Source organism: Geotrypetes seraphini, chromosome 7, assembly GCF_902459505.1.
Source record: "Geotrypetes seraphini chromosome 7, aGeoSer1.1, whole genome shotgun sequence".
In the NCBI taxonomy this organism is placed as follows: domain Eukaryota; kingdom Metazoa; phylum Chordata; class Amphibia; order Gymnophiona; family Dermophiidae; genus Geotrypetes; species Geotrypetes seraphini.
The window spans coordinates 142,539,065-142,768,576 of record NC_047090.1 but is presented as its reverse complement, the minus strand read 5'-3'; the positions used below and the strand labels follow the sequence as shown (position 1 = coordinate 142,768,576).

The window sequence follows — 229,512 nt, the reverse complement described above, 5'->3', positions numbered from 1 at the left end:
GCCCCTACAGATGAGAACATAACATAAGAATAGCCTAACTGGGTCAGACCAATGGTCCATCATGCCCAGTAGCCCATTCTCATGGTAGCCAATCCAGGTCACTAGTACCTTGTCAAAACCCAAAGAGTAGCAACATTCCATGCTACCGATCCAGGGCAAGCAGACACTTCCCCCATGTCTTAATAACAGACTATGGACTTTTCCTCCAGGAATTTGTCCAAATCTTTCTTAAAACTAGCTAAGCTATCTGCTTTTACCATAACTTCTGGCCACTTCATTTTTAAGCTTAGATCTTTCCTTCCAAACAGAGACCTTGCTAGATGTCAAATACAGCACAAGGGAACTTCACACGGACTTAGCTGTGCAGGAAATGTGAATCTCCTCATACACCCACCTATAGTGCAAAAATGTGCAAAGGTCTGTTTTTTTCTTTCGATCACTACATAGCCTAATGCCACACAAGCAGCACTGTTACAAAAGGTCAATGCTAAGGTTAACAAAGTTTCCTTCCTTGGACCACAAGGAGATACTGACAAACCACTGGAAGAGATCCCAAAACAACTACCTAGGCACAATACCCAAAGACCCACTCAGTGTGTGAACCAGTTGAGTGGAGTGGACTAACTGGGGAGAGGAAATGGGCCCGGAGTTTGTTCAGGAGAATTTCCCAGACCACCTCTTCCTCTCAAAACATTGACACACTGCCACCACCACCACCACTAGGAACACCTCACCGGGTAGGCCAGCAATGCTTATAAACTTTATAAAACACATTATTATATTTTTTTATAAAGTACATATTTTAAACTGAACTCTCTGACATCCTCAGCCTTTCCATTCACAAAAATAGAAGGAAGAAAAGTTCCCATTTCCTGTTGTCTCATGTCCCCGGCCTATACAATATTTTTCTTCTGCAGACCCTTCAAAAGTCTGACCAAATCCTCGTTTCACTTGCATTATAAAGTACTGAGGATGCCATCTCTCCCCAATCCCAGGTCCTAAAGTCTGAGACAGTAGCACAAACTGCCCGATTCAGGAAGAAAAATTTCGATTCAGCCTATTTAATTGGTTTTTGGATTCGATTTTCCTGCCCAGTTGGGTGATTTTTTTCAAAAATCCTGGTGAGTTTTAAAGCTTTTTCACCCCCTTTGGCTTCTCCTAACCACACTGGCGCTGTGGTGTAAATAAAATAAAGAAACAAAAGGACTTTTCCTCTCTCTGTTAAATCCTAGCTCACGTTTGCGGTCTAACACCAGCTCTGGCAGAATACACATTTCAAATCTGACATATTGTAAGCACAAAACAGAAAATAAAATTAATTTTTCTACCTTTTGTTGTCTGGTTATTTTTCAAATCTTGTTGGTCCCAGGCTCTGGTTGTCTTCTGATAACTTGCTTGCCAGGGTCTCCTTCTTTCTTCATGCTAACCATCCATCTGCCATCTCTGTCCTCCCTTTCCATTTCCCTTCCCTCCCCAGGAAGTCTGGTTTCTTTCCTTTTTTTCATCTCCCTCCACAGATCCACCTTTTCTTAACTACCCTTTCATCCGGCATCTCTCCCTCCTTCCCCACCACCCCAGGGCCCACCATCTCTCCCTTTCTTTTCCCAATTACTCTCCTATCCAGTATCTCTATCCCTCCTCCACACCATCCCTTGTGTCCAATTTCTTTCCCTTTCTGTTCTTCCCTTCCTAAATCCCATGGTCCATCATCTCTTTCCATCTCCTCTATTTTCAGACCCATTATTTCTTCCCCCCCAAAGTCTGGCATATGCACGTCTCTTTGAACACCCCCTTCCCTCCGTGTACTTCTACACCAGGGTCCCCCCAAAAGGCCTGTCCCTCCCTTAAAGGTCTGCATCTCACCCCTGAAGGCCTGTCCCCCCCTTGAAGGCCTGCACCCCCCGAAGGCCTGCACCCCCTTGAAGGCTTGCACCCCCCCGAAGACCTGCACCCCCTTGAAGGCCTGTCCTCCCCCCCTTGTAGGCCTGTCCCCCCTCCTTAAAGGCCTGCCTGCCTGTCCCCCCCCGAAAGCCTGTCTCCCCCCATGAAGGCTTGTCCCCCCCCTTTAAGGCCTGCATCTCCCCCTGAAGGCCTGCCTGCCTGCCCGCCCCACCCCGAAGGACCGCTCGCCCTCCCCCCCCACCCCGACGTTCGGTTCTTCCCCTCTGGCCTCCCCACACCATTTAGAGTAGCGACGCAGCCTGCAGCAAGATCGCGATGTCAGCGATCTTGTGCTGCTTGTGCTGTCCTCCACCACGACCCGCCCCCCTCCTCTGACGTCAGTGGAGGGGGCGGGACCACGGCGTAGGAAACAGCACGAAGCAGCGCAAGATCGCTGACATCGCCATCTTGCTGCAGGCTGCATCGCTACTCTAAATGGTGCGGGGAGGCCAGAGGGGGGAGAACCGGACGTCGGGGTGGGGGGGGGAGGGAGCACCCCCTCAGGGCTTTCACCCGGGGCGGACCGTCCCCCCGCCTCCCCCTTAGTACGCCACTGTATATCTGTATAATAGAATATTTTTCTATACTTTAGTACCAAGCATATGTTTGATGTATCTTTCTACTATGCTTTACATTTCTGTAATATTAAGCCTATTTCTAAAACAATATAAGTTATGCAATTACTCTTGGCTGTCATTGTCATTAATTTCACTTCCTGCTGAACCTCCTCTGGCAGATTGTAGGGACACAACCATACATATGTTGCCTGACAATGCAAGCTAAGCAATATAGGCACTCTGTTTATAGAATTGCATGCATGTAACTTCCAATTATTGGTGCCAATCACATGCATCAGTGCTACTATTCTATAATTTAGGCACCAGCTTATCAAATTACCCTTCACACCTTCCATCCAGATTGAAAAAAAATATGAGTGATATCTTCATATGGTACAAAGAATAGCTCTGGGTGGTATCCCTGAATCAGCAGGGAACAAAAGGATAGCCATGCTGAATTTTGATCGTAAACTATTATTTGAGTTTGATTTAAGTACTTCTCTGTTATGGACAATTTTTTGGGCATAGTTTGTATTGACTTTTGGACATTTCTGCCCATGAAGAGGAGTTAGAAGTCTTTTTTTTCATAATTTTCAACAAAATGTGAGTGACCTACATCTCCCTTGGACTCCTCCTCCTTATTATTTCTATAGCACTGAAAGGCTTATGCAACGCTGTACATTTTAACATACAAAAGACAGTCCCTGCTCAGAAGAGCTTACAATCTAATTTAGACAGGATATTTCAGGGTTCGGGAGATTATGGTAGAGGAAATGATACAGTGGGTACAGGTATCTGATATCATCCTCAGTGAACCGACAGTCGGTTGGATCGGATCACTGAGGATGAAGATATAGACGCTTTTCCTCTTTCCCAGAGTGAAGCCTTAGTCAAGAACAATGTAATTCTGTGTGAAATAGATCAGGGAATAAGTGCTGCTGTGGATGTGCTGAGAATAGAGTCGGTTCAGAGATTGGCCACTAGGATGGTCTCAGGACTCAAGGATCTCCCATATGAAGAACGTCTAGGTAGATTGCAGTTATACTCTCTTGAGGAACGCAGAGAGAGGGGAGATATGATAGAGACGTTCAAATATGTTACTGGCCGTATGGAGATGGAAGAAGACATCTTTTTCCTTACAGGACCTATGGCGACAAGAGGGCATCCGCTAAAAATCAGGGGTGGGAGATTTCATGGGGACATTAGGAAGTATTTCCTTACCAAAAGGGTGGTTGATCATTGGAATAATCTTCCACTTCAGGTAGTAGAGGCCAGCAACGTGCTTGATTTTAAGAATAAATGGTATAAACATGTGGGTTCACTTTGAGGAAGTTCTTAGGGGGGTGGGTTATTTGAGTGGGCAGACTTGTTGGGCCGTCGGCCCTATTCTGCTGTCATACTCTATGTTTCTATGACCATGGCGAGGACCCATCTGTTCACAGGCTGTTCAGGTCTGCTGCCCTGACAGACCTTATTGAATCTCTGAAGGAGCTCAAAATTGATCCTCCTCAGCCTACTACACAATGTTCTCTTCTTAGTGGGATCCACTCTCAGCCTACTGCCTTTCCGTGGCATCCAGATATGAAAGCTTTGATTTCTGAGCACTGGGAGAACCCTGAGGGCTCCCTTAAGGTGGCAAAAGCATGTCCAAGTTATATCCTATGGACCAGGAGTTCCAATAGATGTTTGCTATGGCTAAAGTGAACTCCTTGGTGGCCTAGCTGACGAAGCACACATCCCTGCCCAGTGAGGGAGGCATGGTGCTCAGGGATCAACAAGATTGCAGGCTGGACATGTTGCTCAAACGGCAGTTTGGGCTTTGACTCTGGCAGTTAAGGCTGTTGTGGCAGCCTCCTTTGAGCATATGTAACATCTTTCTTCTTGCATTCTGTAATTCGCTGATTGTCCAGCCTTCTTTCTATGTGAACCGCCTAGAAGTCACTTTGACTATGGCGGTATAGAAAAATAAAGTTATTATTATTATTATTATAAGTTATGTGATGGAGGAGCAACTTCAGAGCCACCACCCCAGATGTTGCTGGTGGGAATGGACTATATGGCTGATACTCTGTATGACCTGCTTTGGGTAGTAAGCAAGGTCTCTGTTTATTCTGTGTTTGTCCGCCGGATTTTGTGGATCAGACATTGGGATGGGGACTCCACGTCCAGTGCCACTCTCAGCAGGCTTCCTTTTAGGGGCAATATGCTATTTGGCCACGGATTGGAGGGGCTAGTGTATAGGATCACTGTCTGAAATCTCTTCCGGACAGCAGGCCTAGGGCTGCGAAAGGGCAAGCCTTTGGGTCCTTTCAAGGCTTATGTCGTTTGCACCTGTTCTCTGGATCCTCATCCCAGAGTCCCTTTCAGAGCCCATAGCAGAGGTTCACCAGGAATAGAAAGCCCAATGATTCTAGGCTTCGAGCCCCTCCGTGCAAGATCAGAGGCAAGTTGCAGGACTTCCTGGAGGCTTGGAAAGCTATTACGCCCAACCAATGGGTGCTAGAGGTTATCAGGAACAGCTACTAGTTGGAGTTCACCCGTCCTCTTTCTGCCTGGTTTGTGGACTTGCCAGTGGGCTGACTGGAAAGGGACGCCCATGTCCAGGTGACCCTAAACAGATTGCTCGATATTCAGGCAACTGAACGGGTGGCAGACACAGACTCGGGTTACAGCAGATACTCCATATACTTTATCATGCCCAAGAAAGGCTCTGAAGATTGGAGGCCAATCCTGGACCTCAAGTACCATCAACGTGGCTCTCAAAGTGCCTTGTTTTCAGATGAACATAAGAACTGCCATCTCCGAATCAGACCTTTGGTCCCTCAAGTCCAGCGACCTGCACACACGGAGGCCCAGCCAGGTGTACATCTGGTGTAATTTTAGTCACCCATATCCCCCTATGCCTCTCATAAGAAGATGTGCATCTAGTTTGCTTTTAAATCCAAGAACGGTGGATTCCACAATAACCTCCTCTGGGAGAGCTTTCCATGTGTCCACCACTCGATGCATGAAGCAGAACTTCCTGATATTTGTCCTGGACTTGTCCCCCCTTAGCTTCAGTCCATGTCCTCATGTCCTTTCAGTATTTTGAAAGTCTCGATCATATCCCCTCGCAGTCTCCTTTTCTCAAGGGAGAACAATCCCAGTCTCTTAAGTCGTTCCTCGTATTCCAAGTTCTCCATACTTTTTATTAGCTTCGTTGCTCGTCTTTGCACCCTCTCCAGCAGTTTTATATCCTTCTTTAGGTTGGGAGACCAATGTTGGACACAGTATTCCAAGTGTGGTCTGACCATTGCCCTATAAAGCGGCATTATAACTTTCTCCGATCTACTCGTGATTCCTTTCTTTATCATGCCTAACATTCTATTTGCTTTCTTTGACGCTGCCGCGCATTGTGCTGACGGTTTCAGGGTCCTATCTATCAGTACACCCAGGTCCTTTTCTTGTTCGCTCTTACCCAGAGTTGCACCTGACATTCTATACTCGTGTTCCTTGTTCTTTCTGCCTAAATGCATTACTTTGCACTTTTCCACATTAAGCTTCATCTGCCATTTCTCCGCCCATTTCTCTAACTGACACAAGTCACTCTGGAGTTCCTCGCTATCCTTTTCAGCAAAGGCAAAAGTGCACTGATCCTGCAACTAGATCTCAGCAGTGCATTCGACCTAGTAGACCACAAAATCATGCTACTGTGCCTTGATGCAATGGGAATCTTGGAAAAGGTAAAGAAATAGTTCCAAGAATTCCTACAAACAGATCCTACCGAGTAACCAGCAATGGAAATTATTCCAACCCATGGAAAAACCCGTCGGGGGTCCCCCAAGGATCCCCACTATCACCTACATTGTTCAACATCTACATCGCATCCTTAGGTCACCTACTACAAAAATTAAACTTAAAGTACTATATATATGCAGACAATATATCCATCCTAATCCCCTTAAATGACATCACAAATGAAATTATAGATAATCTCTCACACACAATGATAGAAATTGAAAAATGGACCACCAACTTCAAACTGAAACTAAACACAGAGAAAACAAGTCTTTTTGGCAAGCCCCAATGACAAAATAATGAGAACATTGTTAAAAATAAACGACCACGAATATCCAATATCCAAAACCATAAAAATACTGGGTATCACACTAGATACACACCTAACCATGGCTGACCACACAAACTTACTGGTGAAGAAATGCTTTTACACGGCGTGGAAGCTAAGGACTATCAAAAAATACTTTGACACAACATCCTTTAGGTTACTGGTGCAGTCGCTGATCCTATCTATCCTGGACTACTGCAACATTGTCTACCTGGGTATCCCACAAAAAAACAGTAAAAAAATTGAGATTAGTACAGAACACTGCAGTTCGCTTAATCTTCGGACTGAGAAAAAAAGACCACATTAGCCCCTAATACAAAAAATTACACTGGCTACCAATGGAAGCGTGAATACTGTTCAAATTTGCTTGTATCTGTTTCAAACAAGTCTGGGGGTCTAACACCTTCCTACCTGCAAACACACTTCATTCTACACAACCCCACACGTACAACCAGAAACAAAAACATCTTTGCTTATCCAAAGATCACAGGCTGCAAATACAAATCCTTCCTAGACAGAACCTTCATGTTCCAAGCAAACAGACAGCAATCCTGGCTGGGAAGCTGCATAAATGAAGCCAAACAGCACTACAACGCATTCCGAAAATCAATTAAAACCACTCTATTCGACAAATTTATTGCCTAAACAGAGGACTTTCTCTCACTATGTTATTTCCCCGCTGCAATCCCTGATGAAATCTCTCAGGTAACTCCAACCTCTCATATATTCCTTCCCCATGTAACTCTAATTTCTTATATAACATTTTCTCTTCATGCATTCTGTAATTCGCTGATTGTCCAGCCTTCTTTCAATGGGTTCATAGACAACGGCGCGAAAGACAAAAGCGCGCGCCAACAATTGAGCGCAGTGCGGAGGAGTACGCCGCACAAAATTACAGTTTTTAGGGGCTCCGACGGGGGGTTTTGTTGGGGAACCCCCCCAGTTTACTTAATAGACATCGCGCCGGCGTTATGGGAGGTTTGGGGGGTTGTAACCCTCCACATTTTACTGTAAACTGAACTTTTTCCCTAAAAACAGGGAAAAAGTTAAGTTTTCAGTAAAATGTGGGGGGTTACAACCCCCCACACCTCCCACAACGCCCCCACAACGCGGCGCGATGTCTATTAAGTAAAGTGGGGTTCCCCCCCCCGCCCCCCCCGTCGGAGCCCTAAAAACAGTAATTTAGAGCGGCACGCGCCTCCGCGCTGCGCTCAATTGTCTGGGCGCGCCTTTCTCACGGCGCTCTTTTGACCTGACACCCTTTCAATGTGAACCGCCTAGAAGTCGTTTGATTATGATAGTATAGAAAAATAAAATTATTATTATTCTGCGATCTGATTGCCCGGCATAGCTCTGTGTCATCTGCAAACTTGATGGTCTCACTGGATGGAGACGCTTCAGTCAGTCATTGCCTCAGTACAGCAAGGGAAGTTCCTGGAAGCTGTGGACCTGATGGAGGTGTATTTGCATATCCCCATCTTTGTGGATCATAGGCGCTTCCTTCATTTTCACTTCCTGGAACAGCAATTTCAGTTCACGGCTCTGCCCTTCAGTCTTGCCACAGCCCCGTGGACCTTCACCAAGGTGATGGTAGTGGTAGTGGCCCACCTTGGACAACTGTCTCATCAGATCCTCCTCGGAGGAAGCGGAGAGAGCAGCCAAGGCCATCATGGCGACCCTTCAGAGTCTGGGCTGGATTGTCAACTTGAAAAAGAGCCAGTTACAGCCAGTTCAGACACTGGAGTCTGATTCGACATGGAGAAAGGCTGAGTGCTTCTTCTACAGGCACGCAATCCAAATTTTGGTTCTTCTGATATAACAGAGTCTGTCAGCATGGGTCTATCTTCAAATTCTGGTTTCGATGGCTGCTGCAATAGAAGTGGTGCCTTGGACAAGAGTGCATATGCGTCCCCTGCAACGCTATTCTGTCTTGCTGGACGTTATGGGCTAGCCGTTTTTAAAATGATTAAGGGCCATAAAGATACCCAAACTGATCAGATGACCACTGGAGGGATAAAAGATGGTCCACATACTCCCCCAGTGGTCACTGACCCTCTCCCACCCTCCTAAAATCTGCATGAAACATTACATATCTGTCTCTAAGACAACTGCAAATACTATGGCCAGTCTTAGTAGAGCTGCAAGCAGGTCTCTGGAGTAGCCTGGTAGGCATTGCAGTGGACTGCAAAGAAGGGGACTCAGGTCCACATGCTACCCTAACTAGTACATTTTTGGTGGAAAGTTTGAGCCCACTAAAACTCACTATATTGCCATATAGGTGACATCTACAGGCATAAGGGCTATTAGGGTAGTAGACAGGTGGGTACAATAGGTTTTGGGGAGGTTTGGAAGGCTCACCATATAATGTATGGGGGGGTGGCGGTTTATGGTGAGATGTGTACCTGGTACCCTTAATGTGAAGTTCACAGCAGTGCCTCCTAGGGTGTCCCACTGCTCTGCTGGCATGTCTGTGTGGCCAGTCCATTAAAAATGCTGACCCCTTCTACATGCAAATGGCTTGTTTTGACATGTTTAATTTGGACATCTTTTTTGATAAAGGCAAAAAAATAGACATCTAGCTCATTAAAAAAAAAAAAGTTAGTTGCTTTGCAGGTTCGACAATGACCATTTCCTCTGCCCAATATTTGGACATCTTGAAGGAAATGTCCAAAATTGAACTTAGAAGACCTATTGAAAATGGCCCTCCATATGTTTGATTGGAATATTGCAACATTACAAAGATTATTTTTGTATTATACGCTATGATAATTTGCAAAATTCATCTTTCCTAGGACCAGGTTCCCCATGTCTGTTTCCAAAGATTGCATGGAAGGAAGTTAAATTGCAGAATCCAGCTATCAGAAACAGGATCCAGGATGTAACTAGGCAGTTGCCTTAGGCAGAACCTGCTAGTGGATTTTTGAAGCCCCCTCCCAAATTTCTGCCCTTGGCTTGATAAACACCTGCCCTGATGATACCTTGCATGAGATACTAGGCTCTGGATCATTTTTCTCTCAAGAGCTGACTGCTTGCCAAAATCCAGTCGATGTAAAAACACTAAGTCAAAATAATGGTTTTTGACTTTATTTAATGCAACCAGAAAATGTTGCATCTCAGCTGCAAGGAAGCCCAAATATATAGCAGCAAAGGGATTAGGTTGTCACACTGAAGGAAAGAAAACAAATCAGGTTCTACACGTGCAAGCTATGTTGTGTATTTCTGTCCACGGTGCATTATTTCTCAATTTTGCCACTGTATCTTGTGCCTCTTGTGGTATATTATGGAAGGATTCAATAAAGCATTGTTTTAAACAAGAAAAAAAAAAAAAATCTTAACAAGCCACACGGCGGCAGCTGCCCTTCTCAGACAAGGAGCAGCAGGCAGAGGGAGTGCAGGTACATTAGAAGATCTTGCGTTGCCCAATAGGGAGGCTGCTGGGGTCCTTAATGAATAAGCAATTAAGTGAAGATCAATAGCAATCTGATGCTGTTGAGGATGGTGAAAAATTAGGATTGTGAAACAGTAATGGCAAGCTACCGGTATTCACGGTCAGATGTCTGGTAAGCCTTTATCATACTATCGCCTGTATATGTAATACTGAGTGCCTTTTGTGTGTGTTCCTTGCTAATTAGGTAGCTGTAGCTTTAGCTGTGTGGGGGTTGATGAGAAAAGATGATTTGTCCATTTCACTGTGCCTTTGTGACTGAGCAAGTCCTGGGCTGGTTATAAGATTGTTTGGGCTTGAACAGGAAGAAAACCCAAATCGCTAGAACGTTTTGAGAGTGTTCATTTGGACTCTGCTGTATGAAATGCTCCTACCAGGGTAGCTAGACAATAAGAAAGCAGGCCTCCTGGAAAAAAAAAAAAAAAAAAAAAAAAAAAAATAAATATATATATATATGCCTGAGTTTGATGTTAAAGACTGTGTGGAAATTACCTCGCCTCATCTAATGCATCATAAGCTGTATTGGTACGGTTTTATAGAAAAATAAAAGCTAACCAACCAAAGTAAAATCAGAAAAAAAATCTAAGATGACACCATTTGATTGGACTAACTTCATGCATTTTTGACTAGCTTTTAGGAGGTGAAATCTCCTTCCTCAGACCAAGATAGAACCAGCAAAAAAGAGGATCCTTGCCTATATAAGTGCTTTATAAAAGTATTCTAATGATAATATTGTAAGTCTAGTAACAAATATAGCCTCATATTCTTTTTTTGTTGTTTTATTTTTATACTTTTGAGTGGACTAATATGGCAACCGTACTATTTTATTGACATTTATATATGCACTGTCATCCTTATCATTAATAAACACTTTTAAAATATAAGCCAGTTTTAAATATTACTAAAATATTGCCCTACACTTTAACACCCAACCACTGTCATAATCTATAATAATAATGAAACCGAAATAGAATTAGGCAGGATATTGGTTTCCTACTTCAAGGAATGGTGCTGTTTGTGGCTTTTATTAGAGATAATGATCAAGGTTGTCTATATGGATTTACTTGACAGATTCAAGTGGCACCTTACAGATGGACCACAGTTACTTAAAGATTTTATTTGGATTTAGTCTTTGCTTTTCATTGGTAGATCAAGGCAAGTGATTATAATCTAATTTGTATCTGAGGCAGTGAAGGGTGAGGTGACTTGCCCAAAATTACAAGGAGCATCAGTGGATCTGAATCCTGACTTTTATATGTTTTCTTAGGCTTCCCAGGCTGGTGCGATTGTTTGTAGTTGTCTGAGCGGCAAGACTTGGACAACTGCAGAAAACTGACTTCCATAGTTCTCAGCTACTCAGTTAGGATTAATAAACCAAAATCTCAAACTTTACTGGCAAGCGGGAAAAAAGATTTAGTGGAATCGCATAAAATTGGGACTGGAGTTTCCAAGTTGAAGTTAAGGGGTTTTTTTTAGCAGCCACAGGATCTTTCTGCTTGTCTGGAAATATAGTTGATTAAAATAAAACAAAAAAAATCCCTTAATTATATACAATTTTTTAAAATTATCTTAAGGGGGAGGGAGTACAGAGGAAAATGGGGGGTGGGGTTTCTGTGAATATATTAAGTGAAATGGTGTGGTGGCTTATTAGTCCACTTTCTAAGGTAGTATAAAGAAATAAAACAAAACAAAGGAAATAAGGTGATACCTTTTTTATTGGACTAACTCAATAAAAAATGTATCGCCTTTATTTCTTTTTCTTTTGTTATATTAGAAAGTGAGTTGAGACTGTGGAGAAGAAACCAGATTAGCTGTCACTTCAACAATTAATTAGTAGAATTAAGGGCCCTTTTATGAAATAGCGGTAAAAAGTGACCTTAGTTTGCCCTTTTATGAGTCATTTACACACATAAGGCCATTTTTACCGCTGGGGTAAAATGGCTGATTTTTCTATTTTCTGTAATAATGGCCATGCATTCAGGGCCCTATTTACAAAACCGTGGTAGCAAGTCCTGGCAACATGGCTCATAGGAATTGAATAGGCTACGTCACATTTGCCATACAAGAATTGCCACTGTGGTTTTATAAAAGGGGTCCTAATCTTCCCATTAGCACATGAGTCCCTACTACTACCTATTCTGTAGGTGGTAGGAACTCATATGCTAAACCTGCGCTAATTGGTTAGCACCTGCAATGCATAGAATATGCCCACGCTCTGCCCCTAGACCTGCCCTCAGTGCTAAAAAATTTTATATTTTAGCACATGGATAACGCATTTACATCTAAAAATTGCTACAGGATGCCTTTTTTTTCTTTTTTTACTGTGGTAAGTATGTGCTAGTGCTTACTGCAGCTTAGTAAAAGGACTCAACTTGGTATTTAGGGAAGGATGGGGATATTTTTCAAATTTTTGACACAATAACACTGTTTTAAATGTTTACATGAAAAGTTGTTGGTATGAAAGAGAGATTGTAATGTTATTGTGGTTAAAAAAAAAATAATATTTGCAAAAGATCTTAAAGAATGGTGTGACTTTTTGGAACCTATGACTTGAACATGGTAGGTTTACCATATAGCTCCAGAAAAAGGAGGTCGGATTAAAACATCCGGGTTTTACTTCCATTGAAAACAATGGAAGTAAGGAGGACAGACTGAGCCATTTGGGCTTCACTTCCAGCAATGGAAATAAAACCCAGATGTCTCAAGCCGTTCTCCTTTTTCTGGAGCCAAATGGTAACCCTAAACGTGGGAACATAGATATGTTTAGCTGACACTCCCAAGTTTCAGAGGTTCCTCAAAAACTTTAGATCTATCTCACCAGGTATATTTTAAATATTCTTTATTAGCTTCTGCCAGGTATTTTGGAGGGAATTCAATAAACAGCACTGAAATTTAGGCACTGAAAAATTCCGTTCAAAGCACTGTTCTATAAAGGGCACACACCGTATATAGAATAGCGTTTAGTGTGTATTCAGCATCAAACCTTTGGGCGCCAGACTTAACACCTGCTGAAACCTGGTATAAATGCCGGAGCCCAAATTAGGCAGTATTCTGTAATTCTGCACCAACTTTTTGGAATGCCCCTGACACGCCCATGGCCACACCCCCTTTTCGGATACACACCATGGGAGTTAGGCATCGTGCCTTATAGAAAAACATGTATCCAGATAGGCATGCACATTTTAATGAATGCCATGAGGCATTAATAATTGGTTGTTTTCACCAAACTATTGATGGGTCACACTGTGAGCTTCACAGCTCATTATCAAAGTTATTTGACTGTACATCTTGGAACTGCACCCCAAGCTGGATTCACAACTTTATTTTTATTTTATTATTTATATACCACTTATATCCTAAGTGGTTTACATTCAGGTACTTTATCATATTTCCCTATCTGTCCTGGTGGGCTCAAACTCTATCTAGTATACCTGGGGCAATGGGGGGATTAAGTGACTTGCCCAGGGTCACAAGGAGCAGCGAAGGATTTGAACCCACAGCCTCAGGGTGCTGAGGCTGTAGCTCTAACACCTGCCCCACACACAGAATCCCGAGGTTTGTGACTTACATTTAGTCATTTATGATGGCATTAACAACTGAATATGTTTAGTAGCTGTTGTTTTGGTACATGGCATATGATAAAGAGGACTTTACCAGACTAGTATACCCCAAAATTTGTGACACAGGTAATGGGACCTTTCTGTGGTTGCAATCAAAGCAGTTTACATATTATATTTAGGTACTTGTTTTATACCTGGGGCAATGGAGGGTTAAGCGACTTGCCCAGAGTCACAAGGTCCTGCAGTGGGGATTAAGCTCAATTCTGCAGGTTCTTAGGCCACTGCATCAACCACTAGGGCACTAGGCTATTCCTCTGCTCCAGCAACTTAGGGGTAACTTTAACTAAAGAGTGTTAAGCCCTAATACGTGTTTAACATGTGAAAAACAGGCTACTACACAACATATTAAGGTGTTTTGTGGTATTTTGCCTGTTTGCTAAGCATGCATGGGTGGAGAATAGGCATGGAAGCATTAACCAGCTAGTGCATTAGCACCCACTAACTGGCTAAGGCTGAGTTAACACAGGAGCATCTGCTATATTTTCAAAGTCCCATGCGCTAATAGAAAAACGAGATGGGATAAATAAAATTAAAAAGCCCTAAATACTGCCCTAAATATTGAATCTTGGCATAACACAGATTCTAATACCCTTTAGTAAAAGGGCCCCTAAGACACTTATGAACTGAGTGATTTTCAGGTAAAATATACTTCAAATAGTATGACAAAAAAAAGAAGGCCTTATTATTATTATTATTTTTACTATTATTTTAATAGACATTTAATTCTGCAGAATTGTGTCTCATCAATGATAAAAGATCATTACAAATCAGGTTTTAATATGACACAGCAGCCTTCTTTGAAATCACTGGCACACTCCTCGGGTTTTCTCCTGTGCTGTGCCTATGGAAAATCTCTTAAATTCATAAGAACATAAGAAGTTGCCACCACTGGGTCAGACCAGAGGTCCATCATGCCCAGCGGTCCGCTCCTGCGGTGGCCTATCAGGTCTGTGACCTGTGAAGTGGTTCCTGACCATTTCTGTAACCTACCTCTACATCTATCTGTAACCCTCAATCCCCTCATCCTTTAGAAACCTATCTAAACTTTCCTTGAAACCCTGTAGTGTGCTCTGGCCTATCACAACCTCCGGAAGCGCGTTCCATGTGTCCATCACCCTCTGGGTAAAAAAGAACTTCCTCACATTTGTTCTAAACCCTGTCCCCTCTCAATTTCTCCGAGTGACCCCTTCTACTTGTGGTTCCCCACAGTCTGAAGAATCTGTCCCTGTCCACCTTCTCTATGCCCCTCAGGATTTTGAAGGTTTCTATCATGTCTCCTCTAAGTCTCCGCTTTTCCAGGGAGAACAGCCCCAGCATTTTCAACCTGTCAGCGTATGAAAAGTTTTCCATACCATTTACCAGTTTAGTTGCTCTCCTCTGGACCCCCTCAAGTACTGCCATGTCCTTCTTGAGATATGGCGACCAGTACTGGACACAGTACTCCAGATGTGGGCGCACCATTGTAAGATATAGCGGCATGATGATTTCCTTCGTCCTAGTCATGATACCCTTTTTAATGATACCCAACATTCTGTTCGCTTTCTTTGAGGCTGTTGCACATTGTGCTGATGCTTTCAATGTTGTGTCCACCATCACCTCCAGGACTCTTTTAAGGTTGCTCACCCCTAGCAGTGATCCTCCCAATTTGTAGCTGAACATCGGGTTCTTTTTCCCTACATGCATGACCTTGCATTTCTCTATGTTAAAACTCATCTGCCACTTTTTTGCCCACTCTTCCAGTCTCGTTAGGCCTCTTTGCAGGTCTTCGCAGTCTTCCATGTTTCTAACCCTGCTGCAGAGTTTGGTGTCATCAGCAAATTTAATAACCTCACATTTCGTTCCCGTCTCCAGGTCATTGATAAATATATTGAACAGGAGCGGTCCCAGCACCGACCCCTGTGGAACTCCGCTCGTGACCCATTGCCAGTCTGAGTAATGGCCCTTTACTCCAACCCTCTGTTTCCTGCCTGCCAGCCAGTGTTTGATCCATCGGTGGACATCCCCCTGCACCCCGTGGCTCCACAGCTTCCTAAGCAGTCTTTCTTGAGGTACCTTGTCGAAGGCCTTTTGGAAGTCAAGGTAAATGATGTCTATGGAGTCCCCTTTATCCACCTGGCTGTTTATTCCCTCAAAGAAATACAGTAAGTTTATGAGACATGACCTTCCCTTGCAGAAGCCGTGCTGGTTCGCCTTCAGATGTCCATTGTTTTCTATGTGTTCGTAGACTGTGTCCTTGACCAGTGCTTCCATCATCTTTCCCGGAACCGAGGTCAAGCTCACCGGCCTGTAGTTTCCCAGGTCACCCCTTGATCCCTTCTTAAAGATGGGCGTGACATTGGCTATTTTCCTGTCCTCTGGGATCTCCCCAGTTTTCAAAGATAGGTTACAAATTTGGCGTAGTGTTTCCGCTATTTCGTTTCTCAGTTCCTTTAATACCCTTGGGTGGATGCCGTCCGGACCTGGTGATTTGTCGCTCTTCAGTCTGTCTATCTGTCTGAGAACATCCTCTTTGCTTACTTCTAGTTGAACCAGCTTTTCATCATGGTCTCCGTTTATGTTCTCCTCGGGTTCTGGGATATTGGATGTGTCCTCTCTCGTGAAGACTGATGAGAAGAACTTGTTTAACCTGTCAGCTATCTCTTTTTCCTCCTTAACCACTCCCTTCCTGTCTCCATTGTCCAAAGGTCCCACTTCCTCCCTGGCTGGTTGTTTCCCCTTCACATACCTGAAGAATGGTTTGAACTTTTTTGCTTCCCCCGCCAGTCTCTCCTCATATTCTCTTTTTGCTTTCCTAACACTCGGTGACAGTCCTTTTGGTGCCTTTTGTGCTCCTTCTGGTTGTCCTTAGTTTGGTCCTTTTTTTCATTTTCTAAATGATGTTTTCTTGTCACTTATCGCCTTTCTCACTGCATTTGTTATCCATGCCGGGTTTTTGGTTCGATTTATTTTTTTTTTGCACCCTTTCCTAAACCTGGGGACATACAGGTTTTGTGCTTCATGCACCGTGCCCTTGAATAGGGCCCAGGCTTCCTCTACGGTCTCCATCTTCCCTGAGCTGTTGCTGAGTTTCTTTCCTACCATTTTCCTCATGGCCTCGTAATTTCCTTTTTTAAAATTGAGTGCTATTGTTGTAGTTCTTTTCACTTTTGATGTTCCCATTTCTAGCTTGCACTGGATCATGTTGTGATCGCTGTTTCCTAGTGGCTCTAGTACTACCACCTCCTTTGCGGGTCCCCCTAGCCCGTTGAGGATTAGGTCAAGGGTGGCATTTCCTCTTGTTGGTTCCGTGACCAGCTGCTCCATGAAACAGTCCCTCACTGCCTCCAGGAACTTTGTTTCTCTCGTGCAATTTGAGTGTCCAATGCTCCAGTCTATCCCAGGGTAGTTGAAATCCCCCATCACCACCATGTCTCTCCTTTCAGACCCGGCTTTCTCCCCTCTGCCTCTGTTTTAGATGTATCTGCAGGGTGGCCGGGGCTACTGGCTCCTTCTCAAGGCTCCTTCGCAAAGGCGCTCTCGCTAAGGCGAGCGCCCACCACGCGGCTTCTCCTGCTATCCTGCTCAGATCAACTCTGCTCTGTTGGCCCCTCCCCTTTTTAAGGCGGAGCTTTGGTGGCGGATGTCGGCGGGGTGGAGCTAAATCTCACCGATTCCCCTCTTGGTCTCCTGCCTCTGCTTCTCTCTCCTGCTGTTTTATCTGCTTTTTCCCCTTTGGCTTCTCTCTCCCTCTGCCTCTCTATGTAGCTGCTTTTCTCCTGCTCTCTCCTGCTCAGATCATAGAAGGTCAATGATGGTCAGAAGGTCAATGATGAATGACAAATTAAGGATGTATATAGATATTATAGGGCAGTAGTATTCACTTCCAATCCTTGAAGGCCACAAACTGTTTGGGTTCCAGAATAGCTAGGGTTACCAGGAAGTTACATCAAGGGAGGATTTGGGGGCCAGCTTGAGCAATTGTAAGGGTGGAATTTCTGCTCACTGCCAGTGAAGAAAAGAAGATTAAGAAGTACTGGGAGGGAGGAGTACATTTAAAAGATTCCCCATCATCAGGGGTGGGGGAGGGAGGGAGATGCCAGCGCCCCTGCCAAGATGGCTCTTTGCACCCCCATCCCATATCACTGGTTCTTCGTTGGGCTATCTGTGCACACCAAGTGCCTAATTCTGGCAATGGTGTTCCAATTGTAGGTGGTGGTAGGCGTCCTACCGCCATCTAACGGACCAATTGGGACGCAGGTTAAAAAAAAAGTAGGTGTCTGACTCGCACCTATGGAGGCATCTAGGCACATCTATGGATGCCTAAGGCTGGCATAGGCATGGCTTATGCCAGAAGTGGCCTTAGGCATCTGTAGGTGTGCTTAGGTGCTTCTATAGGGATGAGGCAGATGTCTTAAATATAGGCCTGTAAAAATAGTCGTGATTCTGGACACGATGCCTACTGGTAATTGACAGGCGGTAGGTGCCCATTTTGAAGATGTTACTGCGGCAGGCGCCGTTTCCAGAATAAGGCCCTAAGTGCATGGTATTTTTTTTTTCTTAGTTTTGGGGAGGGGTTTGTTAGGGACAGAGAATGAATGCATATGCACTAATTGGCTAGTATGCTGTCATTACCACTGCGCAAACTAGTTAGTATGTCCATAACATGGGAGCCCTTAGCGCCTCCTAAATAGGAGGCAGTAAGGGGATAATTCTATAAATGGAGCCTAAATAAAAGGCACCAGCCACGTGTCAATCATGCTTGGGCGTCGTTTACAGAATCGCAGCTAGTGGCGCCTATGTAAAAACATAGGCGCCTGAAATGTGGGTGAGGGTGTTAAAGGCCTACATTTCAGAAGCCTACGTTTTTGGAGAATCGCACTTAGCGTCACCTAACTCAGGCTTCGCCCATAGAAATGCCCACTTAGGTGTTAGGCACCATTAAGAACATTGCGATAATCACCTGTTGCCCAGTTAAAAAAAAAAAAATTTTACCAATTATTGAGGATGTTAAGGGTATTTGGCCAATTAAGTTAGGTGCATAAGAAGTGCCTAACTTTAGGTGACCTATATAGAATCAGCCCTTAAGTGCTCCTGCAATACATTTTTAATTTTATTTTTACGATTTTGAAATTTTTACAAGAACAACTCTTGTTATAGAAATACTGAAAACAAATATTATAAGGAAAAATTGTCACATGAAAAAGAAATTACATCTTCCTTAGACCACAACAAATGAGCAAAGGAGGGGATTCCAGGAAAATATCAAGGAGATTATCAATTCAAAATATAATTAATCAGAAAGGCTTAACAGGATATCCCGCTTTCTTATGATATCTGTTCTGTGACAATAAACACTTCAAGTTACCAGTCTCTTCATATCTACAAATGTTTTGAGCTGTTCTGGGGTAAAGAAAACATATTTTACAGCTAAGTATTTTACCAAACACAAGGATAGGATAATAAGAACGAACCTCCCAAAGAAATTACATCTGATTTCAGTGCAAGAAATAATTTCCTAAGGTCTTGAATTTGTTTAGTCACATCTGGAAATATCCAATTTTTTTTCCCATAATACAGCTTTTGAGAATTACGAAAAAACAGCCTAAAAATATTGTTAACATCCTGTTCGAATATAAAGGGCACCAATAAGGTTGCTCTTCCAGAATTTTCTGTAATAGTTGATTCCAATATATCCGTGATGTTTAATGGTGATTGATTTAAATTCATTTGCAAGGTCTCTGGGGCGGCTCCCGTTTCTTTTTTCATCGTAAATAGTAGATACGATTCATAGGAGGTATATTTTTAGAAGAAAAGCCCAAAATGCCAATCAAGTATTTCCTAAGCAACTCAATAGGGGCTGGACTCAGAGACTTAGGAAAACTTAATAGTCTCAAATTCAGTCTACGATTATAATTTTCGAGTTGTTCAATCTTATGATTTAAGAATTACTTTTTCTTTTACAATTTCAGTTGTTAATTCTTGTAATTTTTCAGCTTTATCTGTAACATACTTCATCTGTATAAAAAATTCATCCCTAGTCCCATTTAATTTCTTCCCCAGAGCAGTAACAGTACTTACTAATGTAGAAACTTCGTTTGAAGATCTGGAAACTGAAGCATTCAAAGTCTGGAAAGCTTCCTTAATGCTCTCCAGTGTTATCGCCTTTGGTGTTCCAAGTTGGGTAGTAGTTTCTCCAACTACTCCCAGCTGTCTCTGATCCTTCTCACTTCTCGCGGCTACTGCCCCTTGGATTGGGGTTTCCCCAGCTGAGAATCCCTCACTGTGTTCGCCCATCAGAGCCACGATGGGCGTAGGGCAAGGCGGATGCATAGAACCCGGAGGGGATAGGGAGATGTTAAAACCCAAGTCTAGGTCCTCGGCGTCTCCTCCCACTAAGGGCACTGCAGACTGGCCTCCGATCGCTTGCGGGGTTGAAGTGAAACCAAAATCCACCTTGGAACGCCGAGAAGGTAAGGGGGTACTGGTTGCCAAGGGCTCAGGCCGAACACTTCCCTTTCTCTTAGAATGTGGCATTTTAGGTAAGGAAACAAAAAAATGCTCAGAGTCCAAGTCAGGAGCGCTTCACTACACTGCCGCCATCTTGGACCGCCCCTCCCCTGCTCGATACCACAATACATTTTTTAAATGGTCATGTGCCAATGCAACATTGGCACATGGCCAAAATTAAAACAGTGTATGGCATAGTGGTTAGAGCTACAGCCTTAGCACCTTGAGGTTGTGGGTTCAAATCCCATGCTGCTCCTCATGACTCTGGGCATGCCACTTAATCCTCCACTGCCCCAGGTACATTAGATAGATTGTGAGCTCACCGGGACAGATAGGGAAAATGCTTGAAGTACCTTTATGTAAACCACTTTGACTGTGGTTGTATAACTACAAAAAAGCGGTGTACAGGTCCCAATCCCCTTTCCCTTTCTGATAGCTGTGCTAGAAATGGGTTTAATATGCAGGAAAGGCATGTGTAAGGACATGCTAAGTTCATTTACCAGTACAGTTTATTAAAAGGGCCCCATAGGAGTGTACAGGGATGGTGTATTGCAGTGGTTCCCGAACCTGTCCTGGGGGACCCCCAGCCAGTCAGGTTTTCAATATATCCCTAATGAATATGCATGAGAGAGATTTGCATATAATGGAAGTGACTGGTATGCAAATCTCTCTCATGCATATTCATTAGGGATATCCTGAAAACCTGACCGGCTGGGGGTCCCCCAGGACAGGTTTGGGAACCACTGGTGTATTGTATAGGTTTGCTTGTCAAGAAAGAGATGCCAGTAGGACTCCTATAGTTCTCCTTAAAAGCTATGTGCAATTAAACTCTAGAATTCATTGCCAGAGAATGTGGTGAAAACAGTTAGCTTAGCAGTGTTTAAAAAAGTTTTGGATAATTTCCTAAAACAGAAGTCCATATGACATTATTAAGATGGTTTGGAGAAATCCACTTCTTATTTCTAGGATAAGCAGCATAAAATCTGTTTTATTCTTTGGAATCTTGCCAGGTACTTGTGACCTGGGTTGGCAACTGTTGGAAACAGGAAACTGGACTTGATGGACCTTCAGTCTGTCCCAGTATGGCAACTCTTATGTTCTTAGGTTTCCTTTAAAGCAAAGGGATTGCAAAGTAAATATCACTGGAGACCGAAAGCAAATAACTGATTTAAAGAACTTAATGCTGTATCTTGGATACTTGGGTATTGAAATTGGAAGCATTTTTTCAGGTGCTGCTGCAATTTCCACAATTTTTTTTAGCCTACATTTCTGTTATTTGACTGTGTTACACCAAAGCTCTAGGAGTAGGGTTACCATATGGCTTCAGAAAAAGGAGGATGGATTGAGACATCCGGGTTTTACTTCCATTGCCTCTATCCATCTTCCTTACTTCCATTGCTTTCAAAGGGAAGTAAAACCCAGATATCTCAATCTGTCCTCATGTCAACATGGCTGTGCTTTCTTGTAAATTGAAATCCTATAGGCTAGATCAGGAGTAGGGAACTCCGGTCCTTGAGAGGCGTATTCCAGTCAGGTTTTCAGGATTTCCCCAATGAATATGCATGAGATCTATTTGCATGCACTGCTTTCAATGCATATTCATTGGGGAAATCCTGAAAACCTGACTGGAATACGGCTCTCGAGGACAGGAGATCCCTACCCCTGGGCTAGATCTTGATCATATAGCTTCAGAGGTAGTCTGGCCTAAGGTTTTCAGCATAATATGGAGGAGTCCTCTAATGGTTAGAAAGTAGGCTAAGACCCAGGGGACCTGGTGAAAATCCTATTGCTACTCTTTGTGATTGTGGGCAAGTCACTAAACCCTCCTTTGCCCCAGGTACAAGCCTAGGGACCCTTTTTCTAAGCTGTGCTAGTAAATGGTCTTAGTTAGAGTTACCAGATTTTACGTATGTAAAATCCTGACCCATAGACCTGTCCCCAGGCCCGCCCAGATCCACCTATCCCCACCCCGTTATGCCTATCCATGCCCCAGTCTTACCACTAGCCCCGCCTCCCGCAGCTTTCTCGTCGCAGTCGGGAGGGCATCCATGCATGATCTGCTTTTCAAAACCCGAACAAAGTGGCAGGTTTTGAAAAGCCATCTAGACCAGTGATTCCCAACCCTGTCCTGGAGGACCACCAGGCCAATCGGGTTTTCAGGAAAGCCCTAATGAATATGCATTGAGCAGATTTGCATGCTTGTCACTTCCATTATATGCAAAACTCTCTCATACATATTCATTAGGGCTAGCCTGAAAACCCGATTGACCTGGTGGTCCTCCAGGACAGGGTTGGGAACCACTGGTCTAGATGCTCAGACTTGTCCGGGTAAATCTGGACTTCTGGTAACCCTAGTCTTGGTGCATCCTAATGCGGGCCTTTCTAGGTGCTAAGCCTATTTCTAGTGCACCTGTAAATTCATCCTTTTTCAATTTTATCTTCTTCTGGCCAAGTGCTAATGATAGCATTAGTGTGGAAGGGTGAATGGGTTGGAGGGAGGGGGGAAGGAGTGGGTGGGAGAGGGTGGGTGATAATGGGGGATTAGGTTTATAATTTAAATGTTTGGAGCAATGATAATAATTTTATGAATATTTAAATATGTGAAATTATTTGTAAGGAATATCTTTCTATATTACCGTATATGATTGTATTTCCTTTTTGTTCCTTCAATAAAATGTTTGAACATAAAAATTCTTAACTGCCAAATAAGAATTCTTAAAAAAAAAAATAAAAAAAAGTTGGATAAATGTTTTTTGAGTGACATCTTCTCCACTGATTTATGTTTTTGGTTTTCACTGAAAAAAATTACCATGAGAGCACTTGCAACATCCTATTTGGGAAGCACTAAGGGCCTGATTCTATAAACAGTGTCTAAGGCGCAGTTGTCAATCAACTGCTAGTGCCGTTTTATAGAATCATGCCTAGCGGTGCTTAAGCATTTTTAGGTGCCAGTAGGCATAAAGACCCAGATTCTCTAAACAGCGCTGGTTTTTTTTAAGCGCCGGTAGACACCCAAACTCTGTGAAAAATGCTGTTTGAATGACATTTTAAACTGATTTTCAAGACACTTACTAGCACCTAAAAATCGGTGCCAGAATCATACTTCTGTAGGCACTTTAATAATAATAACAGTTTATATACCGCAGGACCGTGAAGTTCTATGCAGTTTACAATGATTAGAAATGTTACAGGTTGAGTGAATAAGCAAAGTTACAGATTGAATGAATAAACAAAGTACAGATTTAGCGACAGGTGGTTCTTGCGCTCGGTTGTTAAGGACTAAGATTGACTAGGTTGGTTTCCTAAGTATTTCAGGAATAGATGTGTTTTTCAGGCGTTTCCTGAATTCTCCATAGGTAGTAGGTACAAGCAATTGTTCAAGGTCTTTACCCCATAATGCTGCTTGATGTGTGAGAAGATGTTGATGATGACTTTAAAATTTACAACTTTTAACCAGTGGAGAAATGAAGTTCAGGTGTGAGCTTCGTTTGTGTCTGTTGGTTGAGAAAGAGAAAAGGTCTGTTATGTATTTAGGGGCTAAGCCATAGAGTACCTTGAAGCAAAAACAACCAAACTTGAATTTCACACGTGCCTCCATCGGTAGCCAGTGTAAAAATCGATAGGAAGGTGTCACATGATCAATCTTCTTCAGTCCACAAAGTAGTCTAACCGCTGTATTTTGAACTAGTTGCAATCGCCGCATGTACTTCTGGGGAAGTGCCAAGTAGGCGATGTTACAATAACCGAGTTGACTCAGAATAAGGGATTGTACTAGAATTCGAAATGATGAGGCATCGAAGTAAGCTCTGATGGACCGAAGTTTCCAGAGGGTGTGAAAGATTTTTCTGATCAAGGAGTCTTTCATGGTCAGGTTTTGGTCCAGTGTTACACCCAATATCTTCATAGTGGGTTGAATTGGATAACTAAGGTTGTTGATGCACATTGGTGCTTTAGTGTCGAGTGGGTATGACGCTGCTATGAAAAATTTTGTTTTCTCTGAGTTTAGTTTTAGTCTGAATTCGGTCATCCATTGCTCCATCCGATTTAAAACTTCTGTTGCTTTGGGGGTGACTTCTGAGACAGTGTCTAAAGCCACTGTAGGTATGGGTAACACCAGAAATGGCATTAGGCACAATTTATGTCCAAGGTTGGCACCAGAAATGTAGTCCTGGAAAACCCTGGCCTACATTTCTGGCGCCTACCTATGCCAGGGGTGCGATTCTCAACTGGTGCTGTTGCATGATTGACATGTGATCGGTGGCCTCTTTTAAGGTGACCACCGACCGACCAACCAAAATCCCGGTCAAAATCCTTAGCCCAGTGTTTTCTTGGTCTAAATGATTATACCTAAAGTAGGCGCCTACCAGCACCTCTCAATCCATGCCCAAATCTGCCCCGAATCTGTCAAGTTTCTCTGTGTTGGATACCTTTAGGCACAGGCCCTGCTACAGGGTAGCAAGTGCCACCTCCCCAAAATGGCTTGCCACTCCAGCTTAAAACACTGGATCAAGTCCCAGATTAAGCCAACCCCTGCCCAAGCTTATCTGCTCCAGCCCTCTTTATTCTCCCAAGACCCAATTTCCCACTGGCTTTGCAGAAGTTCCTTCTTAGCTGCGTGCAGTGCACAGCTCCAGCAGCACAAATCTAACCCTAGCAGAAGGCACCAGAGAGTGAGTCTGTCTGGCTTGCTTCCCTGCAGCAGCTCTGGTGCTGCAAACAGGTTGGAAATTCCTGTACTTCACTTCCCGTAAGGTGATCTCTTGAGGAGTTTTCAACCTGTCTGGGCAGAAGCTAGAAAAGCTGCAGTGACAGCAGAGTAGTTTTACTAGACAGTTCAAGTTTACTCAACTAAGGAACAATCCAAAGCAATAGAAGTGGAGAGAGCAGGAAGGCATAGGTAGTGGTGAAGGTGATAGACTGAGGACGGGATGCTCCATAATGAAACTGTGATGGAGGAATGGAATGAGATACAAGAGAGAGGATGCTGGTGGAGAGAATAACTAGAGATTTAAAAGAAGGACTGAGTCATGATTGATAGAATAGAAAAGGAGAGGAGGAAAGCAAGGAAGGGAAGTATGGCAGAAAATAAATAAGGGACAGAGAAATGGGATTTATATATGAGGGGTGTTCAATAATTTATCTACCTGAGTATGAATGAAAGTAGCAAGCGTGTTGAAACAAGTCTGTACATGTTGTGACATGTCTCAAGGCTACTTATGCACAGTTGCGGCTCAGTGCAAGTCTAACGTTCCAAGAGACAGGATGTCAGGAGAGTCCTCGTGCAAATCAAGTAAGAAACTGCTCGATTTGGAGCACTATTCAATGATAAAATTTCTTGCAAAAGAAGGGAAAAAGCCATCATCCTACAAAGTAAAAATTTGGAGCAAGCAGTTTAAGTGGGGTACAGAGTCCATTGAAGATGACCCGCACACTGGACAGCCTGTGGAAGCGACTTCCACAGAAATGTGCAAGAAAGTTGAGGATACTCTTATGCACCACTCTTAGCTATTACTGTCATTCATTTTACTTCCTGCTGTCTCTTTGAGGGTTGAGTCCAGGACCTCTCAGACACCAACCAAAAGACTAGCCAAAAACACACTTTTAAACACAAAAGATTACATTGGGGGCCTATTGACCTCAACATCTAATGCCACCACCTTGAAACAGTAACTCAGTTTCAATTTACTACTACTACTATTTATTATTTCTATAGCGCTACCAGATGTACACAGCACTGTACATTAAGCATTCCAGAGACAATCTTTAAAATAACTTATATTCTAATTATGACAGACACACAGGAAAAAAAGGGCGAATCTATACATGCTGTTCAGATAGGGTCTTACAGGGGAATGATGAGGCGGATAGGGTAGGAGGCTATAGAGGGAATGACAAACTGATTTACAAATTGGTTGGATTAGAACTTACAGTAAATGCAGCTTCAAAAAAATTGAGCTTTCAGCCTGGATTTGTATACTGTCAAAGATGTAGTCCGACGTACTGAGTCTGGCAGGTTGTTCCAGGCATATGGCGCAGCAAGGCAGAAGGGACGGAGTCGGTAGTTGGCAATGGAGGAGAAGGGTACTGACAAGAGAGACTTACTCAATGATCGGATTTCTTGAGGTTGAGTATAAGGAGAAATAAGAGAGGAGAGATACTGAGGAGCTGCAGAGTGAAAACACTTGTAGGTCAAGAAGAGGAGTTTGAATTGTATGCAGAAATGGACAGGTAGCCAGTGAAATGACTTGAGGAGAAATGTGAGCATGACAACACTGACAGAATATGAGGCATGAAGCAGAATTCTGAGCAGATTGAAGAGGAGAGAAATGGCTTAGCGGAAGATCTGTGAGAAGCAAGCTACAGTAGTCCAGGCAAGAGTAGGGTTTCTAAACTTCCGGATTTACCTGGGCATATCCTCTTTTTAGAGGACATGTCTGGGCATCTGGGTGGCTTTTCAAATCCCGGCACTTTGTCCATGTTTGGAAAAGCTTCCACCTCGGGACCGTGTCGGGAGGACATCTGTACATGCGCGGATGCTACGTGGTGACATCACGTGCAAGCGCGGATGTGTGTGTCATGAGCGAGTTGCATCTGTGCAGTCTTGAGGCCGAGAACAGGTTGAGGGGGGTGGGGCTGGGGCGGAATGGGTCAGGGCTGGGTGGAACTGGGTGGGCCTGGGGACAGGTATATGGATCCGGATTTTATGGGAGTAAAATCTGGTAACCCTAGGCAAGAGGTGACGAGCCCATGGATGAGAGTTTTGACAGTGTGCTCAGAAAGTAAAGGCTAAATTTTAGTGACATTGTAGAGAAAGAAGCAACAGGTTTTGGAGGTCTGTTGGATAATTGAAGAGAAGGAAAGGGATGAGGTGAAGATGAATCACAGTTACTGGATGCTAGGGTCCACCTTGGGGATTAGCGCCCAAGAAAAGGATCTGGGTATCATCGTAGACAATACGATGAAACCTTCTGCCCAAAGTGTGGCGGTGGCCAATAAGCAAACAGGATGCTAGGAATTTATTAAAAAAGGGAAGGTTAATAAGACTAAGAATGTTATAATGCCCCTGTAACGCTCCATGGGATGATCTCACCTGGAGTATTGTGTTCAATTCTGGTCTCCTTATCTCAAGAAAGATATAGTGGCGCTAGAAAAGGTTCAAAGAAGAGCGACCAAGATGGTAAAGGGGATGGACCTCCTCTTGTATGAGGAAAGACTAAAACGGTTAGGGCTCTTCAACTTGGAAAAGAGACGGCTGAGGGGAGATATGATTGAAGTCTACAAAATCCTGAGTGGAGTAGAGTAGGTACGAGTGGATCGATTTTTCACTCTGTCAAAAATTACAAAGACTAGGGGACACTCAATGAAGTTACAGGGAAATACTTTTAAACCCAATAGGAGGAAATTTTTTTCCCCTCAGAGAATAGTTAAGCTCTTAAACGCGTTGCCAGAGGATGTGGTAAGAGCGGATAGTGTAGCTGGTTTTAAGAAAGGTTTGGACAAGTTCTGGAGGAAAAGTTCATAGTCTGTTATTGAGAAAGATATGGGGGAAGCCATTGCTTGCCCTGGATCGGTAGCATGGAATATTGCTACTCCTTGGGTTTTGGCTAGGTACTAGTGACCTGGATTGGCCACCGTGAGAACGGGCTACTGGACTTGATGGACCATTGGTCTGACCTAGTAAGGCTACTCTTATGTTCTTATGGTCCCGAGTTTGCAAGCTGATGAGACAGATAGGATGAGAGTGTTATCTACTGAAATAGAAAATGAAAGAAGGGGAGAGGCAGGTTTAGGAGAAAAGATAAGGAGTTTAGTCTTGGCTATGCTTAATTTTAGATAGCTGTGAGACATCCAGGTAGCAATATGAGACAGACAGGCTGAGACTCGGGTCTGAATTCCTGTAGCATGCTAGCCGGCTCTGTTTACCCCACCCCCCTCCAATTTTCATGCATTCTCAGTGGCTGCATTGCACCATGAATGCTACTGCAAATGAGAGGTGATCCTCTTGTGCAGTACTGCAGTGTCATTCTGTGCCAGTCAGTGGGGATTCTCGAGAGCAGTGCAGTGTGTCTCTTCCACTAAAGGTTGACTGTCGCCATGACAACTCTCACACACACATTGAGTTTAGGCTTAAGCCCAAATCTCTCAAACTGTAATATGAGTGCATTATGGTTAGGGCTTCTGTTTTTAAGCTTTTACCTGCTATAACAAAAATATTCAGTTTACACCTATTTTAGGCCCCCTTTTATCAAGCTGCATTAGGGGTTTTTTTTTAATCGCCGGCTGCTGTGGTGAAAGCTCCAACGCTCATAGGAATTCTTTGAGTATTGGAGCTTTTACCGCAGTGGCTGGCAATTAAAAAAAAACAAACCCTAATGCAACTTGATAAAAGGGGGTCTTAATTTGTTTGCACCGGGGTCTTTTAAAGACCAGAAAAACTCCATGTCCCCTGGTATTCTTTCATCCCTCCCCTGGCTTCTCTTGTATCCTCTACACAGTTTTTGTGTTTTTGCTGTGCTGATATTTGATTCACCGATGAAAACAAAAAAACTGTGGATACAGATGTTCTGGAGATAATTTATTAAACACTGACATATAAAAATGCATTTTTTTGCTACTCCAGCTTGTCTGCAGTGTTCTTTGCTCACATGTTTAAAGACAATAGACTGTTTTCAGTCCAATTCTTTATATGTGAGGTTGCAAACCATTGGACCCCTGAGGAAGGCGTGTTTGCCGAAACACGGACAGTGTAGGGTCCGGTTGGATTTTTATCACAGTATTTTTTATCATTGTACTTTTTTAAATTGAATTTTCATGGTTTTATATGTCAGTGTGTAATAAATTATCTCCAGAACATCTGTATCCACAGTTTTTGTTTTTGTTTTCATCGGTGGATTGTTTTCACGGTGGATCATTGGGTCTCCCCATTTTTCTTTGTTGTGCTGATATTTGATTCTACAGGCATTGATATATAGAATTGATAGTGTGAAAACACAAGTAAATGCTGATTTTTTTTTTTTTTTTGTACCCCTAATTAGCTGGAAAATTATATATAAAATTTATAAACACCTAAGAATAAAACCACTAATTATAGTGCATCGCTGGTGACCAGTGATAAAGACACTGAATCATAAGCCAAGGACTGGCCTCAACAACGAAACGAAGACACACAACAAAAAGCCGTGAGGACAAGATGCCAAAAGTTCAGCCAAGGATGTGTAGTTCAAAAAGTCACTTTATTGCTGAATATGTTTCAATAACCCAAAGACTCGACACTGGCAGTGTTTCGGCATATGTGCTCTTCAGTTTTTCTGTAGACACCAGTTCTTGCTCTACTTTCACCAATACTTTTCAACGCTTCGACTCCAGTGTGAGTACTCACGGTGCCTGCATACAAGACAGGCTCTTGAAAAAGGCACGTATACCAAAATACTGCCAGTGTCGGGTCTTTGGGTTATTGAGACATATTCATCAATAAAATGACTTCTTGAACTATACACCCTTGGCTGAACTTTTTGACATCTTGTCCTCGTGACTTCTTGTTGTGGGACCAGTGATAAACCCCGTGATAATGAATTAATTAATAAAACAAATGCTATTAGACTTTCAGGAGGTAGATGGATTTATTACATAAGAATAGCCTTACTGGGTCAGACCAATGGTCCATCTAGCCCAGTAGCTCATCCTCATGGTGGCCAATCCAGGTCACCAGCACCTGGCAAAAACCCAAAGAGTAGCAACACCCCATGCTACCGATCCAAGGCAAGCAGCGGCTTCCCCCATGTCTTTCTCAATAACAGACTCTGGACTTTTTCTCCAGGAAATTATCCAAAGATGAAAACGTTATAATGCCTTTGTATCGCTCCATGGTGCAGCCACACCTCAAATACTGTGTGCAATTCTGATCACTGTATCTAAAATAAGATATAATAGAATTAGAAAAGGTGCAGAGAGAAGGGCAACAAAATGATGGGATGGAACAACTTCCCTATGAGGAAAGACTAAAGTGGTTGGGAAGAGAAGCGAAGGTTCAGGGAAGATATGATAGCGGTCAATAAAATACTGAGTGGAGTGTAATGGGTAGATATCAATCGCTTGTTTACTCGTTCTAAAAATACTAGGACTAGGGGGCATACAATGAGCTACTAAATAATAAATTCAAAACAAACCAGAGAAAATGTTTCTTCACTCAACATGTAATTAAGCTCTGGAATTTGTTGCCAGAGATTGTGGTAAAAGCAGTTAGCTTAGCAGAGTTTGAAAAAAGGGTTGAATACTTTCATAAAAGAAAAGTTCATAAGCCATTATTGAGATGGACTTAGGGAAATCTACTGCTTTTTTCTGGGATAAGCAGCATACAATTGGTTTTACTCTTGTGACCTGGGTTGACCACTGTTGAAAACTGGACACTGGGCTCGATGGACCTTCAGTGTGTCCCAGTAGGGCAACTTTTTATGTTCTTATGGTTCCGAAGGTCACCCTTTTTTTACTTCTCCTGCCCTCATAATTGACTTTGAATGTCGGGTGGAATATTTCTCATTTGAAAATTAGCAACAAGATACAAATGTACAAAAATAGCCATGTCACATTTTGCCCGGCCAGCTTATTGAAAACTGCCTGTTTTCTTTAACAGATTCTTTGCATGGAAGTTCCATTTTTATCTATTGGCCTTTGGTTTTATTGCTACGGTGGCAACACAATTTCTCTGTGATGCCATAGACAATGTAGAATCTCTTTGTTGCTGTGAGTTGTACGTAAGCAATCGTGCCAAAAGAATCATGCATTCTTTTGGTTGGTTTTTTTTCTGCATTTGCTGTGTACCTGCTGTGCATTGTACAGTACATTCCAGACATTTTGCTAAATGTAATGTAATGTAATGTAATTTATTTCTTATATACCGCTACATCCGTTAGGTTCTAAGCGGTTTGAAGAAAATATACATTAAGATTATAAATGAGAAGTAAGAAGGTACTTAAAAAATTCCCTTACTGTCCCGAATGTGTTAGGCTATTAATGTGCGGTGTAGTGCACATTAACAGTTAATGCAGGGATGTGTAAACCACTTTTATAGAAAAAGGCCATTAGCCTGCAGCAAGTTGTGGGTAAATGGCACTTTTTGTTAGGGGTGTTACTGGGTGGAGCATGGAGAGCACCCAGCATTTAATGCGCTATGCCTACTGCACGCTAACTCCCAGATTCTATATCCTGTAACCAAATCTGTGCACATTGCTGATTTGCATTCGCAGTGCCAATTTGCAAGCAACTTAGTTAAACTAATCAGCACCAATAATTGCCAAGTAGCAAGCATCTGGCACTAATTACAATTTATGGTGCATGTTCTATAAAGTGGTGTGCATAAATTCTGCTGCATGGATCTCAAAAGGGGGTGTGGCCAGGGGAAGGGCAATGGCGGGTTGTGGATGTTCCTAAAAGATAGGCGCGCTGTGTTAGAATATGCCCGATATGCACATAATTTTGGTGTGGACATTTATTGGCATAAATGGTCGCACCTAAAATTTTAGTCATGCTGTTGGGTGCTTTGCATATTCTGTAATCTGCGCCTAACTTTGGAGGCAGTTTATAGAATAGTACTAAGCGCAGATTTTTTTTTTTTTTTCTGATATAATATAATAAAACGCTAAGCGCGCATGCGCACTCTAGCACCGTGTTGCCTGATCTGTAGTTCCGTGGTCGGCAGAGTGCGCATGCGCGCATACAAGGATCCCTCACTCCGTCTAACATAGTGGTCTCGGCAAACTGGCTGGCAGTGCTGGACTCCCTGCTCTCCACCTCTCAAGCTGCGGTGTCGGCTCCTCTCACGAGCCTGCACCAGTGTCGGAGAAGGTTTCCGATGCTGGCGGGGATCGTGAGAGGAGCCGCCGCCGGCACTTTTAAACTTGAAAAAAAAACCTTCAGCCGCAGCAGGCCAGCCCGCGGGAAGGGAAGGGGGGGCCGAAAAAGAACACGATTCCAGCTACTGGAACACAGGCTACACTGCGGGAAGGGAAGGGGGAGGGGCCGAACGGAGCAGGCCAGATTATTAAGAGAAGGGAGGGGCCAAACGGAGCAGGACAGCTCGCGGTAAGAGAAGGGAATGGGTGTGGGGGAAAGTGCTGCTACTGCTTCACAGGGACCTGGAGGGGAAGGGAAATACCGCTGCTGCTTCTGCAAAGGAAAGTGGGGGGGAGAGAAGGGAATGGGGGGGGGAATGCTGCACTACTTCACAGGGACCTGGAGGGGAAGGGAAATACCGCTGTTGCTTCTGCAAAGGAAAGTGGGGGGGGGAAGGGAAATGCTGTTGCTGCTGCACAAGGAAATGGGGTGAACATGCTGCACAGGGAAAAGGAGGGAAATAATGACAGACAGACAGCGGGAGGGAGGGAGGGAGACAGAAAGAAAGGAAGAAAGACACAGGAGCAGGGAGAGGGACAGAAAGACAGACAGAGAATGGTGACCAGGGAGAGAGAGACACACAGCGGGAGGGAGGGAGACAGAAAGACAGACAGACACATATATTCTAGCACCCGTTAATATAATGGGCTTAATGACTAGTTTATTTATAAAAAAAACTTATATTCTGCTTATACCTAAGTGGATTACAAAACCCCCCAAACATAATCATAAGATAAAACCACCAAAAAAGTATAAAACAAAACAATATACATATAATATTTCCATTAATCACTTCATTCCTTCAGGCACTGCTTTTAACCATTTAAAAAGCTTCTATAAAAAGAGAACTTTCAGAGTTTAAAAAAATTATTAAAAACATATTACAATGCTCCCCCGCAAATTTGTGGTCCCAGTCATTCGCTGTATTTTCCGACCGTGAATGACCGGGCAGCTGGAGAGGGCTGCCGGAGCGCCGGCAAGTGAAGGAAATCACTTGCGGTATGCTCCGACTGCCTCTTTCTGTACTAAAGTCGGGCCTCACCAATCAGGAGCTGCGTGTCAAAGCAGCTCTTGATTGGTGAGGCCCAGCTTTAGTAAAGGGAGAAGCGGTTGGAGCATACCGTGAGTGATTTCCTTCACTTGCCGGTGCTCCGGCTGCCCTCTCCTGTCTCCCCTGCTAAAAACCATAGTCGTGGTTTGTCAACATTCACGGGGGTACCAGCATACTTCACATGCTGTAACTCATCAACAGATAAATGCTTTGTGTTCTCTGATCTTAAGGATCGACAGGGCTGATGTAATGTCACAGCATGTGAAAGATACCACAGTATCCCTTGGTGAACTGCTTGAAAAATCAATACCAACACCTTAGCCAATACAATTTTTGTAGGAAAGGTGTCACATGTTCAAATTTACTGCTACCAAAGATTAAACGCACTGCAGCATTCTGAATCACTTGCAAATATCTACATTTGGATGATGACATACCCAAATTCAGTGCATTGCAATAATCTAGCCTTTGCAATACAACACTCTGAACTACAAGATGAAAATCATATGGGGACAGCATTGGTTTTAATCAACTCAAAAGCAGCATCTGAAAGAAAACAGATTTAATGACGGATAAAACCTGATCCTTAATGGGTAAAAGAGAATCTATCCAAATGCCTAAAACTTTAATTTTCTTTCGCACTGTAAGCGCCAGGTGACATATATAAAATTTTGAGCTCATTTTCAAAAAAGGTAGACGACCAAAAGACAGCATAAACCAGCACTTGGATGTCTTACTAGTCAAAACGTCGGAAATGGGCATTCTCAAAACAGACTTTCTAGATGTCTTTCTGGTCGTTTTGTCTCCAGAGTGTCCAAATCTTAAGGGAGTATGTTAGAGGTGTGTTTTGGGCAGGCTCATAGGCATTGACCCCTTTGGCCTCCCCCGTTCCATGGCCTCCCCAAAAATTGATAGATGTACTAAGGGCCAAAACGTCGACAGGTCATTAAAAGAAAAAAGATAGACGTCTTGCTCTTTTGAAATGGACATTTTTTCTACTGGATTTCTGGTCATCTTTCCCAAAACGTCCAACCTTACACTTAGACATCCTATCGAAAATGCCCCTCCATGGTTCTAAACGGGAGTGCAAAATACCTATTTAGTAACAAGCCACTGGTCCCATATGTCACTGGCAACTTTTAACGCATGGCTAGAATGTAAAAATGCTGGGAATGCCCCTTCATGATTCTATGTTAGTTTTGGGTTTGCTGCGAATTTAAAAACTGGGTTACAGTGCATGAAGCCCAAAACATACTTTATTAAAAGGGCTCTTATGCTACCTCCTGAAAGAAAATTGTGCAAACTTAAAATATTTGAAATTATTTATTATTAGAAAGTTGATAATATAGAGAAAAGCAAACCATGTGAGGCTGAGTGTCTTGGGTAATGGTGAGCAAGTCATCCCATCTGTTTGTACCTTTGCTTATGATAGAATATTTTACAGCTCTTAAAATAAGTAACACCTATATATATATTTTTTTCCTCCCAGGATGTAATAATTTGCAGAAGTCAACACAGGCATCTCCTGACATGAAGAGATCAATGGGATTTCACATTTGCATGTTCATCCTTAGCATCTTGCTCTCCTTACCGGGCTTGAAATGTGCCACTCTACAGAAAATGGATAAAAGGGAGGCAGTGCAAATCATGGAACATTCACCACTGAAAAGGGAAACTGAAGAGCGGAGGAAGGGAAATGCAAGCAACTTGGAAACCAGAGCAGGCTCTTCTGCGCAAACTGTTTGGCCTGCCACCTCTGAAGATCTTCATGGAGCATCAACAACCCCCTCAGAGACATCATTAACCAACACACTTGCTACAAAGAATGAAACAAAACACCACGGCCTACTGCCTAATGAAGATGTAATCCCCACAGTGTGGATGATTGCTGCAGACGCAGAAAATTCAAGCATCCAAAGACAACATAAAAAATCCATTGAAAAGGAAATGCTAACCGCAGCTGTAACCACAGCATCGTCACACCCTGACCTAGAGGTAGAGGTGTTTAGTGGTACTTCTAGTAGGACAGCAGTAGGAACTTCCAAAGAGGAAGAGCCCGGTTTTACCAGGACTTCGCATAATCAGTTTTTTACAGTAGATGACAAAGAAGACAGGAAAGAAGGCGGCATTAATTCCAAATATCCATTTACATCTCAGATTAACACTGAAGAAATGTTGACCACTAATCCAAGGACTAGATTCTTTAAGAAATTCTATGGCCACTCTACGATATCTTTGCTTCATGTTGACCAGAAAAGTACTACTGACAATGGTGGCCTGATATCGAGCGTGGTGAGTCTGGAAGAGCTCTCAACTGCAAGTGTCAAACAGCTACGTACTAAAGCCTACCTCAGCCAGAACACAGACATGAGTGATGCGACCAGAGACAAGATTACAGCTTCAAATGTTTCAGATGACACCGTATTGAATGAAGAATGGGATGACACAAAAGTAGCTTCAGATCAAATAAAACATATAGAACGTGGAAACACAACTCAGATCTACCACATGGCTTCTGTGTCTCCTGAAGTGTGGAATGACGACCAGGCTAGTAGAACAGTGGTGCCCTTGATAAGTCCTACAGATGCATCCACAATGAAAACAGATCTTACCAACATTGGTACAGCAGAGAGTTTGTTGATCAACATGCAAGAAGGGGAACTGCAAACAGCATTCACTGGACAAGGTATAGGAGATACTACGGCTGTCCAGGGAGAAACTAGTGTGCCCCAAAACACTCTTCTAGTACAGCACGAAGAAAGGATTTCTATGATCTTGCCAGTCACTGTTGCGCCTATCACAGATGCAAAGGTAGAAACACATGCTCCAACAAGAACTATGTTCAAAGGTAAAAATCCTGTTTATTTCTTGATGCTAATAGTGAGAAAATATATTGCCTTTTAATGGACATACCACTGTTTAATTCAGGGGGGCAGATATTCAGCTGGCAGCGGTGAATGTTTTTATAACTTCAACATGATTATTCCTGGATATTCAGTGTCTGAACAATGAAAAATTGGCTAACACACCAGTGTCTGGTCATGTCCAGGCACCATTATTGAATATCTAGATTTATGCAGCTGGCTCACTCTTATAATATAATTTGCTCACATCACACCATTGCTAAAGTCTACCCATTGGTTACCAATATACCACAGACTGACCTATAAGATTTTACTACTTACACTTAAAACACATCTCTCTACCCCTTATCTTGACCAACTTCTGATCCCTTACATTCCATCACATACATTTCACTCACTACAACAAAACCTACTAGTTATCCCTTCTCATCGTCAAATCACATACGACACTTTCTCAGTCACTGCTCCCACTTTCTGGAATGCTCTCCTCTCATATCTTAGGCACAAAACCTCACTTGATAGGTTCAAGTCACAACTTAAGACTTTTTTATTTCAAGATGCATTCAATTGATTCGCCCTTTCTCACTTCTACTTATACAGCCTTCTCCACATCTGTGGGCCAGCTTGCATGACTGCACAGTCTACCTTTCTACTTTTTTGCTTCCACCCTTCCTCCCATCCTATCAAAAATTGTAGTTCCATTGCTCTCTTTTTTTTTCTTTCTCTACCCATCTCTATTTCTATCTCCTTCCGCTGTCAACTTCTATACTCCATATTTTTATATTGTAAACTGCATGGTTGCCTTTGTGTAATGCAATATAACAGGGCTGCCCAAGTCCGGTCCTCGAGATCTACTGGCAGGCCAGGTTTTCAGGATATGCATGAGAGAGATTTGCCTGCACTGCCTTCTTGGTATGCAAATCTCTCTCATGCATTTTCATTGTGGATATCCTGAAAACCTGGCCTACCAGTAGATCTCGAGAACTGGACTTGGGCAGCCCTGCAGTATAGTAAGACTTAATAAAACTCAAAAATTTGGAAAATCTATGAGGTTAAGTGTAATATTCAGCACTTTGAGTCCCTTTTACAAAGTCCAAGGTACTGATTCTCCTGCAACAAATGCTCTGAAGCCCATAGGAACAAAATGGTCTATGGAGCATTTGCCACAGGAGAATTGCTACCACATCTTTGTAAAAGGGGCCCTTAACTGCCTAAGTGACAGCACATAAAGATAGGACTGAGTTTTATGAGACCTGAGTTGGATACTTAGCTGGTTAAGTGCTGACTATTGGTACTTTACCACAGAAGTGCTGATTTTACCTCTGGACCACCCACAAAATAGCTGGCTCTCAGTTTACCGATCTGCGGTGATATTCAGTGGCACTAACTGGTTAAGCACCACTGAATATCAGTGGATAGCCCGAGCAAGCCACTCAAGAGCCATTTTCAACTGGTTCAATTGCTTTGACTATCAATCCCTAGACTTAATTCATGCTGTAGCATGGAGATTGGTGGTTTTGACTTCAACCCAAATCAGAAATAAAGAGGTTTAATTTTCCAGATAGCAACTTAGTCCCCATCCTTCTGGGTATCTGTTACAAACTGAAAGCTGAGCATATATTATTGTACTTACTGACTGTACCGAGTCCTCCTGCTTTTAGCAAGCCAGGCCAGACCCCCTCCTGGTTTCTGCCACTATAGCCTTCCTTCGTCTCCTTCAGATTCCTCCACCATCTTCTCCTCAACAGTGGCTTGGATTTCTGTTGATTCTGGTCAGTGGCATAGTAAGGGGGGGCAGAGTGCCCTGGGCACTGTCATCACAGGCCCCCCCCCCCCCCACATACTTCTTTAAATGTTTGCCAGTGTGAGCAGCATCTTCCACTTGCTGCTGGCGCCTCGGCTCCTTTCTGCCATCATTTCTTGGTCATGGGCCCAGGACGTGACGTTAGGCCGGTGTGAGCAGCAAACATTTCAAGAGGTTCATGGAGCATTGGGGAGGGGGGTGCTCGGAAGTGGTGAGGAAGATTGGGGGGCACATGGCGTGACGATGCTGGGCGCCATTGATCTGGGCGCCATCCTCCCTCGCTACGCCACTGATTCTGGTTGCCCTTCTGTCTGTGGAAACTAAGAAACTGACTGGTTTGGTGCCATTATTGGCTCCTCAGGCTGCTACAGCTGGAAGGAACTCTTGCAGGGCGATTGCAGCATCCAGAAACCGCATTCGGAGCATTTTAATTTTGCCAGTGACTAGTCAGAAGAAAGAATACAAATTCAGAGAAAGCTCCAAAGATCAGGATAACCCTGAGTTGGGAGGGTTAGCAACAGCTAAATCCATCATTTGGTGTCAGGAATGTGCACAGGTAAAAAAACACTTTTCAGGTTTTTTTTTTTTCAGAATTTTGGAAAGTTTTCCTTATTTGGGGACATTTTAGATTCGTTTCATGCATTATTTTTTTTTTCTAGTATTCTCAACATGTTACAAGAACATTTAGGAAAACTTAAAAAACAATTACATGAAAGTAAATTCAATTACAACTCAAGGGTCACCTGTGGAGTCTGATCTCTAAGAAAGTCCTCAGAATTCAGTCTCTGTAGTACTTGAAGATTGGAAGGTGGCCAGTGTTGCACCAATTTTTAAAAAGGGTTCCAGGGGAGGTTCAGGAAATTACAGACCGGTAAGCCTGACCTTGGTGCCGGGCAAAATAGTGGAAACAATTATAAAAAAATAAAATTGTGGAACATGTAGACAAACATGATTTAATGAGACAGAGTTAGCCTGGGTTCAGCCGAGGGAGGTCATAGAAAGATGACGGCAGAAAAGGGCTATAGCCCACCAAGTCTGCCCACTCTTCTGACCCACCCCATCAAGTCTGAGTGCCTTACTAGACCTCTGTAGGGATCCCACGTAGATGTCCCATTTATTCTTAAAGTCAAGCACACTGGTGGCCTTGGCCACCTGCTCCGGAAGCTTGTTCCAGTGACCCACCACTCTTTCCGTGAAGAAATACTTCCTGGTGTCACCCTTAAATTTCCCTCCTCTGAGTTTGAGCGGATGCCCTCTTGTGGCCGAGGTGTGAATAAACATGCGGATAAAGGCGAGCCGGTTGATGTAGTGTATCTAGATTTCCAGAAGGCTTTTGACAAAGTTCCTCATGAGAGTCATGGGATATGAGGCAATGTTCAATTGTGGATTAAGAACTGGTTATTGGACAGAAAACAGAGGGTAGGGTTGAATGGCCATTTTTCTCAGTGGATGAAGGTAAATAGTGGTGTGCCGCAGGGATCTGTGCTGGGATCGGTGCTATTTAACTTATTTATAAATGATCTAGAAACTGGAACTACGAACGAGGTGATTCAATTTGCAGATGGCACTAAACTGTTCAAAGTTGTTAAAGTGCATGCTGACTGTGAAAAATTGCAGGAAGAGCTTAGCTATTCCAAACAGATCTTTCTGGTGTTTTCTCATCTCCTCTACCAGCATTTAAACCTCATCAGAAGTAACGTTTGCCTTGCAGGTCAATTACTGGTGCTTTGGAACCATTAAAAAGGTCCCTTTGTCACAACTAGCACAGATAGTATGATGACAAGTACACATTTAAATATGCATTACAAGGACATCAAGGTAGAAGGCTGAAAATATGGATAGTCAAGACATCGATGTTACTGAAATTGCTGGCAGCTGTCAACATTTAAGGCTCTAAAATACAGGCGTCAAACACAAGGCCCACGGGGCGAATCCGGCCCGCCTGGTTGTTTACTGTGGTCTGCGGTGCGATGTGGCGTTTTCATTGCCGCACCTAGGTGTTTTATCTTCTGGCCGGCTCCCTCCTCATTTCGGCAGTGTGCTCAAAGCCGTGGGCGGCAGCTCTTCGCGTGTCCCAAGCCTCATCCGGAAGCATTCCCTCTGACTTTGCAATGTCGGAGAGAAGGCTTCCGGTTCAGGCGCAGGACGCACTTAGGAGCCGCCGCCCGCGGTTTTGAGCACACTGAGGAAATGAGGAGGAGGGAGCCGGCCAGAAGATATACTGCTTGAAAGCTACAGAAGTACTTTCTAGCACACGACAACAATCTGTCAAAGCCTGAATGGGAACGAGAGCTTCTGGCTGGCCTGATCACCTTTGGACATACTCTCAGAACTTATTTCATCTCCCAAGGCTGCATTGACACAGAAGACATAAGAGCACAGGTACCTGGGGAAGACCCTCATTCCTCTAATGAAGCCCCTCTCCGCTTCCCCTTTCCCCCAGGTTTGAACACTTGGAACATCAATGGCTACTAGGATTTCGTTGCTCATAGCCTAATCCTGATCAAAGAGCTGAGAAAGCATGTGTGTAGTCGTGATAGAAGACAGATTCTAATGAAATACAGAAAAGATTATGGCAAGCCTGCGCCTGTGTTGTTTAATTTTGTGGTTAACCATTTTGTGTTGTTAATAAGATTATATTGTATATGTATATATGAAAAATGAATGGAAAAAATGGTGCTACAATTAGCACTATTATGGGGGCATGGTCTGGCCCACGACTTAGCCTGTGTTTTAGATTTCGGCCCCTTAATGTGATTGAGTTTGACACCCCTGCTCTAAAACATCTATGCCTGCTATTTTACAACTGGCTGCTAATCATCTTGATGTCGTGTATGTGTTTGTTGTAAAATTGCCAGTAATTTTAGATGTTTAGAGCATTGCCAATTTGTTCTCAGCCAATCGGTGATGGCTTCCAAATAGGCAGCCCAAGAAAGCACTCTTCCCCCATGTTGTGATCCTTCCTCAAATGTGCATGCTTGCAGTCCACTCGGGCAAACAAACCCTTTAACCCACATCCACTTTCCCTCTGGCCAGGTGTGCACATTGCAAGTCCACAAAGACTACCCTTAGGATTAGGCACAGCCATCATGCGGCATTTCTCAGAACCTGATTGGTCATGGCAATGGCCTAATGCAGCTCCATCTTCCTGTTCTAGAACGTCTATCCAGGACATTAGCTGTGAGCGTGATCAAAACATGGAAACCCAGTAAGTAGCATTTTTATTTCCTTTTAAGAAGTAAATAACACTTTAAATGGTGATAATGGAATGCAGAATTTTGATTCAGCATTGCTTGAAAGAGAGGTAATGAATGTGTAGCTAATGCATTGTTCACGACATTTTATATGATTATATCAAGAATGTGGTTATATGTTAAATTATTTTCTTCCTTGTAGTTTTTTTCAGACAGAGGTGACGGCGACGCTAACACCTTTTATATTGGTGTGGAACATCAGCAGAAGCTTCTATCCTTTTGACTACAGAGAGGATTACCTGCCTCCTTGGGTGCGGGTAATTTTCTTGCATCCTTTTCTTCTGACCGCTTGCAAGGGTAAATATGTGTGTGTAGCTCCTCTTTTGAGTGTAGTTTATAATACAGGTCAGGAGCTCACTTAATATCTGTTCCAGGTCTCATTAATTACACACCAAGCTTGGCCTGGATTCTCTGACAGGGGAAGGGATTCAGGATCTTAGGTTAATAGTACTAACTCGAGAAGGCACCGCAGACAAGATATTTGGTTTCCAAAATAAAAGTAGTTACTGAAAAGTAGTTCTTCAAATCAAACAGTGCATATGGTTACAGACAGACACCCCATTTATTTATTCAATTTTCTATATCGTTCTCCCAGGTGAGCTTAGAACGGTTTAAATTAATTTTTCAGGTACTCAAGCATTTTTCCCTCTCTGTCCTGGCAGGCTCACAATCTATCTAATGTACCTGGGGCAATGGGGGGGATTAAGTGACTTGCCCAGGGTCACAAGGAGCAGCATGGGTTTGAACCCACAACCTTAGGGTGCTGAGGCTGTAGCTTTTAACCACTGCGCCACACTGATCTGTTATTTTACACACTTCTAGGATACTTTTCTTCTCTTTCTTTGGGTTGTGGGTTTCCTCATGACTTTACTTCAAACTCCCAAGGACACTTTTGGTAACTGATGCTTCTACTGCTTCAGTCTCTCCTTTGCACTTCTTTACTAACATCTGCCTTAAGGCTCCTATGGACTCCAAGGTTAAGCACAAGTTCAGTAGCTCTCTACTTGTCTCCTTTCTATCCCTAGGCTTTTGGATCACTCAGCAGCCGCAACTCCACTGGACACTAAAAAGCTCCAGCCGGGAACTTTTCTGCAAAACACTAAAGAAAAGAGGCAGGTTTCCTTCCTTTCCAGCTCCAGCGATATTAAAGACCAAGAAAAGAGCTTCTTCATTCTTGCTTCCTTCTGGGCTTAGTGGACGAAAGACTAACCTTCTCCTTCCCAGTCCAGAACTTGTCTCTGGGAGAAGGAGACCAGCCTTTTCCTCTTCTGTAAACCAATTACTCACACTGACTGGATTCTGGGTTGTACCACTGTGGTTACTTTTAGAGGGGATACCATAATATAATGGTCCAGGGCTACACTACACTCGCCATTGTTTTTATGCTGGGAACAAAACTACATACATGCACAACAATTAAGTTATAAATGAACGGAATACTATGATCAGTTTATGGCAAATGCTATTATTCTCATTTATGTATTATCTTTTTGGGTAACGCGTCAAAACTGCGGAGGGCAACGGCGCACCAACATTTGAGCACAGGACATGTATGCTGCCGCTGCTTTCAGGCCTTCCCTTTTGTGCTCTAAGGGTGTGTGTGAGGGGGGGGGGCTCCCTTCCACTACACTTAGAAGCCCTCCCCACTACACTTAGAAGTCCTCGCACTGAAAATGCCCGAAGAGCAAAAACGGGAAGGAGAACGGGCGTTTTCAGTGTCAAATTCCCCCCCCCCAATGGGAGCATGAGGAGTTCTAAGTGTGGTCGTGGGGTTCCCCCTCACACACCCTGTCCCCCTCACAGCATTAAACAGAAACCCTGGCATGCAAATGTCCTGTGCTCAAATGTTGGTGTGGGATTGTCGGCGCACTGTTGTCTTCTGCGCTTTTGACACCCTACCATCCTTTTGTATTTGCTTTTAGTTTTTTATAGTCATATTTCATGTCTTAATTTTCTTGTAGCTGTTTTTTGGGACCCTAAATGCTAAGAAGCTCGTTTATATATGTGGACTTCTTAGTGTTTAGTACACACTAAGCTTCAGTAAAAATGCCCCTTTGTGACTTACTATTTTATAGGGAGTGCATTTACCTATGGTTTGTTCGAAATTACAGTACAGTATTAATGGTTGTTATTTTGCTAAGTTTTTAAGTTCTCATGATCTAATCTAATCTAATCCTTAGGTTTGTATACCGCATCATCTCCACGTTCGTAGAGCTCGACGCGGTTTACAGTAGGAGAAATAGGAAGGAACTACAACAGAGGGTTAGAGGTAGAAGTGTGAAGAAAATTTAGAGGCTTTGGGATGCCAAGATAAAAGAGTTTCCTTGATTCCTAAGTTGGAGGGAGACTTACATTTTTTGAGAAAAGCCAGGTTTTCAGATGTTTGTGGAAAACTTGGAGAGAGCTCAAATTCCGAAGAGGGGGGGTAAGGTTGTTCCAGAGCTCAGTGATTTTGAAGTGGAGGGAGGTCCCTAACTTTCCTGTGTGGGAAATGCCTTTTAGCGAGGGGAAGGATAGTTTTAATTTGTGGGAGGATCTGGTGGTATTAGGGTTTGAGGAATTCCAAGAAAGAGGGATAAAGGGAAGGAGGATACCATATAGGATTTTGAAAGTTAAACAGGCGCATTTATAGTAGACCCTGGCGATTATCGGAAGCCAGTGGAGCTTGGCCAGGAGCGGGGAGACATGGTCGAATTTACTTTTAGCGAAGATGAGCTTGGCCGCGGCATTCTGAATCCGTTGGAGTCTGTGGAGGTTTTTCTTAGTTAGGCTTAAGTAGATAGAGTTGCAATAGTCCAATCTGGAGAGGATGATGGATTGGACAAGGAGGGTAAAATGTTTTTGATGGAAGCAGGATCTAACTTTCCTCAGCATGTGGAATTGGAGGTGGTCGTTGTTCCAATTCTTTCACATGCCACTCTGCTAGAGGACTTGATGTTGTATATCTAATGTCATTGCAATCTGGAGGTTCATGAAGGTTTATTTTCTGTAGTAACTAATTTCTATGTCCTTTTCTCAACCACAAAAGGCTATCCTCCTGCTCCAGGGCAAATATGCAGGAGAATTGTAGTAGTCCCTCACACAATTGGGAACCAGTTGGGCAAATAATATGCTGGTTTTCATTCTTGCGTCGCATATCTTAGGTTGGAGTTCTGGAAAGTCTGTGACAATGTATGTGTAAATGAATCCATGAGTGTTAGTCTTAATATATAGTGTGTTCCTGAAGCTTGGTGAGGAAACTAGGTTGAATATAAAATAGTTACTGATCTTATGTATGCTATAGCACTAGAGAATTGTGTTGTATAGAACTAAAAGGGTGTAGCCTGGATGTTCCAACAAAAAATAATTTTTGAAAAGTCTTAACGTACCCATCACAGGCTAACACAAATGTTTCTGTCCTAAATTACATATATTTCTTTGGAACTTTTATATATGTAACTTTTTTCTAAACAACCAATTTAAATAAAGGACAGGCGTATTATAACCGTAGGTGATTAAAATCTGGAGTCAGGATGTGGACCTGAAATAATATAGAAATTATAGTAGGTCCTATGATCTGATTACCCTTGGTTATGATACGCCTGTACTTTATTTAAATTCGTTATTTAGAAAAGTGACATATATAAAAATTCCAAAGAAATATATGTAATTTAGGATAGAAACATTTGAGTTAGCCTGTGATAGATACGTTAAGACTTTTTAAAAAATTATTTTTGTTAGAACAGGCTACAGCCTTTTAGTTCTATACAATATTTTTGTCTGGGTAGAATGGCTATACATTGAAGCAGCCCTTTTTCTTTCTTTATATCATAATGCTAGAGAATGACACGGGGACAAATTTTTCCCCGTTCTCGCAGAAACTCATTTTCCCGTCCCGGTGAATTCTTTTCTTGTCCCAGCCCCATTCTTGCAAGCTCTGTCCTCATCTGCACAAGCCTCAAACACTTTAAAATCATAAGTGTTCGAGGCTTGTGCGGTTAAGGCAGAGCTTATAGGAATGGGGAAAAGACAGGGACAGCAACAAAACTCACGGGGACGGGATGGGGAAATTGAGCTCCTGTGGGGATGGGGACAAATTTGTCCCCGTGTCATTCTCTATATAGCACTACCTATAGTGATGAGTGTGATATAATCTGAGAGTCTGTTGCAGCACTGTTATAATGCATCACAGTGCTGTAAATTGATAGTGGATTTTGTGTAAAACAATTGTCTTGATTTATCAATACTGTGATACCTCAGAATCCGAACTTAACCCATTCCAGAACCCTGTTCGAATTCCAAAACGTTCGAGTTCCAAGACAGTTTTTCCCATTGAAAATAATAGAAACTGGATTAATCCGCTCCTTGGTCCTCTTGCTCTTATTTTCCACTGGACACATGGCTAATATAGATGGCCTGAGGGCTGTGCAGGAACAATGTGCTGTGGCATAGAGAGCAAGATTGGGCCCCCCCCCATGGCATAGAGAGCAAGATCGGGCATCCCAACCGGCATAGACAGCAGGATTGGGCCCCCCTGGCATAGGCAGCAAGATTGGGCCCCCCCATGGCATAGGCAGCAAGATTGGGCCCCCCCATGGCATAGGCAGCAAGATTGGGCCCCCCCATGGCATAGGCAGCAAGATTGGGCCCCCCTGGCATAGGCAGCAAGATTGGGCCCCCCCCATGGCATAGGCAGCAAGATTGGGCCCCCCCCCATGGCATAGGCAGCAAGATTGGGCCCCCCCATGGCATAGGCAGCAAGATTGGGCCCCCCCATGGCATAGGCAGCAAGATTGGGCCCCCCTGGCATAGGCAGCAAGATTGGGCCCCCCCCATGGCATAGGCAGCAAGATTGGGCCCCCCCATGGCATAGGCAGCAAGATTGGGCCCCCCTGGCATAGGCAGCAAGATTGGGCCCCCCCCATGGCATAGGCAGCAAGATTGGGCCCCCCCATGGCATAGGCAGCAAGATTGGGCCCCCCCATGGCATAGGCAGCAAGATTGGGCCCCCCTGGCATAGGCAGCAAGATTGGGCCCCCCCCATGGCATAGGCAGCAAGATTGGGCCCCCCCCATGGCATAGGCAGCAAGATTGGGCCCCCCCCATGGCATAGGCAGCAAGATTGGGCCCCCCCATGGCATAGGCAGCAAGATTGGGCCCCCCTGGCATAGGCAGCAAGATTGGGCCCCCCCCATGGCATAGGCAGCAAGATTGGGCCCCCCTGGCATAGGCAGCAAGATTGGGCCCCCCCATGGCATAGGCAGAAAGATTGGGCCCCCCCATGGCATAGGCAGCAAGATTGGGCCCCCCTGGCATAGGCAGCAAGATTGGGCCCCCCCCCATGGCATAGGCAGCAAGATTGGGCCCCCCTGGCATAGGCAGCAAGATTGGGCCCCCCCCATGGCATAGGCAGCAAGATTGGGCCCCCCTGGCATAGGCAGCAAGATTGGGCCCCCCCCATGGCATAGGCAGCAAGATTGGGCCCCCCTGGCATAGGCAGCAAGATTGGGCCCCCCCCATGGCATAGGCAGCAAGATTGGGCCCCCCCCATGGCATAGGCAGCAAGATTGGGCCCCCCTGGCATAGGCAGCAAGATCGGGCCCCCCCCATTGCATAGGCAGCAAGATTGGGCCTCCCTGGCATAGGCAGCAAGATCGGGCCCCCCCATGGCATAGGCAGCAAGATCGGGCCCCCCCATGGCATAGGCAGCAAGATCGGGCCCCCGCCGGCATAGGCAGCAAGATCGGCAACTGCAAGCAGTGCTCAGCCCAAAGCTTCTCTCTGACGTGAGTCGCCCAGGCGGAAACAGGAAGCTGTGTCAGATGGGAAGTTTTGGGCTGAGCAGCGCTTGCAGTTCCCGTACGTTTGGATTCCGGGGCAAAATTTAATTTAAAAAAAAAAAAAAAAATAGTTCAGATTCCAAGTTGTTCGAGTTCCGGGTGCGTTTGGATTCCGAGGTACCGCTGTAGTAGTATAAATTTGCATGCATATAGAAAGTGTATGGTTCATGAGAAAGAGAGGGAGTAAAGATATGAATGATACTTTACTGAATGTAATAATACATCTCACTAAAAAAAAAAAGCCTGATGTGTAACAAACAAAAATAGTATATTAAAAATGAAGACCCTCTTTTACTAAGCTATGGTAGAGTGTGGCACAGTGATTAGAGCTACTGCCTCAGCATCCTGAGTTTGTGGGTTCAAATCCCATGCTGCTCCCTGTGACCCTGAGCAAGTCACTTAATCCTCCACTGCCCCAGGTGCTTTAGATAGACTGTGAGCCCACCGGGACAGATGGGAAAAATGCTTGAAGTACCTGTATGTAAACCACTTTGAATGTGTTTGTAAAACTACAAAAAGGTGGTATACCTACAAGTCCCAATCCCTTTCCCCCCCACAGCCCAGGGGGCTAAATGTTCTGATGCTGCTCTGACGCTCATAGGAATTTTATGAGCATCGGATCGGAGCAGTGTCAGAGCATTTTGCACTCCAGGCTGCGGTATAAACCTCTACCGAGGCTTAGTAAAAGGGGAGGAGGGATAAATTCCACTCCATATATATTAAAATACCCATTCTATGACACCTCTCAAACATACATTTCATAAACTACAACAATTCTCTAATTTTTAAGCACCAAGGCAATGTGAAAAAACATGCTTTTAGCCTTTTTTAAAAAGTAAGATAGCCACTTTCAAATCGCAGATCTAGTGGCAAGGAGTTCCATAATATGGGACCCATTACTGTAAAGGCCCGTAAGGCAGTAGACAACAATTACATGTTACCAGGGACTAAGAACAGAGATTGCTGTGATAAATGTAGCTATCTAGGAGTTCATACATCAACAGTAGTATCTGAAGATATAACAGATCATCCAAAAATAATGATCTTAAATCGGACTCAGCACTTCTGACAAAGGAATTCTGACATAGGATCAGTGGACATCTGGTTCACTAAAAGATGAACACAAACTCAAAAAAAAGCATATTATATACAGTAGTAGATGTAGCAGAGAAACCCCATTCACACTATCTCATCAAAAATAAATCAAACAAGACAGAAACTGATAATGTATACAAAAAATGGAAAAAACAGACCTCATACACGACCGGCCGGGACTATACAGTACCCTAGGCTATCCATATCATCACTGTTCTGAAAAAATACTCCATACATTTATATCATCAATTTTTCATTTTTCATTTCATTCATTCATATTTCATACCATCTTCATTTTTCAAAGTTCATTTTCTGTTCTCATAATTATGTGCAGAGGAACGAGTGCTTAAATCTGCCAAAATATAACAGCAATGGCTACAGCCTGGAGTAAAAAGTGATTTTCAGTTCATATGAGAAGGTCTAATTAAATGTGATTTTATCTTCAAATTGCATCTCTCCTTTTTCGCCTTATCCCAGGCTACATCAGGGGAAATTTACTTCTTATTGCCACATCTAAATATCCAAACACGTTCGTGTAGTAAACCAACTTGGCTGACACACCTCAAAATGGCCGCAGTTATCGGGTGACATACCCAGTTAACTTTTAGCTGCTAACCAGGAATATTAAATGGAGATAGCCAGTTATTTCACACTGACTATTTGGATTTAACCAGTTAAGCACTATTTAACTGGTCAGTGCCATCTGTGGTCAGTTAAATAGCTGTGAATCGGCTGGAATGTCTCCTCCAGAGTGCTTACTCTTACTCGACCTCGGCTCCCCCTCCTGCAGTCCAGTACCTGCTTCCATTCCCTTCACCTACCCGAGGTCTGATGTATTCCTCTTTTCATCCTGCCTCCCAGTGCTGCAGTTTTCAAGCAGCATTTTAGATCAAGTCAGCTGTGTTGCTTGCTGGCCCCGGAAGTCTTCCCTCTGCACAACTTCCTGTTCCCACCTAGGTGGGATCATGCAGAGGGAAAGTTTTCAGGATCAGCAGGCAACGCAGCTGACATTTTGATCTACGATGCTGCTAGTAAACCAGCACTGGGAGACAGGAGGAGAAGAGGAAAAGATCAGACTGTGGCTGGGTGAAGAGAAGGGAAGGGAATATGATACTAGACTGCGGGAGATGGGATGTTGGCATGGAGCAGAACAGAGATACCAAACCTGACTGGGGTGGAGGTGGTGTTGAGCTGAGATTGAGGGGATCTGGGCCCCTGTGGCTCCCCTGTAACTACACCCTTGCTGGATAGCATGCTCAGATAGCTCCAGGGAACCCTCATAGAACAAATGGATGAAAACTGATCCCATCTAATTCTTGGCCAGTAGGGGCTGCCACAGTAGCAGCAGCCATATTCATTCCTAAGGGCCTCAGCGCATCAGTTGAGGCCTGTTCTGGATGAACAGAGGAATTCAGACCTGGACATCCTGTTCAGTGCAACAACTTGAGCCAAAAGGCTGGTCCACTTTTCAATTTAACAGTTTGTTTCTGGTGTTGCATGATAGAGCCTATGTAAAGGTTTGCTACGGAGAGCTTTCCTCATTCTGCAAACATAAAATAAGTTAAACAATGCCAAAATTACTCCCATAAGAAGTGACTGGAGCCATGAAGTTGCAAATGTGCATTGGTCCAGTCTTATTCCATCCTCAAGTGAAGTATATCTCTTTATGTCGAGAAGGATAAAATGCATCATTTGAGCAGGAAAAATAACTCACATACTGTCTTAAATGTAACTCATCCTGAGCATGGATTTGGAAAAAAGGCAAGTAATAAGAAAAAAGATAGGGATATGGACCATCAACACTGCTGGACGTAAGTTCAGTTTTCCATGTTCACTTCCTGCCAGCGTCTGTAGAGGCCCAAATTAAGTTTTTTTTTCTAGGAGAAAGAGGAGTATAGGGAAGGTAGTCATCCCTGAGATATGGGGGTTCTCAGAACTTATGTTACTGACTTGTCCAACCCATTCAGCTCCCAGTGGATGGTAGATATATACTCAATTTTATTAAGCCATAGTGCTATAGGAGGAACCACAGAGCCAGCTCAAAAAATTAACATTTTTATGCCTAGAACCATACATTTTCAATAAGGCTTCTTTTGTTTTTATTAAAAATAAAACCCCAGGTCTCTGAGAGAATTGCGTGAGTGATTTGGAAGAGCTATGCAACTTTGAGCTTGAGATCAAGAATCAGGTCTAATTGAGACATGTATCTCATCAGCATGAGGTTCTTTGTTTCAGTGCTCTTGATGCAACAGGCTACTTTTTACCAGACTACTAAAAATGGTGCTGTTAGCAAATGGTTGAGCTACTATTCTGTTTTAATGTCAAATTATATTCACAACCTTTACTTAAGATTAGTAGTATTTTCAATAAGTTTTACTCCTTATAGAAAATAAATACTTGGGTCTTATTGAAAAGCATCTTTATTTTTCTCTCCTTCTGTGTCTCTGGAACAATCTGTTATGGAATGAGGCCCTTGATGTGTCAAACATGGCTGCCAGTCTGTCCCTCCTACTCCCATCTGTTATCTGCTCTGGTGGTGTATCTGATGAGAATAGAGCTTCAAGCTCAAGGTGCTTCTGTTCTGCCAAAATATAACCAATGGAAGAAGAGCAAAGGCCTAGGTTAGGTTTTATTTCAGCATGTGCCACAATTTGTGGGAAAAATCTAAACTTATTGCTTGGATCTGTTATTGATTATCTATTATATTTTGTATGTGAAACAAGGTAAGTCCTTCATATCCATTGGTGATCTTAGTTTTTCTGAATTTCCTAAAAATAAATCTTTCTACTGTTCATTAAGACACTTATAGTCAATAGTACAATAGGTACATGTTTAAAGATTTGTTGCATTGCTCAGCCATCTGGATGTACTGCATGAATGTACCATGTTTATCTTTCAGATCTCTGAGCTTCTAATTTACCAAGTAAAGTGTTTTTTGTTTTTTTTAATGCCTCTTGCCATTCTTTTTACCATGAATCAGGAACTACCAGATAGGTGCCTGTGCCATGTCTCAAAATTAAACAGAAAATTTGTTGTAGTTGCAGGTGTTAGTGAAGTCACAGCAGAAGCAAGTCAAGAAACCACTTCCGTCATTACATCAATACATCTCACGCACGGAATGGCAGAAGTGTCAGGCCTGATGGTCCCCCAAGGAAAGCCCACATCTGAAATGCAGACCATTTCTAGCATTAGCCAGCTGTGGAAGAAACCAGCGTCTGTCGCAGCTGTTGTCTCTCACACCGCCAGTCCTTCATCCTTTGCGCAAACTGCAGAAGGTATTGTAGGAGGTTTCATGAGTCCAGAACTTTCAACATTTTATGCTAAAGAATTTTAACATGATAAAAATATGTGTTTATAGAGGTTGAAATGGAGGAACCATATGAAAATAATATCTGAAAAAGAATAATTGGAGGACGAACAAAAATATAGGAGTCCAATATGCAAATGGAAATCTCATAGAAACATGATGGCAGATAAAGGCCAAGTGGCCCATCCAGTCTGCCCATCTGCAGCATCCACTATCTCCTCCTCTCCCTAAGAGATCCCACATGCCTGTCCCATGCTTTCTTGAATTCAGACACAGTCTTTGTCTCTACCATCTCTACTGGGAGACTATTCCACGCATCTACCGCCCTTTCTGTGTAAAAGTATTTCCTTAGATTATTCCTGAGCCTATCACCTCTTAACTTCTTTCCATGCCCTCTCATTCTGGAACTTCCTTTCAAAGAAAGAGATTTGCATTGTGTACATTTATGCCACAAAGGTATTTAAACATCTCTATCATATCTCCCCTCCCCATCTTTCCTCCAGAGTATACATATTGAGATCTTTAAGTCTGTCACTACAGTAGCAAACAGATGAAAACAGAGGACAAAGACAAAACAACTCCACTAATCAATGCAGAAAGCTTATTTTACTGTATGTGAAGAGAGGAAAGGGATTTTGGAAGCCTGTGCAATACTCAGTAGGAAACCAATGTATGAGACTTTGTGGTTTAGAGCTTATGAGTTAATATAAGTTATAAGTTTGTGTTATATTGCACAGTTGTGTCAATTATTGAGGTGTTATTACAGCATGAAAATAAGTGATATTATTTAAATGCGAGAGGTTTTTTGAGGATCAGTGATCAAAATCTGTAACCATTAAGTCTCGTACATTGGTTTCCTACTGAGTATTGAGCAGGTTTCTGAGATCCTTTTCCACTCTTCAAATATATGCAGCATGCTGCATTGAATAATGGTATCTTTAAGTCTGTCTCCATATGCCTTATGACAAAAACCACTGACCTTTTTAGTAGCCTTCCTCTGGAATGACTCCATTCTGTTTATATATTTTAGAAGGTGCGGTATCCAGAATTGTACACAATATTCTAAATGAAGTCTCACCACAGTCTCACACAAGAGCATCAATACCGCCTTTTTCTTTCTAGCTTTTGCCATTGCCTTTTCAACCTGTTTGGCCACCTTAAACTCATCATATACTATCACACCCAAGGCTTGCTCTCCTTTCATGCACAAACATTCTTCACCCCCTAAACTCTTCTGTTCCCTTGGAATTTTGAAGTCCAAATACATGACCTTGCATTTCTTAGCATTAAATCTTATCTGCCAAATTTCAGACCATTTATCAAGCTTCACCAGTTCCTTCCTCATATTATTCACACCATCAAGGGTATCTATTCTATTGAGGATTTTGGTATCATCCGCAAAGAGGCAAATCTTACTTGACAGTTCTACAGCAATATCGTTTACAAAAATGTTACAAAGAATAGGCCCAAGAACTGACCCTTGAGGCACACCACTGGTAACAACCTTTCTTCAGAGTGATCTCTATTGACCACTACCCTCCGTCACTATCCACTCAACCAATGTGTGACCCAGTCCGCAGTGGCATACCTAGCATATGTGACACCTGGGGCCCATCATTTTTTGACACCCCCCATCTGTATGAAAACATGATTTTTAGTAACAATCCACACGTCGCACATGAGTACCTAGGAAAAGGCAGCATCTTACATACTGCAATGAGCAGTACAACATCAATACACCCATTGTAAAACTAAACAAGCCAGACTAGTACAGATCAATCCTGCATTCAATCCTAACAAAAAAAACATGTCTTTCGAACACACAAAAAACCTTCGCCTAGTATGGAATATGTCATCACAAACTAACCCCTCCCTCTTTTACAAAACTGTAGTGTCCATAGTGCCCCCAGTGCCTCCGTCCCGTGTCCATAGTGCCCTCAGTGCCTCCATCCCGTGTCCATAGTGCCCCCAGTGCCTCCGTCCTGTGCCCCCAGTGCCTCCGTCCTGTGTCCTTAGTGCCCCCAGTGCCTCCTTATGTCCCCCACAGCCTTCCAGATTTTGTCCACCCCCAAAGCCAGCCTGCCTGCCTACCTATCTCCCTCCCTCCCTCCCTGCTACGCTAAAGCCAGCCAGCTTGCCTGCCTACATCCTTCCCTCCCTGCCGTGGAAAAAAAAAGCCTCTCTCCTTCCTTTCCCCCGGTCCGCGCCACTGCAGTCTTACCTCCCCGCTGCTGCTGCTAATCGCCGAAAGGAAGTCTTCTTTCTGACGTCAATTCTGACGTCAGAGAGGATGTTCCAGGCCAGCCAGGCAGTGATTGGCTGGCCCAGAATGTCCTCTCTGACGTCAGAATTGATGTAGGAAAGAAGACTTCTTGTCGGCGATTAGCAGCAGCAGCGGGGAGGTAAGACTGCAGTGGTATGGACCGGGGGAAAGGAAGGAGGTGCAGGTCCAGTTGCACAGTAGGGCAGGAGGACCCAGACCTGGCCGGCCGTGCACCCCCCCAAAGCGTGCACCCGGGTGGACCGCCCCCCTGCTTGGTACGCCACTGCCAGTCCGTCAATTTGGGGCCCATACTGAGGGCACTCAGTTTATTTAATATATGCCTATGTGGAAAAGTGTCAAAGGCTTTGTTAAAATCTAAATACACCACATCTAGTGCTCTCCCTCTTTCCAATCCTCTGGTCACCCAGTCAAAGAAATTGATCAGATTTGTCTGACAAGACCTGCCTCTAGTGAATGCATGTTGCCTCAGGTTGTGTAATTCACTGGACTCCAGAAACATCCTATTCTCTGTTTTAAAATCATTTCCATTAATTTGCTCATCACAGAAGTCAGACTTATGGGCCAGCGGTGTAGCGAGGATAGGAGGCACCTGGGGTGGTGGCACCCCTCTGTACCCTCCACCACACTCGCGCCCTCCCTTCCCCTGCACCTCTTTAAATCTTCACCATTATGATCAGCTTCTCCGGCCTGCTGTTCGCAACGGTGTTGGCGTTCCCTCCGACGCCGCTTCCTGGCCCCACGACCAGGAATGTGATTTCAGAGGGGAGCCAGGCTGGTGAAGTTGCTCGAGCTGGTGAAGATTTAAAGGGGATTGGGGAGGGAGGGAGGTTGTGAGCGTGGCATGGGGGGACAGAAAGCTGCCAGCGCCCCCGCCAAGATGGCACTCAGGGCGGTCTCCCCCCCGCCCCCCTTACTACGCCACTGTTTAGGGGCTTGCAGTTCCCTACTTCTTCCTTACTTCCACTTTTGTGGAGAGGGACCGCATCCACCCTTCTTCAATCCTCTGGTACTACTCTAGAGAGGCATTGAAAAGGTCAGTTAGTGGAGCCGCTAGAACTTTCCTAAATTCCTTCAGTACCCTAAGTTGTATACCATCTTGCCCCATTAATTTGTCCACCTTTTGTTTATCCAGATAACTATGCCTGCTGTCCAGCTATTTCCTTTTGCCATGGTTTCTAGGGATGTTATCCCTAGATGGTTATCCAGATGGTACATGGGTAGAGCTGCCAGTTGTCCTTGACTGTTAGTTAACCCTTGAAGTGCTTGCAACTTGTTCTGCCTTTTTGCTTAACACTTGCTGATTCGTTGACAATATTTACTTATACACAAGTCGAAGTATAGACTAGACCTTATGACTCTTGAGGCAGGCGTTTAGTGCTTTAACCCATGTGTATTGCAATTTTTTTTCTGTATTTAATTGAATCAAGCAGTCTGTTCTTGTATTTTATTGGTTTTAGAAAAATCTTTTTATCATGATTGTTTTTTGGTTTGTTAATAAATACTACTCTATGTATGTTTATTCACCTCTGTAGTTTGTTGGCGTTCAACTGGTCCTCCCCTACTGCTTTCCTTGACACTTGTAATCTAATCTAATTCTTTGCTTTATATACCGGGTCATTCCCATAAAGGACTCGAACCGGTTAACAAAACTTAGGATAAAATTCATTAATGGAACAGTAATAAAATTAAAAAGAAAAAGGGTATACATTCTTAGGGGCTTGTCTCTTTTTCTGCATCGTCTCTCTTAGAGATGCCATGTCTGTGCCTTGAAACCTAGTTTGTGGTGTTTCACAGAGCTTTGTTAGCATTAAAGAAGGTGACCCTCATCAGCAGAATTAATTCTGAATCAAAGAGGTCATGCAGTTTCTGAATCGCTAAAGAACAATGGCATCTAGGTCATGCTGATAATATTCAGATCATTTACATAAGGTTAACTTCATTGAGGAAGGACATGACACCGTATGCAAAGTAACATAGTAAATGATGGCAGATAAAGACATAAACAGTCCATCCAGTCTGCTCAGTAGTTATTATCATTAAAAATACATGATTAAATTAACTTGTCTCAAGCAATTGGAGGAGTAGTCTAGTAGTTAGTGTGAACCAGGAAAGCCAGGGTTGAAATCCCAGTGCTACTCCTTGTGACTGTGGGCAAGTCTCTTACCCCTGAATTCGGTACACCGACAAATCCACGGAGGACAATTCTGCTTTGACAAATGCGCCCCGACAATTGTGCGCACAGACAAGTGTGTGCAGGACAATTGCGGCCTGTGAAGGATATCTGGAAGGCCCTGATTTGCTGAGACTCCTCAAGTCCCTCCTAAGGGACAGGGCCTGAGGAGTCTCAGCAAATCAGGGCCTTCCAAATATCCACTAAAAGGGGTTCTCATAATCATGCTGTAAACCTAACCCTAGCACCAGATAGGAAGTTTATCATTTGAGTCCCCCTCGCCTCCCCCTCAAAAAAGGCAAAAAAGTATCCAGTCAGGGTGAACCTCCCCGAGCGCATTTGTCGTGTGCGCAAATCTCATGGTGCAATTGTCGTCACGCATTTGATGGGTCACCCTGAATTCTATATATGGTGCTCAAAATTATGCATGCAAATTTGAACACACGTCTAGTTTGCGCATTCAATTTGAGTAATAAGCCAATTAGCACCAATAACTAGATGCTATCAATTATTGGTGTTGATTGGCAACAATTTGAATTTAGCCTCTCATCTTGCTAAGTGCTATGCTTTAAAGATGAGCGTGGCCATGTGATGGACATGGGAGGGTCAAGGGCGTTCACTAAAGATGCATGCAGTATTTTTGAATTTGAGCGATCCGTGCCTAATTTCTGCATGAGGATTTACACCTGGTTTCAGTTGGCATAAACCCTTGCACCAAAAACTGGGTGCGGATCCTGTGTCTATGTGCTATTCTATAAAAAAAAAACACCCCATTCGGAGCACTATCTATAGCAGAGGTGTCAAATGTCGGTCCTCGAGGGCTGCAATCCAGTCGAGTTTTCAGGATTTCTCCAATGAATATGCATGAGATTTATTTGCATGCACTGCTTTCATTGTATGCTAATAGATCTCATGCATATTCATTGGGGAAATCCTGAAAACCCGACTGGATTTCGGCCCTCAAGGACCGACATTTGACACCCCTGATCTATAGAATGTTGCTCGGCATGTATTTTGTTTTTTCAGCATCCAAATATGAGCACCATTTACTGAATCTAGACCTTAACTCATTCTGTCAGGTGCAAAATTAGGGGTAAGTATTCAGTTGCAGACATTCAGTGCTGGGCCTAACCTGACTACAGACACTGAATATGGGGCTATTGGAAGTTATCTGGGTGTGGATGATATTCCAAGCCAATGCTATAGAAATAATTAATAGTAGTAGTAGTAGTAGTAGTACCCAGAAAAGTAAGTAACTAGGGAAGCATTTTGCCCCCCTTTTATCAAGGTGCATTCAGGCTGCTGCGGTAAATGCTCTAGTATTCATAGAATTCCTATGAGGGTCGGAGCGGCTGGTGATACAAAACCCTAACATGGTTTGATAAAAGGGGACCTTTATGAGGTCCTATTTGCCTTGGATATTTCTGAGTCTACTCCTGACTCTGGCCTGGGGGACCTAGCATGAACCAAAAAGACTGCGCAACAGTCAGATCTCATATTTGGTGGCATTCTCTGGTTAAATTTTTTTTTTTTTTTTTAAGATCATAATTATATTCCCTTTTTTAATGTACATCGCCTAGAAACTATGATAGGTGATCAATAGGCAAAAATTTTAATAAACTTGAAACTTAAGGGCTACCAAATATTATTGGGCTGGGCAGACCAATTTAACTGGTCAGGGACCTCTCCTGTTTTGTTATGTTGAATCAATTTTTATTATCAAATAACAGAGAACACACCAACAAGCAAGAACCACAGTAACAAAGGAGAACAATCAGATACATATACATATATCGGATTCAACAATCCCACCCACACCACCCCCTCCCCATACCCCCAATCGGAAGCACAGAATAGCCATAGGGCAGTAGGCTTGGACTCAGATAACCCACTGCCAGAGATAATGAGTAAACTCCAACACGGAAAAAAAGGGGAGAGAAAGAGAGAAAGAAAAGAAAAAAAAAAAGGGGAAAAGAGAGTATACCTGGTGCCCTCTCAAGGATGAAAACAAGCCCGGGTCTCGGAGAGAATTACAAGGAATTCAGAATGTCACTTCGAGCCCGTGGTGATAATGAAAAAAGATAAGAATCCCAGATCCGAAGAAACTGGCGCTTTCTTCGCAAGCTAAAAGACGCATCCTTCCGCTCCAGCAGCAGCAGAGCATGCAAACGATTCCTCCAAGCCCAGAAGGAGGGCAGAGTATCTCCAATCCAGACCGATAGAATCACCTTCTTCCCCAGGACACCCACCCATCTCATAAACTGCCGCTGACCCGAATCAGATAAACAAAAGGCCTCATATTTATCTAGCAGGAGACCAGCTGCCGAAAAGGGAAGCGTAGTACCGAAAACACGCTCCACATAAGATAAAACCTGCCTCCAAAAAAGTTTAATTTTCACACAGGACCAAAAGGCATGGATAAACGAATGGGGTTGCTGGAGACACTTGGGACACAAAGGAGAATCCGTATAACCTGAATAATATAACTGACTTTTCGTAAAATAGCCCTGATGAAGTACCCTAAATTGACACTCCCGGAGATCTGCATTAACAGACACTCCCGGGATCCTGGAAATCAAGGAAGGGAGATCCAAAGCGTCCTGAGCTATCCCCAAATCCTGACACCAGCGAGCATGTAATATGGCACGATCAGTCGGTCCCAACCAACGCTGGAGATCTTTATAAAGACCTGAAACCGTAAACCCAGTCTCCAAATATGGATCCAGAAGTGTTGCAAATCTGTCCTCTATAGGGAACGCCAAAGCGGCTCGGGGGAGAGATTGAATATAATGCTGAAGTTGCCGAAACGCAAGAAAATCACCAACAGAAAAAACTCCAGACCGGACGAGAGCATCCCAGGACATTAAAGAACCATCAGCCTGGAGAACATGAGCAAGCAACGTATAATCCCGGGATGCCAGTTTACGGAAACTAGCATTTTCCATACCAGGGCTGAACTGCAGATTCCCCTGAATAGGTAAGTATCGAGTAGTCGAGGGAGTACCATTCCAAGAGTTCAACACATAAGACCAGATGATGCTTAGAGAGTGCAACAACAAACTTCCCCGAAGTGTCACCGGTAAGGCTGATCGAGGCAACTGCACCAAGGACAGAATATGCCAAGGGGCAAAAAGGTCCTTCTCATACGGTTTTGGAGTAAAATCCTGGCGATCCGAAAGCCACTCCCCCAAATAACGCAACAAACAGGCCGCATTATATAACCGGAAATGCGGCAACCCCATTCCCCCACCGTCCCACGCGCCAAACAGGTAACGTAACGCCACCCGCGGTCGTCGACCCCCCCCAACAGAATCTAGAAAGCATAGAATGTAATTTAGTAATATCCCGTTTCAAAAGCCATAAAGGAAGTAACTGCAAAGTATAAAGCCATTTTGGAAAAAGGACCATATTAAACAAATGGATCCTGCCTAACAAGGACAGAGGCAGAGGAGACCAACGAGCAAAACACTCAGCCGAAGAACAGAACAAAGAATCAATGTTGACGCGATATAACGCTGAAGTACAAGGCGTCAACAAGATCCCTAAATAACGAAACGATGAGGAAGCCCATTGAAGCGGGAAAGGCCCAGGCCAAGAGTTCCGTATAGACAAGGACGTGGCCAACGCTAGAGACTTGTCAAGATTAAGCTTAAAACCAGAATAATCTCCATATTCTTGAAAAGTGGCCATCAGATTGGAAAGAGATACAACGGGATCTGAGATATGGACCAGGAGATCGTCCGCAAAAGCCGAGATCTTAAATTCGGAAGAACCAATTCGAATACCCGAAATAGCTCTATTAAGCTGAATATCACGGATCAAAGGGTCCAACGACAGAGCAAAGAGCAATGGAGAAAGGGGACAGCCCTGACGCGTGCCACGATGGATGGGAAATGAAGGAGAACTCTCCTGTTTTATTAAATCACTCTGAATATCAACTGGATGGATTTTAAGCCCTCCAAGGACAGGACTGTTCTGAATATAAATCACCTTGAACTAGTACCGAAAAGACATCCATATGCAATAAGAGAGCTGAATTTTGAGCATTAAAGTTCCTTTTTATATTACACTTTTGTTTTTATGTTGTACCACTGAGATGGTATTTCTGCTTGTGTACTTTAATTTGCTAGATCTGTTTTTGTGTGAAATATCCATTCTTCTGATATGTTCTTACTTTGGGTTCTGCAGTATATTTATTAGAACATAAGCATTGCCATACTGGGACAGACTAAAGGTCAATGCTAAAAAATGTAAGGTCATGCACCTTGGCAGCAGAAACCCGTGCAAAACTTACACTCTAAATGGTGAGACCTTAGCTAGGACTAGGGCAGAACGTGATTTGGGAGTAATCATTAGTGAAGACATGAAAACTGCCAAGCAGGTGGAGAAAGCTGCATCCAAGGCTAGACAAATGGTGGGATGCATCCGTAGAGGTTTCGTCAGCCGGAGGCCCGAAGTCATAATGCCCCTGTACAGATCCATGGTGAGACCTCATCTTGAATATTGTGTTCAATTCTAGAAACCACATTATCAAAAAGATGTGTAGAGAATCGAGTTGGTTCAGTGAATGACCACCAGGATGGTCTCAGGACTCAAGAACCTCCCATATGAGGAAAGACTGAATAAACTGCAGCTATACTCGCTCGAGGAATATAGAGAGAGGGGGGACATGATTGAGACTTTTAAATATATCACGGGCCGCATCGAGGTGGAAGACGATATCTTCTTTCTTAAAGGACCTTCGACCACAAGAGGTCATCCGCTGAAAATCAAAGGCGGGCAATTTCATGGCGACGCCAGGAAGTATTTCTTCACCGAAAGGGTGGTCGATCATTGGAATGAACTTCCATTGCAGGTGATTAACGCCAGCAGCGTGCTCGATTTTAAAAAGAAATGGGATATGTATGTGGGATCTCTAGCGAGGTGAAGTCTGGGGGTGGGTCATTAGCGTGGGCAGACTTGATGGGCTACAGCCCTTTTCTGCCGTCATATTCTATGTTTCTAATCCAGGTCACAAGTACCTGGCAATATACATACCAAAAGAGTAGGGATTTGGTTACAGCTATAATGCGATGCTATACATTACTGTTACCACAGATTTGCTGGACATTTTTGCTAAAAAGTTATATCTGACTTGATCAATGTAAACTTTATTACGATGGCTTTGCAAATTGCACCATTTCCTCTTTAAATGTGAAGCTTAATATGAGCTCTCTTTCTGTTAATTTCTACAGACTTGAATACGGTCCCAGGGCAGGATGGGCTCTTGGCCATATCTGAAGCTGCAACTTCTCCAGTTGGAATAAAGCTCCAGATGGAGGAGACGGAACTAGTCACCATGGCAACAACTGCGTCTATACCCTCTGAAAATACGGCAATGGCTCCAGCTCTAAGAGAAGCTAGTACGACTCCAGCATATGGGCCGGACAAGTTGCAGTCAGAAGGTATGTAAGTTTTTTGTGAGTGGGAAGAATTTGGATAATGGAGTTTGCCTGATATCCAAGCAGGGATTTATCAAGCTACTAGTATTTAAGCCCGTTACATTAACGGGCTAGAATAGATGTGTGTGTCCGTATTTATTTCTCTCCTTGGCCTTTTTTTTTTTTAGCACACCACTCCTCATAAAGCAGCCCCCTTTCTCTCTCTCCCTCCAATCCTCTTGATGCCTGACATCCAAGTAGGGGAAATCCACTCTCCCCACCTCCTTGCTCCTGCTGCACTTCCTCCTCGGCTATACACACGCACACACACACTTACATACACCTCTCCGGCTCCTCACGCCCCTCTTCCACTTTCCGCTACTTTGGTGGGGGCCAACGTTTTCTTTATTTTCTTTTGTTTTCTTTTCGCCTGTTAGCCGTAGTGCCGTAGGAGCGCGTCTTGGTGCGGGCCAGGCTCTGGGAGAACTCGCGCAGACCTCCATCACGGAAAAACAGCACTCCCGTCCAAAGTTTATTTTAAAGTTTAAAGCCGCTGCGCACTCTCTGCCCTCCCTCCCTCCATCCAGTCCAGTAAAAATGCTCAGCCTCGGTGGTTTCGCTTATGCCGTAGCGAGCGAGACAGGTCCCTCTCCTGGGGTGGGGCAGGGCCACGATGTTTAGATTATTGCACTGGAGCAGCGGACCCTTCCTAACATGGTTCCCGGGGCGGTCCGCCCCCTTACTATGCCACTGGTTATGATCCCCCGATGGTGGCTATCGTTTCATGGCTCCGCTCCGCACCGCCTTTGCCTTAGCGCGCATGCACACTCAGTGCCGAGGCCGGGGCTCGCGGGATGGTGGGGAAGCCGGGATTGCGCAAGCGCTGAGCCGCACCATGGGAGAGGCAGGAAAGGAAGGCTGCCGCTCTTCTTTGGCGGCTCCTGAACGAAGGCGAGTCGCGAGTGTGGGGCCATTACTGCAGCGTGCGAGGTGGAGAACAGGGAGGCTGTGGTGACGTACTAAGCACGCATGCGCACTCTCATGTCTGCGACGGATCAGGGAACACGAATTTAGAGTGCGCATGCGCGGCCTAGGATTTTATTATATTAGATAATTGTGCCCTGTGTGACTAACTCATCATGGCATCCCCAGCCTCCCAGAAGGAAGTATGGGGGATCTTTGGAAGGGAGATGGATGCTTTTTAGGGTGGTGGAGTTCTTTCAGGGAGCACTTTCAGGAGGTAGATAAATGCGCTTGGTGGGAGGGGAGTGCAGGCCTCTCAATTTTCAGTAAATCTGGAAGGCAACCCAAAAACTTAGGAGCCAGCAGCTTAGGTATACCAGATGAGTGGATTTACCCAGACACGTCCTCTTTTTAGAGGACTGTCTGAGTGTCTGGACAGTTTCCTGGACTGGAGGGAGTTTGTCCGGTTTTCTGGACTCAATCTCTGCGGTCCAGCCCCCACGCTGGAGTCGGGTATAGCTTTCTGAGTCTCCCCTGTCCCCACATACTTCCTCTGGCACTGCAATTTCAAAACTTCTGGCAGCCGGCTGCATTGGCGAAAGGACCCTGCTGCCATTAGCCTACCCCAGAAGCCTTCGCTCTGCAATGTTCAGCCTACGTGAGAACAGGAAGTGCTGCAGAGTGAAGACTTCTGGGGCAGGCTGATGGCAGCAGGATCATGTCGCTGACGCTGCTGGCTACCCGAAGTTTTGAAATTGTGCTTTTATGCCACGTAGGTATTTAAACGTGTCTATCATATCTGCCTTCTCCCATCTGAGTCCATCCTGTTTATATCTTTTTGAAGGTGCAGCCTTCAGAATGATCCACAGCATTCTAAATGAGGTCTCACCACAGTCTTATAAAAGAGACATCATCACTTCCTTTTTCCTATTGGCCAATCCTCTCGCTATACATCCAAATATCCTTCTAGCTTTCATAGTTGCCTTTTCTACTTAGAAACATAGAAACATAGAAATAGATGGCAGATAAGGGCCATGGCCCATCTAGTCTGCCCACCCCAATGACCCTCCCCTACCTTTCTCTGTGAATAGATCCCACGTGTCTATCCCATTTGGCCTTAAAATCAGGCACGCTGCTGGCCTCAATAACCTGTAGTGGAAGACTATTCCAGCGATCAACCACCCTTTCAGTGAAAAAGAATTTCCTGGTGTCCCCGTGCAGTTTCCCGCCCCTGATTTTCCATGGATGCCCCATTGTTGTCGCGGGACCCTTGAAAAAGAAGATATCTTCTTCCACCTCGATGCGGCCCGTGAGATACTTGAATGTCTCGATCACGTCACCCCTCTCTCTGCGTTCCTCGAGTGAGCACAGCTGCAACTTATCCAGCCGTTCCTCGTACGGGAGATCCTTGAGTGGCCATTTTAAGATCATAACATACAATCACACTCAAGTCCCACTCCTCTTTTGGGCACAAAAGTTCTTTGCTCCCTAAACTGTATAATTTCTTTGGGATTTTGTGGCCCATATACATGACACAGCATTTTTTAATTTTTTTTTTTGCATTAAAGTTTAACTGCCAAATTCTGGTCCATTCTTCAAGCTTCACTAGGTTCTGTTTTATGTTATCTATACCTTCAGGGGCATCTACTTTATTGCAGATTTTGGTATCATCTGCAAAGAGGCAAACCTTACTAGACAGTCCTTCAGCAATATCACTTACAAAAATGTTTAAAAGAACAGGCTTAAGTACCAAACCTTGCAGCACTCCACTGGTAACATCCTTTCCTCAGAGTGAGATCCATTTTCCGGTACCATCTATTGCCTTCCACTCAACTAGTTCCTGACCCAGTCAGTCAGTTTAGGGCCCAGACTGAGGGCACATAGTTTATTTATTAGACATCTACGCAGATCTGTGTCAACGGTTTTGCTTAAATCTAAGTACACCACATCTAATGCTCTAGCTCAATCCAACTCTGATTACACAGTTAAAGAAATCAGATTTGTCTGACAAAACCTGCTGTAGTAAAACCATGCTTTATTGGGTCCTCCAATCCATTGGATTCCGGAAACGTCACTATTCTCTGTTGTAAAAGCATTTCCATTAATTTACATACCACAAAAATCAGACTTCTGGCCTGTAGTCCCTACCCTCTTCTTTACTTCTGCTTTCATTCATCCTTCTACTGCTCCCAACTCTAGAAAAGCATTGAAAAGGTCAACCAGTGGAGCTCCTACGCTCTTAGGAATTCTATGAGCATCGGAGCTGCTACCGCCACGGCTGGTGCTAAAAACCACACTATGCTTTTGTAAAAGGGGTGTGGGGGTGGGGGGTGTTACTAACCCCAACAGTGTTGGCTGATGCTTTAAATGCTCTGATGCCCATAGGGATTGAATGGGCATCGGAGCATTTGCTACACGGCACTTGCTCCTGCAGCTTAGCAAAAGGGGATCTTTGTTTCCACAGATATATTCTTACAAGCCTAAAGTGAGCAGCTGATGGTAAAGGAGTTGATGATGTTGTCAGGAGAAGTTTTAAAAATTGAAGACAGATCAAGGAATTTTGAATTCTAATCTTACCTTTGAATATCAACAAAGGATCCAAGAGGAAAAAGAACAAAGAACTGGCGTGGCTTACTGTAGAGGTGAAGGAAGCGATCAGAGACAAGAAAACTTCGTTTAAGGAATGGAAAAGGTCAAATACGGACAAAAACTGGAATAAATACAAACAACATCAACACAGGTGCCACAAGGTGGTGAAAAGGGCCAAAAGAAACTACGAGGAAAAAATAGCCAAAGAGGCAAAAAAACTTCAAGCCATTCTTTTGATATATTAAGAGGAAACGACCCGCGAAGGAAGCCGTGGGACCGTAGGATGACTGTGGAATAAAGGGAGCGCTAAAGGAAGACAAAGAAATCATTGCAAATGGAACACAAGATGGTAGAGGCGCTGATAAAAGACTGCATCATTGAGCTCCTTGACGGACGGGCTGATGAGGACCAGTCAGCATGGTTTCAGCAAAGGCAGATCGTATTTGATGAATTTACTGCACTTCGAGGGAGTAAACAGGCAGATAGACAAGGGCGACCCAGTCAACATTGTATATCTGGATTTTCAGAAGGCATTTGACAAGGTTCCACATGAATGACTACTTTGGAAAATTGCAAGCCATGGAATTGAGGGTGAAATACTAACGTGGATTAAAAACTGGCTGGAGCATAGGAAACAGGGAGTGGGGTAAATGGACAATATTAGGACTGAAAGAGCATCACCAGTGGGGTGTCGCAGGGCTCGGTGCTTGGACCCGTGCTCTTCAACATCTTTATAAATGATCTGGACATTGGTACGACGAGTGAGGTTATTAAATTTGCGGATGATACGACATTATTCAGAGGAGTGAGGACATGAAGATCTGCAACATGACATAACAAGCTCGAGAAATGGGCATTGACATGGCAAATGAGGTTCAATGTGGATAAGTGTAAAGTGATGCATGTCAGTAACAAAAATCTCATGCACAAATACAGGATGTCCGGGGCGGTACTTGGAGAGACCTCCCAGGAAAGAGACTTGGGAGTTCTGATTGACAAGTCGATGAAGGCGTCCGCACAGTGTGCAGTGGCAGCGAAAAGGGCGAACAGAATGCTAGGAATGATAAAGAAGGGGATCACAAACAGATCAGAGAAGGTTATCATGCTGCTGTACTGAGCCATGGTGCACCCTCACCTTGGGTACTGCGTCCAGCACTGGTTGCCATACTTGAAGAAGGACACGGTACTACTCGAAAGGGTTTAGAGAAGAGCGACTAAAATGGTTAAGGGGCTGGAGGAGTTGCCGTACAGTGAGAGATTGGAGAAACTGAGCGTCTTCTCCCTTGAAAAGAGGAGACTGAGAGGGGACATGATCGAAACGTTCAAGATACTGAAGGGAATAGACTTAGTAGATAAAGACTCCTAAATCAGCCCTAACTTCACCTAATTTTACCTCCATGTACACAATTTACTGTAAACTGTAATTATCCTTACCTCGAAACTACCTAACTGCCACTCTAATGTATCTTCAATTCCTTACATTGTAACCCCATTTTATAAATCTTTTTGTAAGCCGCCTTGAACCGCAAGGTAATGGCGGAATAGAAATCCCTAATGTAATGTAATGTAATGTAATTGTTCACCCTCTCTAAAGCTGAAAGGGGATAGATTCAGTACAAACGTGAGGAAGTTCTTCTTCACCCAGAGAGTGGTAGACAACTGGAACTCTTTTCCGGAATCTGTTGTAGGGGAAAACACCCTCCAGGGATTCAAGACAAAGTTGGACAAGTTCCTGCTGAACTGGAACGTATGCAGTGAGGCTGAACTAATTTAGAGCACTGATCTTTGATCTGGGGGCCGCCCCATAAGCGGACTGCTGAGCAGGATGGACCGCTGGTTTCACCCAGCAGCAGAAATTCTTATGTTCTTATATCAAATCCGAGATTTGTTACAAAGATTGTTCTTTAAGTTGAGACAACTGTTTTGTAGTCATTCTGTCTTAAGTCCACAAACCTTTCGAGTTCAATCTATTATATTCCCTTATTTGGATTATTATAATTCATTATATAGTGGTATTGTGGGAAAATTGATTGATAGATTGCAGTGGCTATAGAATACTGCTGCAAGATTATTTTTTTTATTAAGGGCAATTTGAAAGGAGTTCTCCATTGTTGATACAACTGCATTGGTTACCAGTGAGATCAAGAATAAAATTTAAGGTGACCTGTTTAACATTTAAATACATCTACGGGCTTACATCAGAAAGATCAGCTCATTACTTACTTCCAGCTCAATTTTTAACTGCATGTAGCACTCATTTAGTAAAACTAGATTTTCTCTCTTTTAGAAATATTTGTCGGATGACACAATCGGGATTCACATTTGCTTATCTAGGAGCTCCTTTTTTTTCTTAGAAAGAAAAATGATTGCCTGTGTTTTCATAAAGCTCTCAAAACTTATTAGTTTACTTTTGCTCTTTAATATGCCATCTGAATTATGCAGGTTTGTAATTCTTCTCTTATGTTGAGATTATTTTAACTGAAATCCATACTAAACTCTTTGGGATAGAAATGGAATATAAGACCTGAATAGAATAGAATACACTGGCCCATTCCTCGAGTGTGTTTATGTCTCGTTGTAGGTCTTCGCAATCCTTCTGTGTCATTATTACTCTGAATCATCCGCAAATTGAATCACCTCACTCGAAAACATTCAGGAAAGAACTGAAAACTATACTTTTCAAAAAATTTGTCAAATGAGCTAACAAAAACCTTATAAACTCTCCCCCAGATCCCATCGCTCATTCTCATTTTAGTCTTCAATTCGTGTAAGCTCACTCTTTCTATCAACTCTGTAAGCTCCCTGGGAATGCCCAGGCCAGCTCTTTTTGTACACTGTCTAGAACTGAAAGGTACTGGCGGGATAGAAAACACTAATGTAATGTAGGGTGCCAGTACCCTAGAGCTAGGTCAGTAGTCGATCTGTTTTACAGTGTTTCAGTCAGCCTGTGCCTTTTTAGTTCCGACACACTAAATGGAGCAAATGTTTTTCATGGCAAAACAACAAAAAATAAAATTTGAGTTATTTATTTAAAGTTCTTTAAGCTATATATGGGTAATTGTAACAACAATGAAACTAGATAGAATAGAATTGTTAATCAATGCAATGGATGTGCTTGTTTTTTAGTGCAAATTAACTCAAAATATGGCTCGATAGCAAACATGCATTTCATCATCCACCATCTTCAGTTCTCTTTTTTTAGATTTAATTTCTGTCAAAGCTGAAATCCAAGTTTGCAAAGATAAGAACTTTCAAATGATAACAAAGCCTTTGATTGTTTTGTCGCTCAAGTTAATATAACTACTGCATAAAAAATATAAATAAAACTAAAATTACTTGCTGTTAGTTTTCAAGGACTAATCGCATCAAAGAATTATACTCGTCTGGGCAGTTGTATTCTTATGCACACAGATACTCATAGCATTGATAGACTCTTGTGTATACTTATGAAGGGAATTTTTAAAAATAAAGTAAAATTCTGGAATCTTTCATGGCACATCCGGAATCTCTTTGGGGCACACCACTGTGCCGTGGCACACAGTTTGAGAGACACTGCTTTTGAGAGTGAGAGAGAGAGGAGGCACCCCTTTAAGTGTGAAATCTGGGCCTAACCATCAGCCTGCCTTCTGTACTGTGAAACTTTGATCCAAGATAGGGTTTGTCCGGGTTTTGAAAAGTTCTGGTCACATTTGGAGGGCCTCTGAGTATGCGCGGATGATGTCACATGTATTCACGCAGTCCGGAGGTCAGGGATTAAAAGAAGAGGCTTGCTGGGGGCGGTATAGGGTGGTGTTAGAGACGGAATGGGGAAGGGATGGGGCAGAACAGGGCAGAATGGGGCATGGCCATGCATCTGGGATTTTTGGAAGCAAAATCTGGTAATCCTAGTCCAAGTTATTACCAAGTCATTGATCTGGAGAGATCTTGATTGTCATTACATGCTCTGTGGTGTCCTTGTGCTTATGAAAATCACTAAACTACATTGCCAGGTTGCTCAGAACATGTCTTGCAAGCTCTCAAGTATTCTTCTTTGATCCTCTAGACCTAGTGTAGAGAACTCATGCTGAGCTCTCAAGTAGGAGAATCATCTTCATTCACGGTGGCCTCATTTCATCAAATCATTGTTTGTCCTTTGGAGAGCAAATAGTATAAAAAGCCTGCATGCCAATCGCTTTAAAAGTAGGTATTCCAGGAAAAGAAAGAGATTCATCACAACTTGTGACAAAATTAAATTCAAGCACTCTCATGTTCTGCTACCTTTCAATTTGATTTAGTGCAGATAACAAAAAGGCAAAACCCTTAAAAGAAGAGGAATTACATGTGTATATAAGATTAAGTTATACATTCAGGTTCTCAGTTAGACTGTCTGTTGCGAATTCAAGGCAAACAGGAATCAGAACCATCATTAACGCTTTCAATAATGCCCTCTACTGAGACATGCCCACATACACAGAATCACTCTACCACATCCATGTCTTTGAAGCAAATAAAACATCCTTTGGTCACAATAGATTAATTTGTGTTTCAGGCTGGTATAAATGAGGAATGAGGAGTGACTTTCCTTACATGACTCCTATTTTATTCTTGATAATCACACAGGGATAATAGTGAAAATATACACTTTAAAAAAAACATACTCCACCATGAATCCAGCCTTAATCATATTTGGGAAGAGGGAGACCTACAATCAGATGGATAGACGCTGGAAAGCCTTACCAGACTAGCACAAAACCAATTTCTTTTTGAATCTGTAATTCATCAAGTTGCTAGGACTTGAACAGAAGTCAAGGGCGCCTAACACACCTATTCCCAGATATTCAGACTGTAGGTATTGCCAGCGATTCACGGTATGTGGCAATACCAGGAATTCAATACTGGTGCCGTATCTGGTGACCAGTATCAAATTTCTGATCTGTTTTTGGTCGGCCAGGACATAGCTAGGCCATTATTCAGCTGCTAGCCAACTAAGTCTCAACTGCCAAAGATAGACCACCCCTTTATTTATTTATTTATTCATTCATTCAGTTATTCATTTTTCTATACCGTTCTCCCAGGGGAGCTCAGAACATAAGAATAGCCTTACTGGGTCAGACCAATGGTGCATCAAGCCCAGTAGCCCATTCTCACAATGGCCAATCCAGGTCACTAGTACCTGCCCAAAACCCAAAGAGTACGGTAGCAACATTCCATGCTAATGATCCATGACAAACAGTGGCTTCCCCCATGTCTTTCTCAGTAACAGACTATGGACTTTTTCTCCAGGAAATTGTCCAAACCTTTCTTAAAACCAGCTACGCTATCCTCTCTTAGCACAACCTCTGGCAATGCGTTCCAGAGCTTAACTATTCTCTGAGTGAAAAAAATATATTGTCCTATTGTTTTAAAAAGTATTTCCCTGTAACTTCGTGTGCCCCCCTAGTCTTTGTAATTTTTGACACTTGTACCCGTTGTACTCCACTCAGAATTTTGTAGACTTCAATCAGCTGTCTCTTTTCCAAGCTGAAGAGCCCTAACCTTTTTAGTCTTTCTTCATATGAGAGGAGTTCCATCCCCTTTATCATCTTGGTTGCTCTTCTTTGAATCTTTTCTAATGCTGCTATATCTTTCTTGAAATAAGGATACCAGAATTGAACGCAATACTCCAGGTGAGGAGTGATAAAGAGGCATTATAATATTCTTAGTCTTGTTAAACATCCCTTTTTAATAATTCTTAGCATCTTGTTTTCTTTTTTGGCCGCTGCCACACATTGGGTGGAAGGTTTCATTGAATTGTCTACGATGACACCCAGATCCTTTTCTTGGGCGCTAACCCCCAAGTTAGACCCTAGCATCCGGTAACTGTGATTTGGGTTATTCGTCCCAATGTGCATCATTTTGCATTTGTCCACATTAAATGTCATCTTCTACATGGATGCCCAGTCTTTAATCTCCTAAGGTCTGCCTGCAATTTTTCACAATCTGCATGCATTTTAACAACTTTAAACAGTTTAGTGTCATCTCGGAACGGTTTACATGAATTTATTCAGGTACTCAAGCATTTTTCCCTGTCTGTCCTGGCGGGCTCACAATCAATCTAATGTACCTGGGGCAATGAAGGGATTAAGGCCCAAATTCTGTAACCAACGCCTAAAGTTAGGCTTCTATTTTGGAGGTGCCCAACTAGATAGGCACCTAACTAAATTGAAGAACAAGCTCAATTAAGCTTTTTAATCAGCACTGATTGAAATATAGGTTCCTCTCAAGAAAGCGCGATTCTGTAACAAGGCGCCTCTACAAATTTAGGTGGCCTTCAAAAAAATAGGCGCTATGCATGTTAGGCATGGGCGTGGCTACATGTTAGGCTCCTTCTTACAGAATCACTGCTCTTAAGCGTGCTTAAGCGCTCGCATGGGTGCCTAACTTCCAGTAGTGCCTAGAGCTGGCCTATTTAATGGGCACCTCCAAAATAGGTGCTGTTCAGCGTGATTCACTAAACAGCACCCAATTTTACTTGAATCGCGCTGAACAGCGCCTATATCGGCGCCTAATTTTTGGGTGCTTCTTATAGAATTTGCCCTTAAGTGACTTTCCAGGGTCACAAGGAGCAGCATGAGTTTGAACCCACAACCTCAGGGTGCTGAGGCTGTAGCTTTTTTTTTTTTTTATAGTTTAAAAAAAATTTAAGTTTTGAAACATAGAAACAGCTCAGAACACATCATAGAACAAGGCAACAAAGGGTACAACACTACCCATGCATAATACCCTTGCATAGGCAAAATGACAAAGAATACAAATGAACCCCAGAACCAGCCGATAGAGAGGTCCATCAAGCTGTGCCCCCGAGTGCCGGGGGCCTTACTCAGAAGACTCCCTCCATACGCCATTGACAGCAATAGCTCCCACCATCCAACATGCTCTGCTGCTCCCTCAGACATCAATATAACTACCCACGCCCAATATAACTACCCTTCCCCCCCCAAAAAAAATGCAGAAAACAATCATTGAATTCCAATCCCCCCTACCCCCTTCCCATTAAAGATCCAATTTCCAGGAAAGAACAGTCCAGGTATTCAATGATTACATATACTAACCTCTGCGCTTGGCCACATACAATTCCATTTTCCCCATCGTGGATAATTTCACTCTCTAGTCAGCCACAGAAGGCACCATTGTCTGTTCCCAATGAGCTGCAATAAGACATTTGCCTGCTGCCAGTTAATTTGGTCTGCCATTTGGTCACACAAAAGTTGGTCAACTCCAATAAACAACTTTTGAAGAGTAAAAGGGACAGCGACCCCCAACATGTGGGACAAAGTGTAAATCCCTTAAGTCCAAAAGGGACCAAGTCCCCCACACTCTCACCAGATATGGAGAAATGACCCTATTGCCCTATGGCAACGCCAACACTGATCAGAGGACTGGGTATACATCTTGTGAAGTTTCTCAGGAGTATAATACTATCGACTCAATACCTTGTTGGCATTTTCCTGAATCAAAGCAGCTGAGGCTGTAGCTTTAATTGCGCCACACTCTCCCCTAAAGTGGCTCTTTCTGACAGGCGAGCTGCTGAATATTGGCAGTGACTGGCTATGTCATGTAACATAGCTGGTCACTGACCAATCGGCTAAGCTGGATATTCAGTGGGAGATAGCGGTCTATCTCTTGTTGAATATTGTGGGAAAAGAACTGTTTTTGTGACTATGAAGGTTTAAATGAGGAGGTTAACTCCATTTGTCATGTCTGTCTGTCCAAGTTAGACTGTAAGCTTTTCTGAATAGGGACCATCTATTTAATGTCAAAATGTACAGTGCCACATACATCTTTCAGTGTTATATAAGTGATAAGTAGTAGTAGTAATTGTAGAGGGTTTTTTCAGCTATGATTAAATAAATAAGAGCCTATATAGTGGCTTGAGTAAGCCTAGAGGCTCATGGGCTCTGAGTCTTTTTTCTGACCCAGTAGATAATGTATGATAAATGAAGTCTGTGCTATATATGGTATATTGAGGTTTTGTCATTCTATTCTGCCATTTTTTAAGTATGTAAATTTGCATTCTACTTTCACATTCTTCCAGTCCTCAATATTCAGTAGTGCTCTACCATCATATTTTCTTACTGAACACAAAATAAGAATCTATTTTGTCACTATGGCTTTTCTTAATGATGCCCTGCCACTAGCAATGTACCACACAGCAATGGCTTGGACAATACAAGATAGACCCAGCTACATGAGGGTGTGCAGTTCTATTAGGACTTCTCTATTGGTTATTGGTGTACTTCTCTAGAGAATGACATGGGGATGAATTTGTCCTCATTCCCGCAAGTTCTGTCCCTGTCCGTGCAAGCACCATCCTCATCTGCACAAGCCTCAAACGAGTGTTTGAGGCTTGTGTAGATGAGGACAGAGCTTGCAGGGATGGGACAGGGACAGAACTTGTGGGGACTGTCTGCAATGACATTCCCTAAGGTCAGACATGAATGATATGATCTCCCTTAGGCCTTTGCCCAGCATTGCTAGCAGTCAGGGATGAAGATAGATCCCACAGGATTGGGAACAAATTTGTCCCGTGCCATTCTCTACTTGTGGCCTGTCTGATAGATCTGGCTGCTAATTAATTGTTTCATTGCAGGCTGACAGACTCTGCTAGTTGAACACTTATGTTCGGTTAGATTTTCTTGATTTAGTTCTTACAGTTCCAGTGGCATAGCCAGATGCCCAGACTAGAGTGGTTGGACATGAAAACCCCATTCCCTGCAAATGATCCAGCATCTCTTGACTGGCCTCTCTGTGTACCTTTAAAATATCCCGGATCTTTGCTGGCAGTGAGCAGCGACTCATAAATGCTGCTGCGCTGTCCCCAAAGCATTCCCTCTGATATGACTTCCTGTGGAAGGCTCTGGGACCAGCAGAGCAGCATATATGAGTCACTCCTGGCTGCCAGTGAAGAACTGAAGTAATTCAAGGTTGATTTAAAATTAGATAGAATCGCTCTATCTGACTTCTAAGCGATGTACAGGAATAAAATCATTATAAGGAAATAGGACATACCAACATATTATGACCACATTAATAACCCAAAAAAGAAAAGACGGATGGACTAACAGAACCAAAGGGCAAAAGGGGAGAAAATACAAATGTTATAGAAAAGAAAACAAAAAAGGGAAAAATGATGAGGATGGGACTAGGGAGTATAGTTGGAAGGGGCTCAAAATTCAAAGATGGAAACGTTGCTGATCAGGATTTCACAGATCCTGCCTTGGAAAGGTAAGGGCAGGAGCCAGAAGAAAAAAAAGATTTCTTATCCGTATTCGAGAAAACCTGTCTTATCTAATCAGTATATAATAATAATTTAATAATAATAATTTTATTCTTATATACCGTCATACCCAGCAAGTTCTAGGCGGTTTACATAAGTTAATTAAGATCCGCGATGACGCGCAGATTTACAAACATTTTATCAGAAATGCAAGCAGCAATGAGGGAGAGGATAGAAGGTAAGGTAGAGAAAGGGAGATCAAGAAGGAAGGAGAAGAGCAATAAGAGGGGGGGGGGTGAGGATTTATTGCTGGAGTAGGGGGAGGATTAAGGGTCCTGTTCGCGGAATAGGTGCGTTTTGAGTAATTTTCTGAAGCCGAGATAGGTGGGAGCCTCGAGTACTATTTGGGCTAGCCATGGGTTCAGCTTAGCTGCCTGGAAGGCAAAGGTTTTGTCTAGGAATCTTTTGAGATGACATAGTTTTAGCGAGGGGCAGGTGAACAGCTGGATTCTGCGGGATTTCTTATTGGTGCAATTCAGATTGAAATGAGGATTGATGTATCTTGGCGATGAACCAAATACTGTTTTGTAGCAGAAGCAGGCAAACTTGAATAGGACTCTGGTCTCGAATGGCAGCTAATGTAGTTGGTGGTAAAACGGGGTGATGTGTTCCCATTTGTTCAGGCCGAAAATGACACAATCTATCTCAAATATTTATAGATCAAAATCATCTTTTAAAACCCCCAACATTTTAGATTACTCTTAAATCGGTTGAGTGAAAGATATAAAGGGGGAGGGGAGACAGACATGCCAAAAGTCTTTATCTGGTGGTGTTTGAGTATTCTCGCCAGCCACATCACAAATGTGCCGCTGTTGAGTGGGCCTCTCCTCACCCATGGCTATGCCGTTCTACTGTACCTGTAGTCTATTATATAGGCCCAGCTGTTAATGAATCTTTCTGCTAATGCTTCAACTTTTTTCAATTAAGGCTCATTTATGTCCATCTTGTAAATTTCTTTAAGATGCTTTGAAGAAGAGTGCAGTAAAATGCATTATTAATAATGCCGTAAAATGAACTTAATGTAATGTTGGCACAGCTTAAATTTTAAAGCAGTTATCACTCACCACCAGTGCTGTTATGTGGAGTTGATCTGCAATCATTTTATTTGCTATCTTTATTTATTAACCTGCCTCCTCACCTTTAGAATCACAATTAATTTTGCAACCAGCCTCCATTAGAATCCTTTCAGAGTTGTTCTTTGCAGTATTCGCTTGCATTGACTTGGTTGATATAATCAGTTGATCTTGTAAAGGCCTAGGAGTCAGGGTTTTTTTGTTTTGTTTTTTAATCAATGCCCTTGCTTTTAGATAATCAGGCCCTACCTAACAAAATGTAAGGTGGCGAATGTTACACCGATCTTCAAGAAAGGTTCGAGGGGTGATCCGGGAAACTACAGACCGGTGAATCTGACCTCCCGGTACCGGGAAAGATGGTAGAGGCACTGATAAAGGATCGCATCATTGAGCACCTTGATGGACACGATCTGAAGAGGACCAGCCAGCACAGCTTCAGCAAAGGAAGATCTTGCTTGATGAACTTGCAGTACTTCTTCGAGGGAGTAAACAGGCAGATAGACAAAGGCAACCCGGTCGACATTGTATATCTGGATTTTTAGAAGGTGTTCGACAAGGTTCCGCATGAACGACTACTTTGAAAAATTGCGAGCCATGGAATCGAGGGTGAAATACTCACATGGATAGGAAACAGAGAGTGGGGGGTAAATGGACAATACTTGGACTGGAAAAGCGTCACCAGTGGAGTGCCATAGGGTTCGGTGCTTAGACCCGTGCTCTTCAACATATTTATAAATGATATGGAAATTGGTACAATGAGTGAGGTGATTAAATTTGCAGATGATACTAAGTTATTCAGAGTAGTGAAGACGCAGGAGGATTGTGAAGATCTGCAACATGACATAAACATGTTCGAGAAATGGGCTGCAACATGGCAAATGAGGTTCAACGTTGATAAGTCTAACGCGATGCATGTCGGTAACAAAAATCTTATACAGAAATACAGGATGTCTGGGGCGTTACTTGGAGAGACCCCCCCAGGAAAGAGACTTGGGAGTGCTGTTCGACAAATCAATGAAGCTGTCCGCGCAATGTGCGGTGGCAGCAAAAAGGGCGAACAGGATGCTAGGAAAGATTCAGAAGGGGATCACAAACAGATCGGAGAAGGTTATCATGCCACTGTACTGGGCCATGGTACGCCCTCATCTGGAATACTGCATCCAGCACTGGTCACCGTGTATAAAGAAGGACACGGTACTACTCGAAAGGGTCCAGAGAAGAGCGACTAAAATTGTTAAGGGGCTGGAGGAGTTGCCATACAGCAAGAGATTAGAGAAACTGGGCCTCTTCTCCCTTGAAAAGAGGAGACTGAGAGGGGACAAGATACTGAAGGGAATAGACTTAGTAGATAAAGACAGGTTGTTCACCCTCTCCAAGGTAGGGAGAACGAGAGAAAACACGACCATATTACAGAAGCATACATCAACTCACATTGGCTACCAATCCACGAAAGAATACTATTTAAATTCTACTGTATGTTATTTAAAGCCTTAAACAGAGACAGCCCAATCTACCTGAACAACCTCCTCATCCAAACCACCTCAATCAGACATAGAAAAACACACACCCCATTCACACACCCCTCAATCAAAGAAGTAAAACAGAAAAAACTATATGATGGCCTCCTAGCCACTCAAGCAGTTAAACTAGATAACCAAATCTCCAGTCAACTGATAACGACACCAGACAACAAGATGTTCAGAAAAGAAATAAAAACTACAATCTTCAAGAAATTCCTGAAACAGCCCTAACTTCAAACTTACCGTACTTCCCCCCCTCCCTCTTCACGCCACACAGAAACTACATAACCTACTCTTTACCTCTCTAGAAAGGACAAATTTTCTTCCATTGTAATCCTCCGATTTTTATCTCTTTTGTAACCCACCTTGAAGCGCAAGGTAATGGCGGAATAGAAATCTCTAATGTAATGTAAATACAGTGGTACCTCGGTTTACGAGTGCACCGGTTTGCGAGTGTTTTGCAAGACGAGCAAAACATTCGCAAAATCGGCGCCTCGGAAACCGAGCGCGCTTTGATTTGCGAGCGCCCCCCCTGCGAACCGGCACCCTCCCCACCGCCATCGGGCACCCCCCCGCCGCGACCTGAGGTCCCCCCAACCCACCCGAACCCTCTTCTTACTTTTCTGTAGCCTCCGCAGCGGTACCGGCATCAGCATGTCCTGTGCATGCCGGTGCCTGAAGATCTGCTTCCTATGCTGGGCCTGAGAATTCACGTTAGACGGCGGGGGGGGCCACCCGATGGCGGCGGAGGGGGGTGCCGGATCGCGGGGGGGGAGGGTGCTGGTTTGCGGGGGGGCCTTCGGGGGGAGCAATGCCGGTTCTCGTGGGGGGGGGGAGCAGCGCTGCTGGCCTCGAGGAGGGGAGGGGTGGGAACATTTCAAAGCAAGTTTCCTTTACTTCCTATGGGGAAACTTGCTTTGATATACGAGCATTTTGGATTACGAGCATGCTCCTGGAACGGATTATGCTCGTAATCCAAGGTACCCCTGTATAGGGTTACAACGTCTCCAATCCCACATCGGCTCTGGGGTGTAAACAAAATAAATATTGTAATCACAAAACAGAAAATAAAATTATTTTTTCTACCTTTTGTTGGTCCCAGGCTCTGGTTGTCTTCTGATAATTCGCTTGCCAGGGTCTCCTGCCCATTTGCCGTTTTCTTCTTTCTCTGTGCTAACCATCCATCTTCCATTTCTGTCCTCACCTTCTGTTTCCCTTCCCTCCCTCAGAGATTTGACATCTTTCTTTTTTTGTGTGTCCATATCCACAGCTGTAGCAATGGACCCCCATCATCCCCAGATCACCATCCTTTTCTCAACTACCCTTTCATCCAGCATCTCTCCCTCCTTCCCCACCTCCCCAGTGTCTAACATCTCTCCGTTTCTCTTCCCAACTACCCTCCTATCCAGTATCTCTATTCCCCCTCCACAAAAGCCCTTGTTTCAAATTCTCTCCCTTTCTTTTCATTCCCTCCCTCCATCCCATTGCCCACCATTTCTATCCTTCTCCTCTGTTTTATTTCTTACCCACCCAACCCTCCACTCAGTCCAGCATATGCACATCTGGACCCCTCCTTTTTTCCCTCCGGGTACTTCTTCACCAGGGCTCGCTCCTGTCCTGAAGGCCTGCATGTTTTCCTCTCCTCTTCTTCCCGGTCTCACCTTCAAGTTTGGCCCGCCGTTCCTACCATCCCTCCATCCCGGCTTCCTGATCTCCGCTGGCCCACTGGCACGAACTGCTTCCACTGCTGCTGCTGTTCTTCACTCACGTTTGCCTTCGCCTGGTCTCGTCTTCAAAGCAGCCTGCTGTCGACCTCGGTAGCATGTTCCCTCTGATGTGGTCCCGCCCCTCCTCTGACATTTGGGATTGCATTAGAGGGAATGTGCTACCGAGATCAACAGCAGCCAGCAAGTTTCACTACAGCTGGCAAGCGATCCTCAGCAGGCTGCTTTGAAGAGGAGACCAGGCGAAGGCAGATGCAAGTGAAGAGCAGAGGCAGCGGTTCGTGCTGGCGGGCCAGATTTACTATAAAGTTGAAAATGTCTGGTGGGCCAATTTTTAACACACCATGGGCCAGAGTTTGACATGTCTGATTTAGAGGAAAGCTGACATTGCCTAAGGAAAGACTCACTTAGGAGCCTAAAGTGTGCAACATACATTTTTAAGCATTTTTTGGTCTTGGGTATGATCTCACCCTGAATCTTCCAAATACTGAATAATGAATGAAACATCACTGGCTACTGATTCAATATCGTATCCAATTCAAGATGCTTACCCCAACCCACAAGGTGATTCACCACTCCCTTCATTTCGCAGAAAACTCTCCTTCCCCGAGTTAAAGCTGGGCTCAAACCTTACAGTACCTCTTTAGTCAAGCTTTCAGTGAGCAATCACTGCACTGAGTGGCTGCTGTGATGTCTTTGTCTTTGTCTGTGCCTCTATTCCCCTCCTCCACTCTATTTTCTCCACTACCCTCTTTTCTCTGTCCTGTAAATGATGGAGTACTTTTCCCTTTCTGTCTTTTCTTTTGATAGTAAACCATTTCACTAGAATGATTTGTGTCAGTGCAGTGGCGTACCAAGGGGGAGGGCATGGGGAGCGGTCCGCCCCGGGTGCAGCCTTAGGGGGGGTGCACAGCCGGCCCGGTCCCTATCGCGCTCCCTCCCTCCTTACTGCCGCCCTTCTTACTTAAGGTGACCGACCGTCCTGTTGTCCCGACCCACCGCTTCAGAACGCCGAAATGTCCTGTTTTCAGGGACAGCATCCCGAAGCTGTGCGAGGGGACAAGGAATTGGTGATCGCTTCCCCTCCCGCGCTAAAGCCTGCCTCCCTCCTTTCCTCCCTACAGCGCTGAAATGGTCAGGGGAGGGCTGTCAGGTCCGGAATCACCCTCCTTATTCTCAGGGCCGGCCCTGCGATCCAGGCAGCTTTCTTAGCTGCCATCAGCCCTGCCTTTGGCTGCGCCGGTAAAACTAAACTGGACGGTAAAAGCAAAGAGACACGCCGCTGGACTTTTCCACTTGCCTGTATCGCTCGAAGTTCTGCCGCTCTCGATCCCGCCCCTCAAAAACAGGAAGTAACTTCAGAGGGGGCGGGATCGAGCGATGCAGGCAAGTGGAAAAGTCCCGCGGCATCTCTCTTTGCTTTTACTGTCCAGTTTAGCTTTACTGGCACAGCCGAAGGCAGGGCTGATGGCAGTTAAGAGAGCTGCCTGGATCGCGGGTCCCCCTTGCCATCCCCTAATGCCGGCCCTGAGAATAGGGAGGGTGATTCCGGACCTGGCGGCCCCCCTGACCATTTCGGCACTGTAGGGAGGAAAGGAGGGAGGCAGGCTTTAGCGCGGGAGGGGAAGTGATCGCTGGTTACCGGCGCAGCCGAAGGCAGGGCTGATGGCATCTATGAATCGCCTCCAGTCTTGCAGCAGCACTGGAACACTCTGAGGGACTTCTATACCATTCAGGACTATTAAGTTGGGGAAAAGAGGAGAGGTACTGAAATGGGATGTGGGAAGATGGTGGGTTGGCTGGCTCAGGAAAGGGAAGAAAGCTGCTAAATCAGATAAGGAAGAAAAAAAGGAACACAGGAAGATGCTGGACGGTGAAGGGAAAAAACAGACATGATGTGAGTAGAAAAACAGGTGGGAGATGCTGGACACGGGGTGGATGCAATAAGAATAAAAAGGAGATTCTGGATATTAGAGTAGTAGGTAGATAGGGGGCATGCTGACACAGAAGGAGGGAGAAGGAAAAGGCAGAGGAACAAGAGATGCCAAGTTCATGGGAGGGAAGGAAAGGAAATGAGATACCAGACCATGGAGGGGGAGGGAGAGATGCCAGGGAATGGGGGGGGGGAAGGAGACAGATGCCAGACCATGGGAAAGGAAGTAAGGAGGGAGGGAGAGAAAGGAAGGAGAGGAGATGCCAGATAATGGAGGGGGAGTTGGAAGGAGAGGAGAAATATGCCAGGGGGAGAGACAGGAAAAAATACCAGATCAGAGGGAGAAGAGGTGCCAGAGCATGGAGAGACAGAGATGCCAGGGCATGGGGGAGGAAAAGAGATAGAGATGCCAGACCATGGGGTGGAGTGGGAAGGAAGGAAAGGAGAAGAGAGAGATTCCAGAGCATAGGGAGACAGAAAAATGGAGAGGGGGTGAAGCTGAAATGAATCATGTACAAAGAAGACAGTTTATGGAAGGAGCATAGAAAGAGGGATAATACCATATGGAAGAGAGAGTGGGCAGGGACACTGGATGGAAAAGGCAGAAAGGGCAGAGAATGGAAGGGGCGAGACAGAGGGTGAACAGTAGATGGAAGGAGTAGAGAGAGGGGGACAGACACTGACTGAATGGAAGTGTGGGGGAGAGGAGGGACAGACGCTGAATGGAAGTGTGGAGGAGAGGAGGGACAAACGCTGAATGGAAGTGTGGAGGAGAGGAGGGACAAATACTGAATGGAAGTGTGGGGGATAGGAGGGACAAACACTGAATGGAAGTGGGGGAGAGGAGGGACAGACACTGAATGAAAGTGTGGATGAGTGGGGGGCAGACTGAATGGAAGTGGAGGGAGAGGGGGAGCAGACGCTGGAAGGAAATGGGGAGGAGAAAGAAAAAAGGGCACATGCTAGATTGAGGGAAGAGGATAGAGTTAGATACTGGAAGGGTTGAGGGAAAGAGGTGGCGAGCTGTAGGTAGACACTAAAAAATGAAATTGATGAGAGGGTAGTAAGAACGTAATCTAGATGGATGCAGAAAATAAATTGAAAAGGAAAATGAGGGAAGAAAGGGATTGCAGAAGAGAGGTGTGGGAGAGGGAAGGAGAGGAGAGAGATGCCAGACCAATGGGGGTGAAAGGAGAGCTGGAAGGGGGAGGCATACAGTTTCTGGAAGGGGCATAGAAGGAGAGAAGATGCCATATAGGGGCAGAGAGATGGCAGACAGTGGATGTATGTATTTCTATTTTATCCCCCCTTTTACAAAACTGTGGAGTGTTTTTTAGCACCAGCCGTGGTGGTAGCAGCTCTGATGCTCAGAATTCCATGAGCGTCAGAGCTGTTACCATCGTGGCTAAAATCCACACTTTCAGTTTTGTAAAAGGGGGAGGGGTTAGTTTGTGATAACATTTCATACTAGGCGAAGGTGTTTTCTGTGTTCTGTGTGTTCAAAAGACATGGTTTTCTGTTAGATTGACAGTGTAGGATTGATCTGTACTAATCTGGCTTGTTTAGTTTTACAATGGGTGTATTGATGTTGTACTACTCACTGCAGTATGTAAGATGCTGCCTTTTCCTAGGTACTCATGTGTGACGTGTGGCTTGTTACTAAAAATCATGTTTTTCATACAGATGGGGGGGTGCCAAAAATGATGGGCACCGGGTGTCACACATGCTAGGTACACCACTGTGTCAGTGTAATAATCCATAAATCATAGAATGGATAAAGTGTCAGGCAGATGTTTGTTTCACTGTTGTCTGCTTCCTTCTCAGAGGAAGATGAGGAAGAGGAAGATGAAGAGGAGGAGGAGGAGGAGGATGATGAAGAAGAAGAGGAGGACGAAGAAAAAGACACTGATGCCACAGATGAAAGTGTTGAGGGTGACGTTGAGCTGCCAGCCATTACTCTTCCTGGTTTGTTCTCCCATGAGCCCTTGGGGGACAGCAGAATTCCCACCCAGATGGAGGGGCTGGGCTTTCGAGTTCCTGACAGTCTGGCATGGGAACATCGGAACCAAGGTCTTGGTAAGAGAATTCTTTCTCGTATTTTACAACACTTTAATGTCTGAAGCTGCTTAATGAACGGAAAGTGTGACTTCTTTTTTTCTTCAATGCACAGTCTATACTGAGATCGTTAAATATATTACAAATGCTTGTTCACTTTTTCAAGTTGCCAGACTCAAAAAGTTATTTAAAATTTAGCTTCAGGTAGTTTGAAGTTGTGGCATGAAATCTTTCACTGTGGCCACTGCTCTGTGAAATTTAGGATATAAATGATTCAACATATATTTGTAAGACTGAGTTGAAGGTTCCTAAATACTTGTTTTGTATTGTAAGGAAAAAAGCTGCAAGCTGTATGTCTTCAGATATTCAGTCAGGAATCCAGTCAGATATTCACTCAGGAATTTTGCAGACATTTGGTTCAGTGGCGTACCTAGCAAATGTGACACTGGGGCCCATCATTTTTTGACACCCCCCCCCCCATCTGTACGAAAAACACAATTTTTAGTAACAAGCCACATGTCGCACATGAGTACCTAGGAAAAGGCAGCATCTTACATACTGCAGTGAGCAGTACAACATCAATATACCCATTGTAAAACTAAACAAGCCAGACTAGTACAGATCAATCCTACACCGTCAATCCTAACAGAAAACCATGTCTTTCGAACACACAGAACACAGAAAACACCTTCGCCTAGTATGGAATATATAATCACAAACTATCCCCTCCCCCTTTTACAAAACTGTAGTGTGGATTTTAGCCACGGTGGTAACAACTCTGACACTCATAGAATTCTGAGCATCAGAGCTGCTACCACCACGGCTGGCGCTAAAAAATGCTCCAGTTTTGTAAAAGGGGGGATAAAATAGACATACATAGACAAAGGTTAAATTGAACCAGAAAGAAGCTGGACTCTGCATACAGTGCACCACAGATTTTTTTTCTACCTTTGTCTTCTGTGGTTTCTGCTTTCCTCATCTTCTTGTAACTCTCTTTTCCTTCCATCCACTGTCTGCCGTCTCTCTTCCCCTATATGGCATCTTCTCTCCTTCTATGCCCCTTCCAGAAAGTGTATGCCTCACCCTTCCATCTCTCCTTTCATCCCCATTGGTCTGGCATCTCTCTCCTCTTTCCCTCTCCCAAACTTCTCCTCTGCAATCCCAGTGCCTCCGTCCCGTGTCCATAGTGCCCCCAGTGCCTCCGTTCCGTGTCCATAGTGCCCCCAGTGCCTCCGTCCCGTGTCCATAGTGCCCCCAGTGCCCCATCCTGTGTCCATAGTGCCCCCAGTGCCCCATCCTGTGTCCATAGTGCCCCTAGTGCCCCGTCCTGTGTCCATAGTGCCCCCAGTGCCCCGTCCCGTGTCCATAGTGCCCCCAGTGCCCCGTCCCGTGTCCATAGTGCCCTCAGTGCTTCCGTCCTGTGTCCATAATGCCCCCAGTGCCCCCTTCCCGTGTCCTTAGTGCCCCCAGTGCCTCCTTCTTTTGTCCCCCCACTACTTTCCAGATTTTGTCCACCCCAAAGCCTGCTTGCCTGCCTGCCTACCTATCTCTCTCCTTCCCTGCCGCGCTAAAGCCAACCAGCTTGCCTGCCTACATCCTTCCCTCCCTTCCGCGGAAAAAAAAGCGCCTCTCTCCTTCCTTTCCCCCGGTCTGCGCCTGCAATCTTACCTCCCCGCTGCTGCTGCTAATCGCTAACAAGAAGTCTTCTTTCTGATGTCAATTCTGACGTCGGAGAGGACGTTCCGGGCCAGCCAATCACTGCCTGGTTTGTCTGGAACATCCTTTCCGACGTCAGAATTGACGTCGGAAAGAATTCTTGTCGGTGATAGCAGCAGCAGCGGGGAGGTAAGATTGCAGGCGCGGACCTGGGGAAAGGAAGGGCAGGAGGACCCGGACCTGGCCGATTGTGCACCCCCCCAAGCCGTGCACCCATGGCGGACTTCTCCCCCTCTTGTTACGCCACTGATTTGGTTAGAATAGTGTAATCTGACCAGTGTAAGACCAGATCTGAAAACCTGCTAGGTTTCCCCTGCATATTCTAGTTTTAGTGATATGGTTTTGACAAATTAGCTTAGTCGAAAGATACAATGGCCTGGGCCACCACTGGAAGGATGAAGTGTTCTATAGTGTAATTGAAGACAAGACCAGCAGATAACAGCAATACACACTTTATCAAAATGCTGGAACCAACTACCACTCACACTATGATCTTCTGACCACTATCTCAGGTTCAGAAAACTTTTAATAGCATTTCTTTACCTAGACAGGGAGCCAACCCGGAAGTAACTGAAATGGTAATTGTAAAAGTTCTTTTCCACAATATATTGTGGACTAACTATACTCTGTAATAAGTTGATACCGCTTAAATAATTTGGAATTATATTTTTATTTTACATTGTATTTTTTATTTTTTGACTTATAAATAATTAAAATAAAAAAAGCCCTTTTCCAAATCTCTAATGCAACTCCTGGGATATAACAATGAGCAACTCCTGGGATATAAAGAATGACCTACTTAAACTTGTAACTATGTATTTGTAATTACGACCTAACTGTATTAATAACTGTGTTGATCTACCTGTACTAGCAACTATATTGAATGTCTGTGTCAAATTGTCCATTGTAACTTCCTGGGTAACTGACCCAACCTCTTGTAATGTAATCTGACCTTGAACTAACCATTCCGCCTTCAAGACATATAACGTATGACAACACACATAAGTCCATTTTCTCCATTACCGCTCCTACTCTTTGGAATGCTCTTCCATCTTACCGCCGTCATGAATTCTCTTTAAGTAAATTTAAATCTAACCTTAAAACCTTTGTATTCAATGATGCCTACGAATTAATGCGTTAAGAAATCCAATAATAAATTACTCAACAACAGCATCAATAAGGATCTATTCCTAAAATTAATTCAAATATTTATTTATAAATTTCCTCTACCCTCTTTCCTCCTGTAATTTTCCCTTACTTTCTCTCCTATCAAGATATTGTAGTTCCTCCCCTTTTCCTCTACATTTTCACTGAATTGTGTCATATGTCTATGATTGTTGTCAGTCCTTAATTTTAGGCAACTCCTATTCCCTCTTTTTAAATTGTAAACCGTTCAGGTTTATTGTGAGCGGTATATCAAAACTTAAATAAACTTGAACTGAATAGGTGAAGGCGGAATAGAAAACCTGATTAACATAACGTATTCAAATCAGACGCCTGACGTTTTGCCTCAAGAGGCTGAGTCGGAGTAGGTCTAAAGGGGAATCTAAGCACAATTTTCCCCAGAAGCCAAATGTAATTCTTAAGCAACATGTATACATTCTCTAAGCAGAGTAGCATTCCTCTTAGTCAGCAATTCTTAATCTGAAGAAACAAACAAACCTGTTGGATTAGTGAAATGCTTTCCGCACCTACAGATCCTGTTAAATTATTAAATCTTGATTTGATTCCAGTAAAAGACATTTCGTTTTCTAGGAATTCTTTTTGACAGTAAACTCTCCTTTGAATAGCAGATAGGTCAGGTATTAAAAGAAGGTTATTACTGGCTTAGAGTATTCATTCAGTCAGTAAGACCTTAGATTTTGACTCCATTCACACATTAATTCATGCCTATAATATCAAGGTTAGATTATTGTGATTCAATATATTGTGGAATCAATGCAGAACTTTTACCTAGGTTACAGGCATTACAAAATTCAGCAGCTAAGCTTCTATTCAAGGGTAAAGTATATGATCAGCCAGACACTCTCCCCCCTTGAAGATCCTCAGCAGGAGGTGTGCCCACTCCCTCCTGCCTCGGCCATCCGGACCCCTCCACGAAGATCCTGCAACCCAGACAACTCTCTCCCACATGAAGATCGTGGAAACCCAGACACTCTCCTCCCCCGACAGCCACAAGGATACCCCCTCATGAAGATCCTCGGCAGGAAGGATGCCTCTCCCTCCTGCATCTGCCACTCAATTCCCCCACCCCCCAACCCATCCCATACCTTAAAAAGAAGATGACAGCAGGAGGGTTGCCCTGTCTCTCTTGCCTGCAGGCCCGCCTCTTTGAAATGGCAGATCTTCCCCCCTTCTCGGTGCATCCTGGGAGCCAATGGCACCAGAGCCAATCAAGGCCTTAGGCCCCTACCCGGGAAGGACCTAAGGCCCTGATTGGCTAAGATACATATGGCCAGTTCCAGGGGGGCGTGTGGGAGCCGAATGGCAGAGGCAGGAGGGAGTGAGCATCCCTTCTGCTGAGGATCTTTGCGAGGGGTGTCCAAGTAGTTGCGGGGGGGATGGGGTAGTTGTCTGGGTTGTACAATATACGTGGAGGGGTCCTGGTGGCCAAGGCAGGAGGGGAGTGAGTATCCCTCCTGCTGAGGATCATCGTGGGGAGGGATGAGGGGGTAGGATCTTCACAGGGCGGGAGAGTGTGGGAGTTCTGGGTTATGCGATCCTCATGGAGAGGTCCAGGTGGCCGAGGCTGGAGGGAAAGGGCATCTCTCCAGCCCCTCTTTATTTTTGTTCTGGGGCATCTTATTGGGGGGGGGGGGGTGTCATCGGGGAGACTGGCACAACTTTTTTTTTTTTTAAATAGGGCATATATTATGCGTGTGTAACACAAAAACATCTGTGCCCATCAAAAAAAAAGAAAAAATATGGAAGACCTGTAAGTAATCTCAGGCCCTTAACAGTTGTCACTAGATATAAAGCATTCTCTAGCGATCTTAAGGGCATTGATCAGGGGGCTTGTTTTAATATGAATTACCTCATTTTAATACTAATGAGGTCATTTGCATGACAGAGTTGGAGAATGTACGAACGCATGGAAAAGCACACGGTGGCCCATTATGTACATCGTGCCGGAAATTAGGTTGTTGCTAAACCAGTCAAACTGGTTTAGTGACGATTGTTAGGTAATCGGAATGCTTAGTGCATCCGGCCATAGTATGCTTTCCATAAAAAATAACTTCTGCTGTAGTTCTGGCTAGAGAATGACACAGGGAACTTAGTTTCCCTGTCCCATCCCCGCGAGTTGTGTCGCAATCCTTGCCCCTGCCCCATTCCTGCAAGCTCTGCCTTAACCTCACAAGCCTCAAACACTTATGATTTTAAAGTGTTTGAGGCTTGTGCAGATGAGGACAGAGCTTAGGCGGCATTGGTGGAATGAGGCATTATGACATCACAATCTGAGCTCTAGAATGTTGCTACTTTTAAAGTGTTTGAGACTTGTGCAGATGAGGATAGAGCTTAGGCATTGGTGGAATGAGACATTATGACATCACAATCTGAGCTCTAGAATGTTGCTACTTATGATTTTAAAGTGTTTGAGACTTGTGCAGATGAGGATAGAGCTTAGGCATTGGTGGAATGAGGCATTATGACATCACAATCTGAGCTCTAGAATGTTGCTACTTATGATTTTAAAGTGTTTGAGGCTTGTGCAGATGAGAACGGAGCTTGCAGGAATGGGGCAGGGACAGGAAAAAGAACTCGCGGGGTCGGAAAAATGAGTTTCTGCGGGTACGGGGAAAAAATTGTCCCCCATGTCATTCTCTAGTTCTGGCATAGCATATGAGATTGGACCTCTCATTCTCTGCACCGTGGTAGTCGAGCATTCTGCTGAGCCTCTTTAGAAACAGGTGCTCTTGCCATATCTCTCTGATAGACTCTCCATATTTCATTCCTACTTTAGCTCTGTGGGAGTTTTCTCCATTTTATGCTATTGTTACGAAGCTTTGATGCTCTCAGCAAGAGTGAAGGGATTGCAGTTAAGTGCAGCAGGGCACAGTCCACAAACTATAGAGGAAAGAAATGCTATTAGAAAACTGCAGGCTAAAAACATTGAATAAAGGCACATTCTGATGAGTGAGTGGGTGGCTAGAGAGAGAGAGAGAGAGTGTGTGTGTGTGTGTGTGTGTGTGAATGTGAGATTGCATAGGTGCTACGGGGGTGCGAGTGAGTGACAGAGTGGGCTATCCAATGATGGGATGTGAGTGGAGGGGTGGCTTTGTGACTCTGTAGTGGGAATGTGTGGGGAGGGTGGAGGTGGAGGTGGAGGAGGTGTGGAAGGTGCGGTGTAGAGAATGACAAGGTGGATGTTACCTGCGGCTAGCCGCGAGTAGCCGCCGGTAACCCGCTAAAACGGTGGAGGGGGGGGAAAGATGCTCACCGCAGGTAAGGGGACAAGGCCATCCACCGCCACGTGGAGCGGTGAATGGCCTTGTCCCCACAGGTAAGGGAGGAAACGTGCGTCGTCACTGATTGCGCGCGGCCCTCTCCCTCCCTCCCCATCCGAATCTATCTATCTCCCTCCCTCCCCCTTACCTTTGCGGCGTGTTTTAAGGTTTCAGACTTGTTGAAAGCCGCCGGAGTGTAAGTGCAGTCGCGTGCGTGTGTGGGCAGAATCTTCTCCTCTGACGCAACTTCCTTTCCTTAATTGCTTCTGATAATTTCAGATTTCCGATAATCCACATTTTGGATTTCTAGGCACTTACCTCATGTAAAGTTGTCATTTCTTTAATAAGCCATTAACTATTTTTTTTCTGCGGCCCTCCAATTACCTAGAAATCCAAAATGTGGCCCTGCAAAGGGTTTGAGTTTGAGACCACTGGGCTAGATGGACCATTGGTGTGACCCGGTATGGCTATTCTTATGTTCTTATGGAAATGTGTAAGTCAGCACCTTATTCCTCCTCCTCTTTTCCCCTTCTTTATTTCTTTTCCTATCAGTTATTATTATTATTATGTTTTTGTGTACCGCCATACCCAGAGAGTTCTAGGCGGTTCACATCAATTAAATTAGGATCGGATCAGAACACAGATTTACAACATTTTGTCGGGATTACAAGCAACGAGGAAGGAAATGTTGGAGTTTTAGCAGAAATTTAGCAGTGTTGGAATGGAAGGAAAGAGAGAGGGAGAAGAGAAACCAAAGGAGGGGAGGGGGAGAGAAAGGAGGGGGGGTGTGGCGGGATTTGGTTTATTGCAGGGGAATGAGGGTTAAGGGTCCTGTTCGCGGAACAGGTATGTTTTGAGAAGTTTGCTGAAGTCGAGGTAGGTAGGGGCCTCGAGCATCATTTGGGCTAGCCAAGGGTTCAGCTTAGCCGCCTGGAAGGCGAAGGTTTTGTCGAGGAATCTTTTGAGCTGGCATAATTTTATGGAGGGGAAGGCGAACAGCTGAATTCTGCGGGATTTCTTATTGGTGCAGTACATAGTGAAGTGGGGAGAGAGGTATTTTGGTGATAGACCAAATACTGTTTTGTAGCAGATGCAGGCGAATTTGAAGAGGAATCTGGATTCGAAAGGTAGCCATCCTAGTTGTTCTACAGTTAGCAAGTGATGGGAATCTCACAGTGTGACTGCGGTTGAGCGGCATTTTGAACTGGTGAAGAACGGAGACCTCAACAGTCGGGCTGCAACTTTAACTGGCAGGATTAGGAATCTCACGGTCTTTCAGTTCACCATGGTCAGCCACAATCTCAGCCAATGATTAAAGCAAATTATACTTTTGAATGATTTACAGTAAACAAATACAAAAGCAGGACAAGACATTTACACTTAACCCAAACCTGATCCTCATCCTACAGTAAAGATAAACACAAACAACAAGCATAATGCCATCCAACATGAACAGGGCAGTCTTGTAAGAGCACATTATTCGACTAGTTACTGCCTTTAAATCATTCAGGAGACATATTTCACTGACTTTGGAATGCCTCAGAGCCCTTTTGTATGTTTGTCTCGTCCAGTTATTTCCCACTTATTTTTGCATCCTTAATTTTCCTCTTCTTCCCCTCCTTTCCTTTCCTCAAAATTCAAACCCACCAGTTCTGAAAATCAAGGCCTGCAAAACAAGTTTTGTCCTCCAGGGGGCAAAGTCAGCTCAAACTTGGCCTATCCCATTTATCATAGGCTGTTGTCTGCTTGTGGCTGGAAGTCTAAACCTTCTTTATTTTTTATTTTTAAAGACCACATAAATATTATGGAGAGTAAGCAGCAATGTTGTAAAGTGCTTTGAACTAATTTGACTAAAGAAAGCTAAAAATTTTTTTAGAGGCAGCAGTATCACTGTTCTTTATAGTATCAAAATGTACTCTGGCTTTGTTTTTTCCTTATACTCTGTCACCTTTCTTTTATAATGTAATGCATCTTTTTCATGTACTCTCAGCGCTTTTTTTTTTTTTAAGGATAAAAGCTGTGTGGTTTTAAGAAAGATGTGTGGTTTAAGAAAGATGTGTGGTTTTAAGAAAAGTTTGGACAATTTCCTGGAGGAAAAGTCCATAGTCTGCTTTTGAGAAAGACGGGGGTAGCCTGGATCGGTAGCATGGAATCTTGCTACTCTTTGGGTTTTGGCCAGGTACTAGTGACCTGGATTGTCCACTGTGAGAACGGGCTTCTGGGCTTGATGGACCATTGGTCTGACCCAGTAAGGCTATTCTTATGTTCATCTAGCAAAGCTGTCTTTCTTTTTTGCCCTCCCTGTCCGCTGCTGCCTTCAGTGTTTCAGTTTGACTCCTGTACAGGGCTTATGCAGTGAGATTGGAAGTAGCTTGGATTCATGATGGTGACAGTGACCCAGTAAGGGGATCTTTCAAAGACTTGAAACCCTACTGTGCCCCTAGGAGCAGTAAATAAATGATCTCCATGTCTTTGTTTACTGTCATTGTCTGCTGTGTTACTCGAAAGTTTTTCCTAGAAGCACATATATAAGTGAATAATTATGTTTCATCTGTTACTCCTTGGGGAATTCTGTGCACTATTTTTGAAAACTCTTCATACAATATTTACAAATTCTACAAAATGTTGTATTGTTTATTTGTTGTAGGGATTTTTGCACAGAATTTTCCCATCATAAGGCCTGAAATTCTCTTTCCTGATCAGGTTCCAGTCCCCCCCCCCAGCTCCATCTCTCCCTATAAGATTCCTAATTCTACCCCCAGTCTAGAGAATGACACTTATGATTTTAAAGTGTTTGAGGCTTGTACAGATGAGGATTGAGCTTGCAGGAATGGGACAGGGATAGGAAAAGAACTCTGGGACGGGAAAATGAGTTCCCGTGGGGATGGGGAAAAATTTGTCCCCGTGTCATTTTCTACCCCAGTCTTTTCCCACTTGCAATACTCCCACCTCTCATTCTCCTTTGTCCAAGGCACTTCCCTCCAACTTCTTATCCTTTCTCCGCTCCCCAGCTATCATCCTATGCCACTGAAATATTTCACTGACCGCCCCAGCACTATCTGGATAGTGTTGGGGAGGTCTGGGGGTAGAGCTAGAAATGATCTGGGTACCCAGATAAGTTAGGAAAGTGTTGAATATCAGTGGCACCCTATAACTTCCAAGGGCCACTTTATACCCAGATAATGCAGTGTAGATACGCAGGTTGTGCCCAATGTTGAATATCTGGGGTATAAATTTAAGCTTCACGGTCACCCCAAGTATTGCTTACCCTCAGTTTAGATAATCTTTCCTTCTACCCCGACCTGCACAGCACTCTTGCAGCATGTGATAATAAAGCGATCTACAATACTGGATTTGGGGAAGCTTCACTGGTCTTTTGCCATTTCCAAGCAGGGCAGGATTAACCAATGGGCCATGTAGGCACGTGCCTAGGGCCTGAAATGGTCAGGGGGGCCCGATGTAGGAGGGCATCAACATTGTTTTTTTCCAAACGGCGATGGGCCTCTCCAGCATCGATCGGCCGTCCTGATTGGCAACGCGGGCCCCACCCCAATCGGCAACGCAGCCCCCCTCCCATCGACAGAAAGTAAGCCAAGCAAGCAATGCGGATAAGAAAGGCAACGGGAACTGTAATTGTGCAAGCGGTGCTGTTTTTCCAAAGCTTCCCTCTGACGCAGCTTCCTGTTTCTGTCTGGGTGCCTGGTGGGGTGGGGTGGGGCCCAGTGTACTTGTGTTCCTATGGGCCCTCGACGAATTAATCCTGCCCTGTTTCCAGGAAGTTCCCCTAAACTGGATTTAGTGAATTTTCTTCAGTCTTTTGCAGTTTTTCAGGACACAGACCTTAGAAGTCTTTCTGGACTTGGTCTTAGTTCCTTCCCCTAAGCTGGATTTAGTGACTCTTTCAGTCTTTTGCCATTTGTGGGACACAGACTATAGAAGCCTGTCTGGCATCGGCTTTAGTTCCCATTATTCTTGCGCAACTAACGGTGACGGGACTAAATCGCGCGAGACAATGGCGTGCCGACAACTGAGCGCAAGGTTGACGGCGCGCCGAAGAAAAGCACTATTTTAAAGGTCTCCGACGGGGGGTGGGGGGGGGAACCCCCCACTTTACTTAACAGACATTGCGCTGGCGTTGTGGGGTGTTTGGGGGGTTGTAACCCCCCACATTATACTTAAAACTGAACTTTTTCCCTAAAAAACAGGCAAAAGGTTCGGTTTCAAGTATAATGAGGGGGGTTACAACCCCCCAAACCCCCCACAACACCAGCGCAATGTCTTTTAAGTAAAATAGGGGGGTTCCCCACCAACACCCCCCGTCGGAACCCTTTAAAATAGTGCTTTTCTTTGGCGCGCCATCAACCTTGCGCTCAGTTGTCGGCGCGCCGTTGTCTCACGCGATTTTGTCTATGAACCCAACATAACACTCCAACGGCCATGTTTTCATCCTCTTTCCATTTAGGCATCCCCTCTATTTTTGAATTCTCTCACCATAGGCTCCGGAGTAATCTAAGGAAATACTATTTTACAGAAAGGGTGGTAGATGCATGGAACAGTCTCCCAGAAGAGGTGGTGTAGACAGAGACTGTGTCTGAATTCACTTGGGATCTCTGGGAGAGAGGAAGAGATCATGGTTACTGCGGATGAGCAGGCTAGATGGGCCATATGGCCTTTATCTGCCGTCATGTTTCTATTTTTGACTCTACCAACTCTCCTGGGAGGGTGTTCCTGGCACTTTCCCTGTGAAAAAAGTATTTCCTGGTTCATCCTGTCTACTTCCTTGAAACCTCCATTCATGTCTTCTAGTTCTACTACCCCTACGTCTCAGGAAGAAGTTTGTTTGTATATTGATATTTTTTCAAGTGCTTAAATGCCAATAATATATCACCTCTCTGTGTCCTTTTCTCTACTATACACATATTCAAGTTCTCTAGTCTCTTCTCATATGTCTTATGACACAAACCCTGTACCATTTTTGTCATCTTCCTTTGAACCACCTCAAAACCTTTGAAGAAATATGGCCTCCAAAGCTGGACACAACACTCCAAGTGGGGTCTCACCAACGACTTCTAAAGGACATCAACGTCACTTTTATGTTGGCAATGCCTCTCTCTCTATGCAGCCTAGCGTTCTTTGGACATCAGCCATCGCCTTGTTGCATTGATCACCGCCTTGAGATCCTCAGACACTGCCACTACCCCGAGGTCTCTCTCTCGATCCGTGTATGTCAGACTCTCACCCTCCTAGCGTATATTTCTCTTTTGGGTTTCTACACCGCAAGCGCGTCACTTTGTACTGCTTCACATTAAGGGCTCCTTTTACAAAGGTGCGCTAGCATTTTTAGCGCGCGCTAACACTGTGCTACACGGAAAATACTAACGCCAGCTCTATGGAGGTGTCAGCGTGTAGCGCGCGGGGCAATGTAGTGCGCGCTAAGATTGCTAGCGCACCTTCGTAAAAGGAGCCCTAAATTTTTTAACTGCCAGACATTTAACCAGTCTAATATTTTTTGTAGATATTTTCTCATGTTGTCCACTCCCTCCAGGGAGTCCACTCTGTTGCAAATCTTGGTGTCATCTGCTCAAAGCCAAACGTTTTCTACTAACCCTTCAGCGATGTCGCTCACAAATATGTCGAATAGAATCAGCCCCATATCAATCCCTGAGGCACTTCACTACTTATTTTCCTAACTCGTACTCTGATTAAACTCCATTTACCACCACCCTCTGCCATCTGTCAGTCAACCAGTTCACCACTTTATGTTCATTTAGCGCACTGAAAGAGAGATGCTCAAAACTTAGCACACCTTCGTAAAAGGAGTAGAGGTCTGTACGGGAACGGGGATCGCGGGAATCCTGCGGGTCCCGCGGGAATCCCCCCTAACCCATGGGACTCCCACGGGGACCCCCCTCAGGCCCACGGGACTCCCACGGGGACCCCCCTCTAGCCAACGGGACTCCCACGAGGATGGAAGGCTTTGGAAGCAGGGTTTGTTCATATAATATAATGGACACGTCAGCCTTAGTAAAAGAGGGGGTTTATAAGTTAATTACCTGAACAGAAAAGAAAAAAAGGGTTCCACCAAAGAGATTCCACAAGGAAAACAGAAGCAAACACAAAAGAAACTGTGGAATTGATGATCCTGTCAGAAGTAATTGCTGCTTTTTATAGGGACGGGCGGGAATGGAGGTAATTCCTTGTGGGGATGGGTGGGGACGGAGAGGATCCTGATGGGGATGGGTGGAGACGGAGAGGATCCTGGCGGGGACAGGTGGGGATGAAGAGGATCCTGGTGGGGATGGGTGGGATTTCTGTCCCCGTGCAACTCTCTAAAAAGGAGCACTTAATGCTGCCACTAGAGGCATTAGTGAGCAGAGAATGCTCAGAGGGCTCCAGTGCAGGAGATACGAGGGGCCACTGAAAAGTTCATTACATCATTACAATTTAATCATAAAATGATGATAAAAAACCCAACTAATACAATTTAGTAACTATAATAAAAGAATTGTAAAATAAGCTAAATATCAGGGTTGTAAAAAAAAAAAAAAAAATTTTCCGGCTTTTATTTAAATCTAGAAGCAGACAGAAGTCCGTGCAAGCCCCTAAATGCTGCCAGTGGCAGTGAGATGAATGTGAGTCGAAATAAATCCGAAACTGAAAGCACGCATTGGCGCCTGTTTCCAGCTTAAATATAAGACGGAAGTCTTATAAGCTGGAAAAAAATTGCTAAGCTTATTTAAAGGTGGAAAAAAAAAATTTCTAAGCTTATAATTTAAAGGTGCAGAAAACAGGCGCCAATGTGTGTTTCACCTTCAGGTTTGCAAGGCGCATGTGCAGAAGAGCTGAACTGCTCAACAAAAGGATCTAGGAGTCATCGTTGAGGATACGTTGAAACCTCGGTTCAGTGTGCGGCAGCGGCAGCTAAGAAAGGAAAAGAATTGAAAACAAAGATGAGAATGTTGTAATGCCCTTGTATTGCTCTATAGTGTGGCCGCACCTTGAATACTGTGTGCAGTTTTGGTCACCACATTTAAAAGAAAAGGTACCGAGAAGGGCGACAAAAATGATAAAAGGGATGGGACAATCTCCTATGAGTAAAGGATAAAGTGGCTGGGGCTCTTCAGCCTGGAGAAGAGACAGCCAGGGGAAATATGATAGAGCAGTGATTCCCAACCCTGTCCTGGAGGAACACCAGGCCAATCGGGTTTTCAGGCTAGCCCTAATGAATATGCATGAGAGAGATTTGCATATGATGGAAGTGATAGGCATGCAAATTTGCTTCATGCATATTCATTAGGGCTAGCCTGAAAACCCAATTGGCCTGGTGTTCCTCCAGGACAGGGTTGGGAACCACTGTGATAGAGGTCCGGAGAGTACTGAGTGGAGTGGAATTGGTAGACGTGAATTACTTGTTTACGCTTTCCAAAAATACTAGGAATAAGGAGGAATGCAATGAGTCTACCAAGTAGTAGATTTTCAACAAACTGGAGAAAATGTTTCTTCACACAATGTGTTAATTAAACTCTGGAATTTGTTGCGGACAATGTGGTGAAAGCTGTTAGCAGGATTTAAAAAAATGTTTGGATAATTTCCTAAAACAGAATCCATAAGCCATTATTAAGATGAATGGGGAAATCCACTGCTTATAAGCAGCATAAAAATCTGTTTTACTCTTTGGCATCTTGCCAGCTACTCCCTAACCCCTTGCTTGTCCTGTTTGTCTGTTTGAAATCTTGTGTGCAGTTGCACCAGGCACATTCCTCTCCCTTAACTTCTCAATGCTCGATGCTAACAGTACGCATATAATTTGCATATCGTTAGCATTGTAAAATTATTTTTCGGCACTGTTCCATACCACACCAGAGTTTTCAGCATTTTGAGTTTATTTATGAGCCTCTTGTGAGGGATCATGTCAAAGGACTTACTGAAATCCAAGCAGCATGAGCGAAAGTGGGCCTGGAACCTTGAAAACCACAGCTATACAGAGGTTTAGAGGTGAAATAAAAAAATCACTTTATTTATGTACAGGGAAATAGATGACTTGTTCTCTTCACAGGTCAGGAGGAAATAAATGCAACCATCAGTCTTTGTCTTTTTAAAGTTCTCTCCCGTGGCCTGTTCTGGCATGGCCTTGGCGTGCACTAGTCTTTCTCTAAAGATAGATTCAACAGCTTGTTTCTGGCCTAGAGTCCCTGAATTAAAGTTCTGCCTCCCAGTAGAGCCAGGAATGGTTCTTAGTTCCTAAGATATTATTTCAGGAGGGTTCCAAGATAAACCTGGCTTACCTGAGTACAGCTTCTGCAGCCTATATTTCTGCAGTGGAAGCATAAGGAGGAAGGCTTTTTTTTTTTTTCTTCTTTCTGAGCCTCTCTGTTTTGTTCCAGTTGAGAGCTTTTAATCTCCATCCTGCCTGAGCCCCATCCCTATGACTAGGCAAGTTAGCTCCACCTGCCTTAAGGTGGCTCAGTGGCCAATGCACAAAACTCTGCAAACCAGTGCAAAACCCAGGTTACAGACAGGGGCATAGTAAGGATGAGCTTTGCCAGGTCATGTTAAAAATCCTAATCAGATACCATTTAAAAAAAACTATTAACACCATGCTGATAATTTTGAGAAATATGTGTATTTTTACTAATTGTATTCTGTAATTCACTGACTGTTCAGTGACATCTTCGCTATTTGTATTCTGTAATTCGCTGATTGTCCAGCTCTCTTCACTGTAAACCGCCTAGAAGTCGTAAGATTATGGCGGTATAGAAAAAATAAAGTTATTATTATTATTATTATTATTCACACCACCCTTTCAAACTCTTTTTAAGTTTTGGAAACATACCATAGTCAGAGCAAATTTCTGATGGTCTATGCACTGAAACCTCAACTGCATCAAAACACATAATCAAAAGGGACGTCTAAGTCCGTTTATGTCCATTTCGCAAGTCGTCCAAAGTCAAAAAGTGCCTAAGTGACATTTTCGAAAGAGACATCCAACTTCTTTTGACTTTCGAAAATCGTCCAAATTATACGTCCTGCAGATCTGATCTAAAACATCTATCTTTATAGTCCATTTTCGTACAAATGTCTGTCCAAGTCAAAAACATCTAGAACAAGCCCTGTTGGACGTGGGAGGGGTCTGCAAAGTGATTGACAGAACACCCAGACAGGGCACCTAAATAGTGGGGTACCTTACAGGGCACTGCTGTGAACTTCACAAACAGGGTGCCATGTCTTCTCCTCACTACAGCTCCCTTATAGATGATGGTGAGCCCCCCAAACCACCTCTAGAATCCCCTAGACCCACTTAGCTACCACCCCTATAGCCCTTATGGATGCAGGAGCCACTTATATGCCAGTACAAAAGGGTTTTGGGGGTGTATAGGGGAGTGCACATGTTTCAGTAACAATGCAGTGATTACAGGAGCTTATGGGCATGGGTCCATCTCTCTATGGGTCCCAAACCCACCCCCAAGATGACTTAAGCTGCCTCTGGGCTGGACGACTAGGCTTTCCTATGCTAGGCAGCCAGGTGATGATGGTCTGGAGGCTGAAATTTCAAGTTATGATTAAAATTTTTATTGGGGTGGGGGGGGGTGTTAGTGATCACTGGGGTAGTGTGTGGGGGGTCTGTGTTATGTGTTTTCAGTGATTATCTGGTGAGTTTAGGTGGGTTTTAGTGACTTAGACCATGTTTTAGATGGTCTAAGTCAAAACGTCCAAGTTTCCTCTAGGCTCTGTTGTTTAACTTTCGGTTATACATGCTGTACGACTAAGTCTAAGCCGGCCCACGTCCCGCCCTCGACACGCCTCTCGAAACGCCCCGTTTAGCTTTGGACGTTGAGCGGCTCTATGAAGGCCTAAGTCGTTTAGAAATACGTCCAAAACCCGGTTTGATTATCGGCACTTGGACGTTTTAGAGAAATGTTCGTCCAAGTGCCGATTTAGTCCGGTTTTTGGACGTTTTTCTCTTTCGATTATGAGCCCCCTATTGTCTTGCAAAAAGAGAACTCCTTTCTGTAGTTTCCCTCTCCTTTATTCTTTCAATGCCTCCTTTAATCAGCACAAGTTACAGTAGTATTTTGCATAAACTGTTTTGCCACTTGGAAGTCCGTCATACAACACCTTCCTGATCCCAAAACACTGGCCATGACCTTTCCTGCTGACTTTTGGGTCTTGAATTTCCTTGGCCTTGGAGAACCTGAGTGCCACTGTTGTTTTGTCTCAGGATCATAGTGGTGTAACAGTAACTAGTCATTCCCAAAAGTTGGCACCGGCTCACTGAAAATGCTGCAAAATCAACTTGGAAGTGTCCACTTGGCATTGTTTCTCATCAGCATTCAAACATTTGGGCACCTACTTGGCTGACAGCTTCTGCATACCCAGCTGCTTGTGGATTATACAATTTTCGGTTTCGCCCAACATGTTCCCTGGATATCTGTAGTGTCTGTTTTAGCTAATTCTACCTGTTTTTTACATTTTTTACATTTTCTTTCCTATTACACTTTGGTGCCTCAGGGGCGGGGGGGGGGAGGGAGGGAGATGCTTGGGGATCTGAGTGAATGGTTTGTATGGGACGGATGTTGTAGTGTGTGATTGGTATTCTGAGTTCTGGGTAGTGTTTGGGGGTTGTCACTCTGGTATAAAAGAAAAATGTGGTGGAAGATCATTGTTCCTGATGGGCGGCTTCACCGTGCAGTCATACTTTAAGGAGTCTGCCCCCGTTGCTCTCACTGTTCTTATTACATTTCTGTATATTATACCCGTGTGGGGGACATTGTGGGGTAGTAATACTATTGTTCCTGCTTTTCCTATGTAATGGCATGACCTTTGCCTTTTTGTTGATTGTTGTTGTGCCCAGTCGGGCGGTGTATTTTTTCCACTGTTAATAAACATACGTTTAAAAAAAAAAAAAAGCTGATATTTACCGATATGTCAAAATCAGGTCATGGACATGGTCAACAATTTCAGGAGTTGACACAATTTGAGGCTTCCCAGACCTTGGTGCATATTCGGTCTCGAAATCTCCACACTGAAAGTTTGCACACCACTTCTTCACTGTGAAGTATGATGGGCATTTGTCACTCAATGTTTGCATCATGCATTCATGGATTTCCTTTGCAGATTTCTTCTGCAGGAATAGAAACTTCATGACGGCTCGGAGTTCCACACTTGCAAATTCCACACTTTTCATTGACATGGTTCAATCAATGATCTGAAACAATGTCAAAACATAGCATTATAATTCTGCAAATTGTCACTTTGCAAAATAACACTCAGAATTTAGGAAGTTGGTTGGGCTCAAACCTTTCCAGCACCCCCTATAATTTATTTGCTTATGCTCGTATTAACTGGGCAGTCCATCCAAGGCACCTCCTGGGTTCCTGATGTTTAAGAGTCTTACGCCTGACTTCTCTCCTGAGAGAGAATTAGCAGCAGGCCAACATTTAAAATGTTTAGGCACAAGTGAAAAAGGCACAAGTGAAGGTTTTTATATGGTGTTTATGCAGCCAGCAATCGCATAGTAAGATAGCAGATGACAGCAGATAAAGACCTGCGCGGTCCATCAAGCCTATCCAATGATAAATGCATCAATGCAAAATAATGATCTCAATTTATCAATATTATAGTGTTATAATAAACCAATTAGTTGATTTTTAACATATGCTCAGAGATGTGTAGACCTGCCAAAGACACTAGATCCATATAGCAAGACCTACCACCCAAGCATAGCAAATGTATTACAGTGAAAAAATAAAGGACTTTTTTTTTTTTTTTTGAAAACTGTAATCAAATGGGCTTAGCTTTGTAAACCTTGATAGTCTTGCTATATGGATCTAGTGTCTTTGGCAGAGCTATACAACTCTGAGCACATGTTAAAAATCAACTAATTGATTTATTATAACATTATAATATTGATAAATTGAGGTCATTATTTTGCATTGACACCATTCTCTTTTGATCTCTAGTGTGTTACCTATTCCCTGACTTTATTTGATTAAATTATAAATGTGTAGCATATGGTAAGATGTGATATAATGCACGCATACTTGATCTTGATCTTTCCTTGCCATTTTTGCGGCACAGACTAGAGAATGACACGGGGGCCATTTAATGCGGTAAACCATGGTCACCACAGTAAATCCGCAGGAATGGAGTCATTTGTAACTGGTTTATCGCACCGTGGGAGTGGTGAAAAGGCTTGCTCCTGTGGTAAAAAAAAATTGTGCTCATGTCAGACTCGGCAACTCCTCCCCAGCTTCTCTTGCACCTATTTTACCTTCAGGAGCCAGCCATGCCACGATGAAGACAGAAGGAACCCAAAACTAAAGCCTGAGCCCAATGTGATTTGAAGAATAAAATTACCAGACAACAAAAGATAGAAAAAAATACATTTATTTTATATTTTGGGATTAGAATATTTCAGATTTGAAATATGTATTCTGCTAGAGCTGGTATTAGACATAACTGGGAACTGCAAAGCCCAGGCTGTGCTTCTTTAGCTTCCAGCTAGTTTAGGGCTCTCTCTCTGACCAGGGGGAAGTTGCCCTAGTTGCTCTCCCCTAACACTATTCCTGCCATGTGTGACTGAAGTATTCTGTTAGCTTGATTTTTCTATGTAGCATTCTGTAGTAAGTTGGTTTGTTCAGTTTTCACAATAGTGGAGGGGATATTTGTGAAAGGGAGGGGAGATAGGTTTAGTTGATCCTTGCTCTGTATTATTTGTGTTTATAAAATAACAATTATACAGAATATTGTCTCTTTTCATACTTTAATAAAATAAGTTCAATATAAAATCATAACTATTCGAGGCTTGTGCGGATAGAATCTGACAGTTTGTGGGGCAGGGACGGGAACTGAACTCACGGGGACAGGACGGGAACAGTGATAAATTTTTTCCCTGTGTCATTCTCTAGCACATTCTCTAGCATAGAAGTCTGTTTGGTAATGGCCTCAGTTCCTAACTACTGAGGTTGCCGTTGAAGCCCATTCCAGCCCATCCTGATCTGTCCAGCCACAGGCGGGACACAGACCGTAGAAGCTTTACTTTCCAACAACTGGATTTGCTGCCTAAGCTCGGCTAAGTTTTGTTTTGATTCCATTCTCCTCTTATATAGAAATCCTTGTGTATATCTCACACATTCTTGAATTCTATTACTGGGTTTTTGGGGTTTTTTTCTCCACTACCTCCTGGGAGGGCATTCCAGACGTCAATCACTCTCTCTGTGAAAAAGTACTTTTTTACATTACTCCTGAGTTGATCCCCCTGCAATCTCAATTCATGTCCTCTAGTTCAGGGATAGGCAACTCCAGTCCTTGAAAGCCCTAGGCAGGTCAGGTTTTCAGGATATCCACAATGAATATGTAGGAGATAGATTTGCGTGCACTGCATATTCATTGTAAATATCCTGAAAACCTGGTCTGCTTGGGGTTCTCGAGAACCAGAGTTACTTACCACTTGCCTAGTTCTTCTGTTTTCCTACCTCTGGAAAAGATTTGCTTGTTTATTAATACCTTTCAGATTTTTAAATATCTGTATCTTATTACCCCTATCTGTGTAATTAAACCCTGGAATTCATTTGTCAGATAATATGGTGAAAGCAGTTAGCTTTGCAATAGGAGGGAATATTTTTTCACTCAGAGAATAGTTAAGCTCTGGAATTCATTGCCAGAAGTTGTGATAAAAGTGGATAGTGTAGCCGGTTTTGACAAATTCTTGGAGGAAAAGTCCATAGTCTGTTAGTAAGATATGGGGGAAGCCTCTGCTTGCCCTGGATTGGTAGCATAGAATGCTGCTACTGTCTGGATTTGGCAAGGTACTAGTGACTTGGATTGGCCACCATGAGAACAGTCTACTGGGCTTGATGGACCATTGGTCTGAGTGACCCAGTAAGGCTATTCTTATGTTCTTATGTTTAATAAAGATTTGGATAAGTTCCTATAAAAAAAGGCCATAAGCCATTATTAAGATGGACCTCAGAAAATCAATTGCTTACTTCTAGGATTAAAGGGCAAGTGTGGCACAGTGGTTAAAGCTATAATCTCAGCACCTTGAGGTTGTGGGTTCAAATCCACACTGCCATCCAATCCCCCCAGGTACATTAGATAGATTGTGAGCCCACCAGGACAGACAAGGACAAATGCTTGAGTACCTGAACAAATTAATATAAACCATTCGGAGCTCCCCTGGGAGAACAGTATAGAAAAATAAATAAAATCTATTTTACTTTTTTGGGGATCTTGCAAGGTACTTGTGTCCTGGATTGGCCACTGCTGGATATAGGATACTGGGCTTGATGGACCTTTGGTTTGTCCCAGTATGGCAACGCTTATGTTCTTATGTCCTGCCTGTTTGCCAGATGAAGCAGAATCAGTCCACCAGGTTAATCAGGTCAGGGTAGTCCAGTCCAGCTTTTCCTGCTGAATGCATCTGACCTGGAGGCATTGCAGAGTTTGAACTGGTTCTGAGTTCAATGACATACCTGTCTTGGTGGCCACCTGGGGCGGAGCACCCCTTCCTTCAGCTGAAGCACCTTCCCTCCTCCAGGTAGTAGGGGTGTACATGGAGGGCCACGGTCCACATACGCACAGCTTTTGGCCCTACCAATCACCCTGCTCTGGAACAGGAAGTGGATATCAGAAGGGGCAGGGGCTGGGGTGCTGATGGATACGTGCATGCAGACTGCGGCCCTGCGACTACTTCCTTGCACCCCCCCCAATCTCAGCACCCAGGGTGGACCACCCCCACCGCCCTGCCCTTGGTACGCTAGAGCCTGAGCTGCTTCTAGTTCAAGTTCAAGTTTATTCAAATTTGATAAATCGCTTATCCATAATTTGCTAAGCGAGTTAGTTCTTGAAGCAATCAGCCTGACAGAAAACACTTTGGTTTTCCTCTGGATGACTATGGACATCTTTTGTAATTGTAGCTGGATTGGCCACCTTGAGAACGGGCTACTTGGCTTGATGGACCTTTGGTCTGACCCAGTAAAGCTATTCTTATGTTCACCAACCCATCTGGAATTCTGGAAATTAGCTCAGCTACTCGCTGTTGGTTGAATCTCATTACTTTATCTGCACTGTCTGGGGCCCAGTGGCAAACTTAATGAGCTTTCCACATTATATTGTTTAGTTCTGAAATACTTTATTAAGAATTTAAATAACCACTTATATCCTACAGGAATTTCTTGTCACATAAGTTTCTGTATAATCATTTGCATATGCAAAGGATGAATGGGACTCTCTCCCTGCCAGGATCTGTGATTGCTCTCAGCTTGAAGACCAACAGTCAGATTTGGGACTTGAATCTGAGTAGCTCATAGTTCTTTTTTTATATACCATCTGTCAAGAAACATCCAAATGGTTCACAGTAATAAAACAAACAAAATCAGGGGAAAGAAAAGGAGTAAAGTCATAACACACCAGGGGCCTAAGATACAATTCAGTGTAAATATCAATAGTAAAGCAGCAGAGGCAACATTCAAACAAGCCCCAATATCACAAGTTAAACAAAAATTAAGATACACAAGGCAGGCAGGAAGTGCTCACAAAGGCAACACCATGAAACACTGATGATTTAATCAAATTCAAGACTAGCTTAAAGACTTTTTTATTTCAAGATGCCTTCGAATGAACCTAAATCACTCTTTTGCTTCTCCCAAATCTTCCTCTTTTTTCTTTTTTCTTCTCTTTTCTCTCTCTTTTCTGCTTCTTACCGCGAATAAGTATTTGCCTCAACAAAGCTACCCTATCCTTCATGTTCTATCCCCTCCCCATCTTCTCTTTCCTCACTAAATTATGTAACTTCTCCCCGCCTTCCCATGCTTTCCTCACTTTCCAGTTTGTCTAGTCTATGTCATTTATGTTCACTTCATTTTATAAATTTTTTTAGCCTTTACAAAACATTGTTAACCGGCCAGACATTTGCTTTATGGTCGGGATATTAAAAACTAATAAACTTGGAAACTTGGAAACATGATAACTGGAGGACACCAGCACACCCTCAAATAATATAATCATACTAGGGTCTATTATAGGCCATTATTAAGATTGATCGGGCTGGAAAGCAGTCGTGAAGTAATAGATTTTCAAAGCCATTTTAAAATGGTTATGAGAAGTTTCAGAATGGATGAAATATGGCAAAGGTTTCACAGCATAAGGACAACAATGCTAAAGCAAGTGTGGGATGTACTGTCAGGTACCCCTTATGAAGGGAAGGGCTAATCAATAGATTCTGATGTTATGATGAATGAAGAGAGCATGTAGAGGCCAACTGAATTTCGGTTTCAGTTTTGGTGCTGAAACCAATATGAAATCCTAATATGGTTCTTTTTCGGTTTCAGCCAAAAATATAAATGTATTTTTATCTGAAACCTAAATTCTGGTGCAGCCTCTGCTCTCTCTCCCTTCCCCTCCCAGACCCTCCAACCTTCATGGTGCTGGATCCTCCATCGCCAGGCTTACTTTAAAAGCATTGGTGGTGCATTGGGGATGACAGCGATCCGCAGTTGCCCCTGCTGGCTCCGTTGCCAACATGGCTGCCAGGACTTCAAGCAGAAGTTATGCAAGACTGTCTCCATTAGTCAGGGCAGCCATGTTGAGACCGCAGCCTGCATGGATAGGACTGATTGGAGCCAACATGGATAGGCAATTTAAAATGGCTGCCATGACTTCTGGCAGAAGTCTTGTGAGACCGCTGCTTGAAATCTCAGCAGTCATGTTGACAACAGGGGCAGAGGTGAGTGCAAATTGCTCCTGCTCCCATTGCACCACCAGTGCTTTTAAGGTAAGCCCAGGGGTGGGGGTAGAGGCAAAACTGAAGGGAAGGAAACATTCGGACCCACTGAGGCTTGAAAACACTTGAGTGTTGACTGCTTCAATGCCAGACTGGAAGCCGATGTCGGAGGAGGCTCATGAGCCTTCCCTCTCCTTTTCCCCATCCTAACAAGGTAGCGGTTTTGATTCGACAGACTTTAGCTCGAGAATTAGAGAGCCTCTGCTTGTGTATCATTTCACCCCAATTTATTTGCTTTCATTTGACAACTGGCATTCTTTCCTCTCAGCTTTAGATTTATTGTCTATTATTCACTGCTTTGTTATCTCCTCAGGACAGACAGTATATTAAATTATAAGACACAATAAAATGTAACTCGGTGATATATTACTTGTACAACTCGGAGTGGGAGATATGCCCAAAGTAAAATTCACATATATTTGGTTCATGTATTGTAACACCGTTACTGAAGCTCATGCAAACCGCTCAGAATTGACTCCCCAGTCATTAGTAGCGATATAGAAGCTTCCAATAAACAATCTTCTGCTCAAGCTCTGTCCTTGGGTATGCCTTCTTCCAGATGTGTTAGATGCTAATTTTGAGCCCTTATAGATGAACACTAAGGGCTAAATTCTATAAACGGTGTACCGATTGTAGGCGGCCAACTGCTGCCTAATGAGCCAATCAGGACGCATGTTTAAAAAAAATAAAATCCTGAATCAGGCCGCCTATATTGTAGGCAGCTCCGGGAGCTCAGTGGCCACATCTGCTTGAAATGTAGGCTAGCATTTTGCTGACCTACATTGTAGGCGCCTACCACGGGCCTAAAGGTGGGCGTGCTTTTGCCCAGAAGTAGTCTTAGGCGGGCCTAGGCAACCCTACATGCCTCCCTAGGGCCGTGGTAGGCGTCTACAATGTAGGCCAGCAAAATGTTAGCCTACATTTCAAGCAGACACGACCACTGAGCTTATTGCGGCAAGGGATAAGTTTAGCGGTTGTGGCTGTGGCAACCTATTCCCCCTCACTGCGAAGACTACTGGCAGGAGGGATGCCCAGTCCCTTCTGCTGGAACCCCCCCCCCCCCGAACATTGCCGGGAGGAAGGATGCACAGTCCCTCCTGCTGGAACACTTCTACCCCATCCCGAACATCACCGGCATCTCCCCCACTCTGTAAAGTCACCACCCTGCTGGATCCCCCAAGTTCCCCCCCCCTAGACTCCATAGGAGAAGGGGCCTTAGGCATCTGGACCAACCAGAATCTTAGGCCCCTCTCGCAGTGCATTCTGGGATGCACTGGGAGTAGCCTAAGATTTCGATTGGCCAGATCCGTTAGGCCATGGGATTGGGTATTGCTCCTGCCAGCAATATTCAGCGATGTTCGGGGGTATGTGTGGGGGTTTCAGCAGGAGGGACTGGGCATCCCTCCTGCAGGTGATGTTCGATGATGTTCAGGGGAGGAGTTGGGGGTTTCCGGCAGGAGGGATTGGGCATCCCTCCTGCCGGCGATGTTTGGGGGGTGGGGTGGGGGGCATCCCTCCTGCCAGTAGTCTTTGCGGGAGAGGGGGGGAGAAATGGGTTGCAGCTAAACTTATCGTGGCAGGGAGATCCCTTGCCATGATAAGCTCAGCGGCAATCCGATTCTCTAACCGGCGCCTGTGATATGGATGCCAGTTAGAGAATCGTTGTGTTAGGCAGGCTTGCAATTCTATATAGGACACTTGTGTGTGATTTTCAAAAGCCACTTAGGCGGCTTCTGAGAATGGGCGTCCTATACAGAAGCCGGCTCTTAGAGCCTGATTCTATAAATGGCACCTAAATTAGTAGGCGCCTAGGGAAATGGCACTTATCACATATCATTCAAAGGTAGGCACTGTTTATAGAATTGCGCTGGTACACATCAGAAACTTAGGTGCTGGTATATTAGGCCAGGATTTTCTTGGCCTAAAATACCAGTGCCCAAGGTAGGTAGATACCAGAGCCTAACTCATTCTATGCACAAACTGCCCCTAATCATGCCTACCTTTTGGGTAGATACCTCGGTGTAGACGCTTACAAGGCACTTACCCAAAAATTATTTTTTATTGGATTTTTAAAAAAAATGGTGCTGTTCAATTAACAGCGCCAACTGAACCAATTAAAATAATTGTTAGGTGCGCCAATCTAGCAGCCTAACTATAGAATCAGGGCCTTAGAGCACAGGCTTGCATAAGTGGGCAAGTCAAGTGCCATTCACATGAACATATGGTGTCTAACCTCACGGTGAATTTTAAATAGGATTGAATATGCAATAGAGAGCCAGTGCTCTTGGACAAGTAATGGAGTATCAGCACATGGTCTTTAAAAATGGGCTTTTATCATCTGCAATGTACTGGATATTAATCTCTTGTAGTCTCACTATACATTTACTTATTTATTTATTAATTTACTGCCTTTTTGCAAAAAAAAATAAAAAAATTCACCCACGGTAGTGTACAGTAAAAATAAGTTGAACACAGGCAGAGTATGGTGCAGCACCCTGAGGTGGTGGGTTCAAACCCACACTGCGCCTTGTGACCCTGGTCAAGACACTTAATCCCCCCATTACCCCAGGTACATTAGATAGATTGTGAGTCTGCCAGGACAGACAGAGAAAAATGCTCAAGTACCTGAATTCATGGAAGCTGTTCTGAGGTCCCCTGGGAAAACGATACAGAAAATTGAATAAATAAATACACATACATAGAAACATAAATAGAGATGAAAGCAGATAGAGGCCATATGGCCTATCCAGTGTTTATCTATTGCTCTACAATCACTTCTGCTCCCTTATAGATCGTATGTATTCATCCTAAGCTTTTTTGAATCCAAGATATAGTCTTACCATCCGGTATTCAGCTGTATTTAGCCAGGCTTTCAGCCAGCTAAATACCACTAAGCTGGTTAACTACTGATATTTAGTGGGAGAAAGCCTGCTAGCACCCATTGAATATGCCGATCACTGACTACGTCGCGCGGTATAGCTGGACACTTCCAATATTCTAGCAGCCAGAGAGATCTGCCTAAAATGCAAGTCTAACATTGGTCTCTATGCCTTAGCCGTCCAGCCAATGAAATATCACCTTGGTCGGCTAAGTCTTTGGGGGATTCATTTAACTCGGAAATTCAATGCCAGGGGTCAGATATGACCTAGGTATTAGATATTTGAGTTTGCCACTGATCGCAGGAGTTAGCCAGGTTGCCTCCTGCGGTCTGGATATTGGCCCCGTGGTCTCGACCACCTCCACCAGCATGCCCTTTTATGAATTCATCACCCCTTCCTATGTCTTCTCATTCTCTTCCTTTCACTTGAAAGAGACTGTTCTCCCGTGCATTTATGCCACAGCCGTATTTAAATGTTTCTATCATATCTCCCATCTCTCATCCTTTCCTCCAAGTTCTACATATTGAGATCTTTAACTCTTTTCCCATATGCTTTATGATGAAGATCATTGACTGTTTTAGCAGCCATCTTCAGGTCCAACTGCATCCTGTTTATATCTTTTTGAAGGGCTGAAAGAAGTCTCACCTGAGTCTTGTATGGAGGCACTATCATCTCCTTTTTCCTACTGGCCATTCCTTTCCCTGTGCACCCAATCATCCTTCTAACTTTTGCCGTCATCTTTTCTATTTGTTTGGCTACCTTAAGATCATCACATATGATCATACCCAAGTCTCGCTCCTCTTTTGTGCACAAAATGTTCTTCACCCCTTAAACTGTACCCTTCCCTTGGGTTTTTACAGCCCAAATGCGTAACTCTGAATTTTTTAGCATTAAATCTTAGCTGCCAATTTCTGGACCATTCCTCAAGCTTCACTAACATAACAATATACTTGTATACCGCAGCTATCTTTCAGTTCTGTGTGGTTTACACTAACTAGGTCCCTCTTCATGTTATACATACTAGAGAATGACACAGGGACAAATGTTTCCCCATCCCTGCAGAAACTTATTTTCCCATCCTGTCTCCGCGAGTTCTTTTCCTGGCTATGCCCCATTCCTGCAAGCTCCATCCTCATCTGCCTCAAACACTTTAAAATCATAAGTGTTCGAGGCTTGTGCGGTAAAGGCAGAGTTTACAGGAATGGGGTAGGGATAAGGACAGTGGCAAAACTTGCGGGGATGGGACGAGAAAATTGAGCTCCTGCGGGGACGTGGAAAAATTTGTCCCTGTGTCATTCTCTAATCCAGGGGTGTCCAACCTTTTGGCTTCCCTGGGCTGCATTGGCCGAAAAAAATGTTTCTGGGGCCGTGCAAATGCTGCAGCAAGACAGAGGAGGGAGCCAGCAAGATGGTAAACACCCGGGGGCAGCAGAGGAAAACACTGCATCGCCCTCAACCGGGGCCGCACAAAATACTTCACGGGGCCTCAGGTTGGACACCCCTGCTCTAATCCATACTATCAGGGGTGTCTACCGTATTGCAGATTTTGGTATCATCTGCAAATTACAGCAATAAAAATATTCAAATAATAGCATAGTATGCTACTTAAATTATAAACACAATAGGCAATAAAACATCTTTTTTTTTGTAATAATTTTTATTAAAAGAGCAGCCAGCACCATAACAAGGAAACATAGGCTACAGCACAACAGTAGGAATGAACAAATAACAGCCCAGGGTGTAAGCAGAGATGGAATACATAGATAAGACAGAGATACAGGAAGAGGACTAGTTATGGTTTATATATGTAAGGATCAGCAGAGGCTGCAGTATCAAAAATGGCCACAAGGTGTCATTATTTTCCATCACAGTATAGGCTAATGCAACATTATACATATGGGTCAGTATATTCAAACACCGCAGTCAATGTTGTAAACAGCAGCTGCATTGTTTAGATTGTCCACATATATTCAGTTCCATTATTCACAGAAGCAGTGGTGCTTACTAAATGTATTCAAGTGGTGACTGGTATCAGCTATGCAGGCAGAGGCAATATTTAGCTACTATCTGGATCACATTTTTGCTTGTCCTCATAGTGAATGAATATTATGATTATCTATTGATAGGCAGAATGTCCATATGCCACACTGGCAGTATCTGGATAAGAACATAAGAATAGCCTTACTGGGTCAGACCAATGGTTCATCACGCCCAGTAGCCTGTTCTCACGGTGGCCAATCCAGGTCACTAGTACCTGGCCAAAACCCAAGGAGTAGCAACATTCCATACAGAATCTCAAAGAATAGCAAGATTCTAGAATCTCAAAGAGTAGCAATATTCCATGCTACCAATCCAGGGCAAGCAGTGGCTTCCCCCATGTCTTTCTCAATAACAGATAGTGCCAGGCTGGTCTGTAAAAATATTCAGCAACAGTAGTCATACGGGTAGGGCTTGGATAGATTACGCATTCTTACAGCATACAATGCTATCCAAATAAATGCTTCTGAATACTGAGCGGATAGATAGGGACAGATAGGAAAAAATGCTTTGAGTACCTGAATGTGAACTACTTAGGCTATAAGTGGTATAGAAATATTAAAATAAATAAATAGATCCTAGCTGAGCTGAGTTAATGAGTCCTGTTGTAATCACAATGAGAGGGTTCCCATCTAAAAAAAAGTATCCCCCCCCCCCTTCTTTGCATTCCCACTGGTTCAGGGCAGGCTATCTAACCCTACTGTGGCTCTAACATGCTCTGATGGCTGAAACGTCAGTTCTACCCACCCAGATGTGGCGAGATCTGGAAAACTGTAGCAAGCATCTTATTTTGATATCATATCTGGAAACAATCACTGGGAGACCTGTTCAGGAGGTTTTTTTTTTGTTTTTTTTTAAAGAATGTCTGCAATCTGGATTGTTTATCACCATTCCTAAAACAGTGAGCAATTGCAAAAGTTTCTTCATGAAAAGACTTTGTATCATGGGTGACAAAGTAAAATTTTGTAGGTGAGGAGTGGCCTAATGGTAGAGCTGCTGTCTCGGTACCTTGAGGTTGTGGGATCAAATCCCAGCACTGCTCCTTGTGACCCTGGGCAAGTCACTTAATTCTTCATTGCCCCAAGTACAAAATAAGTACCTGTATATATATAAACTGCTTTGAATGTAATCACAAAAAGCACAGTTACTTACCGTAACAGGTGTTATCCAGGGACAGCAGGCAGATATTCTTTACGCATGGGTGACGTCACCGACGGAGCCCATGGTACGGACCTTTTTACTAGAAAGTTCTAGTTGGCCGCACCGCGCGTGCGCGAGTGCCTTCCCGCCCGACGGAGGAGAGCGTGGTCCCCAGTTAGTATAAGCCAGCTAAGAAGCCAACCCGGGGAGGAGGGTGGGACGTAAGAATATCTGCCTGCTGTCCCTGGATAACACCTGTTACGGTAAGTAACTGTGCTTTATCCCAGGACAAGCAGGCAGCATATTCTTTACGCATGGGTGACCTCCAAGCTAACAAAGAGGGAGGAGGGATGGTTGGCCATTAGGAAAATAAATTCTGAAGTACAGATTGGCCGAAGTGCCCATCCCGTCTGGAGAAAGCATCCAGACAGTAGTGAGTAGTGAATGTGTGAACTGAGGACCAGGTGGCCGCCTTGCAGATTTCCTCAATGGGTGTGGAACGGAGGAAAGCAACAGAAGCGGCCATAGCTCTTACCCTGTGGGCCGTGACAGCGCCGTCTAGTGACAGACCGGCCCGAGCGTAACAGAACGCGATGCAAGCTGCAAGCCAGTTGGATAGCGTCCGTTTAGAGACCGGTCGACCCAAACGATTTGGGTCGAAGGTCAGGAAGAGCTGAGAGGACAAGCGGTGAGCCCTTGTACGATCAAGATAGTAAGCCAGGGCACGCTTGCAGTCAAGACTGTGCAATGCCTGTTCTCCGGGATGTGAATGAGGTTTCGGGAAGAAAACAGGCAACACAATGGACTGGTTGAGGTGAAAAGCTGAGACCACCTTTGGAAGGAACTTTGGATGGGTGCGCAGAACCACCTTGTCATGGTGAAAAATAGTGAACGGTGGATCGGCAACCAGTGCATGAAGCTCACTAACCCTCCTGGCAGAGGTGATGGCAATGAGGAAAAGCACCTTCCATGTCAGAAATTTGAGCGAAGTTGTGGCAAGCGGCTCAAAGGGAGGTTTCATGAGGGCAGATAAAACCACATTCAGGTCCCAGACGACCGGAGGAGGCTTCAGAGGTGGTTTGATGTTGAAGAGGCCCCTCATGAATCGGGAAACCAGAGGGTGAGCCGTGAGAGGTTTTCCTAAGACAGGTTCATGGAATGCCGTGATGGCACTGAGATGGACTCTGATAGAGTTAGACTTGAGGCCTGCATTGGACAGGGAGAGCAAGTAGTCCAGAACAGTTTCCACCGCTAAAGAGGTGGGATCGTGATGATGACGGAGGCACCAAGAGGAGAACCTGGTCCACTTCTGATGGTAACATTGGAGGGTGGTCGGTTTCCTGGAGGCGTCCAAAATGAGACGGACAGGCTGAGACAGATTTCCTGAAGAGGTCAGCCCGAGAGAAACCAAGCTGTCAGGTGGAGCGAAGACAGATTGGGATGTAGTAGAGACTGATGTTGCTGTGTAAGTAGAGTAGGAAACACAGGCAGAGGAATGGGATCCCTGGAGCTGAGCTGAAGCAGGAGGGAGAACCAGTGTTGACGAGGCCACCGGGGAGCTATGAGGATCATGGTGGCTCCGTCCCTGCGGAGTTTGGATAAAGTCCGCAACATCAGAGGTAGAGGAGGAAAGGCATAGAGGAACCGATCCGTCCAGTCGAGAAGGAATGCATCCGGGGCCAGACGATGAGGAGAGAAGAGTCTGGAGCAGAACTGGGGCAGCTGATGGTTGTGAGGAGCTGCGAATAGGTCCACCTGCGGAGTGCCCCAGCGAGCAAAGATGGAGTGGAGCGTGGGAGGGTCCAAGGTCCACTCGTGAGGTTGAAGGATGCGGCTGAGATTGTCGGCCAGGGAGTTCTGTTCGCCCTGGATGTAGACAGCCTTGAGGAAGAGACTGCGGGCCGTGGCCCAGGTCCAAATGCGAAGAGCCTCCTGACAAAGGAGGCGAGATCCGGTGCCGCCCTGTTTGTTGATGTAGTACATGGCAACTTGGTTGTCCGTGCACAGGAGCAGAACCTGAGGGCAAAGAAGGTGCTGGAAGGCCTTGAGAGCATAGAACATGGCTCGTAGTTCCAGGAGATTGATGTGATGAAGACGCTCCTGCGGGGTCCAAAGACCTTGGGTGCGTAGGTCTCCCAGGTGAGCACCCCATGCATAAGGGGAGGCATCCGTGGTGATGATCATGGAATGCGGGGGCAGATGAAAAAGAAGGCCCCTGGAAAGATTGGAGGAGTTCAACCACCATTGTAGAGATTGCTGAAGAGACGATGTCACAGAGATGGGATGAGAAAGAAGATTCGAGGTCTGCGACCATTGGTTGGCCAGAGTCCATTGAGGTGTTCTGAGGTGGAGTCGTGCCAGGGGAAGCACATGCACCGTCGAGGCCATGTGGCCCAGGAGGACCATCATCTGTCTGGCAGAGATGGAGTGATGAAGGAGCACCTGACGACACAGGCGGAGCAGGTTCCGCTGACGGTCGGAGGGGAGAAACGCCCTCATCAGTGTGGTGTCGAGAACTGCTCCAATGAACTGAAGGCGCTGCGTGGGAAGCAGATGCGACTTGGGGTAGTTGATCTCGAACCCCAGGAGGTGGAGGAGAGAGATGGTATGATGAGTGGCTTGTAGCACAAGCGGAGACGTAGGTGCTTTCACCAACCAATCGTCCAAGTAGGGAAACACCTGGAGGTTGTGAGACCTGAGGAAGGCCGCCGCCACAATGAGGCATTTGGTGAACACCCTGGGTGATGAAGCGAGGCCAAAAGGTAGCACTTTGTACTGATAATGGCGATGGTGCACCTGGAATCTTAGGTAGCGACGTGAAGCTGGATTGATTGGTATGTGAGTGTAGGCCTCTTTGAGGTCCAGGGAACATAGCCAGTCGTTCTGAGAGAGATGAGGGTAAAGCGTGGCAAGGGAGAGCATTCTGAACCTCTCCTTGACAAGACATTTGTTGAGGTCCCTGAGATCGAGAATGGGACGTAGGTCTCCTGTCTTTTTTGGAACCAGAAAGTAACGGGAGTAGAATCCCCGGCCCCTTTGTTCCAGAGGTACTTCTTCGATGGCATTGAGGAGAAGGAGGGATTGGACCTCCCTCAGGAGGAGGGGGGTTTGAGTTGAAAGAGAAGCAGACTCTACGGGAGGATTGTCTGGTGGAAGAGTCTGGAAGTTGAGAGAGTAGCCGTGGCGGATGATGTTGAGGACCCACTGGTCCGATGTGATGACCTCCCAACGGCTGAGAAAAATGTGGAGCCTGCCTCCGATTGGTTGAGGGAGAGGCAATGAGGGTGGAAGACTGGCTAAGCCCTGGAGAGAGGAGTCAAAAGGGCTGAGAAGGTTTGGCAGGAGGAAGAGGCTTGGCAGGTTGATTAGACTGTGCACGAGCCTGGTTGTGGTGTTGTTGGCGAGCCCGCCTAGGTTGCTGTGAAGGCGGGTTAAGCGGCCTAGCGGAGAACCTGCGCTGGTATGAAGACTGTGGTTTGTAAGGCCGAGTAGGAGGGGCCTTCTTCTTTGGTTTAATGAGGGTATCCCATCTGGTCTCATGGGCGGAGAGTTTTTGTGTGGTGGTATCCAGAGACTCTCCGAACAATTCGTCTCCCATACATGGGGCGTTGGCTAGTCGGTCCTGATGGTTGACATCCAGATCAGAGACCCTGAGCCAGGCCAGGCGGCGCATGGCCACAGCGATGGCAGATGCACGAGAGGTGAGCTCAAAGGAGTCATAGATGGAGCGCACCATAAATTTTCTAAGTTGAAGCAGGCTGGAGATGTGCTGCTGGAATAGTGGAACCTTGTGCTCCGGCATGTACTTTTGCATGGCGGAGAGTTGCATTACCAGATGTTTCAGGTAGAATGAAAAGTGGAAAGAGTAATTGTTTGCCCTGTTGGCAAGCATGGCATTCTGGTAGAGCCGCTTGCCAAACTTGTCCATAGTTTTGCCCTCCCTGCCAGGAGGGGTAGAGGCATATACACTGGAGCCTTGAGTCTTTTTTAAAGTGGACTCAACCAGGAGAGATTCATGGGGCAGCTGGGGTTTATCAAATCCCGGGATTGGGATAACCCTGTAAAGGCTATCCAGTTTACGGGGTGCCCCAGGGACAGTTAATGGATTTTCCCAATTTTTATAAAAAGTTTCCCGCAGGATGTCATGCACGGGTAACTTCAGGAACTCCTTAGGAGGTTGATCGAAATCTAATGCCTCCAGGAAAGCTTGTGACTTCTTGGAATCGGATTCCAGAGGCAAAGATAAGGCTCCTGATAACTCCCTGAGGAATTTTGAAAAAGAAGATTGCTCAGGTTTAGATGTGGTATCGGGGGCCGAGGGCTCTTCGTCCGACGACGATGCATCCTCCTCGGTACCGAGGGGAGATTCCTCCCAGAGGTCCGGGTCTCTGACATCGGTGTGTGCGTGCCGAGAGACTGGAGTGGAAGGTTCGGTATGATGAGCTTTAGACCGAGACTTGCCTGAGCGTACCGAGACGGTACCGGGGGATGAAGACCTGTGTCTGTCTCGGTCCCGGGAAGAACGGTGCCGGTCAGGTTCGCGGGAAGACCGGTGTTCCGCTCGGTCCCGAGGAGGATCGGATGTCGTCAGAGCTACGGTCTCGGCATGGGCATGGATATGCGGTGCCGAGAGAATGGGCATGGAGGGGTCCATAGGTACCGATGGCGTGGATACCGGTTGGACGGTGTGGGGCTCGGGCCGGTCTGGTACCGAAAGCAGCGGTGCCAGGATAGAGGGCAAGAGCTGTTTAAGTTGCTTTTGGAGTTGTTCCTGCAACTTATCCTGGAGGATGGCCGCAATGCGGTCATCCAGGGTTGGCACCGGAACCACTTTTTTCTGCTTTGGTTCCATGGGTGCCGCTCTACGCTCCGGCGATGAGGCGGCCGATGACGAGGCACTCACCGATATCGGAGCGGAGCGCTTTTTAGTTCGGCGTGGAGCCGAAAGAGCCGGTGTCGCCACCGAGGTGGGAGGGCGCTCAAGGGTGGAAGGCTTCTTAGCCGGCTTACCTGGCGCCGGTGGCGCCGATGTAATGTCAGGCGGTGTCGAGGTGGTCGGTGCCGACTTCGATGGTGCCGCAGTTGAAGAAGTCGAGTCCATAGTCGGGCCGGTGCCGAACAGCAGACTTTGCTGGATTTGGCGATTCTTCAAAGTGCGTTTTTTAAGAGTGGCACAGCGGGTGCACGAGTCCGCCCGATGCTCCGGACCCAAACACTGTAAACACCAATTGTGTGGGTCAGTGAGGGAGATCGGGCGTGCACACCGCTGGCACTTCTTAAAACCGGGCTGCGGGGGCATGAATGTGAACACGGCCTCCGCAAAATCAAACCCCGAGGCCTGGATCGTGACAACAGGCCCCGCCGGGGCAAAGACAAAAAACGAAACAAAAAGAAAATAATTTTTTTTTTTTTTTTTTTTGGAAATGAAATAAAAAAGAACCCGAAGGTAAATAAAACGAAAAAAAGAACGCGAGCGGGAAGGCAAAAGAGGATTTCAATCGGAGTTGAAAAACGCACGTCTTCTTCGCTCCGCGGAAACGAAGAAACTGGGGACCACGCTCTCCTCCGTCGGGCGGGAAGGCACTCGCGCACGCGCGGTGCGGCCAACTAGAACTTTCTAGTAAAAAGGTCCGTACCGTGGGCTCCGTCGGTGACGTCACCCATGCGTAAAGAATATGCTGCCTGCTTGTCCTGGGATAAAGGCAGCATTGAATTCCCATTCCCTTTTACTTATTTTTTTCAGAACTTTATTTTTACCTGAATGTGATTCCAGTTTAAGCTCTTTTTTGAATCTCAGGAGCCAGTGCAGAAAGCTAGTGTGGTTAGCCACCAGGCATTATATCTATTAGGATTTATTTACCAGATGGTAAATAAATCCTAATAAATTAATAAAAATATCTGGATTTTACTTGTCAAGCAATGCAAAGGGGTCTGAGCAGAAGTGTTAACTTGTGGGGAATACATGGCCACCCATTGCATTAAAATGAATGTTAATAAGGCCGGTGAGTATTTTATGGTATGCAGAGAGATAACAGCGACCTTTGAAGCACAGTTACCACTGGGTTGGCTTTTTTGGGTTTTTTTTTGCTAGTTTTGGGGCTGTGTACATGGGTTAGCAGAGAGGATTTCATGCCATTTTGAGATCTACTAGAACAATGGTTCCCAACCCTGTCCTGGAGGACCACCAGGCTAGCCCTAATGAATATGCATGAGAGAGATGTGCATATAGTGGAAGTGATAGGCATGCAAATCTGCTCCATGCATATTCATTAGGGCTAGCCTGAAAACCTCCAAAATAGTATGACACAAGATCTGATCACGTTGGAAAACTGGTCCTCGACATGGCAGCTAGGCTTCAACGCTAAAAAATGTAAGGTCATGCATCTCGGCAGCGGAAATCCACGCAGAACATACTCCTTGAATGGAGAAACGCTAGCTAGGACTTCAGAGGAACGGGACTTGGGGGTAATCATCAGTGCAGACATGAAGGCTGCCAAACAAGTAGAGAAGGCCTCATCAAAGGCAAGGCAAATGATGGGATGTATCAATAGAAGCTTCGTCAGCCGTAAACCTGAAGTCATAATGCCACTCTACAGAACTATGGTGAGACCCCATCTGGAATACTGTGTGTAATTCTGGAGGCCACATTACCGGAAAGATGTGCTTCGAGCTGAGTCAGTCCAGCGGATGGCCACTAGGATGGTTGCGGGGCTCAAGGGTCTCTCATACGAAGAAAGACTGGGCAAACTGCAGCTCTATACCCTAGAGGAGCGCAGGGAAAGGGGTGACATGATTGAGACATTTAAGTACGTCACGGGTCGTGTCGAGGTGGAAAATGATATATTCTTTCCCAAGGGACCCTCGGTCACAAGGGGGTACCCGCTCAAACTCAGAGGAGGGAAATTTAGTGGTGACACCAGGAAGTATATCTTCACAGAAAGGGTGGTAGATCACTGGAACAGACTTCCGGTGCAGGTGATCAAGGCCACCAGCGTGCTCGACTTTAAGAATAAATGGGACATCCACGTGGGATCCCTACGAGGGTCGAGTTAAGGAACTAGGTCATTAGCATTCAGACTTAATGGGGTGGGTCAATAGAGTGGGCAGACTTGATGGGCTGTAGCCCTTTTCTGACGTCATCTTTCTATGTTTCTATGGCTTGGTGGACCTCCAGGACAGGGTTGGGAAACACTGTACTAGAAGGAAGCCCCTGCAAGTTTCAAAGGCAGATGAGAGGTAGGGTTACCAGATGTCAGGATTTTCCTGGACATGTCCTCTTTTTAGATTTTACAGGAGTCAAATCTGGTAACCCTAACGAGAGATAACAGACATGTTCAAGTATCTGAACAAAAATGAAAGCGGTAGTACACATCAGTATCTGTTCTTCACCTAAATAGGAGCCCCTCACACCTGTGTGCTTTCACCTTTGTTTTTATTTGAACATGTGCACAAAAGCTGTGTTTACACATGTGTCCAGCATGCTCTGCTCTCATTAACCACAAGTTTTCCATGCATAAAGGTAGTGCGCTATTAGTTTTCTGCATGGTACAGTATTGCCCTTATGAAAAAACCATGCACGCGGACATCTGTTCCTGGGTCTCCTGCAAACCTTTCTCCATTGGCTCATCAGTGATTTTTAAAAAAATCTGCTTTGCTGACAAACCAGATCATTGTAGTTCTCATCAGTAACCTCTGGAGATTAAGATAATCTCAGGGAGGTTATCGGTGAAATTTAAAGACAATACAAAGGCTCCTGTTTTCAACGAATGAGCATTTGTCATTGATCACTCTTCTGATAGTGCTGGTTAGTGGTTTGTAAAGTTCTGTAAACGCAGCATAGTTCCCTCTATATCTTGTTTTTCTGTTTGTTTAAATGGATCTCAAATGTCTAAATGAAGCTTAGGATCACGTTTCTTCATGGCCAAGTGAATCCCAGTGGATCTATTCATTGTCACTCTTCAAAAGCTGAAGTTTGTTCATAGACTTTAGGCGAAGAACCAGGGGAGCTGAATATGACAGAACATAAGAACAAACAATTAACCTGGAAGTTCTTTAAAAGTGTTTTTCTTGAGCTTTGAAAGTTAATAGAAGTTTTCTGAAAGGTTTTCTTTCTAATGAGCAATTATATGTATGCAGTTGTGTCTAATTACTTCTGAAAAGCTGCAGTTCATTGCTGTTCAGCACCATTGTGTGAACAGCTCCTGTGACAGCTGGGCAGATGCCTAAATTAAAATTAATAGCAGTTTTAAATCTTTCAAAGTATGCAAAAAATGTTAAAAAAAAAATTTGTGAAACTTCTTCAACTGATCATTCAGATCCCCCATTGCTTTTTAAAGGAAATGTGGGTCTGGATAAGGAACGGAGACTAACAACTTCTAATGTAGCCAACTATCAGAACAGACATGTCAGATTTTCATGTTGGATAGGTTACGTTTCAGTGCTGTATACTAGAGAAAATTTGTTCCCGTCCCCGTGGGAACTCATTTTCCCGCCCTGTCCCCGTTCCTGTCCCTGCCCCGTTCCTGCAAGCTCTGTCCACATCTGCACAAGCCTCAAACACTTTAAAATAATAAGCGTCCGAGGCTTGGGCGGTTAAGGCAGAGCTGACAGGAATTGGGCAGGGACAGCGACAAAATTGAATTCCTGTGGGGATGGGGACAAATTTGTGCCTTTGTGTCATTCTCTACTATATACCACATCAGAAAATGTCCAGTATAGCTGATTTACGTGTATTCTGTGGTGAGATGCTAAAGTGCTTTCATATGGCTTCCCCTTCAGATTTTAAATGAATTCAGAGGTTTCTTTTTTCTTTTTATTATTATTTGTGCCCACTCAGGGGAATATTGAATATTATATACACCATAAAATTGAAATTTATGTAAAAATTATTGCTACAATTTTTCACACAATATATTAAATAGAGCATGAATTCCTTTTAGGGATGAGAGGTGCAATGTGCACAGTATATATATTGCTGCAAGACCGAAGGATGTGTATTTTGATGCAGGATGAGGAGCACACAGTGTATACAGCTCTTATATGTGATTTTGCAGGGACAAGAGGTCTGTAGATACAGGGACAAATCAGGCAAAGTGTATGTTTGTGTATGCGGTTGCAGGGACAAGGAGCAGTGTGTCCTGATTCAAGGTTGAGGGATGCACCATGCATGCGTGTGTGCGAGTTCTTGGAGAAGTCAGGGCTGCAGTATGTGTTGAGGGTCAGAGGCCACCATGCTTTCTCTTTCCTTTCCCCGGCTTTGGTGTTCTTGCTGCCCATCACCTCTGGTACTACCCTTTTTCTCTTCCAACTGCAGTGTTCTTACCCTTACTCATTCCCATATTTTCCCTCTTCCTTCCTTCCTTCTCCCAGCATGGATCCCTCCAGTCTATCCTTGCCTCCCATATGTTCTGCTTCTGCATTCCTCCTCTGCTGCGCCTCTAGCTGGCCTGATGGTACCTCCTCATTTTCCTTTGATTGCACCTCATCCTTAGTCTTTCCACATAGAGAATGACACGGAGAAAAAATTTATCACTGTTCCCGTCCCGTTTCCGCGAGCTCAGTCCCCATCCCTGCCCCATTCCCGTGAGCTCAGTCCCTGTCCCCCGCCCCACAAACTGTCAGATCCCATCTGCATAAGCCTCAAATAGTTATGATCTTATACTGATTTTATTAGAGTATAAAAAGAGACAATATTCTGTACAATTGTCATTTTATAAACACAAATAATACAGAACAACAAGGATCAACAAATTCCCTGTCTCCCCTCCCTTTCACAAATATCCCCTCCACTATTGTGAAAACTGAACAAACCAAATTACTACAGAATGCTACATAGAAAAATCATGCTAACAGAATACGTCAGTCACACATGGCAGGAATAGTGTTAGGGGAGAGCAACTAGGGCAACTGCTCCATGGTCAGAGAGAGAGCCCTAAACTAGCTGGAAGCTAAAGAATCACAGCCTGGGCTTTGTGGTCCCCAGTTATGTCTAATACCAGCTCTAGCAGGATACATATTTCAAATCTGAAATATTCTAATCACAAAATAAAAATAAATTTATTTTTTTCTACCTTGTGCTGTCTGGTAATTTGATTCTTCAAATCACATTGGTGTCAGGCTTTGGTTTTGGGTTCCTTCTGTCTTCATCGTGGCATGGCTGGCTCCTGAAGGCAAAATGATCCCAAGAGGAGCTGGGGAGGAGATGCCGAATCTGACACGAGCACAATTTTTTTTTTTACCACAGGAGCAAGACTTTTCACCGATCCATGCAGGCAGATGGGGGCATTCCTCCAATCGCCCCCATCTGCATATTTTAGGTTAGTGAATTCGTCGGACCTGCCTGAATCGGAAACGGATTGTTCCGATTTGGGCAGGTTAGTGAATCTAGCCCTTTGTGTCATCAGCAACTTTAATTATCTCACTAATTATTCCATCTCTAGATCATTGATAACATAGAAACATGATGGCAGATAAAGTCCAAATGGCCCATCCAGTCTGCCCATCCACAGTAACCACTATCTCTTCCTCTCTCTAAGAGATCCCACGTGCCTATCCCAGGCTTTCTTGAATTCAGACACAGTATCTGTCTCCACCACCTCTACCGGGAGACTGTTCCACGCATCTACCACCATTTCTGTAAAAAAAGTATTTCCTTAGATTACTCCTATGGCTCTTATGGGAGTTCTGCATCTCTAAATGCCTGTTTACCTGGCACTGCTACTCTCGTTCAACATCAAGTTACATAAAGCAGCCGTTTCACCAAATGCCAATTAAAGGGTTAACGTGGAAAGGGTTCTCAGCCCAATTCTCTGGACGCAGCAAACCAGTCAGGTTTTCAGGATATCCACAATGAATATGCATGAGACACACTGGCATGTGGTACCTCCACTGTATGTGTGACTACTCACAGGTGTATTTAATCAACTATTTTAGAGCAGATGGCAGAATTTTTCTTTCATTTAAATTGATTTAAACTACATGCAGCACTCACTGATTCAATACAAATAACCCTGGAGGGTGCAGCCAAAAATAAATTCTTTGCAGAAAGGTTGTAATTATGCTCTTTGTCCATATTCGTGCAGGAAGGGAATTGATTACGTATTTCAAACATTTTTGGCTTTGTAAAATGTCAACAAAAATGAGCTAAGAACAGAGCTTATATTTGGAAAAATGACCTAGCATTTGGTTGGCTCATAAAAGACAAAAATGATCTGTATTCCAGGACTTTTCACTGTTTTTGTAGTAATATGGTAGATGTCAATAGATAAGGAGCCATTTGGCCCATACACTTCCCCCGGTTGCACCTGTCTTGCTCTAGGTAAGGATACATCACAGCTGTAATCCATATACTTTAGCTAGACCACCTGTAATGCTCTTATTAGGTCATTGGGGGTATGTTCTAGATGTTAGACCCCCTTTTATAAGATATAATTTCTTATCCCTTTTGTCCTGAGCTAGGGAGGGTAGCCAAATCAACATTGTGTCCTACCCTAGATGGCCTGCCATCTTCTCTTGCTGACATTTAGCCCTACCCCACCCAACTTTAAAGGTCCTTTCTTCAGACTGGGAGTGGAGGAAGGAGACAGAACATTTACTTCGCTGACTCGCACTAAAAATCTCTAGCGGCGTTTAGTAAAAGGAACTCCAAAATATTATAGGCCAGACATTTAAAGGATGTATGAGGAGCAGTTGAAAAGTTCTCAGACCAATCAAGAAAAGAATGATGTGGAGCCAAGAAACTTACAAGTATTCTACACTTCTCTTGACACTTTTCCCATGTAGTTTCTTTCTTTCTTTCCCTCCCTTCCTACTCCCCCAGCCCATGCAGCCTCTCTCTATCCCTCCCTTCCCACCCCCAGCCTGTGCATTTTCTCTCTTTCCCTTCCTTCGTACCCCCCAGCCTGTGCAGCCTCTCACATTCCCTCCCTTCCCACCCCCACAGCCTGTGCAGCCTTTCTTTTCTGATCACCAGCAGTGGGTCCTGCATCTGATGGTGGCTGAACCAGAAGTCTGGAAAAAGCACAAACAGCATCAAAGCAGGTGCCATAAGGCGGTAAGAGGAGCCAAAAGAGATTATGATGAAAAAATATCCAAGGAGACAAAAAACTTCAAGCCGTTCTTTCGATATATTAAGGGGAAACGATCCTCGAAGGAAGCGGTGGGGCCGTTGGATAACCATGGAGTAAAGGGAGTACTAAAGGAGGACAAAGCCATCGCCAACAAACATTTTTTTGCGTCTGTGTTTACCGAAGAGGATATACATAATATACCAGAAGCCGACAGGCTATATGCGGTAAACGAAGACAGGAAACTGACAGGATTGACGGTCAGTCTAGAAGAGGTATGCAGGCAGATTGATAGGCTTAAAAATGATAAATCCCCGGGACTGGTGGCATCCATCCGAGGGCAATCAAGGAACTGAAAGGGGATATAGCTGAACTGCTTCAACTAATAGCCAATCTGTCGATCAGATCAGGAAGGATTCTGGAAGACTGGAAGGTGGCAAATGTTATGCCGACCTTTAAGAAAGGTTTAAGGGGTGATCCGGGAAACTACAGCCTACTGACCTCGGTACCGGGAAAGATGATATAGGTGCTGATAAAGGACCACATCATTGAGCACCTTGACGGACACAATCTGATGAGGACCAATTAGCATGGCTTCAGCAAAGGAAGATCTTGCTTGACGAACTTGCTGCATTCTTCGAGGGAGTAAACAGGCAGATAGACAAAGGCGACCCGGTCGACATTGTATATCTGGATTTTCAGAAGCCGTTAGACAAGGTTCCGCATGAACGACAACTTTGAAAAATTGCGAACCATGGAATCGAGGGTGAAATACTTATGTGGATTAAAAACTGGCTGGCGGATAGGAAATGGAGAGTGGGGGTAAATGGACAATACTTGGACTGGAAAAGTGTCACCAGTGGAGTGCCACAGGTTTCAGTGCTTGGACCCGTGCTCTTCAACATATTTATAAATGATCTGGAAATTGGTACGACGAGTGAAGTGATTAAATTTGTAGACGATACTAAGTTATTCAGAGTAGTGAAGATGCAGGAGGATTGCGAAGATCTGCAACATGACATAAACATGCTCGAGAAATGGGCTGCAACATGGCAAATGAGGTTCAACGTGGATAAGTGTAAGGTGATACATGTCGATAACAAAAATCTTATACACGAATACAGGATGTCCGGGGCGGTACTTGGAGAGACCCCCCCCCCCCCCAGGAAAGAGACTTGGGAGTACTGGTCGACAAGTCGATAAATCTGTCCGCACAATACGCGGTCGTGGCAAAAAGGGCGAACAGAATGCTAGGAATGATTAAGAAGGGGATCACAAACAGATCAGAGAAGGTTATCATGCCACTGTACCGGGCCATGATATGCCCTCACCTGGAATACTGCGTCCAGTACTGGTTACCGTACATGAAAAAGGACAAAGTCCTACTCGAAAGGGTCCAGAGAAGAGCGATTAAAATGGTTAAGGGGCTGGAGGAGCTGCCATACAGGAAGGGATTAGAGAAACTGGGCCTATTCTCTCTTTAAAAGAGGAGACTGAGAGGGGACACAATCGAAACATTCAAGATACTGCAGGGAATAGACTTAGTAGATAAAGACAGGTTGTTCACCCTCTCCAAGGTAGGGAGAATGAGAGGACACTCTAAAGTTAAAAGGGGATAGATTCTGTACAAACGTAAGGAAGTTCTTTTTCACCCAGAGAGTGGTGGAAAACTGGAACGCTCTTTCGGAGGCTGTTATAGGGGAAAACACCCGCCAGGAATTCAAGACAAAGTTAGATAAGTTCCTGTTGAACCGGAACGTACGCAGGTAGGGCTGGTCTCAGTTAGGGCACTGGTCTTTGACCTAAGGGCCTCCGCGGGAGCAGACTGCTAGGCACGAAGGACCACTGGTCTGACTCAGCAGCGGCAATTCTTATGTTTCTAAGAGTAGAGAATTTTGAGCTTTAATGAAAATTCAAAAAAAAAATACTAGCCAATATTCAGCCAGTGGCTATCAACTTTTTTTTTAAATTTATTATTATTATTATTTTACTGCTAGTGGGGTTTGCGCTTATCCCAAGGCCACTAGGGAGGGAAAGGTGACCCCTATGGAGGTGCCAGCTGATATTCAATAGTGTTATACATGCACAAATATCTTCTATATATCAGTTCTCCAATCTGGACCATATATGCTTATATATTTTCTAAAGGAAGCCTCAGCCTCAGCCCCACCACTCCACCTCCACCTTACTGCGAGAAGCTTTATGTGGCGCCTCATCATTGGCCGTCCTTGTTTTGCATTGCTTAGTTGTACCATATAATAGCTTTAAATAAATATTTGCATGTTTCAATAAATATAAGGATCTTTCTCTCATACTTTTGGAGTCGGATGACGACAGCACACTCGGGGGACCCTTGATAAAGCATTATATGCGAAACATGTCAGGTCAGACTCCTGAGTTTTTGGCTGTGAATCAAGCTCAACAATATAAAGCTAAGTAATATGCTAACAAAAGCACAAGCACTTTATTGCAGCAGTTATATTTATTGAAACATGCAAATATTTATTTAAAGCTATTATATGGTACAACTAAGCAATGCAAAACAAGGACGGCCAATGATGAGGCGCCACATAAAGCTTCTCGCAGTAAGGTAGTACTTTTGCGGTGGAATGGTGGGGCTGAGGCTTCCTTTAGAAAATATATAAGCATATGTGGTCCAGATTGGAGAACTGATATATAGAAGATATTTGTGCATGTATAACACTATTGAGAAATATTCATCTGGACATCTAAATAAGTCAGGCCATTGAAGATCCTAGCTGATATTCAATGCCAGCACCCACATAGCTAACTGGGCAAAGTTAGGCCTGATGTGAACAGTAAAGTGTAGTGGTTAGAGCTATAGCCTCAGCACCCGGAGGTTGTGGGTTCAAACCCCATACTGCGCCTTGTAACCCTGGACAGGTCACTTAATCCTCATCTGCCCCAGTATTTTAAATACATAGTGAGCCTGCTGGGACAGATAGGGAAAATGCTTGAGTACCTGATTTGTAACCTGTTCTGAGCTCCTTTGGGAATGACCATCTCTTGTGTGTTTAATGTACAGTAGCGAATGATACAGGGACAAATGTGTCCCCATCCCTGCAGGAACTCAATTTCCCCATCCCCGCAAGTTTTGTCCCTGCCCCTGCCCCATTCCTCTAAGCTCTGCCTTAACTGCACAAGCCTCAAACATTTATGATTTTAATGTGTTTGAAGCTTGTGCGGGTGAGGACAGAGCTTGCAGGAATGGGGCAGGGACAGGAAAAGAACTCGAGGGACAGGGAAATGAGTGCCTGCGGAGACGGGGAAAAATTTGTCCCCCGTGTCATTGTCTAATGTACTAGTGCAAACTATATAGTTGAAAAAGTCTCTAAAGATGGGAAAGTAGAAATCAACACATAATACAAGGGCTGGTCACTGTTAAGACCCCCTGGTAATTTTCCCAGCGTAATATTGAATGCATTCAATATTACGCTGGGAAAATTACCAGGGGGTCTTAGCAGTGACCAGCCCTTGTATTATGTATTGTCTAATGTACAGCACTGCATGTGTCTGGTAGTGATATAGAAATAATACATCATAGCAGTAGAACAGGCTAAAAAATGGAATAAAACTAAATATTTACACAGTCCTACAAATTTGTTAATTAAACCAGAACTGCACTAAATATTGCCAGCACCCATGTAACTCCAGTGTTTTCCCCTTTTCTGCTCCCTGTAACACCCTTTTCCTGCCCACTTTCAACGGGGACAGTGAGTGCCGATGTTCAGCTGCTTAAATCACTTTGAATACTGACCCAGAAATGTTGATTCCCAAAAAAGGGCAGGACCGTTTCTCTGAAGGCCATTTTAAACAATGTTAAGTTGATTGTTGGCCGCCTGTTGTCATTTTTCTTTCTGCCGGCCTCAAGAGTCACCCTCCAAGGTGAAATTACACAAAGTCACTGAGCAGCTGACTGGCCGACCTTAACTTTTCCTATTGAAATTCATTGGGAAACCTTAGGGTGCCAATCACCGTGACTATGAATTTCAATGCTGAGGAGGTCTGAGGTTCAGACTGCCCATGCTTTGAATTTAAATTGCACAGGACACTTGTTATTAACCATCTGCTCTGAAGTGTTATTGTGGATATTTTTAATCCTTGGTCTGAGAAGCTGTTATCAAGAACAAAGCCTGATGTAGCTCGTGGATCCCAGTTCTTAGATAGGATCAAACAATCCGTACTGAAATTATACTGTATATATTTACATAGCAGCTAAAAATGTGATGAGAATCTAGTACTTTTGTAAAGAAGCATTTTACAAGTTTAAATTATATTTTAATGTTTCTTTACATTTTTCTAATTACAATAGGCTCTCTGTTAACCAGAACTCAAGCAACTAGCAAAAACAAACAAAAAAATAATCAAAGAAATACTGTAATACTTTAAATAAAAATGAAAATAAATTTACACCAGACATTGATTTTAAGTGTAAACTTGGCACGCCATACCTGAGTACGCCTACGCTTGCTACCACATGTCCAGTAATTTGTCTGGAACAGTTTATGGTATGGCATAGTATGGACTAGTTAGGCCCATTTTTAATAGTAACTCTCAAGCAACCAGACACTACATTTATCCAGCATCTATCAATCCCCATGGGTGCCAGTTAACTGAGAGTCTACTGTAGTTTGTCTTTTAATAAACTGCTAGAACACTCTCTTCCTTATGGCTGCTTTTCTGTCTCTACCCCAGTCATTACAGATTTATCACAGAAGGATGTCATCATATAGGCTTCTTTATAGAAACAAGTCATATGCTTTCAAGGTGGCCATACCCAGATCAGAACATAAGAAACGCCTTCATCGGATCAGACCTTGGTCCATCTAGTCCGGCGACCCGCACACGCGGAGGCCCAGTTAGGTGCTCCCTGTTGGAGACTCGATATGATTTGCAAGGAGGTGTGCATCCAACTTGCGCTTAAAACCCCAAACAGTAGTCTCTGTCACAACCTCCTCCGGAAGAGCATTCCAAGCGTCCACCACTCTCTGTGCGAAACAGAACTTCCTGACATTTGTCCTGAACCTGCTGCCACTCAGTTTCAGGCTATGACCTCTTGTCCGTGTCACGTCTGAAAAAGTCAGTAGATCTGCTTCCTGGCCTATTTTGTCAAATCCTTTTAATATTTTAAAAGTTTCAATCATATCCCCTCGCAGTCTTCTCTTTTCGAGAGTGAACAGTCCCAGTTTTCCGAGGCGTTCTTTGTAGTGGGCCCTGGGCAAGAAGACTGAGATGGTTCTCCCTGCATCCATTACCCACCCACTGGGTCCTCCAGATGCTACAGTAGTAGAGACAGTGCTAAAGGCTGCCTCTCTAGCTGGTGGGGCCTTTCCTCTTCCATGTCGAACTAGGGGAATTAGGGGAGGGTCATTAGGGTGGGCAGACTGGATGGGCCGTGGCCCTTATCTGCCGTCTATTTCTATGTTTCTAACTCACAGGAAATTTTATCAGAGTGGCAGGATGCAGCAGAAGAAAGGCTGGGATAGGTAAGCAGCTGGGTATGGAGGGCATGCTGGGTATGGAGGGCTGGGTGAGGGAGAGGCGCATGGAAGGGAGGGTCAACTACAGGCGGTCCCTACCTTGGGCGGCCCTGGGCATTTTATTGGGCTTGCTCAGTAGTAGCTCTGAACCTGCCTTAGGGGTCTTTTTTATTAAGCTGTACTAAGTGCTAGCACACACTTACTTAAAATGGCTTATCACGGGGCATGCTCAGTCATTGTGCAGTAAGTTTGAAATTGGCATATGCTATCTGTACAAAAAAAGCATATTATTTTTACACAAAGGGGGCATGTCTGTGGGCAGACAGTGGGTGTTTCATTGCCAATTAGTTAGTGAGTTACATTACCACATGCTGATCAGTGTAGGATCACCCTGTGGGCCCTTACTGCCTACAAAATAGGTGTCAATAAGTGCTAAATGTGGTAATTTTTTAATGGTGACAGTAGCATGTGGCCATTAATGCAAAAATTGGAAAATCAGACATTTTACTGCTGCGATATAAAATTACCATGTGTGAGAGGAACCTGCGTAAGGGTGTACTAAGACCATTTTTAACCACAGTTTAGCAAAAGAACACCTGTAAGAACATAAGAATAGCCATACTGGGTCAGACTGGGTTCCAAAAAGGCAAACCTTACCTTCTAACCCTTCCGTAGTCACTCACAAATAAATTGAACAGAAGTGTGTGGCGCAGTGGTTAAAGCTACAGCCTCAGCACCCTGGGGGTTGTGGGTTCAAACCCACACTGCTCCTTATGACCCTGGGCAAGTCACTTAATCCCCCCATTGCCCCAGGTACATTAGATAGATTGTGAGCCCACCGGGACATATAGGGAAAATGCTTGAGTCTCTGAATAAATTAATGTAAAAATGTTCTGAGCTCCCTTGGGAGAACGGTATAGAAAATTGAATAAATGAATAAATTGGTCCCAGAATCAATCCTTGAGGCACTTTATTACTCACCTTTCCTTCTTCCGTGTGTATTCCATTAACCATCATCCTCTGGCATCTGCCTGTCAACCAGTTTCTAATCCAGTTCACCACTTTGGGTGCTAACTTCAGTCTGTCAAGTTTATTCAAGAACTTCATATGAGGAGCCGAGTCAAAAGCTTTGTTGAAATCTAAGTACATTTCTGTACATCTATCTAGCGCATGTGCTCTATCCCAGTGGTTCCCAACCCTGTCCTGGAGGAACACCAGGCCAATTGGGTTTTCAGGCTAGCCCTAATGAATATGCATGAAGCAAATTTGCATGCCTATCACTTCCATCATATGCAAATCTCTCTCATGCATATTCATTAGGGCTAGCCTGAAAACCCGATTGGCCTGGTGTTCCTCCAGGACAGGGTTGGGAATCACTGCTCTATCCAGTTCTCTGGTCATCCAGTCAAAGAATTTAATCAGTTTCATTTGGCACGATTTACCTTTAGTAAAACCTTGGAGTAAGGGTTGCCTCGGATCTTGTAGACCATTGAATTCTAGGAAATTCACTATCTTCTCCTTCAGCCACGCTTCCATTATTTTTTCAGTAACCGAAAGGAAGCTTACCGACCTGTACTTTCTCACTTCATCTCTGTGACCACTTTTGTGAAGAGAGACCACATCTGCTCTTCTCCAACCTGTTGGAATCACCCTTTCACCAAGGATTTATTGAACAAATCTTTAAGAGGACCTGCCAGAACCTCTCTGAGCTCCCTCAGTATCCTGAGATGAATCCCATTCGGACCCAAGGCTTTGTTCACCTTCGGTTTTTCAAGTTATTCATAAACAGTTTCTTCCATGAATGGTGCAGTATCCATGCCATTCTCATGCATCCCCTTACCTGTATTGCCCTCTTGACTCTAAAGTGATCCTATCCAATATTCCTCTAAAACTATGTAATGTTAGGTTGTAACGCTATGAATGTAACTATATATTGTAAAACTATGATTGTAAACTATAACCCATTCTGACCTCTTTGGGGAGGACGAGATATAAAACCAAATACATAAATTTTAGCCTAGCAAATGTATTTGTTAAGGTGTAGACTTTGTGGTCAAAGCAGCATGAGTGCAGTTCCTTGCTGGAAGTAGGAATTAAATTGTAGCATACCTACTAACATCACATAGATAGACTGTACAGAATCAGCAACATTGCCTTTCTCATGTGAAGCATATCTCGAAGCTGTAAATCAAACAGATCTGAATTTAATCAACCTCTGGCATTACTGGTTCGTGAATAGATAAGGAGGGATAGAATGACTGATGATATGGTCTCGACGAGAATGTGGTTGAAGCTGTGACTTAGTAAGGGGGGGGTGCAGACTGCCCCAGGTGCCGTCCACCGTCTTGGTGGGGGCGTCAGCACTTCTCCATTCCCCACACCATGCAAGTGCCCTCCCTTCCCTGCCCCCATACCTCTTTAAAATCTTCGCCAGTGTGAGCTCCCTCTAAAATCACTTCAGGGACGCAGGGACAGGAAGTGACATCAGAGGGAAAGCCAACACCAGTGAGCGGCAGGCCAGAGAAACTGCTCACGTTGGTGAAGATTTAAAGAGCTATGGGGGTGGGAAGGGAGGGCGTGAGTGTGGCATGGGGGCGCAGAGGGAGCGTTGGGCAGAGAGGAGGGCATGGGGGTCTCCATCTACCCTCGGTACGCCACTGGGTTGAAGAATCTTTTTTTAACATACTGGTTGTCTCACATTAGTATTAATACTTCCAACAGTACTTGTTCTAGCTTCAGAGTGTACACATCCCTCGCCTCTCCTGGCCCAGTAAACATTTCCATTAATAAATGCACCGGTATTACTATATTCTAGCTGGTGCAAGTTTTCCTATTCAAGGGCAGCTGCCACTGCCATTGAGATGGAAGTCACACAGATAATAATCTGGCTGGATTAGTTTAATAGTGGCAACACATTCTGCATTTTCACGAAAAAAATGTTTAAATCAGTCAGACAGCCTGGAAATACATATGCAGAGCCTGGTTTTAATTCAGAACCACAAAAGGAGAACATGGCAGTCTGGTCATCAAAATTACAATAGTATATTTTTCTTGTCTTGCCACTGAGGATAAATGAGTCTATTTAAACAACATTATGCCTGAAAATCCTGAATAAAAGCCAGAGGACGTAGACATAGACAGGCCAACAGAAGGTTATTTGCTAATACAAATATAAAGGTAACATCATGTGTTAAATATAAATCAGAGGTCCTTGTATGCCTTTGAAAAGCTGATTAAACTCCCTTTACATGTTTTTAAACTGGATCCTACTCTGGTGGAAAAAAGGAAGAAGGATGAAATCCCATGTAGATCAAAATGTGATAAAAGTCAGAAGAGAACCATAATAAGAAGGAACAGAGGGTTTTTTTTTTCCATTTTACTTTGCTTGTAAATATTGTCAGCCTGTTGTTTAATGGTTGTTATTGGGAGGATAGCTTATTCCTCATTGAAAAAAACAAATAAATTTCATTTTCATTTCATTGGCATTTCTTTTTTTTTTGGGGGGGGGGGGTTTCCTGCCTTTACGAAAAACTTATCTGCACTGATGTGGAATTGGGTAGAGGAACTGCATCAGATATGGCCATGCCATTTTAAAATTCAAACTAAGGGCAAGAAGCTAAAATCCTTTGATCTTACTCCATTTGTCCCACTGACTTATTTAAATATGGTCAGACCAATTACATGGGCTCAGTTCCATAGAGAGCAATGGGGAAACCATAGCATTCAAAAGCTGCTCCTAAATGCTCCTAGTCAGGGCTTAATTTCTGGGGGATCAGTCTGGAACACAGTCCCACTACTTTTCAGACTCTGGAGCAGCAGGGGTGATCTGCTCCTGCCCCTCCCTTCCAGACAGGAAAAGGGGCAGGGAGGCTATGAACTGGAACAAAAAAGAAAACAGTTTCTAATCCAGCCACTCTTCTCCTGCTGCTTCTGTCCCCTGGCCAAATGGCTGGCTGGCCTGCCTACTCCCCTGGATCGGCGTTCTGTGCAGGAGTTGTGGCCATTTTGGAGAGCTAGCCCGCTGTGATTTAAAAGCAAATTTTGCTATGCTTTGGACGTTGTGTGAAGCTAGTGTTTGTACCATTCCCCTGATGTAGCCTACGTAAGAGGCGAAACAGGTGATCCCCTATCGGGGGTAATTTGCAGCACAAGTTGGTGAAGTCAGTAACGAAGATAAGTAATCAATTTTTTTACTTGCATGCTGCTTTTTGCACTTTTACACTCCATTAGATTGGAAAACATATAACTGTTGCCATTTCACAATTATAAGTTAATTGCTTGTGGACTTTTATTAGAGAACATGGACTGAATTTGTTGATGAATGATTTTGTTTTTGATGTCAGTGGAGTTTTTTTTCAGACCTGTGATGATCTATGCTCTATCGAATATATTGCTAGTTCAAGAGCCATGTATTAAGGTCTGTTTTTCTCCACATTATACTTTATGATTTTCTTTTGTTTTCAGTCTTTTGTATGAAAGCCCAACAACTCTTACAATACAGATAGTAATTTCATTAGGAGGTTTTTAACGTACATCTGGATCCAGTTGTTTGGTGTTATCTACAGATCCACTTCCATTTTGTCTTGAAATTAAGCTCTACTCCTTGTATTAACAATCCAGATCAAAATTAAGTCTCTTATACTGTATATGCAGATTTCCAAGGAGATAGAAACCTAACTATAGAAAACAGAGCAGCTGTGAAAGGGACATTATTAATAACTAGTCTTTAAGCCCGTTACATTAACGGGTGCTAGAATAGATATGTCTGGCTGTCTGTGTTTCTTTATCTCTCTCTCCTTGGCCGCTGCCTGTATCCTTCTGTCTCCCTCCCCCCCCGAGCAAAGCTGTCTGCCCCCAGCACACACCTCCCCCCCAAAGCAGCCCCCTTTCCCTCTCCCTAACTGTCTCTTCATGGCCCTCTTCTTTCTTTCCCCCCAGAGCAAAGCTGTCTGTCCCCAGCACACTTCCCCCCAAAGAAGCCCCCTTTCCGTCTCCCTATCTCTCCATGGCCCCTTCTGTCTCGCCCCAGCCCCCCCCCCAAAGCAGCACCCTTTCCCTCTCCCTGTCTCTCCATGGCCCCTCCTGTCTTCCCCCCCAGAGCAAAGCTGTTTGCCCCAAGCACACCCCTCCCCCCAAAGCAGCCCCCTTTCCCCTCTCCCTGTCTCTCCAGGCCCCTTCTGTCTTCCCCCCCAGAGCAAAGCTGTCTGTCCCCAGCACACCTCCCCCCCAAAGCAGCCCCCTTTCTCTCTCCCTATCTCTCCATGGCCCCTTTTGTCTCCTCCCAGAGCAAAGCTGTCTGTCCCCAGCACATCTCCCCTCCAAAGCAGCCCCCTTTCCCTCTCTCTGTCTCCCCCAGCACACCCCTCCCCCCAAAGCAGCCCCCTTTCCCTTTCCCTCTGCCCCTGGCTCCCGGTATTGATCCCCTTCTTACCCTCCCTCCATCCCGGCGTCTTCTGGCCTGCTCCTCTTCAAAGCAGCCTGCGATCGTGGTGGCCAGCTTTAGTGAACCTAGCGTGCTACTGAGGTTGGAGAGCGGCCTGCGAGGTTCTTTAAAGCCGGCCACGATCGCAGGCTGCTCTGAAGAGGAGGATCAGTGGCAGCGGCGAGTGAGGACGGGAGGTGTGTTCCCTGCCGAGGATGCGGGCAGGGAGAGAGCACAGTCGCGCGCCTTCAGCCATCACACGTGCCTCCAGCCCCTGCAAGTGCCGTGAGGTGTCAAATAGAATACTGCCACAGAAGCACACCTCACGGCGCCAGGAATCACGAATTTTCAAGAGCGCATGCGTGCTCTAGGGTTTTATTATTATAGATTGTGTCTAAGACATGAATAGTTGAATGGGACTGGCTGGGTTGCTCAGTGTCAGTACCCTGCATTACTATGTGAAAAACTGGGTCAGGTCTTTTCCTCTATAGACTTTACCTTGGGATGATATAGAAACACCTGCTGCATAATTACACCTGCTACAGAATGGATGTATTGATAGACAGAAGTGATTCCAACCAAGGCATCTCTTGAATGGGAAAAAAGAACAGCTTGTACAAACCTCACCCTCACAACAATAGCTTATCGCTTTTCAGTAACTGGTCCCTCATCTAACTCTCGAGCTTTAAGGCAGCGTTTTTCAACTTAGATTGATGATACTGGATGATGAGACATTAGATTAAAGCCAATTCTGTAACTGTAGGGCTGTCTGAGATACCTAATACAAAACTATTATATATTTTGTATGAGCAAAAGCTGAAGTGTCAGTGCTGGCGTAATCATTAATCAAGACTAGGTGGTCACCTGGGGTGAAAGTCACCTGGGTGGAAGTCATCCAGCTGCCTGTGTGTGGGGAGGTGTCTTTCAATATCATGTTTTCAATCAATAGGGACAAGCAAGTTCTCTGGAGTATTGAAGAGCTTGCCTGTCCCTCACTATTGACAATGTGACAGTGAACAGCACCCCCCACTGGCAGGACTGTAGGTGGAGGACTTTTGCTCAGCTTAGAGGGATCAGTGTTTAGAGCAGCAGCTATAGTAGGGGTAGCAAAAAACAACTGAATTTAAAGTAAAACAATGAGTCCTTTATTTTATTTTTGTATTCAGTTTTCTATACTGTTCTCCTTGGGAGGCTCAGAATGGTTTACATTAATTTATTCAGGTACTCAAGCATTTTTCCCTGTCTGTCCCAGTGGGCTCATAATCTGTCTATGGAACCTAGGGAAATGGAGGGAGTAAGTGACTTACCCAGGGTCACAAGGAGCAGCATGGGTTTGAACCCACAACCTCAGGGTGCTGATGCTATAGCTTTAACCACTGCATCACACTTTAATCACTGTGCCACGCTCTCCCTGACAGGTAAATAAGCTCAAAAAACCATGAGCAGTACTTTTTACTGCAGGAAGGTAGACACTCATTTAGAATATTGTGTACAATTCTGGAGATCACACTTTCAAAAAGATATAAAAAGGATGGCGTCGATTCAGAGGAAGGCATCTAAAATGGTTAATGGTCTCTGTCATAAGGCATACAGGGACAAACTTAAAGATCTCAGTATGTATACTTTGGAGGAAAGGTGGGAAAGGGGAGATATGATAGAGACATTTAAAGCTCCGGAATGAGATGGCTTAGGATGAAGTTAAGATGTGATAGACTCAGGAATAATCTAAGGAAGTATTTTTTTTACAGAATAGTCTCCCGGTAGAAGTGGTGGAGACAAAGACTATATCTGAATTCAAGAAAGCTTGGGACAGGCATGGGGGATCTCTTAGGCAGAGGAGGAGATAGTGGATGCTGCAGATGGGCAGACTGGGTGGGCCATTTGGCCTTTATCTGCCATCATGTTTCTATATTTCTGCTTTTAGATAGTCCATTTACCTAGATAATTTACTTTTGGAAATAGCCCTCGATCAGATGTTAAATTATCTGTGTTTATAGGTTTGTCATGCAATGCTCATGATTTTTTAATTTAATTATGAAAATGGGGGGGGGGGGGGGCGGTTGGATAGGCTTGGGGCCTGAAAGTGAATTGGGGGAATCTAACTAATTTAATCTTAGATTTATATACTGAATTATCCCTAAAAAATAGGGCTCAACTTGGTTTACAACAATTTATCTAACAGGGATAACATTAGAGTCCTTAAAAATTATTGTTTAAAAAACGTTTTTAAGATTTTTTTTTTTTGGAAGACCTGAACCGAAATACAAGATCTTATTTGAGAAAGTAGATCATTCCACAATGCAGTTAATAAAAACGAAAAAGAATGAGCCATTTTACTGACTGATCTGATACTGGTAAGTATAACAGAGGGAAAGGAGAGTTTGTACGTATGAATGGTTCTCAGTTGCGTACCAAGGGGGGGGGGCGGTCCACCCCAGGTACACGCCCCAAGGGGGTGCACAACTGGCCACCCACCGGGGAATAGGCTGCCACTGCTGCCATCGGGAACAAGCCGGTGCTGAGTTTTCCCTGCTTTTCTTCCCCGCGGGGCCGACCAACTCTTGCCATCCGGGGCCGACCAACTCTTGCCACCCGACGTCAATCCTGACGTCGGAGAGGACATTCTGGGCCAGCCAATCGCTGCCTGGCTGGCCTGGAATGTCCTCTCCAATGTTAGAATTGACGTCGGGCAGCAAGAGTTGGCCGGCCCCGCGGGGAAGAAAAGCAGGGAGGGAGAACTCGGCGCCGGCCTGTTCTCGATGGCGGCAGTGGCAGTCTTTCCCCAGCGGCGGTGGCAGCAGCATGTTTCCCAATGGCGGTGGCATGGGGGAGGGCAGGGTGAAACAAAGAAAGAAAGAAAAAAATGGGGCACGAGAGAGAGAAAGACAGACATAGAGAAAGAAAGGGGGCATGGAGACAGAAAGAAAGAAGGGAGCAGGGTGAAAGAAAGAAAGAAATGGGGCACAGAGAGAGAAAGACAGACATACAGAAAGAAATGGGGCATGGAGAGAGAAAGAAAGAAGGGAGCAGGGTGAAAGAAAGAAAAAAATGGGGCATGGAGTGAGAGAGAGAAGACAGATATACAGAAAGAAAGGGCATGGAGAGAGAAAGAAAGAAGGGGGCAGGGTGAAAGAAAGAAAGAAATGGGGCACGGAGAGAGAGAAAGACAGACAGAGAGAAAGAAAGGGGGCATGGTGAAAGAAAGAAAGAAATGGGGCACGGAGAGAGAGACAGACATACAGAAAGAAAGGGGGCATGGAAAGAGAAAAAAAGAAGGGGGCAGGATGAAACAAAGAAAAAGCTGGAGGAGAGAATGAGGTCTGGAGGAGAGGAAGCATATAGGAGGCTGAAAGAAGGTCCTCAAGAGCCGCAGCCAGGTCAGGTTTTCAGGATATCTACAATGAATGTGCATGAGAAAGACTTGCATCTCAAGGAGGCAGTGAATGCAAATTCATCTCATACATTTTCATTGTGGATATCCTGAAAATATGACCTGGCTGCGGCTCTTGAGGACCGGAATTGCCTACCCTTGGTCTACATGGATGATACACTTTCAATACCTGAGTCAAATACCAAGGCATTGCATAGTGTAACACTTTAAATATCAAACACTAAAATTTGTGTTGATAGGCTAGACATGCTAACATTAGGTGCATCTCATTTTTGCCAGAGTTTTCTTCACCTGAATACCTGTGTGTAATTTAAAAAGAGGCACGTAACTCAGAAACACACCCACGATCTGCCCCTAACCACATCCACTTTTAGGTGGGCGCTTTGGACTGGACTAGGCACCTACTTTTTATAGAATCATGTTTTTCGAGTTAGACATCTAAGTTTTAAATAAGTCCAATTAACGACAATTATGAGGTGCTAAGTGCCAATTATTGGTGCTGATTAAGCCTATTAACCAATTAAATTACTATCGGCTGGACTCGCTAATGTAGGAGCTTAACTTTAGGACAATTTATTTATTTTAAATATTTATAGCATGCATTATCCCACAGTTCTAAGCGGGGTACAAATCATTAATACATACACAATACACAAGACAACTCATATGAAAAAACAACCATAAATTACATGCTACTTTGGATAACTAATACTTAAATAGATCACGCAGTCAGTAATCATATACAAATGTACTATAATGAAACTATAGGAATATATCTAACTAGTGTTTAAGCCCGTTAGATTAACGGGTGCTAGATGACCGCCTCTCCTGCTTTTGAACCTGGGCAGAGGCAGAGCCGGGGTTGGAGGGAGTGATGGTGGAAGAGCAATTTCAAAGCCTCGGCAGCGGCGGCTCCTTGACCAATCCGCGCTTACAACAGCCCCACACTCGCGATCTGGCTGGCTCCCCCACCAAAGCCCTTTGCAGCAGCAGCCCCTCCCGCATCCGTCCCCGCGTCCCAAGCCTCTCCGAAGGCCGGCTCCCACGAAAATGGTACCCCTCTGTCCAAAGCCGCCGCGGCAGCCTCCCTCAAGACACATTTCAAATCTGACATATTGTAATCACAAAACAGAAAATAAAATTATTTTTCTTACCTTTTGTTGTCTGGTCATTATTCATATCATGTAGGGGTCCCAGGCTATGGTTGGCTTTTGATAACTCGCTTGCCAGGGCCCCTTCTTTCTTCTTCCCTCCCTCCATCCCGGCAGCTGAAGACAGGCACCTCCCCCCAGTGGTCTGAGACAGGAGGGAGCATCCACAATGCGCAGACAGTGAGTTAGGAGAGGGTCTGAGGGCAAAGAGGGGCTCAACAGCGCACAACCACCTTTCCTTCCCTCCCTCCATCAGGTGCAGTGCAGCTGCATCAATGTTAAAAGGAGCCGTGTCGAAATCGGAGCCCTGCCACTGCCGTAGCACTTTCCCCTCTGCCTTGGTCCCGCCCCTTCTCTGACATATGGGACCGCGGCAGAGGGAACATGTTACGGTGGCGGCAGGGCTTCAATTTCAAAGCAGCTCCTTTTAAGAAAGGCGGAGCTGAACTGTACCTGATGGAGGAAGACAAGGAATGGTGGGTCAAATTTCGGCAACGGCAGGAATTGTTTGGCGGGCCCCATTGCGAAAGTATCCTTGCTGGTGTGGCTAAAGTCTTCTCTCGCAGCAGTTCAGTTTTTGTAAAGTTTAAAGTTGCCGCGGCGGCTCCTTGCCCGATCCCCGCCTGCATCGGAGGCCTTCTCCAACGCAGGTGCGTGTCATCAGAGGAGCCGCCGCAGTGGCTTTAAACTGTAAAATAAATTTCAGCCGGTAGTGCCGCTTTTCGTTGATGGAGGTGTGGGAGAGCAGGGAGGCCAGCGCTTTTCAATTTGTCTGCCCAGCGCTTTCCGATTTGTGTGTAAGGCTGGGGAGTCGCGCATGCGCACTCCTGCAAGGCCATGGACCTACATCTCAGATCAAGGAAATGGAAGCACGCAGTTGAGTGCGCATGCGCGGCTAGCATTTTATTACTTCAGATACTTAAGTGCAATAAACTTGAGTGAATATAGAATATAGACTTTGCCAGTTAGTGCGTGACAATGCCGACGTGCTAATTGATTAGCATAGACACACACTTTGATACATTTACCGTGGCAGTATTGCTACCACAGCTTTGTAAAAGTGACCCTCTATGTGAATTAAAGAAAACATGGGACATGCATGTAGGATCTCTAAGGGAGAGGAAGAGATAGATGGTATGGATGGGTAGACTGGATTGGCCATATGGTCTTTATCTGCCACCATGTTAAGGTACAGTATTATATTTTTATGTGAAAAGCTGGCATATTTTGGTATCTCTATTTGGATGCAAAGGGCTGCAAAACGGGTGCCTACTGTGTGTCAGTCACCAGTAGGCATTGCGTCCAGAATCACGTCTATATTTTGTACAGATACCTTAAAAGCAGGCCAGCGTTTTACAGGTCTACATTTAAGGCATCTGACTGGCACCTATGGAAGTGCCTAGGCACACCTACAGATGCCTAAGGCTACTTCCAGCATAAGCCATGCCTATGCCAGCCATAGACATCCATAGGCATGCATAGGTGCTTCCGTAGGTATGAGTCAGACATCTCCATTGTAGGCTTCAGTGCTGCATTGATTAAAAACAAAACAAAACCCTGCATCCCGATTAAACTGTTAGATGGCTACCGGTGCCTATAATTGGAACGCCGTTTTGAGATAGATAGATGTACCAGAGAGCTAAATGAATTTTGGGTATAACAGCTCATTAAGCACCAAACATATTAGCAGAACAAGAACCGACAAGTGCCAGACTGGAGCACTATATCAGAATAATGATCGTTAGAGGGGATATCATAAAGGATTATAAAATCATGGAACATATTAATAAAGAATGTTATTTAACCTTTCCAATAGTATTAGGAGGACACTCCAAGAAATTAACTATTAGCAGATTTAGAACAAATTTAAGAAATTTCAGTAGACGTACAGTTAAGCCATGGTAGTTTTTTTTCAGAGAACTTGATCAAGGTCAAGAATACAATAAGGTTTTAAAAGATTTATGGAGAAGCCAGATATTTGCTTCCTAAGTACATCTGAGGAATACTACTTCTTACTGCTGGGAACAGGATGTGAAAAACAGAGAATGGATCTTCCATGCAGGATGTGTTAGGTGCTTTTTCCAAGCAACCCAGTATGGCCAAAGATGGAAACTGGATTTGGACCATTTGTCTTACCCAGCACAGTGTTTTTATAATGAAATGATCATTCCTCAACCATGTGGGAACTGTCAGCAAAACCAATGACCAGTCGGTACTGTTCAAAAGGTGCCAGAAGTTGACCTACAAAAAGCAACCGTTTAAACAAAATGACAATTCCAACTCTACCCATGACCAACAAACCAGAATTAGCCTGCACATCCTTAGCATCAATACCAAAGACCCTTGTACATATGCAACAGCTACAGCCATCAAACCAGCTTCCATCTTTTGACAATCCACCTGCTGAGGGCAAACTCTGATTCTTTAAAGAAATTTGACAATCCATTATTGATTTATTCATTCATTCATTCATTCAGTTTTCTATACCGTTCTCCCTAGGGAGCTCAGAACTGTTTACATAAATTTATTCAAGTATTCAAGCATTTTCCCCTGTCTGTCCCAGTGGGCTCACAATCTTTCTAATATATCCAGGGTATTGGGGAACCAAGTGACCTGTCCAAGGTCGCAAGGAGCAGCGCATGTCAGAACCCACAATCTCAGGGTTCTGAGGCTGCAGTTTCAACCCCTGTGCCATACTTTCAGACACAGTATCGTAGGAGATAGCATGGCAGACATTGTCTGACAGTGATGGCAAAAGCATTGTTAACAAAGCATGGCAAAACATAATATGACAAATATGGTATGGTGAGAAATAGTATTGCAACGCATGGGTAACATAGAATGAGAGGACTTGGCAAAATTGGTAAGGCACGCGTGCGTGATGAAACACAGCATAGAAGACATGGAACAGCAAACACTGTTTGGCAGACATGGTATGAGAGAATGAAGCATGGTAGGCAGTGTGGCAAACATGGCAAATATGGGGGCATAGCATGACAGAGTGTGGAAGAACATTGTATGAGAAAACATGATACGATCAGATATAGGATGAAGCACTTGTGTTTTAGATTTGAGACAGTTTAGGATCGGGCGTTTTGTCAGAAGGTTTGGGGAATTTGAATGGTGCATTCTCAGAGACGGACAGGGGAAGAGGTGAGTTTTTATTGCCTTCCTGAAGTTCAGTAGGTCTTCTAATGATCTTATGTGGATAGGTTTTGTTACAGAGGTGCGCTAGGTACCTACATTTTTTAAAAAACAATTTTTAAATGGCTTTTAAGATAGTAAGGGCTATGTAGTTTTCAAATAAATGCTTTCAATGGATATTGCTGCCTCAAGACATTCTTGCTGGGGCATGGTGCCTTAAGCCAAATAGTTCTTCATCATTTTTTTCGCATAATTAATAGTCTGTTTTGCACCAGCCACCCACTGTTCTCTGTCATGTTGCCTTTAATGAACAGCAAAGGGCATCCCTAAGCTCTGCAAAAGGGAATACTGGCACACTTTCCTGCTCTCTTCCCCTCTATACTCAAGTTACAGCTAAGATATTAACTGAGGAATATATGGGAGGAAGACTGTGCTTAGTGTGGGAATACCCATCCATGTTCAGGGCACCCACTGAAAGGCTTCTCTTGGCTCTGGAAAAGCCCTCCACTAGGACTGTCGGTATGATGTCACATATCAATGTGTCTACAGAGACTTTATAGGTAAGTGAACACGATGAAACCTTCCGCCCAATGTACACCTGCGGCCAGAAAAGCAAACAGGATGCTAGGAATTATTAAAAAAGGGATGGTTAACAAGACTAAGAATGTTATAATGCCCCTGTATCGCTCCATGGTGCAACCTCATCTGGAGTATTGCATTCAATTCTGGTCTCCTTATCTCAAGAAAGATATAGTGGTGCTAGAAAAGGTTCAAAGAAGAGCAACCAAGATGGTAAAGGGGTTGGAACTCCTCTCGTATGAGGAAAGACTAAAACGGTTAGAGCTCTTCAGCTTGGAAAAGAGACGGCTGAGGGGAAATATGATTGAAGTCTACAAAATCCTGAGTGGAGTAGAACAGGTATCAGTGGATCGATTTTTCACTCTGTCAAAAATTACAAAGACTAGGGGACACTCAATGAAGTTACAGGAAAATACTTTTAAAACCAATAGGAGGAAATTTTTTTCACTCAGAGAATAGTTAAGCTCTGGAACGCGTTGCCAGAGGTTGTGGTAAGAGCAGTCAGCGTAGCTGGTTTTAAGAAAGGTTTGAACAAGTTCCTGGAGAAAAAGTCCATAGTCTGTTATTGAGAAAGACATGGGGAAGCCACTGCTTGCCCTGGATTAGTAGTATAGAATATTGCTACTCCTTGGGTTTTGGCCAAGTACTAGTGACCTGGATTGGCCACCATGAGAACGGACTACTAGGCTTGATGGACCATTGGTCTGACCCAGTAAGGCTATTCTTATGTTCTTATGTCTCCTCACCCCATCATTCCCATATGTTGTTCAGATGGCCTACAGGAGCAGAATATGGGTAAAGATGGATTTTGTAACCAAACAGAAGATCTTCCATCCTATTATGTACTGATAGGAAAGATATTCCTTATGGTAGCAGATGGAGAGAGAAAAAGAGTAATTTTTTTTTCAGATGTTGTGACCTGGGAATATTAACCCTGGGTTGCTAATTTCAGTCATGTGGAAAATATTGAAATCAATAAACACATAAAAAGGGATGACAAATGTTGAACTGTTTATTGTCAGTAAAAAGAAAAAAATCTTTTAATCATCACTTTCACATTATTAGTAATTTATATTAAAGGAAAGTGTAACATTTCTTATCAAATCAAAAAAACGCAGTGGTAGAGAATTGCAAACCTTTTACCCGATTCCTTGCAACAAGACACTTTGCAGGCCCTGGTAATTTTCTGAAAAAAACCCCGATTTGACCATTGCAGTTCAAGGAAAGGAAGAGAAAACAAATTAGCCTTTTGTTTCCCCTAATTATATAACAGACCAACTTTGCTTGATGATTTTCTAGTGTACACTGAACTGTGTCAGAATGATAATACCTTAATATCCTTGGAGGAAAATGCCTGCTAGTGTATGTGAAAAGCTGTTATTATTTTTCACTTTAACTAGATGGTTTGCAGAACCATATTAGACCATTTGCAAGTCACATTCATATAAGCTGATAAAGAACATTGGCCCATCTTCTGTGCTAACTTCTATATCCCACATGCTGGTCGTAAAAGCTTGATGCATTATTGTCCGGATCAAACTGTCCGCTACCCTAAGTAGATCATTCACAAAAACTGTCATTTAATCTTATACCATTGCCCAGGGTATCCACAGTCTTACCATGAGCTTCATAATGATCTAAACATCCAGCATAACTAATGACACCATTGCTTGACCATCTGGCTGCCTTGGTTTTATAATCTTAATACGGCTGGTTTCTGGGGAGCTGTAGCCTGTTGCTTCCAACACTGTGGTCTTCAGTGATGTGAGAAGATGATTCCTTGGTTTCTGCTTCTCATATTGCTGCATAATAACCAGTCACCACCTGGCTACTGGCATTGACCCAGTTGGGTTCTGGCAGTAGATAAAGATAAATTATCCCATCAAATCTGCTCCTCTACTTATTCCTCTCCGGTTCTCATCTATACTTAGTAGACGATCATTTATGTTCCCATACTTCAACCAAAGCCAGTTTTCCTCCAATTTTGTTGACTGGGCATTTCCTACCTGCTCCTACCACTACCTCTGAAAAAGAAATAACACCGCAAGTTTCAAATCCCGCCTCTCACTAAAGCCCCCTGCCCAAAACAACTAGCCATACTCATTTCTTACTCTCCTTGAAAATGACCAGATATTTTTTTGTAATACATCCTTGATAATTCTTTTGTAATCCGCCTTGAACCGCAAGGTAATGGCGGGATAGAAATACCTAATGTAATGTAATGTAATAAAACAGTATTTTTCAGGGGTTTTCCTTCTAGCAGTCCATTCTTGCTGCTTTTTCAAGGTCTTCTCACTCACTTACTCGGTTCCCTTAACCTGCCAACTTCGTGTTCTCTTTTGAGAGGAGAGTATGGTGTAGTGGTTAGAGCTACAGCTTCAGCGCCCTGAGGTTGTGGGTTCAAACCCTGTGCTGCTCCTTGTGATCCTGGTCAAGTTACTTAATCCTCCATTGTCCCAGGTATATTAGCTAGATTGTGAGCCCACCAGGTAAGATAGGGAAAATGCTTAAAGTACTCGTATGTGAACTGCTTTGTGTGTGATTGTAAAACTATAAAAAGGTAGTATCCCTTTTGGGATCAGCAGGAGGGTTAAGCAGAGCCAGGAGTAGGATGAGGAGGAGAGGTGGATGTTCCCCTGTGTGGGGATGTTTGACTTTTGTATTTGGTAAGGTTATGTTTATATTTCTTCTAAGAATTTTTGACAGGATATTATGAGGGTAAATCAAAAAGTAAAAGTAAAGGCCAAATACATTTAGGGCTCCTTTTACGAAGGTGCGCTAAGCGTTTTAGCCCACGCACCAGATTAGCGCGTGCTATAGCGCATGCTAGCTGAAAATCTAGTGCCTGCTCAAAAGGAGGCGGTAGCGGCTAGCGCGCGGGGCAATTTAGCGTGCACTGTTCTGCGCGTTAAGGCCCTAATGCGCCTTCGTAAAAGGAGCCCTTAATAGCTATAATTGAAGTAACTGTGAGCAATTGAACATACCACTTTTCCACATTGTTCCCATGCGAGACGATGCATTTGTTGTATCGTTCAACCTACTTCTGCATTCCTGCAGAGAAGAAGTTTTTGGGATGCTCCCCAAGCCAGGTGAGCACCGCTTTCATTACTTCATCATCAAAGGTGAATCTGCAACCTCGCATCATCTCCTTCAGTGGACTGAAGATGTGACAATCGCTAGGCACCAGATCCGGGCTGTAAGGAGGATGTGAAAGTCATTCAAACCCAAGCTGTCGCTGCTGCTGTACGAGGACGTGCATTGTCATGGTGCAGCAAGACTGTTTGGGACAAATTCCTCTTCTTTTGCTGCAAATTGCAGGTTTAAGTTCATTTTCCAGCAATGAACAGTAATTTTCTCTGTTCACTGTTTGCCTGTGTGCTTGGAAATGCACCAGAAGAGGCCCCTTCATGTCCCTAAAGAAGATTAACATGATTTTCTTGGAGGAGGGCTGATGTTTGAATTTCTTCTTCGCTGGAGAAGATGGATGTCTCTATTCCATGCTTTGTCTTTTGCTCTCTGGGTCATAGTGATGAGCCCATGTCTTGTCACTGGTGACAATTCTCTCCAGAATACAGTGGTACCTTGGTTTACGAGCATAATTCGTTCCAGAAGCATGCTCGTAAACCAAAATACTCGTATATCAAAGCGAGTTTCCCCATAGGAACTAAGGGAAACTCGCTTGATTCGTTCCCACCCACCCCCATCCCCCGAGGCCAGCGGCGCTGCTCTATCCCCCCCACGAGAACCCGCCTCGCTCCCCCCGAAGGTCCCCCCCCGCGTGATCCAGCACCCTCCCCCCCCGCGATCCGGCATTCCCCCGCCGCAATCCGGCACCCCCCCACCGCAATCTGAAGACCCCCAGACCCACCCGAACAGGCTTCTTACTTCCATCTCGACCTTGGCACCGGCACCGCCATGTCCTGTACGTTGGTGTTGGTGCCGGTGCCCAAAGATCGGCCTCCTCTTCTTTGCTGGGCCTTGAGCATCTGCGCATGCTCAAGGCCTGCGAGTTCATGCTCTCTCTGAGATTCTCGGAGATCTCGGAGAGAGCGTGAACTCGCAGGCCTTGAGCATGCGCAGATGCTTAAGGCCCAGCAAAGAAGAGGAGGCCGATCTTCGGGCACCGGCATGAACGCACAGGACATGCCAGTGCCAGTGCCGAGGCCGAGATGGAAGTAAGAAGCCTGTTTGGGTGGGTCTGGGGGATTTCAGATCGTGGCGGGGGGGGGGGGTACTGGATCAAGGTGGGGAGTGCCGAATCGCGGGGGAGGGGGGGGTCGGATCGCGGGAGGGGGTTCCGGATTGTGGGGGGCGCCGCTCGTAAATCAAGGTACGCTCGGTTTCCGAGGTGCCGATTTTGTGAATGTTTTGCTCGTCTTGCAAAACACTCGCAAACCGGTGCACTCGTAAACCAAGGTACCACTGTACTCGAATCTTCTTTATACTGTCTCAGGAACTGGGTTGCAGCCTCCACACGCTGTTGCTTGTGCAAATCAGTAAGCTGTTTGGGAAACCATCATGCGCAGACTTTCCTGTATCCCAAATCATTATGCATTATCATAATAATAATTTATTTTTATATACCGCCATACCCGAAAGTTCTAGGCGGTTCACAACAATTAAGCATAGTACAAGCAATGCAGATCATTTGAGATTCAGCAAGTTAAAAGCATACAATGTAAAAAAAAGGATACAGACAATATTTAAAATAGTATAGAAATGTTAAAATATTAAGATGTATTAAGAATCCAACCTATTGAATAATTGAGTTTTTATCTGTGTTCTAAAATCATAGCTGATATCTAAACTTGCAGCCCATTGAGACACTGTTATCCATCGGTCTTCTCTAATCAAAGCATCCGTCCTGGCAATGTGCTCTTGTGTGTGCAATGTTGATGGGTGACCAGAACAACCTTTGTCGGTTACACCTGTTCTTCCCACTTTAAACCTTTTTACTCAGTCATGGTGCTATATCCATACTAAGTCAATATCCACGGGTTTTACTCCCTCTGCCTAAAGAAAGCGCATTATTGCATGTTCTTCAGTGGTGCAATATTGCAATGGAGTGTCTGTTTCTGACCTCGTGGCTGCTACACGACTAAAGTACTTCTTCACGGAACGAGTGATAGAGCATTGGAACAAGCTTCCAGTACAGGTGATCGAGGCCTGCAGTATCCCAGACTTCAAGAATAAATGGGATACCTATGTGGGATCACTGCGAGAGTCATACCAATGAATAGGGTCGCTAGGATATAGACTTAATAGAGCAGGTCAGTAGAGTTAAGGGGGCCAGTAGACTTAAAAGGGGGTCAATGGTATGGGCAGACTTGATGGGCTGTAGCCCTTATCTGCCGTCATCTTTCTATGTTTCTATGTTTCTTTCTATGTTGCATTTTGCTAGCTCTGTTCCAGTTATCATGTAATTTAACAATTGCCTTTAATTTCTGATTTGCCCTCTTATTATACAGTACATGGTAGTTTTGGTAGTGGTTGGAAAGATAGTGATGTTTTTAGGTGGTAAGGGGCAGATTGGTATGTTAATGTGTTGTGGGCTATATGGTTTTCTGGAGCCATATGGTAACCCTACCCTTCTTCATTTTGTTAATCTATCTGGCACTGTTGTTCACATTCACACTGTGACGTGCTGCCTTGGTCTCATTCCTGGTCGTATGCTATTGATACATCCCCCAGACCAAGAACATAGTGAAGAGTCCATTCTATAAGCTACATCTACTGCAACATCTAAAGCTTTTTCTTGAATCCCTCAGTTTTAGGCTATTTCTTCAGGCTATGATCGTGCCAGTGTCTGATTACTGTAAGTCACTACATGTTGGACTTTATTAGAGCTTTCAAGGAATCCAAAATGTGCTTGCCTGGACATGGGCACACCTGGATAGAAGATAAATATATAGTCATCTTACTCCCACCCTCATGGCCTTATACTGATCACTGTCTCATTTGTGATACAGTTTAAGCTTCTGGTATTGTTTTTCAAGGTCTTGAATTATATTTCCTCTAGGCAGTTATCAACTGGGTACATATTACGTTCCTTAGCACAGTCTCAATTGCAGTGGATTACTAGAACATCTGTCATTGCAGATTGCACAATATAAAGATAACTTGTTCCCTTACTTTCTCATTCGCCGGCCCTAATGCTTAAACTAACTGCAATGTATATCTATTAAAAAAGCTCCTTATTTTTGTCTACTTCAATCTGTTTTAATTGCTAGGAAACACTACAATTTTCATGAAACCACTGTTAAGTAGGAGGAGAAAAAGACCTCAGAAAATGATTTCTAATCTAGGCTTATTCAAGGGCTAATGATTTTCCTCCATCTTAGGTCTAAAACAGCGTCTCTCAAACTAACTTGAGCAACAGAGCAATCGAGGCCTTGTTACCATTCAGATCTTCTTATCTTTGTGAACTTGGATTTTCAGCTCTGACAGAAATTAAGTCGATAAAAAGAGAACGACTGCAGTTGGTGGATGATGAAATGCGTCTTTGTTTGTCGACTATTGAGCTGCATTTTGAGCTCATTTACACTCAAACACAAGCACATCCATCGCATTGATTAGCAATTCTATTCTATCTACTTTTAGGACTCCTTTTATCAAGCCACGCTAGCGGTTTAACATGCGTAATAGCGCGCGTTAAACCGCCGGCCAAGCTAGCCGCTAACGCCTGCCATGAGCAGGCGGTAGTTTTTTGGCCAGTGCGGGGGTTAGCGCGTGATTAAAAGTCGCGCGCGCTAACCCCGCTAGCGTGGCTTGATAAAATGAGCCCTTAGTTTCACCGTTGTTATAATTACCCAAACATAACTTAAAGAACTTTAAATAAATAACTCTCAAATTTGAATTATTTGTTGGTTTTGCAATTTTTTAATTTCAATTATAATGTGCCACGAAAAACATTTGCTCCGTTTAGTGCTCCGGAGCTAAAAAAGTTTGAAAGACGCTGATCTAAAAGAATCTTGAAACTTGGAGAGGCCAAGTTGTGGGATGGACATGCACAGAGAGTCTCTAGACTGTGGCAACTTGGCACCTGGGATTTGTGGAATCCTGATTCAGAGGGTATATTTAAAAGGCATTTATTTGCATGAATATTTTACACACAAAAATAGACATCTCTTAAATTGCCTGGAGTATATGTGCCTAATCCTAATGCACATAAATTAATCTGACCTGGTTGGAGGTAATCCCTGGGATGGGGGTAAAATATTCATGGAAATAAATGCCTTTTAAAAATACCCTCTGAATCCAGAAAAAGGAGGACGGATTGAGACATCTGGGTTTTACTTCCATTGCTTTTAATGGAAGTAAAACCTGGATGTCTTATGGAGGCAGGCTGAGGTGCCTACCCTCACAAGTTGGAAAAATGAACTGTTTACTTTGTTGAAGTATGAATATTTGGATACTAAGAAAAGTGGCCCTGGTCAATGGAGGAAATTCCGAGCGATTTGGGCTCCGGTCTGGGACAATTTGTCTCCGGGTGCCTGAAGTGCTCTTCTGAATTTCTGACACTGGAGTGCTTGGGGGGTGAGGGGTGGGGTTGGGGGGGGTTGGGGGGTGGGTTGTTCTTGGCTTTTGATGAGTATCTTTTGTCTCCGCGCAGAAACCACGCGGTAGACCCTTTTGTCTTGTGTTTTGATTTTTTCCTGGTTCTTTGTATTCAGATTGTGGTTTACTTCTTTGTATTCTTCTTTTCTTAATAAAAGAAAATTTAAACAAAAAAAAAAACCCTGGATGTCTCAATCTGTCCTCCTTTTACTGGACTGTAAGAAACATTCCTTATAGGAGTATTTATCAAATACTATATAAACAACCTCCTATATATAAGTAAGTAATAGAAGAGAAAAGACACTGAGCAAGGAATCAATGTATAAATAAGGGAATAACTTCAGTAATTTCCACAACTGCATGCGGGAAAAATTCCCAATAAGCAAATGCTGCGATTACATCATAAATGTTCTCTCCCTATTTTGTGCACGCTTATTTCTGTGAAAATTATGTGTCAGCTAAAACAGAAACACAAAATAGTGTCCCAATTTCTCTTTGCTACGTGTCAATTCTCTGTTAGAGTAACCCTGAGAGACTGATTCAACAAAAACTGGCAGTTTATTCTGATGTGGATAATTTTCAACCTGATAACCTCTATTATGTTCCTAGGGCTTCTAGGGAGGAGAGAGCGGAAGGGGAAATTGATAAGTTAGTTTCTCCAGATAGCTTAGACCTATCTCAGTTTCTTGAATCATCTAAAGACACAATCACAAAACGTGCTACACTTTTGGCAATCTTTAAAACGGAGTTAGAAAAACAAACTATTTTGAAATTATATTTTACCAAGATACAGGCTCTGTTTTGTGGTCAACGAATCCTAATATTTCCAGATGTTTCTAAACAGACCAAAATGAAGAGGAAGTAGTTCCTGGCTCTTAGGCCTAAAGCCTTAGTGGTGGGAACGACCTTCTTAAAGTTTCCATGTAAATACCTTATCTCATATTTAAGTGATAAATATGTCTTTTTAGATCCAGTCCAGTTAGAAGGTTTTCTGAAGGATAAACCGGTTCAAAAAGTATCTTAGAATTAATTTCCGCCTTGTTTAATTTCCAATTAGGGAGGATAAATGAAGAAATATATAGATGTAAAGCCATATTCTGCCTACTTTGCTGTTTTCATTTCAGGGGTCTCAAAGTCTCTCCTTGAGGGCCGCAATCGTCGGGTTTTCAGGATTTCCCCAATGAATATGCATGAGATCTATGTGGATGCACTGCTTTCAATGCATATTCATTGGGGAAATCCTGAAAACCCGACTGGATTGCGGCCCTCAAAGAGGGACTTTGAGATCCCTGTTGCTAAAAGGATTGCACTGTTGCCCAGATAATGTGGACTAGATCAGTGGTTCTCAACCCTGTCCTGGGGACCCCCCAGCCAGTTGGGTTTTCAAGATATCCCTAATGAATATGCATGAGAGAGATTTGCATACCTGTCACTTCCATTATATGCAAATCTCTCTCATGCATATTTATTAGGGATATCTTGAAAACCCGACTGGCTGGGGGGTCCCCAGGACAGGGTTGAGAACCACTGGACTAGATCATTGAATGATGTTAATTTTGTTTAAGAGTTTAAGTTGATGGTTTATAACTGGATATTCCTGAATTTGTTATATAATTGTAACAAATGAATACCCCACCCCCCAAAAAACCTGGCAGTTCAAACAAGAACGTTAATGCTCAGTGTCTAAAAATGTCCGTTGTTTAAATCAAAAAATTTATCTGAATATTAGCTTGCTGACGAGTCCGACGAGTGCCTCATTTCGAATAGCTGCTTTGGGGACTGGTTGAAAGCTCATACATAGCATCAGCATCAAAATCCTCAAATGTAAAGCAGGGATCCTTTTACTGGAGCCATATGGTAAGCCTAAGAAAGGTAATACAGTGGTGCCTCACACAACGAACTTAATTCGTTCCAGGAGCAAGTTTGTTATGCGAAAAGTTCGTTATGTGAAACGCGTTTTCCCATAACAATACATGTTAAAAAAAATTATTCGTTCTGCAGCATAAAATATGCTAAGATGACATAAAAAAAGATAAATTTGTCAAAATGGTGAAAATGGTGGTCTTGCTGAGGCCAAACTCTTTGACGAGGTCACACTGTTTTACCCCACATTCACTCCTTCTAATTATTTCCCGTTTCATTTCAACAGAAATCACCTTCCTGCTTTTTTTAGAAGCCATGATATATAAAAAATATTGAGTTTATCTTAAAAGGACGACTGCCGTGATACGTGCGTGCGTGCGTGATTTAATTCGTAATGAAGAACGATTGCCGCGATACGTGCTTAAGTTAAGCGCAGTGACTAACGACTGCCTGCAGTGCCTGCGCGGAAGGATGCAATACATCGGCAGCGATCGTGGAAGCTCGGGCGACTTCGTTGTGTGAAACGAAGTTCGTTGTATGAATCATGACATGAAGTTCGTTGTGTGCAGCGTTCGCTGTGCGAGGCGTTCTTTATGCGAGGCACCACTGTATAGGCAAAGTGACGAACTATCATCACCTCAGTGTTATTCAGATTCATGGCAAGACATAGGAGCCTTTTTTATAAAATGCACGAATGTGTTCAGGCCAAATATGGTGAGACGGTGGGACATTTACCGCCGCTTACAATCGGGACATGTTTTTTTTTTTTTTTTAATGTGCATCTCGATTGGCTGGTGAGACGGTGGTAGGACATTTACCGCCGCTTACAATCGGGACGTGTTTGTGGAATCAGCCCCTAAGTGGCTAATGCTGAGTTCATGCAAACTTTTGACAAATCCTGCATGTGAATGGAAAAATTAGCTTGGGAGTGGGACCTGCAAAATAACCCCACCCCTCAAAAGCCCTAAATACTGCTATGTTGAATCTGGGATTAGCAGTGCATGTGAGAAAGTCCCACATTAACCTCCCCCTCCCCCTTTTACTAAGCTGCAGTAGAGGTTTCCGCTGTGGCCTACAGCGCTAAATGCTCTGACACTCACAGAATTCCTTTGAGCGTCGGAGCAGCATTGGAGCATTTAGTGCCCTGGGCCACAGTAGAAACCTCTACCGTGGCTTAGTAAAAGAGGGCCTAGGAGCACTAAGCCCAGATTTTAATGCCCTTTAGTAATGCCTCTGTAAACCAGGCTTCTTTTTCTGTATTCATAGCTCAATTTAATATTCCTACGTATTCAAATTCAGTCAATAATTTTCTGCTTTTGCCAAAAATTGAAATCATCTTTTTATTTGTGGTGTTTTTTTTCTCATCCGGTTTATTAATGTTTCTTAAGATGAGATTCAAGTGAAAAGACGAGGAAAATATGTTTAAATATGTTCTAGATTTTTGTCTTGTGTGAAAACACAACTACTGGTCCTTTTTCATTTCTGCCCTTAAAAGGGAATTTTGATTTGTGAAGGAAAGGAGTTTCATACAGCGTCCTGCAATTAATTTGTCAGAGGTATTGAGATGTGAAGGGTAGGAATTGTGCATGGCAGTCACTGAAAAGCATGGCCTATGTGTCAGGGAAAAAGATGGGTTCAGTAATGTAATGGGACAGATCTCTTGCAGTCCTTGGATTGCTTTAAGGAAATTGAACTGGTTTCATTTTTATCTTATAAGCAGGCATTGAGGAGCACAAGGAAGAAATTTGCCTGAGATGTGGTAAGGGTATGTGAAGGGATGGTGGTGTGAACACATACTTGCTAAGGCCCCTCAACATAGATCCTGTACCGTATAGGTCAGGGTGTCCAACCTTTTGGCTTCCCTGGACCTGAAAAAAATATTTCTGGGGCTGCGCAAACGCTGCAGCAAGACAGAGGAGGGAGCCGACAAGACGTTAAACACCCGGGGGCAGCAGAGGAAAACCCTGTATCGCCCTCGACCGGGACCGCACAAAATACTTCACAGGGCCGCAGGTTGGACACCCCTGGTATAGGTTATCCAAATTTGGACATCTGTGTGTAAACTAATTTGTCAGGCAGGCACTAACAGTGGTTTCAAACTCGCAGCCCGGGGTCACATGCGGCCCACCAGGTACTATTTTGAGGCCCTCAGTATGTTTATCATAATCGCAAAAGTAAAATAAAACAGTTTCTTGATCATATGTCTCTTTACCTATAAATTATAATATTATTATTAAGACTCAGCCAAAAGGAAAGATTTATAAACTATAAAGAGTTTTACCTCATGCAAAATTGTCATTTCTGTAGTAAGACATTAACTGGTTTTTTCTGAGGCCCTCCAAGTACCTACAAATCCAAAATGTGGCCCTGCAAAGGGTTTGAGTTTGAGACCACTGGGCACTAATGAATTTCCTGTACTATTAATTCTCTTTCTTCCTCCCCTCTTAAAGTCAATCAATTTGTTACCTTTGCTTAATCTTCTGTAAACCACATAGAACTTCACGGTATTGCGGCATATAAGCTGTTATTATTATTATTATTAATTATACGCGGATCTGCCCTATGCCCTATTCCAGTGGTTTCCAAAGTGCGGCCCCAAAGTCCTCCATTAAATAGTTGGCTGAAATACTCTTCAAACCCTGGAAATGCATTGATTTCAATCTTGCCCACTTGATATAGTAACCGCAAACAATCTCTCAAGTGTATTACTCGGGTGTTTCTTCTTATTTTCTTCATTCGGATCCTTTTTCCATTCTTTAAAGGAAGTTTTTTTGGCTTTAATAGCCTCTTTCATTTCACCTTTTAACCACACCGGCTCTCGTTTCCTCTTCTTTCCACCTTTGCTGATACGTGGAATATATCTGGTCTGGGCTTCCACGATGGTATTTTTAAATAACATCCGCGCCTGGTTTACAGTCCTAACCTTTGCAACTGATCCTTTTAGCTTCTTTTTAACCATTTTCCTCATTTTATCATAGTCGCCCTTTCGAAAATTAAACACACCTATAGTAGATTTCTTTTGCAATGTTACTCCCGGTATCAACTCAGATTTGATCACGTTATGATCACTGTTTCCCAGCAGACCCAACATAGTTAACTCCTGTACTATGTCTTCCATTCCACTAAGGACCAAATCTAAATACTTCCCGGACCAGCTACTCCAAGAAGCATTCATTTATGACATCTAGGAATTTTACCTCCCTAGCATTCCCTGATGTAACATTTAACCAGTCAATGTTGGGGTAATTGAAATCACAAAAGTTCACTATACATACTCTATAATCACTAATATATAGAAGCCCCCTTGCATTCACACAACCAGAGTTTACTCAATGCATAAAAGAGGAAGGATAAAGAAAAAGGCCAATCGCACACACAATCATCCAAAAAGAAGGAAATCAACACATTGAAAAGAAAAAAAGTGGAGAAAAAAAACCTCAGATGAGCTTCATGGGTTCAAAAAAAACTCCACTTTCTTAAATAATATTCAAACCATCAGCCATTTCTTCTTCCAATCAGGTAATTCAGAGTCATTTCAGTATTTGCAGGGAAAGATTCATTATACCACAAGGGCACAGCTATTTATTTATTTAATTTTCTATACCGTTCTCCCAAGGGAGCTCAGAATGGTTTACATGAATTTATTCAGGTACTCAAGAATTTTTTCCTGTCTCTCCCAGCAGGCTCACAATCTATTTAATGTACCTGGAGAAGTAGAGAGATTAAGTGACTTGCCCACGGTCACAAGGAGCAGCGTGGGTTTGAACCCAGAATCTCAGGGTGCTGAGGCTGTAGCTCTAACTACTGCGCCACACTCTCCCCCAAAAGTCTCTCTAGACCAATCAAAGGCTCACTGCAGCTCCTTGTGACTCTGAACAAGTCACTTAATATGGTACTTCATTGCCCCAGATACAAAATAAGTACCTGCTTAAAATATGTAAACCATTTGATAGTGTAAACCACACAGAAAAAGCAGTATATCATGTCACATCCCATCATATATACTAGGATCCTATTTTATATTTCCAATGTATTATACCCGGTACATCCTCTAGCCCTTTGCTTTAATTGCTCCTCCCACCAGCTTCCAGTCATCATCTTGATACAAGTTTTCCCTGCTCATTTTTCCTGAAAATGGGTCATTAAGTTTCCTGAGAGGCTGCAGAGCTATCAGAAGGCAATCTAGTAACACATTAGAAGAAGGAAGAAAGGTGATTGATGATGTCACCTCTTAAGCCTCTGTGTGTGGTTCAAGATTTGGAGCAAATATCTGTGTGTGCGTATGTGTAAGGGATTGTGATGACCTGAGTATGGAAAAACAAGCAACACACACTGAGCAAGTTCTGGTAAAAACAAATTATATTTATTAAAGATGTCTGGTAAAAGGTTCCTGTTCACTTCACAGGAAAGAAGAAATCTAGTTCTATAATATAACAATGTCCTTGTGTGGCCTGCTCCTGCAGAGCCACAGCCTACATGAATGCCTTTCTCTCAGCAGCAATCCTTTGTTTTTTCTTCCACTCGCTTTTAAAGAACATAAGAACATAAGCAATGTCTCCGCTGGGTCAGACCTGAGGTCCATCGTGCCCAGCAGTCCGCTCACGCGGCAGCCCAACAGGTCCAGGACCTGTGCAGTAATCCTCTGTCTATACCCCTCTATCCCCGTTTCCAGCAGGAAATTGTCCAATCCTTTCTTGAACCCCAGTACCGTACTCTGCCCTATTATGCCCTCTGGAAGCGCATTCCAGTGTCTACCACACTTTGGGTAAAGAAGAACTTCCTAGCATTCGTTTTGAATTTGTCCCCTTTCAATTTTTCCGAATGTCCTCTTGTTCTTTTATTATTTGAAAGTTTGAAGAATCTGTCTCTCTCTACTCTCTCTATGCCCTTCATGATCTTGTAAGTCTATATCATATCCCCTCTAAGTCTCCTCTTCTCCAGCATATGAAAGGTTTTCCATCCCTTTTATCAGACGTGTCGCTCTCCTCTGAACCCTCTTGAGTCACTCCATGTCCTTCTTAAGACCAATATTGTACGCAGAACTCCAGATGTGTATGCGGCCGCTGCGCACTGTGCCGTCGGCTTCATTGTCATGTCCACCATTACCCCCAAGTCCCTTTCTTGGGTACTCTCATTCAATAACATCCCTCCCATCATATAGTTGTACCTTGGGTTTCTGCTTCCCACATCTACGGTAATACTTTACATTTCTCAAAGTTGAACTTCATCTGCCATCTCGTCGCCCATTCTCCTAGTTTGTTCAAGTCCCTTTGCAATTCTTCGCAGTCCTCTTTAGTCTGAGCTCCACTAAATAGTTTGGTGTCATCCGCAAATTTTATTATCTTCGTCCTTGTTTCTAGATCATTTATGAATATATTAAATAGCAGTGGCCCGAGCACCGAGCCCTGCGGGACACCACTTGTGACCCTCCTCCAGTCTGAGTAGTGGCCCTTTACTCCTACCCTCTGTTTCCTGCCTACCAACCAGTTTCTGATCCACCTATGTACGTCTCCTTCCACCCCATGGTTCTTCAGTTTCTGAAGTAGGGGTTCATGGGGTACCTTGTCTTTTTGGATATCTAGATATATGATGTCTATGGGGTCTCCTCTGTCCATCCGTTTGTTAATTACTTCGAAGAAGTGCAATAAGTTTGTTAGGAAAGATCTCCCCTTGCTAAAACCATGTTGGCTGGTTATCAGGAGTTCGTTTCTTTCAAGATGTTCATCGATGTTTTCTTTTATCAGTGCTTCTGCCATTTTCCCTGGAACAGAGGTCAGACTCACCAGTCTGTAGTTTCCCTGGTCACCTCTTGATCCCTTTTTAAAGATGGGTGTAACGTTGGCTATCTTTCACTCCTCCGGGATCATGCCTGTTTTCAGGGATAGATTGTAAATTTGCTGCAGTAGTTCCACTATTTCCTCCTTTAGTTCCTTCAGAACCCTTGGATGGATTCCAGCTGGACCCGGGGATTTGTCAGTTTTTAATTTTTTTATCTGCCTGCGTACGTCTTCAAGGCTCACTTCCATGGATGTTAATTTTTCTGCTTAATCTCCATTGAAGATTTGCTCAGGTTCCGGTATGATGTTTGTGTCTTCATTTGTAAATACAGATGAAAAGAACATGTTAAGTCTTTCTGCCACTTCTTTCTCCTCCTTCACCACTCCCTTCCTATCTCCGTCGTCCAGCGTTCCCACCTCCTCCCTAGCCAGCTGCTTCCCTTTAACATATCTAAAGAACGGTTTGAAATTTCGTGCTTCCCTGGCTAGCTTCTCTTCATATTCTCTTTTGGCTTTTCGAACCACACAGTGACATTCTTTTTGATATTTCCTGTGCTCTTTCCAGTTCCCCTCAGTTTTGTCCTTTTTCCATTTCCTGAATTAATTTTTCTTATTGCCTATTGCTTCTTTCACTATTTTAGTTATCCACACCGGATCTTTTGTTTGACTCTTTTTGCACCCCTTTCTGAATCTGGGGATATACAGATTTTGCGCCTCACTCACTGTGTCCCTGAAAAAAGACCAGGCATGTTCTACCGTTTGCCATTTTCTGGAAGTCTTCCTAAGTTTCTTCCTTATCATTTCCCTCATTGCTTTGTAGTTTCCTTTCCTGAAGTTAAAAGTTGTCGCTAAGGTTTTCTTTCCTTTCAGTATTCCAACCTCAACCTTGAACTTGATCATATTATGATCGCTATTTCCCAACGGTCCCACTACTTCCACTTCCTTTGCAGGTCCTCTTAACCCATTTAGGATTAGATCCAGAGTGGAATTTCCTCTCGTTGGTTCTCTAACAATCTGCTCCATGAAGCAATCTTGTGTAGCCTCCAGAAATTCTGTCTCCCTAGCGCATCTTGAGCTTCCAAGACTCCAGTCTATCCCGGGATAGTTGAAATCTCCCATAATAACCGTGTTACCGCTTTTGCATTCTCGCTTCATCTCGGCTTCCATTTCTTCATCGATATCTCCGTTTTGCCTGGGAGGACGATAGTATAGACCCATCTTTATTTCAGGCCCTTTCCTTCCCACTATTTTAACCCATTGCGTTTCCAGCTTGTTGGTCTTCTCTGCCGTGTCCATTATTGTCGATTGTATGCTTTCTTTTATGTATAGGGCTATTCCACCTCCTTTTTGTCCTGACCTGTCTTGGCGATAGAGCTTGTACCCCGGCAGTGCTGTATCCCATTTGTTTTCCTCATTCCACCATGTTTCAGTGACTCCAATGATGTCTTTGTCCTTTGCATTGGCCATGGCTTCTAATTCCTCCATTTTGTTTCTTAGGCTCCTTGCATTAGTATATACGCAATCTAGATCCTGGTATTTTCTTATTTTCATTTCCTTTCCCTGTGCTTCGGTCCTTGGTTTCTTCTCTTTTGCAACAATCTTTCTAACTTCCTCTTCTGAGTTAGTCGACTCCTTTAATTTGTCCCTTGTTTCTTCCAAGCCTTTTTTCCCCTTAGTATCTTCACGGGATACCTTCTTCCGAATCGTCGACGCTTGGTCGACTGTCGGCTTTCCCCTTCTTCTTAGTTTAAAGCCTGTTCTATTCCTCTCCTGACGTTGTTTGCTAGTAGTCTAGTTCCCGCCGCATTCAGGTGCAGTCCATCTCTCCTGTAGAGCTTGCTCTTGCCCCAGAACGTTGTCCAGTTCCTCACGAAGTAGAATCCTTCTTCCTCACACCATTTCCTCAATTACACATTTATTGATTGTAGTTCCTCCTGCCTTTTCACATCTGCCCTCGGTACCGGTAGGATCTCTGAGAACGCTATCTTCCGAGTCCTCATCTTCAGCTTCCTTCCCAGGATCTTGAACTGTTCTATCAGCGTGCTTCTTCTGTAGTCTCTCCTGCTGACATCATTCGTCCCGATGTGGATCATTACTGTGGTCTCTTCCGTCTACGCTCCTTCCAGGATCTTTCCAATTTTGTCCACGATGTTCTTAGTTCTCTCCCTCCTGCTATGTGGCTATCCACATGCCTCAGGATCGAGTCTCCCACTAGGATCGCTGACTTTCCCTTCTTCTATTTTTGCTTCGGTCTCAGGTCAATGTCCTCAGTGTGTTTTGCTGTTTCATCTTCCGGGCATCGACTAGCCATTTTCTCCCCCTCATATGGTGTTCCTCTGTGGGTGTCTTCTTTGAGGTCATTTGTTTCCTGTTCTCCCTTTCATGTTGGTGTTGGTGTAACTTCATCTTTCATCTGAAGGTCATTCTCTTCCACCCTCCTCCTGTATGCTTCCTCAATTAATTTCTCAAGTTCCCTGACTTCCTCCTCAATGTGTCTCTCACTCACGAAGTCTTCAGCTGTCCCGGTTGGGTCCTCGATGGTGTAAAGTCCTTTTAGCTCCTGTATTTTTTCCTCAAGTCGCTTGACTTCCTTCTTCAAGCTTTTCAGCTCCTGACACCGACTTCATACATATGACTGTCTCCCCGAGGGGAGGTAGTCATACATATGACAGTCTGTGCAGAACACTGGAAAGCTCATCTTCTGGTTTCCCTCTGCTTCCATTGTCGTTCCTACTTTAAGATAACAGTTAACAGATTATGTGTGACCTTTAAGTGCCCTCTGTAACTGCTTTTTGTCCTCTATCACCCCCTGCCTGCTGTTTATGTCCTCTCTCTCTCTTCCTGCTGCTGGTGTCCTCTCTCTCTCTCTCTCTCTCTCTGCCTGCTTCCTGTCCTTCCCTGGTGTCCTTGGGTGTAGTGACTTGGCCCTTCTTGAGGCCCTTCGCAAAGGCGCTCTCGCTAAGGTGAGCGCCTTTACTGCTCTCCTTCGCTGTGCGCCGAACGGTTGCGTGCCATTGGCTCCATCCCTTTTAAGGGGGAGTTTGGGCTCTGACCTCGCAGACGCAGTGGGGTGGGCGGAGCTAACTCGCCGCTGCCCCTAGCTCTGGCTCATTTCTGCCTCCTATCTTCTGCCTCCCGCCTCGCTCCTGTAAGTCTCTTTGCTTCCCCTCCGCCTTCCGCCTGGTCCTTGCTAGCTCTCTAAGCTGGTGCTCAGATCAGCGTGTGCCTCACGCCATTGGCTCCGCCCCTTTTAAGGGGAAGTTCGGACTCTAAACTAAACTAAACTAAACCTTAGGTTTGTATACTGCACCATCTCCACAAGCGTAGAGCTCGGCATGGTTTACAGGGTTAGGTTGAAAAGGAGCTACAATGAAGGGTTATAGGAAAGGAGCTAGGAAGATAAAGAGGGACAGGGTACCACTTGCTAGCTCTCTCAGCCGGTGCTCAAATCAGCGTGTTCCTCGCGCTGTTGGCTCCACCCCTTTTAAGGGGGAGTTCAAGCTCTGACCATGCCGACGCGGTGGAGTGGGCGGAGCTAACTCGCCGCTGCCCCAAGCTCTGGCTCCTATCTGCCTCCTACCTTCTGCCTCCCGCCTCGCTCCAGTAAGTCTCCTTGCTTCCCCTCCGCCTTCTGCCTGGTCCTCGCTAGCTCTCTCAGCCGGTGCTCAGATCAGCGTGTGCCTCGCGCCGTTGGCTCTGCCCCTTTTAAGGGGGAGTTCGGGCTCTGACCTCGCCGACACGGTGGGGGTCTGCGGAGCTAAATCTTGTCGCTGCCCCTAGCTCTGGCTCCTTTCTGCCTCCTGCCTTCTGCCTCCCGCCTCGCTCCTGTAAGTCTCCTTGCTTCCCCTCCGCCTTCCGCCTGCTCCTCGCTAGCTCTCTCAGCCGGTGCTCAGATCAGCATGTGCCTCGCGCTGTTGGCTCCGCCCCTTTTAAGGGGGAGATCGGGCTCTGACCTCGCTGACGCGGTGGGGTGGGCGGAGATAACTCGCCGCTGCCCCTAGCTCTGGCTCCTTTCTGCCTCCTACCTTCTGCCTCCCGCCTCGCTCCTGTAAATCTCCTTCCTTCCCCTCCTTCTTCCGCCTGCTCCTTGCTAGCTCTCTCAGCCGGTGCTCAGATCAGTGTGTGCCTCGTGCCATTGGCTCCGCCCCTTTTAAGGGGGAGTTCGGGCTCTGACCTTGCCAACGCGGTGGGGGTAGGCAGAGCTAACTCTCGCCACTGCCCCTAGCTCTGGCTCCTTTCTGCCTCCTGCCTTCTGCCTCCCGCCTCGCTCCTGTAAGTCTCTTTGCTTCCCCTCCGCCTTCCGCCTGCTCCTCGCTAGCTCTCTCAGCCGGTGCTCAGATCAGTATAAGTAGTAGTAGTAGTGGTCTCTGGCCTTGTCCCTATATCCAGAGTTACCAACACAGTCTCTAGCAGGCATACAAGGCTGCTAGAGAGGAAAGCACAAATTCTTCCAGGTTCTAAGCTGAACTTGGCCTACCTGAACATAGTGTGTGCAGTTTCTCAGCTTTGGAGTGGAGGCATCTGCAGTGAGTGTCACTGTTTCCCTCTGGGTCTCCTTAATCTAGCCCTGGCCTGGTCTTTTATAGTTCCTAGACCGTGCCTCCTAGCTTCACTCCTCCTGTGTCACTTTCCCCTTGGGCAGGATTATGGGGTTTTAAGGTGGCTCTGACACTTTGAGGGAGTGTCTGTGAGGGAAGTGGCAGCATCAAATAGACTCCCTCAAAGTAGGGTTGTCAGATTTTTCTGGACCCCCTAGACCTGCCCCCCAGGCCCGCCAAGTTCCACCCATCCCCACCCTAATCTCACCCACAGTTCCTCCCTAGCCCCACCCCCGCTGCCTGCTCATGTCTGCAAATCGCGTCGGGCAGGGAGGAAGTCCGCGCATGCACGGACTTCCTCTCTGCCTGACATGATTTGCGGAGGCTTTTCAAAATCCGGACAAAGTGCCAGGTTTTGAGAAGCCGTCTGGACCCCCGGACATGTCTTCAAAAGGAGGACATATCTGGGGAAATCCAGATGTCTGGTAACCCTTCCTCATAGGGATGTTTGTGTATTTATAACAGTATGTAACAAAATTTTATTTATTTATTTTTTTTTGTTCCTAGGTAATAAGTAATAAATGTTCTTTCTTAATTGCCTATGCCACAAAAGTATAGAAAATGGCCATCATTCCTCTCAAACTTTGCTTTGTGACCAGGGCATTGATATTTTGAAATTTACCTTTTTTGTGCTAATTTTTGTCATAGGCCTTAGTAAAAGAGTCCTTTAGAGTAACTTCAAGAAGTTTCTAGACCTTTTCCTTAATGTAAATAGTAGTACAGTTTAACTATAGAGATCTTAAGCCCACCAGCTCAATCCAGTTCCAGCTACCTAAGTGGTAACATATCTGCATTGTATAAGATGGCATCCAGAGGCTACAAACATTCGGCAGATGTCTTTTGCTATTTATGCAGCCAGTTTATCAAGGCAAGAGGAAAAGTACTCCATAAAGTATCTGCTAAGATATGTGATGCCTAGAAGGCATATTTTGGCATGAATATTGGGGATCAAGACAAACCTTTGACAACCTCACTTCACAAGCAAGCACTGCCAAAAATCTCTGAAAGGTATGACAATTTTATTTCTCACAAGTATGGCAAAATTTTCTGCTATAAAACTTCTTAGAATGTTTAATTTTTTTAAATATTTAAATTTTAAAATTGTCAATGTTATCTGAAAATATATTATATTATATATGGAATATATTGCGAGAATCTCGTACACATTGGTCATAGGTGAAATAAATTTAAGGGCAAATTCTATAAGAAGCGTCCAAAAGTTAGACGCCTAATTAGGCACTGTTCAGCGCGATGCAAGTAAAATTGGGTGCTGTTTAATGAATCACGCTGAGCTCTAGGCACAACTAAAAGTTAGGCACCAGCTGAGAGTATAAGCACGCCTAAGAGCAGTGATTCTGCAACAAGGCGCCTAACATGTAGCCACGTCCACATCTAACATGCATAGCGCCTATTTTTTTGGAAGGCCGCCTAAATTTTTAGAGGCGCCTTGTTGCAGAATCGCGCTTTCTTGATAGGCGCCTATGTTTCAATCAGTGCTGATTAAAAAGCTTAATTGAGCTTGTTCTTCAATTTAGATAGGCGCCTATCTAGTTGGGTGCCTCCGAAATAGGTGCCTAACTTTAGGCGCTGGTTATAGAATATGGGCCTTATTGTTTTCATTATCACGATTTCATTTTATTCTTCTACAGCAGGGATCTCAAAGTCCCTCCTTGAGGGCCGTATTCCAGTCGGGTTTTCAGGATTTCCCCAATGAATATGCATTGAAAGCAGTGCGTGCACATAGATCTCATGCATATTCATTGGGGAAATCCTGAAAACCCGAATGGATTGCGGCCCTCAAGGAGGGACTTTGAGACCCCTGTTCTACAGGATGGTAAAGAGGGGAAAAGAGAGCCACAAAGTCTTCTATCCCAAGAATTTGGCAGGAATCCACTGGCTGCTCAAACAACTGTTACTTCGGTATGGTGGACCTTTCCAAACGTCAAACTGGCAACCAAGCATCTGCAATCACATATCCGAACATTCCTTCATCCATCACCCTGGTGCCACATTGCCCTAAGCTCCCCATACCCACTCCCCCATAGAGACAGCAGCTGTCTTCAGAAGAGAACAGCAAGTCGGAGAGTGAGGGAGACATTGTAAATCCAGTTTACAATATCAGTGATGCAGCTGAGAGAAACCCATACTATTCAAACAAAAAAGACCTCATTGACATGATCAGATATCTTGGTCTCACCAAGCCCAAAGCCAAACTTTTGACATCTAGGCTCAAGCAGTGGAACTTATTGGATGAAGGTGTGGAAGTGTCAGATCAGAAGAAGTGTCACCAAGCTTTTTCCACCTTCTTCATCCATCAAGATGAGCTCTGCTTCTGCCACAATGTGATCAGTCTATTTGAGGCAATTGGAATGCCTGTAACCTGAACAAGTGGTGTCTCTTCATTGACAGCTCATATAGGAGCATCAAAACTGGGCTGCTCCATATCAGGAATAAGTGCCTGTCTCTTCCATTGGCTAACTCAGTGCAGAGGATTATAACAGCATCAAAACCTTCCTAAGTGCCTTGAAGTATGATGAGTATGGCTGGGAGGTCATCGGAGACTTCAAAATATTAGCACTTGGGTCTCCAAGGCAGTTTTACCAAGTTTCCTTTGGGACAGCAAACACATATAGGCAGACTACCAAAGGCGGGACTGGCCACTGCTGACCGAGTTCTCTGTGGGGAGAAACAACATCAAATGGGAACCACTGGTGGACCCCCAGAAGGTGCTGATGCCACTACTGCACATCAAATTGGGCCTAATGAAACAATTTGTCAAAGCTCTAGATAAGGAGTCAGCAGCCTTCAAGTACCTTCAAGACATCTTCTCTAATCTGTCTGAGGCAAAGGTCAAAGCTGGTGTCTTCATTGGACCAAAGATAAAGAAGATCTTGGAGTGCAAGGAATTTCCCAAAGAAGCTAACCAGGAAGGAGAAAATGGCTTGGAACAGCTTTATCCCAGAGGATCGGGACTTCCTTGGCAATCACAAAGCCAAAAACTACATGAAGTTGGTTAAGAATCTGGTGAAGAATTACAGTAAAATGGGGCTGTAGGATGTCTCTCAAAGTCCGTGTTCTTGATGCTCATAATGAGACATTCAAGGAGAAATGGGAGCATACTAAGAAGAGCAAGGTGAGTGCTTCCACCAGGATATACTGGACTTCAAATGCTGCTACCAAGGACAATATAATGAGAACATGATGGGAGACTACATCGGGGGGGGGGGGGGGGGGGGGGGGGGGGGGAGGGAATGATTTGTGAAAGTGACTTACAATATAATTGCAAATCTTGAAAAGCTACTCACTTCTGTGGTCATCTTTGTATAACTTCAATATATTGTTAATTGTGATTCATATGTTGCTTTTTATGACTTTATAAGAATGAAAAGATGAAAATTCAGTAGGTAAATTGCACAAATTGATTACCCTGGTCACAAAAGCAAAGTTTTATGGAAATAACAGACATTTTCTATACTTTTTAGGCACGAGCAATTAGGAAATTACACTTATACTGCCTAGGAACAACAATCATTTTACATAGTGTAATTATTTGTATTTTTCTTATAGTCCTTCCATTCCAGCTTATTAGGAAGTTATTTTGTACAACACAAAATACTTTCTTCATTTTTCTCTCTTCTCATCCCATATACCATGTCCTACAGTGACCTTCTCCCTTCATAGCTACCTCCAGTCTTGCTTTCAGGCCTCTCAAAATGACTTTGTCCCTTTATAGACATATGCTACATCCTTTTCAAGTTCCTTCAGAAATTCAATCAACATGGCAGCAGTTGAGGGGTCTTAACTAAAAGCTAAGAATTATTTGGTAGCTATGATGACACTTGTTATTCTGTATAAGCCTTCTGCCCTGGAAGTCCTCAGTGATAGATTATTGCATCACTCAGTTCTTTATTACACAGCCTGAGCCAGCCTATTGTCTCTGACAGTGGCTGGTCTGAGTCACTGTTTACTGTTCCTCTGTTTCAGAGTTTGGTGATTCCTGATGTCCCAGCAAACTGTCACATGGAATGAACGCACAGGTCAACTTTCTGATCAAATTTCTTTTTGTAGTTATAATTACAAAAACAATTAGGGGGATTGAGGGATACAGATAGAGGTAGAGATGGGATATAGAGAGAGTATAGATAGAGACTAAGGGGATTTAAGGGTTCAGACAATGATCACCGTACAGGTCATGGGCCTGATGGGCCGCCGCGGGTGCGGACTGCTGGGCGCGATGGACCTCTGGTCTGACCCAGCAGAGGCAATTTCTTATGTTCTTATGCTATGAAACAGACATAATTGAATTGTTTGGTTTGGAAAGATAAGCCATATATATATACCTGGAGAACAAGCTCAGCAACAAATAATGTGTTATACAAAAACCATAAAGTAGTTACATAGGGAAGATTCTGTACCAAAGGATGAATTCTTAGATAAGTTTTGTTATATGTGTATGTGGTTAAGACATTTTAGAAAGTTTTTAGAAAGTTATTTCATAGGGATGTGTGTTTTTTTAGCATACATTTGGCTCATTAAGGTGCCTTAAAAAATTTAATGTAAGCAAAATTAATTTAATGGGCTAATTTACAAATTATTATAATACAATGCAATATACTATATAAAAATATAGGCTCAGATTTTATAAACGGCATCTGAAGTTAGGTATCTAGATTGGCATGCCTAGCTGATCTATGCGCTTAACTTACAACCCCTCTTTTACTAAACCGCCATAAGGATATAAGAATTGCCGCTGCTGGGTCAGACCAGTGGTCCATTGTGCCCAGCAGTCCGCTCCCGCGGCGGCCCCTAAGTCAAAGATCAGTGCTCTAACTGAGACCAGCCCTACTTGCGTTCGTTCTGGTTCAGCAGGAACTTGTCTAACTTTGTCTAGAATCCCTGGAGGGTGTTTTCCCCTATAACAGCCTCCGGAAGAGCCTTCCAGTTTTCCATCACTCTCTGGGTGAAGAAGAACTTCCTTATGTTTGTACAGAATCTATCCTCTCCCTACCTTGGAGAGGGTGAACAAACTGTCTTATCTACTAAATCTATTCCCTTCATTATCTTGAACGTTTCGATCATGTCCCCTCTCAGTCTCCTCTTTTCAAGGGAGAACAGGCCTAACTTCTCTAATCTCTCACTGTTCAGCAACTCCTCCAACCCCTTAACCATTTTAGTTGCTCTTCTCTGGACCCTTTCGAGTAGTACCGTGTCCTTCTTCATGTACGGCGACCAGTGCTGTACGCAGTATTCCAGGTCAGGGCGTACCATGGCCCGGTACAGCGGCATGATAACCTTCTCCAATCTGTTTGTGATCCCCTTCTTAATCATTCCTAGCATTCTGTTTGCCCTTTTCGCCGCTGCTGCGCATTGTGCAGACGGCTTCATCGACTTGTCGACCAGTACTCCCAAGTCTCTTTCCTGGGGGGTCTCTCCAAGTACCGCCCCGGACATCTTGTATTCATGTATGGGATTTTTGATACCGACAAGCATTACCTTACATTTATCCACATTGAACCTCATTTGCCATGTCGCTGCCCATTTCTCGAGCGTGGTTATGTCGCGTTGCAGATCTTCACAATCCCCCTGCGTCTTCACTACTCTGAATAACTTCGTATTGTCTACAAATTTAATCACCTCACTCGTCGTACCCATTTCCAGATCATTTATGAATATGTTGAAGAGCACGGGTCCAAGCACCGAGCCCTGTGGCGCACACTGGTGACGTTCTTCTAGTCCGAGTATTGTTCATTTACCCCCACTCTCTGTTTCCTGTCTGCTAGCCAGTTTTTAATCCATGTGAGTATTTCACCCTTTTTTCCATGGCTCTCAATTTTCCAAAGAAGTCATTCATGTGGAACCTTGTCGAATGCCTTCTGAAAATCCAGATATACAATGTCGACTGGGTCACCCTTGTTTATCTGCCTATTGACTCCCTCGAAGAAGTGCAGCAAGTTCGTCAAGCAAAATCGTCCTTTGCTGAAGCCGTGCTGACTGGTCCTCATCAGATTGTGTCTGTCAAGGTGATCAATGATGTGGTCTTTATCAGCGCCTCTATCATCTTTCCTGGTACCAAGGTCAGACTCACCAGTCTGTAGTTTCCCGAATCTCCTTGAACCTTTTTTGAAGATCAGCTTAACATTCGCCACCTTCCAGTCTTCCGGAATCTTTCCTGATTTGATCGACAGATTGGCTGTTAGTTTAAGCAGTTTAGCTATAGTCCCTTTCAGTTTCTTAATGACCCTCGGATGGATGCCATCCGGTCCCGGGGATTTGTTGCTCTTAAGCCTATCAATCTGCCTGCATACTTCTTCTAAACTGACTATCAACCTTGTCAGTTTCCCGTCTTCGCCTCCAGCATATAGCCTGTCGGGTTCCAGTATGTTGTGTATATCCTCTTTGGTAAATACAGACGCAAAAAATGTGTTCAGTTTGTCGGTGATGGCTTTGTCCTCCTTTAGCACTCCCTTTATTCCATGATCATCCAACGGTCCCACTGTTTCCTTTGCGGGTCATTTCCCCTTAATATATCGAAAGAACGGCTTGAAGTTTTTGCCTCCTTGGCTATTTTTTCCTCGTAGTCTGTTTTGGCTCCTTTTACCGCTTTATGGTACCTGTGTTGATGTTTTTTGTGCTTTTTCCAGTTTTTATCCGTTTTTGACCTTTTCCATTCCTTAAATGAAGTCTTCTTGTCTCTGATCGCTTCCTTCACTACAACAGTGAGCCATGCCAGTTCTTTGTTCTTTTTCCTCTTAGATCCCTTGTTGATATGCGGTATATATATATTCAAGGGATAGCGGTTATTAGTGCAGGGAGCCACGCTGAATGTTCTGCGCTGCTCCCGACACTCATAGAGTTCCTATGAGCGTCAGGAGCAGCTCATAGGTCAAAGATGTGAACCCCCCCTCCCAGTACCTTCTAGCCTGTATTTACAGCTTCAGATAATCACACTGACAACTGAGCAGAGCAGAGGGGTATGTAAGAGGTACTAAATATTACAATACCTAATTTACCACCCCCTTTTTACTAAGCCCGGTGTGCTAAATGCTTTAATGCTGCTCTGACACTCATAGAATTCCTATGAACGTTGGAGGAATGTCAAAGCATTTAGTACTCCAGGCCATGGTAGAAACCTCTACTGTGGCTTATTAAAAGTGTGTGTGTGGGGGGGGGATGTGTTAAAAATTTAATGTGCCTCTATGAAGTGAGTTTCATGTGTCCAATTTCTGTGCCTTGCATTTTAACCTTGTCAGTGTTCTGTAATGTCTGCAGTCTCTTTCATAAAGTTCATCACAATAATCCAACTTTGTATGTATAAGTGCCTTAATAATAACCTTAAACGCAAGGAAAGATAATTTGCACACGTTAAAGTTCTAACATACATTATAAATTGTTAAAATGAATGTGTAAAATGATCTGGGAAAAAAAAAGCCAAAGGGATTGTTATTCAAAGCAATTTAACCAGCCTGAAACAGCTCCTGGCTGGTTAAATCGCTTATTTGGGGCATCCACTGATATTTAGCAGCACTCAGAGCCACATTCTCAGAACTTAAAGTTGCCTTTAATGCGGTTGCTAAACTGGTTTCAGACAGTTTATCCTGAATGCATTTCAGCGGCGGATTATCAAAATGGCTTATCGCGGTCTTTAGCGAGCTTTCTAACAGTCTCCGACACTGCCATGCAAATGGGCTCTTGAATATTGAAACGAGCACTCTGGTGGATTCATAGACATCGCTGAGTCATTCTCCAAGAGTGACGTTGGCTTTTGGTGACAAAAATCTGTGACTGTTCCGTGGATGCCAGTATAGTGCCAGCACTGTTAAAAGTGCATCTTGTGGTGTATGTTTTGAATATGGCTAATGAAAAAAAATAAAAATTACATAATTCTCATAAATTATAGTTTGTTTGTTTTTTAGTGGGAGTGGTAAAAACATGCTTCTTGAGCGTGTGTATGATAGCCCCCCTTGGCAGCGAGAGAGCTGCCCACTCTCTGACATCACAAACAATGCCCCCTGGCAGTGGGAAAGATGCCAAATCTATCCCGCTGCCATACAACCCCCTGTGTCTCCGACCATCCCTGTCATCTCCCCCTTATCTTAATTAGATGGCTGGCCGGAGGGATGCCTACTCCCTCTGGCCAACAGGCCCGCCTCTTCAAAATGGCGGGCCTTACCTCCCAATGCATCCTGGGATGCTCTGAGGAGAGTCCTGAGGCTCTGATTGGCTCAGGTTGTTTAAGGCCCCTCTTATGGGTGGGGCCTTAGGCTCCTCTCTGAGAGGGGCCTAAGGTTCTGATTGGGCCAGACACATAAGACTCCTCCAATATCAGGTGCCTTAACTTGGGCCAAACAGAGCCTCAGCCCCTCCCCAGTGCATCCAGGGGAAGGCCTGCATTTTGAAGAGGTGGGCCTGCTGGCCGGAGGGAGTAGGCATCCCCCCTGCCAGCCATCTAAGTAAGGTAAGGGGGAGAGGGCGGGGGGAGGGGGGAGGATGTCGGAGGCACGGGGATGGAGGTGGCAGTGGGAGAGAGTGGACATCTCTTCCGCTGCTGAGGGGGTGTTGGGGGTTATTGTTTGTGGCAGGAGAGAGTGGCCATCTCTCTCACTAATGAGGGGATGTGTGTGTGTGGATGTTGCTTGATGGTGGGAGAGAGTTGATATGCACGGACGGGGAGAGGGACCTTGGGGTGATAGTGTCCGAAGATCTAAAGGTGAAAAAACAGTGTGACAAGGCAGTGGCTGCTGCCAGAAGGATTCTGGGCTGTATAAAGAGAGGCGTAGTCAGTAGAAGGAAGAAGGTGTTGATGCCCCTGTACAGGTCATTGGTGAGGCCCCACTTGGAGTATTGTGTTCAGTTTTGGAGACCGTATCTGGCGAAAGACGTAAGAAGACTTGAGACGGTCCAGAGGAGGGCGACGAAAATGATAGGAGGCTTGCGCCAGAAGACGTATGAGGAGAGTCTGGAAGCCCTAAATATGTATACCCTAGAGGAAAGGAGAGACAGGGGAGATATGATTCAGACGTTCAAATACTTAAAGGGTATTAACGTAGAACAAAATCTTTTCCAGAGAAAGGAAAATGGTAAAACCAGAGGTTGAGGGGTGGTAGATTCAGGGGCAATGTTAGGAAATTCTACTTTACGGAGAGGGTGGTGGATGCCTGGAATGCGCTCCCGAGAGAGGTGGTGGAGAGTAAAACTGTGACTGAGTTCAAAGAAGCGTGGGATGAACACAGAAGATTTAGAATCAGAAAATAATATTAAAGATTGAACTAGGCCAGTTACTGGGCAGACTTGTACGGTCTGTGTCTGTGCATGGCCGTTTGGAGGAGGATGGGCAGGGGAGGACTTCAATGGCTGGGAGGGTGTAGATGGGCTGGAGTAAGTCTTAACAGAGATTTCGGCAGTTGGAACCCAAGCACAGTACCGGGTAAAGCTTTGGATTCTCGCCCAGAAATAGCTAAGAAGAAAAAAAAAATAAAATAATAATTTAAATTGAATCAGGTTGGGCAGACTGGATGGACCATTCGGGTCTTTATCTGCCGTCATCTACTATGTTACTATGTTACTAAGTTCGCATCTTTCCCGCTGCCGGAGGTGTTTGTGGCAGGAGAGAGTGGGCATATCTACTGCTGCCAAGGGGATGTTGGGAGGATGTGTTGCTTGGTGGCAGGAGAGAGTGGGTATCTCTTCCACTGCCAGGGGGTTGTTGCTTAGCAGCGAGAGTGATTGGGCATCTCTCTCACTGGTGGGTGGAGGGTTGCTAGACTTCCGTGACTCGATTTGTTGTTGGGTGTTTGTTTTTTTTTTGCATTTATTCTGTGCATGTGTCCATCACTATCACCAGCGATGGGCACATGAAAATTTAGCGAATCATCGCTACTTTCATGCCAACCTCATTTGCATGAGTGTTTTTGGAGAATGACTCGCATTTTTATAATCGCTGCTATAATGGCTGCAATTGCAGTCCGTAATTTTTTAACTTAACTTTTTGAGAATCTAGGCCTCCGTGGCATAGCTAGGGAAGTTGGCATTTGGGGCGGTGGTGCCTGGCATTGCCACGCTATGCGCCCCCTTGCTCTTGCCTGTTGCGCCCCTCATTGCTTGAGCACCTCCCCACTCCCCCTGTGTACCTCTTGAAATGTTCGCCGGCATGAGCAGCATCTTTCACCCTTTTCTCCCTTCTGATGTTACATCCTGGTCCCATGACCAGGAAGTGATATCAGAAGGGAGCTGAGGCCAACATGAACAGCAGGTGGAAGATGTTGCTCATGCCTGTGAACATTTCAAGAGGTGTGCGGGAGGGGTCAGAGAGGAGAGGTAATGGTGCCCCTGTGAAGATGATGTTTGGGCGGTCCACCTCCCGTCTCCCCTTACTACACCACTGGCAGCAATTAACCTGATAGTGCCACTGAATAACACCACAGATTGCTAAATTCAAAGCTGATTATTTAGGAGGCAGTTTGGAGGTATAGGTGGCACCTATGTGGTTAAGTACTGATATTCAGCACTTAACCACCTGCTTAGTGGTTTAAATTGGACCACATAATACTTAGACCTATTTTTATGAAGTGTCCCATAGGCAGTTAAGTGCTAAATATAGAATTCCTGTGAGCATTGGAGCAACATTAGAGCATTTAGTGCTCCAGGCCATGGTAGAAACTTCTGCTGCAGCTCAGTAAAAGGGGGGGGGGGGGGGTGTTATCGGCAAAATCCCTTTCATAGCTTCAATAATTGAGAAAAAATAATTTAATTGGATGATAGGTGCCTACCTGATTATATAAAAGATAGGTGGCTATTGCTTGGTACTTAGCAGTGCTTAAAGCTTAAGTGGGCGCTTTTATGGGCGGAGCATGACTTAGGTGTCACCAGGCGTGATTTTCCAAAAACTTAGGTGCCTGAAATGTAGACCTTTAAAACGCCTTCATTTCCAGCCCTAAGTGTTTACATAGATGCGATTCTGTAAATGGTACTTAAGGGTGATTGACACAGGGCTGGCGCCCTTTTTCTAGGTGCTGGCCAGTTTAGGCACTGTTTATAGAATCCGGGCCTTAGGGCAGGGATAAAAAGTTAGGAGTTTTTCAGTATATAGCACCTAAAGTAGGCTAATAAATCTAGGCAAATGTATGTCAGGCCTAAATGCAGGAACACAACTTTTAAGTTCCTAAATTTAAGTTAATTTTCAGCAAAAAGTTTTTTGTTTGACTGAAAAGAGGACAAACATTTAGAAGCCTACTTTAGAAACCTAAATTTAGGAGTTCAGCTTTATATGAATATTTGAGTCCTAAATTTTTGTGTTGTAGATGCACAGTTTTTAATAATCTGTCTTTAGAATTTAGAGGGTAATTCTATAATGTATGTGGCAATTACTTGCATGAATAATTAAAATAATGGTAGATATATATGTGTATGTGAATACAGTGTTCCCCTGTGAATTCGAGATTCGCAGACTCAAGTTATTCATGGTATTTTCTGATTGCCTCTTCTGGTCAGAAAATACAGGGAATGAGTCCGAATCAGCCTTCTGCACAGCCGATTCCTCCTCCTCTCCTCCCCGGTCAGCCAATCAGCCTCCTGCACAGCCGATTCCTCCTCCTCTCTCCCCCGGTCAGCCAATCAGCCTCCTGCACAGCTGATTCCTCCTCCTTTCTCCCCCAGCTGCCCTCGCCTTCTTTTTTACAGACTCAAAACCGCATTCGCATTTTTTAAAAATTTGCGGGTGTTCCTGGAACAGAAAACCCGTGAATTTCGGGGGAGTATTGTACTCTGTGTGCAACACTGATTAATGATGCAGTGGCAAGTATTCTGCATTTGAGTAAAAGTACTACATTCATTAACATAGGGCTGTGATGTGTTACTGCAAGTGAGCGAACCACTTATACCGCTCATCTCCCGGTGCTTCGTTTTCACCCGTGATATTAGACTTAACAAAGAATGGCTAAGTGAACTGTTTGACCCCTGACACAAATGTTCAGCTGAAATATGGGCCATGCATGCTGGGTCATACAAATTAAAGAGTTTGCCCCTTCTCTTGAGGCCAATTGTGCTTTTGTTTTGATTGATAGCTACTAACTAGCTGCCAGCTAGCTGCCAGAATTCTTTTCAAGAATGAAATGAAGGCGTTTTTAGTGCGGTGAGCCACGCCGAATGGCCCATGCTGCTCCCAACGCTCATAGAGTTCCTATGAGCGTCGGAAGCAGCGCAGACCATTCAATGCGGCCCTCTGTGCTACAAACTGCTAGTGCAGTTTAATAGAAGAGGGGGTATTTTTTTTTTGTAAAAAATTTTATTGTTTTATAAACTACAACAGTGTAGTACATTTGATTGAATACATAAAAATATTACAGAGATTACACCATTTTATACAGATTAGTATAATAGAACCATAACTTTACCCATCCACCCTTCTATCCATTATTAATAATACAAGACAACTTTATTACATTGATACGAAGAATTAATATCAATTTTTCAATTACCTTTCCCTCCCCTCCCCTCCCTCCCACCCCACCCCGGATGTGTAAGGAAAAACTTAGAGAAAAATACATAAATCATTAATGTGAAGCAGCAAATAAAGCCAACGGATTCCATACTTTGTTAAATGAAACACTGGACCCCAAACATTCTGCATTCATTCTTTCACCAAAATGTGTAGTTTAATCTATCATGGCTTTTCCAATTTTTCGTGATCAATTAAACAGCTATTCCAGTCAAAACCGGGAAAAGATGGGGAGGTTTAACGTGTAACATAGTACCACAAATTATGGCTTCATATGTTAAGAGGGGGTATGTTTGAGATTGTTGCTTCCATGATTAACTTTTTTTTCTTTGCAGCAACCACAGGACCTGCAACATTTAAATTTATCTAATGGCCTAACTCCAGTTTTCATTCCACAGAGATGGTATGGTTGGAATTGCTCCTTTAAATTAGGGTTACCAGATGTCTGGATTTGCCCGGATATTTCCTCTTTTTAGAGGACATGTCCAGGTGTCCAGACGGCTTTTCAAAACCCGGCACTTGGTCCGGGTTTTGAAAAGCACCCACCTCGGCACCACGTCGGGAGTGCATCTGCGTATGCAACGTGGTGACATTTTGGTAGGGGTGCCATCACCTCTCCACCCCAGCCCCTTCCCTGCCGTGCGTGCACCTTCATTTCCCCTCCCCCACACTGTACCTCTAGCATTTTGGTGCAACCTGCTGCTCGCGCCAACCTCGGCGCTCCCCTTTGACATTACTTCCGGGTCCCGTGACTAGGAAATGACATCAGAGGAAGAGCTGGTGCAGGCAGCAAGATAGAGATGCCGCTTGTGCCGGCAAAGCTAAACAGGTATGGGGGAAAGGAAGGTGCACATATTCAGCATGTGGGTCGAAGAGGACGGGGGGGGGGGGCGCCACCCACCCTCGCTACGCCATTGGGTCCGGGGGTGCCATTGGGGAGGAGCTGGGAAGCATGCAGGTGCTAGCGATATTCAATGTTGGTGTCTGCATAGCTAATGCCTGTTGTGCAGCTTTGGCTTTGGGCACATAGTGATGTGGGAGCCAGCACTGAACTCTGGCCAACACCTGCATAACTACTGGGTAGTGGCCTCACTAATCTAATGTTCCCTTTCCCTCCTCCTCAGAAAAATTCAAATCCAGTTGAAAAGCATTTATTTTCAATCGTGATCGTCCTTTTAAGGATGTTTTAAGCTTTCGTTAGCCCAGTCACTTTGGCTGAAGAAGCTACTGCTCCCCCTCCCTTCTGTTTTTCCCCCTTTTCTGTTCTTTCCCATCTAAACATTGTAGTCCCACTCTATCACCTCTCGTTCCAGTAAGTCATTGTTTCAGTCTTTTGTTTTTGACGTTGTTTTGATGCCCTTTTTAATTGTAAAATATTTTAAAACTGCTTTGATTTTTGATAAGGCAGTATATCAAATTTTAATGAACCCCACTCCTGACCCCCCCCCCAAGAGTACACTGCCTTTCCGATATCTCTTCCCCAAAGAACTGTCTCCCTAAAGGCCTCCTCACTCCACCTATGTAGGCCCCTTGAGACCTAAACAGTCCTAGGTAGTCAAGTGTAGAAAGGGCAAGAGCTAACCCTGCTCACTCCTACCCATGGTGGTTCTCAGCTCAGAATAGGTGCTGTGACCTCTAGAGGTAGTCTCACAGTCCTACACATGTCTAGTCATTCCAAGATATTCAGCGCCAGTGCTTGGACATATTGAATATCCAGATATAACTTAACCTGTAACTGTCAATACTTAAACACTGATACTGCCAGCTTAATCTTGACAAAGTTACATGCATGTTCAGCATGTTCTGAAAATAAGATACATGTGTAGATTCATTCTGGAATACTACCTCTTTTGAATAAGCATCATTTGCAAACCCTATGTTACAAAATAATTTAAAAAAAGAGGAGGAATTACTTTTATGTTCAAATCTGTTTTATTATGAATACAAAAACAACAAAGAATACAATCAAGTCAAAGGAACTAACATCCAACAATACAAAAGTTGTGTTGTTTTGGTAGACAAGAGTAGAAAATCCCGCCCCCCCTACCCCCAAATCCTACCCAGTCAACAAAAGCCCCGAACAGAATCTCCCCCTTCCAAAGAAGCTTACAGAAAACAACCAACAGATCTCTAATACGCCAAAGGCCCATGCTCTGGTGGCCCTTGGCAACCGCTATAAGAATTCCCCCCCCAACCAAAAAGGAGGAATTACTTTTAAAACAGACCTGTTTTACAAATGTAACTTTCTATAATAATTGCTTAGAGTTTATTTACAATAATATTCTTGTCGAAAAGGGATTGCTCTGCATCTATAAACAGAGAGAAATCCAGGTCCAATCAATTTCTGCTTAGTCAGAAATTAGACTGAAGCACATCAGCTCTTCTGGCATAGGAAATCATTTTTTGGCTTAGAGAAGCTTCTCTATATTAATTGAAAGAGCCTTGTTGTTGCTGACTCGGTGTTCTTCCTTGTTGAGTCAGCACGGATGATTTCCTGTTCTACATCTAGGGGAATAACTCTCTTTAATTTTCATCTTCTCAGCTTTGAGAATGTTATTTGCAGCGCTGCTTGGATCCCGTACAACATAGAGCCTCTGCTTGGAAGGGACAATGAGCACCTCATCCTATCATGCTCTTTTCATAGATTTCTGTATGTGTTGTGATGCATCTGCACATATTTGTTAATTGAAGAATATTGAAAAAAAAAAAAAAAAAATCACCTCTCCAACCAATTTAAGTATTGACCTCTATCATAAGATGTGGCAGAGGAACCAAAGCAGATGGATGCGGAATGTTGTGGGTTTTTTTTTTCCAATTCTTTATTCATTTTTTCATCTTACACCAAGTGAACAATATTACATCATTTAATTCCTATACATCACTTGAAAATTATTTCATATTATTATTTCAATACATATTTTAAATCCCTCCCACACCCACCCTCTCTACAAATAATGCAAATCAAATGTATCATACATGTAATGTGTTCAAAATAAATAAAACAATAATGAATCAATATATCCCCCCTTCCCCATTATTCTTTTTTTTTTTTAAATATATTTTTATTGAATGAACCAATCACGAGAGGTACAATCAGCAACCAAGCCAAAAGAGAATAACACCATAGATACAGTAATCAGGTATACTATACAGCTAGGCCAGAAATCAGGCACTCAAACAAAGCCTTCCCATGGAAGTTCACAATTTTCATTTATGGAACAGAACAACAGGAAATCAAACCTCCCTCCCTCCCCCCGCCCCAAATCCACCCACCCCCCTCCCCTTGCATCCTGAGGAATCGACCCAGCTTAGAACGAGTCCCAGCACTCCACATAAGCCACTGATTGCCAGCTAGTGACACCCTTCTTGCGTTGCCTCTCCCAGATCGCCATCTGGGACATACTAGCTCTCCATTGTTGGAATGTAGGGCACACACTACCCACCCAGTGCTGCAGAATGAGCTTCTTAACGAGCCCTAGAGCCACCAGCACAAAGCGTTGCAAAGGCACAGTAATACCAGCCTCAGTCAGGGGACCCGTGACACCAAGCAGCAGAGTCTTGTACGACCATTCCAGGGAGCGCCCCAGAACATCCTCCACCTCTTGAAGTGCACGTACCCACAGCGGTCCCACCAAAGAGCATTCCAAAAAATGATGCACCAGCGTCCCCTTGAGAGCAGGACACCGGGTACAAAAGGCATCAGGCCACAGGCCCATAGTGTGTCCAACGCAGCGGGTTACATACGCCCTATGCACAATCTTAAGATGAATTTCATGTAAAGCAACATTAGGAGTCACCCCCGCTCCATCCACAAAGCATTGTGACAACTCATCAACCGTAACCTCTTCACCCAACTCAGAGCTCCAGCCAGCCGCCATCCGGGACAGAAAAACCTCAGCAGGCCTCCAGTCTCTCCCCAGTTTGTACCAAGCCGACAGCGAGTTAAATTCAAGTGAGAGTGAAAGGAAAGCCCTGTCCAACGGGGAAAATGTAGGTAACTCCCCGGACGGCAGCCGAAGCGAGGAGCAATAACTACGTAGTTGTAGATAGAACAGTACGGACCCTGCACTCCACGCCCAGTGCTCCTGACATGCAAAAAAATCCGGCAGTCGCCCCGAACCCAGCTCCACAAGCTGGCCAACAAATCGGCACCCGGATCGACTTGCCCGCACAAAGAAAACATGTGTACCCGCAGGGAAAGCAGGGTTAGCCACGAACTCCAAGAAAGGGGAGGGGCCCGACGAGCCCCCCAATTCCCTGCGCCACCAACCCCAAGCGGTCCGCAGAGGTCGTAACAAGGAAGCACAAGCGCCAGCCCCGGGTCTCAAGATATTGAACACTGATGCCGGGTCCGCCAACATGGACCAAAATCCCTGTGGGGCAAACTTAGTCTCACCCGTGTAGATTTCGTGCACCCAACGAAGCAGAGCCGCCACGTTATAGAGACGAAGATCCGGGAGATTGACCCCTCCTTGAGACCGCTCTCTAATAAGCTTTTGGTAACCAATTCGCGCCCGTCTAGAGCGCCATATAAAAGATGAAACAATACCTTTATATTTCCTAATATCTCTACATGTGATCCACAGAGGCACCATTTGCAGAGGATATAGCAACTTTGGCAAGAGGACCATCTTAAAAAGAGCAACGCGACCTAGAAAAGAAATCGGAAAGTCCATCCACCTCTTGCAAAGCGCTCCCACCGCATCTAGTTTGTCTAGCACATTTTTCCTATATACCACCCGAGGGTCCGCATGCAAAAACACTCCCAAGTATTTAAGCGTGCCCCCAGACCATTGTAATGGAAAAGAAGGATCATGGTGAGCCGCACAGTGCGAGTGGACCGCCAAAGCTTCCGACTTGTCAAAATTAATGCTCAGACCGGAAAACATACCAAATTGTTGGATAATCTGAATTAAAGCAGGCACTCCCATAATTGCATCCCCCAAAAATATAAGCATATCGTCAGCGAATAGATTGATTTTAAATTCTTGCGGCCCCAGATGTATACCCCGCAGGTTTGTAGTGTGCCTGATCTTAATCGCTAGAGGTTCAAGGGCCAATACGAACAGCATAGGAGAGAGCGGACATCCCTGACGCGTGCCTCGAGCTAGGGAGAAGGAGGAGGTGAGCGCCCCATTCACCAAGATCTGTGCAGTCGGCTGCTCATATAGCGACCGAATTCCGGCCAGAAAGCTCCCCATGATGCCCATCTGTGGTAAAATCCAGAACAGATAATCCCAGAGAACTTTATCAAATGCCTTTTCCGCATCCAGGCTGACAATAAGGGCATTCTCCTGACCCGGATGACTCCGTAGCAATGCCGGGTTCTGTAGCACAGATAGGGCTCGTAAAACATTAGCAGAAGAATACCGCCCTGGAACAAACCCGGCCTGATCCGGGTGAACCAGACCGGGCAAGACCTTGCCAAGACGTGCAGCCATAATGGCCGCGAAGAGCTTAATATCTTGATTCAACAGAGATATAGGCCGATAGGACCCCAGCTGGTCTTCCGCCCTTCCAGGTTTCGGTAAAACAACAATATGCGCATGAGTAAGCCGATGTGAAGGCAAGCCCCCCCCACACATGGCCTGACATAAAGCCTGAAAGGGACCAATAATCTTCTCCCCCAGCAATTTGTAGTATTCAGGGCCCAGTCCATCCGGGCCAGGAGCTTTCGCAAGCTTTAAAGCCCGTATAGCTCTCTGGATCTCAATGCCCTGCACTGGAGCGTTAAGTGCATCTCTCTGGTCCTGGGACAACTCAGGAAGGGGAAGGCCGCGAAAAAACTCTGCTCTCTGCTCAGTGTCACAGCTCCCCCGATCATATAGAGCCCGATAGAACTGTACAAAGCTCTGTTGAATAGCCTCGGGCGAAGTTGCCTCAGAGCCATCAGGAGCCCAGATTTTGGGAATATGTCGCCTGCGGGCCCTGCGATTAACCAAGGAGGCCAACAATTTCCCTGCCTTGTTGCCCCACCTATGCAAACGGTATTTATACATCTGAATATCCCGCAGGGCTCTCTGCGCCAGTAAATCATTAATTTGACGTCGCAGCTCCACGTATTGACTCTGGAGGGCTGAGGAACTCTTTCTATGCAACTCCCCCCGCACCTGACCCAACTGACGGGACAGATCCAGCAGTGCCTTATCCTGTACTTTCCGCTTATGGGAGGTGTAAGCTATAATTTTACCCCTTAGAACAGCTTTACTAGCCTCCCAGTATACCACCTCGGAAACATCAGAAGAGGAGTTATCGGTTAGATAAGAATCCCATTGGTTTACCAGGAAAGTGCGGAAATCTTTATCCTCATACAAAGTGGGATTCATTCTCCAGCCCGACAAGGTCCTCTGGGGCGCCTGGTGATCAAGAAGCTCCATCCAGACCATGTGATGATCGGAGAGTACTCCGTCCTCAATCATCACTCTACGGACTCCGGACAAAAGGGGTGGGGCAACTAGCAAATAATCCAATCTACTGTGTGCTTTATGCACTGGTGAATAGAAAGTAAAATCAGATTCGTCTGGATGGAGCGTGCGCCAAAGGTCCACAAGGCCCAACTGCGAAGCAACAAAGTTGATCCCCTTGTGTTCCCCTTGATGTAAGCGAGGCCTGGGAGGTTTACAGTCAATTAGGGGGTCAGCAGTAATATTGAAATCCCCACCGAGCACCAGTTGGTACTCGGAAAAGGGAGCAAGGGCAGCAACTAATACAGAGAAAAAACGATGAGAATACACATTAGGGGCATAGATAGAGCAAAAAACATATTTCGTTCCCTGAAACACCCCTGCCCAAATTACATACCGGCCCTCAGAGTCCGAAATCATTTTGTGCATAGTACAGGTATGTTTCTTATGGAAAAGCACAGCTACACCCCTCTGTCTGTTATTAAAGGAAGCAAAAACAAGCTCACCCACCCAATCCCTGCGGAGCTTAGCATGCTCAGACGCGTTGAGATGCGTCTCTTGAAGAAGCAAGACATCCACCTGTAGTTTCCTACAGTACTGAAGTACCTTACTACGCTTAACAGGAGAGTGCAACCCATCTACATTAAAGCTAGCAATCTTAACCCCAGGCATAATACTCAAATAGAACCAAAGTACACAAAAAAGACCAAAGATCATATGGGGCGGCAGCACCAGCTCTTCCCCATTATTCTAAATATACTTTAGTGTATAAAGGTGCCTACTCATTACAATATGTTGTCAATGGTCCCCAAATTTTTTTGAAATTGTTATAATTTCCTTTTTTCATGGCAATTGTCCTTTCCATTTTGTATTTATGGCATAATGAGTTCCACCAGAAGGTGTAATTAAGTCTGGTATAATCTTTCTAATTTCTAGTAATATGCTGAATGGCAACTCCTGTCATTATTAATAAAAGTTTATTATTATTAGATGAAATTTGACTTTTTTTTCTCATGGACGTTCCAAATAGAATTGTATTGTATGATAAAGCTACATGATTTTCTAATAAGCCATTAATTTGGGACCAAATTGATTTCCAAAAGGCCATAATACAGGGACCAAAATAAAGTAGATGATCTAGAGTCCCTGCTTCCAGATTACAATGCCAGCATCTATTAGACTTAGAGCTATCCAACTTTTGTAATCTAACTGGGGTCCAAAATGCTCTATGTAACAAAAAGAACCAATTTTGTTTACAAAGACAAGGCCAATGCTTCTTCTTTTGGACTCTCACCATGGCAAATAAGGAAAAAGGGAGGGAAGACATGGTGTCACATTGTCCCCTAGAAAAACAGTAAACAAAATTTTTTTTAAAAAATCTTCATCCTGGTGGAAGACTACAAGAGTATTCTGGTCAGTAAGAAGGGAATTATCAAAAGCATCTCACAGGAAAAATAAGTTTCTCTGTGCAATCAGACTTTGATATATGTGAGTAAACTTACACATGTTTAGCTTGAATAGAGGTAGTCTTGAGGGTCAGGCTGGCACACATATACCGTAGTTCAAAAAGGACTTAGGGCTAGATTCACTAAGCAAACCGATCGCGTACCAATCGGTTTGCAACCCACTTTCCCTCCGACCCGATTCACTAACCTGTGTACCGATCCGATCCGTGCATGCAAATGAGCGGAATCGGCATGCAAAGCAGGAAGGACGCGATTCACAAAACTTCTTCTGGCACACCGACTGGCTGACCGATCAAAAAACTAGCAACTGGTGAGGACCAGTTGCTTGTGCTAAAACCCTGGTCTCTGTCCCAATTCTCCTGCTCTGCCAGCCCTGCTCTCTGCTCTCTTCTCTGCCCCGATTCTCCTGCTCTGCCCGCCCTGCTCTCTGCTCTCTTCTCTGCCCTGATTCTCCTGCTCTCTCTGCCCCGATTCTCCTGCTCTGGCCACCCTGCTCCATGCTCTCTGCTCTCTACCCCAATTCTCCTGCTTTGGCTGCCCTGCTCTCTTCTCAGCCCCGATTCTCCAGCTCTGGCCACCCTGCTTGCACTGCAGGGAAGGGTGGCAGAGAGCAGGTGAGTCAGGGCCAGTAAAAACAAACAAACCCCAAAACAGCAAACACATGCGCAGACCATTTATAGGCAAAGTAGATGGTCTGCGCATGCGTCCTGATCGCTACCTAGTGATCCGTGTTGGCGGATGGGGGCATGCCTCCGATTGCCCCCCATTAGAATATTCTTGTTTGCAAAATCGATCGGCCCTGCCCGCATCGGTCACGATCGGGCAGATTAGTGAATCTAGCCCTTAATGTCCTAGATATGAACTGAATAGGGCCGGTGTGTCCATTCAAGTGCACGGAGCACAGAGCACTGAGATTCGGGGAGCAGCAAAATGCAGTGGGTAGGTAATTTGAAATTCCTTCACCTAGATACAGTATATTTTATCCCACCTTTGCTTCCACTTCTCTTTTCTTATCCCTACCACTTCTTAGTACCCTCACACTTGCCTTTAATTGTCCAAATGTTCTCTTAGGGGCCCTTGTCCCAAAGCATGGCTCTGCGTGTCCTATTTTATACCTGTGGGCCACATGACACTTAGCATACACCAGTGGTCTCAAAGTCGTGGCCCGGGGGCCACATGCGGCCCGCAAGTTACTGTTTTGAGGCCCTCAGTATGTTTATCATAATCACAAAAGTAAAATAAAAGTTTCTTGATCATATGTCTCTTTAGCTATAAATGACAATATTATTATTAAGACTTAGCCAAAAGGAAAGATTTATAAAGAGTTTTACCTTATGCAAAATTGTCATTTCTTTAATAAGACATTAACTTTTTTTTTCTGAGGCCCTCCAAGTACCTACAAATCCAAAATGCGGCCCTGCAGAGGGCATACACTAAACGTTAGTGAACGTGCCCCCTTGGTGGTTTCAGGTAGCCTCAGCATTGTACTTCCATGCATGCCTCTTTAAATACTTGCATATGTATATTTGTATCTTTCAGAATGTTCATAAATTTAGCTCAGAGAGCTATTTATGCATGCTGTTATAGTTGCCAGGGGGTTTGAAACCAAAATTGATAGTATTTACTTTAATTTCTAACTGTTAGCTGAATAATAACTTGGTGAACAAAGACAGCAATTACTAGCTAACCTACTAATGGGTTATATGCATTTTCTTTTTTTGCATTTCATGGAATTGCATTCAAGAACAAACTATAAGCTAATGGGTTCCAACCTACAGTCAAAGATAAAAATCACCGTTCTTTGCCAGAAATTGTATAACAGAACAGTTTAAATGGACTGAATGACAAAATGTTGTGTTCTTTTTCTAATATTTGCAAAGTCTGTTTCTCTTTGTGTGCACCTCCCTTTCACTTGCAAATTGCAAGCTTTACCACATGACCACATATTAATTTTACATTTTTTACTCTCTGATAAGGTTCATTACTAAGGGCTCCTTTTACTAAGCCACTTTAGGGCTTTAACGTGCGGAATAGCGCGCGCTAAATTGCCGCGTGCTCTAGACCTTAACGCAAGCATTGAGCTGGCATTAGTTCTAGCCGCGTAGCGCGGGTTTAGTGCGCACTAAAATGCTGCTTGCACTAAAAACACTAGCTTAGTAAAAGGAGCCCTAAGTCATTAGCAAAAATTTGTATGTGTATACAGTTTTAATACTAGATACACACAAGTAACTTTAGATGGATTAGAACCTGTGAAAGGCATTCTAGCTTAATTTCTCCTTCATGTTGCCTTCTACTAGGAGCAGTGGCGTACCTAGCATATGTAAACTGTAGTGTCCTAGGGTAAAGTGTAAAGTGTACTTTACCTTAGGACACTACGGTTTATCTATATTGAAAGTGTTTATCATCTTATACATTTTGTTTTCATGATATCTGAGTCATATTTGGCTATGTACCTAGCATATGTGACACCCGGGGCCCATCATTTTTTGGCACCCCCCCATCTGTACGAAAACATGATTTTTAGTAACAAGCCACATGTCACACATGAGTACCTAGGAAAACGCAGCATCTTACATACTGCAGTGAGCAGTACAACATCAATACATCAACATCAATACACCGCAGGCTGTTGAACAAACTAAAATCGATGGGATTAGGGGATACATTCACAACATGGGTAAGGGATTGGCTAGATGGTAGGCTTCAAAGGGTGATGGTAATCGGTACCCCCTCCAAAACGTCAGCAGTGATGAGTGGAGTACCTCAGGGCTCCGTCTTAGGGCCGATTCTATTCAATTTATTCATAGGAGATTTGACCCAAGGACTTAGAGGAAAAGTATCACTGTTTGCTGACGATGCCAAACTATGCAACATAGTTGGCAAAAGCAGTGTGCCTGATTTTATGACGCAGGACCTAAGACAGCTTGAACAGTGGTCATCAACTTGGCAGCTGGGCTTCAATGCTAAAAAATGTAAAGTAATGCACCTAGGCAAAAAAAATCCACACAGAACTTACACACTAAATGGTGAAACCTTGTCCAGGACCACGGTGGAACGTGACTTAGGAGTGATCATTAGCGACGATATGAAGGCTGCCAATCAAGTAGAGAAGGCATCGTCCAAGGCAAGACAAATGATGGGCTGTATCCGTAGGGGTTTTGTCAGCAGAAAACCTGAAGTCATAATGCCGCTGTACAGATCCATGGTAAGACCTCATCTCGAGTATTGTGTTCAATTCTGGAGACCACACTACCGAAAAGATGTGTTGAGAATTGAGTCGGTTCAGCGAATGGCTACCAGGATGGTTTTGGGGCTCAGGGAACTCACGTATGAAGAAAGGTTAAAAAAACTGCGGATGTACTCACTGGAGGAGCGAAGAGAGAGAGGGGACATGATTGAGACCTTTAAGTATATTACTGGGCGTATAGAGGTGAAAGATGATATCTTCAGTCTTACAGGGCCCTCAGTAACCAGAGGACACTCGCTGAAAATCAGGGGAGGGAAATTTCAGGGTGATGCGAGGAGGTACTTTTTCACTGAAAGGGTGGTAGATCATTGGAACGAGCTGCCTCAGAGGGTGATTGAGGCCAGCAGCGTGTTAGAGTTCAAGAGAAAATGGGATATTCATGTGGGATCTCTAGGAGAGTAAGAATCAGGGAGTAGGTCATTGGTATGGGCAGACTCGATGGGCTATAGCCCTTTTCTGCCGTCAATTTCTATGTTTCTATGTAATACACCCAATGTAAAACTAAACAAGCCAGACTAGTACAGATCAATCCTGCAGCCAATCCTAACAAAAAACCATGTCTTTCGAATACAAAGAACACAGAAAACACCTTCACCTAGTATGGAATATGTCATCACAAACTAACCCCTCCCCCTTTTACAAAACTGTAGTGTGCATTTTAGCCACGGTGGTAACAGCTCTGACGCTCTTAGAATTCTGAGGATCAGAGCTGCTACCACTATGGCTGGTGCTAAAAAATGCATGGTAACCCTAGTTTCTTACTGGGCCTTGGCAACTCTCCTTTTGCGGTTTGGGCTTCCCGGGGGGCCTCCCTTCTCTCTCACATGTTTGATCGGGACACGGGCGTTTTTGCTATGATTGCCCAATTCCAAAATCGATGGGACGTCCCCTGTCAGCAATTTTTTGCTTACTTGCAAGCCCGGCATTATTTTCAGAGTCTCCATCAACAGTATGGCCTGGAGTGGGTGTGCGGCCCCCTTGATGAGTATCCCTCGATGAGTATCTACTTTGTGTGCCGGCCTCCCAAGGCTCCCTCTCAGTGTGGTATCGGGTGGTCCATTCTTCTACTTCACAGGGGCACCTGACTCATCTATGGGACCAGTGGAATAGGGACCTGGCGACATCCTATACCCCTGAAGCTTTCCTGGAGCTCTTTCACACCTTAAATGCTTTTGTGAAATCCGCGGCTTGGCAGGAGACCCAATTCAAGATCCTTCATAGGGCTTACATTACCAAAGAGAGAAGTGCTCTTATGGGTCTGTGGGACACAGCTTTGTGTACTAGATGCAAAAAGGCTCCTGGGACATTACTGCATTCCTTCTTGGAGTGCCTTGAAATCTCCTTATGGAACTCTTCTGTTGGTCTTGCAGCAAGATCTGGAGTGGGATTATACAACGCTTCTCCTTGGCGATCAAACCCTGCTGGAAGCACAAGGCCTCACCGCCTCAGCGGCGCTTTATTTATTTGACCTTGTTAATGGTTAAACGAACAATCTTACAATATTGGACTCAGAATGGGACTATTCCCCTGGACTGTTGGCTCAATCAGATGACTGAGCTAGCACAGTTTGAACTCTGCTATCATAAATGCTCAGTCTGTCCATAGGTCCGGGCATACCTGGCTCTATGGAGAGAGTTCCTGCGGTTACCCCTAGACTCCCGGCATGGGGGGGGGAGGGATGGGGGTGTTTGAATGGGGAGTGTGTGTGGTACCTGATTGATTGATTGATGGTTTGTCTGGTTTATGTTGTCTGGTGTGGAAGTTGCCCCTTGCATTGGGGATTCTTAGGGATAAGTACTACATTTTGAAAAACCATTTATGGGGGAACTGGGATGCTTCTTCTGATGGCTTGTCCTGGAAGTGCGACTTGGAGCTTTCTGCCTAACATTATTTTTCTCTTCCTGGCTTGGGGAGGGCTCTGCTCAGTGACCTCACACTCTCTTTGGCTCGAGCACTTGTTTTTCTTGGTTTCCTTTGTTGGGGGTCCTGGGCACCTCCTCCTTTTCTCTTCATTTATGCATATGGTTGTTAAGTTATTCATATATTATCTGCTGTTGCTGATTGTTTTGCATTGTTCACTGACACTTCTGTCTGCATATGTTATTTCTGTATCCCGTTTGTTCCTCTGGTTGACTTTAATAAAAATGATTTGCAAAAAAAAAAAAAAAGATAATTTAGGTTGCGCATGGATATCCACACAGCATCTAACGATGCCTAAGTCGAGGGACCCTCCAATACCTAATGTCACCTACTTGAAAAGTAAGCATGGTTAGAGGCAGAAAATAGGTGTGGTTGACTTAGGCGTCGCTATGCGCTATAGTTAGATGCTGGTATATTAGGCCAGAGAAAACTTGGCCTAGTATGCTGACATCTACCACAGGGACACTTAGCAATGTCTAAGCATGCCTAGGTACCATTAGGCATGACTCTATAAGTGGCACCTAGCGGTTGATTGACAACCACATGGAGTGACGCCTACAAGTTAGGTGGTGCTAGGTACCTTTTATAGAATCAGGCCAATGGTACCTCAGTATAGATGCTAGTGCTGCCTGATTCAGGGAAATATTTTTTGATTTGATTCAATTTGGCCTATTGAATTGATTTTTCGAATCGCTTTGATTCACTTTTCCTGCCCCAGCCCCCTTTGTCCTCTCCAGCCCTATACCAGCACTGTAGTGTAAACAAAATAAACAAAAAAGACTTCTCCTTTCTCTGTCAGGTCCTAGCTCACGCTCGCTGTCTAACACCAGCTCTGGCAGGATACACATTTCAAATCTGACATATTGTATTCACAAAATAGAAAAATACAATTTTTTTTTTCTACCCTATGTTGCCTCGTCATTTTATTATTCAAATCATGTTAGTCCCAGGCCCTGGTTTCTGTTTTTCTTCTGTTAACTCGCTCACTAGGGTCTCCTGCCCATTTGACATTTTTTGGTATTCACTATCCTTCTTCTATCTCTGTACCTTCCCTTCCACTGCCTTATGCTTCTTTCCCACTGTCTACCATATCTCTCTCTCCCTGCCTTGTGCCCTGGGTCAAACCTCTCTGTTTCCCTCCATGCAGCATCTCTCCCTTCCTGCCTTCCATTATCATATGCACCATTTCTTTCTCCCCCATGCACCATCTCTCCCTGCTCTCTACCCTACATCCAACATTTCTCCCTCTCTTTTTTTCCATGCATGTCTTCCTCCCCTCTACCATATGCAGCAGGATATCTCCCTCTCACCCCTTTCTACCTCTGTTGCATCTCTCCCTTCCTCTCCTCCATCCTATTTCCACCAATTCTTCCTCTCTCTTCTCCCCCCCCATGTGCAGCAACATTCCATCCCTCCTAGCCCCCTGTGCAGCAGCTTTCTTCCTTATTATCCTCCTGGGTGGCAGGTTTTCATCCCTCTCTCCCATCCTCCCTGTGCAGCAGTTTTCCATCCCTCCTATTCCTCTGTGCAGCAGCTCCCAACTGACCCCCCCCTTCTCCTTCAGGCCTCCTAAAATAGCAGCAGCGGTAGCGGTGACCGGCTTGGCAGAGGCAGAACAGTGAACAGGCTTCTCGTGGCCTGTCTCCTAGGGCTTCCCTCTGTCGTGTCATCAGTGACATCAGTGATGCGACAGAGGGAAGCCCCAACAGGGCAGGTCAGGAGAAGCCTGTTCACCTCACTGCCTCTGCCAAGCTGGTCACCGCCACTGCTGTTGCTACTTTAGGAGGCCCAGAGGTGAGTCAGGACTCACTGAATCGATGAATCCAATTTTTTTTTAAAATCGATTCAAATTGATTCATCGAGGTGAATTGTTTCGAGTCAGCGAATTTGACAGCACTAATAGACACTCTCTTTATAGAACTTCCCCCTTATAGATTTCTTGAAAACTTTGGGAATGAATGGAAAAGTACTAATTTCAGTTTTTTATCAAGAACCTGACTTGTACCTTTGCGAGTAGCAGAGAGCTCCAGTGTGCTGGAGGTGAAGCTCTAGAAGGAGCCAGAGTGACCAGTGAGATTGGTTGATAGGACTTTTCTCTTCTTGTGTGTCATTCCTGCAGATGAGAGGCCTCATGATGGAAAGGTTTGAATTGAACCTGGATTTTCAGCAGATTTTGTAAAATATTCATTGTTAATGTGGTACAAGTCTTGGCAAATTTTGTACATTAAAATCAATATCCTGGACTACTGCTATCAGTAAAAGACACAGGTCCATATTCTGTAAGGAGTGAGTGTTGATTTTGCCATTTGATCATACACGTCCAGGGGGTGGGTGGGTGGGGGAGATACTTTTAATTTGAGTGCAATTGGTAGATATGTAGAAAGGGGGGGAAATGATATATGTATTTATCATAAAATATAATTTGATAGAATTAAGTGCTGTTAAAGTGTAAACTGTCTGTATAATATGTTGCACTTATTTTTGGCTTTAAAATGAATAAAGATATTAAAAAAAACCAAAAAGCCACAGGCCCATATTCTATAAATAATAATAATAATAATAACTTTATTTTTGTATATCGCAATGCCACAAAACAGTTCAGAGCGGTTTACAGGAGATGAGAAATGTACATATGCAATGAAGGTACAGAGAATTAGTTATCAAGTATATGGAATAAACCAGAGGCAATTATAAAATGATCCAATAACTGTTGCAAGGGGGGTGCAGAAAGGGGCACCTTAAGTTAGGCGCTGGTAGGTGCCCTACCGGCGCCTAACTTAAGTTAAAAATGCCATTAAAAAAAATAGAAAACCAATTTAAAGCATAAAATGTAGGCACCTACCGTTGCCTGCGTGGCCCTTGTGAAGGCGCTTTATGATGCCTAATGCCACTCTAGGTGTTGCTAACACCAGAAGTGGTGTTAGGCATCGTAAAGCACCTCCATAGGCGTGATTCACGTGAAAGGTAGGTGCCGGAAGTGTAGGCTTTGCAAACCGTGGCCTACATTTCCGGCACCTACCTTTTCCGAAGCTGCGATTCTATAAACGGCGCCGTTGCGTGATTGTCACCTGACCAGCCGCCGTTTTTAAGGCGTTCGATGATAATGCCACCATTTATAGAATCTGGGCCACAGTGTCTCGTCCTTCTTAAAAATTTGCATAGAAAATGAATTCTATCTAACTAAGGGCCTCTTTTATGAAGCTGCATTAGGCTTTTTTATCGCCGGCTGCGGCGGTAATAGTTCTGATGTTCATAGGAATTCTATGCGCATCAGAGCTTTTACCGCCATGGACGGTGATAAAAAAAAAAAAAACAACTAATGCAGCTTCATAAAAGGGGGGTGGGGTGGGGTGGTAAAGAAGCAAGTACACAGTACTTTCTATAGATATTATAAAGTATTTTACTAAATTTTATAATACAAAATATTGAGCATAAAATGCACCTATAAGATTGTAATAAATCATACTTTTTGTCTTTTTAGTAAGAAGCTGGATGGAGAAACTGAAAGATAAGGTAGGGATAAAGCTCGTCTCTAAATAATATTATTGTTTTTATCATAAGTAGCAGCTGTGGGGTTTTGGGATTCTGAGATTTTGGACACTGTTCCAAAGAGAGCCTTTTCCATTCTGTTATGGAAAAAAATCTTTTAAATAAGATTTCTTGCTTTTTGGTATGGCAAGGGCTTGGGGATACCGCAGAAGCAGCATTGACAGCCCCTTTCCCAGCTCACAGGAAAAAGGGAGCACTATCCATTGCAGAACATTGACATCTAGTGGTGGTTTAACAGAACTTGTGCTAGATGGGACCATAATCATCCACAAGGACAAAGAGGGAAATCTTAGAGGAAAAAAATAGAGAGGGGAGGTTAAATAAGAGGAACTGGGCTATTTTTTGGTTTGGCATAAGAATGGTATTAGACCCCAGATAAATGTGAATAAATATCATGGGGCCATAATATAGAACAGAAGGATCCTACCTATAGACAGTTCAAATATGATTGGCAGAAGTGCAAGTCAAAGGAAAATAAGTTTAAATGGAACATAAGAATTGCCGCTGCTGGGTCAGACCAGTGGTCCATCGTATCCAGCAGTCTGCTCACGCTGCGGCCCTTAGGTCAAAGACCAGTGCCCTAACTGAGACTAGCCTTACCTGCATACGTTCTGATTCAGCAGGAACTTGTCTAACTTTGTCTTGAATCCCTGGAGGGTGTTTTCCCCTATAACAGCCTCCGGAAGAGCGTTCCAGTTTTCTACCACTCTCTGGGTGAAGAAGAACTTTCTTAAATTTGTACGGAATCTATCGCCTTTCAACTTTAGAGAGTGCCCTCTCATTCTCCCTACCTTGGAGAGGGTGAACAACCTGTCTTTATCTAATAAGTCTATTCCCTTCATTATCTTGAATGTTTCGATCATGTCCCCTCTCAGTCTCCTCTTTTCAAGGGAGAATAGGCCAGTTTCTCTAATCTCTCAGTGTTCGGCAACTCCTCCAACCCCTTAACCATTTTACTCGCTCTTCTCTGGACCCTTTCGAGTAGTTCTTCTTCATGTACGGCAACCAGTGCTGGACGCAGTATTCCAGGTCAGGGCGTACCATGACCCGGTACAGCAGCATGATAACCTTCTCCGATCTGTTTGTGATCCCCTTCTTAATCATTCCTAGCATTCCGTTTGCCCTGTTCACCGCCACCGCGCATTGCGCAGATGGCTTCATTCACTTGTCATTCAGTACAGTCTCTTTCCTGGGGGGTGTCTCCAAGTACTGCACCGGACATCCTGTATTCATGTATAAGATTTTTGTTACCGACATGCATCACCTTTCACTTATCCACATTAAACCTCATTTGCCATGTCGCAGCCCATTTCTCGAGCGTGTTTATGTCACATTGCAGATCTTCGCAATCCTCCTGCATCTTCACTACTCTGAATAACTTTGTATCGTCTGCAAATTTAATCACCTCACTCATCATACCAATTTCCAGGTCGTTTATAAATATGTTGAAGAGCACGGGTCCAAGCACCGTACCCTGTGGCACTCCATTCCTGACACTTTTCCAGTACAAGTATTGTCCGTTTACCCCCACTCTGTGTTTCCTATCCACCAGCCAGGTATTAATCCACGTGAGTATTTCACCCACGATTCCATGGCTGTTGCTAAAAACTAAAAGTTAATAGAAATTATAACTCCAGATGTTAAAATATTGTTCCAGATTTTAAACTCATTGACAGATGTTCAACATACACAAGATCATATTTCAGATAATCTTCCTATGGCTGCTCAACTAGGAGACTATTTTAAAAATAACATTTTAGATATTAGGAATAAATTTATGAATCCAAACAGAGAGCCAATTGACTACCCTATTTTTTCTCAAGATAAATCATATCCGGCAGATAGAACATGGTCAGATTTCTCTCCAATACAATGTAACTCTTTTTCAAAAATACACTACTTCTTATTGTTATCTGGATAATTGTCCTCCATATATAATGAAAGTGGCATCTGTAGTTTTAAAAATATAATTAAATGAGTAGATTCAATCACAACTGGAATCAGGAATATTCTCCTCTAAATTAGGAGAAATTGTGGTTACACCAATTCCTAAAGATAGAAAGAAATCTAATCAGGATATTTCTAATAATAAATCTGTTGCTTCAATTCCCCTTGTAAAATTGATGAAGGGTTTAGTTATTTTTCAAGTAACAGATTTTTTAGATAAGCTTAATATTTTGCATTACTCACAGTCAAGATTTAAGGCTATGTTCAAAGACACAGTTAAGGGGTGATCCTTGATGGCGACCTTTTCCTCTCTAACCATATCTCCTAAGAAGTCTCCACCTCGTTCTACTACCTCTGGCAGCTACAGAAAATCAGATGATACTTTTCAGAACCAGATTTCGCTCAATTAATTTATGCTTTCGTCTTCTCCCATATGGACTACTGCAACATGCTCCTAAATGGGCTCACTACAAAAACTGTCCATCAACTACAATGAGTACAAAATGCTGCCATCCAACTCCTAAAGAATCTTCACAAATGAGACGCAATCACCCCGGTGCTGTGCACTGCCCACTGGCTACCGATTGAAAAACAATGTATATTCGAAGGCTTAGTAATGGTCTACAAACTTTTCCATGACATGGTACCAGCCTATATGGCCTCCAAACTTCCGCACTATGCCCCGAATTGAGTGTTTCACTCGCAAGAAGAAAACTAATTACACATGCCCTCGGGACGCACCCTCCACCTTGAGACCACCCAAAAAAGATCTTACTCACACTACCTACCCATATAAGATAATTAGAAGGTCTACTGAACTTCAGGAAGGCAATAAAAATTCACCTCTTCCCTTGACCCTCAATGAAAGTGCACCAACTCAAATTTCTAACCATGCCATGTTTTGCCACATTTTGTCACACTATCACCATTTCTCAAACACTTTACTACACTATACATTGTATCTTCCACACTACGATTTCTCATGCTATGTTTGCTGCACAATGTTTGCCATTCCATGTCTACCGTGCTAGGTTTTATTATGCTACGTGTCATACTAGGTTAGCCATGCTTGTAATACTGTGCTCACCATGGTATGTCTCACCATACCATGTTTTGTCATATTATGTTTTACCATGCTTTGTTTATTATGTTTTGCCCTGCCATGTTTGCCATCACTTTTTACAAATATGCTTTATTATGTATGTAAACTTGTAACCCATTCTGAGCTCTTCTGGAAGGACGGGATATATAACCAAATAAATATGTTCAACACAGAAACGATGATAGGTTCCTTGATGAATGACATACGATCTTTACTCTATGAGGGTATACAAATGCTTCTCCTTCAGTTCAATCCTTCTTGCACATTTGTTTTGGTAGATCACACCCTCATATTAGCAATTTTTGAAGAAATTGGAATTACAGGTCGTGTAAATAATCGGCAAAGGGGATTTCTGTCTAATAGATCATATTGGGTTGAAATAGGCACAGATCTTTCAATTTGTTAATGAAATAATGATTTGGGCATTTAGCAAGAAATGCATCCAAATGCCACTTTATGTCATTTTTTTGGGATATTTTTCTCTTTTGAAAATGAGCCCCATAGTATATCAGGGGGCTCTATAAGGGTATTAAGCAACATTGTCTACACAGTGCAACTGAATATCTACAGAGAACCATGGCTAGGGGAAATATCTATTGACTTAACTGCCACTTTTATTTGCATATTTCCCTTTGAATGTTGATCCCTACATGTATATTAATGCATTCAGTATTGCGTAGATTAAAGCTATATCTTCACTATAGATGAAAAAAAGACAAGGCATTTGATTCTTCTCTTCTTTTGCAGGCGGGATATATGTCAGGCATGCTGGTTCCAGTGGGAGTTGGTATAGCTGGAGCCTTTTTCATTTTGGGAGCACTCTACAGCATTAAGATTATAAATCGCCGAAGGAAAAATGGCTACAAGAGGCATAAGAAAAAGGTACCATAACGACAAAAGAGACTACGGTTCCCCCTCTGCTTTTCGCGCACCCTGAAAACAGAGCCTCATCCTGAGACACCTTGCCTTTCCACTCAACTGTGCCCATGCCCAGTATTGCACTCTGTGAGTTACACAAATACTAGACATCACCACTTAAAGATTAGCAGGTTAATGCTTCTCTCTCTTCTTTCTCAAGCAGAGAGAATTTAACAGCATGCAGGATCGAGTAATGCTCCTTGCCGACAGCTCCGAAGACGAATTTTGAATCGAATCGTGGCACTGTTCTGATATCCAATGACATTTATACCGAGGAATGAAGTTATGCTAGCTCACCTCTATTGGCCCACCATGTACTATCCATTAATGGTTTCTGCTGCACTGAAAATAATAGCATGTTGTAATCTTGTTTAAAAAAAAAAAAAGATAGCAGGTCTACTTATGTTCTATTCCAGTACTTTATTATACTGTATAATAAGGCATATTTCCACGTGTTACTCAACAGTGACCTAAACCAGTTCAGCATCCAAACAGGAAACTCACTTTTTTAATTTTCAATTTTTTATTACAATGAAATAAACAAGTAACTTAAACCCCCCCCATTTTACTAAACTTTGATAACGGTTATTAGCACAGGGAGTCGTGCTGAATGCTCCGATCTGCTCCCAATGGTCATATGAGTAACTCTATGAGTGTCAGGAGCCGTGTGGAGCATTCAGCGCGGCTCTCTGCGCTAATAACCGCTATCACGATTTAGTAAAAGGGGGGGGGGGGGTTAATGCAGGTCATTGAAAGAAGAGTACTACACTGGCAGAATGAGTCGCTGTAGGCTTAATGCTGATCAACCGATTGACTGATGGACTGTCACACTGAAGCAGTGAACATTGAATTAACTGAAGGAAGAATGGATGTTGAATGCCTGGTAAAAGGTGGATGTGTGTTCCAGGGATGGAGAGGGAGATAAAGAGACTGTGAAGTGCTTGCTTTCTAAGCCCAAGATGGAAGTTTATATACTAGACAAGAGAGGTGCAAAGGAATAGCCATAAGGACTAGGGAATCTGAAACGACCAGGCAGGTGTGAAAGAGACTGGAGGGGCTGGGTTACATTCAACATTTAACCTATTAACCCCCCCCCCAAGAGATTATCCCCCTGATTCTTTAATTTTGCATGCCTAATTTTATGCTTAGAATGTACAATTGCACGTGCAAGGCATAGAATACATATAATTACACATGTAATTTAATTGCAAAATTAGATGCCAGGCGTCACTAACAACCAACTATTAGTCATCACTGATGATAACTAGTGATAATTGGCACAAATTTGCAGTTATTCACTTAACTGCACTTAGTTGGAATTCTATAACTTTAGTTTGCAAATTCTATAGTGTGTAACTGCAAGGGGGTATGGACTTGGGAGAGACTTGCATGGGTCAGGGACATGCACAGAACTTATACACTAAGGGGGGCATAATCAAAACTTTAAAATGTCCAAAACCCTGCTTAAGTTGGTGCTTGGACATCCTAATAGCAGGGACATGGAAACACTGGTCAACAACAAAAAAAAGTTTTTCATTGTCATTGAGAACTTAAAAAGTGTTCTTAATTATTTTAATGACGCTGATTTCAGATCTGTAATTGAAATTCAGCTAGTACGTCAGGTTTCTGAGATACACATTACTGATTTTTTAGACAGTTTGTCATATCGGCACAATATTGCAAGCATGAACTGTGTCCCACCAAACTTGTGTTAAGGAGTTTACTCTGAAAACAAACATGAAGACAATAAGGAGACATGTTACAGCATATATTTTCGCCTCTCTTAATGCACACAAAAGTGATGTCAGCATGTTCAGAAATGTTTGAGACACTTGCTTTTACGCTTGTACTGTACATTTGTCTCTCTTTGCAAGAACCATACAATAGTCTCCCATCATACTGGGATTGAACTTTTCCTGATATCTGCTTTCCATCACCTTGATATCTTGATGACATCTTTCCCCATGCTCATCGCTGACATCACCAAGATTGGGTGGGAAGAAGTCGAGCTGAGAATTAGAGGTCTACATACATGGAATGCCGTGCTGTTCAAGGATTTGTAGGGAATCGTTCCATGCTTCCCATTCTTTTGTCTATTCAATGCAATGCATGTTCTTAATGAAAGTTCTTTCAGCAAGGACCTTCCTTTTATAGTGACTGAAGTCACTGTTGACCAAATAACAACTATATGGTTTATTTTGGGTTGAGATCTGGAAGGTGAAAGCATTTCTATTTAGGTTGCAACTTCGTTTGAGGCTGCATTTAAGTGGAGGCATCTCCACTCTCAAGATCAATATACATTTAAATCTTTAGCATGATCTTCTAAAAGGAATACTTTAATTACCTTGAAAGTTATTTTGTGGAGTCTCAAATTGGCCTCCACTAACATTGTCTGCATTCTTGGTTGCTTCTTTTGGAGTAGAGACTTTACTCCATCATTCACATAAGTATCGCTGTGCAAAATATCTGGCATGTGAGCCATACTTCTTTTCTCCTTCCTGTGCTGTTCTCTTTAATCCATAGATGGCAACTGCATGTGATAGATTGTTGCTGAAGAAATAGATTCACATTCTGTATTCTAAAGTCTCATTATTGATGTAGTCGTTGCAGTACCACATGAATCTTAAGTAGCATTTGTAGTCGTTGTGGTTAATAAAACAGTAGAACATTTGCTATGGATCAAATTCCTGAATAGGTTGTTGGTTAGATCAGACCCAGTGAGGTTCCTTGGAACTGCATACTGGAATCAAATATGATTTGGATTTGATCTGGTTTTTGTGATACAAGTCAAAGATAGGTAGGTACCAACATTTTTCATTCTCCTTTCAAGAGCGAGCTGGCTTTGCATGGCTAATAGCCAGGTTGTCCTTCCTGAGGGCTGCAAAATGCTGCCTTGTCTCTGACTTCTTGAGAGAGCATGGTTTCTGTAATTGGGAAGCTGAGGTCTGGCTGTGTGGAATAGAAGAGGAGTTACCAAGGTATATGACTCACCTGTAAAGGATTTTTTTGTCCATGATTCTCAACAATTCTTTGTCTTCATTATCATTACGTGTAGTCTAGAACACTGATCTCCTCAAATGCTCTCTCAAGTCTAAAACAGATGGTTTAGTGATTGATCATGGCTCCCAAAAGGACAGATAGTGATTGATCAAGAGCCTCCCAAATGTACAGGTAGTTAGAGCATAGTTCAAATAAGGATTGTACCCATTTTTAGCACACTGGTAACACATGTTATGATACTTGATTTGTGTAATTTGTTGAAGCAAACTATTATTATCTGTCCTGAGTTGATGGCTATAGGAGGTGCCACTAGGATCTTTGCATAACTGATGAACTCTGTGTAACCCCAGTTCATCTCTATTTAGTGGAAGTAGAATTTAAGTATCTGTATCCAAAGGTGAGAGTTAGTTGGATATGGGCTTCGAAGGATGGTGCCAAAACATTTCCAATTTAAGAATTTCATCTCTATTTTCTAGTATCTGATTATTTTCTATAGGGGTACATAGATATGACTTAATGTTGCCATCCATAGCTTCTATCATATACCCACTCACTCTTCTCCCAATTGTCTTTACAACTCTTGCACAGGTTTTGAGATTATAGGGAGAGTAATCTTCACATAGGCCACATAGTGATTTGTTGATTTGATTGTCCTTGATGACATTTATCTTCACGGACCTCTTAGGTTATTCTTTAGGTTATACCTTGGTGAGGCATATCTTAGCATAGGACTATCTCACTAAAGCTCTCGCCATACACTGTCATATATTTGGGAGTAATTTCAAGTTCTGATGTCTTGTTTTCATCATCCTCCCCATCATGGCTCAGCAATAGGCTGAGGTTTCCAGGGGTTAGCTTTCACGCCATCTGGTTGTAGTGTGTTGACATGGTTGTTATACAGTCTTTAGCAGGAGGGTTTGTTGAAGAATGGCATTTATAGAACTTTTTTGTACTTTTTGATACATTTTTTGCATTCTGTCAAGGGTTTCTTTTTCATTTCCCTCAACATTTCCTCAAAGAGTGAAATTTCTTCTGTAAAAAGCATTGTCTGTCTTGATCCTCTACTTCAGTGTCTCTCAAACTTTATTTAGCTCTGGCACACTAAACGGAGTAAATGTTTTACATGGCACATTGTAATTGAAATTATAAAATTGCAAAACCAACAAAAAATTAAATTTGAGAGATATTTAAGTTATGTATGGGTAATTGTAACAACAGTGAAACTATAGTAGATAGAATAGAATTGCTAATCAATGCAACGGATGTGCTTGCTTTTGAGTGCAAATTAATTTAAAATGCGGGTCAACAGTCAACAAGCAAACACGCATTTCATCATCCACCACCTGCAGTCATTCTCTTTTTTTAAAATTTAATTTCTGCCAGAGCTGAAAATCCAAGTTTGCAAAGATAAGAGGATTTGAACGGTAACAAAGCCTTGATTGTTTTGTTGCTCAAGTTAGGACAATTAGGTACTACATAAAAATAAAAATGACTTGTCGTTAGTTTTCAAGGGCCAATCACGTCAAAGAATGATGTTGATCTGGGCGGTTGTATCCTTATGCACACAGACGCTCATAACATTGACAGACTCTTGCATACGCGATGCCCATGGCATCTATTCTAGTGTATACTTATGAAGGGAATTTTTAAAAGTAAAGTACAATTCTGGAATCTCTAATGGCACACCCGGAATCTCTTCAAGGTACACTACTGTGCCATGGCACACAGTTTGAGAGACACTGCTCTACTTTGTAGTGGGAGGAAGGTCAGATGTCAGAGAGACTGGAGGGAATAGGTTAAATGCAACATTTAACCCATAAGAACAGAGATTATCTGCCTTGGCAGGAAATTGTTGCTCGCTGCAACTTACAGGCTGTCGGTACAATAGGAAACAAAATGCAAGCATGCACACACAAACCGTGAGGGCAGAACTTGCAAAGTTCACAAAATGAAACCTGTTTGGCATATTCTTTTATCATACAAACAGAACAAAACAAAAAACTCTCACCAGAAATGTTTAGAACTACCAAACACACCAGCTGCCAGAGCAGTGCTGCTTTCTTAGCGACACGAAAGAAAAAGCCTCAGTTATATAGGTGGGAGTAACCCTAAACTAAACCTTAAACTTATATAGAAACATAGAAACATAGAAAGATGACGTCAGATAAGGGCCATATAGCCCATCAAGTCTGCCCACTCTATTTACCCACCCTCTTAAGTCTTCTGACCCCTTAAGTATAATTGTAATTATACTGTCACTCTACTGACCCGCTCATTCAAGTCCTAGTGACCCTATCCTTGGCATGACCTCGTAGGGATCCCACATGGGATAGCGCAACCTCTCTATAAAGATAGAACTTGGCACGGTTTGCATGAACATTAAAATAAGGAAAAATACATAATAAGAATTAGTGAATGTGAAGAGAGTAGCAAAATTTACATTTGTGAGAATAGCCAAGTTTTCAGATGTTTTCGGAATAATTGGAAGGAGCCCAGATTCCGCAGCTGGGTAGGAAGGTTATTCCAAAGCTCAATGATTTTGAAGGAAAGAGATTTCCCTAATTAGATAACGCCTTTTAACGAGGGAAAAGATAGCTTCTAATCTGCGCACAAAAAAGTAGCACATGAAATTATCTGTCGCAAGCCAGCCTACGAATGTTTCGTAGCCTAGACGCGACTTCCTCAGGGCCATCCTCGTGCAAATAGCACCATAACAGTTCAATGTGCAAATCCTCTATGTCTTTTTTGTGCGCGGATTAGAAACGCGTGGTTCCTCTTGTTTTGAAACTAAACATAAATATATTTTACAGATGGTGCCTACTTAAGAACATGAGAATTGCTGCTGCTGGGTGAGACCAGTGGTCCATCGTGCCCAGCAGTCTGCTCACACAGCGGCCCTTAGGTCAAAGACCAGTGCCCTAGTTGAGTCTAGCCTTACCAGAAGGAACTTATCCAACCTTGTCTTGAATCCCTGAAGAGTGCTTTCCCCTATAACAGCCTCCGGAAGAGCGTTCCAGGTTTCTACCGCTTTCTGAGTGAAGAAGAACTTCCTTATGTTTGTACAGAATCTATCCCCTTCTAACTTTAGCGAGTGCCCTTTCGTTCTCTTCACCTTGGACAGGGTAAACAATCTTTCTTTCTCTACTCAGTCAATAGCAACAAAGAAATTTTTTCTGCCTACGATGGATGGATGTTGGTGAGGGTTACCCCCACCTATATAACTGAGGCTTTTTTCTTTCATTTTGCTATGAAAGCAGCACTGCTCTGGCAGCTGGTGTGTTTGGTAGTTCTAAACATTTCTGGTGGGAGTTTTTTTTGTTCTGTTTGTATGGTATTATTACCCCCCAGCCTCTTTTTTCAATACTATTGTCTATCCTTTTATTAAATTGTCATTTTGTTCTGATTGACAATACTTCATATAAATCATTTAGTTTGGTGATCTTTTCACGTCAAGTAAATTATTGAAGCAAATTCTTGGACATTTGGGGGGATTTATAACTTTATTTATTTCCTTCTCTCTGAAACAACACTGCATGTCTTTTTGAGAAAAAGTTTTTTGTCACAGATATTTTATTATTAACGTTGAAAATAAATAAGACTTAAGGGCTTATTTAGACAAACTGTCTGATGCTAGTCACCTATGAGTTGTCTGCCCTGGCTAAAAAATTGAAAAACGATGCACTTAGTTTACCCAGTACTGAAGTCTTTATATCAATACTGATAATGAGGCTTAACCTCTCTTTTACGAATAGGTAGTGCGGGTTGTAGCGCTGGCAGTGGCGGCAACTGCTCCGACGCTCATAGAATTCCTATGCTGCCGGCGCAAAATCCCACGCTACCCGTTCGCAAAAGAAGGGGTTAATATAGACACCAGTGTTTGTTCTGAGTAGGATTGAAATTCTGTTGCCAATTGTTTTTTGGTTTTCATATAAATCATGACATTTTAAAATCTTTTTATTTTGGAATGGCAGTCTTTGCTCCTCTGAATACGGTAGATGCAGGATTCTGTTGCTGAACTTAACTGACCCTTGGACAAAGTCGATAGCATTCTAAAACACAGAGTTCTTTTTACTCATTAAGATGGGCTTTACTTTCCCATCAATAAAATGCGGCTCAGAATCAGCTCCCTTTATCAGGGACATGTATAAGGGTTTTAAAGGATGGTTTTGCTAGTTGTCTATGACTGATACCCATTTTTAATCCCCATTAAGCAACATTAGCTGGCACTAAAGCCTTTCCCACAGTTGACAGAGCCCCTATAAAAGTGTACTCTTATGTTATATATATTCTGCTTATTTCATTACAATAACTGTGGAAATAAAACTGTTAGTAAACAGAGGGACAGCAAGCAGAACACAATATACTCACGGAAACGGGATATGAAGAATGAATATACATTGACAACAAAAAGAACTTTATGCAAGCTGTGATAAATTAATTTGTTTCTTTTAGTTTTATGTGAATGCTTGACTGTTTATTCGCAGGGGTACGGAACTCCGGTCCTCGAGAGCCGTATTCCAGTCGGGTTTTCAGGATTTCCCCAATGAATGTGCATGAGATCTATTTGCATGCACTGCTTTCAATGCATATTCATTGGGGAAATCCTGAAAACCCGACTGGAATATGGCTCTCGAGGACCGGAGTTCCCTACCCCTGGTTTATTGTGTATTGCCTTTTTGGATTTTTTTAAAAAAAATGATTGGATATTATTTTGGTAAATCCTGAAAACACGTTTCCTGATGCAGACTCCGGTAGCACCTTTTTACTACAGCATGCAGAGTATTTGAGTAATAATCCCTGATAGGCAGGATATTTACACATGGTTAGTGTGAGGTTGAGAATCACACGGGGACAAATTTTCCCCGTCCTCGTGGGAACTCATTTTCCCGTCCTGTCCCCGCGAGTTCTTTTTCTGTCCCTGCCCCATTCCTGCAAGCTCCATCCTCATCTGCCCGAGCCTAAAACACTTTAAAGTCCTAAGTGTTCGAGGCTTGTGTGGTTAAAGCAGAGCTTATAAGAATGGGGCGGGGACCAGTGCTCCCTCTAAGCGGGCGGGTGTTGTGAGCAAACTTTTTTCGCTGTGCGCTAAAAATATCGGGCGCCAGCAAGTTATGAGCCAACTCGCCCGATTCTCCTCTCGCCGCCCTGCCATCTGCCGTACGCCGTGCGCTGTGACGAGAAACTTGTGCGCTGCGATGTAATATTTTGTGCGCCAGCGCACAAGAGCGCAGCTTAGCGGGAACACTGGCGGGGACAATGACAAAACTCACGGGGACGGAATGGGGAAATTGAGTTCCTGTGGGGACGGGGACAAATTTGTCCCCGTGTCATTCTCTAGTGTGAGGTGAAGGTTCAAGGGGAAGACAAGCACCTTTAACACAGACAGGGTATTAATTGCAAGTAAATACCTTGCTTAGAGGGAATTATTGCTACCATGAGCTAACATTCATTTATTGTAAACTGCCTTGATGTTTTGGTTGAAAGGGCAGGCAAGATAATGTTATTAATAATAATTGTTTTACACATACTTTTGTTAACAGCCACTTTTTTAAACTTAGAATCTGCATGGACAGTTTGTTTAGCTGATAATTATGCATCAAAATAGGTGACACGAATGCTGGAAGTCTTGTGTATGCCGTCAGTAAACACATAGGGGTCTTTTTTTTATTAAGGTGCGCTAACTGATGTAGTGCGCGCTAAAGATTGGCGTACGCTAAATGCTACGACATCCACTCCTATGGGCATCTTAGCATGTAGTGCGTGCTAAATCAGTTAGCGCACCTTAGTAAAAGGCCCATAATTATTTTTGCATGATAACATTCTCTACGAGATAAGTCAGACAATTTGTTTGGGCTGATCAATGCTAGAATCAGCCAAAATGTTGTATTTGCAGAGTAGTAGAATTCTGAGGTTGCAAAGAAAGATTTGGCATGCCAGTAACAAAATTTGCCCTTAAACGCTACAATCATTTTTTTCAAGAAAACTATGGTTTTGCAATAAATATTGGCAACAAACTTGACAAATGCTGTAATTGTTTCTGTGATTTCTTGGGGGTGGGGGGGGTGGAGACAGCCACGTGCTGTAAATGTGTTTTAAAGAAAACTTGAATATCATATTCTTTGGTTGATATCATGGATCATTACTGAAAGATGTGGAAAAAGATTTACAACCTTTTTTTTGGGGGGAGGGGGGCATCAAGCAAAAATAAGAGAACTGGTTAACAAAATGCAGTGGGCAGTGTATTCGGTTCAAAATCTATTTGGCTTGCAACTTAAGGTTTGGATGCACAGTTCCTGGGTACATGAACCTTACCCTCCTATTACACAGTCCAACAACAGAAAAAGCTTTTCTTCATGCCTTGGGTTGTTTTGGTTTTTTTTTTTTTTAACCTGCTCCTGGAGTTATGTGGGGCGCTGATTCAGAAAATGCATTGGATAGATTGCATCAGCTCTGGTTTCGTAGATATGGTTGAATTTATGCCTTTGGGATAGTAGAGCCAAACATGAAAATTGGGCAAAAAAAGATTGGCCATTGAGGGAATATATGATGGTTGGAGGACAAAATATAATCATACTGCCACCTCTACATATAAAGCTAGGCCTGATGAAACAATTTACAAGGCTTTGAATAAAGATGGTTCATGCATTGAATACGTGGAGGAGCATAATCAAAAATGTGCCCAAGTTTGAAGTGGTGAACAACCTGTCTTTGACTTAGGAGATAAAGACAGGTTGTTCACCCTTTCCAAGGTAGAGAGAACGAGAGGGCACTCTCTAAAATTAAAAGGGGATAGATTCCGTACAAATGTAAGGAAGTTCTTCTTCACCCAGAGAGTGGTAGAGAACTGGAATGCTCTTCTGGAGTCTGTTATAGGGGATTCAAGACAAGGTTGAACATATTCCTGCTGAACCAGAACGAACGCAGGTAGGACTGGTCTCGATTAGGGCACTGGTCTTTGACCTGGGGAACGCCACATGAGTGGACTGCTGGGCATGATGGACCACTGGTCTGGCCCAGCAGCAGTAAACTCTTATGTTCTTAAGTTAAAGCACAAAGACCAACAATTGGTTGACTGTAGATCTGACTTACCTTCAAGGCTCTTCATTCTTCTTAGCAGGGTCAGGAGTGCAATAAAACTGTGGTAACACTTAATATACCATTGTCTATGTGCATTCACTTTATGGTACAGTTATATGTGCTCTTCCTGTGATATCTATAATGTACAATAACAGTAGAGATGCCAAGAGTGAACCCTACCAAAGAGTGAGATTTTTCATGTCAATGAGCAAGATTGAAAGCCAAAGACAGATTTTTTTTTCAGACAGTACATCTAGGGCAGGGGTGTTAAAGTCCCTCCTCAAGGGCCGCAATCCAGTCGGGTTTTCAGGATTTCCCCAATGAATATGCATGAGATCTATTTGCATACACTGCTTTCATTGTATGCTAATAGATCTCATGCATATTCATTGGAGAAATCCTGAAAACCTGACTGGATTGTGGCCTTCGAGGAGGGACTTTGACACCCCTGATCTAGGATATAAATCTAGAATGATTTGATTGTACTATTTTGTTTTCAAATGAATCAAGGCAACATTAAACAATGTTGGCTTTTCTGCAGAGCCTCTGAAAGAATACAGGCAATGTGGAGAGCAATTTGGGTATATTTTTTTAAAGCTGAAAATTGTCATCTACCCAGTAGCTAAAAGTATGTACATCAGTTTCAAAGCACGTTTATTTGAAGTAAAGGGGAGAGACACAGGAGAAGGGGAAGAAGGAGGCAGGAAGGTGTGCTCAGAATTATTCATACTGGTTGGACCACTTGGCTTACTTCTCTAAGGCTTCCCTTTCATGGAAGCAGTTTTCAGGATCAGTGTACTGGCATTAAAGATCTAATGAGTGAGAAATATGGCTAAAAAAATGAGAGAGAAAGCTTTCAAATGAGCGTGACACACTCCTAATGAGTGAGACTTGGCATCTCTGTAAGATGTTTATTTACTAAGCTGTTTATGGTTTTTATTTATATCCCGCTTTACAAAGTGGGTTCCAAAATCACATACATAGAAAAAAAACAAAACACTAAAAACACACGTTACAAAACACATACATGCAAGCACAGACTTGCCTTAACTGTCTTTTCCTATGTAAAATAAACATCAGACACAATCCCTCACATACAATACTCACCCACATGTGACAAATGCCCACCCCTGTCTCTTTATACATTCAAGTTATAAAACTATATTGTCTTCTCTCTTAGAAACATACAAACATAACAGCAGGTAAAGGCCAAATGGCCCATCTAGTCTGCCCATTTGTACTAACCATTATCTCTCTCAACGAGCGATCCCACGTGCCTATCACAGGCCCTCTTAAATTCAGACACAGTCTCTGTTTCCACCATCTCTTCCGGGCAGGGCAGGATTAATTCGTTGAGGGCCCCTAGGCACACAAGTACACTTGGCCCCCTGCCCTGCCCCGCCCCACCCTACCATGTGCCCAGACGGAAACAGGAAGCTGCGTCAGAGGGAAGCTTTGGGCAAGCAGCACCGCTTGCACAATTACAGTTCCCGTTGCCTTTCTTACCCGCATTGCTTGCTTGTCTTACTTTCCGTCGATGGAGGGGGCCGCGTTGCCGATTGGGGGGGGGGTCCATGTTGCCGATCAGGGGGGGGCCCGTGTTGCCGATCGGTGCTGGAGGGGCCCATTGCCGTTTGGAAAAAAACAATGTTGATGTCCTCCTTCATCGGGCCCCCCTGACCATTTTGGGCCCTAGGCACGTGCCTACTTGGCCTATTGGTTAATCCTGCCCTGCTTCCGGGAGACTGTTCCACGCATCTTAGCACCCATATTTCATCTGACAGAACAGGTGAAGTTTCAACAAACGTTGAAATGAACTGAGATTCCCTTGCTAACGTATGTAACTCGGGAGTTTATTCCACTCTATTAGGCCCACACATGAAAATGTCGCAGCCCTCATGGTTTGCAACTGTTTGTTTGTTAATCCCCCGCCCTCATCCAGGGCGAGTTACACACTCACACAGAAAATATAACATTACATTTAACATACAAGTCACATCAATAACAAGCATCACTTACATATTTACATCCAGAATATAAAATTACATATAATATACAAGTTGTCGTGTTAAGGTTTTGTACCTAATGGATATCAACAGCTAAATTTAATGTGTGTTAAGTTCCTAACCTTTGACCTAACTATTGGGGATTTCTCAGTGCTTTGGGGAAGGCAGCCATATAGTTAATATAGATCAAGAATTGCTTTTTTTTTTGCATTATGTCTGATAAAATGGAATGGAGGAGCAGCTGCACCATGTTATCAGTTGACAGAATGGTCTATGTATTAACTTTAAGGAGCAGCATTGCCCAATCGCTACTCCCAATAATGCCCCTAAATGGAACTTCCATGTTAGTTATTTACCCCCCCCCCCCATTTGCGTTTTTTAGCGCTGGCCATGGTGGTAACAGCTCCAACACTCATAGGAATTCTATGAGCGTTGTAGCTGTTACCACCATGGACAGAGCCATAAACTGCGCTACGGTTTTGTAAAAGGGGTGGGGGTGGGGTTAATATGGCTGTTTATATGCACTCAAATAAAATTAGATGACTTAAATTGTATCAGTCTGATAGTTAAGATGCAACAACCTTAATTGAAGGGAGGAAAAGACTTCAAGGACTTAAGGAAGCAGGGCTTTAGAACATTTAAAACATTCTGATCCTGCTCCCAGGTTTTGAGCTATCACCAGTCATAAAAACCTCCCTTTTTCATTTGATTTAACACTGAAACATCAAGTATATCTTTTTCTTTTTTACTTATAAATTTTTCATATATTACTTTCCTGCATATCACACAATTTTAGACACTATCTATCCAATAATAAATATTCTACGTGCCTAACAATTGTGGGATATGTAGTAAAGAAATATATGAAAAATTTATAAGTAAAAAAGAAAAAGATATACTTGATGTTTCAGTGTTAAATCAAACGAAAAAAGGGAGGTTTTTATGACTGGTGATAGCTCAAAAACTGGGAGCAGGGTCAGAATTAGAGAATGACACGGATACAAATTTTTCCCTGTCCCCGCGAGAACTAATTTTCCCATCCCCACGAGTACTTTTCCTGTCCCTGCCCCATTCCTGCACGTTCCATCCTCATCGGCACAAGCCTCAGACACTTCAAAATCATAAGCGTTCAAGGACTTGTGCAGTTAAGGCAGAGCTTGCAGGAATGGGGCAGGGACAACGACAAAACTCGTGGGGACGGGATGGGGGAAATTTGAGTTCCTGCAGAGACGGGGAAAAATTTGTCCCCATGTCATTTTCTAGTCAGAATGTCTTAAATGTTCTAAAGCCCTGCTTCCTTACGTCCTTGAAGTCTTTTCCTCCCTTCAATATAAGGTTGTTACATCTTAGCTAACAGAAGAGAGAGATCACTGGAGAAGGATATCGCGTTTGGGAAGATCAAAGGAACCAGGCGAAGAGGGCAACTTGCAATCAGATGGCTGGACACATTGGGGGAAGATGCTGGAGGACCTTTCCGGACTAGCACAAAACCAATTTATTTTTAGACCACAATTCATCAAGTCGCTAGGACTCGAACACGAGTCTATCCATAGGGGTAACTAAGATGTACTATTCCCGGATTTATGGGCTGTCTTTGCTTCAGAAATGTCAGCCTTAACTTCATATGGTTATAAACCCCAACTTTATAGGCATGCAGTTTTGAAGCATCCTGGGACTGTCTGCCAAGTCTCTTCCCTGAAGAAGCCCTTTCTGGAAACGTCAATCGCTCCTCCTAAACTTACTTGCTCCACTTCATCACTGACGCTGAAACCGTGGATTGAAGACAAAGTTTTATTTTATTTTTCTTTCCAGCTTATGATTTATCTTTAATCTTATCTATTGTTTTGCCTTTTGTCTTTGTTTTGTTCTATTTCTATCATTTAAATTTCTCCAGAATTCTACTGTTCAACGGCTCCCCCTTCTGCTTCTATTCCTTTCTCTCCTCTCTTCTACCTTCCAAAGTATTTAGATCAATGCTGTCTTGTTAAAATGTTTATTTTATTTGTATTTTTCCTCTAACTCTACTTTTCACTTCTCTATTACCCTCCAGGTACTTTAGTTAGATTGTGAGCCTTCGGGACAGTAAGGGAATTTTTCAAGTACCTTTCTTATTTCTAATCTTAATGTATATTTTCTGTAAACCGCTTAGAACCTAACGGATGTAGCGGTATATAAGAAATAAATTACATTACATTACATTACATTACATTTACTATAGTTTCTGTGCATCTGCCACAGCTAGTGGGTCATAAACCGAAGTGGAGTGCCCAGCATTGTTGAAATGGCCCTTGACCCCCATTCTCCCCTTCCCCAGTTCCCCTCCTCACTTTTTACCCGCCATTTCTATTTCCCATCCCTAGACCTGGATTCCTCCATTGCCCTTTGATTATCCCCTCCTTCTAATTATCTATTTGCATCTCAGGTCTCTGTGTATGTTGGCAGAGAGTAATATAAAACTCAGACAGTGGAATGTATTCAGTTCTGTACTTGCTGATGTCCTTTCCCTCACATACTTTCGAGAAGGGGTAAAACGCGGACCTCACGGTCCTGATGGACCTCGCGGATCTAAACCCGCACGTCCTTAAAAATCTGAGGTCCGTGCCGTTTGTAGTTAGTTTCTGGCTCTGACAGACCTCGGTGACAATTTAGTGCTGACGGATCCGTCTCAGCATAGGGAGGGAAAAGTATTAGGATCCGTCAGCGCTACAATGTCATCGAGGTCTGTCAGAGCAGATTTACTGGAGCTGCAGGAAACCAGTTTAAAGGAATCATTTTATAGCCGCTCCAGCACTAGTCTCTGGCTCCGACAGACCTTGGTGACATTTTAGCGCTGACGGATCCTAATACTTTTCCCTCCCTATGCTGAGACGGATCCGTCAGCACTAAATTGTCACCGAGGTCTGTCAGAGCCAGAAACTAACTACAAACGGCACGGACATCAGATTTTTAAGGACGTGTGGGTTAGATCTGCGAGGTCCGCGTTTTACCCCTTCCCCATACTTTCCACTACTGGACAGCTGTAGAAGTGGACTTGGACCAGATTTACCACCAGATAGACAAACTTAAAAGTGATAAATCTCCTGGACCGGATGGAATTCATCCGAGAGTCCTAAAAGAACTGAAATTTGAAATCGGGGAACTATTGCAAAAACTTGCCAACCTGTCAATCAAAACAGGACTGATACCGGATGACTGGAAGATAGCAAATGTCACGCCGATATTTAAAAAAGGATCGAGAGGAGTGCCAGGCAACTACAGACCTGTGAGTCTCACATCTCTCCCTGGAAAGATGGTTGAGGCGCTAATCAAAGATAGCATAGTCCGGCACCTAGACACATACGATCTGATGAGCGCCAGTCAACAAGGGTTCAGGAAAGGGAAATCATGTTTGACGAACCTATTTCAATTTTTTGAGACAGTGAACAGACAAATTGATAGTGGAGAACCGGTGGATATTGTATACTTGGACTTTCAGAAAGCGTTCCACAAGGTTCCACATGTAAGACTTCTCAGGAAATTACAAGGCTATGGAATAGAGGGAGATATACTAAGATGGATAGGCAAATGGCTAGAGAACAGAAAACAGAGAGTGGACATAAATGGGAAGTTCTCAGAATGGGAAAAAGCGGTGTACCCCAGGGCTCGGACCCATCTTATTTAATATTTTCATAAATGACCTGGAAGAAGGAACATCCAGTGAAATCATCAAGTTTGCAGATGACACAAAGCTATGCCGGACAATCAGATCGCAGAAGGACAGCGAGGAACTCCAGAGCGACTTGAATCATTTGGAGAAGTGGGCAGATAAATGACAGATGAATTTTAATGTGGAAAAATGCAAAGTGATGCATTTAGGCAGAAAAATAAAGATCACAAGTATAGTATGTCAGGTGTAACTCTGGGAAAGACCGAACAGGAAAAGGACCTGGGTGTACTGATAGATAGGACCCTGAAACCGTCGGCGCAATGTGTGGCAGCGGCGAAGAAAGCAAATAGAATGCTAGGCATGATAAAGAAGGGAATTACGAGTAGATCAGAGAAAGTTATAATACCGCTCTACAGAGCCATGGTCAGACCGCACCTGGAATACTGCGTCCAGCAGTGGTCTCCATACCTAAAGAAGGATATAAAACTGCTAGAGAGGGTGCAGAGATGAGCAACGAAGCTAGTGAAAGGTATGGAGAACCTGGACTACGAGGAACGACTTAGGAGACTGGGGTTGTTCTCCCTTGAGAAGAGGAGACTGCGAGGGGATCTGATTGAGACTTTCAAAATACTGAAAGGATTCGACAAAACGGAGCAGGGAAAGCAGTTATTTACAATGTCCAATGTGACACGGACAAGAGGACATAAACTGAAGCTGAGGGGGGACAGGTCCAGGACGAATATCAGGAAGTTCTGTTTCACGCAGCGAGTGGTGGACACCTGGAATGCTCTCCCAGAGGAAGTAATTGCAGAATCCACTGTTCTAGGATTTAAGGGTAAACTAGGATTTAAGGGTAAACCACATTTCCTTAAGAGTGCCATAGAGTGATACGGGTAAGGGTAAATTAGATGCACATCTCCATTGAGAAGCATACAGTGATATGGGGACTAAAACTATGCCAGGGTACACCTGGCGGGACCTCCGCATGTGCGGATCACCGGACTTGATGGACCCAGGGTCTGATCCGGAGATGGCAATTCTTAAGTTCTTATGTTCTTATTGCTCCTGATCCTCTATGTAGTAATTTGTTTATGTGTTTGATAACTTGCCCTTCATCAGGCAACATCAACGTGGCTGAAAAAGAAAACCAGAAAACTGGATAACAGATAGGGGAAATAAAAAAAAACCAACCAACCATCTATTCCAATTGAAGATAGGAAATACAATGGAAGAAAGGGAGGAATGTTGTAAGTAAAATTACATTTCATTTCCTGCAAAAGACAGGTGTTTTTAGTTAGGGAAACTATACCTTAGGGAGAGGGATACAACTTTATGCAAGCTGTGATAATAATAAAAATACTTAATGAAAATATGCTAAGATTCACAGCATTAACTGCCTTTTTGGAAAAATTCACAAGGCAGTGTACAACAGGTGCAGCTTATGTGAGCATGTGGGAGAGTGCGACACAGTGGTTAAAGCTTCAGCCTCAGCCACCTGGGGTTGTGGGTTCAAATCCACACTGCTCCTTGTGACCCTGGGCAAGTCAATGCCCCAATAGAATGTGAGCCCACTGGGACAGACAGGGAAAAATGCTTGAGTACCTCTATAAATTCATGTAAAACTGTTCTTTTTTTTTTAAGTTCAATAAACTTTTATTAAACATTTCAAATATGAACATTTCATGACACAAATATTCACAGAAATGATTATCAAAACAAATTGATTACAAGAATCAGTATATAAATAATCATAACGCTAAAATTAAGCATAGCTAAACACAAGAGAACTAACAGCATGGATGTACATTACCATAGAAAAATGATATTCATTTTCAAGTTTATTAGGTTTTTATATACCGCCTATCAAGGTTGTCTAAGCGGTTTTACAATCAGGTACTCGAGTATTTTTCTCTCTCTGTCCCGGTGGGCTCACAATCTATCTAACGTACCTGAGGCTATGGAGGATTAAGTGACTTGCCCAGGGTCACAAGGAGCAGTGCGGGGTTTGAACCCACAACCCCAGGGTGTGATATGTGCAAACATCCCATTTTTCCACAAACACTCTTTCAAACTTAGCAGTTAGACTTACTAAATTCCACCATTTCATATATTCAATTCTTGAAAAGTCCTTCCAGTGAGCAAGAATTATTTTAATAGCTGAGTTGATTAAGATTCGTACAAGTTTGGCCTGTTCATCTGTAATTGACATATTCATACAGAGTTGACCCAACAAAATGATATTAATGGTCAACGGTTCTTTAACATTAATCAGTGAATGTAAAACTGTTCTGAGCTTCCCTGGGAGAACAGTATAGAAAGTCGAACAAATAAATAAATATATGCAACTTACATTAGAACAACAGTATGACTATATTGTTGTATATAGAATTTAATTTCAGCTTATTTACAAGGGGGTGCTGAAAAGTTCTCAGCCCAACCAACCAACTTCCTAAATTTGGAGCATTATTTTGCCACTGTAACTGAAAAGAGGGTTATCTTATTTCATTTACCCTCCCCTCCCTCCCTTTTACTAAACCGCGATAGCGGTTATTAGCGCAGGGAGCCGCCCTGAATGCTCCGCGCGGCTCCTGACACTCATAGAGTTCCTATGGGTGTTGGGAGCATTCAGTGCAGCTTCCTGTGCTAATAACTACTATTGTGGTTTAGTAAAAAGGGGGGAGGGGTAAGTGGCAATCTGAAGAAACAAAATTCTATGTTTTGACATTGTTTCAGATCGTTGATTCAACCATATCTATGTCATTCTCTTCTTGGTTGGGATGAGAACTTTCAGCACCCCCTCATTCAAATATACAGTATATCTATATATATAGATATACCGTGTTTCCCCGAAAATAAGACAGTGTCATATTAATTTGGGGTCTAAGGGCTCCTTTTATCAAGCTGCGCTAGTGGTTTAACGCGTGTAATAGCGCACGTGTAATGGGCACATGGTGGGGTGGGGTGGGGCAAGGGGCCCAGTGTACTTGTGTGCCTAGGGGCCTCGATGAATTAATCCTGCCCTGGCTCTATGTCCATCTTTTGCACTGTTCTTTCAGATTCAGTTTTTTTCTATTTTTCTGTCCCTTTGTCAATTCTAGTTTTCCATCTGTTCCTTTCACCCAATCCATGTGTATCCTCCCCTTCCCTTCTCATCCATCCATGTGTGGTGTATCCTTTTTCTCTCTTTCTTTCCACTTCTCAGCATCCATCAGGACTGGTTAAAGTCAGATCATCTGGATCTGCTCTATATCTTCGATAATGGGGTCTGTGGAGGATCCAGCTTTTATTATGTGCTGCCTTGGATCCTCTGCTGTTTTGGATACGGGACTCCAACTTTCCCTGTTCTGCCTATGATCCAATGCTGCCTCAGCCTGATCCTGTGGCTGCCCTGGATTCTCTGCTGCCTTCTTCTGTCCCAGATCCAGTGGCTGCTTTTCCACCCTGATCTGCTCTGCTTCAGCAGGGCTTACTTTACCCAGCAGCTTCAGGATTTTTTTATTTTTTTTTTAACATTAAAGTTGGATCCAGCAAAAAAGATGGATACATAGATCCAACTTTAATATAAAAAAATAAATCATAAATGTGGCTAGGATAGACACACTAGCCGCTAGGATAGGCCACGCTAGGATAGGCCACACTAGGATAGGCCACGCTAGCCGCTACCGCCTCCTCTTGAGCAGGCGGTAGTTTTTGGCCAGCGCGGGGGTTAACGCGTGATGAAAAGTCGTGCGCGTTAACCCCGCTAGCGCGGCTTGATAAAAGGAGCCCTAAATAATGCACTGGGGCTTACTTTCAGGGATGTCTTATTTTTTTTCATGTACAACAATGATCTCTCACTTCCTCTCCTCTACCCCCAATTCTTCCTCTTTCTTTCCCCCCCATGTGCAGTATTTTTCCTCTCCTCCCTCCCACCCCCTGTGCAGCAGAACCCCACCGACCCTTCCGCCATGAGACTGACATTCTCCGCTCCGAGGCCTCCTAAAGCAGCAGGAGTGGGGGTTGCTGAATCAACGAGTGCAATTTTTTCAGCAAATCAGGCAGCACTAGTGGCAGGGATGGAGTCAGGGTATGTCGGGTACATTGGGGGGGCTTCATGGGTCGATCTTAACTAGGGCTTTTTTTAGGGGTAGGGCTTATATTAGGAGCATCTTTAAAAATCATGTTAGGGCTTATTTTCAGGATAGGTCTTATTTTCGGGGAAACAGGGTAGATAGATAGTTGATATTTTTGTAAATCCTGAAAATGTGTTTTCCTGGTCAGACTCCAAGTAATACTACAGCTTCCATCAACCTCCTACCAGTCTGAGAATTTAGCTCACTTCTTTTCAGTAATAGCTCAGGTATTTCACTGTCCTCTGTAGGACTCCGTTTGTACCTGAGACAATAGAGGGTTAAGTGACTTGCTCAAAATCACGAGGTATGTGATAAGCATTGAACTCTGGCTTCCTTGGTTTTGGGTTTTTTTTTTAGTCTGCTGCACTAACCACTGGGCTACTCCCCCTACTTTGTAAAGATCAAGCATTGCCATAGAAGATGAAGCCAAAAGAAAACTGCAGTGCAGAAGAGAATGTCAGCAGGTCCGCAGTATATGCATGTTGACAGATGAATAAAAGTGTTTTAGTTTTGATGAGAAAACTCTTAAGAACTGAATCTTTGATCAGCCATCAAAAAGTTACTAAGGAATAATTCAAGATAGCATTACTTTGGAGGAAAGGCGAGAGAGAAGAGACATGACAGAGACATTTAAATGCCTAAGTGGCATAAATGCAAATGAGGCAAGTCTCTCAATTGAAAGGAAACTCTGGAGTGACGGGCATAGGATGAAGGTGAAAGGGGATAGACCAGACGTAACCTCAGAAAATACTTTTTTCATGGAAAGGGTAATGAACAGCCTCCTGGTGCGATCGTTGAGACAAAAACTGTATTTGGAACAACACTCTTCTATCAAACTGCGCTATCAGTTTGTAGCGCAGAGAGCTGCGCTGAATGGCCCGCGCTGCTCCCAATGCTCATAGGAACTCTATGTGTCGGAAGCAGCACAGGCCATTCAGCGCAGCTCACCGCGCTACAAACTGATAGCACAGTTTGATAGAAGAGTGTTGTTCCAGATACAGTTTTTGTCTCAACGATCGCACCGGGAGGCTGTTCATTACCCTTTCCATGAAAAAATTATTTGAGAGAAGCCAGCTTTCCGTTATGCTGCTGAGAAGCGTGGAAGTAACCTATTTAATATGGATCCCCTGAAGTAGCCTGTTTTCAAGCGAAACAGAAAGTCTTTTCTGTCGGGACGAAGAATGATTTCACCTTCAGATAAGTGATAGATTTTCTTAGAGATTTTGATACTCGGGTTTTACAGCTACGCTACTTAACCATTTTGAATTGCTTACAGCTGAGCTGATTGCCACAGTATAGTGAGTTTGGGACTTAATCACTTGTTTATAAGACATTTTTGGACGGTTGTCATTTAAATCACTAAAGATTTTGAAATTTTTGATACTTACCTTTTGAAAATTTTCTGAGATTATACTTCAATGTATGAAAGTGATTTATATTCGTACGGAGTTTTTTTATAAACCCGTGATGATGTGGGGGGCTTAGGGCACTTGTGTAGTCCCGGCAGCCCACAATTGAGGTTTATTTTTTCTCCGTTTTTTTATGATTTTGTCAACTGTTCTTTTTGTCATTGTGGTGTGAATGAATCCCTGCTGCTATTATTATTTACAATACGTTTACAACTACATCTTTTTTCTTTAGTAACTTTTTAACCATATGTCATACCAATCATACAGAAGTTCACTGAAAACCCATTTATTTGACAAATTTGTTTAACTTCCTTAATCGTTTTCCTCTACGTCTTCCGGCATGCTCCTACCTCCTGTTGTATATAACTACGTTACACGCCTGTTTGTTTCCTCCTACTTCATGCTCGAGATGTAACTTAGCTGCATCCATGCAGCCTCTCTTGTTGTAAACCGTCTTGAACTGAAAGGTATGACGGGATATAAATAAAGCTATTATTGTTATTATTAAAGCTTGGGACAAGTACATTGGATTTCTAATGGAGAGAAAGGGGTAGTAGATGGCATAGATAGGCAGAGTAGATTTTGCCTTCATTTGTCTATGAGGGGCCGCAGAAAAGTTCTCAGCCCAACCAACAAAGTTGGGACAGTCTTCATCGAGGGCTATACACTTAGTTCAGTGATTTTCCTCTTTTTTTTGTTCCGTTTGAAAAAATATTGCACAAAAAAAGTAGAAATTGTTGTCTAAGTTTATAGCCCTCGATGGAAACTGTCTCAGCTTTGAGAACTTTTCAGCGGCCTCTCATGTGTTTCTAGGTTTAAGCTGAACTGAGACATCGATCCCCTTATTTTGATTTAGCAATTTTCATGACATTGACATCAAAATGCAGAAAAATTGAGCTACAGTTGTATCACAGCATCATAGCACCTCTACGGAATCATTTTATGTGTCTGCATTACCTCCAGATTCTATATATGGTGCCCAAATTTGTGTGGCCATATTTGGGCATGCTGCTGAGATGTGTACACAAATTAATTGGTTAACAAGCTCTTAAACAGGTGCTAACAGCTGATTGTTGATGTTAACCAGCACTCATTAAAATTTGCCGCATATCTGACTGCATGCTATTCTTAAGGCAGGGCACCTAAGTCCCATAGCACATATCCCAAAAGGGGACAAGAGCATAGAAGGGGCATGGACATTCCAAAAGGTTACGTGCGTAATTGTAGAATACTGCCTAAGCATGTCTAACTCGGATGCCAGTATTTACACCAGATTTCAGCAGGTGTAAATCTGGCACCCAAAGATAAGCACAGGAACAACTCGCTACTCTCAGGCCTTCCACTTAGCCATCTCGCTCCCCTCCAATCCGTCCAGAATTTGGCTGCATGACTCATATTCTGGGAGAGCCGCTTTACTCATGTTACCCCTCTCCTAAAGTCACTTCATTGGCTTCCCATTTGTTTCTGACTACAATTCAAACTCCTCTTACTGACCTACAAATGCACTCACTCAGCTGCCTCTCACTATCTCTCTTCACTTATCTCCCCCTATGATCCCCCCGTGAGCTCCACTCAGCTGGTAAGTCCTTCCTTTATGTGCATTCTCTTCGGCTGCCAACTCCAGACTCCGTCCCTTCTGTCTTGCTGCACCATATGCTTGGAACAAGCTGCCCGAATCCCTATGGCAGGCTCCGTCTCTGGCAGTGTTCAAGGCCCAGTTAAAAACCCACCTCTTCGAGAGTGCTTTCAACTCCTAACTCCTCTCACCTTGGGTTCTGCATCCCCCAACCCTATATATCATGTCTGTTTGTCCAAGTTAGATTGTAAGCTTTTCCGAGCAGGGACGGTCTATAAATGTCAAAATATACAGCATTGCATACGTCTTTCAGTGCTATATAAGTGTTAAGTAGCAGTAGTAGTAGTAGTAGACCACTCAAATGTATGTGACAGTTGGACTGATTTAAACATTTGAGGGGCCTAAGATGTTCATTCCACAGTATAAATAAAGTTATTCTATGTTTTTTCTTCTATGATGGTGAATGGTAAGAGGAGGATGATACCAAGGACCTGCAAGTAAGGGGAGTGGCTTTTTAGCTGATGTCTACATAATTGGTAGCCACCATTTTTGAATGTGCAACATGAAGAAGATTTTGAAATTTAAAATAAAGGTGAAATTGTTGGTGATATTTACTACCCACGAGCCCAGCCTTTGAACTCACATGGCTTTTGATTTTTGTTTTCTGAATTCCCTGACAAAAGTCAGAGTAATAATTTTTCAACTCGACGAGAACTGCCTTTGAAATCACACTTTTTTTGGTTCCAGATGCAGCACTATTGAATCCCCTGACGAAGCTCTCAGTGAAACGTAAGATTACATGAAGTTCAGGTGCATTTGGTAGCACACATATGCATGGTTTTAGCTTTTGGTGTAGCCGAAACGTTCATTTGCAAACATGCCTGAACTTCATCTAATCTCATGCTATTGGCGTTATGTTGGCAGGTTTTTCTGCTTTTATTGTTAATTAACCCCTGATACAAGTGGGTACACTGAAACATGGCCCAGCCATATCAGGTCTAATTCATAAAACCCAAATTTGACTGCCCAGAATTGAAGGCCATTTGTGCTTTTACTCTGGCTCGGCCCAAAATTAGCCCACCTGCCCGCCCTCTTCACCCTACCCACAGGCCCTGCTCTACACCTTGAGTTCTCAAGCAAGGTCCTTGGCATCACTATCAACTCCTCCCTTTCCCTCAACGATCACCTGAATTCCCTGGCAAAATCTTATTTTTTCAGCCTCCACATGCTGAGGAAAGTTAGATCCTATTTTCACCAAAAGCATTTCACCGTCCTTGTACAATCCATCATCCTATCCAAACTCGATTATTGTAACGCCATCTATTTAGGCCTAACGAAAAAAAAGTCTTCGCAGACTCCAGCTTATCCAGAACATTGCGGCTAAGCTGATTTTTGCTAAACGCAAATATGACCACGTCTCCCCTCTACTTACCAATCTTCACTGGCTCCCAGTACTTTCCAGAATTCATTTCAAATGCTCCTGCCTGGCTTTCAAGATCATTCACGGCATCCTTCCGCCCCTAATCCCTCTATCCTTCCTCACCCCGACACCAACTACCACCAGATCTGCCCACAGACATAAACTATCCTTCCCCTCTCTACACGACATCCTCTACGCAGGTAAACTGGGTAGATCCCTCCTCTCCAAAATCACCGGCCTCTGGAACGACCTCACTGTCCCGCTGCGGAACCTGGACTCCCTCCAACTATTCCGAAAACAACTGAAAACCTGGCTTTTCTCTAGCATATAATAATCTCTTCTCCTGATTACATCCCCTCTTTTTATGCTTTGTAAACTCTTTCTCTTCTCTCTTCCCATATTTTTTAAACTCTGTAAACCGTGTCGAGCTCCACTTCAGTGGAGAAGATGCGGTATATAAACCTAAGGCTTAGTTTAGTTTAGTTTAGTTTGTACTTTGTCTCCATCTCTGTCTTTTTAACTAATTGACAACCATGACAAAAAGGGATAACAATGTCTAGTGCCATTCCTAAAATGGGAGTGTTCTGATGGTTCTGACAGAGAGCGAGTGTTTGCAGTTACTAAGCTAAGACTGAAGACTCCAGGTTTTTGAGGTCTTTCCATGTTACATAGCATTTGGACAAGGCTTAGTGATCTTTAAGAGAGTTAAAAAAGATGGCTAAGCCTTGCCCAAATGCTAGTTTTCTGTTTTGCATTTTGTTTACGTTAGATCATTTATGTTGTTGGTGATGGTTCTGACAGTCATTTATAAGGGTATGTGTATTTGGGCTTCTAGAAATGCTTCACTTAGTCCAAACCTTTCCAAGATGGCAAAAAGAAAAGTCATTCCAACCTGCCATAGGCCTTATCCACATTCACTGCAAACAACACTCCAGGAATTTTGTGGTTTTTATCTAGAGCCAGGATATTAAATATTCTTTGAACACTAGTGTAGAGAGCTCTCTATCTACAAATCACATTTGGACTGAATCCACAGCCTCAGTAATCACTTCCTCCAATCCCAGCTGTAATTCTCATGCCAGAATCTTAATATCTGCCCTAGAACTTTATGCATTTGGATGAAAGGCACTTTGTCTTTTTTTTCTGTATTAGTACAGAATTGTCACTTGCCAGACAAATTAGTCTATCCTGGTGCCAGGTACTTGTGAAATGAAGATTTTCCAGGGCCCAAGATAGTCTGTCTATGATCATTTTCTTTGATATTCAGCTAGATTGTTTAACTTCTGGTAATATTTAATTAGCAGAGTTCCAATCTCAAAGTGATCCTTAGGCTAGGAACTGATTTGAGTTCTATCATTTCTTCTTCCTCCACAGGTTATAGATTGGTTGTGTTTTTATATATTAATGCCTTCTCTAACTACAGCTGTTTTACTCTACTGCCCCTGAAATAAAAGTTATTATTACAAACCATATTGCCAACAAACTATCTCTCGTTGGGAGAATGGGGAAAAAAAGAGAGAGAAAAATACTCTCTCAGCACCCTGAGTATGCTTCAGTATCCATGTTTCCTCCTTGCTCTCCATCTGTCCTCTTTGTCTTTCTGCCAATTACATTGTAAGCTAACTGAGCGGGGTCTGCCTCTTCCAGTTATTTGTAAAGCACTGTACACACCTCGTAGTGCTGTGCAAATATTTAATAATAGCAGTGGCAGTTTTATCCATGGATGTTGCCTACAGTTAAAGCTAAGGCCAAAGAACCAGGGAAGTCAGAGCTCATATCCTGCTTCTGCCACTGATAGTCTTTGTGATTTTGTGCAAGTTACTTTTCCTCAGATACCCACTTAAGAATGTAAGCTCTATGAGGAAAGGCTAAGCTTGGAGAAGAGATGGCTCAGGGTGATATGATAGAGATCTCTAAAATAATGAGAGGAGTGGAAAGGGTAGATGTGAATCTCTTGTTTACTCTTTCCAGAAATACTAGGACTAGAGGACATGCAGTGAAGCTAATATGTAGTAGATTTAAAACAAACTAGAAAATATTTCTTCACACAACATGCAATTAAACTCTGGAATTCATTACCAGAGAATGTGGTGAAATCAGTTAGCTTGGCAGGGTTTAAAAAAGGCTTGGATAATTTCCTAAAAGAGAAGTCCATAGGCCACTATTGAGATGGCTTGGGGAAATCCACTGTTTATTCCTAGGATAAGCAGTATAAAATCTGTTTTACTACTTGGGATCTAGCTAGGTACTTTGGACCCTGGTTGGCCACTGTTAGAAAAAGGATACAGACTAGAGCTTGATGGACCTTCGATCTGTCCCACTATGGCAATTCTTATGTTCTTATGAGATAGGGACCAATTGGGGGCTAAAAGTTACACACCAAAATGCAGTGCGCTTAGTACAAAGGGGAAAATTCTTGAAGATAAACTGAAAGTTAGCTGGTGGTAGGGTGCTAACCAACCAGTCCAGAAGCACGTTAAAAAAAAAAAAAAAAAAAAAAAGAAGGTCCTGAACGGCACCTTCATTTATGGTGCCAGTATTGTGCTTACAGAAATGCTTAGGGGCACGTAATGACACCTAAGGCCAGCATGGGCATGGATTTCATCCTTAGGTGCCCCTAGGCACTTCCGTAAGCATGACACCGGCCAAAATGATGGGCTACATTTAAGGTACCGGTGTAAAAAAAAAAAGCAAAAGTCTATAATCAGCGCTGATTTGTGATTAACAGCAGCCGCTTCTTAGGTGGCCATCGATACCAGCACCAATTATAGAATTCTCCCCAAATTCTATAACACCATCTGGGTGCCCAGATTTCGTTATAGAATACTAGCATAAGTTAGCATTTATACACCATCATTTAGGCATACCCACTTACACCATGCCATAAATGTGCATATTTAAATACAGCACTTTCTTACAATGTTCTATAAGTAATTGCTGGATACACCCATGCCCCGACCGTATGTCTCCTCCTCTGCACACCCTCTTGTATTTATGCACTAAGCAAGTTGCACAGTAAAGTTACAGAATACCCGTTAGCACCCAATAATACTGATGTACATGTTTATAACAATCATACAAGTGCTAGCAGTGGCACACCAAGGGGAGGGGGAAGAAGGGGCAGTCCGCCATGGGTGCATGCTCTAAGGGGGTGCACAGCCAGTCCACTGGGTCCAGAACATCCCACTCTACTCTGCCGGTGCTGCTTTCCTGAACTAGCAGCTAATCACTCCTAACAAACCAAACCACACAGGTACCAAATATCAATTGAAGGATAGGGGCGCTCTCAGTGTGAGGTTGTTAGCGACGGGAGAACAAACTCCAGCGCTTCCACTTACAAAGACGGAGGTGAATCACCCCGCCTGCACACCATCATCGGGCGTCCCTAGTGTGCAAAATCAACTGTGCAGAACTGTGCAAAATCAACTGTGAGCCCCTTGGGCTCAACAAATGGCTGCCTTTATCAGACAACACTGGCAGGTTTTGAGTTTCCACTCTATCTTTCAGGAACCCCCCCTCATTGCATTCTCGCGCCCTAGGAATCTAAAGAATTTGTTGTCTACTCGGGTTACCAACAGCAGTCCTGGCTCTCATCTACCTTGTGGACGTTGTTCCATGTGTGCAAACACCATTACTGCATCTAGTTGGCATGATCCTTATACCCACAGGGAATTTCAGTTAAGGAGTCACACCACTTGTGAATCACGGTGGGTTGTGTATGTCATCAACTGTCCCTGTGGGTTATCCTACATAGGTCGCACATGTAGAATGATCAAAACCAGGTTGACGGAACACAAGAGTAGACTTCACCAGGCTGTCGAGTCGGCTCCTATGGTTTCCCATTGTTTACAATTGGGCCATGAATTCCAACACTTAACATGGATGGTGCTGGAACAAATTCCTGATACCTATAGAGGAGACAGAATGACACAACTCCAATTGAGAGAACAACACTGGATTTTCAAGCTTAACACGGTCGTTCCGGGGGGTCTGAATGAATGTGTGGAGTGGAACACCATAGTTTGAGCTAGTGGTGACTCCTCCTTGTTTTTTCTTCTTAGTTGTTTTTGATTGGTTGAAAGTGGCTGATGTCATTTTGGATCTGCTTTTAAGCCCAGTCAGTTGCTTCTGCGGGCTCTCCTGCTTCCCTCCCAGCCGGTTCTGCTCCAGCCTTAAGATCCTGATGAAGGGTTTCACCCGAAACCGGTTGATCCTATGACTATTCTGGTCTCCCGCAATGCTCATTGACTTCATTTGGCTCGCTTTAAAAAGCTAAGTTGGCTGTGGTTTCATTTTGTATCTTGGGGATTAGGCTGGGGAGGACTCTATGAGTGGGTTTTCAGTTTGATTCACTCTCTCACTAGTTCACTGTTTGTGACTTATTTATTGTTATTAATTCTGCACAGTTGATTTTGCACACTAGGGACGCCCGATGATGGTGTGCAGGCGGGGTGATTCACCTCCGTCTTTGTAAGTGGAAGCGCTGGAGTTTGTTCTCCCGTCGCTAACAACCTCACACTGAGAGCGCCCCTATCCTTCAATTGATATTTGGTACCTGTGTGGTTTGGTTTGTTAGGAGTGATTAGCTGATAGACACACTCATAGAGTCCTTATTGACATTTTTTGCCTCCTTTTTGTATCTTTTTAAGCACCTTTTGGCAAACTTAGAGGAGCTTATAGTTTAGTTTCCTGAACTAGCAGCAGCAGCAACAGTAAACTTTAAATTCAGTCATCGCGGTACCCTCCCTGCACCTCACATGGCTTCCGGCCCACCCCCTCCAACGTCACGGGGAGATGTAGCATGATCCCGCGATGATGGCGTTAAAGTTTACAGCTGCTGCTGCTGGTTCGAGAAGCATACAGCAGCAGTGGGGAGATGAGGGGGCAAGATACTGGATGGCATTGGGTTGGAGGGCAAGATACTGGATGGGATTGGGTTGGAGGGCAATGTTCCCTCTAAGCTGTGCAGGTGCGCGGCCGCGCACTTCTCTTCAGAGCCCAGCGCAGCAGCTCTTGGCTACTCTGAACCAGGAGAAGCACTTCCTTCCACCAGGATGTATCTTGGAGCAGGCCAAGCAACTGCTCCCTGCAGTCCGAGGTTCCATCCATCCCTCCCTTCTCCTCCATGGGATCCATCTCTGCAGCTCTTTCATCCTTTGAGCTGCCAGTAGCTTGAGTGAACACACGCTGCTTTTGGTGGCCCAGAATCTTTCTTTCTGCTATGGCTTCCTTTTGCCTGTCCCCCACAGGTGGGAAGCAGTAGCAGAGGGAAAGTTTACAGGTCACTGAAGGCAGCATGTTCACTCATGCTGCCAGCTGCTTGAAGGATGAAAGAGTGGCTGCCTTTCCAGATCCAGTGGAGGGGAGGAACACATAGGGGTTGGATTGCTGGGGGATTGCGGGGGTTAGAGAAATGCTGGTCCGAGGAGATGGAGAGGTAAAAAAGAAAGATGCCAGATCTCTGGGGCAGGGAAGGGGAGGACAGAAATGCCAGACCATGGTAGGGAATAGGAGGAGGGAAGAGAAGGAGAGAAGAGGAGATACCAGACCACAAGAAGAGAGAAAAGGAAGGAGAGAGATGGTCTAATGGAGGGAGAGGGAAGGAGAGAGAGAGTTGCCAGATCAGGGAAGGAGGAGAGAGAGAGATTCCAGACCTAGGTAGGGAAGAAGAAGGAAGAGAAGGAGAGAAATACCAGATCACAAGGAGGGGGAAAGGGAAGGAGAGAGATGGACAACTGGAAGGGGAAGAAAGGAGAGAGAGAGAGAGAGATGCCAAACTAGGGAAGGGAAGGAAGAGAGAGAGGGAGGGGAGTGGGAGAAGAGATGGACAAAGAGATGCCAGACCACAAAGGGAGAGGAGGGAAGGGAAGGAGGGGAAAGTGCTTGATGCCAAACTGGGAGACAGAGAGGTGAAAGATGTCAGACTACTAGAGGGGGAAGAGAGAGGGAAGAGATGCTGCACAGGGATGGAGAGGAAGGGGGAGACAGAGGGAGGAGATGCTGCACAGGGATGGAGAGTATGGGGAGAGAGAGGGAGGAAATGGTGCACCAGAATGGGAGGGGTGGGGAAGGGAAGAGAGATGGAAAAAATGCTGTTTAAGAAAAGATGGGAATAGGGGAGAAGAAAGAAAGGGAAGATGGTACACATGGATGGAGGGGAGAGGAAGGGCAGAAAGGAGATGGTGCACATTGATAGATGAGAAGGGAAGATATGGAATATTAGATAGACTTGAGAAGGAAGAAGAAAAATTGAAGAAAGTTGAATATTGAAAGTTAATGCCAAAGAAGGAGAGAGAAACAGTAAATCGATAAGAAGGCCCTGGAAATAGAGTTAAGTGCAACCAGAGACTGGAAAAACATGTATAGAAAAATAAAATCACCAGACAACAAAGGTAGGAAAATGACTTGATTTTATTAAAAAAAACCTTTTTATACTGCATAAAACCTACGCAGTTTACATAAAAATGTGTTTTCTGTGTATGAAAGACATTTTTCTCTTTTAGCATTGACTGTGCAGGATCAATCTATACTAGTCTGGCTTGTTTAGTTCTACAATGTATGTGTTGGTGTTCTAGTGCTCACTGCAGTATGTAAGATGTTGCCTTTTCCTAGGTACACTCTTGTGCGATGTGTGTATTGCTAGCTAAAAATCATGTTTTTCATATAGATGAGTGGGGTGTCAAAAATTGATGGACCCTGGGTTACATATGCTAGGTACGCCACTGAGTGCTAGTATTCTATACTTATATATGACTTTTTCATGTATATACAGTGAAAACATATATATATTATTATCTAAAGCTTATAAATTTTTAACAAGCATCTTAGAACACCACTCCAGGCTCACTTTGCTCACAGCCTTAAGCTTAACTTGTCCGTTCCTCACTGGTTCTTCTTATAAAGTGTGATATTTTTGTGAGTTTAAATAGTTAAATAGTTTTGTTCATTGATTCATGATCACAGGGTATTTAAATCTGTTATACAAATGCCACCGCCATCTTTGATGAACTAAAGTGGTCTGGAAAGCTGGCGGGAGAAATAGAAGGGATTATGCCTTTGAAAAAGCTCTGAATGCTGACTTTATTATTCAAGTGCAATAACATCAAAAAGAAGCTAATCCCAGTACATAAAATGTAATTAAAAAATTCTGCCCAATGGTTATTTCATTCACAAAAGATGAATAAAGAAGGGAAAACACACACTTGTAATTAAATTTTACTTGTCTGTACATTCTATGAGAGCCGAATGCACTCTGGCGTGCCATCTGCCAGAGCAACAATGCACTCATGTACAAGCCACAACACCTCCCCGTGCCATAAATTGTTCTTGATGTTGCTACAGCTGACCTGGGACAATATTCCCTTTCACATCTCCATTTTACATTTCATGATCAAACTCCATCCTTTTTCTAGTAAACTGGGGACTTCCCTTTAATTAGACTCATGTAATCGCTTCTACATAGCCATTCAAAGAAATCAATGGGATACTTTTTTACACCACATGTTTGTATTTCTTCCCTATCTTACTGCAACTTACTTATATTTAGTTAAATCATACATTTGCTATGCTAGTAGTCTGGGGCTTCAGAGAAGTTTAAAGGCACTTTGGCCCCGGATTCTCTAAATGGCCCCATTATCGGCGGCCGCATTAAAAGCGGCTGCTAATCACATGTCATTCATGTGATGGGGCATTTTATTGTTTATTGGATTGGAAGCTTCTATACCGCTACTAATGACTGGGGAGTCAATTCTGAGTGGTTTGCATGAGCTTCAGTAAAGGTGTTACAATACATGAGCTAAATATTTGAATCTTACCTATTTATATCATCTATATACATATACTCTAATTATTGTTTCTGTATTGACATATACTTATCTTTCTTTGTATTATTTGTGAGTTCATCCTTTTGTGTTCCAAGTGGGGGGTAACCTTCTGTTTCCTCCATGTTGCCATTCCACTTAAATATTTCTTTATTTGCTAAAGTCTGTGAAGAGTATTGTCATTATTCCTTTCTTGAATTTTTTGGTGTCCTTTTCTAGTTTAAATTCCTTTGGAAAGGAGTTTCACCACATTGGGGCCATCACAGAGAACATTCTTTTCCTGATGCTTTTGTATTTGATGTCTCTGAAGGCAGGTATTTCCAGTAGTTATTCTTGGCTCGAGTGTAGGTCGTGAGTTGGTGTTTAGAGAATCATGCATCTGGTAAAGGTAGGTGCAAGAAAAGCCAGGGTTTTCAAGGCCTACATTTCCAGTGCCTACCTTTGATGTGAATCGTGCCTCCGGAGATGCCTACTGGTACCTAGTACCATGTCCAGCATTAGTCACATCCACATTAGCGTTACGCAGTGGTAGGGTCACCAGAGGCATGATTCCAGCACTGTTTTTTAGGTGCCAATAGGCACTGGTTTAAAATGTCATTTTAGATTTAACTTAGGTGCTGGTAGCAGGGCCGGCATTAAGGGGAAGGCAAGCAGGGCAGCTGCCAGGCAAACAGGGCAACATCAGGCTAATTCAAAGGATGAAGAACCCTCCTGCTTTTGTTGCCCTCCTGCTACCTGCCTCGGAGTCCAGAATCCATGCAAGGCTCAGCACTGGCGTGAGGCCCTATTGGTACTGCCCTATTGGTGTCAAAGTAGGTGGAGCTTACAGGGCCTTCCTGAGCACGTGAACTGCCCTATTGGTACTGCCCCTCTGATGCATACATGTCAAAGTGGGTGGAGCCTACAGGGCCTTCCTGAGCATGTGAATTCAAAGTCTCTGTCACTGAAATTAGCGCTGGAGCCTGGCCTTGTATAGACTCCAGATTCTGGGTGAGGCAGCGGTAGGGCAGCAGATGGAGGAAAGGTAGAGAAGGAGAAACGCTGGACTTTGCCTGGGGGTGGGGAATGGAGAGAGTTGGTAAGGCTGGGTAGGTGGGAGGGGAGGAATACTGGACATGGATGGAGGAGAAGGGATTTGCTGCATATGGGATGGAGAGGAAGGGAAGAAAAGAGGAGAAAATAGAAATGGATGGAGGGGAGGAGAGGGGAACTGAAGAGAAAGGGAAGATATGTACATAGATGGAGAGAGTTGGTAAGGTTATATGGATGGGAAGGGAGAAAGTAGGGCAGGGGAGAGAGGAGAAATGCTAGACATGAATGGAGGAGAAGGGGATAGGGGATATGCTGCATATGGGATGGAGAGGAAGGGAAGAAAAGAGGAGGAAATGCACATGGAGGGGAGGGAAGGGGAACTGAAGAGAAAGGGAAGATATGCACATGGATACGGAGGAAGGGAAGAGAGAGGTAGGAGATGCAAATAGATAAAGTGGAATGGAAGGAAATACACATGGATGGAGGAGAAGGGAAGATGCACATGGATGAAGAAAACAGGCAAAAGTTGAATATCAAGATCTGCTGAATCCACTGTATACCTCCTCCAGGATCCAGTCAAGTTGGCAGAGGCCCTGCTTTTACATATGCACTGCTCTGGATCCTCTGATGTCTCTGACATGGGGCTCCAACTTGCCCTGTTTTGCCCCAGATGAACTGCTGCCTCAGTCTGTCCCAGATCCTGTGTCTATCCTAGCCACATTTATGATTTATTTTTTTATATTAAAGTTGGATCTATGTATCCATCTTTTTTGCTGGATCCAACTTTAATGTTAAAAAAAAAATAAAAAAATCCTGAAGCTGCTGGGTAAAGTAAGCCCTGCTGAAGCAGAGCAGATCAGGGTGGAAAAGCAGCCACTGGATCTGGGACAGAAGAAGGCAGCAGAGAATCCAGGGCAGCCACAGGATCAGGCTGAGGCAGCATTGGATCATAGGCAGAACAGGGAAAGTTGGAGTCCCGTATCCAAAACAGCAGAGGATCCAAGGTAGCACATAATAAAAGCTGGATCCTCCACAGATCCCATTATCGAAGATATAG

General features: G+C 43.8%; 1 protein-coding gene across 4 annotated transcripts; it reads left to right on the top strand.

Annotated features, from left to right (window-relative positions):
- Nucleotides 1-10,004: 10,004 nt before the first annotated feature.
- Nucleotides 10,005-195,776, top strand: ARMH4 (armadillo like helical domain containing 4). 4 transcript variants are annotated; one of them, XM_033951106.1, is made up of 10 exons: nt 10,005-10,163; nt 34,584-35,942; nt 40,799-40,970; nt 41,159-41,313; nt 50,969-51,205; nt 60,926-61,135; nt 82,033-82,284; nt 191,323-191,354; nt 195,187-195,321; nt 195,521-195,776. In XM_033951106.1, the coding sequence occupies exons 1-10, from the start codon at nt 10,157-10,159 to the stop codon at nt 195,584-195,586; spliced, it is 2,625 nt and encodes an 874-aa protein (XP_033806997.1). In that variant the 5' UTR covers nt 10,005-10,156; the 3' UTR covers nt 195,587-195,776. The 4 variants fall into 4 exon arrangements, with proteins under 4 accessions (XP_033806997.1, XP_033806996.1, XP_033806999.1 ...); XM_033951105.1 differs by having other exon boundaries at nt 195,518-195,776; XM_033951108.1 differs by lacking the exons at nt 40,799-40,970; nt 41,159-41,313 and having other exon boundaries at nt 50,975-51,205; nt 195,518-195,776.
- Nucleotides 195,777-229,512: the final 33,736 nt, after the last annotated feature.

Bases quoted from the DNA above. Each gene is read 5' to 3' on its own strand.
- ARMH4 (XM_033951105.1), top strand. The intron at 35,943-40,798 runs GTAAAAATCCTG...CCCTCTGGCCAG, and splicing joins AACAAGAACTATGTTCAAAG to GTGTGCACATTGCAAGTCCA. The intron at 195,322-195,517 runs GTACCATAACGA...TTCTTTCTCAAG, and splicing joins ACAAGAGGCATAAGAAAAAG to CAGAGAGAATTTAACAGCAT.